Here is a 288358-nt window from a genome sequence, read left to right as displayed (position 1 = left end):
TCCATTTTTATATTATTTGCTAGTTTACCCTCAGTTTATTTTCTCCCTCTATACTTTTCTTGGTCATCTTTTAAAAATTTTCCCAATCTTCTGGCTTACCACTAATCTTAGTCACATTGTATGCTTTTTCTTTCAATTAGATACTGTCCTTAAGTTCCTTGGCTAATCATGGTTGGTTTATCCCCTTCCTAGAATCCTTCTTCCTCACTGGGAAGTATCTTTGTTGAGAGTCATGAACTACTTTCTTAATCATCTGCCATTGATCATCAACCGTCTTTTCTGCTAAACTCCTTTCCAGCCAACTCTGCCCTCATTCCCTTGTAATTACCCTTATTTAAATTTAGCATAATTGTTTCTGACCCAAGTTTCTCACTCAAACTGAATGCTTAATTCTACCATGTTATGGCCATTGTTTCCCAGGGGATCTTTTACTCAGATCATTTATTAAACCTGCCTCATTACATATTACCAGATCCAAAATAACCTGATCCCTCATTGGATCTACAACATATTGTTCTAGGAAACTGTCCTGAATACACTGAATCCTTGCTCATGGCTATCTCCGGGAAAAATCTACATGAAGATTAAGGTCAGCCATGATTAATGTACTGTTTTTTTTAAAACACGCCCTCATTATCTCCTGATTTATTCTCTGTCCTACAGTCTAGTTACTGTTAGGGGGCCTATAGACTACTCACTCCAGTGTATTCTTCCCCTTGTTATTTCTTACCTCCACCCATATGGATTCGACATCTTCCAATCCAAGTTCATTTCTTGCTATCGTACTTATTCCATCTCGTACTAACAAAGCTACCCCACCACCCTTTCCTCCTCGCCTGTCCTTTCAAAAAGTCACATACCCCTGAATACTTAGTTCCCAGCTTTGATCACCTTGTAACCATGTCTCCGTAATGGCTATAAGATCATACCTATTATTCTATTTGTGTCGTTAGTATTTATTCTGAACAAAATAAGTGAATTATGTGCATTTAAGTAGAGGCATTACTTTTGTATTTTTACCATTTATCCCCCCTTTGACTCCATTTGCTGCTTTTTAAAAAATGTTTGCACACTGTCCCTTCCTGTCACACACTGGGTATCATTGCCTAAATAGCTGCCCTGCAATGCTGCCATATCCTTTTGCTTTGTAAGCCTACGTATTCCCTCTCCAGAATCCTCCCCGCCTCTATTTAGTTTAAAGCCCTATCTACAGCCCTAGTTATTTGATTAGCCAGAACACTGGTCCCAGCATGGTTCAAGTGAAGCCTGTCCCACCGAACAGCTCCCTTCTACCCATGCTGGTGCCAGTGCCCCATGAACTAAAACCCATTCCTCCCACACCAATCTCTGAGCCACACATTTAACTTCTTGACTTTATTTACCCTATACAAGTTTGCCCGTGGCTCAGGTAGTAATCCTGCTTTTCAATTTAGCTCCTAACTGTTCAAATTCTTTCAGCAGAACCTCCTTTCTAGTCCTATCAATGTCGTTGGTACCAATGGAGTCAATGACAACTGGATCCCTTCTCTCCCATTCCCTCTCCAGCCCTGAGGAGATGTCCTTAACCCTGGCACCGGGCATGCAACACAGCCTTTGGAGCTCATGCTCACAGCTGCAGAGAACAATATCTATCCTCCTAATTACACTGTTCTCTACCACTACTATGTTCCTATTTCCTCCTCCCACTTGAATGGCTCCCTGTACCATGGTGCCTTGGTCAGTTCACTCATCCTCCCTGCAGTCCATGCTCTTGTCATCACAGCTTGCAAGAGCCTCTTAACTGTTGGACAATTGCAAGGGCCAAGGCCCCTCGAACGCTACCCCTGGGTCCCCATACCTGCCTCACCAGCGGTCACACCCTCCTATCCCTGATCACAGACCAAATTTGAATTGCCTAATCTTGAAGGGTGTGACCACATCCTAGGGTGAAGTGTCCAGGTAGTTATCCCCCTCCCTGACATAGCACAAAGTCTGCAGCTCGGACTTCAGCTCCTTAACTCAGATCCGAGGTTCCTCAAGCTGCAAACTCTTAATACAGATGTGTTTGCTCTGGAACACCTCGGTGTCCAGCAGCTCCCACGTTTTTTTTTTTTAAAATATACTTTATTCATAAAATATCTAGAAGAACATTACAAAACTTTTCTAAATGGCCACCACAAAAAGTGCAATCAGATTCAACTTTTACACATGGATCATGAGGTGCTTCAATACAATCAATGAATATTACAATTGTTTTAATGTGGTTATTACAGATAGTCAGACAGTGCAATGGTATTGGAGTTATCAACATACATCTTGTTGCACTCTGAGGTGCTTCAGTACAATTATAATACAACTATTATTCAATGCATACATTCATTTTGAGCTGTACAGCCCGAGGGGTCTAAACAATTTCCAGCCCCTCAGTGCCCTATGGCAGAAAGGTCTTAAACAGCGACCTTTCCCCATTGCGCCTTTGCGGTGGCTGCCCCAAGCTTTAGTGCGTCCCTCAGCACATAGTCCTGGACCTTGGAATGTGCCAGTCAGCAACACTCGGCTAGGGACACTTGCACTGGAAGACCAACAAGTTTTGGGCAGACCAAAGGGCATCTTTCACCGAGTTGATGATTCTCCAGCTGCAGTTAACGTTTGTCTCGGTGTATGTCCCTGGGAACAGCCCGTAGAGCACAGAGCCAAGGCACATTCCACAAGGAGGTGAACAATGGTCTCTTCCCCACCACAGTCACCTGAGGGCAACGTGCATAGGGGGTGAGACTCCTGACGTGTTGGAAGGATCTGATGGGGAGGGCCTTTCTCACCACCAGCCAAGCTACATCTTGGTGCTTGTTGGAAAGTTCTGGCGATGAGGCATTCTGCCAAATGACTTTGACAGTCTGCTCGGGGAACCATCTGACAGGATCCACCATCTCCTTTTCCCGCAGGGCCTCTAAGACGTTACGTGCTGATCAACGCCTGATGAACTTGTGATCAAAGATGTTTCTCTGATTAAAATTTTCCACGAGGGACAGGTGGTACGGCATGGTCCAACTACTTGGAGCATTCTGCGGCAGTATGGCCAGACCCATCCTTCGCAACACCGGGGACAGGTAGCACCACAGCACATAGTGACACATGGTGTTTGCAAGTCGAGGGCCCACGCACAGCTTGATGCAGCCGCACACAAAGGTGGCCATCAGGATGAGGGCGATGTTGGGCACGTTTTTTCCCCCCTTATCTGGAGGCTTGTACATCGTGTCCCTGTGAACACGATCCATTTTCGACCTCCAGATAAAGCAAAAGATGGCTCGGGTGATCACCATCGTGCAGGAGTGTGGAATGGGCCAGACCTGCGCCACGTACAGCTACAGCGAGACTGCCTCACACCTGATGACCAGGTTCTTACCCGCAATGGAGAGGGAGCGTCGCTCCCACATGCCCAGTTTTCTTTGCACCATAGACACTCGCTCCTTCCAGTTTCTAACACGTGCCCCGCTCCCTCCGAACCATATCCCCAGCACCTTCAGGCCGTCAGCCCTGATGGTGAAGGGGACAAAGGATCGGTCAGCCCAGTTCCCAAAGAATATGGCCTCACTCTTCCCACGATTTACCTTGGCTCCTGAGGCCAGTTTGAACTGGTCGCAGATGTGGATTAGTCTGCGCCCCGACAGCAGATCCGAGCAGAAGACGGCGACATCGTCCATGTACAGGGAGGCTTTGACCTGAGTGCCTCCACTGCCTGGGATTGTCACTCCTCTTATGCCCAGATCCTTCCTGATGGACTCAGCAAAAGGTTCTATACAACACACAAACAGGACAGGAGAGAGAGGGCAGCCCTGCCTGACTCCAAATTTAATAGGAAAGCTATCTGATTCCTATCCATTGACTGAGACTGCGCTACTGATGTTAGTGTAGAGCAGTTGGATCCAATTGCGAATTCCCTCCCCAAACCCCATTTTGGAGAGCACATCCACCATGTAGGTGTGCGATATTCTGTCAAAGGCCTTCTCCTGATCCAGGCTGATGAGGTAGGTGTCCACACCCTGTCCTGCACATAGATAATCCTTTCCCTGAGTAGCACAAGGCTGTCAGAGATCTTCCTGCTGGGCACAGCGCAGGTCTGGTCAGGGTGGATCACCAATTCCAGAGCGGACTTGACCCGATTGTCGATGATCTTGGACAGAATCTTATAGTCCACATTCAACAGTGAAATGGGTCGCCAATTTCTAATTTCCTCCCTTTCCCCCTTGTGCTTGTAGATAAGGGTGATGATGCCTTTCCTCATGGATTCTGACATGCTGCCGGCCAGGAGCATACTCTCGTACACTTCTAGCAGGTCTGGGCCGATCTAGTCCCACAGAGCCAAATACAACTCCGCCGGCAAGCCGTCGCTTCCAGGAGTTTTATTCTTCTCGAAGGACTCAAGGGCCTTAGTCAGTTCGTCAGGAGTTAGTGGTTTGTCCATGGTTCCATGTACTGTCGTCTAAGACCTCCGTGATAGAGGACAGGAAGGACTGGGAGGCCGTGCTGTCAGTGGGCTTCACATCATACAATCTGGCATAAAAGGATTTGCTGATCCTCAAAATGTCGGACTACAATGACTTTACTGAGCTGTCTTCTTCCTTCAGGCTACTGATCACAGAGCTCTCTCTGTGTACCTTTTGGAGGAAGAAATGTGAGCACGTCTCATCCTGCTCCACAGAGCAGACTCTGGAACGGAAGATGATCTTGGAGGCCTCCGAGGCAAAGAGCGAGGGTTGCTGGCTCTTCACCTCTTGGAGTTCCTCCTTGACATCGACCCCCATCGACTGCAGCCGGAGCAGGTTCTGCATGTTTTTCTGGAGTCTGGACATTTCCCTCTGTTCCTTTCTATTCTGGGCACCTTTGAGGATGAAAAACCTCTTGATGTTTCCCTTGATCACTTCCCACCAGTGTGTCAGGGACTCAAAGAGGGGTTTCACGGTTCTCCAACCTTTGTAATCCCGCTTGAGCTCCTCAATGCTCTCTGGGGTCAGCAGTTGCAGGTTTAGCTTCCATGCCCCCCTGCCCACCCTCTGGTCTTCCTCTAAGTGACAGTCAGCCAGTAGGAGGCAGTGGTCAGAGAAGAACACCGGCTTGACGTCGGTGGATCTGACTGCGAACGCACGGGACACAAAGTCTATCCTGGAACAGATGGACCCGTCTAGCCACGACCAGGTGTGTCTACGCTGCGCTCCGTTTGCAGGGTTGCTGAAGCCGTCGTGTAGCTTGGCATCCTTAACTGTTTCCATCAGGGATCTGGACGTAGCGTCCAATCTGCTTTCGGCCCTGCCGGATCGTCCAGCCCCATCGATGATGCAGTTGAAGTCACTGCCCAGAATGACCGGCCTGGAGGTCACCAGCAGCAGTGGGAGCTGCTGAAAGACCACTAGCTGCTCACCCTTTTGTGCCGGGGCGTACACGTTAATTAACCGGAATGGAGCATTCTTGTACATTACGTCTGCTACGAGGAGGCGCCCGCCCACCACCTCCTAAACCTTGGAGACGGTGAAGTTGCCTCCCCGCAGCAGAATACCCAAGCCGGAGGAACGAGAGTCGTTTCCACCCGACCAGATCAATGGCCCATGGGACCACCATCGTAACCATTGCCTGTAGGAGCTGAGGTGCAGTATCGCACACTCCTGCAGAAACAACAGGTCAGCTTTGACCTTGGCAAGGTAGTCCAAGGTAGCAACACATCGCGTAGTAGATTTAATGCTACGCATTATTATGGATACAATATTTACACCCATTTTAAAGCATTTAGTCTCTTACCAAACCTGTTGTCTTTGAGAGTTGCAGACCTTTGGTCTGCTCCTGCATACCCATAGTGTTTACAAATTGCCTCACTTTGGATGGGCTGAGGAAACTGTCCTGAAACTCCCCATTGGAGATGTTCCGCCCAGGTGGCATCTGGGGGTTCGTGCCAGGAACGAGATTTGAATTGTTCTCTGTTGGAGAAGACTCTCCGATCCTCTCCCGCTCTGGGGTGTTGCTGCTCCTGGCTTCCCGGAGCTGGGGTGCGCTGAGTGCTTCACTGCTCCCAGATTCCTGGGGCTGGGGTGTGCAGGTCTCTTCAGGTTATGGGCAAAGTTGGGGTGCGCTGGTCTCCTCATTGTTTCCAATGTTCTGGAGCTCGGGTATCTCGTCCTCCAACTCCCTTCTTCTGTAGGTGCCGCACTTGCCTTTCTTCATCCGAAAAGCAGCTGCCCTTGACATCCGTGTCGGATGGGAGACGCCTCTTGCCACTTGTCTGGCAAGTGGCTTGGTCCCTTCTTAACCCGTTCTTCCTTTTGGCTCCCTTCACCAGCTGCCACTCCCCCTTCTGATTTTCCACTGCTTCCTCCTCCTCCATTGATTCGCTGTCCTGAGGAGTGGGAGGTTCAGGGGGCAGTGCAGTTGATTGGCTCTCTGCTGCCTCAATCTTTTCCTCCACCTTGTCTCTCTCTGTGCCCTCCTTTGTCCCGTTGTTCTCACTGGGGGCCTTGGTGGTTGGGGAGTTGCAAGTGTCCTTTGTAGTAGTGAGACGAAGCATTTCATCTGCTTCCCCCTCGTTGGCTTTGGCTGCCTGTGCATAAGTGAGGCTGCGTTTGGGGCAGGTCCTGTAGAGGTGGCCTGCCTCACCACACAGGTTGCAGCACTTAGTCTGTTTGCAGTCCTTTGTCTGATGCCCTTCCTGCTTGCAGTTCTTGCAAAGGATGGCACTGCAATTGGCCGCCACATGACCAGACTTGCCGCGTGAGCGACAAAGTTTGGGCTTCCCAGCGTAGACAAGGTAGCCACGGCTTACCCTGATAGCGAAGCTGGAAGGAGGGTGGAAGATTCTTACCATCGGTCTTGAGCGTGACCTTGACCTAGTGTTTGCTTGTCCAAATCCCGAAGGTGGCTCTAACCTTGGTGCAGCTCCCAACCTTGTCGACGTACCTGGCGAGGAAGGTGAACACATCAGCGACAGGGACGTGGGGTTTGTAGAGATGCACCGTCACCACACGGTCCCATTGCAACGGCAGAGCAAAGAGCGACTCCACTGTCAGGATCTTCATCTCCAGCTGGTCTCTCTTCTCCTCGAACACCTTCAAGAACTTGACGCAAGCTGCCACACTCCTGAAAGTCACGTCGAAAAATCTAGCGCTGGGGAAGTCTTGCAGTGAGTAGATCTCCTCCGCTTCAAACCCACACGCCTTCAAAAGGATCCGCTTGATGAAGAAGGCCCGATCCATAGGTGCTCGTCCTTCGCTGACCTTCACCGCCACCCGAACGGTGTTACGTACCCCATGGCATGGGGCTCGAATGATTATAGCCATCGCTTCACAACTACACTTGATCTTAGCCAAAAGGCTGAGAAGCAATATCCCACATGTTGCAGCAGCAACACATCACCTGTGCTGCCATCACTATTGTATTTTATTCAATTTATTAATTACTCAAGTATCCTTGCTCTTTACACTTTATTGTAATTATTATTTTTTAAAACCTGTATCAATCTTATACTGAAGAAGCTATTTTTAAGAAAAAAAGACTAGAGACCTAAACAGAAACTAAGGACCTTACTTTTACTTTAAAGACTAGAAATACTCACCAATCCCACTCACCAATCAGCTGCTTTCCCTGCACTTGGGTCATATTGTAGTTTGTGATGTCACTTTGCCGCTGGTCCCACTGCAGGTAGGCTTCTCGATCTGCACCTTTTATCCTCTCCCGCTCACCCCTCGCTTAAATTATCCTATTTTGAGCCTTAGGAATAGAATAAACCTTAAATCAATTACCAGATACTCACCAATTAACCAGCTTCTTCTCCTGTAGCAGAGCAAGAGTCAATTCCTGGAGGCTCAAAGTTTAGGCAAAAGCAACCAAACACCTCTTTCCTTTCCGTAGAGAGAGAGAGAAACAGAGTTAACGTTTTGAGTCCGTATGATCCTTCTTCAGAGCTGAGCAGAAGTGGAAATGTGATGAAATTTATACTGTTAAAGGGGGATGGAGCAAGTGGAGCTGGATAGAAGGCCAGCAATATGTGGGGACAAAGGAGAGATTGACAAAGATGTCATGAATTGAAGGACAAACGGAGTGTCAATGGTGGCGGTTAGTGCTAAAAAAGGTGCTGATCATGGCTTCAAGGTGAGAAAGCAGAATGTGATAATAGCAGAACAAGGGTAGCATTGTGTGAAAGAACATCATGGAACAAGTAACAGATGGCCCTGTGGGGATGGGGTGATGGTAGGGGAAAAAAAAGAATAGAAAATGGGATAGAAGGGGGGATAAAACCACAGATAAAAATGAATAAAAATAAGTGGATAAAAAATAAAAATGAATTTAGAGAAAAAGGGGGTGAGGATGAAGGAGAGAGTTCATGGTCTGAAGTTGTTGAACTCAATGTCCAGAGGGCTGTAAAGTGCCTAATCGGAAGATGAGGTGCTGTTCCTCCAGTTTGTGTTGAGCTTCACTGGGACATTGCAGCAGGCCAAGGACAGACATGTGGGTATGAGAGCAGGATGGTGTGATGAAATGGCAAGCGACCAGAAAGTCTGGGTTATGCCCAGACAGACCACAAAGCAGTCACCCAGTCTGTGATTGGTCTCCCCGATGTAGAGGAGACCACATTGGGAACAGTGGATGCAGTAGACCAAATTGAAGGAGGTACAAGTGAAGCTTCTGATATGTCTTCCTTCTTCCTTAACCGAGGTTTCCCACCTACTGTGGTTGACAGGGCCCTCAGCCATCTCCCATGCCTCTGCCCTCACACCTTCCCCTCTCTCCCAGAACCATGATAGGGTCCCCCTTGTCCTCACTTTTCACCTCACCAGCCTCCACATTCAAAGGATCATCCTTCACCATCTCCAGCATGATGCCACCAAACACATCTTCCCTTCACCCCCCCACCCCCCCCAGCATTCCGTAGGGACCATTCCCTCTTGGACACTCTGGTCCACTCCTCCATCACCCCAAACAACTCATCCCCTTCCCACAGCACCTTCCCATGCAATTGCAGAAGATGCAACACCTGCCCCTTTACCTCCTGGATCAAGTGAGTCATTATGAGGAATGCTGGTTGGCTCAGATGTGTTATGGTAATTTAATTCCCACATAAGGGTTGCTACAAATTTTTGCCCTTACTAGATGACTTCATTAGGAGATCATCAGGATTTTGTTGCAGTTGGTTCATGTGATGACCTCCAGTCATTTAATCTCTAGGTTTAAATTACAGCCTTCCCTAGACAGTCATAACCATTCCAATTAGTTCCAATGTTGCCTTCTGGGATTTTTTAAAAATAAAAGTTTATAGTTCCTCTACAACAGGGAGACCAAACACAGACTGGGTGACCGCTCTGCGGAACACCTTCAGTCTGCCCACAAGCATGACCCAGTCCTTCCTGTCGCTTGCCATTTCAACACCCCATCCTGCTCTCATGCCCACATGTCTGTCCTTGGCCTGCTGCAATGTTCCAGTGAAGCTCAATGCAAACTGGAGGAACAGCACCTCATCTTCCGACTAGGCACTTTACAGCCTTCCGGACTTAACATTTGAGTTCAACAGCTTCAGACCATGAACTCTCTCCTCCATCCTCACCCCCTTTTTATCTACATTCATTTTTATTTTTTATCCACTTTTTTATTCATTCAAGGGTTTTATCCCCTTTTTATTCTCCCCCCTCACTCATTTTCTATCCTTTTCTCCCCCCAGTCGAGCATCTGTTATTTATTCCATGATGTTCTTTCACACAATGCTACCCTTGTTCTGCTATTATCACATTCTGTTTTCTTACCTTTATGCCACTATCAGCACTTTTTTTTAAAGCACCAGCCACTACCATTAACACTCCCTTTGTCCTTTAGTTTATGACATCTTTGTCAATCCCTCCTTTGTCTCCACCTATCGCTGGCCTTCTATCCAGCTTCACCTGCCCCACCCCACTTAAACAGTATAAATTTCATCACATTTCCACTTCCCTTCAGCTCTGAAGGGTCATACGGACTCGAAACATTAATTGTTTCTCTTTCTACAGATGCTGCTGGACCTGCTGAGTTTTTCCAGCATTTTCTGTTTTTGTTTCACTTAGAGGATCCAGTTTCAGCTGCTTCTTAATTAAGCTGCTCTTTCACTGGAACTCCTGCAAAAACCCTGCTTAAGAGCTGGCAACAACAGAATTTAAACTTCAGTTTAATGCCAACTGCAAACTCCAAATTAAATTAGGTTTGTACAAAATAAAAATTGACTTTCTTGCTCAACAACTGCACACACTCAAGTCCTTGGTTAAACAAGGGCAATTAAATGCTGGCCTTTGCCAGTGATGCCCATATCCCATGAAAAAAAGTTTAAAAATCCTATCCAAAGTTACTAACATTTGCCTACCTCAGGCCCTTGCTGTTAAACCTCTCCTTGTTGCCAACAGATGTACATTGGAGGCAAATTGTTGTTTGCTGACCACATTTTTAATGGGTACAGTAACACCATTAAGGATCTAAAGAAGCAAATTGCCAAAACGTATGATGACTACCTCATGGGCCGTCACCTGCTGGATGACTTCAGGTTCAGGTATTTTAATAACTGTCTGTTGTCTGCTCTCATTTATGATTTTCACTATTTCTCAGGGCCCTTTGCATCTGTCACATTGGAGAAAATTGAAGTACCTAAATGAATGTTAACTTCTGTCAGACAACCATTTGGTAATAATCCTGTCGCAAAGGAATTATGAAAAGGTTTGTACAGGTAACATAACAAATGCAGCAATTTCTGTAGTTGGGTTAGCAGTTCCCAGAGATCCAGTGATACAGTGTTGCTCACTATGGGCACACTATCTACTTTAGAGGACGCAGTGATAGTGCCGCTTACTAACACTCATTGGCTGTTCCAAGGGACCCAGTGATATAGTGCTGCTCACTATAGATGCGCTGGCTATTCCAGAGGATCCAGTTATACAATGCTTCTACTACAGACGCTGGCTACTCCAGGGGACCCAGTGCTGCACACTAACCCACTCACTGGCTATTCTTTAGATAGAACTAAAGTGAGAAACTGTCTTCTAAAGTTGGAACTGTGATTTAATACTTCTCCACAATGCAGTGGGAACACAATCAGCCTGTCCATTCATTCCCACCTAATGGGTGCAGCTCATTTTAGCAGTTCCTGGGCATGGACTGTGGTGTGGCAACATAATGGAAAGAGGTTAATTTACAAACTCTGTTGGTGAGTATCAGAATGTGTGTGAGAGGGGTGACCTCAATTTTAAGCCTCACCCAGCAAGAATGGCCTTGTGGTAGGTGGGGGTGGTGGGTGTTCACTCTAGCCACAGTTCACTTACTGGCCTGAGGTCTCTGCTCCCCCATCAGTTCATTCCAAATGCTCAGATGAATCTACACTATAAAGGAGGTGGCCATCAGCATGATCTTAACATGCTGCGCGAGGGTGCCTGGTACTGAGCAGAATGCACCCTCTGAAACCCAGCGGGAGGAGCTGATTGACCAGAAAAAGCAAGGTAAGTTTTGCACAATAACATTTGTGAGAATTTCTTGTGAGCGAGGAGGAGCAGGATTGGTCCTCCCAGCTCTGACCTGGCAATTCCATGTGATGGCAATTCTTTGCAACACTTCCTTCTATCAGTCCTATCAGTGCCTTTAGCTACCTAGAACCCCTACAGTCACTGTCTGTTTTGAAGTCATGCTCAGATCTACCTTTTCTATTTTGTAGAATCTCAGTAAGGTCACCTCTAAATCAGGACTGAAATAGTCAAATTTCTTCAGCCTTTCCTTGTAATTTATTTGTCTGACACTTAGGGTTGAGTGCACCACCTTCAGGGTTTGAATGGGTCTCGTCAACCAGAGATAAAAGCAAAGAACTGCGGATGCTGGAAATCCAAGACAAAAACAGAAACAGAAATACCTGGAAAAACTCAGTAGGTCTGGCAGCATCGGCGGAGAAGAGCACAGTTGACATTTCGAGTCCTTATGACCCTTCAACAGAACTAAGTAAAAAAGTAAGTAAATGTTCTTTACTTAGTTCTGTTGAAGGGTCATAAGGACTTGAAACGTCAACTGTGCTCTTCTCCGCCGATGCTGCCAGACCTGCTGAGTTTTTCCAGGTATTTCTGTTTCCGTTTTGTCTCGTCAACCAGAACTTGAGACAGTACACGGAGTGAGGTCTGACTAGGGCTTTCTACACTGTGCTTCTTCCAACGTGTTTGCTACAGATTTAGCTCCATAATTCAGTTTGCTTTGTTGACCGCAGCACTACAGCGATTGGATATTTGAGTTTTGAGTCTGTTTCATCATCATTTCTAGCTATTTCAGCAGCATTTATTGAGTGCTAGTTCTGCCTAGTTTTCTTCCAATGTGTAAGTACATGCGCCATATTAACTTTCCTTTGTCACCTTTCTACTCACATTTTGTCAACTTATTCTGTAGTTCCCTACTTTCTTCTCAGATCAGCTGTCCTTCCAAATTCGGTATTAGCTGTGAATGAAGTTTAAAACAAAAACAAACACTGATCGCTTGAGTATTCCACTCTAATTCCCCTCATCTCAATTTAACTTAGCTCCTCAAAACTACCCGATATTGTCTCCCTGCCAGCAAATTTCATAGAAACAATACAGAAGGAGGCCATTCAGCCCAATGTGGTCTGCCAGCTCTTTGAAAGAGCTGGTCAGTAAATCCCCTTCAAGCTCTTTCACTATAGCCCTGCATTACTCCCTTTTGAAATTTATTATTGAATCTGCTTCCACCACCTTTTCACAACAACTCACTTAAAAATAAAAATGTTTCTCACCTCTGCCCTGGTTCTTTTGCCAGTTATCTTAAATATCAGTATCCCTCGGATTACTGACTATCCTGCCAATGAAGACAGTTTCTTCAATGCACTATTTAAATCCTTCACTATTTTGAACACCTCTATAAAATCTCCCTTTACCTTCTCTGCTCTAAAGGAGAACAATCCCAGCTTCTCCACATGAACTGAAATTCCTCATCCCTGGTATCATTGCCGTACAGGTGGAGTACCTCAAATCCAGCTGCCCAAAAACCAGCAGTGTCCGAAAACTGGGCAGTGTTATGTTACATGCATCAATTTTAATTGATTAAAATTGGAAAAAAAAAACTTCTGGACAACCAGGCTTGGCATTGCATTTGTGCACTGTGGCTCTAGACTAGTTATTGGCTTCACTACTTTGCATGTCACTCAATCCCACGCTCCAAATGACCCTTGACCCCACCTGATTTGGCATGACCTAAACTGCCCACAGCCCGACATGAAAACTGGTGATATCCGAATTCCGTCACAGCCTCAGTCCCAAGGGTGTCGGATTTGAGGTACTGGACCTATATCTACTCTGCAACCTCTTCAGTGCCTCACATCCTTCCCAAAGTGTGGAGCGCAGAATTGGACACAGTGCTCTAATTGAGACCAAATCAATGATCTGTAAAGATTCACCATAACTTCCTTCTTTTGCACTCTGTTTATTAAACTTAAGGATCCCGTATGTTTTTTCAACAGCCTTCACAACTTGAATCGACAATTTTAAAAATTTGTGTATGTGCATCCCTAGCTCTCTGGTCTGGGAACCCCACCCCACCCCCCTCCCACTTTAAAATTGTACTATTTTATTTATTGCTAAAAAAAAAAGAGGCAATGTAGTATATGAATTTCAGTGCCGGTGTGATTCCAGGTATATAGGCCCAACGACTGGCACACTATCAGACAGCACGTCCCTTTAGCTACTCACAACGGGCAATGTACTGACCGAACCCATCCAGCCCGTGCTTGCAAAACTCAAAAGAGTGTCCAATATTAGATGTGATTCCATGATAGAATAGCACCCACTAAACAATCTGGATTGTGCTAAGAATTACACTGAAAACTGAAAACACTAGAAGCCACATATATTCACACAGGGCCCAGCCCTTTGCAGACAGAAGAAACACATCCACACATTGCACCTTTTTGCAACTAAAAAGAAGCTTATGGAATAGTGGTTCCCTGGTTCATTCTCCAAGGCAATGCCTTGACTAATCAGTTGGTAATTTCTTGTGAGCTGTCCTGTCAAGACTAAAGGCTTTAAAGCATCTCTTTTTTTCAGCAATACTCAAGTTCTTTACTACCAAACGACCATTTTGTTTATGTGGCTCCTCCCCATCCTTCCAAAATGCATCACATCACACTTCCCTGCATTAAATTTTGTCTGTATGTAGCTTCCTATGTCCTCCTATGTCTGTTACCATCGCTGTGCCATAACAATAGTAAGTGCTAAATTTTTCAAACCCCAAAGGGAAACTTGAAACAGCTGCCACAACTTTTGTAATTTGTATAAACTTCGAGAGGCATGCCTTGAATTTAGTAATAAGACCACTAAGTCTTATAGGTTTCTTACAAAACTAAATTAAACCTTTATTAATAGAAGAAATGATTTTAAATACATTATATAAATCTACAAATTACTACTATGATAACTTCTAAATCCCTTAATTAATCTAACTCCCAGTTACACTTCTGTTAAGGCAACAGTAAGACGCAGATTTTAAAAGACCCAGGCAAAGAAACACAATACCCTGAACAATCCAATTCAAACTGAGTTTTCTTAACTTCTGTACTTTGTATATAACAGCTTGAGGTGTAGATGCTGAAGGCTTTTCACACTTGTTAGATCTTAGAATTCCTGCCCTTACACACATTCACTCCTTTATACATATTTTCCCCTTTAAATGCAAATTCCCATCCAACAGTAAAGATCATTGACTCTCTTGACAGCACTTTGACCAGGTTCTTAATGTTGTGTAAGTACAACTATTGACTGCTCTTAAAGTTAGCAACACTCAGGATATCAACTGTACAAGTCTTTGTAATGATAATGAATGATGCACCCAAAACAAAAAAAAAGTGTCAAAACCCTGGAAGATGTGGAGTTGAGGAAGACAAAGTGGGAACAATAACAAAATAACAATCCAGACACCGAGAAGGAACTTGGGATCCATCCGTCCAAGAAATGCTGGAAAGCTAGATCATTGTGGCCTGGTGTTAACCAACCAATGTGAAGGTGAATTTCTCAGGATGTAGTGATTCTGAACAAAGCAGGAGGAGGGGCAAAGGAGGAATTCATCGGAATAGGAACACTGAGGAGGAGATGTTTAACGGAGGGTCAGATATTGCAGAGTTCACAGTCAGAGCCATCAACATGAGATAGTCACACAACCCTTGACTGTACAACACAGTCAATTCCTCCTGCCTGTTTAGTTAGAGGATGCCAACATTATACACTTAATTGGAGGGAATTATTTGCTGAGAAGGCAGAAGGGGCCTTGGTTTAACATCCCATCCAAAAGGTGGCACCTCCAACAGTACAAAATTCCCCTCACTACTGCACTGGAGTATCAGCCTAGATTTTGTGATCAAGTCTTAGAGTGGTACTTGAACCCACACCTTTTGATTTAGAGGTGTGTGTGCTACCAACTTGAGCCACAGCTGACACACTAAGTGCAAATTTGGGACAATTCTACCCAAAGTGCAGTAGCGGGCGTGAAAAAAGTCATTTTACCGGCCAGCCGCAATGGCAGGTTTCATGCCATATCGCCCTATCTTGCCTCATTAATATTGCATTCCTGGGAAGCACGCTGGTGGGACAGCCTCTAAGTCACCTGCCCCGCTGTCACCTTAGGCCTTCAATAATCTAGGCACCATATTTAAAGGGTCCCCTGCACAGAGCTAACACCCTCTAAGGGATCAGAAGCTGCTGCAAAAGGAGGAAACATGCTGCTCCAAAATTTAACAACACCTCCCTTGGGCAGTGGAAGCCTGACGTGAATTCCTCTGCCCCCACTCTGGGTGAAGACCAGCAAGCAACGTCACCAATCCAGCATGCGAGGTGGTAGCACCGGTGGTCAGCACCAATGCTCTGCAAAAGAGGACAGCCACCCTGTGTCGAATGAGGATGAATAATCTCCATTCCACCAGGGTAAGTCAACCACCACATCACTCAACTCTCAAATCACATCCACAGAGATTTCATTCACTGCCAGTTGAAGGGACATCACCATTTGCTCTCAGACACACCTTCATCTGCCCTGCAGATCATGCCTTATACCGTCCATGGCACCACTCACCACCCACACATGCCAGACATCCTTGTCATCTGGAAAAGCTCAGCAGGTCTAGCAGCATCTATGGAGAAAGAAACAGAGTTAACGTTGAGTCCATATGACTCTTCAGAGCTGAGCAAAAGTGGAAATGTGACGAAATTTAAACTGTCTAAGGGGGTGGAGCAGGATGAAAGGTCAGCGATAGGTGGGGACAAGGAGGGATTGACAAAACTGTCATGAACTAAAGGACAAAGGGAGTGTTAATGATAGTGGTTCGTGCTAAAAAAGGTGCTGATCATGGCATCAAGATGAGAAAGCAGAATGTGATAATAGCAGAACAAGGGTAGCATTGTGTGAAAGAACATCATGGAACAAGTAACAGATGGCCCTGTGGGGGATGGGCTGGGGGGTGGGGGGTCAATGGGGAAAAGAGGATAGAAAATGGGATAGAAGTGGGGATTAAAAAAAGGGGGATAAAACCATGGATAAACAAATAAAAATAAGCGGATAAAAAATAATAATTAATGTAGAAAAAAGGGATTAAAAAAAGAGGAGAGTTCATGGTTTGAAGTTGTTGAACTCAAATGTTAAGTCCGGAAGGCTGTAAAGTGCCTAATCAGAAGATGAGGTGCCGTTCCTCCAGTTTGCGTTGGGCTTCACTGGAACATTGCAGCAGGCCAAGGACAGACATGTGGGCATGAGAGCAGGATGGGGTGTTGAAATGGCAAGTGACAGGAAGGTCTGGGTCATGCTTGCAGACAGACCAGATGGTGTTCCGCAAAGCAGTCACCCAGTCTGCATTTGGTCTCCCCAATGTAGAGGAGACCACATTGGGAGCAGCGGATACAGTAAACCAAATTGAAGGAGGTGCAAGTGAAATGCTGCTTCACCTGAAAGGAGTGTTTGGGCCCTTGGACGGTGAGGAGGGTGGAGATAAAGGGGCAGGTTGCACCTTCTGCGATTGCATGGAAAGGTGCTGTGGGAAGGGGATGAGGTTGGGGGTGGAGGAGGAGTGAACCAGGGTGTCCCAGAGGGAATGGTACCTATAGAATGCTGACGGGGGGAGAGGGGAAGATATGTTTGGTGGCAACATCATGCTGGAGTTGGCAGAAATGGTGAAGGATGATCCTTTGAATGCAGAGGCTGGTGGGGTGAAAAGTGAGGACAAGGGGGACTCTATCATGGTTCTGGGAGGGAGGGGAAGATGTGAGGTCAGAAGTACAGGAGATGGTTTGGACACGCTGAGGGCCCTGCCAACCACAGGAGGGGGAAACCTTGGTTAAGGAAGACATGTCATAAGTGACGAAGGCAAAGGAGCTGAGAGAATGGGATGGTGTCCTTACATGAAGAGCTGTAGTCGAGGTAGCTGTGGGAGTCACTGGGCTCGTAAAGAATATTGGTGCTCAGTCTCTGCAAGGTAGAGGTCTGTATGCCAGACAACAGCACCACCCTTGTCAGCAGGTTTGATAACAAAGTCAAGGTTGGACCTAAGGAGAACAGAGTACAGCAAGTTGAGGAGGAAACAAGTTAGAGTGGGTGAGAGGGGCAGAGAAATTGAGATAGCTGATGTCACGCCGACAGTTCTCAATGAAAAGATCGAGAGCAGGTAAGAGGCCAGAGGGAGGGGTCCAGGTGGAGGGAGAATTCTGGAGCTGGGTGAAAGGATCCACAGAATTGGGGAGGACTCCTGCCCAAAGTGAGCACGGAGATGAAGGCGGTGGAAGAAGAGTTCAGCATCGTGCCGAGCCCAGAATTCATTGAAATGAGGGTGTAAGGTTATGAAACTGAGTCCTTTGCTGAGTACAGAACATTCAACATCATGGCAAAGGCTGGGGTTAGAAGACAGAATGGAGTCAGAGGCACGGGAAGGGGTAGAGGGCCCTGGATAAGCGTTGGTATCGATAAATTGTTGGAGCTTGCGTTCCTTAGCATCTGAAAGGAAGAGACAAAGTTTCTTGTTAAGGCGTCAGATGAGACAAGAATAAAATGAAACTGGGGACAGGGACAGCTTTGGAGATAGGATGAGTCAGTGCTGTTGGAGAGAGAGAGAGGTTGAGTGTGTTAAAATGGCGGCGCATGGCACTGAGTGTAGATCTCAGGATGCGGTGAGAACAGCAGTCCAAGGAAGGTTGTATGTCCCGAAGATACCTGTAATCCTGGGTGGATTCGAAACTTAACATTGAGTTTAACAACTTCAGACCATGAACTTTCTCCTCCATCCTTATCCCCTTTTTTCTATATTCATTTTTATTTTTTAATCCACTTATTTCTATTTATCTGTGGTTTTATCTGCCTTCTACCCCATTTTCTATCCTCTTTTCCCCACCGCCCCCTCCCCCCCACCCCATCCCCACAGGGCCATCTGTTACTTGTTCAATGATTTTCTTTCAGACAATGCTACCCTTGTTCTGCTATTATCACATTCTGCTTTCTCACCTTGATGTCACAATCAGCACTTTTTTTAAAGCACTAATCACTATCATTAACACTCCCTTTGTCCTTTAGTTCATGACATTTGTAAATCTCTCTTTTGCCCTCACCTATCGCTGGCCTTCTATCCAGCTCCACTTGCCCCATCCCCCTTTAACAGTATAAATTTCATCACATTTCCACTTCTCAGCTCTGAAGAAGGGTCATACGGACTCAAAACGTTAACTCTGTTTCTCTAACCATAGATGCTGTCAGACCTGCTGAGTTTTTCCAGCATTTTCTGTTTTTGTTCCAGATTTCCAGCATCTGCAGTATTTTGCTTTTAATCTTCTCAACTAGCCTGACAGGTGTCCTGTTTACACTGTCTCCATGCAGGACAAGCTGGCACAGAACAGAAGGGAGAGGTCAGACTGGTGGAGGAATGCCTGACATCAAGGTCCGCAAAGTCTTTGAAAATAGAGTCACTCAACTGGCCGGCGATGATTTGGACCAGTCTTATGCTGACGGTGAGGTCAGCAGTGCTCAACCAATTGAGGATCCAGCCATGCAACATCCAGACAACCATGCTGAGAGAGAGTTCTCCTGTTCTGTAGTCCCCTACCATGCACTAATTATCTCTCCTTGCTTTCACAGGCACATCTGGGAAGCATCCTAGGGGTCCACAATGCAGGTCCTTGACTCAAGCCCCAAAGATACTGAAAAATCTGATGACACCCTCATTGAAGGCCCATCACAGCGCTCACCCACACCCTCCACCAGTGCAGACATACACCCTGGTGGGACCTAGTTCTAGAGTCACCTTGGGGTCATAATCTGGTGAGCACATCGCACTCTGATCCACAGCAGGCGGAGGCAAGGATTTCAGGTTTCCGGCACTCAGAGGACTGCTGGAGGCTAAAAATTTGCTGAGTCCGAGTCAGATGAGGAGCCTCTGGACTCAGTCATACCTCAGTTGCTGGAGTTGCAAAGGCAAGCTTAGGAACATCAGGAAGGGATGTCTGCTGCACTCCTCAAATTGCAAGGCACAATGGAGGAGTCTGTCCACCTTCAGTCAGGCGATAATAGCGCCAGCATGCCAACACACCAAGATCAACACTGGTAGGATGGTGTCCGCCATGGAGACCTAGGTCCAGGACATCGGTAATGCACTGCTGTGTGGGCTGAACTCCACTCCATCACTGATGCCATAGTTGGCCTCCAACAGTGTCAATACGAGGTTTGGGGCAGCTCAATCTCACTCCAGCTTCCCCTTCTCAAGGAGTCAGCCAGGTTCCCTTGGACACCCATAGGGAGGAACATCAGTAGGTGCACACCCCAGGGCCATCCACCCAGGTGACTCCGGGAATGTCCAGCCCATCCGAATCCCCTCTTCCTGTGACCTCAGCAGCTCCAGCTCAACAGGAGAGGGTGCAGCCGGCCCACAGCAGGACACCCAAAGCAGGCCGGGGCCCTCCAGAGGGTGCCTGTCAATGCCATCAGAGGGTGTAGCAGTCAGCAGGCTGCCTCTGCCTCCACAGTGGATGTCAGGGGAGCACCAAGACATAGTGACAGGGTTTGAAAAGTTATGAGTCAAAGCCAAAAAAAGTAAATTAGTTCGTTGCAGAGCCTGGGCACAGATGTTAATCATTTGTACATAATGTTCTCTATTGTAAATAAATAAACTTCCAAAAATATCAAGATAAAAAGCAAAATACTGATGCTGGAAATCTGATATGGACTCAATGTCAACTTTCTATCTCCACAGGTGCTGTCAGACCTGCTGAGTTTTTCCAGCATTTTCTGTTTTTGTCCCAAAAATGTCTCCCTGCCTATGGCTTCTTGTTCTGATGAGCAATGTTCGTATCACTCAGATGTGAAACCTTGGTTCCTGCACAAGATAAAGGCAGGTGTCTCAGTCCAGGGCCTCTTCCCTGTGTAGTGCGTAACCTTCAGACTAAAGTGATGGTCCGGCCTCTCACTCCCTGGACACATTACTGATGCCTGCACCTCAATGGTGCTCGTCATCCCTGCCAGGATGTCGTGGGCAGGTGTCAGAGTTCCATCATTGTGTGCCCTCAACACCTTTTGAGATGGGGCTGCCCCCCACCCTCCCACCCCCCTCACTGCATGTCGTCATCATCCTCCTGCATTCGAGTGACTATTAGGGCCTCCACCGCGTCTCTATGACATGAGCTTGAGCTCTGAGGGTATGTGCACTGCCATCAATCACATCACACAGGAGTCAAGCGTTCACAGATACAAGGATACTTTTTCCACACAAGTAGTTAGGGTTTGGAATGCACTGTCTGGACGTGTGGTGGAGGTAGGTTCAATTGAGGCATTCAAGAGGGTATTGGATGATTATTTAAATAGAAACAATGTGCAGGGTTACGGGGAAAAGGCAGGAGATTGGCACTGTTTAAAATGCTCAGAGCCAGTGCAGACACAATGGACCGAATGGCCTCCTTCTACAATATAACAATTCTGTGATTATGTGAGGACGTCAGGACTGTGCTCACTTCATCTCGTCATCATCCTCTATGAATCTTGCAGCTATGAGGGCCTCATGAGTGTGCCCGTCTCATCTGGCCAGTGCAATGGCCTCACCAGCAGCATCCTCGCCTTTGAGGACCTCATCATTGTCATCCCCTTTGATGTTTTCCTCATTGGAGGAGACAAGCAGCTCTTCCATCTCCTCCTCAGCCAGGTCCTCCTCCTGTTGCAGCGCCAGGTTGTGGAGCATGCAGATGATGCGTAACACCCTCAGTGGACTGTATTGCAGTACTCCACCAGACCTGTCAAGGTACCAGAACCTCATTTTCAAAATGCCTATCGTTTGGTCCACCAAGTCTGGATCACGGCATGAGCCTTATTATACCATCTCTCTGCTGCAGTCTAACACGGGTGTCATCAGCCACATCTTCTGTGGGTTGCCCTTGTCCCTGAGGAGCCAACCCTGCAGCCTCTCTGGACCCTGGAAGATGTCAGACCTGCTAATAATGTAGGAGTCATGGACGCTCCCTGGGAAACATGAACAGACCCATAGGATGTCTTTGTGGTGGTCACACACCAGCTGAACATTGTGAGTGGAAGCCCTTGAGGTTGATGTAGTTGCCTGCTTGTTGCCATGGAGATATAAGCACCATACGAGTGCAGTTGATGGTACCCTGCACCTGTGGGAAACCAGGGATCTGCGCAAATCCCAGTGCTCTTGCTTCCTGGCTTTCCTGATCCCGGACGAAATGCTCAAAACTCTGTGCCTTTGTGAAGATGGCGCCCATGACCTCCTGGATAAATTTGTGGGTGGAGGCTTGAGAGATCCAGCGCAGGTCACCTGTGGAGTCCTGGAAGGAGCGACTGGCATAAAACTTGAATGCTGCGGTCACTTTCACAGACACTGGCAGTGGATGCCCTCCATGTCCCTGTGGCGCCAAATCCTGCAGCAGGTGGCATATGTGACCTACCAGTTCCCTAGACATGAGCAGTCTTTGGTGGCACTGGTTTTCAGTCATCTGCAGGAATGTTAGGCGCCATCTATAGACCCTGGGTCTAGCAAAACACCTACAAGTGATGGCTCTCTGTGGATCTTCAGTATATGCACAGCAGGTCCTGCCATGCTTTCATCTTGAGGGAGGTGCTCCTCTCTTTGCCGAGCCAGGTGCCTCCGCTGCTCCCTTCTCCTTCTTCTCTGGTCTCTGTCAGCCATGAGGCATACCCCTAACTCACCAGACTGCATGATCCTGATATTCTCATCCTGCAGGATCAAAGAGAGAGACGAGTGGGTTAGCATGTGTCCTAAGAACCTCTCTTGGTTAAGTGTGAAGGCCCCTTCATACAAGCAGGAGAGTGCTGGCCACCACTTGGATGGCCAGTGTGTGGTGCGCTCATTAGCTGTCTGAAACCCCGCCCACCTCCGCCCCACTCCACCCAGCCGATTGGCGGCAGCTTTGCCCACTGGACCCCCTGCTGTGTTCTCATCTCAGGCGCAGGCATTCCCCTAACCCACACTGCAAGGCTGCACTGTCAGCTTGAACCATGAGGGATACTGATCCAACCCTTAATAAAGACATTGCAAGGGGCTGTGAGCACCTCCACCAGTGACTGCACCATGACCACCTTTCACAAGGGGATTGTACAACGTGCCCAGTTGGCCAATCGCCCTGTTGCCCCCTAAAACGCACATTAATTTGCTGTCTGCGCCCGAGCCCGAGGGGTGAAAAGTTCTGGAGCACTTGGTGGCATTTTCATGCTTTTGCATTGCTTGAGTGGGCAGAAAAGCTTCAGAGGCCCAACTCGAAGCTTCACAATGGAACTGCAGCTGAACGGTCTCTGCTGCAGGAGAATGTTCACTTTTGACAAATTTTTCCAAGTGTTTCCATCACCCCCCAACCCCTCCCCACCCTGGACAATTCCACCCTATGCCTCATCACAACATGCAATACCTATGAGAGAAATGTCTGTTTAATCTAGTGTGAAACTGCCACTGAATGGCTAGTCTTTCAGGTATGTGATTGATCAGAATTCAAAACCAATTCTGCCATTTTAATTGTTATGGGCTAGTTTTCTTGATGGTATTGCCGACGGTAACCCATTAGAATGAATCAGTTATCATCAGCATTACAATTGAGAAAACAGAGACCTAAGTGCTTTAATGCTAACATTGGCATTTATAAATCTGTAATTTATTTTTTCACTTAATGCAGCATAATATTTCACATGGTAGTACTTAAATGTCCAACCAGCCTTAGCTTAGGAAAATGTCAGTTTATTGTTTGTGACATGAAAAATGGCTTTAAGACTTGCTGAATCAAATCATTAATCTGTTTCAAATTATTGAAAAAGCCTTTCTACTTTCCCCAGTTCAACTGAATCTGAGCTGCTAAGTACAGCACAGGGTGACAGGCCCTGGATAAGTCAGCCTGATTGGAATGAGAGATCCAAATCTGAAGCCTCTATTCAGCCAGGCACGTGTATCATTAAGTCTAACAGGTAAGAAGGATAAAATCCAGGATTGGGTCAATATGTAAACACCATCTGCTGCAGTACTGAGCTAGGCAGGCAAGGACTCAGCATTGATTCCTGGTCTCCTCAGTTAAGTAACGTCAATTATGTGGATTAATGGGGAGGAGGTTCAATGCAATTAATTTCATTGCCTTATGCTGGCGATGAAAGATTGCACAGTTTCCTGACTGCCATCCATCTAATGACCACTACACCTTATGTGGAAACTCGAACCAGAGATTTACAGCAAGGAGGGAGACCATTTGGCTCATCATGTCTGTGCCAGCTCTTTGCCAGCACAATTCAAAACTAATCCCATCGCTCTGCACTATTCATGATCCTGCATCTGCCTTTGCTTCAAATATTTGTCCAATCTTTTCTTAAAATGTGGACTGGTCTCTGCCTCACCAATTCACTGTAGCAAAGCTTCCCAGGTCCAACAACCCTCTACATAAAAATCGTCTCCTCACTCTCAGTAACAATTTTAACCTGAATTTCGCTTGTTGCTGACACCACAACCACAGGATATAGTCTTTCCCACTGAACTCCGTCCTATTTATTTCAAAATGATTTTAGAGTATCTATTAAGTTTCTTCTAAGGTTTCTGTGCTCCACTGGAAATAACCCTAGTATCTCAGGTCTCACCTCAATGATAGCTCCCATCCCTGATATGATAGTCAATTGATGCTGTACACTTTGTGGTTTTATGTCCTTTCTACGATCAAGTGCACCAAACTGCAGTTTGCATTAATATATTTTGCATTAATATATTAATATTTTAGTTTTGTACTTTTTCCCCCACTTGATAAAACCCAAAGTGCTACCTGTCATTTTTGTGGCTCTCGCACTTTTGGGGGAAAAAAGGGCAATTTTAGCCCTATACCCCACCCATTGGAAACCAATAGAAATGTTCTTACATGCTGCTGACTTCCTCTCCCATTCCCTCCCCCATCCTCTTCCCAATCCTGAGGCCTCTGTGGGAATGTTATAAGGTGCAGCAGGTTTATCTTTCAATAGCTGGTCCACACCAATCAGGCAGCTGGGGGCTTAATCCATGGTCTGCTCCATTAGCAGATATGGATTTAGAGCAGTGGTTCCAATGGGTCTCTGCCTCTGGGACAGGGAGGGGGAAATGTGCATGTCACCAGGTGAGTATGGAGAAAGCAGCCCCTCAGCCAACCACCACCATTGCCCCCCACACATTCAGTGACAGGTGCCAGGCTTGGAAGTGTCCCCTGTACCCCAAGGAGTTAGCAGCTCATGTGGAGGTAGATGGGTGACTGGTGGTAACAAGAGTGTGCAGTAATCCCTCAGAATAAGATGCAACCTTTCTTTTCTTTTCCAGAGCTGCAACCATCCAGGAATTCATCAAGTTTAGCTTGTCCCAAAGAAATATCTGTTGTAACCAAGATACATATCAAATGGAACCTGTATCTTTGGAAACTCTTGTGAACGGCTGCACCCTTAAATCTGAGCAATAGCCATCCAGGGCAGTGGCAGAGAACAGCTGCTTGTACATTGTAGATAGAATATGCCATGCTAGTGTAATTTCTACAGCTGATGAAAATCACTGTGCAACATTGTTAGTTCTGACCAAATATAGCAGTAAGAAAGGATCATGTTATGCTTAATCTTAGTCATCAAATGTTTTCAGGATTGCAAAGCCCAGGAGTTGAGGGAGCAGCTGAAGCCGGCTTTCCCCAGGGACTGCCTAAGGACCAGCATTAAAAATGCATTTGCCTAGGAGCCGTCACTAAAGATACATTCACCCAGGGACCATCACTAAAGATACATTTGGATTTCTACAGTTTCAATTCAGTATATTTCAGTTTCAGGACAAGGCATTTAACTGAAACTTGGCACAAACCATTAATTGCTATTTCAGGACTCTTGGTATGGAAATGGACATGGACCTCTATACCATTTCCTTCCATATTCATAACATAGTCTGCTAAATCCAATCTTCCCCACAACAGTCCTGGAACACATTTGTCTCACACTATGCTCCCACTTTCAGGTTTTCTCCTCACCACAGCATTAAAAGCACAGTGTAAAGTCACTGATTATGTGTCAGAGGCTCACTGTCCTTCCTCCAACTCACCACTGCCTTTGACATTGTAACCACACTCTCCTGCTTTACACCACAAATGGCTTCTCCTCCTTTGTTGGTTGGTGGTACTTACAATTTAGTCTATTATGTTTGTTGCTCACAACACGGTCTGCTCTACAGTAAGGAGACCAAACACAGACTGGGTGGCTGCTTTGCAGAGCACCTCTGTTCAGTTCACAAACATGACCCCAAACTTTGGGTTGCCAGTCAATTTAATTCTCCACCTCACTTCCATTCTGACCTCAGGCTCCTGCACTGGATCTCAACATAAACTCAAAAAACAACACCTCATGTTGTTCACAATAAGAGGTTGTGGTAGAAGAATTAATCCAGGCTGCTCTCTTGGTTAAAGCTGGTTTATTTCCAAGACTACTAGTAACTTCCACACAAAGTGTTCCAGCTGTACCTTTTTATTCTCAAAGATAAAAACAAAAAGCTAAAAGCTACTGCGGATGCTGGAAATCCAAAACAAAAACAGAATTACCTGGAAAAACTCAGCAGGCCTGGCAGCATCGGCGGAGAAGAAATCAGTTAACGTTTCGAGCCTTCATGGCCCTTCGGCAGAACTGAAGCCTTTTATTCTATTCAGTTGAGATAATTAATGCCCATCACCTGTTTAACTAGTGGTTTTAGCAAGATGATTGCCATATTAACACCTCATCTTTTGATTAGGCACTTTACAGTCTTCTGATTCAACAATGAATTCAGTATTTTCAGACTGTAAACTCTATAAAAGTGCCTCCTTTTTCTTTGCAGGTGCTGATTTTACTCTAATTTTTTATGCTTTCGGGTGGCAGCTGTTAATTATTCTGCTATTCCCACTTCCTCTAGCCACATCTTTTGTTTCTTTATTTCTCCCATTACCACTCTCCTTGGCTTTACACCATCAACACTTTTTAATCTCTCCTACTATTCCTTTTACCTTTTGCTCCCCTTTCACCAGCTTAAAACCTAGGGCAGGATCTTCCCCCCGTCGGAGGGGTTGTGGGGGAGCGGGCGCCTTCCTGATTGGCGCCCCCAATTAGGGTTGCGCCGCCATTTTACATGCGGGTGAAAGAGCGGCTCAAATGTGAAAAACAAATTAAAGAATGGAAAAAATTTTACTGACATGTCCCCTCATGTGATACTGTCACATGAGCTGGGACATGTCCATAACTTTAATTTGAAGAGTACGTTAAGATTTTAAAACCCTCATGAAACCTCATCCCACCTGTGAATGAGGTTTCATGTTTTTTCTGAAGGCCGCCTGGGCTCTTCGCCTGCCCGCTAACCTTAAGGTTGGACGGGCAGGTCCATTATGTGTTTTAAATACTTCAATAATGGCCTTAAGTGGCCGTTGACAGGTCAGTGGGCGTCCAGCCGACTCGGCTGCGCACCCGCCAAACTGAAAATCTAAATGACGTGTGGTGATGTCGGGACACCCACCCAATGCCACTGTGTGTCATTTTACGTGTCGGCGAGCGGGCCCCAGCCCTGCTCGCCGAAGGGAGAACTCTGCCCCTAGAGCATTCCTAACTTGTCCCAGTTCTGATGAAACGTTAACTCTGCTTCTCCCTGCACAGATGCTGCCTGATCAGCTGAGTATTTACAGTAATTTCCCTTTTTATTTCAGATTTTCAGCATCTGCCGTATTTTGCTTTTGTGTCATCCTTGACCTCCTCCTCTTCATTAATTATACACTAACACTAAGCAATGTTATCCAGAAGCATATTAGCACATCAATTGAAAAGAAAGAATTTGCATTCATATAACACCTTCCACTTCGGTAACATTGCCTGATTCCACCCTGCCTCAGCTCATCTGCTACTGAAACCCTTAGACATGTCTTTGTTACCATCAGACTTAACTATTCAAAAACTGTACTAGGTGGAATCTCACCTTCCATCCTCTATAAACTCAAGGCCATTCAAAACTCCACTACCTGTATCCTAACTCACACCAAGTCCCATTCACCCATCACCTTGCTGATCTACATTGGCTCCCAGTTAAGCAAAGCCTCAAATTTAAAATTCTCATCATTCTTTTCAAATCCCTCCTTGGTCTCATCCCTCCCTATCTCTATAATCTCCTCCAGCCAGCCAAGATTTCTGTGCTCCTCTAATTCTGGCCTCTTGAAGTATCCCCGATTTTAATCACTTCATCATTGGCAGCTAAGCCTTTAGCTGCTGAGGCCCTAAGTTCTGTCATTCCTCTCCTACACTTCTCTATCACCTGCTGTCAATGATTTGTAAACATACACCCCCAGATCTCTCTGTTCCTGCACCACCTTTAAAGTTGTACCATTAAGTTTATATTGCCTCTCCTCGTTCTTCCTATCAAAATCTAACACTTCTCGCCTCTCTGTGTTAAATTGCATCTACTAGTTTTCTGACCATTTCACCAGTTTATCCAGGTTCTCAAGTTTGTTCCTATCTGCCGCATTGCTTACCAAATTTCTGGGTTCTGTCATCTGCAAATTTTAAAACTATGCATTGTATGCCCAAGTTTAAGTCATTAATATATATCAAAAAAAACAATCTTCCTAACATGGGGAACAATACTGTATACTTTCAGCCAGTCTGAGAAACAAACGCTCACCACTACTCAATGCATACGGTCTCTTAGCTAATTTCATACCCAGGCAACTACTGCCCCTTAAATTCCATGGGCTACTATGTGGTACTTAATGAAATGATTTTTGAAAATTCATACACACAATATTAACTGCACCATCCTCATCAACCCCCTCATTTCATGAAGGAACTCAAAAGTTATTCAAATCTGACTTTCCTTTAGCAAATCCATGCTGGTTTTCATTTACTAGCCTATATTTTTCCAAATGTCAATTATTTTAGTCTCAGGTTATTATCTCTAAAAGTTTTCCCACCTCAAGATGTTAGGCTGACTGGCCTGTGGTTGCTGGGTTCATCCCTCTCCTTTTTAAACAGGGATGTAATATTTGCAATCTTCAGTCCTCTCGTATATAGGAAAGATTCGAAGATTACAAACAGGAGGAGGCCATTTAGCTCCTCAAGTCTTTTCCACCATTTAATGAAATCATGGCTGATCTGCGACCTAACGCCATATGCCAGTCTTTGCCCCATATCCCTTAACACCTTTGGATAACATAAATCTGTCAAGCTCAGGTTTAAAGTTTACAATGGATCTTACATTAATTGCTGTTTGCGGAAGCGAGTTCCAAATTTCTGCCACCCTTTGCGTGTAGGAGTGTTTCCTAATTTCACCTCCTGAAAGGTCTAGCTGCAATTTTTAAGACTCTGCCCCGTAGTCCTAGACTTCCCAACTAGTGGAAATAGTTTCTCTCTATCCTATCTGTTTCCCCTTAATATCTTGAAAACTTCAATATAATCACCCCTCAACCTTCTAAATTCTAGTAAATATAACCCTTAATTTGTGTAATTTCTACTCTTAATTTAACCTTTGGACTCCAGATATCATTCTGGTAAATCCTTCCTAAGGTGTGGTGCCAGAACTGCTCACAGTTCTTCTGGTGTGGTCTAACCAGGGCTTTGTGCAGCAGAAGCATGACTCCTATCCTCTTCTATTCTAGTCCTCGAGGTTGAAGGGCCAGAATTTCATTAGCCATTTCGATTTTTTTTCTATATTGTTCTCCACATTTTAATGATCTGTGTACCTAGACATCCACTGTTTATAGCTAGTCACCATTTAGATAATGCCCTGTTCTATCCTTTTTAGGCCCAAAGTGATGACCTCACATTTGCCTACAAGATGTCTATTTGCCACAGTTTTGCCCATTCACTTTATCTATTAATAAAGTCTCTTTGTGATTTTATGCATCCATCTACATTGCTTATGTGGACCTGACTGCGGCTGAAGCCTCTGTAATTTCCACCTTCCTCAATGTGAAGATGGGACTTCACCTCCACAACGACTGTGCGGTGGTCACTCCTACCGATACTGTCATGGACAGATGCATCTGCGGCAGGCAGGTTGATGAGGATGAGGTCAAGTAGGTTTTTCCCTCTTGTTGGTTCCCTCACCACCTGCCACAGACCCAGTCTAGCAGACATGTCCTTTAGGACTCGGCCAGCTCGGTCAGTAGTGGTGCTACCGAGTGATGGACATTGTAGTTCCCCACTTATGCCCTTTCCACCCCCGGTGCTTCCTCCAAATGGAGTTCAACATGGAGAAGTACTGATTCATCAGCTGAGGAGGGCAGTAAGTGGCAATCAGAAGGTTTCCTTGCCCAGGATAGACCTGATGCCATGAGACTTCATGAGGACTCCCAGGGCAACTCCCTCCTGACTGCGTACCACTGTGCCACCACCTCTGCTGGGTCTGTCCTGCCGGTGCGACAGGACATACCTAGGGATGGTGATGGCGGTGTCTGGGACATTATCTGTCAGGTATGATTCCATGATTATGACTGTGTCATGCTGTTGCTTGACTAGTCTGAGAGACAGCTCTCCCAATTTTGGCACTAGCCCCCAGATGTTAGTAAGGAGGACTTTGCAGGGTCGACAGGGCTGAATTTGTTGTTGTCATTTCTGGTCGATGCCTGTTGGTCCATCCGGTTTCATTCCTTATTGACCTTTTAGCAGTTTGATACAACTGAGTGACTTGCTAGGCCATATCAGAGGGCATTTAAGAGTCAACCACATTGCTGTAGATCTAGAGCCACATGTAGGCATCCAGGTAAGGATGGCCGATTTCCTTCCCTAAAGGACATTAGTGAACCAGAGGGGATTTTACGGCAATAGTTTCATGTTCATCATTAGACTTTTAATTCAAGATTTCTTATTGATTGAATTCAAATTCCACCTTCTTAGACAGCACCTTCCAAACCCACGACCGCTACCATCTAGAAGGACAAGGGCAGCAGATAGATGGGAACACCACCACCACCTGGAAGTTCCCCTCCAAGCCACTCACCATCCTGACTTGGAAATATATCACCATTCCTTTACTGTTGCTGGGTCAAAATCCTGGAACTCCCTCCCTAACAGCACTGTGGGTGTACCTACACCACATGGACTGCAGTGGTTCAAGAAGGCAGCCTTCTTGAACCACCACCTTCTTAAGGGCAACTAGGGATGGGCAGTAAATGTTGGCCCAGCCAGCGAAGCCCACATCCCGTGAATGAATTTTTTAAAAATCTGCTGTGGTGGGACTCGGGTCTCCAGGGAATTACCGAGTCTCTGGATTACTAGTCCAGTGACAATACCACTATGCCACCGCCTCCCCTGTGTAAAAGCCTTTCCTCAGGTCGTCATTGGTACTTTTGCCAGTTACCTTAAATCTGTGTCCTCTAGTTCTTGATCCTTCCTCCAATGGGAACAATTTCTCCCCATCTACTCTGTCCCAGACCCCTCATGATTTTGAACACCTCTATCAAATCTCCTCTCAACTGTCTCTTTATTTTTATACTATCTAATTTCTCTCTTACCACCCCCATTATTGTGACATTGGCAGCATCGTCTTTAATGAAGGCAGCTGCAAAGTACTCATTTAGGACATGAGACGTGCCATCTGCCTCCACAAGATCTCATTTTTGTTGCTAATCATCCCATCCTTCCATTGACTATCCTCTTACTATTTATGTGTTTATAAAAGGGTTTGGATTGCCACTTATTTTAGCTATTCTTATACATGTCATTACCCCTCATTTCCTTTCACAGTCTGTATTGAGCTTGGTTGTCCTCTGTACTATGACAGCAGTCCTGAAAGTTGGGTTAGTTGGCTTGTTAACCAGCCACTCAAAGTTACCGTTGCAGCACTCCACATTTGAACCAACAGGAACATCCTAGTATTTGTACATTTCAACACACTATGGTTTCTATCTATTCATATGATATTAATTTAAGCTGTTAATTTTGTAACAGTAAAGGTCATTTCCATTAGCTATTGTGGTTTTCATTCCAAATAGCAAATGGAATGTTGTCATTTATTGCAAGGGGAATGGAATATAAAAGTAGGGATGCAAGTTGGTGAGACCACATCTGGAGTATTGTGTACAATTTTGGTCTCCTTATCTTGTAGTAGAAGGAGTTCAGAGAAGGTTCACTCAACTAATACCTGGGATGGGGGTGTTATCTTATGAGGAAAGGCTGGACAGGTTGGGCCTGTGTTCACTGAGTTTAGAAGAATGAGAGGTGATCTTATTGAAACATAAGAGCCTGAGGGGATATTATGACACAGCTGATGGTAAAGGCTGAGTTGCTCAAGTCCCAGAGGGAAACTTGAAACAACTGTCATAAGCCATTTTTGCAATTTGTATGTTTCGAGATGCAGGCTTTGAATTCAGTAGTAATAAGACCACCAATGTCAAGAGACATTTTAGAAAACTAAATTAAACATTTATTAATACAATAAAAATTGTAAGCACATACATATGTCTACAAAATTACTACTATAATAACTACAAAAATCCCCTAATTAATCTGAATCTCAGTTACACCCCTGTTAAGGCAACAGTAAAACTCATAGGACAGCATTTTCCGAGCGGGGGTGGGGCCCACTTGCCGACACGTAAAATAACGTGGGGTGACGTTGGGCGTGCGTCCCGACATCACCCTGCATCATTTAGATTTTCAGTTTGGCGGGTGCACAGCCGAGTCAGCTGCACGCCCGCCGAACTGTCAATGGCCTATTATGGTCATTAAAAATCTAATTAATGAACTTAGTGGGCCTACCCGTCCAACCTTAAGGTTGGCGGGCAGGCAAGGAAGCCAGGCGGCCTTCAGATAATGCATGAAATCTCATCCACGGGCTGGATGAGTTTTCATGTAAGATTTAAAATTTCACAAAAATTATTAAGTAGAAGTAATGGACAAGTCCCATCTCATGTGACAGTTTCACACGAGGGGACATGTCCTTAAATTTTTTTCCTTTATTTAGGTTTTTAAAAGTAACACTGATCTCCCTGAGGCAGCACTTTGCCTCAGAGCTGATGCACTCACAAGACCGCACTCCCGGCTCAAGGAATCCACCCCCCCAACCCGCACAGAGAGCGCACGGTGCTTCCGGGCGGATGTCACGCTGGGCGGGCCTTAATTGGCCCACCCACATAAAATGGCGGTGTGCCCCCAATCGGGGGCGCTGATTGGGAACCCGTCCGCTTGTGCCCGCTCCCGCACAACCCTGCCTCGATGGGGGGGAAAATGCTGCCTATAGATTTAAAGAGACACCTGGCAGAGCACACCCTGGACAGTCACATTCAAAATGAGTTTCTTTCAGCTCTGGATCCTTGCAGACAGACATGAGCTTTACAGGCTGGAGGCTTCTCACACTTGATGGATCTTAAAATGTCTCTCCCTTACACACAATCTCCTTTCTCCTTTATACATATCTTTCTCTTACGATGGAAAATTTACATTCAGTCACTAGGCTTTTAATTTTAACAGTAACATCCTTTGATTCCACCAATTTTATTAAAATAAACACATTGCTTGGCATCTTCTAGCTAGGTGCAAGATTTCACCCATTCTTTTGAATGGTTTATTTAAAAATGCAAATTGCCCCCTTGACACCTATGTTTCTAAACTTCCCCATTTCTATCTAATTACCATTTCAAACCTACTTCTTTCTGTACATCAAAGCCTCTAGACTAGCTGGCTTTAATCCAATTAAGACACCCAGACACACACAACACTAAACTCTATTTTAAAAAATAATTTCCAATAACATTATGGACATTAATTTCTTCATGACAGGGGACTTGACAGGGTGGATGATGAAAGAATGTTTCCCCTTTTGGGAGAGACTAGAACTAGGGGACACGGCTTAAAAATAAGGGGTCTCCCATTTAAAATGAAGATGAGGAGAAAATCTTCTCTCAGAGGGTTGTGAGTCTTTGGAACTCTGTTTCCCAGTGAGCAGTAAATGCAGGGCCATTGGATATTTTTAAGGCAGAGGTAGATAGATTCTTGACCAACAATGGAGTCAAAGGTTATCAGGGGTAGGTGGAATGTAGAGTTGAAGCCACAATCAGATCAGCCATGATCTTATTGAATGGCAGAGCAAGCTCAAGGGACTGAATGGCCTACTCCTGCTCCTAATTCATATGTTTGTATATAAACATATAATTGTACCTTTAACCCTAGTCATTAAATTTCTATGCTAACTGTATTGCATCTAGTTAAAGATTAATAACAGGTATAACCTCTTGCACAGTATGCTGCTAAACAAAACTCTTCTTACTTGAAATTATTTCATATCTCAAACCCAGCTTAAAAAAATGAAGTGCAGAAAATCAGTTAAAAACTTAGAATAATGTATACAAAGGCAGTAATTATAAAGGAAAAATGCTGATGCTGTTATTAAATTTGCATCTGTCAGCTCAGCAGCAACAATGACAAAGAAAAGAATAGTCTTACTGGTTTGGTAAAACTGGATCATTACATGTTTTGGATGAAGATGTTCAAACTCACGTAATGGAAAATGCTGGAAGCTTGGGTGTTCCAGGTGAATCACCAAGCATGGTACTTTGTTGAAAGTATCAACCAAAATATTTTGTCAGGACAACACATATTTAAAATTTCCAGGATTCTCAGCTCTTGAGATGAGTTGCACCTTAGCATTAGAATATTTGGCCATGACACCTGATGATGAAATCTCCTCTCCACCTCCCCCAGTTCCTTTAAGGCCCTATTTAAAACCTACCTCTTTGACCAAGCATTTTTCTGTTTCCTCTGATATCCTTTGGCTTAATGCTAACGATTGTCTGACTACCCTCTGGCGCAGCACCTCAGGACATTTTTCTATGTTAAAGGTGCTATATAAATGCAAGTTGCTGTGGAAAACACATATAGATTAGAAATTGTTTGTCCCCAAACAAAGTGAAACTAAGGCTACAAGGCCTCACTTGAGTGAACATCTCAAGGAGCTGAATGAACAATATTAATACAAGAGGGGTTTAGTAGTAAGGAGAACTCATATCTTTCCTTATTCTTTATAAGTGTGTTACTGACCTGCTTTTCAGTGGGCCCTAGTGTTGGGTCACTATTTTGAGGGCTTCAGAGAAGATCCCTGACAGAGCTACAATGACAACTTGCATTTATATAGCACCTTTACCATAGTGAAAAGTCCCCAGAGTATTTCATAGGGCTGTAATTAGGCAAAACTTGACACTTGGGCAGCTGACCAAAAGCTCAGTCAAAGAGGTCAGTTTTAAAGAGTGTCTTAAAGGAGTGTCTTAAAGGAGGAGAAGGAAACAGAGAGTTTTAGGACCCAGACTTTGGAAGACACAGCCGTCAATGATGGGGCGCAGAAAGTGGAAAATAGCCAGAGCTGGAGGAATGCAGTGTTCTTAGAGAATTGTAGGCCTGGAGGAGGTTCCAGGGATAACACCTTCCGGGAGTGGAGACAGCCAGACCTGCAAGGGACACCTGTACTTGGGCAGCAGATAAATAGAGGGCAAGGCTCGGAGCCTTCACTCACCTTCCGGTAGCGGACACAACCGGACCTGTGAGGGACACCTCTACATGGGCAGCGGGCTGAGTTTGAAAAAAAATCCAGGAGTGACATTAGAGGAAAACTGGAAGTTCATTGGTTGGTGAGAAGCTGCTGTTAGGGAATGTGTTTAGATAGCTTAAGACTAGAAAAACGTATCATTTATGAAGAAGCTACTTGGATTTCAGTAAGGAACACTAGCAATAGGGAAGTAAAGTTAAATCAAGTCAAAGTGAAATAAAAGTAATAAAGTAAACCAAAACAAGATAAAGTTAGCGTAAGTGTAATAAAGTTAAGTTACTAGTAATTTATTCTACTCATTCTACTTTATGCGTGATAAATAGTTTTTTGGGTTATGAGATGGCAGGTCAGCTTGGCCAAGTGGAGTGTACATCCTGCGGTACGTGTGAAGTCGTGGACGCACCATGTGTCCTTGACAAACACATCTGTAGGAAGTGTCACAGCTGCACAAGCTTGAGCTCCGGGTTTTGGAACTTGAGCGGTGGCTGGAGTCACTTGTGCATCAGCGAGGCGGAGGACTACATGGATAGCACGTTTTTGGAGGTGGTTACATCGCAGGTCAGTAGCGTACAGCCAGAGAGGGAATGGGTGACCGCCAGGCAGCCTAAGAGAACCAGGCAGGTAGTGCAGGAATCCCCTGAGTCTATCCTGTTTGCTAATCGGTTTTCCATTTTGGATGCTGATGAGGGCGGTTGTTCCTCAGGGGAATGCAGCCAGAGCCAAACCTGTGGCACCACATGCGAATCAGCTGTACAGAGGGGGAGGAAGAAGAATGGAAGGGCAATAGTGATAGGGGATTCCATAGTCAGGGGATTAGACAGGCATTTCTGCGACAGTAAACATGACTCCAGGATGGTGTGTTCCCTCCCTCGCGCTAGGGTCAAGGATGTTGCAGAGCGGCTGGAGGGCATCCTTCGGGGGGAGGGGGGTCAGCCAGAAGTCGTGGTCCACATTGATACCAATAACATAGGCAGGAAGAGGGATGAGGCCCTGAAAGCAGATTTCAGGGAGTTAGGAAGGAAATTAAAAAGCAGGACCTCAAGAGGAGTAACCTCAGGATTACTCCCAGTGCCACGTGTTAGTGAGCATAGGAATAGGAGGATAGATCGATTAAATACATGGCTGGAGAACTGGTGTAGGAGGGAGGGCATCAGATTTCTGAGGCATTGGGAACTGTTCTGGGGCAGGTGGGACCTGTACAAGCTGGATGGGTTACATCCTAACAGGACTGGGACTGATATACTCGCAGGGAGATTTGCTAGTGGTGTTGGGGTGGGTTTAAACTAGCTTTTGGAGGGGGTGGGAACCTGAGGGGTGGCCCAAATTGGAAGAAAGTAAAGTTGGTAACTGGGTGTAGTAGTGAGACTAGAAGGCAGGAGAAACAAAGCAGAGCATTGAGTATGCTTCGAATGCAGAATGGTGTCAAAAAGATAAAGTTAAGGGCACCCTACCAGAATGTGTGCAGCATTCGCAATAAGGTCAATGACCTAAAGGTATAAATAGAGGTAAATGGGTATGATATAATTACCATTACGGAAAAATGGCTGCATGGTGACCAAGACTGGGAACTGGATATTCGATGTTTAGGAAGGACAGACAAGAAGATAAAGGAGGTGGAGTTGCACTGATAATAAGGGATGGGATCAACGCATTAGTAAGGGAGGATCTCAGATCGGAAGAAGAATGTGTGGAATCTGTTCGGGTGGAGCTAAGAAACAGCAAAGGGCAGCAGACATTGGTTGGAGTTGTTTATAGGCCACCAAACAGTAGTGGTAATGTGGGGCATGGTAGTAATCAGGAGATGAGAGAAGCATGTAGCATGGGTAATACAGTAATCATGGGTGACTTCAATCTGCATATAGATAGGGTAAACCAATTGAGTACTAATGCTGTTGAAGACGAGTTTCTGGAGTATGTTGGGGATGGTTTTCTAGAGCAGTATGTTGAGGAGCAGACTAGGGGACAGGCTATTTTAGATCTAGTATTATGTAATGAAAAAGGGCTAATTAATAATCTTGGCATAAAAGAACCTTTAGGGATGAGTGACCACAACATGATAGAAATTTACATTATGTTTGAAAGTGAGGTAGTTCACTTAGGTAGTACCCTGCAAGGGTATTAAAGTTGAATAAAGGAAATTATGGAGGCATGAGGGACAAGTTAGCTGAGGTGGATTGAGAAAATACATTTAAATGTATGACTGTACATAGGCAATGGATAGTCTTCAAAGAACTATTCATAGCTTACAGTACCTATACATTCCTTCAAGGTGCAAAAACCCAAAAAAAAGCCAGTCAACTGTGGCTGACAAAGGAAGCTAAACATTGCATAAGATTAAAAGAAAAGGCTTATAAAGTTGCCAGAAGTAGCAGTAAACCTGAGGATTGGGAGGCTTTTAAGAATACAGCAAAGGAAGACCAAGAAACTGGTAAAGAAAGGGAGAATAGAATATGAATGCAATCTAGCAAAAAACATAAAAATGACTGTAAAAGCTTCTATAGGTATGTAAAAAGGGAGCATTTGGCTATGACAAATGTGGGTCCATTACAGGGAGAGTCAGGAGAATTCATACTGGGGAATAGAGAAATGGCAGAGAAGCTACATGATTACTTTGTGTCTGTTTTCACTGAGGAAGCTACAGGAAATCTCCCAGATTTAGAGATCCAAGGGACTATGGAGAATGTGGAGTTGAAAGAAATTAGTAAAAGTAAGAAGGTTGTATTGGGGAAATTAATGGGACTGAAAGTTGATAAGTCCCCGGGACCTGATATTCTGCATCCCAGAGTGTTCAAAGAGGCTGCTATAAAGATAGTGGATGCATTGGTGATCATTTTCCAAAATTCTATAGATTCTGGAATGGTTGCTAAAGATTGGAAAGTAGCAAATGTCACCCCACTATTTAAGAAGGGAGCGAGAGAGAAAACAGCAAACTACAGACCTGTTAGCCTTACATCAGCAGTAGGGAAAATGCTAGCATCTATTATAAAATATGTGATAAATGGACACTTGGATAATCATGATCTGATTGGGCATAGTCAGCATGGATTTGAGAACGGGAAATCATGTTTGATGAACTTGTTGGAAGATGTTACTAACAAAATTGATAAAGGAGAGTCGATGGATTTAGTATACTTGGATTTTCAGAAGGCTTTTGATAAAGTCCCCTGCAGGAGGTTGATTAGCAAAATAAAAGCACATGGAATAGGAGGTAATGGGAGGCATGGATTAAGGATTGGCTAACAGGCAGAAACAGAGAGTAGGAATAAACGGGTTATTCTCGCATTGGCAGGCTGTGACTAGTGAGGTACCACAAGGATCAGTACTTGGGCCCCAGCTGTTCACAACATTTATCAATGATTTGGATGTGAGAACTAAATGTAATGTTTCCAAGTTTGTGGATGATACAAAGCTAGGTGATTCCCACCTGTGTTGTGAGGAAGATGTAAAGCAGCTACAAGAGGATTTGGACAGACTTAGTGAGTGGGCAAGAGCAAAGCAGATGGAATAAAATGTGGTAAAATGTGAGGTTATCCACTTTGATAGAAGGTCAGACTTGGCATGAGTTTAGGATATGAGCAGTTGAGTTTTAAATGAGCTCAAATTTATGATGGTTGAAAGAGGCAAGGCCAGCCAGGAGCACACTAACGTAGTAAAATTAGGAGGTAATGAAAGCATGACTGAGCAGAGTATTTCCTATACGGTAAGAGATTAGAAAGTGCAGATGTACAAAGGGTGTCCTTGTCCATATGTCACTGAAAGCTCACATGCACGTGCAGCAGGCATATAGGAAGGTTAATGGAATGTTAGCCTTTATCGCAAGAGGATTTGAGTACAGGAGTAGTGAAGTCTTGCTTTAATTGTATAGAAGCTTGGTTAGACCGCAGCTGGAGTACTGTGTGCAGTTTTGATCCCCTTACCTCAAAGGATATTATTGCCCTAGAGGGAGTGCAACAAAGGTTCACCAGGCTTGTTCCGGGGATGGTGGGACTGTCTTATAAAGAGAGACTGGGGAAACTGGGCCTGTATTCTCTAGAGATTCAAAGAATGAGAGGAGATCTCATTGAAACCTACAAAATACTTAAAGGGATAGGCAGGTTAGATGCAGGTAAGATGCTTCCCCTGGTTGGGGAGTCTAGAACCAGGGGACACACTTTCAAAATAAGGGGGAAGCCACTTAGGACCGAGATGAGGAGAAATTTCTTTACTCAGAGGGCTATGAATCTTTGGAATTCTCTACCCCAGAGGGCTGTGGAAGCTCAGTCATTGAGTATGTTTAAGGTAGAGATTGATAGATTTCTGATTAATAATAGCGTAAAGGGTTATGGGGATAGTGTGGGTAAAAGGCATTGAAGTGTTCGATCAGCTATGATCATATTGAATGGCTGAGCAGGCTCAACGGGCTGAATGGCCTTCTCCTGTTCCCGTGTTCCTATAAGCAGGAGCGAGACCATGGAAGGACCTGGACTAGGGGAATGAAAGTTCAATATCAGACTTGGAGTGAGTTTAGGGTACGAGCAGTTGAGTTTTAAATGAGCTCAAATTTATGATGGTTGAAAGGGGCAAGGCCAGCAAGGAGCACACTGAAGTAGTGAAATTAGGAGGTAACGAAAACATGACTGAAAGCTTCAGCAGCAGATGGGCTGAGGCAGTTGCAGAGATGGGTGATATTATTGAGTTGGAAGTATTTGGTCCATGATACAAAGAGGTTATGAGGTGGGAAGCTCAACTCAGTGCCAATAGGATGCTAAGTTTGGAAAGTCTACTTCAGCCTGGGCCAGTAGCCAGGGCAGGGAGATGGGATCAATGGCAAGGAAATGGAACCAAAGACAATCACAGAGTCATTGGCCGGGATTTTCCGTGCCCACCGGTGTCGGGCATGTTCGGTGGTATGAACAGACAATATGGCACAATCAGTTTCACAGTGGCGTGAAACCAGTTCGCGATCATCCGTTTAGCCCACCGATGGTGGGCTGCATTCTCTGCCATCGGACGTCGGGAACCTCAAGGCAATAAATCTGCATATCATTATTAGGCCTGCCTGCTGGAATTGTCCCACTCCCCTCCTGCTGGATCGTCCAACCACAACAGGACAAAAGCGACATGCATCTGGTGAGCTGCACTTCGGTCAGGACTTGAGGTTTGTTTGCCTACTTTGCTTTGGGCAGCACTCGCAGTCATTAGCGCCAGGCTTCGCAGGCAGCACCACATCACTTTTAGGTGGGCTCACGGGCAGGTCTCTACCCACCAGATTAGCTGTATGTGGATGGCTGCAGGGCTAGGGCTTGCTTGGGGAAGGGGGAAGAAGTGGCCTCAGGCAAGGGAAGAGGCTGCAGGATGAGGGCTGTACTGGGGAATGGAGGGTATCCCAGGGTGTGTGTGGGGACCCATGTTGATTTTGCAAGTGGCCTCAAGATGGTGAGGGCTGAAGAGGCAGTTTCCGGAGGAGATCAGGCCAGATGGAGATGTGAGGATGTGTGTGTGAGAATGGGTGGTGATGTCCCCTGAGCTGGCAGAGTGGGATGCCAGTGAATGTGTGATGGGTTTGAGTGTGTGAGTTTAGATGGTTGCCATACCCTGGCTGCATGGATGAGATTATTTATCCTTTATCTGCATTGGATGGCCAACCTCTTCTGTGCAGCATTGGCACTAATCACCACTGTCACTGCCTCCCAAGCCTGGTTGATCACACTGCTGCCATCTTGCAGCCAGAGCAGGGGTAGAGGACATCACGGCGGGCATCCACGACATCCAAAAGGCATTCCAGTGGCACGTCACTAAATGTGGGCTGTAGTCTCTTTGCCTTTCATGGACATCTTCCCTGCAGTAGTCGTGGGCTGGAAGCACTGAGAGGTGTGCACGTGGCTGGACTTTAAATTTGGCGCCCGGTGTGATGATGCAGCGAGGTGATGGTGTAACAGGCAAATGAGAGCCCGCTCGCCATCAAAACAGCGTCTTTTCCAGGAATGCATATCTAATGTGGCGGTTTTGGGACGATATGGTGTGAAAACCCACCATTGTGGCCGGTGGGTAAAACATCGTTTTACCCGCCCGCTTCCACATTTAGTACAAATCTGGGCCGATTCTGCCCATAGAATAGTTACAGCACAGAAGGAGGCCATATGGTCTGTCATGTCTGTGCTGGCTATCTGAAGGAGCAATTCACCTGGACCCACTCCCCTGCCTTTTCCCTGTATCCTTACACAATCTTCCTTTTCAAAATATACTCCAAATCCCTCTTGAATGCCTTGATTGAATCTGCCTCCACCACAATCTCAGGCAGTACATTCCAGATTCTAACCACTCGCTGCATGAAGATTTTCCTCATGCCACCGTTGCTTCTTTTGTCAATTACCTTAAATCTGTGTCCTCTCGATCCTTCCACCAATGGGAACAGTTTCTCTTTCTACTCTGTCCAGACACCTCATGATTTTGAATCCTTCCATCAAATCTCCTCTCAACCTTCTTTTCTCCAAGGAAATCAGAACCAACTTCTTCAATCTATCTACATAACTGAAGTTCCTCATCCCTGGAACCATTCTCGAGAATTGTTTCTGCACTCTTTCTAATGCCTTCACATCCTTCCTAAAGTGCAGTGCCCAGAACTGGACAGAGTCAGTGTTTTACACAAGTTTAACACAACTTGCTCTTGTACTTTATGCCTCTATTAATAAAGCCTAGGATGCTGTATGCTTTATTAACCGTGCTCTCAACCTGCTTTGCCATCTTCAATGACTTATGCACATATACACCCAGGTCCCTCTGCTCCTGCACCCCTTTTAGAATTGTACACTTTATTTTATATTGTCTCTCTGTGTTCTTCATACCAAAATAAATCACTTCATACTTCTCATTAAATTTCATCTGCTACTCGTTTGCCCATTCCACCAACCTGTCGATGTCCTTTTGAAGTTCTACCTATCCTCCTCGCAGTTCATTATGCGTCCAAGTTTTGTATCATCTGCGAATTTTGAAATTGTGCCCTGTACACCAAGGTCTAGGTCACTAATATATATCAGGTAAAGCAAGAGTCCTAACACTGACCCCTGGGGAACTCCACTATAAACCTTCTGTCCAAAAAACATCCATTAACCCTCACCCTCTGTTTCCTGTCATTCAGCCAGTTTTGTATCCATGTTGCTAAAGTCGCTTTTATTCCATGAGCTATAACTTTGCTTACAAGTCTGTTGTGTGGCACTGTATCAAATGCCCTTTGGAAGTCCATGTACATAAGGATGGAGGAGTTAAGAAGGTGGGGGTCCGGGGGTAAAGTCTGCAGATTTGAACGGGAGGAAGGCAGGTGCTGAGGAGAGAGTACCATTAACAATATCAGCTAACATGAGAGCCAAGAAAAGATATTGGGTGGTCAGCAGTTTAGTGGGAATAAGGTCAATGGAACAGGAAGTGGGTCTCAACCAAGGTGAACTTGAAGAGGGCCTGAGGGAAAATAGGAAAGAAACTAGAGAAAGATGAGAGTTCAGGGCCAGGGTGGGGAAATCTTGGGGGAAGTTTGGCTTTGTGGGCTAGCGCAAGGGAGGGAAGTGACAGCTGATTAGATTTTAAAAAATCTTGAACGATACAATTATATAGCACCTTTCATGCCCTCAGCATGTCCCAAAACACTTACCCAATAAAGTATTTTTGAAGTGCAGTCAATGTGGGAATGTAGGAAACATGGCAGCCAATTTGTGTACAGCAAGCTCCCAGCAATGTAATAATGATTGGATAATTTATTTTAGTGATGTTGGTTGAGGGTTATTGACCAGGACAGCATTAGGGTTGAAAAGTGTGACTAGAAACTGGAGGTTTCAGCATATGACTCACTCCCACGCTCCAGCCATTAGTTGGCCAACACATCCATCCTTGTGACGCACTGCCTTCCTACACCAACTGGAAAGCATAAAAGACTCATTAACCAACTAGATGATGCTTGACAGTCAGCCAAACAGTACTTTCCCCCCCATTTTCAATATTTTTATATCAGGCCACGAGAAATGTTCATAGAAAATAACAAAAAAAAAACATTTTTTTAATGCCCCAATGATTTTTCTCCAGGATTGCACACAGCAGTGCCCTGGAGATTCCAGGCCAATCCTGGAGGGTTGTCAACCCTAGACAGCATAGATAACTGAGCCTAACTGAGCATGGATAACTGCTCTGTTTTTCTTTGAATAGTGCTGTGGGACCTTTAGTACTCAGTTGAGATAACAGAAGGGTCATTGGTTTAATGTCTGATCCAAAAGATGGAACCTCCAACAGTGCAGCACTCTCTCAGCACAGGAGAATGGGGGTGGGGGTGAGAGCAGGTGCATGGGGAGTATAAAGCTGGGAGGAGGCTGCTTGCTTAGAAATCCTGAGACATTTTGCTAAGGGTTGCTCAATTTGCATGAAACAGACATCAGGCCCCTCATCAGGATACAGGATAAGCTGGATGACCCAGTGACACACTTGCTGCTTGTCATTTTCATATTTTTAGACAGCCATTCTGGATGCCCAAAAATCAGCCAGCTCCAATCTTGGATCACATGCCTTTCAAGTGCCCTTGCGGCACGGGACATTGGTACTTGAAATTAGCCCTCTTTGTGCCACTGCCATGAAGTGGGCACAACAAGATCCAGTTTCTAGCCCTTGATGTGTGAATCCAGTCATTAAGCCCCCTTTGTACAGAGCAGGTTATACACTCATGTAGATTAAAATATAATCCTGAGGATCGGACTGCAGGAGGGTTCAACCTTTTCAAACTGATGAACTAAAAACAAATTCCCCTGAAGGAGCATCAAGAAGCGTCGAGAAAACTTACAGCTTCTCAGAATAAACTGTAGGGTGCTCAATTCAACTTACCAGTCCTGGTATTTGTGGCTTTTAAGTTTGATTTTTAAGATATTGCAAGTGTTTTTTTTAATTAAAAAATGTACATGTGAGAATGAGATTTATATCACATGGTAGTTTCACCCAAAATTGTACTCATTTTGAAAAGCATCTTTTCCCACTCGCCCTGCCCAAGTTCCCACTCAAACTTATTTCCATATTGCCAAACACAAAATCAGCACAATTGGGCAGCATTTTAAAAAGAAATTTTTGTAATGTTTTGCTATAAAAACATTCCTCGATATATTTAGAGTAGTAACTTAGTGCAGTATGTAGGTAGGTGAACCTGCTCCTCCCCTCTTATACTCTTAACTCAAAAGTTTGGCCTGAACCTGTCCAGGTGGAGAAAATGGTCAAGGCTCACAGCACCTTTTTAACAATTATTGTAACCTCGATAAGCTTACAAACATCAGTACATTATTCCCCTTAAGTTAAGCAAGTACTTAAAAACGCTGCTCCTGTAACTTCTGAGCCGCTCTCACTGTTAAACCTTGGAAAGCTGCAGCACCTACAGCTAAAACGACAAAAATCACACCCATGATAATGATTGCCACAAACCCTGCTTTCGATTGTACCTCTTTTATATATTGCAACAATCTCACATCCTGGGTTTATGAAGTCTATTAACATACATTGTGTTTCAATGAGGAAGATTCTGGCTTTACAACATTATTAGATTTTGCTCTAATGAAATAGTTCTTTGGGATTAGCATTTCCAAGGAATATGGAGGGACACCCAGTGTGTGGTTCCATACCTCGTTAGACTGTAAGTATTATTTACAATTCTATAGCAGTTCACAGCAATCCAATGGATGAGACAAATCAGTTAAATCTTGGATAGATGCATTTCATTGTGTGGCTTAATTGCCTCTGCCATCTGTTGACCAGCATATTGAAGAAGTCACTCGTGTGTATTTTTGGTTTTCAAGGGTTTTTTAGGCCCTATTCCAAGGTCCTGTGGAATTCTGAGAGGCAAAATTTAGCCAATTTCTGAAAACTATCCATTACAAACAGCCCTTTTTCAGTACCTTCATTTGGGCTTTTAAATGTTGGCTTCTTTTCAGTTGAATGCGTTCTTGCTGAAGGGCTGGCTACAGGATTCAACCCTCAATTGACTGATGTTGATTCCTCAGAGCATCAGTCCCTTTTAAACCAACTTCTCCTGTTCTTGCTGAGCCAAGACCTTAAGCATTAACTTCCGTCGTCAGCTTTCAAATATTGGCTTTTAAGTTGAATGTGTTCCTGCTGGAGGACTGGCTACAATTAAGACAGCTTAAAATGGGTTCATCACATTTTAAATCACTATCAATCCACTATCTGTGAGTGCCCTGAATTTTAAGTTACTGAAAAGGACCTTCCAAAAATATATAGCATTATTTTCTAGATAGATTGGGGTACAGTATGTTCCTTCGTAATTTAAAGAAAATTCCAAACATTTCGATGAGTGTCCTTGTGCCAAAAGTTCTAACTTAATGTTTGAAGTGTCCTCGAAGGCCCATAAAAAGTGCAATTAGTGGAAATTCCCAATGATGGTTAATTAACATTGGGGGAAAGGCTAGTATTGTGGGCAGGGCAGATTTTGAGCACATCATTTTAAAACTGCCACCATAGATCATGGAAATTCTAGTTGCACATAACATAACTTATGTTTAAAATTCCACAATCTTCTGCATTGGTTACACCAATATTGGAGGAATTTTGCCAAGAAAACCAGTGTGATTGAGCAGAAATCCATGCCCACTGTAATATAAGGGTTGGAAAATAAAGGGTTAATGTGGGACTGAGCACAGTACCATCCTCACCGTGATGCAAGAGAACACGTGATCCCCAGCTAGGGGTCAGTGTAGTGTTGGACAGAGCAGTGTATAGAAGCAAGCATGGAGACAGCTCCTAGCTTGGACTTTCAATGTATCAATGTATATAGTTTATAGTAGTTAATAAATACTTACACTTGAACCACTTAAGACTACGAATACCTTAATAAGACCTACTGAACTACGTCCAACACCTTACAACATGGTGGCAGCGAATGGAACAACTCAAAACCTCTCAGAATCTGCAGAAGAAATTAAAATCCTGGAAAACTGAAGGAAAAATCAAAGAAGCATTCTGATGTGAAGAAAAGCTCAAGAAGTGAAGGCACAGAAGAGAATTGCCAGAGAAAAGCTCCAAAGGTAGGCTTGGAAGCTGAAGGCAGAAATTAAATTCCTCACTGCAGCAGAAGACTCCACTGAATCCCATGGAAATCCAGCTTCAATAACCAGAGCATACAGAGTCAACAGAACTAGCAGGGGTGAGCTAAAAATTTAAAGTTCCTGGACAACACAAATCCTGAAAATGTTAAATACTGCACTGGTCAGAAATTGCTGTTTAAATTGCAGTCCGAGAAACCCACGTCGGCACCTGAACACATGACAACTGAGCTCACTCCGAACAAAGAAAGAAATCAATTAAAAATTAATTGTGACTGAGTAGGCAGCTTAAAAAACCCAGCAAAAGCTGGGATTCAATGCTTCCAAGACCCGAGAAGTGCGCTAAAGCAGGAAAGACTCTGACCAGTCGATCTAGGCAGCCATTGTTGGAAAAATTGGAAAAAACACAAAGTGCAAACGCCATTACTGCAGGAGCCTGCCAAAATGGGCAAACAGGGGAAAACCCTTTGTGCCGAAGCTGAAAGCTGAAATTTAAAAATTTTAACCATGGATCAGAAATGCACTCTTCCGGATCACTTTGGACTTGTCCAAGGCCCAGATAAATCACAAAATTGGGGACTCTGGAGAAAGGGATTCCTTAGATACGTGATTGCTTCAGGTCTGGATAAAAAACAGAAGTTGAACAAGTCAACACACTGCTTTATTCGGTAGTCCTGATTGCAGGCAATATAATAGTTGTTTGGTAGTAGAGAACCTGAGTATTGCTGAAAGAAAGACACAACGAGTAGCAGCCACCAATTGATGACAGCACACCACACAACCAAATGCAAAGGTGAGCTTACTACCAAGTCACACCCTCATAACAGGGAGAGCCATCTTCCATCCTGGCGTGTTTCATGGCGAGCCGCATGAAGGAAGAAGGGAAATAAACACTATAGAGACAAGCCCAGAGTTTGTCCCTCCCGTAAAGAGCGGGATAAACCAACATTGATCACTGGGGAATCGACAAAGAGCGATTCAATGCCAAAGGGTAAAAAAAGAGGATGAAAACGCACCCAGATGCCAGAACAATCCCAATTCAATAAAGTTTACTTACAGCAACAGAGCCAACCACTTCCCCGACAATATTGAGAAGAAAATATGGAAGGGTTATAAGGCCTCCATGCCCCCTGGACCTATGAACTCAGAGACCGGGGGAGGGGTTGGGCGGGGGTAGGCAGGGGAAATGGGGTAGTAATAACAATATAACAATGTAAATACATGGGGTAAACTGGGATACCTTGAAAATACATTGAATTAAGACTTGGGGGTTGGTGTAGTATAAGGGTCGGACACATAAAAGGGTTTAATGTGGGACTCATTACAGTACCGCCCACATAGTAATGTAAGAGAACACATGACTGGCACCTAGGGGTCAGCGTAGTGTTGGATAGCACCATTTGTAGAAGCAAACAGAGATAGCTCCCAGCTTGGACCTTTACTGTACCTATGTATGTGGTTTCTAGTTATTAATAAATACCCAAGACTACGAACACCTTAATAAGACCTACTGAACTACGCCCAACACACACACCTTTCAAACTGCAGCACATTGAAGGAACTGAAATATTAAGGTAAAAATATTCTCAAACAGACGTCTGATGCTGTGCCTGGGATTGGAACGTACATCGTTTCTACATTGGCAAAGATCCCCTGACTCCAGCCAATTTGTCAAAGTTGGAATTAAAGCCCAGAATCTCATGTCATGGTGAGCACAGAGGCTCTGGCTTTCACCCAAGAATACCGAGCAGTACATCCCGATACTTGGAGTCCGTTAGTATAACATCTTACCCTTGGAATTGCAGGTTACAAAATCACTTCTTCTATGCTAACTAGCAAATTTATTTAACGTGTGCTTTTAGATGGGGATGAACTGAAGATGAAAGTGATAATTAAGGATCACTGTTTATACTCTATAGAGGTGGTGATTTTGCCCAGTTGTGTGTGTAAATGGCATTATCTTCATTTTCCCTCAAGACTGTAAAAAGTAGCTATTATGAACCATTCAAGGACAATGTGTGGTTGCAGTTTGCAGCAAGGTGCCTGAAGCCATTTATTACAACTAGCATTTGTATAGCACCTTTCACAGCTACAGAATGTCCAAAGCGCCTTACAGCCCTTTGAAGTACTTTTGTAGTTACTGTTATAATGTAGGAAAGCTGCCACCAATTTGCATAATGTAAGCTTGCACAAACAGCAAGGGATGTTGGTTCAGCAATAAGTATTGTCCAGGACATGACAGAGGACTCCTTTGCTCTTTCTTGAACACTGCTGTGTGATATTTTACATCTGTCCAAGAGTGCAGCACTCCTACAGTGCAGCTTGGTGTGTTAGCCTGGATTTTTGGGCTCTAGTCTCTGAAGCGGGACTTGGACCTACGATGTTCTGACTCAGCAGTGAGACAGCTAGTTACTGCGACACAGCAGACACTGCAGTCACATTTTAACCTCCTTGATGGTTCGGCTCGGATGAGATCAGGAGTTTGAATAACTGTGGGCACAACTCACATCCTAACAGGGAGGAGGAGCTGAGGGCTCTGAAAGCACTGGTGGGATGAGGAATGATTGCAGAAGGGAAGTGGGAAATACACAAGAGGAATCAGAGGAGCAAAGAGAGTGAAGAGGGTATGTAGGACTGAAGGAGGTCATAGAGTTAGGGATTTGCACAATGATTTTAAATGGATGCATTTGGGTAGAGGGAACCACTATGGTTCAGCGTGGATGGGAATAATGGACGAGCAGGGCACGTTAGTGGCAGTTCACTTTAAACAATTTAAGAATTTATGGAAGGGCAGCGAGGAGGCAGTGGAGTAATGAAGTTGAGAGATGACAAAATCATGAATGTTGATCCTCTGCCCCTATTCCTGCAGCTTAGGTGGACACAATTTTTGATTGTTCCTGTTATCCCACATGGACATTCCAGCAGACATCACTGGAGAGTGTTCAGGAGTAGGAAGCCTGACTGATTTTTTTTTTAAACACTCCCTTGCCTAGGGACAATGAGGCCAATTGTGAAACCTCATCAAACACGACATTGAGAGGGGTCAATTAGCTGAGCAGACACCAAGGATTAAAAATATTTTTATTCATTCCATTCCTATCCATTCTTATTCAGTATCGTTTCATACCACATCACACAATACAATACAGTTGGCCAAGAGTTTGGAAACTTTATGAAAACTATCTGTAACCTAGACAGCATTATCATTCAGTTTCAGTTAGCTGCGATGGGGTGAATTTTGGCTGAGAACTATCTTCAACACACTGACAATCAGGTTTGTGTAAAATTCCCACACATGCAATTTTAAGAATCATTAACCGATTTACTCTGAATGGGTGAATAATGTTATAAATAACACCCACAGGAATTTTAGACAAAAATGGCATGCAGTGGAATTGAATCTGCTGTTCTGTATAAACAGAAACATATGGGCCTTGCAACTAAAAGTTAATTTACTTGCTTATTTTATAAGATGCGGGTGGGGGTGGGGATGGTTCCAAATAAAGGGAAGTCTCTACAGCATTTACAAAACACTCATACACATGATTCTAAGAAATATTAGAGCCTGTACTGGATATTTTTGCATCATGCAAGCAATTTTCTTAATAGACGAAAAAAAAGTGCAGCATGAATGAATCCCCGGAAATCCCTGGTGCGCTGCTTGCAAACGGAATACAGATCAATATAAAACTGTTACTTAAGCCTATTTTATTTCACAGGACATACTTAAGGAAACATATTCTACATACAGCACTGCTTTCATACCTGATTCTGAAATAACTTATGCTTTTCCAAATCACCATATTAAAAGGGAAAGTAACAAGTTTATTTAATCTCTTTCTAGAAAAAGTTGTTTTCATTTCTTCCATGGACGTGGGCATTGCTGGCAAGGCCAGCATTTATTGCCCACCCCAATTGCTTTTGAGAAGGTGGTGGTGAGCTGCCTTCTTGAACCGCTACAGTCCATGTGGTGTAGGTACACCCACAGTGCTGTTAGGGAGGAAGTTCCAGGTGTTTAACCCAGCAACAGTGAAGGGACGGTGATATAGTTCCTAATCAGGATGGTGTGTGGCATGGGGGGGGGGGGGGGGAGAACTTGCAGGTGGTGGTGTTCTCATGCATCTGCTGCCCTTGTCCTTCTAGGTGTAGAGGTCGTGAGTTTGGAACGTGCTGTCTCAGGAGCCTTAGTGAGTTGCTGCAATGCATCTTGTAGAGGGTACACACTGCTGCCACTGTATGTCAGTGGTGGAGGGAGTGACTGTTTAAGGTGTGCCAATCAAGCAAGCTGCTTTGTCCTGCACGTTAGTGGGCTTCTTCAGTATTGTTGGAACTGTACTCATCCAGGCAAGAATTCCACCACACTCCTGACTTTCACCTTATAGATGGTGCACAGGCTTTGGGGAGGCTCTGACCTGCTCTTGCCACAGTATTTATATGGTTGGTTCAGTTAAGTTGTTGGTCAATGGTAACCCCCTAGGATGCTGATGGTGGGGCATTCAGCAATGGTAATGCCATTGGATGTCAAGGGAGATGGTTAGGTTCTCTCTTGTTGGAGATAGTCATTGCCTGGCACTTGGTGTGGCATGAATGTTACTTGCCACTCATCAGCCCAAGCCTGAATATTGTCCAAGTCTTGCTGCATTTGGACATGGACCCTTTCAGTATCTTAAGAGTCGTGACTGGTGCTGAGCATTGAGCAATCATCAGCGAACATTCCCACTTCTGACTTTATGATGGACAGAAGGTCATTGATGAAGTAGCTGAAGACGGTTGGGCTGAGGACATTACCAGGAGGAACTCCTGCAGTGATGTCCTCGGGCTGAAATGAATGGCCTCCAACAACCACAATCATGTTGGGTGGTTTTTACTCATAGGCCCTCTAAGTAGTCCATTACTGACCTTCTCGTGTTCAAAAGAATGGTTGAGAAGACTTGATCTGTTTTGAGGGTCTTTATTGGGGAATTAAATACAAAAGTAGGGAGGTTATGCTTCAGTTGTACAGGGCAGTAGTGAGACCACATTTGGAATACTGTGTACAGTATTGGTCACCTTATTTAAGGAAGGATATATATGCATTGGAAGCAGTTCAGACAAGGTTTACCCAGACTAATACCTGGAGTGAGTGGGTTATCTTATGAGGAAAGGTTGAACAGGCTAGGCTGGAGTTTAGAAGAGTAAGAGGTGACTTGATTGAAACATAAGATCCTGAGGGGTCTTGACAGAGTGGATGTGGAGAGGATGTTTCCTCTTGTGGAAGAATCTAGAACTAGGGATCACCGTTTAAAAATAAAGGGTCGCCCATTTAAAACAGAGATGAGGCGAATTTTTCCACTTAGAGGGTTGTGAGTCTTTGGAACTCTCTTCCTGAAAAGGTGGTGGAAGCAGAGTCTTTGAATATTTTTAAGGCAGAGGTGGAGAGATTCTTGGTAAGCAAGGTGGTGGGTGGGATGCAGATTTCAGGTTACTATCAGATCAGCCATGATCTTATTAAATGGTGGAGCAGGTTCGAGGGACTGAATGGCTTACTCCTGCTCCTTGTTGGTATGTATGTTCATATGTAAAAGCAAATCCAAGGAAAGAACAAATAAAACAGAATGGTTCTTCCAATCCTCTTACTGCCTATAGAGGTTAATCTTTCTGTCTGGGAAAAAAACCAAGGATGAGCTGGCCCTAATTGCATCCTTTGAAAAAACAATAGTTCAAGTCATAGATAATGATCAAAGGAAGGATAGGGAACCTCTTAATCAAGCTCCGCTGCGATAAAGGCCCAGTGGGTTTTGGAGCTCTATCAGTGGAAAGAGGCAGAAATAATGAAGAGTGACTGTAAGATTGCCTTCCCTCAGGCCTGGGGCTCTAACAGCTGAGTTCCCTTTAAAATGTCATTGCTTTATGTCTGCCCAGCTGATGTTCTGCTTTTGAGCAGCAGTGAGCTGGGGGTGGGGTGGGGGGGGGGATACTGGGGGGCTGTGATTACAGTGTGTGCTCACACTATTGTTGAGTGAGGAGGTGATGGAGCTGCACCGCAGAGTGCAGCCTGCAGCCCTTCAACTGGTGAGCTGGCTGAGGAAAGTTTATGAGATACTTTTGTGATTTTAAATCAGTAAACATAGATAGGTATTGCTGAAGGCCAAACTATTTCTTACTTATTTTTGAAATAGTTAAAAACAAAGCTTACACCAGTTGCTGTTATAATCTTGTTGGTGAGATGGTAGGATGAAGAATTATTTTTTAAACTCATTCTTGGATTGGTCACTGGTAAGGCTGGCATTTATTGCCATTCCCAAGTTCATAAACATAACCGAGTGGTTTGCTAGCCTATTTCAGAAGGCACAGCAATCTGACAGCTTCATGGTCACTTTTACCAATACCTGATTTTGATTTTACTTCCAGATTTTTTAAACTGAATTCAAGCTCTCAAACTGCCACGGTGGGAAACGTACTTGCGATCTTTGGATTAGTCCGGGAACTAGTCCAGTAACTCTTGGAGGTAGTGAGGCATTAGTTGCTCTACACTGCACTTTTTTCACTTGGTACATCGTCAGTAACCAGGTGCAGAGTGATATTGTTGGGATTATGTAGAAGGCTGTGCCTGCCCCTTAAGAGGTTCATACATAGGTCCAAAGGATTTGTAACTGACTTCCCTAGAACCTATTACTCAAATCCTTCACATGAGGTAGAAGCACAGGAAGGTAATAAGAAGAAACAAGTGGCTGCTGAATAGGTCATTCCAAGTCCAGCAGCATCCAAATGTTCCTTTCATCATCATGTAGGATTGCCATCATAGAGAATCCTCATTGTATTATTTTGTTTATAGTGAAAATTCACACAGCAAGGTACAAGTTATTCACTTTGCTAAACAAAATGATTCACAGTCCTTGTTACAGCGAGTGTTTTCTGCATTGCAGCACTGACGTGCTTTTAAATAATAAATAAAGCCTTGCATGCTCCAATCACTCTGTATTTACTGAGCTCCAGGATTTATACTTTCAACATCTTTATCTGTAGCATCATCGTCCTCTTCTCCCTCATCATCATCATCCCCAAAAGTCTGTTCTGGTAAGCAAGCAAAGCTCTGTGAGCGAGCAGCAACCTGTGCTGCCAGAACTGAGGTAAAGTGGAGGGAGATTGGCTCATGCCTTTCTGTAAGTCTCTGTTTAACAGCTGTATGCAACTGCTCAAACACAGCTGGATGTGAATTTTCTTGCTCTTCTACGGAACTGTCTGCTGTCTCTGAACAGCAAGCTGAGCTTCTATCTACCTCAGCAATTCTGGTAGTGTCACTTGGATCAATGTTTTTGCTATGAGTCAGATGTACATCAACAGCTTCTGGTCCTATTGGTCTGCAACATTCTTTGCTATCCTTGAAGATGTCTATTTGATTGGTGTCTGCCTGTTGGAAGCTGTTATCACAAACCTTATGACTTTGCTCATTTGCATTCACCTCCTGACATTCCGCTGGGACTCCCTCCAGCTGTGTAAAGTCCGCAAATGAAATTGTGTTGAGTGCAGCTATAAAAAAGTTTTGAAGTGCAACAGAATTAGTTAATTATTGAGTTAAAAGATGGCAAAGCCCATTCTTAATGAACATCGTATGTTGGTTATTTTATTTTAACTGCAAAATGTAGCTGTCTTGCTGATCTGTCACATTTCTTTTTTTTTAATTACTCACTTTACAACCCTTGCATCCCTTTAGCTAAAGCACTGGCAGCTGTATAAATGATTGGGACCCAGTGGTAGAAACTGAAATTAGATCCCAAATAACGGAATTAAGTGCTAGTAAAACAGTTTATCCACCTACTTGGGTTTTCTTCATTATTCAAATGAAACAATATCAGTTGTGCCTCATTGGGAAACACTCTCGCTTTTGAGTCAAAAGGTCAAGGATTCAAACCCTACTCCAGAGAGTTCAGCACAAACTCCAGGTTGCCACTTCAGTGCAGTACCGAGGGAGTGCGGCACTATCTAACATGCTGTCTTTTGGATACAAACATATGAATTGGGAGTAGGCCACTCAGCCCCTCGAGCTTGCTCCGCCATTCAATAAGATCATGGCTGATCTGATTCTAACCACAACTTCACATTCTCACCTACCCCAGTAACCTTAAAACTATTCAAAGGCTCTGCTTCCACCACTTTTTGAGGAAGAGAATTCCAAAGATTTCAGAGAAAAAAAATTCTCCTCCTCTTTGTCTTAACTGGGCGACCCCTTATTTTTAAACAGTGATCCCCAGCTCTAGATTCTCCCACAAGAGGAAACATCCTTTCCACCTCCAACCAGTCAAGACCCCTCAGGATCTTATGTTTCAATCAAGTTGCCTCTTACTCTTCTATACTCCAGTGGATACAAGCCTAACCTGTCCAACCTTTCCTTATAAGACAACCCATCCATTCCAGGTATTAGTCTAGTAAACCTGACACACTAAATCTTGTGACAAGGTGAGACACTAAATTAAGCTATCCCCTCTCAGATGCAAGGATCCCGCATCATTATTTAAAGATGAGCAGAGGAGTTCTCCCTGATGTATCTCAACTAACCTTACTGAATAGAAATGCAGTGAAGATAAATGTCTGAACTTTAACCATTGTTATTCACAACTGCATTAGAATCATAGAATCATGCAGCACAGGAGGACATATGGGATCCTGTTTGTGCCGGCTTTTTGAAAAAGCTGTACAATTAGTCCTATTCTCTGCTCGTTCCTCATAATCCTACTTTCCTTTCCTGTCATAATGCTAGTTGCTCCAATACTAGAGTTTTCTAACAAAAAAGGCATTTGCCTCGCTCCCAGGTTAATACTGGTGGGAGCACCATCACAAGGACTGCAGTAGGTGGAGGTGGCTCACCACCACTCTCCCAGGGCAACTGAGTGGCTATAACAACAGCTGTGCCAGCATCATCTGTATCTCGTAAACAATGATAAAAGTTCTACCAATTCAACATGGGTAATGCTATTGCTCACCGTGGTCATTGAAAAGTAGCTGCTTCCACTTCTGCCTCTCCAGCTCGGAGGCCTTGAACCCCAACACACTTTTCAGTTCCTGAAGCATTCTCCTGGATTCCTCCTTCTCTCGCTTCTCCTTTTCTCGCTCCTCTGGTGACAAGTAGTTAAAGGTGCCCTCTCTGAACTCTCCATCCGAGTCAGATTCTTCTACGTAAGCCTCAAGTTCCTGCAGTCGAGAGAAAGAGGGAGAGAAATAGAGAGAAATCAACAGTATGATTTAGGTGGTAGATTTAAACATGATGTAATATCAAACAGACTAGCAACAGTTTAGTAAAATAAAATATATATTCCAGCTTCACAGGTCTAGCTGTTGGGAAGAAATTTGCCCTGTCTGTAAATGTAAAAGTTGTAAATTTAGAGAATTTGGCATAAGCAAGAAGGTCGGTTTAATCTGCTTTGAAACTTCATGAGTGTGGGCTGTGGATAGCAAATGTGCTGCCCGACTCCACGCTCAAATGTATGAAAATGGAATAACATGCTGTTCCCCAGTCTGCTTGCCTCCTACTCTTCTGGTTGGTTTCAAACAGCTTTGCACATGCCTTCCCTTCACCTGTTCTAAAAAGAGCTGGGGCAAGAGCTACAAAAAGCTGGGGCAAGAGTTTTAAAGAAACTACACATGTACTGGCACATAGCATGCAATGTACATGGACATATCTATCAGTTCACTACTCCAGAAAGGTTCTAGGTTCACACAATGAAGGAAAGCCAGCTAGCTAGGGTCTTGAAGCTGTGAGTGCCTCATCATGAATCAGCAGTCTGACAACTGTAAAGCAAAGATGAAATAAATGCATACGCTTCAGAATATTTTGTATATTCTGAATTTGTATTTATATATTTTGCCTACTGCTCCCAACTCCTATGTTCCTATATAGGTACCAGAGGTACAAGAAATACGTTTTGTGTCTAGTTGAGTTGCTGGTGAATGAGACATTAATCCTACTCTTTAAAGACTCCAACAAAATGTAACTTACAATTAACAATATCAGATTTCACTTTCAGCTATAGCAGCGATCTGGATATGAATAAATAAACTTTTTAATCAAAATTCCATAACTTTAAACTTTGGACAGCAATTTCCTTGGAGTCCCGCCAGCTCTGCACCTTAATCTACAGGACGAGAAATATAAATAGAGTTTCCACTACCTTTTCAGTATGGAGACAGCAGTGGAGTAAGCACCTGCTCTTCACGGAATGAGTCTGTGCATACATGTCCTTACCTGCTCTTCAGGGACTGGATCCTGGTCTTCTATCCGTACAACAGATTTTGTTGAGGGTTTCCAGGATGGTAGCAAATTATTGTCCTGTGCCGCAGGTCTGCCTACAACAACAAAAAAAACAAAGCAGTGGGAAAAAATCTGTAGAACTGTACTATATTTCAACAGCACCTAGATCTATAGAAGACTATGTTAAGAAATGACTGCAAAACCATAGACCGTTATGGCCGGAATTTTCCAGCACCCTTGCGGGGGGTTACCCTGCGGCAGGGCTGGAGAGCCATTAGAATCTCTGTTCACGTCAGTAGGACCGAAAAATCCCGCCGGTGTGAGGGGCCGGACAATTCCGGCCTAAGTTTCAGACTGTATGATTTTGTATTACCTTATTTCTGAAACTCTGAAGTTATACCAGCTAAAATGATTCAGTGATGCCTGCAGTAGCAGAACTGCTAATGAAACTGCATCTACAAGTGCTGGTGATCACATGCACCATGATAGCAATGAGATATGGCAGAAATCCAAATTGCTTTAATATTGAATGCAAACAAATATTAGAAAGTTACATATTTGCAATTCTACTTTTACAGTTTCCTACATGCAATTTATTCAGGTAAGGTCATAAAATTCCAAGACTAAACATGAGTGTCCAAAATTTTTAATAAATTGACTGCACGTAGCCTAAAAAACTTAATGCTGAGAACAAAGAGTGTACTGTACAGAGAGAAAGGCACACATCTTCTGGTTTGGTTTGCTTTTAGTGGGCACCAAAAGTGCAGTAAGGACGACAAACAGACAAGTGTCTGCAGAGGAATTGTAAAGCTTAATTCATACTACACTGCTCTTGCTGTTAACGGATTAAAAAATAACATAAACACACTTTACTAGTAAATATTTTACTTGGCATTCTTGATGCAATGTAGTTTTGGAATTTTAAAAAACTCAGAATGTGGGCACCACTGACGAGGCCAGGATCTCTAGTTGCCCTGGGAAGCTACTGACGCAACGGAGTATTTTCAGTTGTTTTTACACTCCTAGATCATACCTATTCTATGTACCACTATGTAACCCTCAGTCCCGACACTGCAAATAGACAAGATAATCAAGTTTTGCACGTTCTACATCTCATAAATACTCCTGAAAGTAAAATTATACTTCATAAGTAATAGTTACTGCGGCTGCTGACACTTCAATTGTCTGTTATATTGCCAGACAGAATCCAGAGGCACAACTGCCAGCATTTGCCAATTGAAAGCAGAAGACAAACCCAAACAAAGCAGAACCTTTAATTAGTTGAGTGCAACACATGGATATAACTGCTGCTCCAGACAATAAATCTTAAACAACACTTCTAATTGTCCATTATCCTTCAGCACAGACTGGGTACTTATCTTTCTTACAGTTTCCTTTGTACAGTATTCTTTATTGCTGATTTCCTTAAGAGACTTACAAACAGGGAATGTCTGGGGAAAACGGGTGCCCTTTCACCTCTGGAGACCTCGGTTCAAATCCAGCCCAGACTTCTGGGATGAAAGTTCTCCCTCTATTGAAAACTCTAATGATTTTAAGTGAACATGGAACAGCCTCAACCCTGTTCCTGTCAGGCATAAGTCAAAAGAATGCATAGATATTCGCCACCAAACTTTTAGTCTCATTCAGATATACCAGAGGAATATTGGCATGGAAACATCACATTGCTGCTGATAGGATTGCCTTCTGAGAATGGTGCTCAGATATCATGTCAAAACTATGGAGGGGTAATCCAACCTGACCACAGTACCAGGATGCAGAAACTGACTTTTAAATGCTGAAAAGGGTGCTTCGTTCCCCAAACACCAACTCCTCCCATCTCAATGAGCATGAAAGTCACCCAAAATAATTATTTTTCATTTTATGATATCCAGAAGAGATAAATCCAATACTTGATTCAAAAGACCCTATTCTAACTTAGCTGTCTCCTGACAGTTCTTCAAGTTTGTCCACAAGGTAAATACTCCCAGTATTACTTTAACTTAAAACTATACGAACGGAACATTGACTCAAGTTCAAACTAGTAGAAGGCCAATTTAGGATTAGATAGATCAGGAACAACAGTGTGATCAACACATGTAATGGAATCCCAGATAGAGTGGTGGAGGTGAAAGCCTTGGAATCATTTAAGATAAATTTGGAAACTGTAATGGTTGGGGGAGGGTGAGGAGGACTTTTGGGATCATTATAGTTGTTTTAGCTTCTACTGAGTGGTTGACTCTTAACTGCACTCTGAAGCAACCTAGCAAGCCACTCAATCGTAAAAAAACATTTGCAGACTGTAGCAATTCAAGAAGGCGACTCAGCACCACTTTCTCAGAGCAAAATTAAGTGCTGGCCTTGCCAGTAATTACCACATCCCGAGAATTTTTTAAAAATCCATCTCTCTAAACAATGTAACACATTCTTCCAACCAGTCTGAAAAACATCTTATCATTTTGTCATGTATGCATCAATGGAAGCAAGAAAAACAAAACAGTGACCATACATGCTGGGAGAGCTGGATGGAAGCTTTCCAAGTTTTCTTTTAAAAAGGCGTTCCTTTGCCAACATTTTGTTGTGAACTGGAAAAACAGGTTGCTTTAACTCTGGTGGGAAAAGTCCCAAATTCATTCTGTGTCTCAGTACAGAAATCCTGCTCAGGCTATGGAAATGCCACGTTTATACTGGTTTTCAGCTCAATGACCCAGGACTTGACAAAATTGAATCCAGCAGCCATTCTGCACCTAGTACAATCCACATGTTCTTGAATTGGCCCCAGCTGAAGACCGCATTACATGTATCACAATGACCAAAGCCATTTAGGGTGGCCTGTTCAGGTTGTTTCCCAGTAGGAACGGGATATTTTGGCTGTTTCAACTTCTATTTGCCATTATAAACTAGATAAAAGAACTCCATGCCATGCCTCAATTCTGGCCTGCACATTAATAAAGGAGGGAAAACAAACACATCAATAAAACATGCACAAGGGAGAAATCTAGAGGGCTAGCTAGGAACATAAGAACAAGAGGCCATTCAGCCCCTCGAGCCAGTGTTGCTCCATCAAATTAGATCATTGTTGTTCTTATCTCAATTTCATTCACCCACTTGATTCAATATCTGTTGAAATCCTTGCGTAACAAAATCTACCAATCTCTAGTTAGAACATTTTCAATTGACACCCAGCCTCAACAGCTTTCTTTGGGAGTTGGATGGGGGCTGGAAAAGAAGAGTTCCAGATAAGTGTGAAGCGTTACCTGGCATAATCTTTGAATGACCTAGTTTTAATTTTAAGGTTATGACCCCTTTTTTTGGGTTGACCCCCAAATCTATCTACCCTAACAAATCTATTAGTCAACTTAAACACCACTATCTTTTATATTTAAAGAAGTACAAGCCTAGTCAATGCAATCTGTCCTCATAATTTAACACTGCCAGCATCATTCTGGTGAATCTACCCTACACTCCTTTCAAGGCCAATATATCCTTCCTGAGGTGAGGTATCCAGAACTGACCACCATAGACATACATGATCTACATTTTGGGAATGACTGCAGTGTTGTTGCCCATTCTTCACCAGATTTTCAAGTTGCACTCAATCTCTTCAATTCTGCATACAAGAATTTTGTTCTTGAATGTTGCCTAAACAAAACTCATATCAACCCACACCTGGTCAGACAAATATTCCACCTCCCACATATGTTGAAGGAGAGACTCTGGAATATTTTGAGCACTTCTCATGCCTTGGCAGCCACCTCTCACTATTGACAAGGAGATCCAACGCCAGATCAGTCACGCTAATTCAGCCTACTACAAACTACAGCAGCAAATGTTTGACAACAAAGACCTCCGCAAGTCAACAAAGGTCCTAGTGGACAGAGCAGTTGTCACCACACTCCTGTAATGCAGTGAGACCTGGACAGTGTATTAGCGACATGCAAGAGCCTTAGAGAAACTCCATCAGCAATGCTTCCACATTATCCTCTGGATTCAATGGGAGGACTGTTGAACAACTGCTAATTTTCTTTTTTTGCTTATTTTTTTACGAGATGTGGGTGTTGCTTGCTAGGCTGATATTTATTGTCCATGAGAAGGTGGTGGACCGCTGCAGTCCACATGGTGTCAGTACACCCACAGTGCTCTTAGGAAGAGAGTTACTTTGTAGCGGTTTGACACAACTGGGTGGCTTGCTAGGACATTTCAGAGGGCATTTAAGGTTAATTGCTATGGGTCTGGAGTCACAGGTAAGTCAGATCAGGTAAGGACTGCAGGTTTTATTCCCAAAAGGACATTAGTTAACCAGGTGGATTTTTATGACAACCAACAATTGTTTCATGGGGACGAATTTTCCGGTTAGCGAGTGGGGGCGGGGCCCGCTTGCCAACACGTAAAATGATGCGCGGTGACATCAGGCGGGCGTCCTTATGTCACCACACATCATTTAGATTGTCAGTTTGGCGGGTGCACAGCCGCATTGGCTGCGCGCCTGCCGAACTGTCAAAGGCCTATTAAGGCCATTAAGAAAGTAATTAAAGTTGTTACCAATGCTGCCCGTCCAACCTTAAGGTTGGCGGGCAGGCGAAGAGCCCAGGCGGCCTTCGCATTTTTCATGAAACCTCATCCACGGGCGGGATGAGGTTTCATGAAGGGTTTATTAATTAAATAAAAAATTTTGAAAAAATTAAGAGACATGTCCCAGCTCATGTGACAATTTCACATGAGGGGACATGTCCTTAAAATTTTTTTTCACCTTTATTAAATTTTCCAGAACATAAACTAATCTCCCTGAGGCAGCTCCCCATGCCTCAGGGAGATTTCTGTGCACGCGAAAGAACGCAGGCCCCGACTCAGGGAATCCCCCTGCCCGCACAGGGAGCGCTCAGTGCTTCCGGGTGTGCAACCCACTGGGCGAGCCTTAATTGGCTGCCCATGTAAAATGGCGGCACGCACCTGATCGGGGGCTCCGATTGGGTTTGCGCTCGCTCCGGCCCACCCCCGCACAATCCCCCCGCGACAGGGGGAATATTCAGCCCATGGTCACCATTACTGAGACTTGCTTTTAATTCCAGATTTATTAATTGAATTTAAACTCTGCCAGCTGCCATGGTGGGATTTGAACCCATGTCACCAAAGCATTATCCCGGGCCTCTGGATTACTAGTCCAGTGACATTACCAAAACGGAAATGCCCCACCCCCTATCCCCCCTTGCTAATGTCCTTCTTGAAGCCAGCTTCACAAGCATTCAGGAAAAACTCCTGCAAAACTAGCTTCAATGGACTGGGCATTGTGTTTGGATGGTCAAAAAGTGTCTTCCCTGCCAGGTCCTGTTTTCTCAACTGTCAAATGCCTAGCGTTCCAGGCGAGGGCAAAGAAAATGTTTCAAAGACATTCTGAAGAACTCCTTGAAGTGCGGCATCATTAATATTAATGACTGGGAAGAGCTTGCTACCAGTCGTTTAAAATAGTGATACTTGCCTATCTAGTTGCATCAAAGTTTGAGTCACAACATCATAATGATGAGGTAGAGTGGCGGCAAAGAAGGAAAGAAAAAGAAGCAAATCCTGCAGTCTGGATCCCGCTATCTTATGGGGCATCCTGTCCCATGTGCCTGAAGATCTGTGGGTTAAAAATCTGCCTGTTTAGTCACACGAACATGGCAGAGATTCGCGACCCTGAGTTGGCGTCATGCTCGATTCAACTGCAAACGATGACCCAGAACTGAACATAATTGGGAACACAGATCAGGTCTAACCAAAGCTTTACAGAACGGATAAAGAGGGAAATGGATGAGACACAGGGAAAAGTTAATCAGGCATTATAAAGTAAAAGGGCATTCAACGACTATATTTCTTCCAAAGATTTCCTCCTGCTTACTGTTTCTACAATAATAGTCTGCATGCTGTTATGACTTATTCCCTAACCAGTTGTATTCAGTTAATTCTTGGACATGAGTGAAATAACTGCAGCAAAACCATTCAATGTGACACACCATTGGAGAGTCCCTGGACAAAGCAGATGTTGGGAGAATTTAGGGTGCTTTGCCACAATTTTCTGTACATCAATTCCAGCCATCTGACAGCATTGTCATCACCAACATGCAAAGCTGATGGATTAATTAGCAGGCATAATTCAACTACATGGGACATGGTTGTATTGTCTGCAAGGAGGTTTATCCTCACTATAAGTCCCTATAGTTGAATATTTGAGGTACAGTGTCCACATCCAGTTTGAAAGTGGTTGAGAAGTAATCAACTACAATTTGGCCAGCTAAATTCTGGTTGACGGATTGTAGAGTTGGAAATGATAGTGATTTATCAAAGCAAAGCTGCCCAGGCTTCATGTCATTGAGTTGGTAAGGAAGAAGCCAAAGGGAATCAGGAAAGATTGATCACATTGGTTGTCTCACAGAGAGGCGTGCTGTTCTGGACAGAACAAACCAAGCGGTTCCAGAGTGTTGTCCATTGACATTAATGTATGGAAAACTGCATGCACGATACCTGTGATTTTCCTGTGAGCCTCCTGCTTCATCCAATATCCTACCTAGTGCTGTGGAGCCTTGGAAAGCACCACTCTATTAATAGCACATGATTAATTTAAAGAGGAGAATTTCAGAACAGTGAAAAGAGAATAGGTTTATTGGCAGTGGGATAGCATTTTTCAACTGCTATGATTTTTTAAAAAAACCTTAGAAAATCCTTGTTTCCAATCTTGCAAATTAGACTCTAATTAAAAGTAATTTTTACAATGGAAAGAAAGGAACTATGACAGACAGGGCAGAGGCAATAAAGTGGTGCCCTGACACAGGATGCTGGTGAAGATCGTTTTAACTTTAAATCTGGAATTTTCTTTCAGACAGTCGCTTTTCAATGACCTGTGTTCTTGCTGAATAGTTAAGTACTTTACAACTGAAATGCCTTTCAGTTCAAAAAAATCCAACTTTAGAGCTACACTTCACTGGCACGGAAACAACTGTCAGTAGCTGGAGTGGTATGATGCGGGTTCTGTTGTTTAACAGGCAAGCAAGGATCATGACACATGCTGTAGTCACACACAGTTAGTATTGTAGTTTTAAATTAACCTTCAGCAGATTAAATGGAATTTCAGTCATAGTTCATTTAGAAGGCCGTCATTCATACCTATTAACTTGGCAAAGGCATTACACAAACGCTATTGTAGAATATTGCAAATGGCTTAAATAAATGCGCAAGTTACTAATTCTAAACACTAGCTTCCTGCTCTGTTTCAATGTGTGCAGAAACACTTTTCTATTTCAGGAACAATTTGCATTTATACAGTGCCTTTAACAAAGAAAAGTCCAAAAAAAAACCTCTGCACAACTAGGCAGAAGGAAATGCACACTGAGTCAGGAAGGGAGAAATCAAGATTGATTGAAGTGGGCTTTGAGAAGGTTTGTTAGAGTGGAGAGGGGTGCAGCAGTTTTGGCAGGAAGTGTCCCGAGAGCAAGATCCAAGGCGTGGAGAGTTCTGATTTATTCTACACACACTAAATGCACAGCCACCCTTGCAGTCCAGGCTTCTTTCTGTAATATTACCTTTGTTGTCCATAGACTTGTGTACTAGTTTATCCACCTGATTGCTTGTCTCATCCCAGCAGTTTATGCTCGCCTCCATATGTGGCTGGATTGATTTCAGTTTTTGATGCAGACCATTGAATACTTCCACTGTTATTTTATGTTGTTCCTGGGATTCGAGGAGCTTTTCCAGATAATCCTCTAAAGTAATAACCCTGTGTATCGGGGAGGCATTATGAGTGTATTTTATTACATATTTACAAATCCCAAAGCAGCTCATGAGACAATAAAACATATGACAATTATAGTAATTACGTTGCAAGACACCTTATGATTTAGTTTTTTTTTCTTATTTTGAATTGTTCAAGATGCCGGCATATATAAATTGAACTAACAGTAGAAAGCTTAAAGTAGTCTATCCCAAAATATTTTAAGTCCTGATCCAAACAACAATTTTTAATGTTGAATCGCCTGATATTCTATTGTTATTGTAGAATATTGCTTCAGAACAGATCTGTAATCATGCGCAGTGATACCAAATAACATTAACACAACACAATATTTCAGTTAAATGCACAAACTTACTCATTTAATAGTGCTCTAAGGTGGAGCTGCAGACTACGCACTACAGTATATACATTCTTCAGCTCCCTTGGTTGTTGTTCGGTCTTAGTTGGGGCTTCCAAATCAGAACGGTGCTGTACCTGCAAGTATCTATGGAAGTCATAGCTGCGTTTCAATTCTTCAAGGCAAGTAGTGAGGATGCGAGGTACATCGTGGGTTACTTCTGCAAACACATGATGTGCTAAGTGCTCTGAAGTACTACGGAACTTGTGCGGGGCCTGGACTGGAGACAGTAAAAAAACCAGGCGTCTGAAGAACTCCGAGCTTTGACCCACCCATAACTGAAAGAGTACCTGTATGCAGAAAGAATTATACCTTTGTGATAAACTGTTATTAAACATGAAAAAATCCATCAAAAATAATAGATATTTACTGAAATATCTTAACTATTTTTTGCCAGTCATGCAACGGGGATAATCATTTAAATAGGTATAGTCCCATAATCACTAGTGAAGAGGTTTTTGTCCGTACCCGATTTCTTCCAGGTACAACTAGGTCCTGCACCATCATGTATTTAAAACATTTGATTAGCAATGAAAACAATGAAATGTTGAGTTTATCTCACTTGTGAGACCTTTATATTCGCCTACTGCGCATATATAGCATCCGTACGGAATGAGTTAATCAGGAAATACGCTGCTACTTCCTGTCTTTTATTGTACTGGTGGGACCTTATTTTATGGTGTTTTTTTCTTCTGTCATTCAGTCAGAGACGAAAGAGAAGATTGAGCATGTGTGCCTGGTCTTCTGATTCGCTCTTCCTATGGGTTAATTACTTGACCTTTGCTTGGCTTCTTTTAGGGTTGACACTGGGAAAACTTGGAGGGACAAACCTAAATTTTGCAACTTCATAGCACAGGATGCTGGGAGCTCCAACTTGCTGCACCACTGACCACAACAGATTTATATACGAATAGATGGAAAAAGAATGTTATTTGCTGAAGTCACTCATAGTTGGTTGTGCAGCAATAGAAGCAATTTAACACAATGCAACTGAAAACAGTGCCTGTGGAAAGAAAGTACCAATGATAAAGCCATATTCTGTGGTATTAAAGATTATTTCGCCCTGGAAATAAAATGCTCAGTCCTCCATTAAAGTTAATCTATTTAGAAATATTAGATGGAACATTATATTATTGTTACTGTTTTCATGAACCTTTGATTGGAAGATATGTACATATTACATATTACATAGTGCTTACAGCACAGGAAAACCACTAGCATCATCTGCTGCCTCCTGACTTACTTAATCTAATCTCATCGGTACATTCCTTTCTTCCTCATGTACTTAGCTAAATTTTCCTAAAATGCATATTATATTAGATTAATAAACATTGATTTCTAAATGTTTTACTTTGGTTAAGTACAAAATCCCTTTTCAATCTTGCGTTGCAATGTTCCACACCTTTAAGGGCCTGAGACTGTAACCATCAGTCAGCTCCTGAACCTCCTCATCAGATACAGCCTCCTCGCCGAGTCCCATGCCAAGCTCCTTTAATGGGATTGCGGAAAGGTAATTGGTCACATTATCAATTTCAGAGTTAAGAGGATAGGTTTAATAATAATTAAGGCATCATAACAAGAAGTCATTATCAGGCTCATGCACTCAACAGTGCATTCTCTGAACCATATTTACGTCTTACCAGAGTAAACGAACAAATCAAAGCAACATATTCTGACTTAGCCCATTTAGACCGATTTACGTGTGGCACTTTCTTTGAAAAACGTTTAAATATAATATGCGTTGGCAAATAATCAGACACAATATGACTTAGACCGTTGGACTATAATGTAAAGTGAAATGAGCTGATAACTGACATCACAGTGAGGCTACACTCTGCGCAAACATTTTCAGTTTTTAAACACATTAGCACAAGGGTCAAAAAGAACAGACAACAGTTTTAGGCCATAATTACTAAGCCAGAGCTCAAGGCTTCAGGACAAATAACACATCTGCATTTTTTTGTAGCACGCATGGAGCAAAGTTACTTCTAAAACAGGAAAAAGCCTGTTTTTTTCACCCTTCTATAGTCAGTAACTGGCTAATGAAACTGGAGGAATATGTAGCTTTAAAATCCATGATTTCTGAGAAGCTGATTTTCTTTGTCTCCATATTTAAAGACTCCCAATTTTAGTCTGTAAGATTTAGCTCAAATGTTGAAATAAAAACAGAAACTGCTGGAAAAACTTAGCGGGTCTGGTAGCATCCACGGAGAGAGAGCTGAAGTTTCAGGTTGACGATCTTTCCTCCAGCATTTGCTGTTTTTATTTCAGATGTCCAGCATCTACAGTACTTTGCACTCAAATGATGAGTGAAATAGAAAGTTAATTACTTCAAATCAATTCAGTTAAAATTGGTACTGCAGTATTATAGAAATTCTACTCTCAAGGAAGATGAATATGCAAAGTAACAAACCAGTTAGTTTTGTAATTGGTAACAGCATAAAATGAGTGTATATGTAATGTGAACACTACAGTTGGGCTTTTTAGGAGCTACTAAACTAGCTCAGAGATAGGCAAAAGGATTTATTTTCCTTTAGTCTTCCAGTCACAATATTAAAGTTTAGACAGATACCAGCACATATGATACACAGAGTTTCTGGTGGGTTTTCTTTAATTCCAATAAGGTATAAAGAAATGGGGTTACTTCTCCTGGTATAGCTGCTGATAACAGTGTGGTAAAATCGTTGAAACAGGGGGGAAAAAAATTAGCTATTTTTATTATGCAATATACTTAATACACCATCCACAATTTTGGAGGCATTTCTTTTCAAGCTGAATCATTGTTTCCAATTGATACATTTGAACATATGAATTAGGAGGAGTAGGTCATTCGGTCCTTCAAGCCTGCTCTCCCCATTCAATAAAATCATGGCTGATCCAATTGTGGCGTCAACTCCATGTTCCGCCTACCCCCAATAAGCTTTGACTCGCTTGTTAGTCAAGAATCTATCTACCTCTGCCTTAAAAATATTCACTGACCCTGCCTCCACTCTTTCTGGGGAAGACAGTTCCGAAGATTCATGATCCTTTAAGAGAAAAAATTTCTTCTCATCTCCGTCTTAAATGGGAGACACCTTATTTTTAAACTGTGTCCCCTAGTTCTAGTCTCTCCCACATGGGGAAACATCCTTTCAGCATCCACCCTGTCAAGTCCCCTCAGAATCTTATATGTTTCATTAAGATCACCTCTCAATCTTCTAAACTCCAATGGATACAGGGCCAGCAATGTCCAACCTTCCCTCGTGAGATAACCTCTTCATCCCAAGGATCAGTCGAGTGAACCTCCTCTGATTGCAGACAATTTATTTGCTACAAATAGTCCAATTGCCTATGGCTAAAATTGTGAAACTTACAGCTTAACACTGGCCACCTAAATTTTGAGAAAATCCTGGAGTTGAACAAGACTTTAAGATGAAGAAGATGTTAAGAAAATGAAGAATTCCAGTGGGCAGACAGTGTATTGCAAAACTAAACTCAAATCTGCATAGCAAAATCAATGGGCAGAATTTTGCCCTTGTCGGGGGCAGTTGGGAAGCCGACCGCCGCCTGGTGCTTGGGGCTGGACCGCGATTTCATGCTGGCGGGCCAGTTAAGGCCTGCTCAGCGTGAAACGTGAGCGACAGCGCTGCCTGTGTGAAGTGTGTGTGTGTGTGGGGGGGGGGGGGGATGGAGAGAGGGTGAGCGCGAACTTCCCGCATGTGCGCAAGTGTGCACTTGAACATCTTTCTGAGGCACAGAGCTGCCTCAGGGAGATGAACAGTTTTCAAAAAAAAAAAATCTTAAAAATGTTATACAACATGTCCCCTCATGTGACTCTGTCACATGAGCAGGGACATGTTATTAAATAAATTAAATAAAATTAATTAAATAAATAAATTAAAATTTTATTTGATGTTGGAAACCTCATCCCGCCCATGGATGAGGTTTCCTGAAAAGGGCAAAGGCCGTTTGGCTTTTTTGCCTGTCCGCCAACCATAAGGTTCAACAAGCAGCGAAAAATGTAAGTTAATTACGACTTTAAAGGCCTTAACAGGCCTTTTAATTGTTGGCGGGCGGGCTGCTGATTCCCATGTGCGCCTGTCGACTGAAATATCGCGCGACTGCACGTTGACGATGGGATGCTTGCCTGACATCAACGTGCATCATTTTATGCTCGAGCAGGCTGGGTGCGCGCCTGCCTGCTGAGATAAAAATTTTGCCCAATGAAAATTTGGACACGCCAACTGATCTGCTATGCATGAATGAGGTTGCATCCTTTATAACTACAAGTCCAAGTTAGACTTAACTTTAAAGCGCACTCATGCAATTAGAACTCTGCCAAGGCCATGCTGCTATCTCGAATAGTGAACTTTATTAATATAGAATTATCTAAAGATAGGGTGTTAGGTGTAGTTAAGTAAAGTGGTTCTAGCACCCTGAATTTTCTGTCATGTCCTTGAGGTCTTCCAAGTAAGTTAAGACTCGATAGTAAACTTTAGCAGCGCTGTATTATATTTGCAATAACCATTAGCAGTGACGATATAATTGGGTCAGTTTCAGTACAATCTTTACCCAGCCCAATGATATCAAATATAAAACTTCAGGCACAAATGGTAAATTCCAATACAATTCTTCCTGTTAGATTTTTGATTCCTTACAATCTTTAAGGCCAGTACTGTAACTCTTGGTGGGAATAATTGTAGCTTTAGTTCTAAACAACGTCATCGCTGTGTCAAAATCCTGGCATTGCCGACTTAACAACATTGTGAGAATAGAGTTGAAAGTCTGACAGGAAGAATTGGATTAGGATTTATCATCTATGTGATGTCTTTTATATCTGATGCTACTGGGTTCAGGAAACCATCACAGCCTGTTAAAGGTGCGCACAGTTCAAAAAGGTCTTCCCGCCACTCCATCACTTTCAGGGCAACTACGATAGCCAATAAATGTAGGTTTGCCAGTGTCACCCACATCCTGAGTAGAAAATAATTTAAAAAGAAATTGTGGGCAGAATTTCTTGCTGAGTGGGTGGGCGTGCACCTGACTCGCTCGAGCGTAAAATGACATGCGATATTTCGGTTGGTGGGTGTGCACGGGAGTCGGCAACCATTAGAAATGTAATTGAATTAAATTTTTCGCTGCCCATCCAACCTTACGGTTGGCGGGCAGGTGCAAAGGGCAAGCGGCCGTTGCATTTTTTGCGAAACCTCATTCACCAGCGAGATGAGGTTTCAATCCGTCATTTAAAAAAAACTTTCATCCTAATTTCTAACATGTCCCTGCTCATGTGACAGCGTCACATGTGGGGATGTTCTTTAACATTTAAAATTCTTCATTTTTAATTTTCAAAACTCTTCATCTGCCTCATAGAGCTTTTCCAGAGCTCCCACAGGCAGCGCTGAGCACTGAAGAGCATGCGTTTTTTGCTGGGCAGGCCTCAATTGGCCCGCCAGCGTGAAATTGCGGTCCTGCGCCGATCACAGCCGGTGGTTGGCTTCCTGTCCGCTCCCGCCTGCCCCCACCTGCCCAGTGAAAAATCCTGCCCTGTGTGTAATGGGTCTCACTATTCAAGATACCTAAATTCCATTTATTTGCAAATGTTTTGCTGTTATCAGCTAATTTTAATTAAACACGATTTATTATTCATTTCATATGGTGGGACATTGTTAACCTGCATTAGCCAGTCTTAATGAGATTAAGAAACATAGTTTTGATAGTACAGAACTTGAGTATTGTTGAAACAGAGACATGCTGTCGAAGGTTTTCGTCTTGCACTCATTAGACAGATGCAAGAACACCAAATTTCTAAGGGAACAACATCTTATAATGCATGAGAAAAGGGGTTATGATTGGTTGGCAAGTTGTCTCTGATTGGTCGAGGCGTTACCGTGGCAAACGCAGCAGGGACAGCATTGTCCTCCATGCTTTGTTTATTCAAAAAATGATGCAATGTCTGGACATAATCGTTTTGCCATAGAGTACATGTCAATTAATCAGCAATACACAAACATAGTTTTAAGATACAGTTGCACTCAGTTTTTGCAGCATTACATTAAGTAGAGGGATTACATAAACTAAACTTGCATTCCCTGAAATATAGATGGTTAAGGCTGATTTGATTGAGCTTCTTTGGATTTTGAAAGTAAATAACAGATCAGATAGAGAGAAAAAAACTTTTATGCTGGTCTGGGAATCTAGGACAAGGGGATTTAAACTTAAAAATCAGAACCAGGTCATTCAGAAGAGCAGTTACAAAACACTTCTTCCCACTAAAAGCAGTGGCTGCTAGTTCAATTAAGAATTTTAAATCTGTGATCAATAGATTTTTGCTAGACAATGCTATAAAAGGACATGGAGTGAAGGCAAATGGATGCAGTTAAGACACAGTTCAATGATTTCATTGGATAGCAGTTCAGGCTTGAGGAGCTAATTGACCTACTCCTGAATCTATGCTTTAAATTTATCAATGCAATTTGGAAACATAGAATATTTGGTGACTGTCTTGTGAGGACATTCATAACAAAAGGATATGATTTCAGCATCTGGCAGGTAGCGACTCGAGAAGCTCGATAGGTACATCTCAGTGATCTGTACACTGCCTTCCGAAGGCCAATTAGCTGCTGACCTTGCTGTTGCCAGGAGCTCCCCAGCTTACTGGCAGGACATGCAGCAGTCACCCTGGTAAACAAACAATTGGCTCTAAATATTGCACAGATCTCTCTGTAAAGCTAGTTATAATTAAAGCACAGTTTGAGATTCCTTTCTTGAACAGTACCATTGGATGAATAAAGAATTGTAGAGAAAAACATCAAACTCCCTATATAATTCTTTACTGAAACTCATTATCAAAGTAATTTTTATTTTAAATGTATGAATAAAAGGATAAGGTTTTGTAGCTCCTAAAGCGCATTTACATCATATGACTTTCACCTAGGGTTATACATACACGAAAATATAGATTTAACTCTAAGCACAGCTAAGATTTACAAAACAATGAAGGTATGAATAAAGCAAATGTTTCAGATGTTATTCAGGGTAGGCAAAGCATGAAGCAAAATATCAAATAAAATGGTGAGAAAAGATGTTCAAGAAAGTCTATTCAAATATAATGCTTCAAATAATATGTTTCCTCTTCTCAATTGGTTTTATCAGGCAATTTCATGCTGATAACTGGCGTGCTTGGGGACTTTAGTATGAAGTTACCTCACACAGCCATACATTGGATTGGTTGAAGATGATGTCGTTTATTACAGGAAATTATTTCAGCATGTGGCAGGAAGCCAACCAAGATGCCCCTGACAGGCAATATTCAGAGCGCTATGTGTTGCTTTAACTTAATCATTAGCTAGCATTGTGATCTTGTTTTCTTTTGGCAATATGATGTAAAGCACTTCTCCAGACCTCAGAAGGCATGCAGGTTTATTAATCAAGTGAAAATTCCATTTCATTCCATGACAATTCTCTGTATCTACATGCTCTGTATATTATTCTTACTACCCCTCATTTGTTTACAATTACAACATTTTAATCTAACAAAATGACACTATTTTCAACAGATTATGGAACTTTACACAGCAGAACAAAAATGAACTGAAAAATAAACTAACTTCAATTGCTGTAGATACTGAAATAAAAAAGCAATATTTGTATAAAACAACTTACAATGTGAACCCTCTCGAAATGACTTCTGTCTCCTGAATTTGTCGGAGGGATTTTCGCACAAGACTGGCGAAGGCATGGCTATTTGTCACTATATTTTCCAGACATATGCTGCATTTTCTCATGGATTGCTGGAGCTTTGCTGTTCTCCATAAACTGAAGCTTCTGAAAACCATATAAAGACTGAGCCCAAACAGGCCCATTCCAACTATGACCCAAGGGACAGCATCACTGAGGTTTGAGGTCGCGATCAAGACACTTGCAAAGACAGCGAATACTGAAACATCCCTAATATGCAAGAAGAAACACAAACTTAGTACTCTGCAAGTTTCCCCATACAGTTCTGCAAGATACAAGAACAATAAAATGGAACCAAAGTAAATATCCTAAAACACTCAGCAATTTTGGCCTTCGTTAAGGACTTACCTATTTTCCATCACTATAAGACAGCATTATTTTTTTCTCCCTGATCACTTTTCTCTCCTCACCTTCTCTTGAAGATATCGACGACTCCTTGGGATGTTGACCCCTTTATGATAATTTGCTCAAGTAGTCATTCTTCTTAGGCAATATCAATAACAGCTTTCGTTCATATAGCACCTTTAACGTGGTGAAATATCTTGAGGTGCTCACAGGGACATAATCAAACAAACCTTGACATCAAGCCAAAGGAGACATCAGGTCACCGAACCCTCAAAGATGTAGGCTTTAATTAGACAAGTCATCCACAGGTCCAGAAGCAGCATGGTTGAAACAATCTCGACTTTACCCAACATCCATACAGTTCAGCGACCGGGGGGAGCACGAGCTCTGCCTACATTACTCAGCACACTGAGACCAACTGCAATACCACTGACGCAAATCAGAAAATTCAGTACAGATCAGGTTTGAACCCTGTACACATACTAAGTCTGAACTATTCAGATACACACTGTCATACTCTGCTTAACCACTTAGAAATGTAGCATTCTCAGTGAATTTGAGGAAGGGAGAGATTCAGGAGCGCAGATTCAGAGATCTTTGAAGGATTACAACTGAAAAAAATTGAGGCTCTGGGCTTTTTAAATTCTTTCACGGGATGTGGGCATCGCTGGCTAGGCCAGCATTTATTGCCCATCCCTAATTGTCCTCGAGAAGGTGGTGTTGAGCTACCTTCTTGAACCGCTGCAGTCCCTGTGGTGTAGGTACACCCACAGTGCTGTTAAGGAGAGTTCCAGAATTTTGACCCAGCGACAGTGAAGGAACGGCGATATATTTCCAAGTCAGAACGGTGAGTGGCTTGGAGGGGAACATGCAGGTGGTGGTGTTCCCATGTATCTGCTGCTCGTGTCCTTCTCAGTGGTAGAGGTCACGGGTTTGGAAGCTGCTACTGAAGGATCTTTGGCAAGTTACTGCAGTGCATCTTGCAGATGGTACACACTGCTGCCACTGTGTGTCGGTGGTGGAGGGAGTGAGTGTTGAAGGTGCTGGATGGGATGCCAATTAAGTGGGCTGCTTTGTCCTGCATGGTGTTGAGATTCTTGAATGTTGTTGGTCTGCATTCATCCAGACAAGTGGAGATTATTCCATCACACTCCTGACTTGCACCTTATAGATGGTTGACAGACTTTGAGGAGTCAGGAAACGAGTTACTCGCTGCTGAATTTCCAGGCTCTGACCTGCTCTTGTAGCCACAGTATTTATATGGCTGAACCAGTTCAGTTTCTGGTCAATGGTAACCCCCAAGGAGGTTGTTATACTTGGGGAATTGTATTCAAAAGCAAGAAGTTGTTGAATGTGTACAAAACGCTGGTTAAGTGAGGGTACTGCAGCCATGGAAAAAGTATATTCTAGATTCCCCAGATTGATACCAGGGATAAGAGGGAAAACTCTGATGAGGAACAGAAAAGACTGGATACACTGGGGCAGAGAAAGTTAAGGGATGTCTAGTAGAAATGTTAAAATTTTTGAATGGGATGGAGACAATTATTTCCACTAGTTGAAGAAGTTGTATCAAGGAGCAAGTTGGGCCAAAGAACAAGGGCAATCTTGCCTGACAAATTTATTAGAGTTTTTTTGAAGATGTAAGGTAGATAAAGGGGAACCAGTAGATGGAGTATATGTGGATTTCCAAAAGGCATTTGATAAGGTGCCACTTAAAAGGTTAATGGGCAAAATAAGGGCATAGGAGTTGAGGGTACTTTATTAACATGGATAGAGGATTGGTTAACAGATAGAAAACAGAGAGTGGGCATAAACAGGGTTTTTTCAAGTTGGCAGGCAGTGAATATTGGAGTGCTGAAAGGATCAGTGCTGGGGCCTCAGCTATTTACAATCTATACTGATGACTTAGATGAAGAGACAGAGAGTAACGTATCTAGGTTTGCTGATGATACCAAACTAGGTGGAGAGGTAAGCAGTGGGGAGGACACATAGAGGCTGCAAAGAGATAGAGACAGGTTAGGTGAGTGGTGAACAAGATGGCAGATGGAATATAATATAGGGAAGTGTGAAGTTATTCATTTTGGCCGTCAAAGGAAACAAAGTATTTTTTAAAAGGTGAGAAATTTGTAAATGTTGATGATCAAAGAAACTTGGGTGTGCTTGTACAAGGACCGCAGAAAGTTAGCATGTAGGTGCAGCAAACAATTAGGAAGGCAATTGGCATGTTGGCCTTTATAGCAAGGGGATTGGAGTAAATGAATAAAGTAGTCTTGCTACAGTTGTACAGGGTTTTGGTGAGACTGCACCTGGAATACTGGGTGCAGTTTTGGTCTCCACATTTAAAAAATTATATACTTGCATTGGAGGCAGTACAGTGAAAGTTCACTAAATTGGTCCCTGAAATGAGGGGGTTGACATATGATGAGAGGCTGAGTAAACTGGGCTTATATTCTCTGCAGTTTAGAAGAATGAGAGGCAATCTCATTGAAAGTTATAAAATTCTGAAGGGACTTGATAGGGTGGACACAGAGATTGTTTCTATTGTTCAGGGAGTCTAAAACACAGGGGTACAATCTTAGGATAAGGGGCCAATCATTTCGGACTAAGATGCGGAGGAATTTCTTTACTCAAAGGATTGTGAATCCTTGGAATTCTCTACCCTACAGAGTTGTTTCCCCATTGTTGAATACATTTAAGGCTGGGATAGACAGATTTTTTGGTCTCTCGGGGAATTAAGGGATATGGGGTGCGGGCAGGAAAATGGTGCTGAAGTCCAAGATCAGCCATGATCATATTGAATGGTGGAGCAGGCTCAATGGGCCAAGTGCTCTAATCCTGCTCCTTTTTCTTACGCTCATAAAGGGGAAAGATTAGATTAAACTTTCACATGTAGTAGAATATATGCAATGTACTACACAAGTGACTACTGAATCCATTCAGGAAGAAAGTAACCGCTTGAAAAAGAAAAGTTACAGTGAAATAGCAGGGGAAATTGGGGTTGGAGTATATGGCTCATGTGGGGCTAGCACCAGCATGGAATTGCTGGCCCTTTTAACATTTAAGAAGTATTTGGATGTGCACTTGCGATGCCATGGCATACAAGGCTATGGGCCTAGTGCTGGAAAATGGGATTAGAATAGTTAGATACTTGTTTGACCGGTGCAGACTCAATGGGTCGAAGGGCCTTTTTCTGTGCTGTAGACCTTTGTGACTTTATGACTTTTCTGTACTTAAATTTCTTCGATTCTATGATTCTAGCTTGGTCAACAAGGGGTGGCATGCAAAAGATAGATATATCACAATGAAGAGGTTTGGAAAATAATACTCAGTTTATCCTCATAAGCCTACAAGCAAACTTACAATCTCACTGGCTGATGTTTCTCACAGACAGTAGCATTTGACATGATGGGGTGCTCTTAATTGAAGCTGCTCAGCTCTCAGCTTATTTTTAGTAATAATGTATTTCAAAAGTATTCACTCTCTGGCAAAACCCTCTGGAGAAAGTTACTGTTATGACAAAACTAATTTTACAAATTTACAAACCTTTGTTTTCAGCACTTTTGCCACACATCCTAAATATTGCAATTAGCACATGCAGTAGTTCGTATTCTGGTCAATCCAGAATATTAAAAAAACAGTGGCACACAGGCAAATAAAATTCGTACTTCAGAACAAAGGGGCAAAAGTACAACATAACCACCAGATCAAAAATAGAATTTAGGAGGAATTTCTTTACAAGATTGGTGCCATGTGGAGTTGTTGAAGCAGGTGGCACGAATGCATTTAACGGCATTTTTGATGCAGTCATGAGGGAGTGAAAATGGAGAGAATATGAGGCAGGATAAAAAGAGGCAATTAGAGTTGGAGGACACTCATTTGAAGCAATAAACACCAGCAGAGAGCAGCTGGGCTGAATGGCCTGTTTCTGTTATGTATATTCTATGTAATGCAGTGGGATTGACTTACCTCATGGCCTAGTACTAAGCCATGCAAGCCAGAAGGTCCAAAGTTCAATTCCTGTCCTATAGTGAATTAGCTGATCACAATTAGGGCAGCAGTTATGGTGCTACAATTGGTCTTAAATATCCCTAAACAATGAAGGGAGAAAGAAATAAATTCAACCTGAATTTACTAGTTTACTAGTGCTGACAGCTATCAAGTGATCCATCGGAAACTGCACATCAGGACATGGGCAGGGTCAGGTTAGTTTCTATATCTCCCAAGGTTGCATAACCTCTCACTGGTTGCCATCTAAGCTCATACATGAAGAAAGGCCATTAGGTTCAAGCTTGGAGAGCTGCTGACCAATGGAATTTTATTCCACAGCAGTCAATGCCTTTGTAAGAAGCGGGGGGAGGGTAGAAAAAGGGACAGGAAATAAATAGTGCAAATAAAAAATACAAAGTGGCAGATTCTATAAGTATGAAATAAAATAGAAACAACACTCTCTTCTGAGCCTGGGGCAATGGAACACTGTTCAGAGTGCGAGTGGGGGAGAGACACTGTTCAGAATAGGGTGCAGGAGAAACATGTCCCTTTCGAAGCTGGAAGTAGGGGGGTTGGCAGTACCAAGTGGTGACCACCAGAGAGAATGGGTGCCCGATGATGGTCGCAGGGATGCCTTGGGGGTATTAGTGTGGGAAACAGATTTGCAAAAGAAAGAAAGTTTATAAATTGAAAATTAAACCTGGGGCCATGACAGTGGCAGGCCCAGAGAGGGGATTGAGGTGGAGCTGGGCAGGATGAAATGCAAGGAAAGTGAAATAACTGCCTACTCTTCAACGAATAGTGCCAGGGGGTCTTTAACATCAACATGAATTGCTGGAGATGTGACTTTCGGTTAACATCTGATCTAAAGGATAGGATGGATGTTTAAATCACCTATTCCTCAGAGTCCAAGTGATGGTGCAGAGTTTCACAGCATCTGCATTTTTGAGAAAATCTGCAGGCAATGAAAGATTCATTATTAATCTAGAATTTTCAACCGCTAACTAAAATTTTGTAGTTTCCTATTCAACTGGCATTCTTCATTAACACATTATTGGGTGCAATACTGAGAAAGCAAATATTTGAAAAGCTAAGGAAATGCTAGATGAGGACCATCTCAACAAGGAATAATCTCTGGATTTAGAAGAGAAAAATAATTATCTGAGAAGATGAGCTTACTTTTGACCCTGTTCATATGACTTGGTTCCCAGGCTGGTCAAAATGACAGCTCCCTCTAATGGGACCATGCGGGGACAAGCATAGTCCTTTCAAGAGCACTAGAGGAGCCTGGGATCAGGGAGTCAAAATGGTGGATCTCCATGAAACTGAGAAAATTGTATAAAAATCAGAACACATCCTATATTTTTTTTCTAATAACAGAGAATGCTTTGTATAGAAAATAGCTTATAGTTCCCCTCCTTTAATAGCTACAAAATAAACGTTATAAAACCATGCCCTATTTTATGTGGAGTGAGCCTTTAGCTTAGTGGTAACATCGCTGTCTCTGAGTCAGAGGTGAAGGGTTCGAGACCCGCTCTAGACTGCCCCAGTGAGTGGAGGCTACTACAGTCACTAAATATAGCATGTGCTCACCTCTGAACTGAGTGACCAGCAGCTTAGGGGCGGTGCTCCTGCCTCTGATTTAGGGTTCCCACTTCAAACAGCTCAGGTGAATAGAGACCAGAGCACAGCTCCAAATAATGGGGTGATGTCCAGTGGTGGTACTTGCATCTGATGGGTGTAGGTAGCTCCCAATTGTCAAGGGTAGGCATGTCTCTTTAGCTTTGGTTATAGTTCACCTAAGAGATAAAATCCAGGAGGAAGGCAGCAGGAAACCACCTCAGATATTCTAAGTGGCTGAAGAATCTCATGTGTGACCCCTAAATTAGGGCCTGCCCCAAATAGAACACATTATTTGTACTTGCAAAAGCTTTACTTTTATGGATATTTGATATATAAAGTTGCTTTATTTTAAATGAAGAACTGTTAGAAAGTGCAAGAGAAGTATTATAGGAAGCATACCAAATATTAGGAGTTCCCCACAACCATTGGGCTGGCAGGTAGCCATTTTCCTGTTGCTGGGCCTGTGTTGATCGCAGGATGTTGGGGTCAAGTAACTCAATCAGCTCCATATCCTCCTGCAGAAGCACTTCCTGTTCCAGGATGGTTCGCAGAGAGCGCAGTCGAAATCCAATATCCTTGTCAAGCAGGCAAGGGAATAATGGGTTACTATTTTTGTAAATTATATACAGGATATTAAACACATAAACAACATACAGTGTGCTGCAGGTAGCTGTTAGGCAATTGATGCTCATTTTAAATAGATACTTTTGTATGTTATTCAGTAATCCTAAACGTGTCTCAGTAATGTGTGTAATAATAACATTACAAAACAGGGCACTGTGCCATTGACAGCCCACTGCCACCACCCTGCACCTGCCTCCGCCAAGATATTACATACTGTGGGGGAAGAGTCAGGTGGGCTCCCTGCTTGAGGCCCAATTGAGGCCCTTAACTGGACAATTAATGGCCTCATCCCATTGCCACTCAGATTTAATGGATGACAGGAGAGGCCTGTGTCAACGTACAGCTCAAGGGGGCTCTGGGCTGCTGGCCAGTAAGGATGGGGAGTGTCTCCTTTCCTGAGCCCCAGTGCTAATCGGAGGCACCCCCACTACAGTTTTCCCTCCCCGTTAAGTCCGTCCCAACCCCCCGCAACCTGTCCACCATGCCCCTCCTACCATTCTCACAGGACCTACCAGAGATCGCAGGAAGTCCGAGTCAATTGCTGATCGCCTCCTCCTTGGCCTAGCTGCAGTGCATGCATTGGCCACCACTCCTGGTGGCGCTGCCATTACAGTACCACAGAGCTGCAAGCCTCCGATTAGCAGGCAGTTCCACGAGGCAGGACTTCCTCAGCTGTGGCTCAGTTCATAGCACCCTCGCCTTTGAATCAGAGGGTTGTGGGTTCATGTCCCACTCCTGGAAACCAAGAACTGTGATTGTACTTGAAAAGAGTTGCAATCTGTGACTGTTGGTAACTCAAAAGAGTTTCCTCCTGGAAAGGGGCGGTGGTCTCATCTCATAACAATAAAAGACTCATTGGGTGAAAAATGGAAGCGGAGTGAGCCAGCCAAATGGAGGCAGGCTCATAGCGACATTTACGTTGGGTTGCGGGGAGCCCGTCCTTAGCATCTAATCCAGCTCAGCATATTCAAAGTAATAGGTTTCAAAGAGACTTTTGAAGATAGGACAGGACGTTGCAAAGGTTTAGGAACAAGACAATTGAAAGGTTTGCCACCAAAGGTGGAGCAGAAAATGGACAGCCCACTGCCACTGGGTATTTGAGAGTTGAGAAAGCAGGACCTGGCAAGTGCAAGGGTATCAGAGCTGGAAAAACAGAGTGTGTAAAAAGTAAAGAAAGTCGTGCATTTATGTCGCGTCTTTTACGACTTCAGGACTTCCAAAATGCTAAACAGCCACTGTTTACTGTTGAAGTGTAGTTACATAAGAGTGCTAGAGAAATTCTATCAGTAATGCCTCTGCCGCATCCTCTGGATTCAATGGGAGGACTGTTGAACAAACATGAGTGTCCTTCGTGAAGCCAGCTCCACTAGCATTCAGGCAAAACTTCTGCAAAGTCCACTTTGATGGACTAGATATTGTGTCCAGATGACCAAAAAAGCGTCTCGCCTGCCAGGTCCTGTTTTCTCAACTCTCAAATACCCAACGTTCCGGGGAGGACAAGAAAACACTTCAAGGACACTCTGAAGCTCTCCCTGAAGCACAGCAGCATTGGCATTAATGACTGGGAGGAGTGTGCTACTAATCTCTCAAAATGGCAACAACTTGTCTTTCAAGCTACATCATGCCCCAATCATGAGGCAGAGAAGCAACAGAGGAGGAAGGAAAAGGAAGCAAATTCTGCACTCCAGATGCCACTACCTCATGCGAAATCCTGCCCCATGTGCCTGAAGCTCTGCGAGGTGAGAAATCAGCCTGTTCAGTCACATGAAGATCCATGGCAGAAACTTGCCAACCTGAATAGAAGTCATCCTCGAATCGATGGCCAGCTGATGCTGCCGCCAATTGTTGTAAGGTTGAAAACATGACAGCCAATTTGCAGATGACAACATCCCATAAACAGCAATGAGATAATGGCCAGATAATCTTTTTCGTGATGTTGGTTGTGGAATAAATGTTGATCAAGACACCATGGGATCTTTTATATCTACCTACCATACAGAACCTTGGTTTAACATCTCATCTGAAAGACAACTCAAGTACTGCACAGAATTGATTGCCATGATTAAAAGCTCTAATCTCGGGAGTAGGATTGATCCCACAACTTTCTGATTCAGAGGCAAAAGTGTTTTCTATTGAGTTACAGCTGATACCCGAGTAGATTGGTACGTAAGGTTGGAAAAGGTTGAAGGGAGTAACTGCCCTGCTGTCATGGCACCAATGAGCCCAAGTGAAACTGAGGACGATGGGAGTTATTGGGAAAACAATCCAATGGCTGCAGTCACACTTGGCACAAACAAAGATGGTCAATGTTGTTTGATGCCATACTTTGCATTGCCAGGACATCATTACAGGAATCTTTGGCACAAGACCCCTCAGCTCCTTCATCAACGATCTTGACTCACTAGTCAGGACTGGGGATTTCCACTGATAATTCAACTCATTTGTCAATGAAGCAGATTTTACAGCATGATACAGCAGATTTTGGACACCAAGTAGGCTTGGGATCACAAGTATCAGCTACAATTTGCCCCACTTAAATGCCAGGCAATGACTATCTCTAACCAGAAGGGGGGAGTTACCACTGACCATAAGCTTAATTCGACCAGCCGTATGAACAAGGTGGCTACACAAGCAGGAGAGACTGGACACTCTGCAACAAGAGGGTCATCTCCAGGTACCTCAAAAGCTCTGCACTAAATTCAAGTCAGTGCAGTTATGGCTTACCCAAACCCGTTCTGTATGGATACAGCTGTAACAACACTGAAGAAGTTTGACACAATTCAGCGTACAGCAGTAAGCTTGCTTGGCACCCCCACTTCTCCAGCAGCAGCATACTGGCTGCAGTACATATCATCTAAAGAATGCACTGCAGTATCTCACCAACCTTATTTCACAGCATCTTCCAGCCCTGCAACCTCTAGCGCCAAGTTTTGGGAACACCATTACATCCAAGTCACATACCATCCTGATTTGGCCAAAGACTGTATTCTTTCATTGTTGCAGATCAATATTCTCCAATTCCCTACCCAACTACATTGTGAGAGCGTTATCAGCACAAGGACTTCAATGATTCGAGAAGGCCCACCAGAACTTTCTCAGGGCAATTAGGGCATGCATTATTTGTGACCTTGCCACCATCAGCTACATTCTGAGGATGGGGTCAGGGAATGAGAGGATAAAGGTGAACATGGAAGATAGTGTGACAGAATGCAATGGGCTGTTTTGGATCAATTGCAGTTTGTGCAAGGTGGAGCTCAGGGGTCTGACAAGAATACTGGAGAAGTTCAGTCCAGAGGTTTCAACAGTGGTGGTGCCCAGATAACAGCAGGGACAAGCATACGAACTTATGAATTAGGAGCAGGAGTAGGTTGCTCAGCTCCTCGATCCTGCACCACCATTCAATAAGATCATGGCTGATCTGAATGTAACCTCAACTCCACATTCCTACCTACCCCCGATAACCTTTCACCCCCTTGTTAATCAAGAATCTATCAAGCTCTGCCTTAAAAATATTCAAAGACTCTGCTTCCACCGCCTTTTGAGGAAGAGAGTTCCAAAGACACACAACCCTCAAGAGAAAAAATTTCTCCTCATCTCTGTCTTAAATGAGCGACCTCTTATGTTTAAATAGTGACCCCCAGTTCTAGATTCTTCCACCAGAGGAAACATCCTCTCCACATCCACCCTGTCAAGGATCTTAAAAGTTTCAATTAAGTCGCCTCTTACTCTTGTAAATTCCAGTAGATACAAGCCTAACCTGTCCAGCCTTTCCTCATAAGGCAACCTGCCCATTCCTGGTATTAGTCTAGTAAACTTTCTCTGAACTGCTTCTAACGCATTTACATCTTTCTTTAAACGAGGAGACCAGTACTGCACACAATGTTCCAGATGTGGTCTCAACAATGCCTTGTACAACTGAAGCATAACTTCCCTACTTTTGTAACCAATTCTCCTCACAATAAATTATAACATTCTATTAGCTTTCCTAATTACCTGCATACTAACCTTCTGTGATTCATGCACTAGGACACCCAGATCTCTCTGCATCTGAGTTTGCAATCTCTCACCATTTAGATAATAAGCTTCTTTTTTATTCTTCCTGCCAAAATGAACGATGTCACATTTGCCCACATTATACTCCATTTGCCAGATCTTTGCCCAATCACTTAACCTTATCTATGTCACTTTGTAGCCTCCTTAAATCCTCTTTACACCTTACTTTCCTACTTACCTTTATGTCGTCAGAAAATTTAGCAACCATTCCTGTGGTCCCTTCATCCGTGTCATTAATATAAATTGTGAAAAGTTGAGGCCCCAGCACTGATCCCTGTGGCATACCACTTGTCACATCCTGCCAACCAGAAAAGACCCATTTATGCCAACTCTCTGCTTCCTGTTAGCTAGCCAACCTTCTATCCTTGCCAATATGTTACCCCCTACACCATGAGCTTTTATTTTCTGCAATAATCTTTGATGTGGCACTTTATCAAATGCCTTCTGGAAATCTAAGTACAGTGCATCCACCTGTTCCCCTTTAACCACAGCATATGTGACTCCTTCAAAGAGCTCCAATAAATTGGTTAAACATGATTTCCCTTTTACAAAAACATGCTGTTCCAGTACAGCTACAACAATAGCATCGACCCGGCTATGTGGAAAATTGTCCAGGTATGTCCTGTACACAAAAAGCAGGACAAATCCAACCCAGCCAATTACTGTCCTATTAGTCTACTCTTGATCATCAATAAAGTAATGGAAGGGGTCATCAAGTGGCACTTGCTTAGCAATGACCTGCTCCCTGACGCCCAGTGCTGCCCTTGACAACAAGGCCGCATTTGACCGAGTGTGGTATCAATGAGCCCTAGCAAAACTGGAATTAATGGGAATCAGGGGGAAAATTCTCCACTGTTTGGAGTCATATCTAGCACAAAGGAAGATGGTTATGGTTGTTGGAGGTCAGTCATCTCAGCTCCAAGACATCACTGCAGGAGTTCCTCAGGGTAGTTTGCTTGGCCCAACCATTTTCGGCTGCTTCATCAATGACCTTCCTTCCATCATAAGATATTGATGATGGTTGCACAATGTTCAGCACCATTCGTGACTCCTCAGATACTGAAGCAGTCTATGTCTAAATGCAGCAAGACCTGTACAATATCCAGGCTTGGGCTGACAAATGGCCCGTAACAGGAATGTGTTGGAATACTGCCCACTTGCTTGCATGAGTGCAGCTCCAACACACTCAAGAAGCTTGACACCGTCCAGGAGAAAGCAGCCCGCTTGATTGGCACCACATCCACAAACATTCACTCCCTCCACCACCGACGCACAGTAGCAGCACTGCAGGAATTCAGGGCATTTAGACAGCACCTTCCAAACCCGTGACCATTACCATCTAGAAGGGCAGCAGATATATGGGAACATCACCAGCTGGAATTTCACCCCCCCAAGTCACTCACCATCCTGACTTGGAAATATATCATCGTTCCTTCACTGTTGCGGGGTCAAAATCCTGGAACTCCCTTCCTAACAGCATTGTAGGGTACCTACACCACATGGACTGCAGTGGTTCAAGAAGACAGCTCACCACCACCTTCTCAAGGGCAACTAGGGATGGGCAATAAATGCTGACCTAGCCAGTGAAGCCCACATCCCATGAATGAATAAAAAAATATGTTGACGCTGCCTGAGAGCCTTGAATCTTTCTATGTGCCCTGCTATAATAGCTTTAATAATAGCTTCTAATATTTTCCCTACAACAGATGTTAGGCTAATCGGAAACATTAAGGAGGTAGAGATGGCCTGGCATTTGACAAGATGCAGCTTTTGAAGTTCAGCTAAGAATTAAATAGGACACTGATGTTATGTGCTGTCAGTGTGAGCATCTGAGGTTGAGGACAAAATCAGAAGCAAGGGTATGGAGTTTCTGACAAGAACCAAACACAATATTTTTGGTCTTGCCAATGTTGCACAAGAGTAAGTTCTGCATCATCTCTGAGGTTATTGTGGAAAATAAAAGCTCATAGTGTAGGGGTAACTTCTTAGCCTGGATAGAAGATTGGCTGGCTGGCAGAAAACAGAGAGTATGCATAAATGGGTCTTTGTCTGACTGGCAGGATGTGATGAGTGAAATCCCGCAGGGGTCTGTGCTGTGATCTCAGCCTTTTACTATTTACATCAATGACTTAGATGAGGGGAGCGAAGACATGGTAGCTAAATTTGCAGATGGCACACTAAAGATAGGTAGGAAAGTATGTTGTGAAGAAGACATAAGGAGTTTGCAGACAGAAATGGATAAGTTGAGTGAGTGGGCAAAAATCTGGCAGATGGAGTATAATGTGGGAAAATGTGAAGTTGTTCACTTTGGCAGGAAGAATACAAAAGCAGAGCATTACTTAAACGGAGAAGGACTGCAGACTTCCGAGGTTTAGAGAGATCTAGGTGTTCCTGTGCATGAGTCACAAAAAGTTAGTATGCAGATACAGCATATAATCAAGACGGCTAATAGAATGCTATCCTTTATTACGAGAGGAATTGAACATAAAAGTAAGGATGTTATGCATCAGTCGTACAGGACATTGGTGAGACCGCATGTCGAATATTGTGTGCAGTTTTGGTCTCCTTATTTAAGGAAGGATATAAATGCGTTGGAGGCGGTTTAGAGGAGGTTTACTAGATTGATACCAGGAATGAGCGGTTTGTCTTATGAGGATAGGTCAGACAGGCTGGGCTTATTTCCACTAGAGTTTAGAAGGGTGAGGGGTGACTTGATTGGAGTATATAAGATCCTGAATGGTAATGACAAGATGGACATGGAAAGGATGCTTCCTCTTGTGGGCGAGTCCAGAACTGGGGGCACTGTTTTAAAATTAGGGGTTGCCATTACAGGACAGAGATAAGGCGAAATTTCTTCTCAGGGTTGTGCAACTTTGGAACTCTGCCTCAGAAGGCGGTGGAGGCCATTTTTAAGGCAGAGGTAGTTTGATTCCCTTGCCTAACAAGAATCTAAGGTTACAGGGGGGGTAGATGGGAATGTGGAACTTGAAACACAAACAGATCAGCCATGATCTTATTGAATGGCAGAGCAGGCTCAAGGGGCTGAATGGCCTACTTCTGCACCTATTTCATATGTTCGTATGACTTAACATTAGACATGGATTAACAGCACGTTGGTAATTATTTAGCTGACTGTACTGGAGAGAAGTGGAGCAGAGTTGCCAGCATGTATAAGGAAGCTGACTCAGTACCTATGAATAATGCCCTATAACATGTTGTGAAGAAGCAGTTATTCAGGACACTAGAGTAGAACTGTTTTGACTCAATAAAAACTTCTTGGTGTATGGTAATGTCACTGAACTAATAATCCAGAGGCCCAGGCTAATGATCACCACGGCAGCTGGTGGAATTTAAATTCAATTAATAAATCTGGAATATAAAGCAAGTCTCAGTAATGGTGACCATGAAACTATTATCGGTTGTTATGATGACCTATCTGGTTTACTAGTGTCCTTTAGGGAAGGAAATCTGCCATCCTTACCTGGTCTGGCCTACATGTGACTCTGGGTTCACAGCAATGTGGTTGACTTAACTGCCCTCTGAAATGGTCTAACAAGCCACTCAGTTCAAGGGGGCAATTAGGGATGGGAAACAAATGCTGACTTTGCCAGCGACACCCACATCCCATGAAAGAATTAGAAAAAAAAGTCTCTGCCAATTATTCTGCCTGAGGCTTCCAAATTTATCAGTATTTGAATTAACAGTTATTACAAATTTCATGTTTGTGCTGGAAATTCTCTTGGGATCAGTGGTGTTGCTCATTTCAGTAAGCATCTTATATTCAGGAGTGTGTCCATAATGTTCAATATCCAAGGACTGAACTGCATAGCCCAGGGGTATAACAAAAGATGTCCCTTGTGATATAGTAAAGGGTTTGTACCTCAAATGCTTCTCTAATTTTTTAATTTATTAAACTGCTTTGCTTTATAGCTAGAAAGCTCAATCAAACCCTTGTGGTTCAGAATTCCAATTCTGATCAGCTCTGGGCTTAAAAAAAAGTGGCTTTCCTTTCACTAGCCCAGGCTTCCTTCCTACATAACTAGCTGGCTGACTGCCCATATGGTCTCCTATACAGTGAGTGTTCACAGGAAATGGAAGGGCAAGGCTTTGACTCTTTGCCTGTTCAGGGATTAACCAGAGAGCCTATATCTAAACAGACTGCCACCCTCTTGCATTCTAAAAGCACATTTTCTGTACGTACCTCATGTAGGTCTGAAATTAATGGAGCTATTATCAGTGTGGTTGTTTCAATAGGTTATCAGAGACAGGCGGGGTGATTAACCTACCCCACTTGGTGGGAAACTGATGAGATCAGATCGGCTGCCCTTTTTACACGTAACTCAATTTTACTTTCCATCAAATTCAATGTAAATAAAATGAAGCAGTGTATAAAAGTAGGTGGTCAATCTGATTGCATCAGCTTCACACTGAACACAATAGGTTAAAATTGCCCAATGATACTTTAATGCTTCTGGTCAGTGTAGATAACAATAAGGGATAATAGACCCAAGAACACATTAGCCTCATCCTCAGTGCTACAGACTGTATTATAAAGAAAACTTCTGCAAATTCACTTTGTCTCAAAACATAATCCTCAAATATAACTCATTCCCAAATCCTCTCAGTGATATCAGAAATTCTGAACCATGGTATCAGCATTGCAGTCAGCTGTGAGACTCCGCTGTTCTAGTGAAGCACAAACAAAGCTGAATTTCACAGCTGACTGAGATGCCAGCTGACTGAACAGCAGCCCTAACCAGATGGATAGAATTTGGTTGTCCTGCTAACCCAATGGCTCCATAAATTTGGAAACTGTAAAGCCAAGTGCCAGCTAGCTTTTCCTATAAAACAGATGTCTTGCTTATCAATGTCACACTTAAGTGAATTCTTTTGTCCTAGAATGGCTTCTGAGCACAGCACTGTATTTTACTGTGGAGTCAGCTCTGTGAGGGCTCCAGCTGCCTTTATCCTTGAAGGGATGAAATTCTAATTAGTGCTTTGCAATGAAACAATAAGAACTGACCTTCAGAGAACAGAGTGATCAAATATATGTGGTAGGGTGAGGAGAAACCAAGAGCTCAACATAAAATATTTGTTTTCTTGCCAATATGTCACGGGTGCGATGAGAGATCAGTTATAGAAAACCAAAAGTATTAATACATTCTCAAGACATGCAAGAAGTCCTGTACAAATTTTCTAAAGTTAACTGTTTGGAGTGAAAGGAGATGCCATATCTGTACATTCTGTACAGTTAACACCAAAATGCTGCTTGTAAACAATGAAACCAATTTGATCATGCCTCTCCATTTTATGCATTCAAAATTCACAAAACATGGATACTCATTATCTCAAACATGGTTAGAGATATGACGAAACATGTCCCTTGAGGTACAAACTGGATACTATATCACAACTGGAATATAAATCTGGAAAATAAAGCTAGTCTCAGTGATGGTGACCATGACAACTATCATCGATTATTGTAAAGCCCATCTGGTTCACTAATGTCCTTTAGGGAAGGAAATTTGCCATCCTTATCTGGTCTGGCCTACATGTGACTCCAGATCCACAGCAATGTGGTTGACTCTTAACTGCCCTCTGAAATAGAACCATAGAAATGTCCAAGCAAGCCACTCAAATCAAAGGCAATTAGGGTTGGGCAACAAATGCTGGCTTTGCCAGAGATACCTACATCCCATGAAAGAATATATTAAAAAAGTGCTTCTCCAATCTTTTCAATGGTGCATTGAGAAACAGTTTTGTGAGATTAGGCCAGGTAAAATTAATTGAACTGCTTTGTCTTATAGCTAAAAAGCTAGCATGCTCACTTAAACCCTTCTGTGGTTTTAAATTAAAAAATTTCTTAAATGCATTGGCAAAGGCAATTTTCTGACAAAGTAGACTTGGTTATTTATTGCAGGATATAAAAGCTTCTCTAATGAAGTTGCAAGATGGTTATACAAAAAACTTACCAGTGATTCCAAATCTATTCTTTTGGTTCCAGTGAATGGATTCCATTGTTGAAGGGCATCAACACTCTTCAGTAAAATGTTTCTCTGCATTATGATAAAAAAAAGACCAAATAAACACTTGGCTGTTGTTCACAATTCCAGCCAGATAAGCTATAAATCAAGCAAAAAATGTCAATCAAATGCTTACAATGCGCTAAGGAAGTTAAATAATTTTTGTTCATTAAGCTCCAATGTATGTGTCTCAAGAGGCAGGTTTTTAAATGAATCTTGTTCTTTGTCATTCTGGCATCTCTCTCACACCAGCAATTTGTCCAATCTTGATTAATCTTGTGGAATAATCATTCTGTCAACTGGCTCCTGTTTCTGAGCTGTCAAAAGGACTTGCTCAATATCACAGGTCTTCCTCACCACCTCCTCAAGTGTTCTCTAACCTCTTTCACTTAATTTCTAAAGTCATCCTACAGATATGTGTAAGTTTTAGGTGGTGAGTAACTTTTTTAAATCTTCTAAGTGTGTAATTCATACAGCTTTATCTATTTCACTGGTTTATCTTGTAACAACAACTTGTATTGATATAGCAACTTTGATGTAATAAAATGTCCCAAAGAGCTTCACAGGAGCATTATAAAGCAAATTTTGACACCAAGCCACATAACACAATATAGGTATGCCACTTCTAAAGCATGTTCTAATAGCGCATTTTCATTTGAGTGCAGTTTGCAAATTAGGGAACGTCAACAAATAGCACTGCCTCCATTTTCATTGTAGTGTGGTTACTGCATATGCTCAGTCTTTTTTTTAAACAAATGAGCCCTCTACCCCCCCCACTCACTGCTTCCCTCCATCAGCCCTCCTGCTCACTGCTTTCATCTCCCAACCCTCCTGCTCACAGCTTCCTTCTACCAAACCCATGCTTCTTCTTGCTTGCCGCTTTGTTGGCCATCCTACTCCTGGGCCCTGTGAGTGCGAGGGGATGGGGGGAGAGGGGTTGCAAGCTGGAGGGAGGGAGAGGTGGTGAATGGGAGCAGTCAGGCAGGGAAAACGCGAGCAGGAGGGTTGGATGAGGTGGCGAGTCGGAGGGTTGTGGGGGCACGGGGGAGCGGTGAGTAGGAGGTAAGCAGAAGAGTTAGTAAGAGGATTTTTGTGCCAACAAGGTTCAAGGCAGTCAACAGGTTTTTAATGTGAAAGTTACAGGTCAGGAATGTAACCCGCCCTTATTACATGTTTTCTTATGGGTAAGCAATTTTTGTTTAACACATTTTTGTTTAGCACGCCACTTTTTAGAAACACATTCAGAGTGCTAAACAAGGGATAGCTGTATTAGGACACCTACCTCGATCAAAGAGGTAGGTTTTAAGGAGTATGTTAAAAGAGGAAAGAGGGGTAGAGAGGCAGAGAGGTTTAGAGGGAAAATTCCAGAGTTTTGGGCCTAGGCAGCTGAAGGCATGGCTGCCAATGGTGCAGCAATTAAAATCAAGGATACATAAGAGGCCAGAATTAGATGAGCGCATATTTCTTGAGGGGCTGAGGGCTGGAGGAGATTATACAGATATGGAGCATTGAGGCCCTGGAGGGACTTAAAAACAAGGATGAGAATTTTAAAATCGAACTGTCACTTGATTGGGAGGCAGTTTAGGTCACTGAGCTCAGTAGTGATGGGTGAGCAGGATTTAGTGTAAGGACACGGCAGCAGAACACAAGGAATAGGAGCAGAGCAGGAGTTGAGCCTGCTCCACCGCTCAATACGATCATGGTTGATCTTGGGCTTAAACTCCACTTTCCCACCTGCTCCCCATATCCCTTGAGTCCCTGAGACACCAAAAATCTGTCTAATCCAAGCCTTAAATGTATTCAACGATGGAGCATCCACAGCCCTCTGGGGAGGAGAATTCCTGAGATTCACAACTCCAAGTGGTAATTTCTCATCTCAGACCTAAATGATCGGCCCCTTATCCTGAGAGTGTGCCCCCATATTTGAGATTCCCCGACCAGCGGAAATAATCTCTCAGGCTGGCATTTTCCAGCCTCCCGCAATGGGTTTCCCTGCGGCGGGGCCGACGAGCCATTGAAATCTCCATTCACATCAGCGGGACTGATGTCAGGGGCTGGAAAATTCCAGCCTCAGTGTCTCCCCTATCAAACCCTTTCAGAATCATACGTTTCAATGAGATTGCCTCTAATTCTTTGAAACTCCAGAGAATATAGGCTCAATTTACTCAGCCTCGCATCATAGGACAACCCCCTCATCCCAGTGAGCAATCTAGTGAACCTTCAATGTACTGCCTCCAATGCAAGTATATCCTTCCTTAAATAGGGAGGCCAAAACTGCACACAGTATTCCAATGTGGTCTTACCAAAAGCCTGTACCATTGCAGGGAGACTTCTTTATTCCTGTACTCCAATCCCCTTGCAATAAAGGCCAACCTGCCATTTACCTTCCTAACTGCTTGCTGTACCTGAATGCTAACTTTCAGTGTTTCTCGTATGAGCACATCCAAGTCTCTCTGAACATCAGCACAAGTTTCACACCTTTGAAAAAAATGTTCTGCTTTCAATCCTAATGATTGAAGTGAATAATTTCACCCTTCCCCACATTGTGCTCCATCTGCCATCTTATTTCCACTCACTTAACCCATCTATATCTCTTTGCAGCCTGTGTCAGGTTATCTTTCCACATAGCTTTGCATCATCAACTTAGATACATTATTCTGCCTCTTTATTTAAATCATTAATATAGATTGTAAATAGCTGAGGCCCCAGCACTGATCCTTACTGCACTCCACTAGTCACAGCCTGCGAACTTGAAAATGCCCCAGTTTATGCTCACTCTTTGCCTCCTATCCGTTAACCATTCTTCTATCCATGCTATTAGCCCCAACTCCATGAGCCCTTAACTTGCCTACTAACCTTTCATGTGACGTCTTATTGAATGCCTTTTGGAAATCCAGGTATACTACATTTACTGGTTCCTCTTTACTAGTTATAACCTTAAAAACCTCGAATAAATTTTGTCAAACAGGGTTTCCCTTTTGTAAAACCATGCTGACTTGTTCTAATCATTCTATACCTTTCTAAGTGCATTGTTAAGTCTTCCTTCATAATAGAGTCCAACATTTTCCCAACAAATGACGTTAGGCTAACTGGCCTATAGTTCCCTGTTTACTCTCTCCCTCTTTTCTTGAAAAACATTGCTACATTTCTTAATTTCCAATCTGATGGGACTGTTCTATTGCTCTCCTCCACCACACCTCAGAGAGAGACCGAGAGTAGAGCAGGACAAGGGCAGGGCCGGACACTGCCTGGGTCTTGGTGCCAGTGTTCCATCTGCTGTTTCTGCGACCCACTGGCTAACAAAAACTCACCAATTTCAGTTTTAAAATGAATAATCAATTGTCATTTGGAGACGATGGTTACAACTTCTACCACCCTTTGCATGAAGAAGTGTTTCCTAACTTCACTCCTGAAAGGTCTGGCTCTGACTTTTAGACTAAGCCCCCAAGTCCCAGACACCCGTACTAACAGAAATAATTTCTCCCAACCTACCCTATTTGTTCCCCATAATATCTTGGATACTTTAAATGAATCATCCAAAACATCTAATCACCAGGGAATATAACCTATAGCAGAAGAGATCACATCATGAGCAGTAAATGCTATATACAAAATTGAAAGAAGTACAAGCAAATCGTTGTTTCACCTGGAAGGTGTGTTTGGGCCTTGGGCAGTGAGAAAGGAGGAAGCAAAAGAGCAGGTGTTGCATCTCCTACATTTGCATGGAAAAGCGCTATAGGGATAGAAGGTAACTGAGGAGTGGACCGGGGTACTGGGGAGGGAATGGTCCCATCGGAATGGTGAAAGTGGAGGGGAGTGGAAGCTGTGTTTGGTGGTCGCATCATGTTGGAGGTGGTAGGAATTGCAGAAGATATCCATTGAATACAGAAGCTGGTGGGGTGGAAGAACAGGGGGAACCCAATCATGACTCTGGGTAATAGGGGGAGGGCTGCAAGCAGAATTGCATGAAATAGAACAGGCACAGTCGAGGGCCTCAACAATCAAAGTTGGGAGTGTGGGGGGAGGGGGGCTTAATCCTCGATTGAACCTATCATGAAAAAACATATTGGAAGCACTAGTACAGAAGGTTTGTTTAATCTCTCCTAGTGGCTTAACCCTTGGATTATGATATTCATAACTATAGTTTCCTCTTTCAGTCTACTTTCTCTCCAGATAGAGTTCAGCACCTTGTCTGCAAGTTTTAGATTCAGATATTTAGGGAAGGGTTTCCCTTTTCATGGATATATTGGATTAGGAACTGTGAAATAGGAGTAGGCCATTCAGCCCATCAAACCTCTTCTGCTGTTCAACTGGAGCATATTAACACTATTTCGACCCCTCCCCCTTGATAATCGTATTGAACAAAGCTCTATTGATCACAGTTTTGAAGATTCCAACTGGCCAAGCATCCACACCACATTTCCACACGAAATAGGAAAGTGCTTCCTGATTTCACTCCTAAATGGTTTAGCTGTAATTTTAGGATTGTATCCATTGTTTTGAATTCTCACACCAGAGGAAATAGTTCTGCCTTATCGAATCCAACATATCCATTAGATCATCTCTGCACTTTCCAAACTTCATGAAGGAATACAAGCCAAGATTGTGAACCTATCTTCAGAATTTAACCATTTAAGCTCAACATGATTCTAGCAAACCTCTCTGCTGTAAGACCTTCACGACCAATATATCTTGCCTGAGGTACAGTGTGCAAAACTTAACAGGGTATGCCAGATGAGGTCTGACCAAGGCGCTGTACAACTGAAACATAACTTCCTCTCCTTTGTAGATCAGCCCCCTTGACATAAAGACCAACATTGTATTAGCCTTTTAAAAAATTTACACACTAATTTTCAGAGTCTGTGGGCATGTAAATTATTTTGCTGCTACTTTGCTCCTAGTCTCTCACCATTAAGAAAATGTTCCGATTTGTCTTTCTAGGATCCAAAGTGGATGAACTCACATTTCCTCACATTGAACTCCATCAACCATGTTTTTTTCTACTCAGTGTTTGCTGCTTTGTAACTTTTTGCTTCTGCCTACACAATTTTCTGTGCCATCTAACTTGATGCAATCTACGGGCTTGGATATACAACTCATTTTTCATTAATTCTAGTTTTTTTCTTCTACCTCCCAAATAATTATCAGTCACAAGGTTACCGACAATTCGGTTTTATTTTTGCTAATAATCTCTTGTGCAGAACCTTATCAAATGCCTTCTGCAAGTTCATGCAGACAACTTTGATAGACACTCCTTTATCCACTGAATTAGTGACTTGCTCAAAACAGTCAACTACATTAATCAGAAATGACCTACCCTTCAGAAATCGATCCAGGACCTGTTGATTCAGCTCATTCTAATCCAAGTGTTCAGTTACTCTGTAGTTACCTGGTTTTTCAATCTCTCATTTTTCAAATAATGGAGTTACATTTCCAATTTTACAATCTGAAGACACAATTTCTATATCTAGTATTCTTCGGCAGATTATAACTAAAACAATTTTAATTTCCTCACCTATTTCTTTTAATACTTTGTGAAGGAAACCATCAGATTTTAAAGCTTTGTCTATTCTAGGTCCCATTAGCTTCTTCATTATCATTATTTATTCATATTTCATCCACTGAGTTTTCCCCACCCTTGAATTATTTTTGATTCCGTTGTATGTTATGAGACAGCCTTTCAGTAAAGCGGAGTTGTTTAAAAATCCCAGAGGGAAACTTTAAACAACTGTCATAACCTATATTTTTAAGTGGTATGTTTGAGATGCAACTCTAAATTCAGGAGTCAGACCACCAGTTCGCAAGAGGTTTTATATTATACTAAATGAAACAATTTATTAATTTACACAAGTTAAATATATACACATGGCTACAAATTACTACGATCTTAACTTTTAACAAATTCCCAAACTAATCTCCATTAAGGCAACAGCAACCCATAGACTTAACCAGAAACCAGGCAAAGCATTTTCACCTATGAATTCAAAATGAGGGTCCTCCCATTTTGGTTCCTGTGGATACAGTTGTAGGCTTACAGCTACTTTGATCTTATATTGCCTCTGCCCCGCACACACAAGACTTCTGAAGTTATACCTAGCACAGTTCATTGAATGTAAATTCTCATTGTATCACCAGCTTCTTCTAACAATAAAACCCCTTTCATAGTACCAATTTTATTAGTAATATAAACATATTGCTTGGTCTCTGCTAGCTAGGTGCCAGATTTCACCCCACTTCTTGAATGCTCTATTCAAAAAAATGCAAATGCACTCTACCTCTCTTACATCTCAAAACTAGTACACATCAAAGCACCCAGACTAGCAGGCTTTAGTCCAATTAAGACACATTCACAGACTAAACCTCTGTTTTAAAAGAAAAATATTCGCCAATTTTATATACATTAATAGCTTCATGACATGTACCAATGGCATTTTGTATTCTTACCCCACTGCAAGTTATTCATTCATTTAACAAGTCTGTCATCTTTTTATTGTCCACTGTTGTTTCAATCTTTACCACTCTCTTTTTCCAATATATTTAAAATCTTTTGCTATTAACTTTGATACCACTTGTAAATGTTTTCATATTCTGTTTGCACCTCATTCATTTCTTTGTATCCATTTTCTGCTTTTAATACCTCTTCCTTGTTTTTGGATTTAACTTGATATTGGCTTTTACCTCATTTGTTAACCATGGTTTCTCAACTGCATAAGTAAAGCTTCTGTGCATGCTCTAAGGGCACATACAAGATTTGTATTGCACTAATGACTACCTTGAATATTTCCGAGTGTTTGTCTGGGTACAGCAAATAGATGAAATTCAGAGAGGAGGACTGTATGCTGAGAAGGGGACCCATCCAATCATGTTCTTTAACTCTTTTTAGTATTCCTGGTCCCCAGCGTCCTGCTCTACAGATCCTGGGATTCCAACATTACTCAGAAGCCCCTAAACCATATTTCCAGTGCTCCTTAGCCAAGGAATTGTTACCAGACCCTGACCCAGAACCCAGGGTCCCTCTCTCTGACCCCTGAATCTGTCCAGTATTTACAGGATCCTGACAGTAACCAGCCCACTACTCCCTAGAAGTCCTTCCAGACCGAGGCGCCTCCTCAGAATATTGCTAAACCTGTTGCCCTACCCAGTGCTGACAGACTTTGGCTCCCTTCCCATGTTAGACTAAGTGATTCTGACAATAACAATCACCTGCATTTATCCTGAAGTTTCTAAAACAATCATAGGATTCCAGTAAGTAAAATGAATAAATCTTCCTAGTTTCACCAGTCATAAACATCTATTTTCCTCCAACCCAGCATGCCAGGAATGTCTCTGGCAAGAAACAGCTCTTTGACTAAAAACTTCAAAATAAAATCTATCAAAAGGTACAGAAGCTGTTTATTATCTCCTATTCTTTTGAGGTACCGAATTATTTAATTCCCTGATAATTGGGGAGAAAAAGTACTGCAAATAACAAAGAACACTAAACTATTATTTCTGTTGCAACTTTCAGGTGAAATGTATGCTTTGTGTCTTATAAAGGAACAGATACAAATCATGCCACCTGAGCCCTTGCTTGTTTGATTATATTTTTCTGTCAATTCATATGTTAATTAGTAAGGTTACTTTTCAGCCAGTCAGTCACTGATTACTGGAATGTCACATTCATTTGTGTTTGTGTGACTGGATTAAATATATGGTAGACTCATTTTAATATATGATTTTAATTTTCTAAGTTGCCTATTGAGTTTTGGCAAATAATTATTCTAGATCAACAATTTCCATTGTCTGTAATTGTCTAATCAATTACATCATATGGTCCATCATTAAAGTGTTGTTCTATATATAGTCCACAGACAGAGTGGACTATATATAGAACTGCACAAATCCATTTAATGGTCTGCTTTGCCCAAGCAGAATATAATATACGAAGAGTAACTTTCATCTGTAAACTTTTTTGTGTAACTAAAACCTACAAGATAACCTTTCATGGTACAAATGTTGTTTTTATTTAGTACAGAGTGTATTTTTGTACAATATATAGTACCACCCAGACTTACTAAGGCACTTGTCACTGTAATACATGGAATTCCAATGTTGACTGTTCCTCATTCCTACATTCTTAGGTCCTTAGTCAAATTTTTCTTTCGATTATCATCGCAATCCAAAGTTCAAAGTCTCGGTCATGTGAAGTCATTTTTGTTGCCGCATGTTCACTATCTGGCCAAGTTTTATCTCCTTCAAAACAAAATATTCAGCCCAACGTTTTGTATCTGTCATGAAAGTATAATAATTTTCTGGTTTATTGTGAAGTAGGTTTATGGGAGTAAGTATAGTTGGGTCTGTGTGAGATTTGATTATATTTGGAGTCAAGTAGACTGCAAGTTTGAAATCATCAAAAGAAGCCAGGAGCTTGACATGCTGATGAGTAAACATGGGACCACCAATAAAAATCTGAAATATTTCACAATAAGACTAGAATAAAATTCTGGGTATGGTCACAAAGTTAAATAATGTTTTGAAAAATACAATTTAATTATTACAAGATCAAAGTTTTAACTCATTCATGGGATGTTGGCGTTGTTGGCAAGGCCAGCATTTATTGCCCATCCCTAATTGCCCTTGAGAAGGTGGTGAAGAGCTGTTTTCTTTAACTGCTGCAGTCCAAGTTGTGCTATTGTAATACAAGTTTATATGCGGTATCGGAAAAGCAAAATTATCTGAAATCCGGAATACAATCAGCCCCAAGGGTTTCAGATACTTGACCTATATTCAGGGAGATGAGATGTTCAAATTCACGCTCATCTGGGTTGTCAGGTGGACATAAAAGGTTCCACAGCACTGTTTGGAGTCAGGCCAGATACATTCATATAAATAAAAACAAAAAGCTAAAAGCTACTGCGGATGCATTCATGTTGGTCCTGTCGATGTCTTTTTTTTAATGTAGTCATTTAATCTGCAAACATTAAATTACTCAACAGGTAGAACATCTTGTTAAGATCCAATGGCAATCATTTTGTTAAATGGCAATTACATTGTAAAGGTTTAATGGCAATTATATTGTTATGGCGTTTGCATCGTTGAATAGGTGATGGGTATTGGTGCACCTAAGGGGCTGCCTTTTAATTTATACTTGAGTTGTTAATTTGTTTTAATTGGTTTACTCAAAAGAGTATAAATGGGAACAGGGATTGTCTGACCCGACTGTGCGCTGCTCTTCCGCGGCTACATACACAGCTGGGTGTCCCTGGAGAGGGAGCACAGTGTCCAGTGGCACAGTCGAGACCTTCTATGCCCGGTGGGCACTGCGGGAGCTGGGGTGCTTTATTAACCCCTTTAATTACATTTTAAATTGAGTTTTGTAAGTTTCCTTTAAGATTTTCTTTCTTTTTGCAATATCCCTTTAAGCGGCTGCCTTTTAATTTGTCCATTGATTTGTTAATTTAGTTTAATTGTTTGCTCAAAAGAGTATAAATAGGGACAGGGGTCATCCAACCCAACTGTCTGCCTCTCTTCCGTGATCGGGTGTCTGTGGTGAGAAAACATGCACTGTCCACTGCATGGCTTCCATGTGGTGTTTGAGGCCTTCCATAACTGGTGGGTCCCACGGGGACAGAGATGCATCACTGACCCCCCACAATCACATTTTGGTTTGACTTTTGTAAGTTTCCTTTGTGGTTTTGTCTTTTGTTGCAGTTTCCCTTTAAGAGGCTGTTCCTTTAATTTGTTCATTTAACTTTTTACTAATTTAAAAAATTTGCCCTCCTTATTTGTTAACTTGATATACTCAAAAGAGTATAATTGGAGTCAGGGGTCAACCAACCTGTCTGTCCCTCTTTCGTGGCTATGTACGTGGCTGGGTGCCCCTGGAGAGGGTCGGAGGCCTTCTGTGACTGGTGGGCACTGCAGGGGCTGGGGTGCATCATAGACTCCCACAACAACATTTTGACTTAGTTTAAATTTCCTTTAAGGTTTTTGTTTGTGTCCCTTTAAGGGGCTGCTCCCCAAATTGTTTAATTTGATTTGTTAATTTGTCCCCTTTTTTTTGTTAACCGGATAAGCTCAAAGGAATATAAATGCGGACAGGTTGTCAGACCCAACTGTCTGTCCCTCTTCCGTGGCTACGGTTTGTAGCCCAGTGTCTCTGGAGAGGGAGCACGCGGTGTCCACTGGCATGTTGGAAGCCTTCTGTGATCGGTGGGCACTGTAGGGGCTGGGGTGCATTATTGACCCCCAAAATCACATTTTATTTTGATTTTCGTAAGTCTCATTTAACATTTTGCCTTTTCAGTTAGTATCCCTTTAACGACAATCCCCCATTAATTTGTTCAATTATTTACTGTTTTTCATTGATTGTTTTCTAAGATTACAAAAGGGTCAGCTGGAACACTGAGGGATGAACTGGGAGAGTTTGTTACTTAGCTCTTTTGTCTTGGAAATAAACTCGTTTTAAGGTACAGGCTAGCTTCAGACTAATTCTTTCTTAACAAACAATTATAGGAACTAACACGGTAGCAGAGAATGAACATTTAGTTTTGGCGATTGGTTGCTGAATAAGAAGTTTTTTGTCTCTAGCCTCAGAGAAGCAGCACATTTCTGCTGACAATCCCAGTTACAGAATGGCAGAAGGACGTTGCAATGTCTCAGGTTTTGACTATCCACCGATTATTTCCAGCCCCCTCAGAGGCGGAACCATATCAGCAATGGAAAAATGAAGTCGAGATGTCGACATAGGTTAGTTTGTTGCCCTGAAAGAAGCAAGGTATGGTTTTGGCTTTGTCATTACCAGCAAAAAGTAAGATTCAGAGTAAAGTATTCTCAGAATTGGATGTAGATGACCTGGATACTGAAGAGGGATTGATCCTTCTATTAGAGTTTTTGGATAAATTTTACAAAAAAGGATGATTTGTTGGAAGCATATGAAGCAGAGTCAACCTTTGGTAGATTTAAGAAAACAGATTATCGGTCCATGGAGGAATATATTGTTACAACAGTGGACTAATGGTATCAATTACCTGTGAGCAATTTGAACTTTTTAAGGAAGACCTAATTTTTCTTTAAAAAATGCAAATAAAGAAATTAAGCAAAAGATGGCTGATAATGGAAAGTGACTGCTTTCTGGAAAATTCCTATGTGGATTATACTCAACAGACTGGTCCTGAGAGGACATGGAATGTCACACCTGAAAGATGTCATGGCCTTCTTCAAGCAGAGACACCAGAAAGGGAGATGGGGAAGATGCAAAAGACAGAACTTTAATCTCCTGTGGTTGCAGAGACAAAAGACTGATTTGCATCGCAGTAGACATCCAAATTCCATCTCCTGTTGATTTATACCACAGAACATGTAAATGGTCTGAGATGAGAAGAACACGGACTCTGGGTGAGAGTCAGTTTTTCCCCTTCCGGAACATACAGGAAAAAATCAGTTTAAAAAGCTGATGTGTGATTGTGTGTGACAGTATGCAGAAGAACAAGTTAGTTACCTCCTGCTGCAGCTTGCAGGCAAAAGATTGCTCTCTCTCTCTCTTTGTTGCTAGAGGCAAAGCTCAGCAGAAGCCACAATCAAGAGGAAATAGGACTACCTTTTAGCCATCCTGCAGAACCAAGTGTCTCCAAGCTAACTATTAAACTACCAAAGTCAGCTCCAGCAGAATCACCCAGCTTAATGGCCGCAACGTAATGCCATCTATGCCTCATGGACGAGCCAAAGACTGATCCGTTTTTAAAAAACTTTTATTTGGACTCTAACCTTCTCATTTCTGATCTGTGTGTTGCGTTTTTATTATTTTTCTTTGGTTGTAGTAACTAAAACTTATTCATTCATTGACTCAAAGCCTGGTTAAATGGGCTCCTTAAAAATAAATAGATTTGAACGAAGAAAAGGTATCCATGAGGGAAGGGATCCCTTTTAATTTAACCCCATTGCGAACAACCAATGATGGGGCAAATAAAGAAGGGGAGCCAGCTCATTCCTCCTCACGCGGAAGCATAACACAATTGGGGTCCCATTTGGGAAGCTAACAAATTGGGGGATCTCGCCCGGGGACCAGTTGTAACAATATTATGGACTTTGTTAAGTGGTATAAGAGACTGAAAAAGTTTAACCTCAAAATCCTGGAGTCTGTATCGGCATTTAAATTACTCAATTGTGCATGCATTTCTTATGTTGTCAGACTTTTGGTACTAACGGGAATTCAATTCCATGGCAAAGATTTGCTGTTAGACCAAATGGCTGCTGTCCTAAAATACTTTTTGGGAAGAGAGACATTTCCAGCTACTTTCCTATCAAATACTGCAGTATCAACTCTGCAGTAAGGCAAAGGATGGAGGGTTCCACGGTGGTTGAATTCAGAGGTCGACAAAATATTAAATGCAGATTCCAGTACAAAGACGGGGTTGCTGATAGACTGCCTGAAGATGGTCGTACTTTGAGCCTGTTTGTGTCAAGACAAAATGCAGGTCTGGGACAGCGACAGTAGGCGCTTGAACCTGAGAAATGCACAGGGAATAGTTTATCGGTGTGATTTGAAGTATCATTACGCAATGAATTGCCCACAGCGAAAGAATCATGTTTTTGAAATACTGTATGAAACAGATACTTCTGAAGCTGAAAATGATGGTGACTGCAATGAAGGAATTCTGTTGGTCACTGGGAATTTGAATCCAGTAATGAGTATTTTGATGGTTGATTCATTCAACTGTGCAGATAGCGGTTGCACTTTCACATTGTGTGGAGTGGATTGGCTTAATTGCTACTTTGAGTGGCAGATTGGGGGAACATTAAGGAGTATGGAAGCTCTACTTGCTTCAGGGCTGGGGATGATAACACGCTAACGTCTTCCAAAAGAGTAGTCCTTCCTTGCAAGATAGTTGGGATCAGTTTCTTCATCAATGCTGATGTGGTCTCCAGTGAGATACCTCTATTGTTAAGCAAATCTTTGGTGAAAAAAGCACAGATGAAGCACACATGGAAAATGACAGAGCGATTGTGTTTGGGGAAAACTGCGGGTCTACATTTCACTCGGTTGGGCCATTACTGCCTGCCATTAAAAAAGCTAAATATTTCTCAAACAGTCTTGGTAATTTGTGGAGATAGGTTTGGTGAACATGTTGATTATTTGGATGTTGCATTGATAATTTGTGCATTATGATCCCCAGCTGAGGTTACCACTGGACAAGCCTGATCCGAGGGTGGAACCCAGCTTGATAGATCCTAACTTTTACTTGTTTGTTTAGATACTTGGGAGAGGTCTACTGAACAGTGTCACCAGAGTCCGCTAAGGAACTTTTAACATAAGCATAAAACATTTATTAAACAAGAAAAGATGAACTATGTTACAATACTCCTTTGCCCACAATTGTACCTTTACAGATATTGTGATGAAAGTAAAATAATTTATAATATTTTTCTGGTTTCTTGTGAAATAGGTTTACGGGGGTAAGTATAGTTGGGTCTGTGCGATTTTAATTACATTTGGAGTCAAGTAGACTAGAAATTTGAAATTATCAAAAGAAGCTCAGTGTTTAACATGCTAATGAGTAAACATGGATGCTGGCTTAGCATGTAAAGTGTGAAGGGAATTTGCATTTTTAGATAAGTGAAGAGATTTGGATTTCAAAGAGATTTTAGTCTGTTTACAACTAGCCAGATAAGTAAGGCTAAGGAGTGTTTATTTTTCCCTAAGGTTACTGACATGAAAGTTTTTAGGTTATGAGGAAGATGCAGTTTCAAAGACATATGGAACAATAGAATTTGCATGTTAAAAAGAGAGAAACATATGAAGGAGAATGAAAGCCTATGTGTCAGAAGGCCATGTAAGGTCTAACAGGAGTGAGTGAAATAACCTTAATAAAGCCTCCAGCACTTGTGCATAAGTCTGCTATATAATGAAACTGAAGTTGAGGAAAAGCCATTTTGAATTCCACTCTCCAAGGTAGTGTGTTAACTTGCTCAGTTTGTTTTAAATCTAAAATCTAATGCCTTAAAAGGGAGTGTAACTGGGGGCCAAGTTAATTAGGAATTTTAGAAGTTTTTATAGAAGTAATTGTAGTCTTATGTATTTTAATAAATATATACATTGTAAAAATCTCTAAAGGTCTTGGTGGACTTATTACTTCTGAATTCAGTGCACGTAACTCGTAATAAATACAAATTATAAAACCGTTGTGACAGTGTGACCAAGTTTCCCTTATGGATTTGGTCCCCCTGGCACACCATCTGCCACATCATAACAATATATACAGATTTGTCAGGATAACACAAGTTACAAAAGCTTTCTTATATTCTAATGTTCATAGTGAGTACACAGTCCATGTAAACCAATAGGCAACTTGTGGTCAGGCACACCACACTCTTCACCCAAGTGACCGATGTCACCCCATATAGATGCTATGGACCTCTCCTCAACTCCACACCCCCAGTGCATCACTGATTCACATGCCCATAGCAAAGAGTTACAGATCTTCAGCCATCTCTTGGGACCTTCTGGCCTCTTGCAAGTTGTTCTTGCTTTAAATCTGCTTTCTGCAGCTTTCGTCTCTAAATCTGAAGTTTGGAGCTTTACTCTGTGCTCCTCGCTCTTAACAGGACCTTTTCCAGGCACCTGTCCTTCCTTCTGACTAGAAGGTCTTCTTGAGACTTTCTCCTGTTCCACTCCCCTGGATTTTTGGGGTCTTTTCTTTAGCTTGGGACTGGCTATCTGTCCACTTCACTCCAGTTTCTCCAGCAGCTCCTTTCAAAACCAATTGAACTCAAACAGCTTCCAAATCAAACTGCCGTTTTTTAGTTGCTTGTGTGTGTGTCTGTGGGAGGGATCCACCTGTCTGGACCCGTTGCTAGGCAACAGCCCAGGTGTTTTTTTTACTCGTTTGCTTTAATTCACTTAAGTCATAAAAACTCTCATTAGAAATGCAGGCACATTTTAAAGTGAAACTAAAACTCAACTTGACCTTTCCTTAACCCAAATATAGAAATACAAATCAAACTTAAACATTAAAGCTAAAACTCATTCCTAACACCCACAAGTACAAATAGAACTTACTTTAACCATCTCTATTTCCTAATAACATCCAGCACCACACAAACAAAGCTCTGCTGTAGGATGCTGGAGTGGTTGATAAAGAATATGACAACCTTATTGAGCAAATCATGACTCAATGTGACATTTGTGTTAAATACCGAAAGATACCACCATGCCCTGTTGCGAGTCTGCCACTGGCCAGGGAGTTTAACAATGCAATGACAATGGAATTGAATGTGGGTCAAGGATCGGGGTTTTTTTTGCTGCACTTTGTAGATATGGCAACCAAATATGGCAATCAGATTTAGCCTAAGGTAACACATGGTATGGACAAATGGACCATTGTCAGTAAGGTAATTGAGAAATTGGTGGGTGCTGTCATGCCTCACTGGTGATAGTGTGCTGTAATATCAAGCCCCACTGTTCTCCAAGCCGCAACAAATGTGAAAATTTTGACCAAACCACTAGATTGCTCCAATTCTACCTAACTGTTTAATTTAGGTTAACAGAATATGAGCACCAGGTTTGGAAACTTAAGAAATAACTGTTTATAAAACAAACTGTCTTTAACTGATGGCAAAAAAAGGGACTGCTAACTTCTAACTCTGCCCTTTCTTACACACACACACACACACACACACACACACACAGAGTCAGGGTAATATAAAACAGTTCAATAGCACCAATCTGGAGTACAGGATTAGATAGGTTGATTTTGATTGATGCCTTCCAAATTCCTTACAGTTTGTTGTTGATGACATGAGTTGGTCTCCCAGAACTTTCAGTCTGTGTTTCACCAGTTGAAAAACTTGCTTTTCAATGTCTCTACTGGTGATTTTTCCTCTTGACAGGGGCTTTCAGAGAAAGCAGGTTACAGAGATGTGAGGGATAGCCAGCTAGCTATTACAGTAGAATTGCTGGAATCTTACAAACACATGAGAGAGAGGTTTCAGATCTTCCCTCTTTTCAGTCTAGGAGCTGTTCTGCCTGCACTGTTAAAATGCTGTCGTCAGGAAGTTCCTCTTAGTCCAGAACCCCTTTCTGGCACCTTCCTGTTCTCTTATGGCGTCCTATGTTCCAGGATAGCTACATTGTAGATATTCCTCATCCTGCTTTAGTGAACATGTCTTTTAACTGCAACCATGGTAATTTTTTAAAGCCACAGACCAAGAAAAATAAAAATATAGATTCTTTACAGTACCGGATTAGGAACACCAACGAATTCCTGACAGATAATGGTGGGGATTTTGTGAATGAGGAATTTCAAGACATGTGAACATTTGAATATCATAGTTATACATGCTGTGGCTGAGCATGTTCAGTAATGCTTTGTGTGAGAGGAATCATGCAGTGATAGACAACATGTTACATAAAATACTGGCTGATCAACTGGATTGTAAATAGCAAATGGTGCTGGTGTGGGCAGTACATGCAAAGAACTCTTTGCAAATGGCTTTGGGGTACAGTCCATAATCCGAAGCTGCCCTCAGTCCTATAGGATGCTCCCCTGCTCTTGAACGGACTAGCATTAGCTCTACTTTTTCTGTCCAATTGAATGCCTTACACACAGGCAGGAAAGCTTTCATTAAAGCTGACGTTTCAGAGAAAATTCAGCAAGCCTTACAGCACCACATAAGGCCATCGGGAACACAATTTAATCAGGGAGACATGGTATATTACAAAGGGGAAGGGCTGCAAGAATGGAATGGACCTGCTAAAATTATAGGCAGTGATGGAAAAAGTGATTGTACAACATGAGAATCAAACTATTCGGGTACATTCTTTGAGGCTAATTGGAACTGATATCTTTTTACAGATTCTGAACAGGAAGAGGCACCATACACTTTATACATGCATATATTGGGCAGTTATGAGCAGACGACTACAGCAGATAGATGGATGGCTGGCTATGAGCAAAGAAACACTGAAGCACAGGATAAGATTATTCAACCAAAAGGGCAACTCCCCAAAGTAAGAACATATGCTGGTGGGGGCCAGTGTGTGGAGGGATGCCACCATTATAGGGGGAGCAGGAAAAGCCACTGGAAAATACAAACATTGGCTGAATGTGCAGGATGAAGGACAAGAGAGAGAAAGACCCATGTATTGGAAAAACGAGGTAAAGATGTGGAAGGCCAGAAAATGCAGTGCGAGTTCTGAAAGCAAACCGAAAAGTAGTCACGACCCTAGGAAAAGATGACAGACTTGCAAAAGGGGCTCCGATCACATGCGAGAAAGGTCCTGTTGCAGTAGTCCAGAAAGAGAGGGGGGAAAGTAGAGGTTGTAGTTTGACAAGAACAATGACCCTAGAACACACTAGGTATGCCACTATGATTGAGACGTTTTAGTAGCTGCTAAAAAATTGGAAGACAAGTTGATTAAGGATGCTAAACAAAAAGAGTTGGAAAGTTTGAAAGAATTTGGTGTATATACAGAAATACCAGTCAGGGGACAGGCAGCCTTATCACATAGGTGATATGCACAGAAAAGGAGCTTCTTGACAGCATAAGACTAAAAGCTAGACTAGTAGCTTGGGGTTTTGAAGAAAGACTTGGTGACAAGATGTCAGAGTGGACTCCCATACTGCAGAAAAAGTTAGCTTGAAGATTTTCTTAGCTCTTTTAGCAACATATTCCTGAGAATGTAAATCGATAGACATACAAGCTGCGTTTTTGCAGGGTGAGAAATTTAAAAGGCAAGTGTTTTTGAAACCATCTAAAGAAACTGTGGAAATTGAACAACTGTGTTTATGGGTTAAATGACGCACAGAGTATGGAATTTGTGAGGTCCGTCCTGTTGAAAACGGGTTGTATTCGGCTAAAGGCAGACCCAGCAATGTTCTATTGGCATCACAATAGGAAACTAGCAGGCATCTTCATCATGAATGTTGATAATTTTCTGTGGAGAGGTTCTGTAAAATTTGAACAATGGGTGATCAAAAAAATAAAGAAGGAATTCGGGGTTGCAAGTCAGGCTTTGGGTGCATTTCAATACATAGAGTTAGACACTAAGCAAAATAAGTCAGGAGTGACATTGAATTGCAATCTTATCTAGAAAATGTCAATTTCATCGCTATAAATCGGATAAGGTCCTCACAAAAAAAAGTTCCTGCATCCGAGGGAGAAACAGATAAATTAATAAGTTTGATTGGACAGTTGAACTGGTTGTGCACTTCGACTAAACCTGATGCTAGTTTATAACGTATTGGAACTGAATACTATGATGAAACAAGCTACAGCTGAGGAAGTTCTGAGCAAACAAAACATGAAAGAAATTGAATTCAAAGGTGCACGCTCAAGTTTCCAGCCTTGGGTGATCCAGAAGGTATGAGGTTTGTCATTCTTAGCGATGCTTCGCATGCCAATCTCCCAGATGGATATTCTAGCACAGCAGGATTTATCATATTCTTGGTGGGAAAGAATAATAAATGTTGCTCATTAGCTTGGGAAGTGAAGAAAATAGAAAAAGTAGTGAAAAGTACCTTAGCAGCTGAAACACTGACGTTAGTAGAAGCAATAGATATGGGGGCTTACTTATCCAATAAACTGACGGATATACTATACAAGGGGCAATCTGAGAAAGGTTTGCCCATAGAATGCTATGTTGATAACCAGTGTCTTTGCGATAATGTTCATTCAATGAAAAGTGTCATTGCAAAGAGGCCCACAATCAACCTAGTTAGCATAAAAGAAATGTTAGAGAGAAGAGAGATCTCCAAGGTACGAAAGGTTGCCACAAGTCGCCAATTATCAGACTGTTTTACAAAAAGGAATGCCTGCTCCAAGAAATTACTTGATATACTGGAAGAGGGGGGGTCTTATGTTATAATGACAAAATGGAAAACTGATTTTTTTTTGCTTTGTTATTGCTTTATACATATTTTTTTATTTAAAGGAGGAAATGTAGGATCTACTAATGATTGATTTATAATATAATGTGAAACAAATGGAAAACACTTGATTTTGTTTCCTTTTGTTTAATTTAAAAAACGTTCTTGAATTTTCAAAAATTTTAATTTTAAAAGAAAAGAGGGAATTCTTTCAATGTCTTATTAATCACATTAAGGTCCAATGGCAATCACCGTTAAATGGCAATTACATTGTTAAGGCAAATGCATTGTTAAACAGGTGATGGGTATAGTCCATGGCCGGGTGTTCCTGGGAGGTTTTACTTTTTGTAACTTTTAATTTAACACACATTGGAATCAACATAAATTCATAGGCAAATCACAGTTGGTACAAATTATAAATTACACATTGCAGGTACAACAAAGACTATCTCACAAAGGTAGTAGACAGTCCACTCCACCTGTATGGTCCCAGTTTCAGCCACAATTCTTCCAAGCAGAATTCCAAGACTTCTTCAAAGACTTAGCCAATTCTCCACAGGCTGCAGCTTCTGTGTAAACAGGGTTCCACCTGAGCAATGTTCCACGTAACGGCACGCTTCTTTCCGGAACTTCTCAACTCTCAGCTCCCAACAGTCGCAGTAGTGTGGATCTACAGGAACCACCTTTCCTCTCTCTACCTCTCCCCTTTTCTCTTTGTCTATCTGCCACATGGCAGATTTAATTTTAAACTTCCTTCCAGTTGGTAATGCTTCCAGGTCAAGGGTTGTCGGGTCACATGGAACAGTATTTATTATCCAAAAATTGCAAGTTACAAAGCCTTAAAAGTCCCCTCTAAACATTTTTTAAAAACAATTACAGATTGCCCAAAGTTCATCACACTTAGTGGGTTTCTGTCTGAGTTTCTCTCCCCTCGGTAACTGGGTATGTCTCCAAGCTTGTAAGTTCATAACAAATAGGAGCAGGAATACACCAGTCAGCCCTTTGAACCTGCTCTGCCATTCAATAAAATAATGGCTGGTCAGATTGTGGCCTTAACTTTACTTTCCTGCCTGCCCCCCTCCCCCATAACCTCTGACTCCCTAGTTGATTAAAAATCTGTCTAACTCAACCTTGAATAGAGTCAATGACCCAACCTCCACTACTCACTGGTGAAGAGAATTCCAAATTCTAACAACTCAGAAAATAATTCCTCCTTATCGCCATCTTAAATTGGAGACCCCATATTTTTAAATTGTGCCCCTTAGTCCTGGGCTCCCCCACAAGGACAAACATCATCCCAGCAGTCACCCTATCAAAACTCCTCAGGATCTTACATGTTTCAAAAAGATCACCCCTCATTCTTATAAACTCCAATGAATAAAAGCCTAACCTATTATTTTCCTCATAAGACAACTCCTTAATCCCAGGAATCAGCAAAGTGAACCTTCACTGAACTGCTTCCAATGCAATGACGTCCTTTCTTAAGTAAGGAAATCAAAACTGTACACAGTCCTCTAGCTGCTGTCACACCAATGCCATGTACAGCTGTAGCAACTCTGAGGTTTTTATCTGGAGTTCTCCGTTTTACTTTGAGTTAAAGGTACATTTCCAAAGCAGAACCATCTTCTAAGGTTCAGCGTTCATAACAGTACAGATGTGGCTACTTGTTTTTTTCAAACTCTTGTGGGGCAACAACACAGACACCGAGGCTGCTCAGATAGGCCAATGTGGTTGATTATGTACAGTTGTGTTTCCCTGCTCTCTCCCCACATCCTGTTACACATTGTTAAATAACTGAAAGAAGAACAATGATTACATTGAAAAGCATTCCACATTCCAATAATTCTTTACATTAAAATATTTCTTCCAATTTCACTCGTCCCATAGCTACCATTTATCATCAGATCATGACCTTGTGTCTTTGTTTTATCTATCAATATTTCCCTTGTCTAATCCTTTTATTATCACTATCGGGTTCCCCTCAATCAGAAAGAGCATGTCCTTATTCCTCCAGCTTTTCCTCATAATTCAGATGCCTTATCCCTGACATCATCCTGGGAAACCTATTGAACTTTCTCAAGGGCCACTAAATCTCTCTTGCTGTCCAAAGCCCAAAATCACACAGTATTCCAGATGTTGCTGAGAGGTCCTTACGAACAGTCATCACGTCCTCCTTTGTTTTTGTTTTCAATCCTTCTCAATGTTATCTCCAAAATTCCACCTAATTGCTTTTTTACCCCAAAGAAACTTAGAAATGACTAATTTTAAGCCAAATTTTAATTTTTCCAAATTGAACTACAATAGTAATGATGTAGTAATTGGCAGTGTTATTTTAGTGCAAGGTTATATCAAACAAATAAATTCCTTTAATACAGTATGGTAAAACTTTTTTTTTAAACCAATGTCAGGGAGATGCCCATCTCTGGTGAATAATCTACTTAAAAAGGTCAATGATTTTTCCCCCAAATATTTGGTTTAAACTGTTTGCTGCAGAAACCTCCAGATTCTTTCAAGATCAATTCCAATTCCTGGTTCTTAAACTTTGAATTAAATATTGCTACACCCCAATTATATATTTAAAAAAATTCAGATCACATACACAAGAATTAGGAGCAGGAGGCCATTGAGACTACACCACCATTCATGGCTGATCTGGTTGTGGTCTCAACTCCACTTTGCCATCTGTCCCCCATAACCCTTAACTCCCTTGTCTATCAAAAATCTGTCTAACTCTGCCTTGAATAAATTCAATGGCTCAGCCTCCACTTCTTTCTGATGAAGAAAATTCCACAGACTAACGATTCCCAGAGAAAAAACATTCAGTCTTAAATGGGAGACCCCTAATTTTTAAACTCCCTAGACTCCCTCAAGGGGAAACATCCTCTCAGCATCCACCCTGTCAAGTCCCCTCAGTATCTTATATTTCAATAAGATTCTCTGAAATTCCCATGGGTAGGGGCCCAATCTATTTTTCTAACAGCACTCAAGAAGATGGTCTACCATCTAGAAGGTGCAAGTCAGGAGTATGATGGACTACACCCCACTTGCCTGGATGAATGCAGCTCCAACAACATTCAAAAGGCTCAATACTATCCAGGACAAAGCAGCCCGCTTGATTGGCACCCCATCAAACACCTTCAACATTCACTCCTTCCACCACCAATGCACAGTTGTACCATCTACAAGATGCATTGCAACAACTCACCAAGGTTCCTTCGGCAGCATCTTCCAAACCCACCACCTAGAAAGACAAGGGCTGCAGGTGCATGGGAACACAACCACTTGCAAGTTTCCCTCCAAGCCACACACCATCTTGACTTGGAAATATATCACTGTTCCTACACTGTCGCTGGGCCAAAATCCTGGAACTCCCTTCCCAACAGCTCTGTGGGTGTTCTGACAAAACATGGACTACAGCAGTTCAAGGAGGCAGCATATCAGCACCTTCTCTAGGGCAATTAGGGATGGACTATAAATGCTGGCCTAGCCAGCAACATCCACATCCCAGGAATGAATTAAAAAAAAACCTGGTCAACCTTTCCTCATAAGATAACCCCTTCATCCCAGGAATCAGTTGAGTGAACCTTCCCCTGAACTCTATCAGTTGAGTCATCCTTCTCTGAATGTGATATTTTTAAACTTGACTTGCACGAATACTGCCACAGTCAGATAAGCAAACAGATGGATCCAGTGGAGAGAAATGCGGTGCAACAACAGAAAGCATTTTATCTAAACTGGTGATTGCTGCTGGTTTTTTTAGGAAGGAGGTGGTGGAGTAGTGGTAATGTCACCCGATCTGTAATCCAGAGGCTCAGGCGAATGCTCTGGGGACATGGGCTTGAAACCCACCATGGCAACCGGATTCAATTAATGAATCTGGAATTAAAAAGCTAGTCTTGGTAATAGTGACCATGAAACCAATGACGATTGTCGTAAAAACCCATCTAGTTCACTAATATCTTTTTGGGAAAGAAATTTGCCATCTTTACCTGATCTGGCCTACATGCGACTCTAGACACACAGCAATGCCTTCTGAAATGGCCGAGCAACCTCTTGGCTGTATCAAACCACTACAGAAAGGAATGAAACCAGATGGATCACCTGGCGTCAAACCAGGCACCATAAACGACAATGGCAAATCCAGCCCTATCGGCCCTGCAAAGTCCTCCTGTTCACATCTGGGGGGCTTGTGCCAAAATTGGGAGAGCCGTCTCCAAACTAGTCGAGCAACAGCCTGACATGGTCATACTCACGGAATCATACCTTACAATGTCGCAGACACCATCATCACCATCCCTGGATATATCCTGTCCTACCGACAGGACAGGTCCATCAGAGATGGTGGCACAGTGATATACGGTCAGGAGGGACTTGCCTTGAGAGTTCTCAATGTTGACTCTGGACCCCATGAAGTCTCATGGCATCAGGTCAAAACTGGGCAAGGAAACCTCCTGCTGATTACCACCCACAGTCCCCCCCTCAGCTGATGAGTCAGTGCTCCTCCAAGTTGAAAACCACTTGGAGGAAGCACTGAGGGTGGCACAGAATGTACTCTTAGTGATGAACCTTGAAGTCCCCCCACCCAGAGTGACTCAGTAGCACCACTCCTGAGCAAGCTGGCCATGTCCTAAAGGGCATAGCGGCTAGACTGGGTCTGTGGCAGGTGATGAGGGAACCAAGTGGGAAAAATCTACTTGACCCCATCCTCACCAATTTACCTGTTGCAAATGCATCTGTCCATGACAGTAAACATAGGAGTGACCACCAGAATTTCACAAACCTAGCCAACATTCAGTTAAAAGTCAGCTGTTCAGCAGCCTTAGAAATTGCTCAAAACAAACCCAAAGGGAAGCTACATTGCAGAAGCATGCCTTTTTTTCTTGTACGACGCTGTATATTTAATCTATCATCTATTCTTGCTCATTTTAAATCATTTCCCACCAAACCTAAAGTTGAAGTTACCTAGGGTAATTTAAATTAAACATGCTCCAACATTCAATTAAAGATCATGGATCATCAGCACCTTGAACCCATTTACTCACCTTTGTTCCATGTTCCTTGATATTCTTTACCTAGCAACAATTATCAATCTTGAAAGCTCCATCTGCCCTAGTATCTGGTCTTTTGGGGCAGCGAGTTACATATTTCTACATTTGATGGGAAAAATTGATTCCCAATTTTTCTCCTGAATGGCTTTGCTCTAATCTTAAAATTAGGTTTCCTTTTTCTCGTTTCTCCATATCCGCCCATCAAATCTCTTCAATATTTTAAACACTTCGGTTGAATCTTCCCTCGATCTTCTGTACTCTAGGAAACGCAAGCCAAGTTTGCATAACTTGTTCTCATAATGGAACACTGCTCAACCCTGGTAACATTCTGGTCAATCTGTGATCCCTCCAAGGCCAACACATCTTTCCTGAATGATGGTGCCCAAACTGAACACAGCTTTAAAGTTAAACTGCAAAACCCCAAGATAGAATACGTCGAGAGTTCACGTCAAGCACCAGAGATTGTGGTATTCTCTTACCCAAGAGCTGCAGCACAATGGTATAATTTACTTTTGCACATAGTTTATGCAGAATGTTTTCTTTGATTTGGAATTGAACCTTTACCTATTTGGCCATTATGAAGCACAGGAATGGCTAACATTTACAATAAAGTACACATTTTGAAAATAATATTTCCATATCATTCTCAAATTTAAAACAATGCAGCTTTCAAAGCAATACAAGATGTTCCATAGTATTCAGACTCCTTTCAAAAAGTAAATTGATTTGATCCTTGATGCAAGTGTAAACTGAATTTAGGAGTTAGAGAATAAACTATCTGTAGTTGAGAGAAAAAAATCATCCATTTAAATTACGCCAAAGTTAGCAGAATTATTAAGCAAGGTATGTAAATTGATCTGGAGAAGATTCTTCAAATCTGATACAATACTCTGGTATGCAAGTACACTTAGGTGATACATTTCAGTGTTCTGCGCAGAAAGGCGAACTTAAATGAAAGGTACTTTGCCAACGGCAAAGAAATACAACTACTGTATACAGTGCATCTTTATACCCTATGTAACTGCATAAGATGCAAATAAATTCGATAACATGACTTGAAATCAGATTGATTAGACTTCTTGATTCTTATTCTTTTGAGGACAACTTAAAGAATATACTTGGTTAACAACCTATTTCTATTACTCCTTACAATTTACTTATTTCCCCCCCTCCTATCTGAATTTTCTCCCCTCTGAAAAAAATGGTGCCATGAAAAGTTTCTTTTTTTTTGCATTCTTGGGATGATCAGCACTCAGGAATTGCTGAAATTTCCTGTTGTGGTGCTTAATCTAGCTCCCACCACTCATTCGTTGACAATAACACAAGAAATAGGAGCAGGAGCAGGCCATATGGTCCATCCAGCCTGCTCTACCATTCAATGAGACCATGGTGATCGTAAGGGAAATGTTTAGATACCCACTGAGGTACAGTAACACTGTATGTTTAAGACTGACGGTTATATGAATAACACTTGAACAGAATCCCAAAAATAGGGATTTCTCCTCAGATTGTTCTTAAATAATTTGCAATCCACATCAAGAATATATTCATATTTTTTATTTGGTAGGATTTTAATGATTGCAACTTTCCCCCCCTGTAAGAAATTTGTTGGTGATTCTTTTATTATTTTCAAGGTGAGAGATATCAGTTCTGGCAAATGAAACAGATTCCAATTTTAGCAATCACAGTCAACATCAATCTCACCCAGATTAGATAAACACATTCACATGCAAAGTAAAGCTCACTCTACTCTCTTGCAATAATGTACCCTAATCTCGAGCTTGCAACAGTTCTCTCCCACTTTACCAGTATGAAATATTTAATTTATCAACACCAGTCTTTGTAGATATGAGGCACATTTTTCTTGGAATGAAAATATAATCAGTACATGTATAAAACCAGAGAAATATACTGAATTACAGACAGAACTTAATCTAACCCTCCGATTATATTTCAAGTATAAATCAGCATATTTGCAGCAAATTATTGACCCTGTTGATACTCTGGTAATAAGTCACAGAAAATCTTCATGGCAGGTAAATTATTTCTTAATGCATTAGTTCATATAAAGGATTCAAGGGTACACACCGTTCTTATTATACTTCATTGTAACTATCAAGAAGAAATGCTGCTTTATGAAGGAATCAAGCTGCCATCAACATACAATATTTGAAGGCTGGAAAATCTTTCGATCCTACACACCCACAGACGACTGTGCTTGCCGATCTACACCTGCTCCCGGTCCGGCAATGCTTCAATTTTAATATTCTCATCTTCTTTTTGTGGCCTCGTCTCTCCATATTTCTATAACCTCCCCCAAGTCTACAACACTTCAATAAACCTCCTCTGGAATTCCTCCCCTAAGTCCCTCCACAACACCCTTCTTAAAGCTGTTGCTGAAATCCACAACTTTGACCAAGCTTTTGGCCATCTATTTTAATATCCCCTCATATGGTTTGGTGTAAAAAGTTGTCTGATAACACTCCTGTGAAGCACTTTGGGATTTTTTCCTATATTAAAGCCCCCATATAAATGCAAGTTGTTTTTGTTTTAACAGGTTATTTTAACTAAAATCTCAAATGTGGCTCAAGAAAAATTCCAAAAACTTGATGTGCTACACAAAATTCTGACTGAAATTTTTCTGATGGTTTAGCCTTTATGCAAAAGACAAAGTACGTGACTAATTTTGGCAGATATTAACTGAAAGGATGCTGTATCTGTAATATCAGGAGAGAGTCAGGTCCCATAACGTTTCCCTATTCTCATAATTCTAAGCACTCACTATTGGTGTGGCAGGGATATCCAGTTCATTCGGTTCCTCCTTTGATGAGCATTCTTCCGCCCTTAATGAAGTTGGACAGATTTCAAAGTCAGTGTGTCCCACATCCTGCAAGTACTGGTACAAAGGAGAGTTCTGATAGATAAAAAAGAAATTTTTTTTTAAAGTTAGGAAAGGGGTGAAAAAGCACATCACACATCAAGTTATCGTTCAAGCTTGCAAGAGATCTGCATTGTTATTGCATATTTAACTAAAGAAAACTTCTAATTCTTCTTTAAGATCAAAAAATTGTATTACAGAATCAAATGTGGACTCAATGGGTCATGTCATGTGGCATTCAATTGCACAGAGCTGGAAGGGTCCAGGTTTAAGGAATCTCTGTTAGTATAGTGGTTAGTATCCAGGGAGACCAGGGTTCAATTCTCTAGTGGGGAGACAAATCCTTGTTCCTAAAAAAAACCCATCAGCTGTGAGGGAATGGTAAATGCAGGGGTTAATTAAGCTCTGCTCGGATGGCAGTAGAGGAACTTAAATTGGTTCCAGTATTTCACGTTAAGGAGTGGAAAAACAATGGCAGGGCTGCTGCTCCTGGTCCCCATCCAGTGAATCATGCAAACAAATGAATGTTGAATGAGGGCAAAGTTGGACACAAATGTGATGCTTTGCAAGGATGCTCATTGTACAAACTTCCAATAAAAACTAAACACTTTGGTTATATCCTGAAAAGTAGCCGCACCCACTGAACCTTCACAAATTGCTGCCTTCAGGAAGTAAGGCGAGAAAATGGGAGTGGGGAGGGAATTGGAGATTTTAATTTGAAGTGCTGTAATGTTTTTTTCTGTTTTTTAGAGACAAAACAGTTTATTTATCAATATTTAACATTAACTTGCAATTTTAAAACATAATGAAGTGTCCAAACAGCCTTACTAAAAGGCAGTTTTAATCGGAAGCTAACAGGATGTTAGGCAATATTGGGAGATACCTCAAAACACAGTCAAAGAAGAAAAGGTTTCAAGAATGCTGCTGAAGGTGGTGTAAAGTGGGTCGACAGACAGCAAGGGAAATGGGTTTGGGCAGAAAATTCCAGCAGGATGCTGGCTGCAGGCTGTGCCATCAAGGGGAGTGAGAGAGGTAGGGGGTGAAAAGTAAACTGGAATCAGAGGAATGGAGGGTGTATGCTGTGTTGTGGGATTGGAGAGGAAAGAGCAAGGCTGGGATGGGAATTTGAAAATAAGGATCATGACTTTGAAACCAATGCATTGGAGAACAGTGATCCAGGGAAGTTTGGCAAGCAATTGGGATGGTGGCTAGGAAACAAGTAGCAAGAGTTCTGGACCAGCTGAAATTTCTGTAGTGAACAGTGGAGAAACTAAGCAAGGTCTGACAGAAACAATAGGCAAGTGGTTGACATAGATGGGCCATGTTGCTGAGGTTGAAGTGTGCAATCTTACTGACGATTTAGACATGGGGGTTCAAAGTTCAGCCGAGGACTGTATGCCATCAATTTTTAGCTTGAGTGAAGAGCCAAGAAGGTAATGGGACTGGCAATCTGAGCTGTGCAGTTTCTGGTGAGAACTGAAGATGCAAGTGTCTTCAGTACTTTTGTCCAGAAACACTGCGGCATCAAATTTGAGAGGTTTGCGTTAAACTTAAACCTCTGTCAGTGCTGCTCTGTAATCAAATTACAGGAGATGTGTAATCATAAGTTACATGAAAATGTTACAAATTTGGTGCCATCTCCTTTGACCACCCAGGTGAACACAGAGTTTGCCACGTGGAGTTTCACAAGTGTGGAAGAACCTTTAAGTTGGCATACCTGTCCCAGATTCTCGGCTGTAGTGGGGTGAACTTGAGGTACCATGGAGAGAACATCCATGCTACCTCCTTGCACGCCTGTCCGAATTTTCATGTGTTCCCTGAAAATCCAGCTCAGTATACCGTGTGAAACAATATCCCTGCAGATATTTAGCGGTCGTTACTTTGAAAACTGCTATCTTTCTTGAGAGGATATTTTTCTCTCCTCTCTGGGTACCAGATCTTAGTACAATCCAGACTGATGGGATTAAACTCCTTCTTCTCTGAAACAAAATGAACTTGGACAGCACATCACACATCAACACATTCTCACCACCTACTGCCTATAATTTGACTCTAAACTGTTAATCATAGGCTGACCAAAAAGAAAACTTGTGTGGGATGTACAAACGTCATTTTTAAAATTAATGCTTGAGTTGTGAGTATCACTGGCAAAGTCGACATTTATTTCCCATCCTTAGTTGTCCCAAAAGGAAGAAAGAAGGTCCCAAAGCACTTTACAACCCTTGAAGCACAGTCACTGTTGTAATGTAGGGAATGCAGCAGCCAATTTGCACACAGCAAACTCCCAAAAAAACAGCAATGCAATAATGGCCAGATAGTCTGAGTGATGTTGGTTGACAGATAAATACTAGTCAAGACACTTCGAAATAGTGGCATGGAAAATCTTACGTTCACTTGAGAGAGTCGACAGGGCCTCAGTCTAACATCTCATCTTAAGGGTGGCATGTCTGACAGCACAGCACTCTCTCAATACTGTCTTGTAGTGCCAACCTGGAGTTTTGTGCTCAAGTCTCTGGAGTAGAACTTGAACTCACAACCTTCTGACTCAGTGGCAGGGCTACCAACTGAGACATAACTGGCATAGTCAGGCAATAAGTTACCTGTAGGTCTGACTTGGGGCAACAGACACAGGTTCCCTTCCTTGAAAGGACTGAACCGGTCATGTTTTTACAACGATCCAACAGCTTTTAGTTTTTATTACAAGAGGGATTGAACATAAAAGGATGTTATGCTTCAGTTGTACAGGGCATTGGTGAGACCGCATCTCGAATACTGTGTGCTGTTTCAGTCTCCTTATTTAAGGATGGATGTAAATGCACTGGAGGCGGTTCGAAGGAGGTTTACTAGATTGATACCTGGAACGAGTGGGTTGTCTTACGAGGAAAGGTTGGACAGACTGGGCTTGTTTCCACTGGAGTTTAGAAGAGTGAGGGGTGATTTGATTGAAGTATACAAGATATTGTTATAACTTAGGATGGTGTGTGACATGGAGAGGAACTTGCAGGTGGTCATGTTCCCATATGTCTGCTGCTCTTGTCCTTCTAGGTAGTAAAGATCACGGGTTTGGAAGGTGTTGTTGAAGGAGCCTTGGTGAATTGCTGCACGGCCTCTTGTAAGGTGGCACACACTGTGCATCGGTGGTGGAGGGAGTGAATGTTTAAGTTGATGGATCAAGTGCCGATCAAGGGGGCTGCTTTGTTCAGGAAGGTGTCAAGCTGCTTGAGTGTTGTTGGATCTGCACTCTTCCAGGCAAGTGGAAAGTATTCCATCACACTGACTTGTGCCTTATAGATGGTGGACAGGCTTTGGGGAGTCAGGTGGTGAGTTACTCTCTGCAGAATTCCCGGCCTCTGACCTGCTCTTTTAGTCACAGTATTTATATTGCTGGTCCAGTTCAGTTTCTGGTCAATGAGCAAGATCTGATCAGTCTGAAGACACTGGGGTGGGGAGCAGTTCCCAAGGACTAACACAAGTCATTCATATAGATAATTATTTTTAAAGAGGTAGTTGATACTTACATTTACGCAATTCAGAATGTAACAGTGCAATCTCTCATTCTCAGCTTTTATCTGTGACTACCATTACATACCAAGTTAGGAAATTAAAGATTCAGCTGTGTCAACAAATTTCACAACTTCACGAGTCAGAAATGTGTTATGGGGTGAGCTGGCATGAACAAAAACATATGATATCAGAGCTTTTTGTTGCAAACTGCAGATATTTCAAATTGCATAATGAAAAACAGCACCTTATGGTGGAGAATTCATCTTTTGGTTCACTATTCATAAAATATATGAGTCCATTTACAACAACAACGCATACTTGTATAGTGCCTTGAAGGTAAAAAAAAATCAAGGAATTTCACAGAAGCATAATTAGACAAAAATAGAATCTAAAGAAAGATATTAGTCATCAAAAGCGTGGCTAAGAGTTTGGTTGTAAGAAGAAAGGGAGGTGGAGAAACAGAGAGGTGCAATGGGGGGAATTTCAGAGCAGAGCAGCTACATGGCTGAAGGCAAGGCCGTCAATGATGGGACAAAGGTGGTGGTGGGATGTTGGGAGGGATACAAAAGAGGCGATGTTTAACAGGAGGAAATTGCAATTCATTTCAGGCTGGTTGTTGGATTAGCAGTCTGATAACATGGAGGCTGTGGAGGGCTCAAAGAGATGGCGGAGAGATAGTTAGATGTCATCAGAACATAAGTGATAGCTGACCCCACATCTTCAGATCATGTCACCAAGGGGCAGCATATAAATGAGAAGAGGAGGTTGTGGAGCAATGGCCCCAGATGTAATGATACAGAGGCAGGGAGATGAGCTATTTACTGGAGAAGTTGTGGTTCTGATCAGAGGAAAGTTATTAGAGGAGGATAGTATGATCAACTGTATCAAAAGCTGAGGAGGCGTTGAGCAGCAGATGGTGGGATAATGCACCATAGTCACAGAGGGGTTCAAAGGTGGATTTTTTGAGGTTTTGTGCATCAGATACACTGAAATCTGTATTCCTTGGAGTTGTGGAAACAAGGTTGGGGTCATATTGCAGGGGTGGGGTTCAAAATTACCAAAGTGGAAAGAGTAAAGATTTTACTGGGGATAACAGCATCAAAGGCGGAGGAGAGGCAGTATTTGAGTTCATTTCGAAATGAAATTAAAAAGAGCCATGTTAAGCAAATCAACAGATATCTTCAGATTGATTACGGCAGAATATTACAACTTCCTCATTTGTTATTTGGTCTCACTTCTCCCTCCTCCAGTCCTAAAACCTTCCCAGATCTCGGAGTTCTTCCAATTCTGGTCGCTTCTGCTCCACTCTTGACTGCCGTGTCTTCAACCGCTTTGGCCCTAAACTCTGGAATTCCCTCTCTAAACCTCTCTGCCCTTAAGATGCTCCTAACCTTTGACCAAGCTTTTGGTCATATGTCCTACCATCTCCTTATGTGGCTGGGTGTCAATTTTTTTGTTTGATAATGCTCTTGTGAAGTGCCTTTGGATACTTTTATTACATTTAAAGGTTTGATATAAATCCACGTTGTTGTTATTACTTGCCCAGAATTATATGGAGTATTAGGTTGTGGTTGGGTACCCTTGTCAAGTTATCAGTGCTTCAAATAAAAGGCACTCAGTGACTGCATTACTAGTTCAAACAGTTTTGTCAGTCACAACAGCTGTTCGACAAAATTGAAATAAGCAGAGACACAAGCTTAATGTACAAAGTACCATGTTTACTGTACAAACCAATAGGTGACAGGTGTTGTAGTTTTAATGCCTTTGATGTGCCCAGTGTTGAAAAATTATTGCGACTGCTTTTTACTTTCAAACAATTATTTTCCAGTTTGGGGCTAGTGGATGTCTGTTGTAGCTTTCCTTCCATCTTTTAAATCATGCGAGTAAAGGAGCATGCACAATTTGCTAATGGAAATTTAGAAATTCAAATGCAAACTCTGAAGATATACAGCAGGATCAGACACTCATCATCTGTAGGGATGTTGAATTTCAAAGAGCTGTTAAGAGTTCCTCTGTTAACCTTGCAAGACATCAATCTGCAAGCAATTGGAATCTTCATCACACTTAACAGCAAGAACTGACTGATCTTAAAAATCTCCTAGTTCAAGGATGATACATTGATCAGGCACACTAGTGGACTTTGAAGCTTATGGTAAGAAACCCAAATATCAACTGTAAGCTATCATTGTAGTAATGAACATAGTAATGGTACGGGTATTTATTTACTGCACATTTTCAAGTTACCAGAAAAATTCACCGAAGCCCACCATATAAATTGGCTCATGGGACAATAAGATGGATTTCTAGAGAGATGGAATTGAGGGATTTGGTGAGAAGGCAGACAGGGGTTCACATCAATCAAAAAAAGGAACTATTTCCTGTTCCTAAAAACTCCCAACTTGCAAATGATGAAAATTCCCAAATGACATAGCTGGGAACTCGACTGGGATGATTTCCAAGGTCCAAATGTGGGAAATCTGACCATAAGCCAGATATTTTATGTAGCTGGTACACCAAGTAAATGTGGTATGGGGATGAGTAGAGTAGAATTTGTACACAGATCAAGGTAGACTCCTCCACACACCAGTGTATGGGTGGTATTGATCCACAGTGACCAGGGAGACCGAGTTTAACCCCCTTTCTATATTGCATAAACTAATATTAGCCGGGTGTGGTACGATTCCCCAAAGTGCCACCAGGTTAAAGGGGTAGGACAGGGAACAAAATGGCAAGAAATCCTGATTGCTAGTTAATATTGTATTGCCAACAGGAAAACATGTAAGTCGACATTACAGGGCACTAGCTAGATCCAGCTTTGCTACTCCTCCTGGTTAAACAGCCAACTAACACTTGTTGCCTAGGTTGAGAGTGGAATTACCTCCTGTGGCATTCGTGACATACTAGTTTGCAAAGGAAATGGCGACTTGCACAAAGTCTCAAAATATATTTACACATTTTCTGGGTCTATCTTTTAATTCTTTACCTCTCCCATTACCACCCAATTTTACCTTGCACCATTTTGTCATTGACTCACTCTTGCCTTCTCCAACCTCTCAAAAGACATCCCTTTGTTTATTCCTCAATCAACCATCATCACCACTCTTTTCCTCACTCTGTGCTTACTTAAAAGCTGTTAATCTCTTAACATCTTTCATTTCTATGAAAGGTCATTGATTGAAATGTTAACTCTTTCTTTCTCCACAGATACTGCCTGACCTGAGTATTTCCAGCATTTTCTGTTGTTTCAGTTTCCAACAACTGCAGTATTTTGCTTTTGTATCAAAATACATTTTCTATAATTTCTAAGGTTCAAATCTCCAAATATTTGCCCCAGCGTTTGGATTTAAAGACTACAATGAAAAAGCTAAAATTATTGTACAGAGATTGGGTACATACTATTTCATTCCTGGGATATGGGTGTTCCTGGCTAGGCCAGCACTGTTGCCCATCCCTAATTGCCTAGAGAAGGTGGTGGTGAGCTGCATTCTTGAGCTGTAGGTAAACCCACAGTGCTATTTGGAAGGGGGTTCATGGTTTTGACCCAGCAATATTGAAAAATGACAATATAGTTCCAAGTCAGGATGGTGTGTGGCTTGGAGGGGAACCTGCATGTGTTGGTGTTTACATGTATCCTCTGTTCTTGTTCTCGGTGATAGAGGTCATAGGTTTGAAAGATGCTGTCAAAAGGAGCCTTGGTGAGTTGCTGCAGTGCATCTTGGAGATGGTACACACTGCTGCCACTGTGTGCCGGTGGTGGCAGGGGTGAATATTTAAGCTGGTGAATGGGTGCCAATCAAGTGGGCTGCTTTGTCCTGGATGGTATTGAGCTTCTTGAGTATTGCTGCAGCTGCACTCACCCAGGCAAGTGGACAGTATTCCATCAAACTCCTGACTTGTGCCCTGTAGATGGTGGACAGGCTTTGAGGAGTCGGGAGGTGAGTTACTCACCACAGGATTCCTAATCTCTGACCTGCTCTTGTAGCCACAGTATTTATATGGCTAGTCCAGTTCAGTTTCTGGTCAATGGTAACCTCCAAGATGTTGATAGTGGCGGTATTCAGTGATAGTAATGTTGTTGAATGTCATGGGGAGATAATTAGATTCTTCCATGTTGGAAATGGTCATTAGTCCTACCAATACGCCACTTGTGTGGAGCGAATGTTACTTGCCACTTATCAGCCCAACCCTGAATATTGTCCAGGTCTTGCTGCATGCGGGCATGCACGACTACAGTATCAGAGCAGTCAAATCAGCACTACAGATGGGATTTGTCAGAGTCCGCAGCCTTCGCTATCCCCAATGTTGTTTCTTGATATCACTTGGAGTGAATCGGATTGGCTGAAGAAAGGCATCTGTGATACTGGGGATCTCAGGATCATCTACTCAGTACTTCTGGCTGAAATGACTGCAAATGCTTTAGCCTTGTCTTTTGCAGTGAAGTGCTGGGCTCCCCCATCACACGGGAATATTTGTGGAGCCTCCTCATCTGGTTCACTGTTTAATTGTCCACCAGCATTCATGATTGGATATGGCAGGTCTGCAGAGCTTTGATCTGATCCATTGGTTGTGGGATCAATTAGCTCTGTCTAGCACATGCAGCTTTCACTGTTTGGCATGCAAGTAGTTTTGTGTTGTAGCTTCACAGAATCACAGTGCAGAAGAGGCCCTTCAGCCCATTGAGTCTGCACCGACACGTGAGAAACACCTGACCTACCTACCAAATCCCATTTACCAGCACTTGGCCCATAGCCTTGAATGTTATGACGTGCCAAGGGCACATCCAGGTACTTTTTAAAGGATGTGAGGCAACCCGCCTCCACCACCCTCCCAAGCAGTGCATTCCAGACCGTCACCACCCTCTGGGTAAAAAGGTTTTTCCTCACATCCCCCCTAAACCTCCTGCCCCTCACCTTGAAGTTATGTCCCCTTGTGACTGACCCTTCAACTAAAGGGAACAGCTGCTCCCTATCCACCCTGTCCATGCCCCTCATAATCTTGTTCACCTCGGTCAGGTCGCCCCTCAGTCTCCTCTGCTCCAACGAAAACAACCCAAGTCTATCCAACCTCTCTTCATAACTTAAATGTTTCATCCCAGGCAACATCCTGGTGAATCTCCTCTGCACCCCCTCCAGTGCAATCACATCCTTCCTATAATGTGGTGACCAGAACTGCACACAGTACTCCAGCTGTGGCCTCACTAAGGTCCTACACAACTCCAACATGACCTCCCTACGTTTGTAATCTATGCCTCAATTGATAAAGGCAAGTATCCCATATGCCTTTTTCACCACCCCACTAACATGCCCCTCTGCCTTCAGAGATCTATGGACACACACGCCAAGGTCCCTTTCTTCCTCCGAACTTCCTAGTGTCATGCCGTTCATTGAATACTTCCTTGTCAAATTACTCCTTCCAAAGTGTATCACCTCACATTTTTCAGGGTTAAATTCCATCTGCCACTTATCTGCCCATTTGACCATCCCGTCTATATCTTTCTGTAGCCCAAGACACTCAACCTCACTGTTAACCACCCGGCCAATCTTTGTGTCATCCGCAAACTTACTAATCCTACCCCCACATAGTCATCTTTGTCATTTATATAAGAGACAAATAATAGGGGACCCAGCACAGACTCCTGTGGTACGCCGCTGGACACTGGCTTCTAGTCACTAAAGCATCCTTCTGTCATCACCCTCTGCCTCCTATAACTAAGCCAATTTTGAATCCACCTTATCAAATTACCCTGTATCCCATGTGTATTTGCCTTCTTTTTAAGTCTCCCATTTGGGACCTTGTCAAAGGCTTTGCTGAAATCCATATAAATGACATCAACTGCACTACCCTCATCTACACACCTGGTCACCTCCTCAAAAAATTCAATCATATTTGTTAGGCATGACCTTTCTCTGACAAAGCCATGCTGACTATCCGTGATCAAACCTTGCCTCTTCAAGTGGAGATAGATATTCTCCTTCAGAAATTTCTCCAATAGTTTCCCTACCACTGACGTGAGACTCACTGGCCTGTAATTCCCTGGCTTATCTCTACAACCCTTCTTAAATAGCGGAACCACATTGGCTGTTCTCCAGTCCTCTGGCACCTCCCACGTGGCCAGAGAGAAATTAAAAATTTGGGTCAGAGCCCCTGCGATCTCCTCCCTTGCTTCCCTCAGCAGCCTGTGAAACAAATCATCTGGACCTGGAGATTTACCCACTTTTAAGCCTGCCAACACCTCCAATACCTTGTCACTCCCTATATCAATTTGCTTAAGAACCTCGCAGTCTCTCTCCCTGAGTTCGATACCTTCATCCTCATTCTCTTGGGTGAAGACGGACATGAAGTATTCATTCAACACTCTAGCAGTATCCTCTGGCTCCACCCATAGATTTCCCCCTTGGTCTCTTATGGGCCCTACTCTTTCCCTGGTTATTCTCTTCCCATTGATATACTTACAGAATATCTTGGGATTTTCCCTGCTTTTACCAGCCAGAGCTTTCTCATCTCCCCTCTTTGCTCTCCTAATTGCTTTCTTAAGCTCCACCCTGCACTTTCTGTACTCCACTAATGCCTCTGCTGATTTGCTTCCCTTGTACCTGCTAAAAGCCTCTCTTTTCCTTCTCATCGTAGCCTGAATATCTCCGGTCATCCACGGTTCTCTGGGCTTGTTACTCCTTCCCATCACCCTAGAGGGAACATGTTCAGCCTGTACCCTTCCCATTTCCTTTTTGAATGCCCCCCCACTGCTCCTCTGTAGATTTCCCCACAAGTAACTGTTCCCAGTCTACCTTGGCCAGATCCTGCCTTATTTTACTAAAATCCACTCTCCCCCAATCCAAAACATTTTTTTGCAACTTGTTGATTTCTTTGTCCATAACAAATTTAAACTGTACCATGTTGTGGTCGCTATCGCTAAAATGCTCGCCCACCACCACCTCACCCACCTGTCTGGCTTCATTCCCCAGAATTAGGTCCAGCACTACGCCGTCCCTTGTTGGACATGTTGACCTAAAAAGTTCTCTTGTACACATTTCAAGAAATCCACTCCATCCAAGCCCTTAACACTATGTCTATCCCAATTAATGTTGGGAAAGTTGAAATCACCTAATATAATTACCCTATTGTTATTGTTTTTACACACCTCCACAAATTGTGCACATATTTGCTCCTCAATTTCCCGCTGACTATCTGGGGGTCTATAATAAACACCTAACAATGTGGTTGCCCCTTTTTTATTCCTAAGCTCTACCCAAAAAGCTTTATTCAATGTCCCCTCCAAAATATCATCTCTCTTTACTGCAGTAACTGACTCCTTAACTAATAATGCAACGCCTCCTCCTCTTTTATCCCCTCCCCTGTCTTGTCTGAAAATTCTATATCCCGGAATGTTGAGCTGCCAATCCTGCCCTTCCCTCAACCACGTCTCAGTGATGGCTACTATATCACAATTCCACGTGTCAATCCTTACCCTCAACTCATCCGTTTTACCTGTAATACTCCTGGCATTAAAGTAGAGGCCATCCATCCTTGCCTTATTCCCTTGAAGTTTAATGCAGCTGTACTCCCTCTGACTTGATTGTTTTACTGTATTATGATGTGTTCCTATTCTGCTAACATTGTGTCCCCTCCAGGGACATTCTGTGTCCCAACCTTCACCAGGTTGCCACCGCATTTGTAGGTTTGCCTGGTGCTGCTCCTGGCATGCCCTCCTGCAGTCTTCATTGAACCAGGGTTGAACACCCTGGCTTGATAGTAATGGTAGAGTGGGGGACGTGCCAAACCATGACATTACAGTTTGAGGTTGAATACAATTTTGCTGCTGCTGATGGTCCACAGGGCCTCATGGAGGCCCAGTTTTGAGCTGATTGATCTGTTCTGAACCTATCCCATTTAGTACGGTTCTAGTGCCACAGAGGACAATGAATGGTATCCTTTGTGTAAAGATAGGACTTCACCTCCACAATGACTGTTTGCTGTTTATTCCTACCAATACGGTCATGAACAGATGCATTTGGAACAGGTAGGTTGGCAGGGATCAGTAGTAGGACAGGTAGATTGGTGAGGATGAGGTCAAGTAGGTTTTTCCCTCTTGTTGATTCTCTCACCACCTGTCGCAGGCCCAGTTGGCCAGCTCGGGAATAATGATGCTACTGAGTCACTCATGGTGATGGACATTGAAGTCCTCCACCAAGGACCAACTTCATGAGGCTGAAGTCATGGGTTACTGGGCAATAGTGACCCCTGTGCTCCTATATGTTTCAGAGACTTGGAAAACCTATAGCATCTGGTGGCAAGAAAGGCAGCCCAACAGCAGAGTCCTTTCCCAAGTCAACATGCCCAGAATGGAGGCGTTAATCTCTCAAAACTTTGTCAGGAACATGCAGAGCTGAAGTTGAGGCATTGGGAGATCGGACAAACTTCGCACCTATTTGATCCTCTAAGCACCATCTGTCCCATATGTGCCAGAGTCTGCAGATTGGGCACTGGGACAGAGGACTTATGAGCAGGAGTAGGCCATGCAGCCCTTTGAGCTTGCTCTTCCATTCAATAAGATCATGGCTGATGTGGTTGTGTCTCAACTCCACTTTCCTGTCTGCTCCCCATAACCCTCGAGTCCCTCGTCTATCAAAAATCTGTCTAACTCTGTGTTGAATAAATTCAATGAGCCTCCACTGCTCTCCACGACCACTACCATCTAGAAGGACAGGGGCAGCAGATGCATGGGAACACCATCATCTGGAAGGAACTCCAAGCCACTCACCATCCTGACCTGGAAATATATCACCGTTCCTTCATGTCACTGGGTCAAAATCCTGGAACTCCCTCCCTAACAGCAATGTGGGTGTACCTATACCACAGGGACTGCAGCGGTTCAAGAAGGCACCTCACCACCACTTTCTCAAGGGCTATAAATGCTGGCCTAGCCAACGATGCCCACATCCTGCAAATGAATACCTAAAAAAAATTACTAACGATCCCCTGAAAGAAAAAAATTCTCCTCATCTCAGTCTTAAAAGGGAGACCTCTTATTCTTAAACTGTGTCCCCTAGTTCTAGTCTCCCCCACAAGAGGAAACATCCTCACATTATCCAACCTGTCATGTTCCCTTAGGATCAAATATGTTTCAATAAGATCATTCTTCTCTCATTCTTCTAAACCCCAATGGGTTTAGACCCAACCTGTTCAACCTTTCTTCATAGGATAAGCCCTTCAACCCAAGAATGAGTTAAGTGAACCTTCTCTGTACTGCTTCTGATGCATTTATATATATTTTCAAATAAATGCCCTGTACAGCTGCAGTAAATCATCCCTACTTTTAAATTCCATTCCCCTTGCAATAAATGGCAACACTCCATTTGCCTTCCTAATCACTTGCTGTACCTGCATACTAACTTTTTGTAATTCATGTCCCAGGACACCCAGATCCCTCTATATCACCAAGTTCTGCAATCTCCCCCCATTTAAATAGTGTACTGCTTTTCCAATCTTTCTGTCAAAATGGACAAATTCAAATTTACCCACATTATACTCCATCTGCCAATTTTTTGTCCAAGCATTTCACCTGTCTCTATCCCTGTGTAGACTCTCTACCTCCTCTTGACAACTTCTTTTCCTACCAACCTTGGTGTCATTGGAAAATTTAGCTAACATAAAGCCAAATCATTGTTACAGATTGGCAATAGTTGAGGCTCCAGCACTGATCCAATGGCACACTAGTTACAGCTTGCCAACCTGAAAAATACCCATTTATCCCTACTCTCTGCTTCTTGTTAACTAACTAGTCCTTTATCTGTGCTAACATGTTATCCCCTATGCCATGTTCACTTATCTTGTATAGTAACTCATGATGTGGCAGCTTCTCAAATGCCTTTTGGCAATCTAAGTACACCACATCTACAGGTTCCCCTTTATTCACCTTGCTTGTACTGATCAGCCATCTCAGAACCCATCGAATCAGCATGGAAACAAGTCATCATCGATCCCAAGGGACTGCCTAAGACGATGATGATATTTGGTGCCCTTGCTACCCTCAGTGCTTTTTCCAAGTGGTGTTCAACATGGAAGAGTACTGATTCATCAGCTGAGGGAGGGCAGGAGGCTGGAATCAGCAGGCACTTTCGTTACCCGTGTTTGCCGTGATGCCATGAGACTTCATGGCATCTGAATTCAATGTTGAAGACTCCCAGGGCCACTCCCTCTCAAATGCATATCACTGTGCCACCTCTGGAATAGTGGTGGAGGAGTATGGCTACTGCAGGTTGTCAGGCACAACTTTCCTGATGGTAATGAGGACTTTGCAGGGTCAACTTGGCAGAGTTTGCCGTTGCCGTTTCTGCTGCTCGGCCGATGCCAGGTTGTCCATCTGATTTTATTCATTCTACTTTTCTGTAGTTGTTTGATACAACTGAGTTGCTTACTATTATAAAAGCAAAATATTGCGGATACTGGAAATCTGAAATAAAAACAAAAAAATGCTGGCAAAACTCAGGTCTGGCAGCATCTGTGGAGAGAGAAATAGAGTTAATGTTTCAAGTCTAATATGACCCTTCTTCAGAACTGACTAATGTAAGTAGCTTACTAGTCCCTTTCAGAGGGCAGTTAAGAGTCAACCACATTGCTCTGAGTCACATGTAGGTCAGACCAGGTAAGGATTGCACATTTCCTTTCCTAAAGGACATTAGTGGATCAGATGGGTGACCATTTCATGGTGACCATTACTGATCCCAGCGCTTTTATTCCAGATTTATTAACTGAATTTAAATTCCACCAGCTGCTGTGATGGGATTTGAACTCTTGCCTCCAGAGCATTAGTCCAGGCCTCTTACTTACTGATCAAGTAACATTACCACTACACAACTGCTCCCATTTGTCTCAAGCTGTTGGCAGATAAGGTCCAGTTTTGTGCAACTATTGATGTCATTATGTGGCTAGACACTATTTTGTTATAATAATAGAACAGAATGTTGTCCTTCCCTCAATTACAAATAGTTACTACCTCAATAGATATGAAATAAATAAACTAGCAAACAGAGATTCACAATTAAAATGTGAGTACATGGCTGAATTGCAACATGTTTGTTACTCCACACCAGCAAACAAAATGTTTGCATCGATATTAAATTTTCATAACACAAGCTGTGAAATTAAAACTTAGCATCAATTATATCATGCTTTGGTGAGAGTTGCAATTAAGTATTTTTGTTCCACAATATGATGCTACTTAGACATACCCTTCAGCAACATTTAATACCATACAGTCCATTCACAAATGGTATAAATGTATGTTACTATTAAAATACTTTCACAAGATGTTGTGATCCTATAAGCATAACACTAATTATCTGACCCCATGATGAGCTTCTAACCACATATCCATTCTGTCAGCAAGACTGCCTGTTTACATATCTGTATCATTGCCTGACACCCCTGTGTTAGTCCATCCTCTGCTGAAACCCTCATCCATGCCTATTTTACCTCTACACTTGACAATTTCAATGCTCTCCTGGCCAGCCTCCCATCAACTTGAAAAAGCTCTGGCGCCTTTGTCCTAACTTGCACCATGTCCCATTCACTGATCACCCCTCTGCTTGCTGGCCTGCATCGGCACCCATTCCAGCAATGCCTTGATTTTAAAATTCTAGTCCTGGTCTTCAAATCCCTCTATGGCCTCATTCCTTCCCATCTCTGTAACTTCCTCCAGATAATTAGTGTTATGTTTATAGGATCACAACATCACGTGAAATTATTTTAATAGTAACATACATTTATACCATTTGTGAATGGACTGCATGGTATTAAATGTTGCTGAAGGGTATGTTTAAGTAGCATCATATTGTGGAACAAAAATACTTAATTGCAAGTCTCACCAAAGCATGATATAATTGATGCTAAGTTTTAATTTCACAGTTTGTGTTATAAAAATTTAATATTGATGCAAACATTTTGTTTGGTGTGGAGTAACGAACATGTTGCAAGAGATCTTGGAGTTGCTCCAATTCTGGTCTCTTGCACGTTCCCAATTTTAAGTGCTCCATTAGTAGCAGCTGTTCCTTCAGTTACCTAGGATCTAAGCTCTGGAATTCCCTCTGTAATTCTCTTCGCCTCTCTCTTTTCCTTTAAGACGCTCCTTAAAACCTACCTCTTTAGCCAAGCTTTTGGCTGCTTAGCCACATAAAGAGACTTTAGGACAAGTGTAAAATTTTCATAGAACCATAGAATGTGTACAGCACACCGGAGGCCATTTGGCCCTCTGTGTCCATGTCAGCTTTCTGCAAGAACTCAGCTAATCCCACCCCCCCCCCCCCTCCCTCCCTCTCTTTCCCGTCAACCTACACATTTTCTCTGTTCAGGTGCTTGTCCAATTTTGTTTTGAAAGTATCGATTGCACCTGCCTACACCACACTCACAGGTACTGCAATACAGATCCTAAACACTTGCTGCATAAAGAAGTTTTATTTCATTTCACCATTGGTTCCTTTACCAATCAGGGTAACTCTCTTGTGAAGCATCTTTAGACATTTTATAACATTCATGGTGTTATATAATGGCAAGCTGTTGTTTAGAACTGCCATTGAGACCCACAAAAGTGGTGTCCATGAAATATCCAAATGGTATTAAGCTTTAGGTGTTAAAATTAAAGATTAATTTTTACTGGCATTCTGAGAATTTACCCAGACTTTGTTGGCTCAAATGTTTTTCGCTAATTTTTCAAAATAAAAACTGAAAAATACCAAGACATCCTGTGCTTTTAAATAGGCAATAAAATCTGATTTTTAACATTCTTAATGAGTTTTATTTTTTGGCTTACAAGAGTTCAACAATATTCACAAGTAGGATGACAGTGTATAGTAACTGATCTCTTCACTACCAGCTGAAGTGACACCTTCATTCATTTCTACATATTTTACAAGTAAATGAAATAATAATTTGAGTAAACAAGTTGACAGGTCAGATCAATCAAACCTGTCATTGTGGGAAGTTAAAGCACTAACACAGCAGGATAGGATATCATATAGCAGTCCTAGAACTTGAATTAATAACTATCAGTTGAACAATAAAGCAAAGACAAAAAAGGTACATACAAACATATGAATTAGGAGTAGGCCATTCAGCTCCTCAAGCCTGCTCCACCATTTGATAAAATCATGGCTGATCCAATTATGTCCTCAACACCACTATCCTGCCTTTGACTCCCTTGTTAGCCAAGAATCTATCTACCTCTGCCTTAAAAACATTCAATGACCCTGCCTCTACTACACATTAAGAGGGCTCCACAGTCTCACAACACTCTGAAAGAAACATTCTCCTCATCTTCATCAGGAGGCCTCTTATTTTCAAACTGTGTCCCCTTAGTTCTGGTCTTTTAACATCCACCCTATCAAGTCCCCTCAGGATCTTATATGTTTCAATAAGGTCACTTCTCATTCTTCTAAACTCCAATGGATACAGGCCCAACCTGTCAAACCTTTGCTCATAAAGGTCCCAGGTATTAGTCAAGCGAACCTTCTCTGAACTGCTTCTAATTATATCCTTTCTTAAGTAAGACGACCAAAACTATACATGGTACTCCAGATGTGGTCTCACAATTCCCTGCACAACTGTGGCAAAACATCCCTACTTTTATACTCCATCCCCCTTGCAAAAAACATTCATTTGCCTTCCTAATCACTTGCTGTACCTGAATACTAACTTTGTGTGATTCATGTACCAGGACACCAAGATCCCTCTGTACCTCAGAGTTCTGCAATCCCTCCACTTCCATAATTTCCAGCTTTTCCTTTCTTTCTACAAAATTGGTAACATTTACCTCCAACACCAGCTCCTCATCAAATTCTCCATCTTCCGCCATTAAAACGGACAGACACAATGTGGTGGGTAGGGAACAACGCTGGGGACTGTGGGAGTTGTAGTTCATCTGACCGGCTGGGCCCCAAGAGCGGAAAGGGGAGATTTAATGAACTACAAGTATCCCGTGAGGCTTCGGAGCTGGGGCAGCGGGGAGGACGCGCAAACGCATGCGCCACTTTCGGCCTTCGCGCACTGACGGGGCCAACGGCCGCGCGCGCGCGCTGGGGCGGTGACGTCAGGTGGAGTGCGCGCCTGCAAGGGTAGGCGGTTGGGCTGTAGGGGGCGCGTGCACGAGCAAGAGCCGCGGCTCGAACCGGACCGACGGGCGGCGGTTGAGAGAGAGAGAGAGAGAGAGCGAAAGTGAGAGCCGTCTACTTCACGGACGGTGAATCCTTTTTAAAAAATACCTCCATATGTTCTATAAAGTTTACTACTGTGCAGTCGAACAGCACCGATAATCTCTCCCCCCTCCCCCGCCGTCGCAGGGAGGTGTTTTGTTCGAAAGAAGTCCGGGGAGATGGAGCGCTAGGAGAGCGCACGGCGCCTCCCCCCCACCCCAGGATGAGCGCAGGTGAGTTTGTTCCGCCAACTCTCCGCGGATTCGGTTTCGGTCTCGGTCTTGTTCTGCGCTCCGAACATTCCGTTCGTTTCGTAGCGGAGTCCGTGCTCCCCCCGTAAGCGGAGTGAGGGTGCAGTGATTTCAGGGGCTTTGCTCCTCCCCGGGTCCCCGATGTCTTTATGTCCACAAATTGGTGGGTCAGATTTCCACTGAGAGCCTCCATCCCCCACAACACCGACCCTTATCCCACTTAATGGTTTTTGTTTTTCATGCTGAGAGTTATCTCGTAGAGTGACAGAATCTCTTTTTTTGGTAAAGGAAACTTTTTTTTTCCTCTGGAGAAATATTCCAATCAATCAGAAATGGTCAGTTTCTTTGCCAAGATAAATTGTTGGAGTTTCTCTTTTTGTTTGCAAACTTGCAATGTTGATGATTTGTTCGATCACTTTGATGATTAGTCATTTAATTCACGAATTCGACCGGCAGCTATTTTCTTTGGAATACAACGAGGTGTAACGGGTAGATTGATTTGCATCTTCCCACTGACCACATCATTTCTCATTTGTCGCCTTTCTCTTTAGTCACTCCTTTTGAGGACATCAGCCCTGTCCAAATTTGTCTTTCATCCCTTCGGCCAGCAGTCCAACAAATTCCAACCAACATCAGCTGCACAGAATCCTTTTGTGCCGGTGTCATGTACATTCTCGTAACCAGTTTACACTTTGTAACTGGATTATGTAAGGAAAATAACTTTGTCCTTTTTTTTCGTTCAGAGGATCTCGATGTAATTTTAAAAAGTTTTCTTGAAGTAATCAATGCAAAATGAGGGTTATCTTTAATAACTTTACCACATATATGGCTGGTGTGATCCAAGTTAACCGGAAAAGTTGAAGACTCGGACTCGAAACGTTAACTCTGTCTTTCTCTCCACAGATGCTGTTAGACCTGCTGAGTTTTTCCAGCAATTTTTGTTTTTGTTTCAGATTTCCAGCACCCGCAGTATTTTGCTTATATCTTAACCGGAAAAGTTTATTGATGTGTCAGTGTTGTACAATTCTAAAGAATAGTATTTTTTTATTGAATTATAAAATTGGCGAGATCTGCTGTAAATGGCACTGCATCCTTATGGAGGTTTCCTTATCCAGGATTATGTGATTCAAAGCCTTAATTTCTTTGGCTCTGAATGACATTGTTCCTGTTGTTTCTGTGTGACATCTGGTTTGTATTTTGAAACTGTTTAAAACCATGTACTGTTAGGAAACTCTTGTAATTTTTAAGTGGACTGCACTAAAGTAGTAATTGTTTTGTGTTTTTGGAGAGCTGATGTGTCTTTGGCACTTCTGATTGACTAGCTACTAACCCCCAAACTTCAGATGCTTCCTTCCTATTGCTGTGACCATCAGGTTTTAATGCCCGGTCGCAGCTGACATTGAAACCCATTCTTCAGTATTCAATGGAGCTTTCTCTGTTTCGGAGGGGCAATCCTTAATCTCAAATTTCTGAAAGTCCCTAAACAGATTTAAACAAATAAAGGTTTGAATTGAGTATCTTGGATTACAAAAAAAATGTTCATAGAAAAAGTCAGAATTTTCAACCATGGTTTAAAGACTGAGTAGTGCTGTTCATGAGGGTGGTAATGATTAATTGTGTGTGTTCTGGTTATGTATTGACTAAGCATGAAATCCTTTTAGCACTTTTCTAATGACTGAAATAGTTAAGATAGTATCTAGGTAAGCCATGCCAGGAAGATGAGGAAGGTTTCACTTTTTGTTTCTGTTCTTGATTACTTAGCTGATCCGACTGGGTCAGTGGAAGGACTGCGACTGTTCAGTTTTGCACTTCTCGGTCATGGAATGGAAAATTGGCTGAAGTTGCACCTCCTGATTTCCATCCAGGAACTCCTGTGTGGACAGGATTGGCCCTCTTAGTCTCATAGTTTGCCATATGTGAAGAATGATCACCTGGGTAAGGTGCAAGAAAGTGACCAGCACCCATGGAATCATTGCCCAGTGAGCAGCCAACACCTCCAGGGGAAGGAGCAGGAGCCAAATAAGCCAAGAATTTTAACAAAATTCCTTTGACGTTTGAAGTGCAAAACCTGACAAAGTAACAGCAGATTAACTTTTTGCCTATGGTAGGGAAGCAGTATTCCTGTTGACTTGTATGAAGTGTTAAATATACCCATGTGGCGTTCTAAAAATGCAATCGATCACACCCATTTTCCCACCTTCTCACAATGTTCCTGAATCCTTTTCCTCTGAATTGGCTTTTGAACCTGTTTACCCTTTCTGCTCCAATGACTGTTCCTAGTAACTTTTCACAACTCTTGCTGCCTTTTCGGTACAAGAGCTGCTTCCCTGCCTGCTGTTATAAGTCTAAATTTTGCATATACAGTAACGTGTAAGCTGTCATTCTGTTAAATTTTAAAATCTTTCTCCTACATTGTCTTGAAGAGTATCAGTATACAGTATCAAATTTTAATTGGTTGCTAAGAAGTGATTGAGAGTGGTCTAGATAACTCATCGTTTGAAGCTATCTCTTCGAGGGGAAATACCTGGTCTTTGCTCGTTGTCCTCTCGTTCAAATTTGTCCACAATACCATGAATATTTCTTTGGAGTTGCAATTACTTGTACTGCCAGTAAGTTAACTATTCAAGAATAATTTGCTCTATGTGCCTTGTATGCAGCAAAAATATGTATAATTGAATATATGCAATGTCTAAGGCTTAACGTTTCAGTGTAAAATCTTGGATGGCAATATTTTCTTTCTGTAGGGAAATTTGTTTTCCACTTAATTTGCAGTTGGTTAGTATTCCAATCACTGCTTGCATTGCAAAATCAACCACACTTGTAAATATTAAGCTTTTTTAAACCTACAAACCTGTTAAACACCTACATTTGTTAATCTTACTTTCTTTTTCCGCAGTTGTTGCTACGATGAATAGCTTTGGCTGCTGTGTAAGTTCCTGTGATGTTTGTTTACATTTTTGGACTGCTACCTGAGTGCAGCTGATGTTCCATGTTCATGAACCATTTTATTGGCAGCTGGAAGTAGATAAAATACTATGTGTTACTGTATGCTTCAATTCTTATTATAACATGGCCACATTTTCCTTTTGACAATTATGTAGTTGTGAATCAGAAAGGTGTTACTATCATAAACTCCTTCAAGGATGATGTACTGTAGAATGTCTGACTGGCATTTGGCTCATATTCTGAGTATCAAATACATAATTACTGAAGTTTATTCATTACCATTGAGTGGTCACACCTTGATAATTCTTTATCATGCATGTCTCCTCTGGCTAGAGTGCACAATTATGCTATCTCACGTCTGTGCATTTGCACGCTTTGTATGCTCTCTCTAGCTCTATTTTGTCTGTTGTCCTTCCCCGTCCCCATCCCTGCCAATGTTTTTGTACATATCTGCCATAAAAGTAGGCCATTTAGCCCATTCTATCTGTTCTGGCTGTTTGAAAGAATAGTGATGCTTAGCCACATACAGGGTTACAGCCAAAAACCAGGGGCATAAGTTTCTGATTTTCTACTGCCTCGCCAACTCCCTTTTATTTATGGAATCAGCTTCCACCATTTTTTCAAGTAGAGCCTTCCAGATCCTGAGAGTGCTCTAAGTGAAAACATTTCTGCTTATCTCCTGTCTGAATCTTTTGCCAATAATTTTATATCTGTGAAATCTAGTTATTGATCCAATCATCAGTTTTTCTTTTTCTACGCTAACAAAGCCTCTCATCATCTGGAAAACCTTTACTCGGGTTACTTCTCAAACTTTCCCTTCTAAGCAACACAGAGCTAACTTTTCAAACATCTCCTTATAATTGATATCTCTCATCCCTAATAACGTTCTAGTACTCTTTCTCTGTACTCTTTCTAAGGCATTTACATCTTTCTTGCAGTGTGATGCTGAGAATTGTCTATAATTCTCCAACTAAGGCCTAATGAGTGATTTAAAGAACTCTACCCTGATATATTTACCTTCATGCCTGTATTTATAATAAATCCATGAAACCCACATGGTTTTTTAACCACCTTATTTGCTTGTCCTCTATCAACTATATCTTCTCTTCCTGTCCCCTTCCCATAAAGCCCCTGGCCTTGCTCTCACCACATGCCTGTGTGCTCTGATTTATGCATATCCTTGTTCCCATGTTTGGTCATTTACTTTATCTTGCCTGTGTGTGATTGTGCTTTCTCTCCGTTCCAGTCGCATGCTCTATCTCTAGTCAACTTGCATCCTAGCTCTGTGTTTCATCCCTCTGCCCTCATTCTATCCTGTTGGTGTTTTTTTCTCCTCTCCTTTTGTCTCTTTTGTCTGTCTGCATTTACTTTCCCTCTTGCTCTTCTTACAAGTTTTCCACTTGTGCTCTTATTGGCAATTGGCTCACACTGGTTCTCAATCTTGTCCATTATCCTCTTTTTAAAAACAGTGCCAATGTTACAACAACATATTCCAAGTTACTGTAATTGTTTCAGTAATATGTACATTTGTGCTGTAACTTAGTCCATGTGATACTTTTTTGTTTAAAAATCGGCTCTTCTAAAACGCCATATGTTGTCAGTTTTTGTCTCGTCTAAGCTATAGAAATACAAGTTTTTTTATGTGTATCTTTTTCTTGTAGAAATCAAGAAACCACCAGTAGCCCCTAAACCCCGATTTGTTTTGGGAAAGAAGCCACCTCCTCCCCCAGTTGCACCAAAACCAGACATCATCATATCAGAACCATTATCAACACACAAAGGACCAAAACCAGCATTAGCACCAAAACCAATATTGTCAAAAATTACTCCAGTGGCTGAAGTAAAGCCAACACCACTACGAAATAATAAATGCTCAGAGGGAATTAAGCGAGAATTGAATGAAAATGTGAAGTGTCCAGCTTGCCAAGATGTTAGTGATGGAGTGCAAAAGGGAAGCTGTGAATTAACTCATGGTTACATTAAATCAAACTGCTCATGTAAAGCTGAATATGAGTATAAATACATAAATGGTGAAAATAAATATAAAACTCAAATTGTCATTGACCACTTGTCCAAACTGGAGACTTTGGAAAAAAACAAAAAATGCGACCAAACAAATTATTCTTCTAGGATACAGCACAGGCCAGAGACTCAGTCTGGCAAAACAGTTAACAAGTACCAGATAGTTACCAAAGCTGGTTTCCCAGAGCAGAAATTTAAAGATGTCTTAACTCAGGTTGTATCGCCAAACAATTATCTTCCAAAACAAAAAGATGCACATTGTGATGCAGATGTCAAATTGCACAGCAGCAGCAATGGGCAAAGTGTACTGTTTAATACTGACCAAACCTTCCAAAATATTAGAAATTCTAAAAGGAATACAGGAGAGCCATTTCTTGATGGGACGAAAGACTATGAAGTTAAAAATGCTGCTGATCAATCAGAAAAAGTGATAGAAAATGGTAAGAATTGCCATTCTCCTGGTATTGACCACAAAGAGAGGATACATGACAGTCAGCCAAAAGCCCCATTTACAGTTGCAGGAAAGGACAAATTGATCTTTCAGGACACCAATTTTTTAATTACTACTTCAGCATCCACTTCAGTGTCTTGCACCAAACCAGTTCCTATGCCAAAACCAAAGAAAGCACGCCTAATTGGTCTTATCAGGCAAAACTGTGTAGATGACAGTGTGGAAGATGCTGTGGATCCTAATGTGACATGCAATGATTCTTGCTTCAAGACTCCTGAAGGAGCTACTGTAGATTTCAAGAAGCCATTTGGTTCTATGGATGCTGATAGTGTCTCTAGGTGTAACAGTGAAAGTTCATATCAGACTGGCAAGATGAATAGCGCACTCTTACAAGATAATATTACTGAGCTAAGTCAGGCAAAAGATTATTGTAGTCCAAGTGTCATGTCCTGCAAAAAGCCAGTTCTGGATGTCAGCTCTAAAGTCAAAATCACTTCACACTTACAAAATAGAAGTAAAATAGAAAAAATAAAGAAAGATTTGGAAAATGGTAACAGAACTTTGCCAGCAGGCAACAAGGGCAGTTTTATTAGAAGTAGTTCTCTCTCCATGAGTTTGCCCAAGTACCTCAGTTTGTCATATGCTCCAAAAGTGCCTGTATTAAACAGAGAGACTGGTTCAGATTTTGAAAAAGTAACCAGCAGTGAAGAAATGCCCACTAAGTCAGACATCTCCCCAAAGACTGTTCCAGAAAAACCACAGCGTCACAGCCTGCCTGCATCTGTTATAGTTAAAAGGGATCTGTCAGTAGGCAATGATAGGGGTGCAAGCAGTTCAATGGAAAATGATTCAGAAGACCAACATGGCAGTTTATCCAGCAGAGAAACTAATAGTAATGAACACAAAGCAGTTCACCTGAGTGAGAAACCTGTATGGAAACTGCCACATCCTATTTTGCCTTTTCTGGGGAGTCCAGGCACTGTGACAGTAACGAGTACTTCACAAAATAAAGAAACTATTATTACAAAGCCAAGAGCTAAATCCTTGTCATCTGCTGATTCTGAAAAGCTGGAAAAGTCACCAAAAGAGCCTTCAAAGAAAAATTCATTTAAGAGGATACTTGGTATAAAACTCTCTGCTAAAATGAAAACTGATTTTCAGAAATTTTTGACAAAAGGCAGCTATTCACTAGACAGTGCACCAGATGGACTTCCTTCTGTGGAAAGTAAAGACAATAATCACTGCATTTCAGGGTCACTGCCAGGTGATCAGAAGAATAAACCCGTGAAAGCACATTCTGCAGATTCCTACTACCAAAGTGCAAAGAAAGACCATAAACTCAAAAACCCCTCTGATTTTCCAAATAACTTTCCTGCTCAACCGGAATCGCTTATTGAGCTGCATAAAGGATGTCCACAGAATTCTAAAGCACAGTTGAATGAATCACAGCCTATCTCTCCTAAATATGAAAACATCAGTGCCAATTTTGATTGGAAAAGTTCTTCCAGTGTTGAAGACTGTGACACTACTATTTATGAGATACAACCCTATGCAGTGTCAAGCTGCTATCAAAAATACAGAGCAACACAGAAGAACCAGTGTATCAGGTAATTATGAGATTGCTAGTACGTTATAGGCATGCACAAAACTTATTAGTTGTAGAGGAGAATCTGATTATCTTAAATAAAAGCAGAAAATGCTGGAAATACTCAACAGGTCTGGCTGCATCTGTGGAGAGAAAAACAGTTAACGTTTCAGAACTGTGACCTTTCGTCGGAGTTCTGATGAACAGACCTGAAACAGTGGGCGAAATTTTACGTTCTTGCCGAAGCCAATGAAGTTTAGAATGTCTCGCCGCATTTTACGGGGCTGTAAAATTCTGCCTGGTAAATCAATTTCTCTCTCTCAGATGATGGTACATCAACTGAGTATTTTCAGCTTTATTTAAGATTACCAGCATTTGAAGTGTTTTGCTACTGATTATCTTAAACTTAACTGTTCATGGTCAAAATTTCAGCGCCTTAATTCATTTACAGTGTGACTGAATGAACTAACACTTCAGTTTATAATGAAATTTCTTATAAAAGATAGCCACTAAACTACATAAAAGGGCCCTTCCATTGTTGTTGCCTTAAAGAGAAATGTGAACATATCTTGTAGACTATAAACTACCAAGCTCTCGATTCCACTGGTTTCTAATTGTATACATTAATGAAGTAGAAAAGATTCAGTATGAGCATTAAAAGGTGCTCACTTTAGAGCAATGCACAGACTGAATCTTTCAGTCTGAAAAACTTCATTTATGTATACAGTTAGAAACCAGTGGAATCTTGAGGTCACCTTGAACCCAACCTGACTTCCAATATAAATCCTCAGAATGTTCAGATACATAATTCCCTGAAAGTGGCGTCACAGGTAGACAGGGTTGTAAAGAAAGCTTTTGGCATACTGGCCTTCATAAATCAAAGTATTGAGTATAGGAGTTGGGATGTTATGCTGAGGTTGTATAAGACATTGGTGAGGCCAACTTTGGAGTATTGTGTGCAGTTCTGGTCGCCTAACTACAGGAAGGATATCAGTAAGATTGAGAGAGTGCAGAGAAGATTTACTAGGATGTTGCCGGGTCTTAAGGAGTTGAGTTACAGGGAAAGATTAAACAGGTTAGGACTTTATTCCTTGGAGCGTAGAAGAATGAGGGGAGATTTGATAGAAGTTTACAAAATTATGAGGGGTATAGACAGAGTAAATGCGAGTAGGCTCTTTCCATTTAGATTAGGAGAGATAAACACGAGAGGACATGGCTTTAGGGTGAAAGGGGAAAGGTTTAGGGGGAACATTAGGGGGAACTTCATTCAGAGAGTGGTGAGAGTGTGGAACGAGCTACCATCTGATGTGGTAAATGCGGGCTCACTCTTAAGTTTTAAGAATAAATTGGATGGATACATGGATGGGAGAGGTCTGGAGGGTTATGGACTAGGTGCAGGTCAATGGGACTAGCGGAATAATATTTCGGCACAGACTAGAAGGGCCGAATAGCCTGTTTTCTGTGCTGTAGTGTTCTATGGTTCTATGGTTCTAATGTTACGTTTTACACAAGTCTCGGCAATATAGGTGACAGCAAGATAAATGAAATAGTTCCACTATTTTCTTTACTCTCCCACAGGATGTGGGCATCGCTAGCTAGGCCAGCAGTTATTGCCCATCCTTAACTGTCCTTGAGAAGGTGGTGGTGAGCTGCCTTCTTGAACCACTGCAGCCCACATGATGTAGGCACACCCATAGTGCTGTTAGGGAGGGAGTTCCAGGATTTTGACCCAGCAACAGGATATATTTCCAAGTTAGGATGGGGTGAATGCCTTGGAGGGGAACTTCCAGGTGGTCGTGTTGCCATGTATCTGCTGCCCTTGTCCTCCTAGATGGTAGTAGTCGTGGGTTTGGCAGGTGCTTCTTAAGGAGCATTGGCGAGTTTCTGAAGTGCATCTTGTAGATGGTACACACTGCTGCCTCTGTTCGTCAGTGGTGGGGGAAGTGAATGTTTGTGGGTGGGGTGCCAATCAAGCGGGCTGCTTTGTGCTGGATGGTGTCAAGCTTCTTGAGTGTTGTTGGAGCTGCACAAATCCTGGCAAGTGTAGAGTATTCCATCACACTCCTGACTTGTGCCTTGCAGATGGTGGACAGGCTTTGGGGACTCAGGAAGTGAGTTACTTTCTGCAGAATTCCCAGCTTCTGACCTGCTCTTGTAGCCACAGTATTTATATGGTTGGTCTAGTTCAGTTTCTGGTCAATGGTAAGCCCCCCCAGGATGTTGGTAGTGGGGAATTCAGTGATGGTAATGCCATTGCATGTCAATGGAGATGGTTGGATTCTCTCTTGTTGGAGATGGTCATTGCCTGGCACTTGTGTGGTGCAAATGTTGCTTGTCACTTACCGTCCAAGCCTGAATGTTATCCAGGTCTTGCTGCATATGGACACGGACTGCTTCAGTATCTGAGGTAGCAGTGAATGGTGCTGAGCATTTTACAATAATCTAATATCCCCACCTTATGATGTAGGGAAGGTCATTCATTCATTGATGAAGTAGCTGAAGATGGTTGGGCCTAGGACATTGCTCTGAGGACCTGCAGTGATGCCCTGGGACTGAGATGATTGACTCCCAACAACCAGAACCATCTTCCTTTGTGCTAGATATGAGTCCGACCAGTGGAGAGTTTTCTTTCAGATTCCCATTGGCTTCGGTTTTGCTAGGACTCCTTGATGCCACACTCAAGCAAATGCTGCCTTGATGCCAAGGGCAGTCACTCTGACTGCACCTCTTTGCCCATGTTTGGGCCAAGGCTGTAATGAAGTCAGGAGCTGAGTGGCCCTGGTGGAACCCAAACTAAGTGTCAGTGAGCAGGTTATTGCTGAGTAAGAGCTGCTTGATAGCACTGTCAATGACGTTTTCCATCACTTTGCTGATGATTGAGAGTAGTCTGATGGTGCGGTAATTGGCCAGGTTGGATTTGTACTGCTTTTTGTGTACAGGACAGACTTGGGCAATTTTCCACATTGCCAGGTAGGTGCCAGTGAGCTGAACTGGAACAGCTTGGTTAGAGGCGCAGTTAGTTCTGGAGCACAAGTCTTCAGTACTAATGCCAGAATATTGTCAGACCCCATAGCCTTTGTAGTAACCAGTGCCTTCAGCTGTTTCTTGATATCACGTGGAGCGAATCGAATTGGCTGAAGACTGGCATCTGTGATGCTGGGGACCTCAGGAGGAGGCTGAGATGGATCATCCACTGGGCACTTCTGGCTGAAGATTGTTGCAAATATTTTCCAATCACATATCCTGAATCACAGCTTAATCTCTACAATTCACTATAAATAATGTGTAACAGACTTGAAAAAATGATTCCATTTAGTTTCATCTCTGTTTCTTTTGGTCAGCGTTCAGTTATAGCCTGATTTAATGCCATTTTTTTGGCAATAACACCGGGTGTTAGATACATGACCATAGTGAAGCAGATGTGATGAAAGCACGTTTAAATATGGAGCTGTGTGTGAGAGCGCCTTGAAATATGTCACATCGTGAGTAGCTGTAACTTCAAGAGAGTGGGTCATGTTTGATATTGAGAAATATTTCTCCTCTGAATTGTTGCCCTTTGAAACAGATGGGCATAGCTTTCAGAAGGGCCTTCACAAGAATTTTAGGATGGCAGACATTGGAATGTTTGGGAGGAGGTGATTTGTTTGATTATGGATGCTGGTAGAGCTTCCCAAAGTTTACTCTGAAATTGGCCACATAATTTTTCACCTCCCTTCCCATTGCCAACAGTTAGGGAGAGAGATGCATGAGTTTGCATTATGTAATTGAAGGGCTTGATTCTTCTGGTTCCCCTCTCTTCATAAGTTTGTGATTTAAAAGTTCCCTTATAGAAGATTAAGGGAAGGTTTAATAGAGATGCTTAAAACTATAAGAGGATTTGATAAGAGTAATTAAGGATAAGCTGCTTCCACTAGCAGGAGGATTCATAACCAGAGGACACAGATATAAGATAATTGCCAAAAGAATCAGAAAAGAGAATTTTTGTTATGCAGTGCACTGTCTGAAAGCATTCAGTGACAACTTTCAAAAGGAAATTGAATATATACTTGAAAATGAAAAATATTGCTGGCTATGGGAAAAGGGCAAGGGGGTGGAACTATTCAGACAGGTTTTTTAATGATCTAGCACAGACATAATACACAGGTCTCCTTTGGTTCTGTATTATTCTTCAATTTTATGAATAAGATTTTACTGGAAACAATTTTGGTGCATTCAGGCTTGTATGTTAGCTTGCCTCTGCATCAGAAGAGTTAAGACTGTACCTCAGGACTTCATATTATCTATAACAAAAACAGAATTACCTGGAAAAACTCATCAAGTCTGGCAGCATCGGCGGAGAAGAAATCAGTTAACGTTTCGAGCCTTCATGGCCCTTCGGCAGAACTGGAGCATAGTTAGAAGAAGGGAGAAATATAAATTGGTTTAAGGTGGGTGGGGGGGGGAAGAGACACATTGAGGGTGTGGTGTGGTGATTGTGGAGATGAGCAGATAATCAAAAGATGTCACAGACAAAAGGGTCAAAGAGGTGTTGAAGGTGGTGGTATTTGTCTGAGAAAAATGCTAATTAAGAATGGAAGACAGGATATTCAAAGTACAGCTCTAGTGGGGGTGGGGTGGAAAGACTAAAGGTTTTAGTTTTAGATTTAAAAATAATGGAAATAGGTGGGGAAAGAAGAATCTATATAAATTATTGAAAAAAAAGGGGGGGGTGGAGGGAAAGAAACGGGGTGGGGATGGGGGGAGGGGGAGTTTAAGATCTAAAGTTGTTGAATTCAATATTCAGCCCGGAGGGCTGTAAAGTGCCTAGTCGGAAGATGAGGTGCTGTTCCTCCAGTTTGCGTTGGGCTTCAGTGGAACAATGCAGCAAGCCAAGGACAGACATGTTGGCAAGAGAACAGGGTGGAGTGTTAAAATGGCAAGCGACAGGGAGGTTTGGGTCTTTCTTGCGGACAGACCGCAGGTGTTCCGCAAAACGGTCGCCCAGTTTGCGTTTGGTCTCTCCAATGTAGAGGAGACCGCATTGGGAGCAACGAATGCAGTAGACTAAGTTAGGGGAAATGCAAGTGAAATGCTGCTTCACTTGAAAGGAGTGTTTGGGCCCTTGGACGGTGAGGAGAGAGGAAGTGAAGGGGCAGGTGTTGCATCTTCTGCGTGGCCATAAGTGGGGGTTGAGGAGTAGGGGGTGATGGAGGAGTGGACCAGGGTGTCACGGAGGGAACGATCCCTACGGAATGCCGTCAGGGGGGGTGAAGGGAAGATGTGTTTGGTGGTGGCATCATGCTGGAGTTGGCGGAAATGGCGGAGGATGATCCTTTGAATGTGGAGGCTGGTGGGGTGATAAGTGGGGACAAGGGGGACCCTATCATGTTTCTGGGAAGGAGGAGAAGGCGTGAGGGAGGATGCGCGGGATATGGGCCGGACACGGTTGAGGGCCCTGTCAACGACCGTGGATGGAAAACCTCGGTTAAGGAAGAAGGAGGACATGTCAGAAGAGCTGTTTTTGAAGGTAGCGTCATCAGAACAGATGCGACGGAGGCGAAGGAACTGAGAGAATGGGATGGAGTCTTTACAGGAAGCGGGGTGTGAGGAGCTGTAGTCGAGGTAGCTGTGGGAGTCGGTAGGCTTGTAATGGATATTGGTGGACAGTCTATCATCAGAAATTGAGACAGAGAGGTCAAGGAAGGGAAGAGAAGTGTCAGAGATGGACCATGTGAAAATGATGGAGGGGTGGAGATTGGAAGCAAAATTAATAAATTTTTCCAGGTCCCGACGAGAGCATGAAGCAGCACCAAAGTAATCATCGATGTACCGGAGAAAGAGTTGTAGCTATCAGCTCATGTGAGGAAGGGAAGCTGCATTGTAGGATTTAACTGGCTGCTGTGTTTGCCTATGTAACAAGTCACCACACATCAAAGTTATTAAGTGTTTTAAAGTTCTTTAAGAAGTATCTGAGATACAATCTCCTGATTATGCTTCCATATTTAATTGGTGTTATTGTTTTGAGCTAAATGATTTTCAGATAAGATAAATCAAAATGTAAAACTATATTTTTAGTACTATTGCCTTGTTTCTGTTGGAGCAATAAAATGCATGAATGTTCATGTATTCATAATGTTTAATTATGCATGAATTTCAACAACATTATTTTGCCAGTTTATATGAACATTTGCATTAATTTAATCCAGCAACCATAAACTGACCAACACCATTAAGATTAAATTAACCAGCCATTTGTTTTATTGCTATTTATGGAAACTACGCACGGAGCCTGATCTAAGCTAACAATTCAGTGCAGTTCTAAGAGTACATTGCATTGTTGAAGGTACCATCTGTCTGCTCCTGTGTCAGTTAAAGATTCTATGGCGTTATTTTAAAGTGTTCTTCTAGGGCCTGGTCAACATTTCTCACCAATCAATACTATCAAAAACAAATTAACTTGTTTATGAGACCTTATGTATGTAGTGACTGTCATATTCATCTATAGCTGGGTTACTGCACTTCAGCAATACATTGAATATACATTTATTATTAGAAAGTACGAGACCAACAATTAGCCTTGTTTATTTGTGGAAGTGATTCATGGAATGTATTTTATGTCTTTTAAGCATAGTTAATTTATTTGTTTCAGTATCACGATTAGGCAAAAAATTTCCTTTTTTTTTGTAAGGAAGATGGAATTAGATAACACTAAAATAATGCTACAACAAAATAATTTCATTGATTTAATTATACTTTATCGTTGTTGTCAAAACAAAATTGGTCTAATTTACCATTAATAAGTCAGAGGCATTGATTAGCCTTGTTTATTTGCTGAAATGATTTACTTTAATATAGTGATTCGTGAATATATTTTTTTATTTTTTCAGCTTACCTTTTAAATTTCAGCCTACCAAAGTATATCTTAGACAATTGATGTGGAAAATATGTGTATTTTATGCACTGCAAGCTGTTTTTCATAATTTCTTTGTAGGATTCTGGGCCTCCAATTAGATTGGATCTTGATAAAGGAACAAAGAAAATTTATAATAAAAATGTAAATGTGCATCCTGTATTTGTACATTGTGTTGAAATCAAGTTGAACAGGATAATTAGAATAATGATATATAGCAATATTTAAACAAAGTGAAGAATGTTATGATGGGTCTCATATTTTCAACTGGCTGACCTAATTGTCAGTGCGTATATGTTGCATATAGTAGGTCTACTTGCGATTGCTATTGCGCTGAAATCAGACAAGCTAATCATTCTTGGCCACTTCAGTGTAAGAATTGGTGCGGATCACCAGGCGTGGGAAGAGGAAAGAAATGGGATTGGCAGTTTCAGCAGCAACGGCCTCCTCTTGCAGAAGATGTGCAAATCACCCACACTTCTTTTCGCCTCCCTAATCGCAACAAGATGTCTTGGATGTACCTCTGTTCTGTGCATTGGCATCTAATTGACTGTCATCTCCAGCCAAATGGACAGGGCAGGGTGAATGTGTAATGAAAGCCATGTGCAGCTCTGACTGCTTGACTGACCACTGTCTTATCATTTCAAAGCTAAACATCAAAATCTAGCCCCTAGGGCATGAAGATCTAGAAGTGTCTCTGTTTCAAGGCTTAGACAAGCAGTCATGAAGGAACCTTACAGAGAAACTTGAGAGTCGCCTATGTACAGCAAAAGTGGACACTTACTGCCTTGAAGATGATTGGGTGACTTTCAGGGATGTAATGTACTCCACTGCTCTAGAGGCCCATGGCCCTGCATCTCGTAAGCATGAAGATTGGTTGATAGGAACATAGAAAATAGAAGCAGGAGTAAGCCATTCTACCCCTCAAGCCTGCTCTGTCATTCAGCCAGATCATAGCTGATCACCTACCTCTGTCATTTTCCCACGCTATCCACAAATCCCTTGATGTCATTCGTATCTAGAAACCTATTGATCTCTGTCTTGAGCATTCTCAAAGAGTGAACTTCCACAGCCTTCTGGGGCAAAGAAATTCCAAAGATTCATTACCCTCTGAGTGAAGAAATTCCTCCTGACCTGAGTCCTAAATGGCTTGCCCCTCATTCTGAGACTGTCCCCAGGTTCTCGATCCCCTGCACACCACCCCCACCCAGCTCATTGAAAATAATGAAGTAATCCAGAAGCTGCTGAAGGAGAAACATCGCTGCTGCAGAGTTTGCCTTCATGACAAGTCATCACTATGCAAGCATGATACCAACCAAAGCATCGGCAGGACTGTCCAATGCAAGCTCAGAGAGATGCAAGATACTTGGCTGAATCAGAAAACAGATGGACTTCAGTTATGTGCAGACCACAAATATGAGAAGACACTCTACGTTGCTCTGAAATTTATCAGTTGTCCCCAGTCTACTGGTTAATCACCAATCCTCAGTGCTAACTGGTCAACACTGCTCACAGAAAAAGCTCAACTTTAGAAAGATGACCAGAGCACTTTAACCAATCCTCAATTGGCCTTCACCTATCAATGAAGAAGCAATCAACAAGTTGCTGTCAGATGCTTTCTTGATCACCATCTCCATGATGTTAGAAATGACGAATGCAATCAAACTCCTGCCTAGTGGCTAAACTCCAGGAGTTGATGCTCCTTCAGTCTCTGTGGGAGCAAGGAACCATCCCACAAGAACCCAAAGATGCTCTGTTGTTCATCTGTGCAAGTGAAAAGGAACTCTACATAATCATAAGAGGAATCTCATTCTTCTCCATTGCCAGCAAAATCTTTGCCAGAGTCTTTGTGAATTGCTAGATGCAACATCTCAGCCAGGATCTGCTGCCAGAGAATCAGTGAGGTTCCAAAAAAGGTCGACAAACAACTGATATGGTGTTTGCAGTTATGCAGTTTCAGGAGAAATGCCAGGGACAGAACATGAACCTCTACATGACTTGACCAATCCCTTTGACACAGCCAGCCTTGAGGGTCTTTGGAAGGTAATGGGAAAATTTGGCCGCCCTGAGAAATTCGTCACAATGGTTTGAGTTCCATGACTGCATGCTCACGTCTGTTCTGGGTGATGGTGAGTCTTCTGATTCATTCCCAGTCACTAATGGAGTTAAACAGCTAGCACTAACTTTCTTGTTTTTCTCTATGTTCTCTGATTTCCATGTTGGTTTTCCTGGCATCAAAATCAGATATCGCATGGACAGGAATCTGCCTTCCATGTTGGTGATCCTGGCTTTGAAATTTGATATTGTATGGACAGGCACCTGCTCAATCTGAGATGACTCGAGGCAAAGACCAAAGTCTGCAAGGACATAGTTTGTGATGTCTGTGCACTAGCTGAGGGTTCAGAGCTGGACATGCAAATAGCATGGATTTTTTCTCCAATGCATGCAACAACTTCAGCCTTCCGATCAGCGCAAAGAAAACTAAGTAATGTACTAGCCTGCTCCAAGAAAGTCTTATCTCAAGCCCAAGGTTTCAGCCTATGGCCAGAACCTGTCAGCAGCAGATCAATTCACTTATATTGGCAGCACACTCTCTTGAGCTGTCTATGTTGACAATGAGACACGTGCAAAAATTGTCAAAGTAGATGATGTTGTCGGCAGACTTAGGAATATAGGAATAGCATCATTCTGGGAATGAAGAGGAGTAAGTCTCAATACCAAACAGAGTCGATAGAGTAATAGTCCTGTTCATTCTGCTCATATATGTGGCACTTGGACTGTGTACCAGTGTCATGCCAAGAAGCTCAACCACTTTCACTTGAGCAGTCTTCAGAAGTTTCTGAAGATCAGATGGCAGGACAAAATACCAAACGCTGAGATGCTCGCCTGAGCTGGCATGCCAGTCATCCACACCAAATAGAGATAGTCACAATTGAGTTGGGCTGGTCATGTAACTAGAATGCCTGGCACTCACTTACCAAAATGAATAGTCTGTGGAGAGCTTGAGCCTGGGGTGCGCTCTCATGACGGTCATTAGGAGCGCTACAAAGGCACTCAAAGGTTTCACTTGGGAGTTTTGACTTCAACTTTGAGTCCCAGGGAAAGATCGCCCAGGGTTACTGCACCTGACGCAACCAAACAAAAAACGATGCGGACTTCTTCAGAAGCAAGCAAAAGACAGAGAGAAAACACAAGGAGAGGAAATCCTGAGCCAGCATCTCGTCCAAAACTCAATCATCTGCAACATCCTGTCCTATTTGGAGCAGAACCTTCTGGCCTACGTACTCACTGGAACCCTGTCAAACACCCGAGAGCATGGTTATCTTTGCCTTGTAGCACAAACAAGCAATTGTGAACTGTAACAACTGGGGCCAGAAACAACTGGGGTGCATGAGCACAATTCTTTGAAGGTGGTTGGAAAAATTGATCATGCTGTTTTTGGAAAAAAAGCATGCAGAATTTTGGGCTTTCTAAATAGAGGCATAGAATACAAATCAAGGAAGTTGTGCCAAACCTTTATTCCAGTTGAGACCTAACCAGTGATTTATAATGTGTCCAATCTGGACCCACACTCTAGGAAGGATGTTAAGATCTTAAGGTGCAACGATGGTTTTCTGGAATGGTACAGTGTCTTGGGGACGTCAATTATGTGGAGAGGTTAGAGAAGCTGAGACAAAAACTGCTGGAAAAACTCAGCAGGTCTGGCAGCATCTGTGGAGAGGAGCACAGTTAATGTTTCGAGTCCGCATGACTCTTCAACAGAACTAAGGAAAAATAGAAAAGGGGTGAAATATTAGCTGGTTTAAGGGGGGGGGGGGAGGTGGGACAAGAAGAGCTGGATAGAGGGCCAGTGATAGGTAGAGGTAACCAAAAGATGTCACAGACAAAAGGACAAAGAGGTGTTGAAGGTGGTGATATTATCTAAAGGAATGTGCTAATTAAGGGTAGAAAGCAGGACGAGCAAGGTACAGATAGCACTAGTGGGGGTGGAGTGGGGTGAAGGAATCGAAAAAGGCTAAAAGGTAGAGATAAAACAATGGATGGAAATACATTTAAAAATAATGGAAATAGGTGGGAAAAGAAAAATCTATATAAATTATTGGAAAAAACAAAAAGGAGGGGGAAAATCGGAAAGGGAGTGGGGATGGAAGGATGGATCACCCTGGAATGCAAAGATAAACCCCGGGTCTCTTTTCTTTGCTGCAAAAAGTCTTAAATTCCTCTCCCTCCTCTGTCTCCTCCACCCAAACCCCAACAATGGGTACAAGTTGCTCGTGGATTACTTTGTCACTAAGAAATAAGACCCTTCAATCAGCTGCCTCTGCCTCGTCTCTGCCTGGTCTCTCCCTTCCACTACCCTACTGGGATAGTTTTCCTCTAAAGTTCCCACCGCCCTAGCCGTGAACTCTCATCTTTCTCTTTTTCTGTGCATTGAACTTCATCTGCCACCTATCTGCCCATTCCACCAACTTGTCTATGTCCCTTCGAAGTTCTACACTATCCTCCTCCTCGATTCACAATGCTTCCAAGCTTTGTATCATCTGCAAATTTTGAAATTGTGCCCTGTACATCAGGGCCTAGGTCATTAATATATATCAGGAAAAGCAAGGGTCCCAACATTGACCCCCAGGGAAGTCCACTGCAAACCTTCTTCCAGCAAGAAAAATATCCATTGATCACTATTCTGTTTCCTTTCATTCAGCCAATTCTGTATCCATGTTGCTACTGTCCCTCTTATTCCATAAGCTACAGCCTTGCTCACAAGTCTGTTGTGCAGCACTGTATCAGATGCCTTTTGGTAGTCCATGTACACCACATCAACAGCATTGCTCTTATCAATATTCTCTGTTACCTCTTCAAAAAAACTCCAAGTTAGTTAAACATTATTTTCCCTCAAGAAATCCATGCTCGCTTTGCTTAATTAACCCGCATTTGTCCACGTGATTATTAATTTTGTCTTGAATTATTGTTTCTGGAAATTCCCCCAACACGGAGTTAAACTGACTGACCTGAAGCTGTTGGGCTTATCTTTACATCCTTTCTGAACAAAGATGTAATGTTTGCAATTCTACAGTCCTCTGGGACTACCCCTGAGTCTAAGGAAGACAGAAAAATTATGGCCTCTGCAATTTCCACTCTCACTTCCCCTCAGTATCCTTGGATGCATCTCAACTGGCCGTGGTGCCATATCAACTTTAATTTTAGACTGCTTATCCAATGCTGCCTCCTTTTAAATTTTAAATACACCTAGTGTTTCATTTACCTCATCCTTTACCATGGCCTGGGTAGCATTATCTTCCTTCATAAAGACAGATGCAAAGTATTCATTTAGTACCTCAGCTATGCCCCCTGCCCCATGTGTAAATCGCCTTTTTGGTCCCTAATCGGCCATACTCCACCCTTTTATTAATTATATGCCTGTAAAAGACTTTGGGATTCCCTTTTATGCTAGCTGCCAGTCTCTCTTCATAATCCCTCTTCTCTTATTTGCTGCTGCACCCTCCGCTCTGAACCTTCTATATTCAGTTTGGTTTTCAGTTGTATTTTGTCCTTGACACCTGTCATAAGCATGCTTTTTCTTCTTTATCTTCATTTCTATTTGCCATCCAGGGAGTTCTGGATTTGTTTGTCCCACTTCTCCCTTTCAAGGGAATATATCTTGACAGTGTGCAAACCATCTTTTCTTTGAAAGTAGCCCATTATCAGCTACCATTTTTCCTGCCAACCTTTGACTCCAATTTATTCAGCCCAGATCTGTTTTTACCCCATTGTAGATGGCTTTCCCCCAGTTAATTTTTCTTTCCCTGGGCTGTTTTTTGTCCTTTTCTGTAGTCAACTTAAAACATATGGCACAATGATGGTCCCCTAAATGTTCGCCTACTGGCACTTGATCCATTTGGCCCACTTCATTTCCAAGAACCAGGCCTAGCAGTGCCTCCTTCCTTGTTGGACTGGAAACATACTGTTGAAGAAAATTTTCCTGAACATACTCTGGGAATTCTTGCCCCTCTCTGCCGTTTACACTATTACTATCGCAGTCTACATTTGGATAATTCCCCCATTGTAAGTGCTGTAAAATCTTTGTCCCACTCTGTAATTCCTTTGCAAATTTGTTTCTCTATGTCCTTCCCACTAGTCGGTGACCTATACAGAATCACAGTGCAGAAGAGGCCCTTCGGCCCATCGAGTCTGCACCGACACGTGAGAAACACCTGACATACCTACCTAATCCCATTTACCAGCACTTGGCCCATAGCCTTGAATGTTATGACATGCCAAGTGCTCATCCAGGTACTTTTTAAAGGATGTGAGGCAACCCGCCTCCACCAACCTCCCAGGCAGTGCATTCCAGTCCATCATCACCCTCTGGGTAAAAAAGTTTTTCTTCACATCCCCCTAAACCTCCTCACCTTGAATGTATGCCCCCTCGTGACTGACCCTTCAACTAAAGGGAACAGCTGCTCCTTATCCACCCTGTCCATGCCCCTCATAATCTTGTACACCTCGATCAGGTCGCCCCTCAGTCTTTTCTGCTCCAACGAAAACAACCCAAGTCTATCCAACCTCTCTTCATAACTTAAATGTTTCATCCCAGGCAACATCCTGGTGAATCTCCTCTGCACCCCCTCCAGTGCAATCACATCCTTCCTATAATGTGGTGACCAGAACTGCACACAGTACTCCAGCTGTGGCCCCACTAAGGTTCTATACAACTCCAACATGACCTCCCTACTTTTGTAATCTATGCCTCGATTGATAAAAGCAAGTGTCCCATATGTCTTTTTCACCATCCCACTAACATGCCCCTCTGCCTTCAGAGATCTATGGACACACACACCAAGGTCCCTTTGTTCCTCCGAACTTCCTAGTGTCATGCCGTTCATTGAATACTCCCTTGTCAAATTACTCCTTCCAAAGTGTATCACCTCACACTTCTCAGGGTTAAATTCCATCTGCCACTTATCTGCCCATTTGACCATCCCGTCTATATCTTCCTGTAGCCCAAGACACTCATCCTCACTGTTAACCACCCGGCCAATCTTTGTGTCATCCGCAAACTTACTAATCCTACCCCCCACATAGTCATCTATGTCATTTATATAAGAGACGAATAATAGGGGACCCAGCATAGATCCGTGTGGTATGCCACTGGACATGGGCTTCCAGTCACTAAAGCATCCTTCTGTCATCACCCTCTGCCTCCTACAACTAAGCCAATTTTGAATCCACCTTATCAAATTACCCTGTATCCTATGTGTATTTGCCTTCTTTATAAGTCTCCCATGTGGGACCTTGTCAAAGGCTTTGCTGAAATCCATATAAGCTACATCAACTGCACTACCCTCATCTACACACCTGGTCACCTCCTCAAAAAATTCAATCAAATTTGTTAGGCATGACCTTTCTCTGACAAAGTCATGCTGACTATCCGTGATCAAACCTTGCCTCTCCAAGTGGAGATAGATTCTCTCCTTCAGAAATTTCTCCAATAGTTTCCCTACCACTGATGTGAGACTCACTGGCCTGTCGTTCCCTGGCTTATCTCTACAACCTTTCTGAAATAGTGGAACCACATTAGCTGCTCCCCAGTCCTCTGGCACCTCCCCCGTGGCCAGAGAGGATATAGGCTAGGTATAGACTATACCGAGCAATGTAATTGCCCCTTTTTTGTTCCTGAGCCCTAGCCAAATAGATTCTATCCTAGATCCCTCTGGGACAACCTCTCTCTCCTTTATCAATATTGCCAATCCTCCCCCTTCTCTTCCTTTTCTATCTTTCCTGAACACCTATATCCCAGGATAATTAACACCTTATATCCCATTTTTTGCAAATGCTTTTATGCCACTCAGACAATTTTTTTAAAGGCAGACAGTCCACTTGATGAGATGATGCTGAATTTTAAAAAATATATATTCTTTCAAGGGATCAAGGCGTTGCTGGCAAGGCCAGCATTTGTCCTAACTGCCCTTGAATTAAGTAGGCAGTTATTAACTGCCCATTTCAGAGGGCAGTGAAGAGTCAACCACATTGCTGTGGAGAAATATTTTTTCAATGGTGAGAGGCTGGGAAGTGTTGAACTTCAAAGGGGACTTGGGTGTCCTTGTTCATGAGTCACTGAAAATTAGCATTCAGGTACAGCATGCAATTAGGAAGGGAAATGGTATGTTGGCCTTTATTACAAGAGGATTTGAATATAGGAGTAAAGATGTCTTACTGCAATCATATAGAGCTTTGGTGGTACTGCACCTGAAGTATTGTGTGCAGTTTTGGTTTCATTACCTAAGGAAAGATATACTTGCCATAGAGGGAGTGCAATGGAGGTTCACCGAACTAATACCTTGGATGGAGGGATTGTCCTATGTGGAAAGGTTAAAAAGACTAGGCCTTTATTCGCTGGAGTTTAGAAGAATGAGAGATGATTTCATTCAAATATGCAAAATTCTTAGAGAGCTTGACAGGGTAGAAGCAGAAGGATGCTTCCCCTGGCTCGGGGGGCAGGGTTTAGAACCAGAGGACAGAGTCTCAAAATGAGGGGCAGGCCATTTAGGACTCAGATGAGGAGAAATGTCTTCACTCAGAGGGTGATGAATCTTTGGAATTCTCTACCCCAGGGGGCTGTAGAGGCTCAGTCATTGAGTATGTCCAAGACAGAGATCGATAGATTTCTACATATTAAAAACATCAAAGGATATGGGGATAGTGCAGGAAAATGGCGTTGAAGTAGAAGATCAACCATGATCTCATTGAATGGCAGAGCGAGCCCCAAGGGCTGAATGGCCTACTCCTCCTATTTCTTATGTGGCTCTGGTGATGCATGCAAACCAAACCAGGTAAGGACGGCAGATTAAATTCCCTAAAGGACATTAGTGAACCAGATGGGCTTTTACGACAATTGATGATAGCAATTGTGCCGCAAAACTGAGACTGGCTTTCAATTCAAGATCATTCTTATTAGTTAATTGAATGATGAATTAATTGAATTCAAATTTGACCAGCTGCTGTTGTGGGATTTGAACCCATATCCTTAGGGTATTAGCCTGGACCTCTAGATTACTAGTCCAGTGACATTACCATTATGCCACCATCTCTTATCTTCCCCATTCCAGCCCCCCAAAAAATGTTTTTTTAAGTAGTCAAGGATGTATCTTTTGGCGACTCCAGGGGTGGTGATATGGGAGTGAGAAGATAAGCCATTGCTAGCAATGCATTGGATCCAGTTCAGTCACGTGGATAAGATTGGAATTGAGCAAGGGGTGGTCCAGAAAAATAAACCATATAGGTAAAATAATTTTTTAAAAAAACTATAAAGACTTGTTTTGGCATTGTCCCCCATTTTAACTGTAGGTACTTCTAACTGCAAAAATTGACTACCTGAAAATGTCCCTTCCAGTTTCAGGCTAAGGGCTGTGCCTCAGACCTATGTTCTAACCCTGCTTGCCTGCCCCTTGTCCTTTACCTTTCTCTGCTAATTCTGACCTTAGGAAGCAGAGGGAACCAAAATGACGACCTCCTCTCTAGGGTATATTCACTGTAGCTGCTTTATGCCTTTCCTGTGTATATAAAACACACCTCGCGGAAGATATAAATATTTATTCGATCAACTGAATATGGCAAGTTGCTTAATGTTTTGTTATATTGACGATGTAACTGGGGTGGGATAATTGATCCTCATCCATAATTGAAGTATGCTGTTAATTATATCACCTTTATCATCTTCCAAGCTGGTGCGTTTTGTTTTAATATATTTTCGCCAGTGAATCTGTGATTTTTCTCCTTGGACTTGCACAAGTTCATTTAACTTTCACAGGGGTAAACTCGAACAAAATTTCATACCGAACGGCTTAAGGAGATGCTAAATTGATAACCATGGTGAAAACGGTAGGTTTTAAGAAGCATTTTAAGAGGAAAGAGCACAAAGAAGTTTAGGGAGGGAATTCCAGAGGTTAGGGTGTTGGCTGCTGAAGACATGGCTGCCAGAATTGGAGGAATGCAAATGTCTTTGGCTATGGGCCACAGAGCTCGAGGAGAATGCAGAGATAGAAAGGGGAAAAACCATGTAGGGGTTTGTAAACAAGGATGACGATTGTCAGGGGGCTAAGACCTCACATTCTGTATTTTTATAAAATATATATATCTCCTCATGGCTGATTACTAAAATTTAAAAACTGGACAAAGATCCTTTTTAAAATGGCTGAAGCTATCTATGTCTGTCTGTCACCCTCAAACAATAGGAGCCAATATGACAGTTTCACAGGAACTGACACCTCGTCATCTCTGAAGAGACTCTGATAACCCCATGTGGGTTCCAGGGACCAAATTTAAAGGAAACTATACAAAGGCCATCTATATTTCATAAGCCAAGCCTGGCCAACTGGAATCAATTTGTCTGCTAGGACAAAGGACCCTGCAAGCTCCCTTTCAAGACCTAATGATTGGAATGTTAACAATCTTAGGGACCCAGACAGAGGGATACATGCCCATTGTCAAAGCCAGCGTGGAGAGGTGGGAATCATGTGACATGAACCCCTAGCTGGTGGAACCAGTAATATTGCCTTGTGGTACCAGGGAACTTATCTACCATTTTTCTATCTACCTAGCAGCAGCACATAAAAGGGGGCCTGTCCAGGCTGAATACATGGCCCCGTCTATACCTTTTTGACTGGAACCTTTGTACCATCGCCTACTAGACTGATTCATCTCTGTGTGCCTATCTTATTGTGGAAATCAACTCTACTAGGAAAGTGAATTATCCAGAATCAGTTCAGCTTGCTGACCTCTGTGAAGTAATACATCATTGGACTTTGATTCTGGACACCTTGAAACAATAATTATTTTCTCTGTGGTCTTTGCTCTGTAAACCTTTCTTTCTCTATCCCTCTTTTACTGTATGAGTGTACAGCGGACTACATGGCAAGCCCCCTCCCGCGTTTTAAGTGTGTGCAAATAAACTAACCCTCTGAGCTCATCCTATCTCGAGTTTGCTGTAGGGTTGTTAATAGAAAATTGGATCACGCGAGAATTGGGGGACTTGGGAAACACGCCACTGCTCATAAAGGGGGAAGCAAATCAAAACACCTTTCTGTTTACGGATAGGTGGTGAGAGGATAAATCAAGGCTGTTTAAATTAACCCCCCCCCCACCCCACTCCTGTCTGTAACACCTGGATTTTACAGTTGTGTTGCTTAAGTGGGAGCCAGTGAAGCTCAATGAGCACAGACAGGGTTGATGGCTGAATGTGACTTAGTGTGAGTTAGGACACAGACAGCAGTGTTTTGGCTGAGCTGACAGTTCTGGAAAGTCAAGTTTGAGAATTCAGCTAGCAGGGCATAGAAGTTTCAGGTGTGGAGTTCACAATGATATGTGGGTTTTAAAGGTTGTTTCAAAGATTCAGCCCGGGAGTCTGACTCAGACTCAGGGATAAGAGTGAAATTGGAGAGGGTACAAAGTTTGTGGTGGGGACCAAAGACCCCATCGACAGAAGACAGTATTTTCTGTCTTTCCAATGTTTAGTGGAAGAAATTATGGCTCAACCAAGACTGGTTGTTGGTAAGCAGTCTGACAGTATTCAAGGCAGTGGAGGGGTTGAGAGAGACAGTGGGGAGACAGTGCAGGGTTATGTCAGTATAATTGTGCAAACTGACTCTCTGTCTTTGAATGATGTTGACAAGATGAAGAAGAGATTTGAGCCATGAGTTATTTCTAACCTCTGGGGATTCCAGAGGTAATGGTGCAGAGGTTGGAAAGAAGCTATCACCATTGGCTTCAATCAGACAGATAAAACTGGATCTAATGATTTACTCCCTGGATCTGTGATTTTACAGTTTGAAATAGGGTTGCTTATTAAACCTAAACCTCGTAATGGATGAGTCTGTCAAAGATTTTTTTTTAAAATCAGAATGACCAGAAGACAGAGTTTCACAGGATCTATTGAAACAATAGCCAAGTTGTGAATTTAATGGTAAGGTCCAGGTTTATAAAAGCTTGAACTGGTACAATTGTTCTATCATTGTAACATATTTACATAGGGAGGCCTTAGTGTAGCAGTAAAAAAGCAAAACATGTGCACATCTTTTTAATTTTACTTAGCCTTGAACTGCTTTGCTCTGCAGCCATTAGTGATAGAGTGTCCCTCATAATGATTTTCATGGTAATGGAATTAATCGTATGCAAAAGGTTTCTATTTGAGATAAACTGCAGAAGGAGGCCTAAGTAAATTTCCTGTTTATTGCTGGCATTATAGTGGATGGAATAGGATATCTGTTATTTATAACTCAGGATGAGAAAGCTAAATATAAATTGAGCTATTTTTGCTTTCCTCAGAATTGTTGAGTGATAGATGAACATTGTGCACAGAAACTCTTAAATTCTGCAACCAGAATTGTAAGCACTCTTTCTGAGAGATGGTGGCATAGTGGTAATGTCACTAACCTAGTAATCCAGCGGCCAGGGCTAATGCCCTGGGGATACTGATTCTAATCCCATCAAGGCAGCTGATGGAATTAATTAATTGATTAACCCAGCTAATTAACAAACATTTGGAATTGAAATAAAAACAGAAAATGCTGGAAAAACCCAGCAGGTCTGGCAGCATCTGTGGAGAGAGAAACAGAGTTAATGTTTTGAGCCCATATGACTTCTTCAGAGCTCACCCAACCCTGCTATGTTCTCCTTACTAACATCTGGGGACTGTGCCAAAATTAGGAGAGCTGTTCCACAGACTAGTCGATCAACAACCTGACATAGTCATACTCACGAAATCATACCTTACTGCCAATGTCCCAGACACTACATTCACCATTCCTGGGTATGTCCTGCTGGCCCACAGACAGGACAAACCCACCAGAGGTGGAAGGCACTGTGGTATACAGTCAAGAGTGAATTGCCCTGGGAGCCCTCAACATTGACTCTGGACCTCTTGGAATGAGGTCAAACAAGGAAACCTCCCACTGATTACCACCTACTCTCCCCCCTCAGCCGATGAATCAGTACCTCTCCATGTTAAACACCACTTGGAAGAAGCACTGAGGGTGGTAAAGGGACTGTTTATACTCTGGATGAGGAGCTTCAATATTCATCAAGACCGAGCTGACCCAGTCCTAAAGGATTTGGCTGCTAGACTGGTCTGTGGCAGGTGGTGAGTTACCAGTCTACCTTTAGCAGATGCATCTGCCCATGACAACATTAGTAGGAGTGACCACGTTACAGTCCTGGTGAAAACAAAGTCCCGTCTCCATACTTGGCATACCCTCTGCTATGTTGTTTGGCACTACTGCTGTACTAAGTGGGGTAGATTCAGTACTGAGCTAGCAATTTGAAACTGAACATTCAGGAGGCACTTTGGGCCATCAGCAACAGCAGAATTATATTCAATCACGATGTCTCGCTCTACTATTGCCATCAAGCTAGAGGATCAATGAAGAGTGCAGGAGAACATGCCAGGAGCAGCACCAGGCATACCTAAAAATGAGATGTCAAACTGGTGAAGCTACGATGCAGAACTTCTTGCACGCCAAACGGCAGAAGCAGTGTGTGGTAAACAGAACTAAGCAATTCCACGTCAACAGATCAGATCTAAGCTCTGCAGCCCTGCCACATCCAGTTGTGAATGGCCAAGGGCAGTTAAACAACTAACAGGACGAGAAGGCTTCACACACATCCCCATCCTCAGTTATGGAGGAAGCTAGCACAAAATTATTTATCACTAAAGGAATAGAGTATAAAAAGAGGGAAGTGTTGTTGCAACTGTACAAGGCGTTGGCGAGACCGCACCTGGAGTACTGTGCACAGTTTTGGTCCTCTTACTTGAGGAAGGATGTAGTTGCACTGGAGGCGGTTCAGAGGAGGTTCACTAGATTGATTCCAGAGATGCGGGGCTTGTCTTATGAGGAGAGATTGAGCAGTTTAGGCCTATACTCGCTAGAGTTTAGAAGGATGAGAGGAGATCTAATTGAGGTATACAAGATGCTAAAGGAGAATAGACAAAGTAGTCATGGAGCGGATGTTTCCCCTTCTGCGGCATTCTAGAACGAGAGGCCAAAGTTTTAGGCTAAGGGGTGGTAGATTTAAATCAGAGATGAGGAAGAATTACTTTTCTCAAAGGGCCATGAATCTGTGGAATTCACTAGCTCAGAGTGCAGTGGATGCCGAGATGCTGAATTAATGTAAGGAGGAGATAGACATATTTTAAATTAGTAATGGGTTGAAAGGCTATGGGGAGAGGGCGGGAAATTGGAGTTGAGGCCAAAATGAGATCAACCATGATCATAATGAATGGCGGGGCAGGCTCGAGGGGCTGAATTGCCTACTCCTGCTCCGAGTTCTTATGTTCTTATGTCAAAAGACAAGGTTGAAGTGCAACCATCTGCAGCCAGAGGTTTTGAGTGGTACCTCTTGGCCTTCTCCTGAGGTCCCCAGCATCAGAGATGCTAATCTTCAGCCAGTTTGATTCACACCACATAATATTGAGAAACTGCTGAAGGCACTGGATACTATAGGTTCTGACAATATTCCAGTGGCAGTACTGAAAAATGTACTCCAGAAAAAGCCGCGCCATTAGCCAACCTTTTCCAGTACACCTAACCAACTTGAGTTGATCTAAGTTGAGTGTTATGCCTGAGGTGGTGGCTGTGGCAGAGGGCGGTGCAAGGCGTCGAAGCAGTCGCCGACTAAAGTCACTAAGAAGCGGAGGAGACCTCGCAAGTAGAGCTATTCCACTTGCATGTACAGGTGCTGACCCAGGTTCACCCTTCCGCCTGGATCTCGTCCAAGGCTGAGTGTTATGAATTCTTTCATTGACGACATTTTTGATCGCATCGCCTCCGAGGCTTCACACCTTATTCACTACAACAAGTGCCACACTATCTCAGCCAGGGAGACCCAGAGCGCCGTCTGCTTCATGCTGCCAGGAGAACTGGCCAAACACCCCATCTCTGAAGGCACCAAAGTGGTCACCAAATACACCAACTCCGTTTAGGTCGATCATTCTAAAGATTATAACACTTGCAGTTAGGAGAGGCGATGGCGTAGTGGTATTGCTGCTGGACTAGTAATCCAGAGACCCAGGGTAGTGTTCCGGAGATTGGGGTTTGAATCCCGCCACGGGATTTGAATTCAATGAAAAAAAAATCTGGAATTAAAAGTCTAATGATCAATGTCGATTGTTGTAAAAACCCACCTGGTTCACTAATGTCCTTTAGGGAAGGAAATCTGCTGTCCTTACCTGGTCTGGCCTACATGTGACTCCAGACCCACAGCAATGTGGTTGACTCTTAAAATGCCCTCTGAACAAGGACAATTAGGAATGGGCAATGCCCACATCCAATGAATTAAGAAATAATCTATCTGGCAATTCCAGCAATGTGGAAAATTGCCCAGGTATGTTCTGTCCACAAAATGCAGGACAAATCCAATCCGGTCAGCTACTCCGATCATCAGCAAATTTATGGAAGGTGTCATCAACAATGGTTCTGCCAGGGCCTCTCAACTCCTGATCTCATTACAGCATTGATCCAAAAATGGACAGAAGAGCTAAATTCTAGAGGTGAGGTGGGAGTGACTGCCCTTGACATCAAGGCAACATTTGACTGTGTGTGGCATCAAGGAGTCCCAGCAAAACTGAAGTCAGTGGTAACCAGGGGAAAACTGCCCACTGGCTGGAGTCATACCTAGCACAAAGGAACAAAAACGAAAATTGCTGGAAAAACTCAGCAGGTCTGACAGCATCTGTAGAAAGGAAGACAGAGTTAACGTTTCAAGTCCGCATGACTCTTCATCAGAACTAAAGGGGAATAAGAAATGTGGTGAAATATAAGCTGTTTAAGGGGGGTGGGACAGGTGGAGCTGGATAGAGGGCCAGTGATAGGTGGAGGCAAAGGAGAGATTGCCAAAGATGTCATAAACAAAAGGACAAAGGGGTGTTGATGGTAGTGATATTAGCTAAAGGATGTGCTAATGGCGATATTAAGGGTAGAAAGCAGGATGAGCAAGTGGCAGATGGCCCTAGTGGGGGGGAAGGGATTGAAATACGCTAAAAGGTGGAGATAAAACAATGGATGGAAATAAATTATAAAAATAATTATAGAAATAGGTGGGAAAAGAAAAGTGTGTGTGTATATATATATATATATATATATATATATATACACATGTATATAAAAATATATAATAATTATTAGAAAAAAGGGGGATCAAAAAGGGGGTGAGGATAGAGGGGAGAGTTCATGATCTGAAGTTGTTGAACTCAATGTTGAGTCCGGAAGTTGTAAAGTGCCTAATCGGAAGATGAGGTGCTGCTCCTCCAGTTTGCATTGAGCTTCACTGTAACGTTGCAGCAGGCCAAGGACAGACATGTGGGCATGAGAGCAGGGCGATGTTTTGAAATGGCAAACGACAGGAAGGTCTGGGTCATGCTTGTGGACAAACCAAAGGTGTTCCGCAAAGCGGGCACCCAGTCTGCGTTTGGTCTCTCCAATGTAGAGGAGACCGCATTGGGAGCAGCGAATGCAGTAGACCAAATTGAGGGAAGTGCAAGTGAAATGCTGCTTCACTTGAAAGGAGTGTTTGGGCTCTTGGACGGTGAGGAGGGGGGAAGTAAAGGGGCAGGTGTTGCACTTTCTGTGGTTGCGTGGGAAGGTGCTGTGGGAGGAGGTTGAGGTGTTAGGGGGTGATGGAGGAGTGGACCAGGGTGTCCCGGAGAGAACAGTCCCTACGGAATGCTGACGGTGGAGGGTGAAGGGAAGATGTGTTTGGTGGTGGCATCATGCTGGAGTTGGTGGAAATGGCAGAGGATGATCCTTTGAATGCGGAGGCTGGTGGGGTGATAAGTGAAAACAAGGGGGACCCTATCATGGTCCTGGGAGGGAGAGGAAGGTGTGAGGGCGGATGCGTGGGAGATGGGCTGGACATGGTTGAGGGCCCTGTCAACCACCGTGGGTGGAAAACCTCGGTTAAGGAAGAAGAAAGACATGTCAGAAGAACTGTTTTGTAAAGAGGCATCATCAGAACAGATGCGACTGAGGCGAAGGAACTGAGAGAATTGGATGGAGTCCTTACAGGAAGCAGGGTGTGAGGAGCTGTAGTCGAGATAGCTGTGGGAGTCGGTGGGCTTGTAATGAATATTGGTGGATAGTCTATCACCAGAAATTGAGACAGAGGTCTCCTCTCCTCTGGAGATCTTCCCTCCACAGCTTCCAAGCTCATAGTCTCCCAACCTTGGACGGCCCGCTTCTACCTCTTACCCAAAATCCACAAACAGGACTGTCCCGGCAGACCGATTGCGTCAGCCTATTCCTGCCCCACAGAACTCATTTCTAGCACAAAGGAAGATGGTTGTGGTTGTTGGAGGCCAATCATCTTAGTTCCAGGACATCCCTGCAGGAGTTCCTCAGAGTAGTGTCCTTGGCCCAACCAATCAGCTGCACCATCAATGCCCTTCTCTCCATCGTAAGTTCAGAAGTGGGGATGTTTGCACAATGTTCAGCATCATTTCTGTCTCCCCCTGATAGTGAAGCAGTCCAATATGTGCAGCATGACCTGGACATATTTATGCTTGGGCTGATAATTGGCAAGTAACATTTGTGTTAAGCAAGTGTTAGGCAAAGACCCTCGCCAACAAGAGAGAACTTAACCACCTCTCCTTGACATGCAATTGCAGGACATTGATTGAATACTGGCCTTGCCAGTGATACCCTCATTCCATGAAAGAATAAATGAAAACATGCAAAGATTCAAGATACACTTTTATGTATCCACTTATCCGTACCAAAGTCTGCTATTGTTCCTTCTGAGCACCATGTTTTCTCAGCTAGGAGGAAAATACTGCTGTGAATAATTCCACATTTCCAGTCAATATTGCTATGTGGCCTATTCAAGCGCTCTCTATTTTATCTCTTACCAGTGGGAAAAGTGCTGCTTTTATAACCAGCCGCATATTTTATATGAAGCCAATATGTAAGATAATTGGGAAGTTATGCCTAGGTTTTGCAATAAATTCTTTGTTTTTGTTAAGTCCACCAAGGACATTTTGAGTTGCATCATTTTTCTCCAGACGTCTGCAACCGACAGTCATATAATACTCTGACAGACCATATACCTTAGACTTTAATTTATGCATCAGTTTTATTGAGAAATAAAAGTTACCACATGTATTAGCCAAAAACTTAAGAGAAAGTCATAAGACTTTGATAGCAAACGCCAGTAATTGGGTATGACATCTCAATATCCATTCACATGATGCATATGAGTGAACTTGAACCTTTTTGTGCATTTGTTGGTAAACTGTTCAGGCAAAAAGCAGTGTGCAAATTTTTTTTTCCAATTGTTGTACTTCCTTAATTACTCAATGGCGGTAAATACTTAATAAGTAAATATACCCTTGAGATACATTTACCTGTAATATGAGAGTGTGTATAGGGTGTTTTTTACTAAAATTATTGCATCTGGCTAAAATGTTGCTGGCGTAGTCACACCTGTTGCTAGTCGGCAATTTATTTTGTTCTTACACCAATCAGAGCACACACAATCTGACTGCAATCATTTGTAAGTGGTTTGGGTAGGATAGTATGTGCTCTGCACATTCATTATTTTTTCATGAGATGTGAGCATTGCTGCCAAGGCCAGCATTTGTAGCTCATCCCTAATACATGACTGACTGAAGAAGTTAGTGTTCCATTAAAAGTTTAACCAACTATAAACAATATATACATATGAACTTATCACTTTTCCTGCTGAGACAGTATTCAAATTGAGATTGACATTTTAATCAAGGAAGTATGGATTGAAAATAGCATTGATTGGATTTTTTTTAACCTCTTCTAATTTGGCTTATGACCAACCACCCTCGACTGAAATGAGCTTGGTTTATGTGAACTCAACTGTTAGTAAGAAAATGTTCTTAGCACAGATTATTTTTATGTTTCCAATATAAGTGCATAAGGGTTGAGAAGTGGAGGAGGAAGCGAATCACATTGATGCACTACAGGATCCTCTTTTGAAGTTATTACAGCAAAATACAGTAAGCTTACATTGCTTCTGGCTTGTGCTATAACTGTCTGGGAGGGTTAAAGGTTTTGTTCCTAACACTGACATCTTTTTTGATGAGTGCAAAATAACCCCTCTTCACCCCCCAAAAAGAATCTTGATATTCAACATCAACTGAAATAGTAAGACTCTGCCTTGCTCTGATAAACTTGTTTGTAGCCCTGTACAGGATCAGGATAACCATTCTTCAGAAATGGACATCAACTCAGATGAAGAAGAAGTCATTTTTAGCTCCGATGAAGAAGATACCAGTTCAGATACAAGTAAAGGAGAATTGGATCAGCAAGACGAGAAGCAGGTATCTTGTTATATTCAGTATGGTTCTGAAGACAGGAACTTATTTTCTTTAATCTAATTCTACTAGATCTGCTGTGGCATTACTCAACAATAGGGATCATTATTACCATGTAGCAAACATCATTAGGATCATTGATTTATAATGGCTGTATGAAAAAAAAATCCAATTTATTAAATGCTATTCCTCTAAATGTTTGTTGAATCTTTACCTCTCACCAGTTTTAAAGCTCTGAGTATGTTTTTGTTTGGTAGGGGTGGCGAAGGGGAGGTGAAATTGAGATTAAGATTATTCATTGTACTACACACCAGTGTATAAAACAATTTTGTAACCCTGATTTTACAGGAGAGAATACATCGACAATAAGCATGCACATTTGTGCAGTAGTTTTATGTACTTTCAAATCCATGTGCTCAATAGAAGAGTTAGTTGCGCATAGTGGCAAAGGGGTATTCTGTTTCTTTTGACAATGTTGTGCAGCTGGGACCATGTGATGGTGTGTTCTCATCTGCTACCTTGCCTTAATTAACCCTTTCTTTGTACGAATGTGTGGTAGTTGAGTGTTTCTGTGGGCTTCCAGGACTGCGGGGGATGGTGGTGAGGTGGTGGTCCAAACTGCTTGGTAATTTCCTGATGCTAATAGAGGTCAGACATCACATGCTCTGCCCAGCATAAGTATAAATTGCAATACTAATGTAGGGCTTGTATTTCCTGCCCACAAATATTATCTGGGGAAATGGCAAGGGCATGGTACTAGATAAATTGTGCCTTTAGAGAGTCAACACAGACAAGATGGGCTGAATGGCTTCTTCTGTGCTGCATATCATTATGATTTAAAGCTAAAATGCAGGATCTCAGAGGTAGTAATCTCTGATTACTCCTAGATCCACACTCGACTGAATATAGGAATAGTAATGTGTGGCTGGGGAAATGATAAAGGAAAGATGGCTTCAGATTGCAGAACCATTGAGACCAGATCTTGGATGTTTTAAGAAGGGAACTGTCCAGAAAATTATAGAGCAGTGGGAATAAAGGGTGGATATTCAGCATTGCAAAAGGCGGGAGACTCTGTTCCACAGGGATCAGTGCTGGGATCACTGCTGTTCACAAGTTACATTAGCCATTTGGACTTTGGAATCAAAAACACAATTTCTAAATTTGCGGATGACACCAAAATGGGGCAGGGGAGGATAGTCAATACTGAGGAGGACTGCAACAAATTACATTAATAAACTTGCAAAATGGGCAAATGAAGTTCAATACTGATAAATGTGAGGGAGTATGTTTTGGTAGGAAGAATAAGGAAGTCACTTATTACTTGGAAGGTACCAATCTAGTGTGATAGAGGAACAAAGGGATCTTGGAGTACAAATATGTCAAATACTAAAAATTGTGCCGCAGGTTAGCAAATGCAATAGGGAAAAAGCAAGCCAAGCACTTGGCTTTATTTCTAGAGGGATAGAATTGAAAATTAGGGAAGTTATACTAAATTTGCATCGAACATTGATACGACCACACTTCATGTACTGTACTGCATGCAGTTCTGGTTGTCATAATATATAAAGGATACAGAAGCACTGGAGAGGTACAGAGAAGATTTACAAAAATGATACCAGAAATGCGTAGGTATACGTATCAGGCTGAGTCTCTTTTCTCTTGAAAATAAAATGCTGAGGAGTAACCTAATAGAGGTCTTTAAAATTATGAAAGGTTTTGATCGAGTGGATACAGCGAGAATGTTTCCTGTTGTGGGAAAGAGCATAATTAGAGGCCATCAATATATGATGCTCATCAAGAAATCCAATAGGGAGTTCAGAAGAAATTTCTTTACCCAGAGTGGTGAGAATACGAAACTCAGGGAGTGGATGAAGTAAATATTTCAATGCATTTAAGGAGAAGAGCGACAAACATACGAGGAAGAAGGAAATAGGTATTTACAATGGTAGATTTATATGAGGAAAAATGGGAGGAGGCTTGAGTGGAGCATAAACACCAGCATGGACTAAAACAGAAAATGTTGGAAAAACGCAGCAGATCTAACAGCATCTGTGGAGAGCAAAAAACAGAGATAACATTTTGAGTCCGTATGACACTTCTTCAAAGCTAAAGAGAAGTAAGATATGATTAAATTTATACTGTTTAAGGGGGGTGGAGCAGGTAAAGCTGGATAGAAGGCCAGTGATAAGTGGAGGCAAAGGAGAGATTGCCAGAGATGTCATGGACAAAAGGACAAAGGAGTGTTAATGATAGTGGTACTGGCTAAAGGCCAGCATGGACTAAATGGCGTGTTGTGTGCTGTATGTGCTATGTAATCCTATGATATAGTGGCAATAAGAAACCTATCTCAAATAAGGAAGACTGGGAACTTAATATTCCTGGTTACAAGGTATTCGAGAAAGATAGAAATTGAAAAAAGAAGAGTGTTTGCACTATATAGGTCAACAAACAATTATAGCACTGGAAAGGGATGATATAGTTGTGGGATCATAGACAGAGACGATTTGATTAGAATTACGAGAATAGATTAGCAGCTAATATAAAGGTAACCCAAAAGTCTTTTCTGATCAGATAAATGGTATAATGGTAGTCAGAAAAAGTGTGGGGCCAATTAGGGACCAAAAAAAGAGACCTTGTGAAGGCAGCAAACATAGCTGAGGCTGCATCTGTGTTGACTAGAGAAATAAATGCTGCTAATGTAGAAGCAAAGTATGAGGCAGTGATGATATTAAGCAGGATAAAAATAGATCGAGGATGTACTCAAAGTTGGCAGTTCCCAAAGTGGAAAACTGAAAGGTCTGAAGTTGGATAAATCACCTGGGCCAGATGGATTACACCCCAGAGTTCTGAAGGAGATAGCTGAAGAGATAGTGGAGGCGTTAGTGGTGATCTTTCAGGAATCACTAGAGTCAGGGAGGGTCCCAGAGGACTGGAAAATCGCTAATGTAACCCCCCTGTTTAAGAAGGGAGTGAGGCAAAAGACAGGAAATTACAGGCCGATTAGCCTGACGTCGGTAAGATTTTAGAGTCCATTATTAAGGATGAGATTTCAGAATACTTCGAAGTGCATGGTAAAATAGGGCAAAGTCAGCATGGTTTCATCAAGGGGAGGTCATGCCTGACAAATCAGTTAGAATTCTTTGAGGAGGTAACGAGTAGGTTAGACAAAGGAGAGCCAATGGATGTTATCTACTTGGACTTCCAGAAGGCCTTTGACAAGGTGGCGCACAGGAGGCTGCTCAGTAAGATAAGAGCCCATGGTGTTAGAGGCAAGGTACTAGCATGGATAGAAGATTGGTTGTCTGGCAGGAGGCAGAGAGTGGGGATAAGGGGGTCCTTCTCAGGATGGCGGCCGGTGACTAGTGGAGTTCCGCAGGGGTCAGTGTTGGGACCACAACTTTTCACTTTATACATTAATGATCTAGATGAAGGAACTGAGGGCATTCTGGCTAAGTTTGCAGATGATACAAAGATAGGTGGAGGGACAGGTAGCATTGGGGAGGCGGGGAGGCTGCAGAAGGATTTGGACAGGTTAGGAGAATGGGCAAAGAAGTGGCAGATGGAATACAACGTGGGGAAGTGTGAGGTCATGCACTTTGGTAGGAAGAATAGAGGTATAGGCTATTTTCTAAATGGGGAGAGAATTCAGAAATCTGGAGTGCAAAGGGACTTGGGAGTCCTAGTCAGGGATTCTATTAAGGTTAACTTGCAAGTTGAGTCGGCAGTTAGGAAGAGAAATGCAATGTTGGCATTTATTTCGAGAGGACTAGAATATAAAAGCAGGGATGTGCTGCTGAGGCTTTATAAGGCTCTGGTCAGACCACATTTAGAATATTGTGAGCAATTTTGGGCCCTGTATCTCAGGAAGGATGTGCTAGCCCTGGAGAGGGTCCAGAGGAGGTTCACGAGAACGATCCCAGGAATGAAAGGCTTAACATATGAGGAACGTTTGAGGACTCTGGGTCTATACTCGATGGAGTTTAGAAGGATGAGGGGGGATCTGATTGAAACTTACAGAATACTGAAAGGCCTGGATAGAGTGGACGTGGGGAAGATGTTTCCATTAGTAGGAGAGACTAGGACCCAAGGGCACAGCCTCAGAATAAAGGGAAGACCTTTTAGAACAGAGATGAGGAGAAACTTCTTTAGCCAGAGAGTGGTGAATCTATGGAATTCATTGCCTCAGAAGGCTGTGGAGGCCAGGTCATTGAGTGTATTTAAGACTGAGATAGATAGGTTCTTGATTGGTAGGGGATCAAAGGTTACGGGGAGAAGGTGGGAGAATGGGGTTGAGAAACTTATCAGCCATGATTGAATGGCGAAGCAGACTCGATGGGCCGAATGGCCTAATTTCTGCTCCTATGTCTTATGGTCTTATGGAAAGGTCACCCAGTCCTGATAGGATGCATCCTGAGGGAAGTAAGGATTGAAATTGCAGAAGCTGTGGCCCCAATACCCCTGTCCTCCTTGAATATAGGAGTGGTGCTGAGGCTTGAGGATTGCAAACATTATACTCCCTCGCTTTTAAAAAGGGGTAGAGGGATAAACCTGGAGATTATAGGCCAATTAGCTTAATGTTGGAGGTGGGAGAACTTCTGGACACATTCCCAGACAAAATTAATTGAAATTCAGAGAAATATGGACTAATAAATGAAATTCAGCATGGATTTGTTGGAGGCAAATCGTAATTAATGTTATCAAGTTCTTTGAAATACCATAAAAAGTTGATTAGGGTAGTACAGTTGATCTATATATGGACTTTCAAAATGTGTTTGGCAAAGAACAACATAAGTGACTTGTTAGTAAAATAAAATCTTATGGGATTACAAGGGTAATGGCAACATGGATACAAATTTAGCTAAGGGACAAAAAGCAAAGAGTAGTGGTGAATAGTGGTTCTTCAGACTGGAGGGAAGTATCTGTAGGTGTTCCCAGAGATTAGGGGCACTGCTCTTTCTGATAGAAACATACGAATTAGGAGCAGTAGTAGGCCATTCGGCCCCTCTAGCCGTTCCACCATTCAATAAAATCATGGCTGACCTGATTGTGGCCTCAACTCCACATTCTGCCTACCCCCGATAACCTTTGACTCCCTTTTTAATCAAGAATCTATCTACAAATGCCTTAAAAATATTCAATGACCCTGCCTCCACTGCTCTCCAGGGAAGAGAGTTCCAAAGATTCATGACCCCGAGAGAAAAAAATTTCTTCTCATTACCATCTTAAATGGGAGACTCCTTATTTTTAAACTGTGTTCCCTAGGTCTAGTCTTTCCCATAAGGGGAAACAACCTTTCAGAATCCACCCCATCAAGTCCAGGGGACATAATCTCAGATTAAGAGAGAGACCATTTAAGACTGAGATGAGGGATTTCTTCAATCAGAGGGTGGTGAATCTTTGGAATTCTCTACGCCAGAGGACCGTGGAAGCTCAATCATTGAGCATGTTAAAACCAGAAATCGATAGATTTCTGGAGATTAAAGATATTAAGGGATATGGAGATAGCACGGGAAAGTGTTGAGGGAGTTGATCAGCCATGTTCTATTTGAATGGCGGAGCAGGCTCGATGGACTGAATGGCCTGCTCCTTTTCCTGTGTTCCTAAGAACGTGCTTCACCATTCAGTAAGATCATTGTGGATCTACCTCAACTCCACCTTCCCACAGTGCCCCATACCCTTTTATTCTGGTGGTACCCAAAATTCTATTGATCTCAGTCTTGAAAATGACTTGAGCATCATGGCTCCCTGCAGTAGAGAATTGCAAAGATTCATAATTCTTTGAGTAAAGAACTTTGTCCTCATTTCACCCCTAAATGGCTGGCCCCTTATCCTGAGGTCCCATGTTCTAGACTTCCCAGCCAGAAAAAAAACACCCTCACTGCATCTACCATGTTAAGCCCTTTTAAGAATTTTACATGTTACAGTGAGATCACCTTTCATTCTTCAAAACCCTTCTCATAGGTCAATCCCTTTATTCCAGGAATCTGTTTAGTGAACATACATTGCATTGCCTCGAAGGTATATATGTTCTTCCTTGAGTAAGGAGACTAAAACTCTACACAGGTGTGGTGTTGTCAAAGCTCAATATAATTGCAGCAAGACTATCTTACCTTTATACTCTATGCCATTGCCTTCCCATAGTGGTATTGTCGCTGGAATAGTAATCCAGAGACCCAGGATAATGCTCTGGGGACCTGGGTTCGAATCCCACCACAGCAAATGGTGGAATTTCGATTAAATAAAAATCTGGAATTAAAAGTCTAATGATGACCATGAAGCTAATGTCGATTGTTGTAAAAATCCATCTGGTTCACTAACGGGAAGGAAATCTGCTGCCCTTATCTGGTTTGGCTTACATGTGACTTCAGACCCACAGCAATGTGGTTGACTCTTAAATGGCCTAGCAAGCCACTCCGTTGTATCAAACTGCTACAAAGTCTCAAAAAATGAATGAAACCAGAGGGACCACTCGGCCTCGACCTAGGCACCAGAAAGGACAACAGTAAACTCGGCCCTGTTGACATTGCAAATTCCTCCTTACTAACACCTGGGGGCTAGTGCCAGAACTGGGAGAGCTGTCTCACAGATTAGTCAAGCAACAGCCTGACATAGTCATCCTCACGCAATCATATCTTACAGATATTGCCCCAGACACCACTATTGTCATCCCTGGGTATGTCCTGTCCCACCAGCAGGACAGACCCATCAGAGGTGGCACACTGTGGTATACAGTCAGGAGGGAGTTGCCCTGGGAGTCCTCAACATCCGACTCCGGACCCCATGAAGTCTCATTGCATCAGGTCGAACATGGGCAAGGAAGCCATGTACCTCAGCCCCTCAGTTGATGAACCAGTGCTCCTCCATGTTCAACACCACTTGGAGGAAGCACTGAGAGTGGCAAGGGTGTAGAATGTACACTGGGTGGGGGATTTCAAAGTCTATCACCAGGAGTGGCTCAGTAGCATTACTGCTGGCTGAGTCCTAAAGGGCATAGCTGCTAGACTGGGTCTGTGGCAGGTGGTGAGGGAACCAACAAGAGGGAAAAACATATTTGACCTCATCCTCACCAACCTGCCTGCCACAGATGCATCCGTCCATGACAGTATCGGTAAGAGTGACCACCTCACAGTCGTTGAGGAGACAAAGTTCTGCCTTCACATTGAGGATACCCTCCATCGTGTTGTGTGGCACTATCACCATGCTAAATGGGATAGATTTCGAGTAGATCTAGCAACTCAAGACTGGGCATCCATGAGGCGCTGTGGACCATCAACAGCATTTGTACTCAAACACAATCTGTAACCTTGTGGCCTGGCATATCCCCCACTCTACCATTACCATCAAGCCAGGGGATCAACCCTGGTTCAATAAAGAGTGCAGGAGGGCATGCCAGGTGCAGCACCAGATATCAAGAAACTGCTGAAGGCACTGGATAGGCTGTGGGTGTACCTACACCACATGGACTGCAGCAGTTCAAGAAGGCAGCTCACCACCACCCCCTCAAGGGCAATTAGGAATGGGCAATAAATGCCCATAAATGCAGCACCAGGCATACCTAAAAATGAGGTGTCAACCTGGTGAAGCTACAATACAGACTACTTGCATGTCAAACAGCATAAGCAGCAAGTGAAAGATGGAGCTAAGCGATCCCACAACCAACGGATCAGATCTAAGCTCTGTAGCCCTGCCACATCCAGTCGTGAATGGTGGTGGACAGTTAAACAACTCACTGGAGGAGGAGGCTCCACAAATATCCCCATCCTCAATGGTGGGGGAGCTCAGCACATCAGTACAAAAGATGAGGCTAAAGCATTTGCTGCAACCTTCAGCCAGAAGTGCCGAGTGGATGATCCATCTCTGCCTCCTCCAGAGGTCCCCAACATCACAGATGCCAGTCTTCAGCCAATTCAGTTCACTCCACATGATATCAAGAAACTGCTGAAGGCACTGGATAGGCTGTGGGTGTACCTACACCACATGGACTGCAGCGGTTCAAGAAGGCAGTTCACCACCACCCCCTCAAGGGCAATTAGGAATGGGCAATAAATGCCCATAAATGCTGCTCCTGGCATACCCTCCTGCACTCTGCTCTGACAGTATTCCGGCAATAGCACTGAAGACTTGTGCTCTAGAACTTGCTGCACTCCTAGCCAAGATGTTCTAGTATAGCTGTAACACTGGTATCAACCGGCTATGTGGAAAATTGTCCAAGTATGTCTTGTATACACACAGCAGGACAAATCCCACCTCCTGACTCCCAAAGCTTGTCTACCATCTACAAGGTACAAGTCAGGAGTGAGATGGAACGCTCCCCACTTGCCTGGATGAGTGCAGCTCCCACAGCAATCAAGAAGCTTGACACCATCCAGGACAAAGCTTGATTGGCACCGCATCCACAAACATTCACTCCCTCCACCACCGAAGCACAGTAGCAGCAGTGTGTACCATCTACAAGATGCACTGCAGGAATTCACCAAGGCTCCTTCGACTACGTCTTCCAAACCCACAACCACTACCATCTAGAAGGACAAGGGCAGCAGAAAGACGGGAACATCACCACCTGGAGGTTTCCCTCCAAGTCACTTATCATCCTGACTTGGAAATATTTCACCGTTCTTTCACTGTCACTGGGTCAAAATCCTGGAACTCCCTTCCTAACAGCACTGTGGGTGTACCTACACCACATGGACTGCAGCGGTTCAAGAAGGCAGCTCACCACCACCTCCTCAAGGGCAATTAGGAATGGGCAATAAATGCCCAGCCAGCGAAGCCCTCATCCCGTGAATGAATTTTTAAAAAAAACTCTTGCACTAAGGGCTAGCATACAATTTGCCTTCATAATTCCTGCTGTACCTGCACGTTAACTTTGTGATTTGTGTACAAGGACTGCCAGGTCACTGTGAATAATGTTTCAATACCAAAGATTTTTAAAAATTGTTTTTCTATTCTTCTTACCAAAGTAGATAACCACATTTCTTTGTTTTCTTCCATCTGCAGGTTCTTTCTGACTCATTTCTCCTGTTTTATATCCCTTTGCAGGCTCTTTGCACCCTCTTGTAAGCTTACTTTCCCACCTAGTTTTGTATTACCAGAAAATTTGAATACACTGCACTTAGTCCCCTCTTTAGTAATTGATATAAATTGTAAATGGCTGAGGCCGAAATTCTGATCCTTGCCACAAGATACAGTTTGTCAACTTGAAAATGACCCATTTATTCCTGCAGTGCAAAAATAATGAAGCTATGCTAAACCTTTATAAAACACTGGCTTGGCTTTAGCTTGAGTATTGTTTTCGATTCTGGGCACCACACTCTCGGAAGGATGTGGAAGGAAGGCTTCAGAAGGGATGCAGAAGAGATTTACTAGGAATATACCAGGGATTACCATTATGTGGATAGACTGGAGAAGCTGGAGTTGTTCTCCTTCGAGTAGAGAAGGTTGGGGGAGATTTGATAAAGGTATTCGAAATCATGAATAATTTTGATAAATAAGGAGCAACTAAACTGGTAGTCGATGGGTCAGTAACCAGAGAACATAGATTTAAAGTGATTGGCAAAAGAACCAAAGGCAAACAGGAAGAAAGTTTTTTTGCACAATGAGTTATCATCCGCAATTCACTGTCTGAAAGAGTAAAAGCAAATTCTATAATAATTTTCAAAATGGAAATGGATGTATAAATTTGAAGAAGAAAAGATGCAGAGCTATGCAGAAAGTGCAGGGAAGTAGGTACCTTACCAAAGAACTGGCACATGCACACTTGGTATAATAGCCACCTTTTGTGCTGTATCATTCTGTGATTATAATTATTTTTCTCCTGTTTTCAATTGCTTCTCTGTACAATAGTCAAGGCAAATCAGAAAACTATTGCATAGGAAGCCAAACCATTTTGAGAGCAGCCTGAGAGGTGGCAGCTGTTGCTCACATTTGCATCTCTAAAGACTATCTGCAACCTAGACAGGACAGTTTCTAGAACCAGGAGAGGCAAGGCCTCTTTTTTTGAATAATAAGACCATAAGACATAGGAGCAGAAATTAGGCCATTCGGCCCATCGAGTCTGCTCCGCCATTCAATCATGGCTGATGGGTTTCTCAACCTCATTCTCCCGCTTTCTCCCCGTAACCTTTAATCCCCTTACCAATCAAGAACCTATCTATCTCAGTCTTAAATACACTCAATGACCTGGCCTCCACAGCCTTCTGAGGCAATGAATTCCATAGATTCACCACTCTCTGGCTAAAGAAGTTTCTCCTCATCTCTGTTCTAAAAGGTCTTCCCTTTATTCTGAGGCTGTGCCCTTGGGTCCTAGTCTCTCCTACTAATGGAAACATCTTCCCCACGTCCACTCTATCCAGGCCTTTCAGTATTCTGTAAGTTTCAATCAGATCCCCCCTCATCCTTCTAAACTCCATCGAGTATAGACCCAGAGTCCTCAAACGTTCCTCATATGTTAAGCCTTTCATTCCTGGGATCGTTCTCGTGAACCTCCTCTGGACCCTCTCCAGGGCTAGCACATCCTTCCTGAGATACAGGGCCCAAAATTGCTCACAATATTCTAAATGTGGTCTGACCAGAGCCTTATAAAGCCTCAGCAGCACATCCCTGCTTTTATATTCTAGTCCTCTCGAAATAAATGCCAACATTGCATTTCTCTTCCTAACTGCCGACTCAACTTGCAAGTTAACCTTAATAGAATCCCTGACTAGGACTCCCAAGTCCCTTTGCACTCCAGATTTCTGAATTCTCTCCCCATTTAGAAAATAGCCTATACCTCTATTCTTCCTACCAAAGTGCATGACCTCACACTTCCCCACGTTGTATTCCATCTGCCACTTCTTTGCCCATTCTCCTAACCTGTCCAAATCCTTCTGCAGCCTCCCCGCCTCCCCAATGCTACCTGTCCCTCCACCTATCTTTGTATCACCTGCAAACTTAGCCAGGATGCCCTCAGTTCCTTCATCTAGATCATTAATGTATAAAGTGAAAAGTTGTGGTCCCAACACTGACCCCTGCGGAACTCCACTAGTCACCGGCCGCCATCCTGAGAAGGACCCCCTTATCCCCACTCTCTGCCTCCTGCCAGACAACCAATCTTCTATCCATGTTAGTACCTTGCCTCTAACACCATGGGCTCTTATCTTACTGAGCAGCCTCCTGTGCGCCACCTTGTCAAAGGCCTTCTGGAAGTCCAAGTAGATAACATCCATTGGCTCTCCTTTGTCTAACCTACTCGTTACCTCCTCAAATAATTCTAACAGATTTGTCAGGCATGACCTCCCGTGATGAAACCATGCTGACTTTGCCCTATTTTATCATGTACTTCCAAGTATTCTGAAATCTCATCCTTAATAATGGACTCTAAAATCTTACCAACGACCGAGGTCAGGCTAATCGGCCTGTAATTTCCCGTCTTTTGCCTCACTCCCTTCTTAAACGGGGGTTACATTAGTGATTTTGCAGTCCTCTGGGACCCTCCCTGACTCCAGTGATTCCTGAAAGATCACCACTAACGCCTCCACTATCTCTTCAGCTATCTCCTTCAGAATTTGATGCTCTTTCCAAATAATATTTATCCCTCAATCAGCATCACAAATGACCAGATTATCCAATCGTTATCACATTGCTGTTTTTGGAATTTTGCAGCAAATCTGCTGCTGTGTTTCCTACATTACAACACTGACTATGTTTCAAAAATACTGAATTGGCTAAGTGCTTCGAGATATCTGGTGGCTGTGAAAAGCGCTGTATAGATGCAGGTCTTTCTTTCTTGCATTTTTGCTCAATCATAAATGGGGTGCATGCTGATTAACCCTACTATATCTGCAGAACTGTGTGCTGCATCACGTAGCTAATATTTTCCTCTCAAAAACTGCATACCAGTCTACACATGTTTATTGTTTGTGCACATTTGAATAAAATGCTTGAGTAGTCTCCTAACTTAGTGTTCAATTTAACTGAGATAACTTCACTTAACCCACCATCTCAAACAAAAGCAGAAATGCTGGAACTATTCAGCAGGTTAGGCTGCACCTGAGGAGAGAAACAGAGTTAAAAGACAGGGGTAGCTAGGACCCATATGGGTACTCATTACAACATTATTTGGTGGCAGTGGGCAGACTTGAAGGAGAAATTGTGCAATGAGAGAACAAATTCAGCCAGGCAGAAGAGGGTGGTGGCTGATGAAAACTGTTTGAGCTTGCATTTAAGGAAGAAGCAAAAGGCCCTTGGACCGTCCTGGTGGGGGATGGAGGTGTAGAGAGATTGCTCATCCATGGAGATGGGCCGGTTAGGTCCAGGAAATTGGAAACTTTTAGGGTGATGGAGGGTATCAGAAAAGTCATGGATGTAAGTGGAGAGAGACTGGACAAGGGTAGAAGAAATTGAGTCAAAATAGGAAGAAATCAGGGGCAGGAACAGGTTGAACGATAGGTCTACCAGGGCAGTCCTGTTTATGGATCTTGGGAAGAAGGTAGAAGCGAGCTGCATGTAGTTGGGGAACTATGAGGTGGGAAGCCATAGAGGGAAGATCAGAGAATTGAGGACAGTGACTGTTCTGGAAACTATGGCTTGATGATCTCAAACTCCTTATGCAGACCCCAAATTATAATATCAGAGTCTCCATAATTTATTTTTCTTCGTTAATACATTTTTACATTTTTAATTCCTGGTTCACAATTCCTTAGAAGTTCCATCAAAGATTTTGCATGCGGTATAAAGTGGTGACATTAGATGGAAAAATAAAATAAATGCAAAAAAATTAGTTGCAGGAAAGGGAAATCAAGAGTCATGTAGGTCCACAATCATTGAAATAAAAGCAAAAAAAAAAACTGCAGATGCTGGAAATCTGAAATAAAAACAAAATTTTGGAAAATCTCAGCAGGTCTGGCAGCATCTGTAGAAAGAGAAACAGAGTTAACTTTAAGTCCATATGACTCTTCAGAGCTGAAGAGAGGTAGAAATGTGGTGGGTTTTATACTGTTGGAGAGAGGGGGTGGTGCAGGTGGAGCAAAGTCGAAGGTTAGGGATAGGTAGGAGCTCAGGATAGATTTGACAAAGATGTCATGGATGCAAGACAAATGGAATCGTAATGATAGTGTTAGAGACTAAGGCAGGTGTTAATAGTGGCATAAAGGTTAATTAGTAGAATGTGTTAATAGCAGAACAAGGGTTAGTGCTCTGGAACCAAAACATGAGAACAAGTTACAGACTGGCCCCTGTGGCTGGAGGGGTTTGGAAAGAAAATTCTCAAAAATATCAAAATGGAGGACAGAGTTCATGATCTCAAATTGTTGAACTCAATGTTAAGTCCAGAAGGCTATAAGGTGCTTAATTGGAAGATGAGGTGCTGTTCCTCCAGTTTGCATTGGGTTTCACTGGAAAATTGTAACAGGCCAAGGAGAAATGTGGGCATGACAGCAAGGTGGTGAATTGAAATGGCAAGCAACAGGAAGGTCAGGGTCATGCTCGTGGACTGAGCAAAGGTGTTCAGAAAGCAGTTACCCAGTCTGCATTCGGTTTCCCCAATGTAGAGGATTCCTCATTGTGAGCAGCGAATGTTGTATATGCCTGCATGCCATTGTAATGTAAGGGTACTCGGCAGAGTGAGGGTTAGTGCAGGACTGGAGAATAGCACTGCCCAGGTATGATGTATAAAGTCTCATGGTAACTGTCCAGAAAGAACACTCTAGAAGCAGCCTACCTGCATGGCAGCAGCACCATATATGACATTAACTGGGATCTGTACATCGTTCAAGACTACCAATAAATGGTTCATGTTTAAACATTAACCTCTCAAGACCTCTCTGTGAAGCACCAAACAACCTTTACAATATGGTGATCAGCGGTGATAGCAAAGGTGACATTTTAAACAATGAACCCAGAACAGGATCCAAAGGTACTAGAAACTAATAGCAGCTGAATCCTGACCAGAGAGATGTGCACCTAAGAAGAAAACTTGAAGAAACAGTTGAAGAAGCTTTGTGACAGACTTGGAAGTTGACGAATTCACCAGATTGAGTGGAAGTCCATTGTGAGACCCCCGAGTGATGCAGAGTGAAGACACCTGCTCAGATCACAAATATGAGTGAGCACAACTACAAAAATTACAAGGCCCCTGAGTGATGCAGAGCAAAAAAAAACTGCTCACAAGATCACAAGTAGGGTGAGTAATACTACAGAAAAGTACAAGACCCTGAGTATTGTAGAGTCAAAGGACCTGGACAGTTCAAGAAACAGTGAGCAAAAATACAAAAAAGAAACTGTACTTGCATTGTGGAATAGATGGCGGTCCCAGGGACTCAGCATCCAGAGGGCAGCTGGAGGAAAGCTGCAATGCCAGTGGGCACCATATAACATGAGATGGCCGAGCTGAAGTAAAAAAGAATTGCTACTGTTATAAAGATTAAAAAAAAATCTCCTTCAGTGCAAGCACAGCAAACAGAAAGAAGTGCTGTGGCTTCAAGTTTTAACGAAAGGCAGATTGGTTAATGGCTTAGGAGTCTCCCAGCTCGCGGGGCACTCGAACAAAAAGAGAGAAGTTCCTGCAGAGTAAAAGATAAAAGAAAAGAATTGCCTAGAAAATAAATGCTCCTACCTTGAAAGTTTTTTTTTAAAAAAGGCAGCCCACAATAGTTAGGATCCTCTCCAGCTCGTTAAAAGCATGGGAAAATAATGGGACAAAACCAGCAGTCTGCAGCCAACACCCAAAGTTCAAAAAAAAAGGACCTGCAGAGGTAAAAGAAATATAGGAGAATCGCCCAGAAAAGAAATTGCTGCAGTGGCTTTCTTTTTTTAAAAAAAGGAATAGTTTTAAAATTTTAACAGCTTTAAAAAAAATGAGGCAACTGATTGCTGGACAATTGGAAAAGCACGGGAAACTCCCAGACAAAGAAAACTGACAGGCTGCAGACAACCTGAGTGGGGAGAAAAAAAAACGTTCCTGCACTTAAAAGGGGCAATGATATTTAAAGCAGTAACTACAAGAAAAAAACAGCCATGGACAGGAAATTAGAAGACCCAGATGCATTTTGGCTAAGAGAGAGGCTCAACCACACCCAAGAGAGAGAATTTTGGAGAAGGCCATTTTTAATGTGTAGGAGAAGTACAGGATTAAATAAGGAATCAGAAGTACAAGTTGATAAGTTTTTCTTCCTGTTTGGTTCCTTTGCTGGTGAAGTACTTTACAGCCAACATATAGATCCATACTGGACAGCATTTGGTGAGATATTGAAAGGTTTTGATAAATATTTTAAATTCCAAGTTGTGGAGAGCACAGACCCTAGAAGAAAGTCTAGCATACGTCCACTAAAGTGCCAAGGGCAGAGTGAGAGTGGCAGAAGGCCTCCAACAGAAATGTTGGCAATGGATCATGTGGAGCTGAGAGAGGGGTAGAAATTGGAAGCAAAATTATTTTTTTTCCAGGTCCAGAAATGGTTCAATGAGAGAACAAGTTCAGTCAGGCGGAGGATGAGGTTGGTGGATGGGGATTGTTTGGGCCTCTGTTCAAGAAAGAAGTGGAGAGCCCTCAGACTTACCTGGTGGGTCATCTCTCAATTCCCATTTTAACTTGTCTCTCTTCTGCCAAATAAAATGTGTGGCTGTGGCTACTCGCATGGGCCCCAGTTATACCTGACTTTTTCTGGGATACAAAGAATATTGCTTGTTCCAGTCCTATTCAGGCCCCCTCCCACAACACTTTTTTTTTGGGTACATTGATGGCTGTATCGGAGCCGCTTCGTGCTCTCGTCTGGACCTGGAAAAGTTTATCAATTTTGCTTCTAATTTCCACCCCTTGCATCTTCACATGGTCCATCTCCCACACTTCCCTTCCCTTTCTTGACTTCTCTGTCTCCATTCCTGGTGATAGACTGTCTACTAATATTCATTACAAGCCTACCAATGCTACCTTCCACAATGGCTCTTCTAACATGTCTTCCTTTTTCCTGAGCTGATGTGCCCCCAACTGTGGTTGACAGGGCCCTCAACCATGTTCGACCCATTTCCCACACTTCTGCCCTCACCCCTTCTCCTTCCTCCCAGAAGCATGATGGGGCTCCCCTGGTTCTCACTTCCCACCCCACCAGCCTCCCCATTCAAAGGATCATCTTCTGCCATTTCCGCCAACTCCAGCATGATGCCGCCACCACCAAACGCATCTTCCCCTCACCTCCCCTGTCAGCATTCCACAGGGACTGTTCCCTCCATGACACCTATCTATTCCTCTATCACCCCCAATGCCTCATCGTCTTCCCATGGCATCTTCCCATGCAATCACAGGAGGTGTAACACTTGCCCTTTACCTCCTCACTCCTCACCGTCCAAGGCCCCAACCACTCCTTTTAAGTGAAGCAATGATTCACTTGCACTTCTTTCAATTTAGTCTACTGCATTTGCCGCTCACTAGCGGTCTCCTCTACATTGGGAGACTAAATGCAGTCTGGGTGACCGCTTTGCGAAACACCTTTGCTCAATCCTCATGGATGACCCCAGCCTTCCTGTTGCTTGCCATTTCAATTCACCATCTTGCTCTCATGCCCACGTTTCTCTCCTCGGCCTGCTGCAATGTTCCAGTGAAGCCCAACGCAAACTGGAGGAACAACACCTCATCTTCTGATTAAGCACTTTACAGCCTTCTGGACTCAACATTGAGTTCACCAACTTCAGATCATGAACTTAGTCCTCCATTTTGATTTTTTTAATGGTTTTCTTTCCAAACCCCTCCCCCCCACAAGGACCAGTCTGTAACTTGTTCTCATGTTTTGCTTTCAGAGAGCACTGACCCTTGTTCTGCTATTAACACATTCTACTAATTGACCTTTATGCCACTATTAACACCTACCTTAGTCTTCAACACTATCATTACCACTCCCATTGTCTTATGTCCATAACATCTTTGTCAGATCTCTCCTGATATAAAACCCCTCACATTTCTACCCCTTCAGCTCTGAAGAAGTCAGATGGACTTAAAGTTAACTCTGTTTCCCTCTTCACAGATGCTGCCAGACCTGCTGAGATTTTACAGCATTTTCTGTTTTTATTCCACAATCATTGATCTGTGGATGAAGTTTTAATCAGCAGTATTCAAAACCCATTCATGCTAATTAATCTTGCTTATGTCACAGCTCTTTGAGGGATTTGAATGGCTTCTTATAGTGATAATGTTGAAAGAGGTAACTAAAGGGTTTTGCTGAGCTTTCAGTTATGATCATCTTCTTGTGGAATACTAGTGCATTATTAGCAGTACAATATACTGTAAGGCAAGCCAAAGCACTGAAGCTCATTAACAATTTGACAATTTAATTCAGTGTTTTGATGGTATAATGCAGCAATGTCCAAGACATGGTGTGCTGACAACTAAATGTGGCTCAGTAGCACTCCTGCCTCAAAGTCACTCAAGGTTTATGGTCAGGTCCCGCACCTGAGATTTGAACACAAAACCTAGGCTCACATTTGGCTGAGATGTTAAATTTCTCGGGTGGATGTGAAATTTCCCATAGCGCTACTTGAGGAGAAGCGGCAGGTCCTCCCCGTGTCCTGGTCAATATTTATCCATCCAACTAACATCACAAAAATAGATTGTCCGATCATCATTACATTGTCTTTTGTGGATCTTTGCTGTGAACAAACTGGCTGCTGTGTTTCATAATTACAACAGTGACTATACCTCAAAGTACTTTGGCTGTTAAGCAAATTGAAATGTTCAGAGGTCGTGAAAGGTACTATATAAATGCAATACTATTTTTTTGCTTTTAAACATAGTCTGCAAACTACTTTAACCTCTGAAGCTCCTGCTTTGTTCTTGTGTGTAAAGCCAACCTCAACTTTGCTAAAGTTGTTAGACCGGGATACTGGTAAAGGCTGTGCTATGATTGGTTAAAATCAACCAATCGATGAGCAGGCTTTACTCTGCTCCAGTCCTGCTTTAATGGCCTCCAGCTGATATCCACAGCAGTCGGGGCTTATGTTCTTGAAGACTAGTGAATATTTCTAAAGATGTACTTTAAAAGAGGAGACAGAAGCAGATGAGTGAGAAAGGTTCACAGGATAAGAGGATGGGGAAGGAGATGTCCACGCAAAGGAGAAAGGATGAAAGGGCTGAAAAACCAGGTTCTAGGTGAGAGGGATGTGGTAAAGAAGTCAAAAGAAAGGGGAAGGATGAGATAGAAAGGAGCTGGTTCTTCATTTTAATGAATGGTGCTTGCATAATCCCATGGAGACCACAGAGTGGTTTGGCCACATGTTTAGCCCAGCTCCAAAAGATTAAATATACCTAACGTATTAGGTTAGCACGTGATCCTCTCACTGAGCTTAGGCCAGTAGGACAGAAATTTTCTTTCTTCCAGTTGTAAGGATTCTACCAGAAATGTGTTCAAGACATGTAAGTTCATATCAACTTAATTCCTAATTAACAAAGGCCTACAGCACAAAAAAGCATGAAGTTGGCTAATTCAGAGAGGTGTCACAGTGTGAGGAAGGGTGCCATACTGCTGCAGCAGATGCCCCTGTGTTTTTGGATAAACTATGTGCCTGGAGTAGAGGAGAAGGAGCTTCACTGTAAATCTAACTCTGAGGTGGATGTGTTTGATGTTGATACTGAACAGCATTCAAGCCCAGTGTTTCTCAGTTTATTGACTCTAAAAGCTCTTCACAAAATTTGAGAGAATATATGCACCTCTCACTTCTATATAGAATCATAGAGAATTCCATGGCACATTTGGCCAACATGCCTGTGTTGGTGCTTGATCTATATCGGAGCGATGTATGCTATCATATTGCCATGCTGCTTCTCCCTGCTGTTTGATTTTTTTTCCCAAGTGACTTATCCTTTCTTGATTGTCATGAGTGGATCAGATTCGAGTCACTTGTAATAATTCATTCCCTATTGTAATGGCATCAGAGGCTGGGAATTCTGCAGCTCACCTCTTGACTCCCCAAAGCCTATCTACCATCTACAAGGCATGAGTTAGCCTGGAAAAGTGCAACTTCAACAACACTCAAGAAACTTTACACCGTCCCAGGTAAAGCAGCGGCTGCATCAGCATCCTCTCCTCCACCTTAAGCATTCACTCTCTCTACCTGTGGCACACTGTGTCTGCATGTGTGCCATCTAGAAGATGCATTGCAGCAACTCACCAAGCCTCCTTTGACAACACCTTCCAAACGTGTGATCTCTAACACCTAGAAGAACAAGGGCAGCAGACGCATGGAAACGCCATCACCTGCAAGTTCCCTTCCAAGTTCACACACCATCCTAACTTGGAACTACCTCACCACTCCTTGACTGTCGCTTTGGTCAAAATCCTGGAATTCCCTCTTTAGCAGCACTATGGGTACGCCTAAACCACATGGATTGCAGTGGTTCAAGAAAGCAACTCACCATCACCTCCTTGAGGGCAATTAGGGATGAGCAACAATTGCTGTCTTTGCTAGCGGTATTCATATCCCATCAACAAATTTTTAAAAATGCTTTGTCTGGAAAAAAGCAAGCTCCTTATGCTGTTTGTACCATTCCTAATTTTAATGCTGTATAAGAGAAATCATGAATCTCAAATTTGTACCACTAGTGATTTGATTCTATAACATTTTTTACATGTTCTAATCTTTTCAAATTGTATTAGAACTGGTTATTGACCCCCTTCAATTAGAACTAGCGATGCTTCTATGTACTTCAATTCTAAACTTAAAACTGATTGTTAAAAAATTATGTCCAAATTTCCCATACATGACTTGAAATGAATCTCAGCAGTTGCTTGATTCTCATGGGCTTATTTTTTTTACATAAGGAAAAAGTCAATATTGCAACTACCATGGCTATAACTAATGTTTGATATTAGTACGGTTAATTTCAACCCAACTTGTGCAACACACAGCATCTTTTCTCTTCTAAATGTACTGCCCTTCCCCATGCTTGATTTTATCACAATTGATTGAAACTGGGAGTATAGAATGGGGATGACTTTGTAATGCAGCTGATTTAAGTGCTCGCCTCCCAATGAGGAGGTTGTGGGTTTTGTTTCAAATGTTGTCTGCTGCCAACAATTGTCTGCCTTTGGATAAATTCTCTGTTCTCAGTGAAATAAAATATTGCAGAAAGTTGACTTTTGCTACCTCTTTATTGTGTTGTGAGGCAGGAAAACAAACATTGTATAAAATAAGATAAAATTCAGCTTCGAGTCTCCAGTACATTTAGCCTCTTTGGAGGAAAGTCCTTTGTATTTTACACATTGATCCATTTTTTAAAGCTTGGTGAGCATTCTCTGAAGCCTTAAAAGTTGGCCACCTGTGGAAACTACATTTTATTTGCCTACACCATATCTCAGCAAGGCATCAACTGCAATCTATAATTCTTAAGTCAAAGTTACTTAATTAAAATTATTTGATTGTTCAATTTCTTTGTACTAAATTTCCACTTGTTATTTATGTTGCTTAACTAAAATTAATTGTTAATTCAAAACTTTTAATATCAGGAGTAGACTATTCTTATGAAAGCCTAGTGTCCATGGGTTGCAGTTTATGGGCTGATGAGACAAATAATTACTTGGTAATTCAATGTTTGTTCAAAATATTTAAAACAGCTAGATGTTCATGGCCAATTCTCTGTAACTTTCTAAACTGCACTTTGATGGAAATTTATTTTTCCCCACCTTGAATATTTTGTACAGCTATGAAATGATCAGTGAATGTGTGAACTTATTATCTATTTTGGAACTTTGCGGTTTATTTTGTGTAATGATGCTACAGTATTTTATTTTGCCGTAAATGGTGATGTACTTTCTAAAACTTGCCTTTAACGTTCTCTGCAGAATGATGAAGGGAGGAAAACCAAAGTCTATCATATTGCCAGAGAAATCATGAGCTCCGAGAAAGTGTATGTATACTTTTGATTTTGATATTAATCCAAATTACAGCAGAGTTTGAATAATCTCAATTCATATATAAAATAATGTAATGGATTTTTTTGTCAACAGATTTGTGGATGTTTTGAAGCTTTTGCACATTGTAAGTAATTGATTTTCTGCTTTTCTACTTTGACTCTTTTATGTTCTTTGAAATCAGTAGATGAAAGAACATGGTCAGGACAGGTGGCCTATATAGAATGTGTTGTACAACAATGTATCTGTAATAGGACCCCCTTCTAAAGTGCAATGCTTCGGTGTGACCATAAGAAATTAACTTAAATAGACTTTGGATAACATTCTGGTCCTCTGCTTTTGAAAAACAGTTTTCGGTATGTGCTGGTCAGCTGTCACATATTTGAAGAAATGTGTGGTTGCCCATGAACAACATTGAAAAGGATTTAATATGCATTTCAGACGTGTCTGAGGCTAATAGCTGGCCACCTGTCAATGCTTTCCATTTTTGTGTCACTGTGTCATCTGGTAGCCTATAATCACATTGTACTTCCCAGTGCTAGTAAAATAAACCATTGCTTTTCTAGTGAGTGCAATGAAAACAGATATCCTTGCTACACTGAGTGCAAAACAGCTGGGTCCAAAATAACTCTGCCTTTTACTATTGTTGGTTGTACACTGCTTGGGTCAGCAGTTCAGAGTTGTTTGGTTACTTTCTTCAGTCAAAATTATTTGAATAGTCAGTCATTCAGGCAGTGGTTTTTTTAAAAAGTCTGGTTATAGTTCTAGAAGAGTAGTCTAGAAGAGTAGTAATTTGTATGATGCAATATCAGCTAGTTCAAAACCATTCAAGATCTCAGTACTTTTAAAAAGTATTTACGTTGGCATGCAGCTGTGCTTTGCATAAGTATGTTTTAAATTTGTTATGATAGTTACATAATAGAAAACAAATTTACATACTGTGGAAGCAGTTTTGTATATTAAAAAGTAGATATGAACTTGATGTTTGACGGCACAGTAATTCAGTTCAGTTAGCTAGAGTTTGGCAGTGCCCTATTAATCACAAAATATATGCACATTTCTATGTGAAAGCTTGAGTAAGCGATGAGAAATATGGCTGTAATCAAACTTCCTCATTGACATTTATTCTTCAGGAATGTGACAAAATTCTGAACCTAACCACCAAAGTGTGTGATCGCACATCTCTCAGTATTAGTGAAGTTATCATGTTCGTATAGCTCTTTCATCTTCATGTGTACTGTATTATCTATGTCAGAGTATTTGCACAAATTAAACATCGTATGTTTTAATGTGTGATATTTTAAATAATTGTTTAAACATGGCCTTCAGCAGGTGGGAGGTGGGGAATCTTTGGGTGATGGAATCAGAATTGCAGTCAAGTTTGGAAGGGAGAAAATGACATTTCCAAGTTGTTCCATGTGCATGCACGTCCAATTTTGACCCACACGCTGTCTAGCCATGGTGGCAGGCCAGAGTTATGCTGGTACATATGTGCCAACCATCACACCCTGCTGTCAGCATTTTGGTGGCCTGCTCTGTGTGTCAACGTTCGCTGACAAAAGTCAGCATGAAATGAAAGGGTGACCTTTCTCCAGCACTGCCCCTAATCTAAATGGAAGTATTTCTGCCTAAAACTTGCATCGCTGGAATCATTGCCATTGTTATGGCAGGCAGATGGTAAATGCCAAGCTGCCCAAATCCCAGATGGAAACTTGCAGCAGCAACTATTTTTGCAATTTGTACTTATTTCGAGATGCAGGCTTTGAATTCACTAAAAAAAGGCCACAAAGTCTTATAAGTTTCTTACAAAACTAATGAAATCTTTATTAATAGAAGAAATGATTTTAAGCACATACATAGATCTACAAATTACTACTATGTTAACTTCTGGATCCGCTAATTAATCTAAACCTCAGTTACACCTCTGTTAAGGCAACGGTGAGACACAGATTTTAAAAGACCCAAGTAAAGTAACGCACAGCACCCTGAACAGTCGAATTCAAAGTGAGTTTTTCTCAGCTTCAGTTCCTTGTAGACAGCAGCTTGAGGCTTAGATGCTGGAGGCTTTTCACACTTGTTAGATCTTAGAATGTTCTCTTTCCTTCACACAACCTCATCTCATTTATACAGATTTTCCCCTTTGAATGTAAATTCCCATTGTTTCACAAGGCCTTTGGACTTTTACCTCTCTAATAATAAAATCTATCATAGTACCAATTTTACCAATAACCTTTGGGAAAAATAAACACATAGTTTCTTAACCCCTGGCTAGGTGAAACATTTCGCTCCCTCTTTTGAATTCAAGCTAATCTGGTTTATTTAAAAATGCAAATGTTCCCTTTAGCTTACATTCTAAAACCTCCCCCATGTTTACCTACTTAACATTTCAAACCTAGCTTATCTTCTGTTACATCAAAGCCTTCAGACCTTTAATTCATTTAAGTCCCACACACACACAGACTCCACTATTACTGTACTTTACAAAACATTTCAATACCGTTTTGAAAATTATTATATCTTCCTGACAGCCATTAACAAGAAGGGGGGATGGTGGGGGGTGGGTGAGAGGAAAAGGCAAAATGGGCAAGAAGGAAAGGGAGAGAATGGATGGTGATACTGGATAAAGAGAAGGAGGCAGAAGCTGGGATTAGTGGCTTGGAGTGGTGGAGCAATGAATTCCAGTATTATCTGAGGTAGAGGGGTGAAAAGAGGTGGAGGGGCAAAAGAGTGCCAATGTGAGCAAGTGGAAGGGGAAAGAATACCAGGGTGAAGAAGAGGTTTAAGGAATAGGACCGGGAGTAGACAATGTGGCACCTTAGTCTGTTCAGCCATTCAGTATGCTCACCCTGTTCCTCTGCCTCAACTCTACTTTCCCATCCAATCTGTTTATCCCTTGATTCCCTGACAGAACAAAAATCTATTTTGGTCTTGAATATATCCTATGATGGAGCATCCATTATCATCTGAGGTAGAGAATTCCAAAGATTGACAGCCCTTTCAGTAAAAAAAATTTCTCCTCCCCTCAGTCCGAAATGATCGGCCCCTTATCCTGAGAGACTGCTCCCATGTTTTAGATTCTCCAGCCAGGGGAAACTACTTCGGTGTTTTTCCTGTAAAGCCGCTTCAGAACCTTGCATGTTTCAATGAAATTACTTCTCATTCTTCCAAACTCCAGAGGGTACGGGCCCAGCTTACTCAGCCTCTCATCATAGGGCAACCCTTTCATCTCAGGAGTTGACCTAGTAAACCTTTGCTGTACAGCCTCCAAGACAAGTACATCCTTCCTTGGATAAGGAGATCAAAACTGCACACAATAGCTTTAGGTGTGGACTCACCAAAGCCCGGTATAAGTGTAGCAATTATAGCCAGTATGAGCTTGGAGGATAGAGGGAGGAGCATACATTTGAAAGGTTTGAGGGGTGTTGGTTAGTGTGCAATGTCTATGAACTGAGCTTGTAGAGGGTAGAATGCCTCTGCAAAATGCGATAAAGGTGTAGGTAAATTGGTAAATAATAGTCTGATTTATTCAAAATTCAGATGCACTTTTTGTTTTCCCTTTTAGGTAGAAATATACACGATTAGCCAGAAATGTGATTTTTAATGTTAAAAATGAACCTGGTCCAACATCCTCCATTTCCAACACCAATTTTATGCCTGCACCATTCAAATTATAGTATATTTGAAGTTTGAGGAACAATTTGCTTTTCTTGTTCAATTTTAGTAGTGTATTAGTATTCCCGCGACAGTACTGATGACTTGTGTTCCAGAACTTACTGTGCCCCTAGCCAAGCTGTTCCAGTATAGCACCAACATTGGCATCTAACTGGCAATGTGGAAAATTGCCCAAGTATGTCCTGTATACAAAAAGCAGGACAAATCCAACTTGGCCAATTACCACCCCATCAGTCTACTCTTGATCATCAGTAAAGTGATGGAAGGGGTCAGCAACAGTGCTATTGAGCAGTACTTGCTTAGGTAACCTGCTCACTGACACTCTGAAACTCTGAAGAAGGGTCATATGGACTTGAAACATTAACTCTGTTTCTCTCTCCACAGATGCTGCCAGACCTGATGAGTTTTTCCAGCATTTTCCATTTTTGCTCATTGGCACTGTTTGGGTTCCGCCAGGGTCATTCAGCTCTTGACCTTATTGCAGCCTTTGTTCAAATGTGGACAAAGGAGCTGAACTCCAGAGCTGAGGTGAGAGTGACTGCTCTTGACATCAAGGCAGCATTTGACCAATTTTGGCATCAAGTAGCTCTAGCAAAACTGGAGCCAATGGAAATTGGGGGGAAACTCTCCACTGTTTGGAGTCATACCTGGCACAAAGGAAGATGGTTGTGGTTGTTGGAGGTCCATCATCTCAGTTCCAGGACATCACTGCAGGAGTTCCTCAGGGTAATGTCCTTGGCCCAACCATCTTCAGCTGCTTCATCAATGACCTTCCTTCCATCATAAGGTCAGAAGTGGGGATGTTCGTTGATGATTGCACAATGTTCAGCGTCATTCACGACTCCTCAGATACTGAAGCAGTCCCTGTTCAAATGCAGCAAGACCAGAACAGTATCCAAGCTTGGGCTGGCAAGTGGCAAGCAACATTCGGGCTACACAAGTGCCAGGCATTGACCATCTCCAACAAGAGATAATCTAACCATCACCCCATGACATTCAATGGCATTACGATCGCTGAATCTCCCACTATCTACATCCTGGGGGGGTTACCATTGACTAGAAACTGAACTGGACTAGCCATATAAATACTGTGGCTATAAGAGCAGGTCAGAAGCTAGGAATCCTGTGGCAAATCACTCACCTCCTGACTCTCCAAAGCTTTTCCACCATCTACAAGGCACAAGGAGTGTGATGGGACACTCTCCACTTGCCTGGTTGAGTGCAGCTCCAACAACATTCAAGAAGCTTGACACCATCCTGGACAAAGCAGCCCACTTGATTGGCATTCCAACCACAAACATTCACTCTCTCCGTCACCGACGCACAGTGACAGCAGTGTGCACCATCTACAAGATGCACTGCAGGAACACACCAAAGCTCCTTAGACAGCACCTTCCAAACCTGCGACCTCTATCACGTAGAAGGACAAGAGCATCCGATGCATGTGAATGCCACCACCTACAAGATCCCTCCAAGCCACACACCATCCTGTCTTGGAAATATATCACCGTTCTTTCACTGTCACTGGGTCAAAATCCTGGTGCTCTCTTCCTAACAGCACTCTGGTTGTACCTATACCACATGGACTGCAGCACTTCAAGAAGGCAGCTCACCACCATCTTCCTGAGGGCAATTAAGGATGGGCAATAAATTCTAGCAACGGCCACATCCCATGAACGAATAAAAAAAAATCAGTACACTTGCTATAAAATTTAAATTATGCATACAAAATGAAGATCTGAAAATTGTATTTTATTGAGAAGTGTAGCTGTGATAGGAAAAATTTTAAAGAATCCGAAGTTACAGACAATAATGTCTGTAACTTTTCCGGGCCCAATTTTGAATTTTGAGTTCTCGTTATTTTCAATTACAAACGCATCCATCCATTCTAAAACCTGAAGAAACTTTTCTCTACCTATGCCTTGGGAATTGGTTTTCTTCAGGCACAGGTTAAAGGGAAACATGTCAGATCTATGCTCTACTGTATCCCACTGAGGTTTCAATGGCTTCTCCATAGGATGGAAATGCGTTTCCATATGTGCTAGGCTTAGTATTTTAATAACAGGAAGAACCATGTTTTCTATTGACTATGTCATTACCCACTCCAGCACAGGGATGCTCATAGATATGTATGACTTCTGTTTTCTCTCGGACATCCCAGGGGAACTCCAAAGATCAGACCGAAAAAATTACTTTCTTAGCACTCTCCCAGCAACAGTGAGATCATTGTATTTTTAACAAGAGTAAATTTCACCTGGCAATTGGTTTTGAATTGTCTTGGACTATTTTTTTTCTGTACCATTTGAATATAACATTTTTTGAATTTAGCTTGTTTGTAAGGTGCTTGCGATGCTGAATCTTTTAAATTTTCAACCCATTGATGAATCTGATTCCACAATTACTATTGGCAGTGTAATTAAGCACCATTTTAGTGATTTTTCTGTTCATGAGCTTAAATGTACTACCATAACCCATAAGATGAGCAAAACTGAAAGGATGCAGAAATACATCAACAAGCCATCTGTATCTACGCTTACCCTCCATGCAAACAATTGGTTCTAATCGCATTTACCCACTGTCTACTCATATTATCTTAACCCCCTTTTCTTTGTCTAATCAAATTGTGAATCTTGACATAGTTTCTGTTTCAACCACTAATCCCGGTAGTATATTTATGGCCTCACAACGCTCTGTCAAAGAAGTTTCTCCTCTCTGTTCTAAATCTCTTGTATTTAATCTTGTATATGTGGCCCCTCATTCTTGATCCCTCCACAGCTGATAGTAGTCTCCTGTTTACTGTATCCCACCCTTTCATAATTTAAAACTCTTTAGTTTATTCCTTTCCAATAAAGAAGACCCAATTCTTGCATCTTTCTTATTCATATTTCCTCATACCAGACAGGTTAAATCTGAAAATTCAAGTTTTACATATTCCTTCAATTGGGTTACAGTTTTGTAACTCCTTATCTGTATACTTATGATTAAATATACTCAAATCAAGAGAATTAAATATTGAAGACAGCTTTATGTTTATTCTGTTCATCTGGGTTCTGACAGGATTTCCGGGATTCAGTGATCCAATCTTCAAGACAGTATGGAAAGCAAGTGATTGAAGATAAGATCTTGAACCAGATCCTGTACTACCTGCCACAGCTGTATGAACTAAATCGGGGTCTGCTGCGAGAACTGGAAGAGAGAATGGCTCACTGGTAACACATCTTTCAGCATTATATTTAGCTTGGTAAAATGTAGTCCTTATTGGTATAAACTTCTGAATCTAATCTCCAACATGACAGGAATGAATTATGAAGAAAGTTGGAGTAACATGGGCTTTCAGCCTTGGAAGGAGGTCACTGAGAGGTGACATAATGTAAGGTAGTAATCCAGAACATTTCAAAGTAAACAGTGACAGTAAGACGAGGAGGACGAGTGAGAAGGGGGACAGTAGTAATGTCAATAGACTAGTAACCCAGAGGCCCAGATTAATGCTCTGAGGATACGTGTTCAAATCCCACCACAGCGGCTGGTGGAATTTTAAATTTAATTAATAAATCTGGAATATAAAGCTAGTCCCAGTAATGGTGACAATGATAACTATCATTGATTGTTGTAAAAACCCATCGGGTTCACTAATGTTCTTTAAGGAAGGAAATTTGCCATCCTTACCTGGTCTGGCCAATATGTGACTCCAGACCCACAGCAATGTGGTTGACTCTTAACTGCACTCTGAAATGGCCTAGCAAGCCACTCATTTCAAGGGCAACATCCTGCCAGCAATGCCCACATCCCATGAAAGAATAAAGAAAAAAACTGGTGTAAAGACCATTTAACGGTGTGCTTGGCCAAGGTTCGGAGGTCATCACTGCCCAAGCTAACAACCTCTCACGATTCAATAGATTGGGTGGGAGAGGAAGGCCATGCTTATGTAGATTGTGAGATCCCAAAATGGGGGACTGTAACCACAAGCTCTTAAAGCTGTTTGAACTCGACTAGTCAACAGAATTTTATCTGTTCTCAGATGGGTGACCGGACACAGCACCACAACAGTTTGCCCCTTGCAAGCCTACAAGGAGCAGTCCACACGAGCTGTGCAACTCGAAAACATTCACAGTGATCATTACCTAGTTTTCAGATAGTTAAGTGGAAGCAAAACCCTGGAATGATTTAAGCTGACCCAAACTTCAAAAGCGCTCGAGCCCTGGAAATTAGGTCTTCAATACCCAGACATCTCTGTCCTATTTGCACTTACATTTATCTTACTTGTGAGTCTGTTATTTGATTTTTGCAGTGATGTTTTTAGCACTGTGCCCTACTGGTGAATAAATCCTAAATCAAAGATCAATTAGCAACATGAGATGTATGCATAAACTAGGATAATTTACTTAAGCTTTATGTTTTGCCCGAGACTCCGTGATATGCACTTGCGAGGACCACAGAAAGCAAACTCTCGAATGCCTTCCTTTTAGTAAAATGCTGCATTGGACTTTTTGTGTTTGATTAAGCTTGCATAGCCAATGGCCTTTTCGCTCTCTCTCTTGTGAAAATCTGAAAATGTTGGAAATACCTAACAAATTTATTAGCTTCTGAAAAGATGATAAAAGGGTGAACGTTTTGTCAGAATGCACCTTAAATGTTGACCAGTATTTTCTCCAGATATTGGTAAATCTGCTGTATCACTCTAGCAATTTTCTTTATTTTGCATTTCCAGCATTCACAGTTTTTTTTATTTTCACCACAGTAACCTTAAAAATTAAAAATTCAGTTAAACTCTGTTCTCATTCAAACTGATACACAACAAAAATATTTAAGTACAGTATTGAAGAATTATGCAGTTTTTCAGTCAACTGTGCATGTTCTGTTAAAGAAAGGAGATTTTCTTTGCAGCCCAGGGAACTAACGTGGCTTTTTTCTTCTTTTGTATACAACCCACCTCTAGTTCTAAGGAAGATCAACGTGTGGACTGCTTGTTGGTTTGCAGGAGGCAAGCTCTTTTTGGGTTCTGTACCTAGTTACACAGCTGAGGACAGGTGAAACTTATCTGTTGAGGATAAATGAGTTTCAAATAGCAAAAAAGTCCAGGATTTATTCAGTTTCCCCAATATGGGATCTTGCACTTCTAAAATTAAGCAAATCTTCCTTTCACACCTAATGTATTGAACTGCAAGGTGATAAATGTTACCATAAACCTCTGGAACCTTGGTCAAGCAGCCAATCTCCATCTGTGGTTAATGCTGACACAATTCTGGGGAATTGGCAGCTGAGTCTGACCTTCTAATCTAGCACCTGCGACACACAACTATAGTGGCAGTTGCTGAACAGAAAGAGTGGAATTCCTTTCTGGTTTTTAACTGTGTTAAATATCTCCATTGCCACCACAGCTGAGATTGGCTTGCTCAGTATGGACTAGAGGCTGAACTTTGCATCTGTTTTGATTGTATAATGCAGCACCATATCACAAGATGCATTTATTCACTGAACCATGGAGTAGAGGCTGCAGCAACCACTTTCTGTATACCAACTGCAGATCTATGCCAACATTACCAATTTTGTCTTGTTTTAATAAATGAATTGCTTTTATTTTTGTTCCATGTTATTGAAACAATTCTGTAGGGATGAGCATCGAAGAATAGCTGATATCTTCATGGAGAAGGGGCCATACCTCAAGATGTACTCAACCTATATCAAAGAGTTTGATAAGAATGTTTGTTTGTTGGATGAACAATGCAAGAAGAACCCTACCTTTGCTGCTGTAGTTCGAGAATTTGAGGTAATAAGCATTCTTTAAATCAATGTCAAATTTAACATGCTGCTATATGTCCATAATTTCTGTGCTGTAGACACATCACGTGTGAAGACTTGATAGCTTGTGTTGTCTCCAAAATACGTCATGCAAAATGCTCATATGGTTTTACAGCTATCATTAACTCATTTTTGAATCATCTTGTCCACAAAATTTCAGGTTTCTGTTTTCTTTCAGATGAGCTCTCGCTGCGCAAACCTGGCACTGAAACATTACCTGTTAAAGCCTGTCCAGAGGATTCCACAGTACAAGCTGCTTCTGACAGGTATTGGTACTTCATTATTCCTGAAATGTCTGTGTTAGTGATTAAGTATTTAAAATATATTCCTGTTATTTGATGAAAGACTACTGCAATTGGTTACTGGAAGATGCCAGTTGTAGCTTGATTTGTTACATAATGTTACCTCTGTTAAAGAGAAGTGTTTAAAAATGTTTTCAAAGTGCCTTTCTGTTGATTTGCAATATAATGGATGTAATTTATTTTCTTCTTGGGTTAAGTTTGCAAACTAAGCACACTACAGTATACAACATTCCCTGTGGTGTACTTTGTCAGTCCATAGTAATTTTGTGTACTAGGGTAGACAGCATTGTAAATCCAGGTTTTGTATTTGCTACACACCAAGGTAGGTAAATTTGTAGTTTGAAGCGTGGCCTTCATCATTCTCTAATTAACTTTTAATAAGAGTCTCATATTTCCACACTGTAATACATGGAAGCTATGATGAATAATGAAAATTTAACGATAGTATTGATCTCAGTCTGAATTAATGAAAGTCAGAAATTATATTTTAAATTTTATCTACTTTATGTCAAACTAATGAACCGAATCAATTTATCATACATAAAGTGGCATTCCTGCATATCTTGTTTTTAAAAAAATGTTGTTTATCACAATTCTTTTTTTGTATCATTTCATTTAATTCCTCCAACCATTCATGGAACATTTTGTATCTAGCACAAGAAAATGCACAAGAGTAGTAGATAATGCCCTTCTGACAATTTATTTTCCTCCTTCAGGGAAAGTGCCACAGTTTCATTGGTACCTTAGCAGGTGGTCACCATTGAGACTGAGATTATCCTATGTGAAGAATCATCTTGCTAGAACTTACACAGTTGTTCAACATGCTGCATTTGTGGAGGGCGCCTAACACCCTCACAAATGCAGCATTAACTCTGTCAACATCTGATAGGTGAAATTAATGCCTGATAATATGTGTGATACTCTGAATTGATCCATATCAAAACATTTTATGAGCCAATATGTGCCCTCTTTAGTTCAGCTATGACAGCCAAAATTCCGTTTCTAATGTCACTAGGCTCCCATCAATCAGTTCTGCACTGAGAACCCTTTTTTGCAATTTGTTGACCCAGTTGCATGGATTGAAAATACGATGGCGAATGCTCACAGCTGTTGTCATTGAAATGACTACACTTTACAATCAAACAAGATTTTGATGTTCTGTCAATACTTGCTTACAAGAATTGGCCAAGCAATGTGGGCATTGGGAGCTTGATGCAAGCAAAACAGTTGTTAGTTTGGATCAATTAGCTTAACATATTAGTTATTCCTTTATCATAACAGAATTATATCAGTGGTAGAATGGGTTGAGAAAATAGACTTAACAGGTGAAGGAACATAAGATCATAAAAAATAAGAGTAGCAATAGGCCATTCAGCCCATTGAGCCTGCTCCACCATTCAGTAAGATTATGGCTGATCTGACTTTGGTTATAACTCTACTTTCCTGGCCAGTCTCCTTTGCCCTTAACTCCATTGTAAATCTAAAATTTAGCTAACTTAGACTTGAATATACTCAATGTCACAACCTCCACTGCTCTCTGTGAAAGAAAATTCCAAAGACTAATGATCCTCTGAGAGAAGAAATTCCTCCTAATCTCCACCTTAAGTGGAAGAAACTTTATTTTTAAACTGTGCCACCTAGTTCTAGATTCCCCCATGAAGGGAAACTTCCTCTCGACATCTACCCTGTCAAGTTCCCTCAGAATTGTTCTCATTCTTCTGAACTCCAGTGAATATAAGACCTTTCATGAAGTGGGTGTGGCTGGCAAGGTCAGCAATTGTTGCCCATCTCTAATTTCCCTTGCGAAGGTGGTGGTGAGTTGCCTTCTTGAACCGCTGCAGTCCATTGGTGCAGGTACACCCACAGTGCTGTTAGGAAGGGAGTTCTAGAATTTTGATCCAGTGACATTGAAGGGACAGCTTACAGTTCCAAGTCTAAATGGCATGTGGCTTGGAGGGGAACTTGCAGGAGGGAGTGTTCTCATGCATCTGCAGCTCTTGACCTTCTAGGTAATAGAGGTCACGGGTTTGGAAGGTGACCATAAGACATAGGAGCAGAAATTAGGCCAATCGGCCCATCGAGTCTGCTCCGCCATTCAATCATGGCTGATAAGTTTCTCAACCCCATTCTCCCACCTTCTCCCCGTAACCTTTGATCCCCTTACCAATCAGGAACCTATCTATCTCGGTCTTAAATACACTCAATGACCTGGCCTCCACAGCCTTCTGTGGCAATGAATTTCATAGATTCACCACTCTCTGGCTAAAGAAGTTTCTCCTCATCTCTGTTCTAAAAGGTCTTCCCTTTACTCTGAGGATGTGCCCTCGGGTCCTAGTCTCTCCTACTAATGGAAACATCTTCCCCACGTCCACTCTATCCAGGCCTTTCAGTATTCTGTAAGTTTCAATAAGATCCCCCCTCATCCTTCTAAACTCCATCGAGTATAGAACCAGAGTCCTCAAATGTTCCTCATATGTTAAGCCTTTCATTCCTGGGATCATTCTCGTGAACCTCCTCTGGACCCTCTCCAGGGCCAGGACATCCTTCCTGAGATACGGGGCCCAAAATTGCTCACAATATTCTAAATGTGATCTGACCAGAGCCTTATAAAGCCTCAGCAGCACATCCCTGCTTTTATATTCTAGTCCTCTCGAAATAAATGCCAACATTGCATTTGCCTTCCAAACTACCGACTCAACCTGCAAGTTAACCTTAAGAGAATCCTGAACTAGGACTCCCAAGTCCATTTGCACTCCAGATTTCTGAATTCTCTCCCCATTTAGAAAATAGTCCATGCCTCTATTCTTCCTACCAAAGTGCATGACCTCACACTTCCCCACGTTGTATTCCATCTGCCACTTCTTTGCCCATTTTCCTAACCTGTCCAAATCCTTCTGCAGCCTCTCCGCCTCCTCAATACTACCTGTCCCTCCACCTATCTTTGTATCATCTGTAAACTTAGCCAGGATGCCCTCAGTTCCTTCATCTAGATCATTAATGTATAAAGTGAAAAGTTGTGGTCCCAACACTGACCCCTGCGGAACTCCACTAGTCACCGGCCGCCATCCTGAGAAGGACCCCCTTATCCCCACTCTCTGCCTCCTGCCAGACAACCAATCTTCTATCCATGCTAGTACCTTGCCTCTAACACCATGGGCTCTTATCTCACTGAGCAGCCTCCTGTGCGCCACCTTGTCAAAGGCCTTCTGGAAGTCCAAGTAGATAACATCCATTGGCTCTCCTTTGTCTAACCTACTCGTTACCTCCTCAAAGAATTCTAACAGATTTGTCAGGCATGACCTCCCCTTGATGAAACCATGCTGACTTTGCCCTATTTTACCATGCAGTTCCAAGTATTCTGAAATCTCATCCTTAATAATGGATCTAAAATCTTACCAACGACCGAGGTCAGGCTAAACGGCCTGTAATTTCCCGTCTTTTGCCTCACTCCCTTCTTAAACGGGGGTTACATTAGTGATTTTGCAGTCCTCTGGGACCCTCCCTGACTCCAGTGATTCCTGAAAGATCACCACTAATGCCTTCACTATCTCTTTAGCTATCTCCTTCAGAACTCTGGTGTGTAATCCATCTGGTCCAGGTGATTTATCCACCTTCAGACCTTTCAGTTTTCCTAGCACCTTCTCCTTGTAATGGCCACCATACTCACCTCTGCCCCCTGACTCACTTGAACTTTGGGGATGTCACTCGTGTCTTCCACTGTGAAGACTGACGCAAAGTGCCTATTCAGTTCCTCCGCCATTTCTTTGTTCCCCACTACTACTTCTCCAGCGTCATTTTCCAGCGGCCCAAAGTCCACTTTTTCCTCTCTCTTACCCTTTATATATCTAAAAAAAACTCTTGCAATCTTCTTTTATATTACTGGCTAGTTTACCCTCATATTTAATCTTCTCCCTCCTTATTTCTTTTTTAGTTGTCCTCTGTTGGTCTTTGTAGGCTTCCCAATCCCCTGGTTTCCCACTGCTTTTCGCTGCATTGTATGCTTTCTCTTTAGGTGTTATGCTGTCCCCGACTTCCTTTGTCAGCCATGGTTGCCCCATCCTCCCTTTGGTATGCTTCTTCTTCCTAGGGATGAATTTTTGCTGTGTCTCCCAAATTACTCCCAGAAACTCCTGCCATTGCTGTTCCACTGTCTTTCCTGGTAGGCTCATCTCCAAGTCAATTCTGGCCAGCCTCATGCCTCTATAGTTGCCTTTATTCAACTGTAATACTGTTACATCTGATTCCAGCTTTTTCCTCTCAAATTGCAGGGTAAATTCTATCATATTATGGTCACTTCCTCCTAAGGGTTCCTTCACCTTAAGCTCCCTTATCAAATCTGCCTCATTACACATCACTAAATCTAGAATTGCCTGTTCCCTAGTGGGCTCCACCAAAAAACCATCTCATAGACATTCCACAAATTCCTTTTCTTGGGATCCACTACCAACCTGATTTTCCCAGTCTACCTGCATATTGAAATCCCCCATGATCACTGTAACCTTGCCTTTCTTACACACCTTTTCTATCTCCTGGTGTATCTTGTGCCCCACATCCTGACTACTGTTCGGAGGCCTGTACATAACTCCCATTATGTTTTTTTCACCCTTGCGGTTCCTCAACTCTACCCACACAGATTCTACATCATCTGACCCTACATCATTTCTTGCTATCGACTTAATTTCATTTCTTACTAACAAAGCAACCCCACCCCCTCTGCCAACCTGCCTATCTTTTCGATAGGATGTATATCCTTGGATATTTAGCTCCCAGTCCTGATCCCCTTGCAGCCACGTCTCCGTAATGCCCACCACATCATACCTGCCAATTTCAATCTGTGCCACAAGCTCATTTACCTTATTTCGTATACTGCGTGCATTCAGATACAACACCTTCAGTCCTGTATTTCCCGTCTCCTTTCTCATTGTCATCCCTTTATCTGATGTGCTTGAAGTTAGATTCCTAGCCCTTTCCAAACACTCTGTCCTGCTATCGAAGAAGACTTGGTGAGTTGCTGCAGTGCATCTTGTATATAGTACACACTGCTGCCACTGTGCCACTAGTGGTGGAGGGAATGAATGTTTAGGCTGGTAGATGGGGTTCTGATCAAGTAGGCTGCTTTGCCCTGGATGGTGTCGAGTTTCTTGTGCGTTGGTGGAGCTGCACTCATCCAGGCAAGTGGAGTGTATTCCATCACACTCCTGACTTGTGCCTTGTAGATAATGGACAGACTTTGGGGATTCTTGAGATATGTTACTTGCCACAGAATTCCCAACCCTCTGACTTGCCCTTGTAACCATGTGGCTTGTCCAGCTCAGTTCTGGTCAACGGTGACCCCCAGAATGTTGATAGTTGAGGACCCAGCTATTGAATGTCAAGGGAAATTGGTTAGATTCTCTCTTGTTGGTGATGGTCATTGCCTGGCACTTGTGTGGCATGATGCTACTTGCCATATCAGCCGAAGTATGAATATTGCCCATGTCTTGCATATGCAGACGGACTGCTTCAGTATCTGAGGAGTTGGGAATGGTACTGAACACCCGTACTCAGACCTTATGATAGAGGGAAGGTCATTGATGAAGCAGCTGAAGATGGTTGGGCCTGGGATATTACCCTGAGGAGCTCCTGCAGTGATGTCCTGAGACTGAAATGACTGGCCTCCAACAACCATAACATCTTGATAAAAGCAAAATACTGCGGATGCTGGAAATCTGAAACAAAAACAGAAAATGCTGGAAAAGCTCAGCAGGTCCAACAGCATCTGTGGAGAGAGCAACAGAGTTAACGTTTCGAGTCCGTACGACTTCTTCAGAGCTAAAGAGAAGTGGAAATGTGATGAAATTTATATTGTTTAAGGGAGTTGGAGCAGGTGAAGCTGGATAGAAGGCCAGCGATAAGTGGGGACAAAGGAGAGATTGACAAAGATGTCAATCTCTAATGACTAAAGGACAAAGGGAGTGTTAATGGTAGTGGTTAGTGCTAAAAGTGGTGCTGATAGTGGCATAAAGGTAAGAAAGCAGAATGTGATAATAGCAGAACAAGGTGAAAGAACAACATGGAACGGGTGGGGGGAGGGGATGGTCGTGGGAAAAAAGATCGAAAACAGGATAAAAGGTGGGGATAAAACAATAAATAAAATGAAAATAAATAAAAATAAGTGGATTAAAAAAAATGAATATTGAAAAAAGGGATAAAAAAGGGGGTGAGGGTGGAGGAGAGAATTCATGTTCTGAAGTTGTTGAACTTGATGTTAAGGCTGGAAGGCTGTAAAGTGCTTAATTGGAAGATGAGGCGCTGTTCCTCCAGTTTGTGTTGGGCTTCACTGGAACATTGCAGCAGGCCAAGGACAGACGTGTGGGCATGAGAGCAGGATGGTGTATTGAAATGGCAAGTGACAGGAAGGTCTGGGTCATGCCTGCGGAGAGAGCAAAGGTGTTCTGCAAAGCGGTCACCCAGTCTGTGTTTGATGTCTCAAATGTAGAGGAGACTGCATTGGGAGCAGCGAGTGCAGTAGACCAAATTGAAGGAAGTGCAAGTGAAGTGCTGCTTCACCTGAAAGGAGTGTTTGGGCCCTTGGACAGTGAGGAGGTAAAGGGGCAGGTGTTGCACCTTCTGCGATTGCATGGGAAGGTGCAGTGGGAGGGGATGAGATGTTGGGGGTGATGGAGGAGTGGACCAGGGTATCCCAGAGGGAACGGTCCCTACGGAATGCCGACGAGGTGTGGTGAAGGGGTGTTTGGTGGTGGCATCATGCTGGAGTTGGCGCAAATGGTGGAGGATGATCCTTCGAATGCGGAGGCTGGTGGGGTGAAAAGTGAGGAAAGGGGGGACCCTATCATGGCTCTGGGAGGGAGAGAAAGATGTGAGGCCAGAGGCATGGCAGATGGGTCGGACACAATCGAGGGCCCTGTCAACCACATGAGTGGGAAACCTCGGTTAAGGAAGAAGAAAAACCATAACATCTTCCTTTGTGCTAGGTATGACTCCAACTGGTATAGAGTTTTCCTTCTGATTCCCATTGACTCCAGTTTTGCTAGAGTTCCTTGATTCCACACTCGGTCAAATGCTGCCTTGCTGTCAAGGGCAGTCACTCTCACCTCACCCCTGGTGTTCAACTCTTCTGTCCATGTTTGGACCAAAGCTGTAATGAAGTCATGAGCCGAATGGCTCTGGCAGAATCCAAACTGAGCCTCAGTGAGCAGATTATTGCTGTACAAGTGATGCTTGATAATACTGTTGACGACAGCCTCCATTACTTTGCTGAAGATGGAGAAGAGACTGATGGGATGGTAAGTGGCTGGGTTGGATTTTTCCTGCCTTTTGTGGACAGGACATATCTGGGCAATTTTCCACATTGTTGGGTAGATGCCAATACTGTAGCTGTACTCGAACAGCTTGGCTGCGGGTGCAGCTAGTTCTGGAGTACAAGCCTTTAGTACTATTTCCAAAATTTTATCAGGGCCCATAGCCTTTGCGCAGTATCCAGTGCTCTCAGTTTCTTGATATTTCTTGCTATCTTACCGTGTAAACTGTTTTCCCATTCAATTTTAGCCAACTCTGGGGGTGTTCATATGCTTGTAATTGCTTTTGTTGAAGTATAAGATGCTAGTTTCAGACCTAAATTTCTCACCCTGAAACTGAATGTGAAATTTCATCATGTTATGATCGCTCCTGCCCAGAGGATCCTTTACTGTGAGGACATTAATTAATCCTATCTCATTACACATAACCAGGGAACAGGCTATTTTAGACATGCTAGGTTCCAGAGCATATTGTTCTGAGAAACTGTCCCAAATATACACACAATGAACTCATCCTCCAGGCTGCCTTTGCCAATTTGATTCGTTCAATCTATATGAAGATGAAATTCTCCCACAATCATTGCAGTACCTTTCTTAAAAACCCCCATTATTTCTTAATTTATACCCTGCCCTATACTGTGGCTACTGTTAGGGGGCTCATAAACCAGTGACTTCTTTCCTTTGCTGCTTATCTTCACCCAAACTAATTCTATATCTTGATCTTCCAAACCAGGATCATTTCTCACTTCTCACCACTGTACTGATCTTGTTGTTAACAGAGCTGCCCAACTCCTTTTCTTTCTTCCTGTCCTTCTGAAATGTCAAATATCCTTGAACATTTTGGGCCCAGCCATGGTCACTTTGCAATCATGTCTCTGTTATGGCTATCATATCATACATAATTCTATTTGTGGTGTCAATTCATCCAACTTACGAATGCTGCATGCATTCAGATAAGGAGCCTTTAATTCTGTCTTTTTCCCATTTTCCCAGCTCAGACCTTATTTGCTGCTGCACTGTTATTTTTGTATGCTCTCTCCCTGTCACACTCTGGTTATCTTGACCAATATTGCTACCCTGTACTACACCCTTGTCCTTTCTCTTTAACTTTCCAAATATCCCCCTACATGAACACCCCCCACACACAATTTATTTTCAAACCTCCTCTACAGCCCTAGTTATACAATTCGCCAGGGCACTGACCCCAACGCAGTTCAGGTTTAATTTGATCCTCATTTAAATTGATAAAACCAGGAAAAGAGTGAAAAGGCACATAAATGACAGATACTGAAATGTATGGCATTAGATATTGAATGTGAGGTGCATGATGTTGAGGTTGACTATACATATTTAATTGAAAATAGTGTAAGACAGTTTCTTGTGTCTGTAAAATGTTGTGGTCAGAAGGCTGGAAGAGGTCAGTGACCAAGATTACTGTCCTGAATAGTTAAAGATAAATGAAACAGGGTGAATCGTAGAAGCAGAATGGAACTGGTGGCCAGTTTTCTGCTAAGGCATGTTGCATCTTGTAAGTTTAATGTAAACACCTGATATAAACATCTAAAGATTCAGAACATCTTAAATAGATAAATTTCAATTCTGGTTTATGATGTCAGTGCATTGCCGGACAGTGATCTTTCTACCTTTCTATTACCCTGCAGATCTGCATCGTGATCTATAAATTAAAATAAATGAGAAAGTGCTTACTTGCAGGTTAAGTGTTTGAATAACTGCTAAATTCAGCATGTTAAGTACAGCATAGTATGAATTGCAAAAATTAGATGTAGTACAATAAAATTATGAAAATGAAGTGAAGCATGCAAGACTCATTCGGTGATTACTGACACAAAAAGTAGCAAAGTAATGTTCAAAACTCAGCGTTCCTTCTCTGTTCCCTGACTTTAATTTAATCTGCAGAAAGAGTAAGACGTGCTACATCAGACCTTCTGTTTGACCATGCAGCTAAGGAACATAGCTATCAGAAGATTGCTGAAAAGAGAGACATTTTACTGAAGCTTTTCATCTTGCATTCATCAGGACAAATGCAAGAATGCCAAATTTAAATGATCACAACAATTTATACTACAGGAGAAAAGGGTGCTGATTGGTTGGCAAGTCAGCTCTGATTGGCTGAGGCATTGCCATGGAGAAAGCAATAGGGAACTGTAGGCTCACCAGGCTCCTGGGTAATTCAAAAAAGATGCAAGGCTTGAATATATTCCTTTTGTTTGCAGAGAGCGGGTTCCTGCATATGAATGTATGTTGCTTCTAGCAAGCATAAATGAGCCATGTTACGAGGCTGACTGATTATTTTAAATTAGTTGTTAGTGTAACTATTAGTGCACTCAGGATTTTTCAGTGGAATCACATCCAACAGTAGACTTTTTGTTTTGGATTTTGCAAGTACCAGCTGCTTGAGTATGGTCTGTACTCTGCCTATTACGGACAACCGAAGGAACATGCTGTTTGGTTCGATCAACTAGCCGTTAGGACTATGGCCTACGTACTGGCATTGCACTGGTATTAAATTCTTGCATGACGTTGCTCAATTGTGTGGTTGGCAAAAGTTTTTTTGGACTGACGGCTGCATCCTGTTAGTGGAAAATACCACTCAAGTAGCCACTACAAAATAGCGTTAAATAGCTTGCTTAACCTGTTGTTCAAATTTTTGAGGTATTTTGCATTTCCATGGTAATTTGAGGTCAGCTGGGCACTTTTCAGGTCTGAAAGTAGAGGCCTTTGACCCATTTGCGAGTTTGCGCAATACACAGTGAACAATGATGTGATCAGGATAACCATTGTCCCGCTGATAGTTTTGATGCGCTCTATTTCTGTGTCAAATTTGCAAGGTGAGTAAATCGCTAGTGCTCTATTTACAAGATTGTTGATGAGACCAATCATCTACACATGGAGTTATACGCCTCCCAACGTGTTCATTGACTGGTGAGGGTAGTCTTGCGGTAGACAGTAGTGGGAAACCCATTAGGCGATTTCTGAACGAGTAACTAGAGGAAAGGAAGCAAGTTAGAGTGCTGCACCTTAAAAGTGAATTTGAGCGTGGGATGAGCGTATTAAAGTGTGAGGAAATCCTTACATGCAATTACAGATTAAAAGTTTGCAAACGTATCACCTAGGATTAGAAATATGCATGGCATAGGAGATTAGGACTGATTCCAACAAAAATGCGTTTCTTGTAGAAACCGACAAAGATGTTAGCGACGCTGGACCTAGAGAGGATCTCTTGGCTACACCATCTATTTGGGTATACGTGGTGTCATTAAAACTGAATTCAACTGCATGGGTTATTAAGCTCATAAATTCAAAGAATAGAAATTCAGAAAATGGCAGTACATCTATATTGCTGTGATATAGATTATCTTTAAATCGTATTATACCGTTCACTAGTGCTGACTTTAGAGTTGATAGGAAATGAAGAACATTGGCTGATTTTTAGTAGTGTTCAAATGAATATTTCAAAATCAATACCAAAACTTTACATTTACCAGTGTGTGTTGGGGGAATTATTGTGAAGTAGGTTTAGGGAGCTAATGTAGCTTTCCAGAAATCTAGAACTAAGTAAAGTAATGACATGAGCAGCAAGCATGTTAGTATTTTATTTACTTCTTGATTACAAAGAGTTTGGGAGTCTTCATTCCAGGTAAAATTATTCTGTGTTGCTTTCAGCTCGGGATGATTGATGCTTATCTAATTTTCTCTCTGCTGGAGGGAAGGGTAGTGCCTAGTTTCCACTTGCACATGCCACATCAGTAACATGCTGTGTCAATGGTTTGATGAAACTACTCTCGAGCTGGTTTATATCTTCCAGTGCTGCATCTTGAATTAGTAGCTGCAGTATGGGTTTAGGCATGCAGTGTCCTGTTTAGTATTGCCTGACTGGGACTCTAATTTTCCTGCCCAGGATAGATCACACTGCATGTGTGGTTACACATAGTCGCAAAGTTCCTATCCAGCAGATAAAATGTAAATGGTAGCTTTGGCATTATCTAAACATTGAAATTAATTCCATGCAGGTCTAAAACATGTAAGCGATCCAGGATCCTCAGGCACTTCCTAAATCCAATTTGATGGTAAATTTACATTTACCAGTGTGATTTACATTTACCAAATTGAAAAAGTGATAACCCTTCCCTCTCAGTTCTCCTTTTCTTTCAGTCCAGTTGGGCCCAAGGCCTAGATTTGAACAACAGTCTTGGCATTGATGCAAAGTTGATGGTGCTTTCGGCGAGATTAAAAGTGTAGGGTAATTGCACCCAAAGTCTTGTCATGAAAGCACTTAAATATATTTAAGGTTTTGGAAAATACATCTTAGAATTAGCCTATTTTTTTAATGCTAGTTACACCTAATTAGTGTAATCTAGTAAGGTGTTCCTCTCCTGTAGTTTGTCCTGCCACACATACAGGTAAAAGTTCATGTTGTAACTCTCATGGCTCAATTCTTCTGTTGATTCAGCCACAGCTGAATGAAATTTTCTTTGCTGAAGTTAATGTGCAAGTGATCGTAATTGGTTAAGGACTGATCAAAATCAACTTGCTGAACAATGAAGGTTTAGCTAATTTAAGCTTGGAACAAGACTCTGCATCGATCAGGATTACCATATAAGGGAAGGTTGGTATGTTGGAATGCTACGCTTGGATTAGATATTAAATTACAGGAATGGTTGGCTTCAAGTAATGCACTGCCATCTTGTGATTATCTCCAAAAGTTTAACTTCCTTAAAAGCTTGTTACATCACATTTTTCTATGTGTTTCCTCACTATTGTGAGGTAAGAGAGGGCTGTCAGGGCCCAGGCAGCCCAAGTACAGGAGGAACCAGTGCCTGGTGTGGCAAGAGGCGAATTAGGGAGGGGAAAATCTTAAATATTGTAACATTACAATACTTAGTCTGCAGATAGCATTTATTTTGTATTCAGTTAAAACATATTTCTGGCTTTCAACAAATTCCTTTTAAAATTTAGAACAACAACTTGTATTTATTAAGTGCATTTAATGTAATCAATGGCCCCAGAATGCTTCACAGGTGAGTTTTCAAACAAAATTTGACACCGAGCCGCTTGAGGGCAGATGAGAAACAGATTTTAAAGGAGTTAACACAGGTGAAAGGCCTGGTGTGGGAATTCCAGAGCTTAGGATCTCAGCAATTGAAGTGCAGCTTCCAATGGTAAAGGGAGGTGTCAGCTGTGGCTCAGTTCATAGCACCCTCGCCTTTGAATCAGAGGGTTGTGGGTTCATGTCCCACTCCCGGAAACCAAGAACTGTGTTTGTACTCGAAAAAAGAGTTGCAATCTGTGACTGTTGATAACTCAAAAGAATTTGGAGGTGTCAGCTGTGGCTCAGTTCATAGCACCCTCGCCTTTGAATCAGAGGGTTGTGGGTTCATGTCCCACTCCCGGAAACCAAGCACTGTGATTGTACTCGAACGAGTTGCAATCTGTGACTGTTGATAACTCGAAAGAGTTTCCAATGGTAAAGGGAGGTGTCAGCTGTGGCTCAGTTCATAGCACCCTCGCCTTTGAATCAGAGGGTTGTGGGTTCATGTCCCACTCCTGGAAAACCAAGAACTGTGATTGTACTCGAAAGAAGTTGCAATCTGTGACTGTTGGTAACTCGAAAGAGTTTCCAATGGTAAAGGGAGGTGTCAGCTGTGGCTCAGTCCATAGCACCCTCGCCTTTGAATCAGAGGGTTGTGGGTTCATGTCCCACTCCCGGAAACCAAGAACTGTGATTGTACTTGGAAGAGTTTCAATCTGTGACTGTTGATAACTCGAAAGAGTTTCCAATGGTAAAGGGAGGTGTCAGCTGTGGCTCAGTTCATAGCACCCTCACCTTTGAATCAGAGGGTTGTGGGTTCATGTCCCACTCCCGGAAACCAAGAACTGTGATTGTACTCGAAAAGAGTTGCAATCTGTGACTGTTGATAACTCGAAAGAGTTTCCAATGGTAAAGTGATTAAGATTGGGGATGTGCAGATATCTTTTGAGTGTTGTAGAGCTGGAGGAGGTTATAGTGATAAGGATGGATACGAACATGGAGGGATTTGAAAACTTGTGAAAATTTAAAATCAAAGCAAAGCACAGGGGTGCTGAATGAGCATGGCTTAATGTGAGTTAAGGTATGGGCAGCTCATTTTTGGATGAGCATAGGTTAGTGGAGGGTGCACGTTTGAGAGGCCAGCCAGAGTGCATGGGAATAGTCAAGTCCAAAGCTAATGAGGTGTAGATGAGTATTTCAGCAGCTGATAAGCTGAGGCACGGGTGAAGTTATGGAGGTGGAAGTAGCAGTCTTAGTGGTGGAGCGGATATGTGGCCAGAAACTCATCTTGAGGTCAAGTACAACTCCAAGCTCTGGTTCAGCCTCAGAGTTTTCAGGGAGAGGGATGAAATCTTCAGAGCTGGATTGTAAGGAGAAAAAAGAGGTGGTGAGGTTTAGGGAGCGAATTCCAGAGTTTAAGGCCTAAGCAACTGAAAGTACAGCTGCCAGTAGTAGAGCAGTTAAAACCAGGGAGATACACAGGAGGCCAGAATTGAAGAAGCAAGGGAATGGAGTTTGTGATAATGAGGGTAGGCCAAAGGCAATGGCTTCAGTGTTCCCAATGTCTTCTGTATTTACCTTTTCATCTCTTGGGTCTAACATTTGCAGTTCATGGTCTTTGGTTAAGCAAGTAGCTGGGCAGTCTGTTTCCAGATTTCTCAGTGCTGTAGACCTAGGAATAAGGAATGCACGAGAGCAATCTATAGTGGCTGGCAATGTAAATTTTTCACCTACATCACCCATTTTTCATTGGAGAAGAGTCTTGCCTCCACTTGGTGGTCTGGTGGAGTCTGGGCTACCTCAATTTGGTGAATTACAAGTACTGTGTACAGAGGCACTCATAGGAAAATATTTGATACTTGGAGTAGTTAAGCATTTCATGGCCACTAAAACTGTAGTTCAATCAGCAAGAATAACTCTCTATGACTCTCTCTCTCTCTCTATAAGACTCTATGACATTTATATGCAACTTTTTAAACAGTGAAATCAATTTGTAAGTCTACCATTAAGAATAGATCACTGGCATGTAGGATTTTTTTCTTTATTCCCTGGATGGAGATATCAATGGCAAGGCTAGCTTTTATTGCACATCATTGGTTCCCCTGAGGTGGTGGTTGGGGGTGGGGCTACTTCTTTAACTTCTATGATTCTTTGTAACAGTTTGATTCAACTGAGTGCATTGCTAGTCCACTTCAGAGGACAGCTAAGAGTCAACCACATTGCTGTGGGCCTAGCGTTTCATAAAAGCCAAATTGGGTAAAAACAGCAGGGTTCTTTCCCTAAAGGACATTGCTTAGATTATGTCCCTCTGTTGGTGTAATCTGAACCCAAAATTTTAAAATAAATAACCCTTAAGAATGACAGGCTTGTAAACACTGAATGCAATTTAATTTATAACTACAGTTGTTCCAGTTTCTGTAGGAAGCTACCATTACTACATAGCTGAGTGAGTAGATTTAAACTTAATATTACGAAGAGATGCATGTTGCTGAAGTCTGTCTTGTTGCACTAGCCGGATAAACTCGTTTAAGCGGAATGTTTCAGCAGTGTGATTAACGACGCTCCCAAACATGTAGTGAATTTGTCCGATCATGTACTCTCTGAAACCGAAGAGAGCACAAGGCTTCAGGTTTCGTGTTCCTCTGTCCCATATCAAATGGAAAGAGATATTTACTGAATTTGAACTTTATTCTCTGCTATCCTGCCATAAACCTGTGTCCAATGAAGACGCTGAGCCCTTGAAAGCGTTCCTAGCAGATCTAGCATACGCATATTATGGAATACTTAATTACAGCCTGCACTTAACAAACCCAAAACCAAACGCCTCCTATTAGATGTAATTGCACGATTGGGCATAATTTGCTGAGCAACCCTGAGTGCGCTAATAGCCACACTACAACAGCCAATTTAAGATAATCGGTCGAACTCGTAACGTGGCTCATTTATGTTTGCTAGAAGCGACACAAAAGCAGGGACCTGTTCTCTGCAAACAAAAGGACTACATTCAAACATTGCGTCTTTTTTGAATTATTCAGAAGCATGGGGAGCCTATAGCTCTCCGTTGCTTTTGCCACGGCAGCACATTGGCCAATCAGAATTGACTTGTCAACCAATCAGCACCCTATCTCTTACTGTAATATAAATTGTTGTGATTGTTTAAAATTTGGCATTCTTGAATTTGTCCTGATGAGTGCAAAATGCAAAGTTTCAGCAACATGTCTCTCTTTTCGACAATATTCAAGTTCTGTACAACCAAGCGACTGACTTAAATTTAGTAAGTTCTAGACGAAACCTGCTGAACCACTTGAAGGAAACTCAAAGGCATGAATTTAGAAAATAACCTTGTCTTCCACAAATGGTGACAGTCTGTGTGTCTTGCCTTCCTCTTTCTGAAGGATTAAAAGGACCATCTTTGGGCAATGACCATGGGTAACTTAAACATCCACCAGCACTGATTCATTTTATGTTAACTTTCATTATCACAGTAAGGACTATTTCTAGAATTCTGTGCTTTCTATTCCTATTTAGCAAAACATGTGTGTTCTGGACCTGTATTATTCATGCAAATTCTATAGTATGAATTTATTTCATTGTTTATCATAGACTACGTGTATAAAGGAAACAAGCTGCTAGGTAGCAAACATGTACATATTATAAGCTGTTGTTATATTGCAACATTACTTAGCGAAGTGGGAATTATATTCAACTCATATTGATTTTGCTGAAAAAAATGTTATTTAGATCCCTTGTAGGGCTTCTTTAAAGTTGAGACTCGTATAGTAACCTTTTGTGACAACCAAATATATTACTCCCGCCCTGGCACCATTTCCCCCTTTTCACTTCTCATCCTGAAGGCATTTGTTTCTTGCTGGTGTACAGCACCAAGGATTCTAGATATTAACATTGGAGAATTTTTAAATTCATTCTCAGGATCTAAATGTCACTCTCAAGGCCAGCATTATTCCCCATTCCTGATTGCCTTGAGAACTGAGCCTTAACAATGAGTACAAACAGGCTAGTAAACCACAGTTGAACTTGAACCCATTTCTTATCCAATATCCATGCGAGTGACACTCCGAGAGAGGCCTTTGGACAACATTTACCTACTCAGTACGGATCAGATCTGATCTGTGAGATTCATCCATCCACTGAATAAACTCACTCACCATCAGGGGAGCAAATTTACACTCTTACATATAGTTAAAAGTTTACTCTGACTTGAACTTTTAAAAAATCTTTGTATTACAGATTATGTGAAGAACCTGTCTAGAGATTGTGCTGATTACAAAGATACTCAAGGTACTAAATTGTCTTTACTATCTGTAAAAGACTGGCATGTTTGTCTTTCACATACTAAGATAATAATGCTGTTTATCTTTCTGTTGTCAGCTGCTCTTGCCATTGTCGTAGAAGTAGCAAACCATGCAAATGACATAATGAAACAAGGGGTAAGTAAAGAAGTTTAACTACCTACTGTTTTGATGCATTGCCATGTTTGTTTGGTTTCATTAGAAACTAGCTGTTATCTTAAAGCTGTTTTTTTTCCCCCACTGCCTCTAGGATAACTTCCAGAAACTGATGCAGATTCAGTATAGCCTGAATGGCCAACAAGAAATTGTACAGCCTGGAAGGGTGATTATTGCTGACTGACAACTGAAACTTCAAATTTCAATATTTTTAAAGAGAGTTGAGTTGTTTGGTAGATTGAATGCAGACAAGTATATTTCACTGAAATACTAATAGCTAAATTCCTATTCTAGCATATTTTGTCAATTTTGTACAGAATTGTATGGGCAAATTATTTATCTATCTTGCAAGTCTAGACCCAAACCTTTCTTAACATCCTGGCAATTTTCATTTATTGCTGCTGGCTCAAACTTTGTAAAATTGATAAATGCGTATGTAGTTTCATTCTGGAGAAATATTAATCTATTAAAAGCTATATCTGTGTTGAAAGGTAAAGCACTGTTGCTCTGAACACTCAAGTTTTACATACTTACAGGTTAGTATAGAATCAGGAGGATAGGGCAGATGAACACATGACTGAAGAGATGGTGCAGGAAGGAGGACCTTAAATTCCTGGAGCATTGGCACCTGTACAGGCTGGATGGGATGCACCTGAACAGAACTGGGACCAATGTCCATGCGAGGTGGTTTGCTAGTGATATTGGGGAGGGTTTAAACTAACTAAGCATGGGGTTGGAACCTGTGGTGACATTAGAAAGGAAAAACAAAGTGCACAAAGAAATGGGAGAGTCACATTGCAACTCGAGTAAGAAATAGTAAGGTATTAGATGGGGTCAAAATAAGAGACAATGCAATAAAATCTAAATTAGGTTTACAGTGCATGTATGGGAACACAGAGTGTGGTAAATAAAGTTGGCGAGCTGCAGGCTCAGATAAGCACATGGGATTATGATGTAGCAATAGTGGAGACCTTGCTCAAAAAAAAGGTTAGGACTGGGTATTAAACCTTCCTCAATACATGGTGTTAAGGAAAGATGGGAAATGAAAGAAAGGAGGAGGGGTGGCAATATTGGTGAAGGATAATATTACAGTGCTGGAGAGAGAGAGGATGTCCTAGAGGGGTCAAAGATAGTATCTGTTTGGTTAGAGCTAAGAAACAATAGGGTAGCATTTCACAACTGGGCGTATTCTATGTGCTTCCAACTAGTGGGCAAAATATAGAGGAACAAATCTGCAAGGAAATTACAGAGAGGTGCAAAAGATATAGAGTAGTTATAACCGGGGACTTTAAGTCTCCTACTATAAACTGGGATAGTCATGGTGTAAGGGGCAGAGAGGGGGAAGAGTTTCTAGGCTGTATTCAGGAGAATTTTCTCCATCAGTATGTTTCCATTTCAATTAAGAAGGCATTGTGGATTTGGTTGTAGGGAATGAGATGAGTCAAGTGGATCAAGTATCAGAAGGAGAAGATTTAGGAGACAGTGATCGTTGTATCTCCAAAGTTTAGGTTAGCTATAGAAAAGGGAAAAGAGCAACCCAGTGTAAAAATAATTAATTGGGAGAGGGCCAATTGCAATGAGGTGAGAACAGACCTTGCTCCCAGTAAATTGGTATCAAAGATTGGCAGACAAAACTGTAATTGAATGTGGGCTGCCTTTGAAGAGGAAATAGTTTGGGTACATTCGAAGTACATTCCCAGGAGGTGGAAAGGTAGGACAAACCAAGTCAAAGTTCCCAGTATGATCAAAGCGATAGAGAATAAGAAGCAGAAAAAGGGTGCATATGACAAATAACATGTTGATAATATAAGTGAGACCTAGGATGAATGTAGAAAGTTCAGATGGGAAATGAAGCAATGAGTAAGAGCAGCACAGATAGTATGAGAAGAGACTTGCAGCCAACACAGGAGGGAATCCAAATGTCTTCCATAGACATGTAAATAGGAAAAGGGGGAGTAGGGTCGATTAAGGACCAAAAAGTGGATTTATGCATGGAAGCAGAGGGCATGGCTAAGGTACTAAATTATGTCTGTCTTTATCAAGGAAGGAGATGCTGTCAAGTCATAGTGAAGAAGGAGGTAGTTGAGACACTGGAGGGGCTATAAGTTGATAAAGAGGAGGTGTTAAAAAAGTTGGCTGTATTAAAGTTGGTAATTCACCAGGATCAGATCAAATGCACCTGCCGATACTAAGGGAAGTAAGGGTGGAAATTGCAGAGGCACTAACAATAAGCTTCCGACCCTCCTTAGATACAGGGGTGATGCCAGAAGGCTGGAAAATTTCAAATATTACATCCTTGTTTAAAAAAGTGTGTAAGGATAACCCCACCACAACTGGCCAGTCAGTTTAGCCTCAGTGGTGGGAAACTTTTAGAAATAATAATCTGAGGCAAAATTAACAGTCATCACAGAATTCACAGAACTGTTACAACGCAGAAGGAGGCTGTTTGGCCCGTTGTGTCTGCACCGGCTCTCCGAATGAGCATTTCACTTAGTGCCATTCTCCTGCTTTTCCCCATAACCTTGCACATTGTTCTTTTTCAAATAACAGTCTAATTTCCTTTTGAATACATGATTGAACCTGCCTCCACCACACTCTCAGGCAGCACTGGTCAAATTGGATTAATTGAGGAAAGCCAGCACAGACTTATTAAAGGGCAAATCGTGTTTAACTGTTTTGATTAAGTTTTTTGATGAAATAACAGAGATGATGAGAGTATTATGGTTGACGGTTGACGTGGTATACATGGACTTACAAATGGCATTTGACAACATGCAACACAGGCTTCCCAGAAAAGCTGAAACCCATGGAATAAAAGGGACAGTGGCAACATGGATACAAAGTTGGCTGAATGATGGAAAACAGTAGTGGGGAATGGTTGATCTGCGGACTGGAGGAAGTTGTACATTGGGGTTCCTCAGGGGTCTGTATTAGGACCACTGCTTTTCTTGGTCTATATTAATGACTTAGACTTGGGAGTGCAGGGTACAATATCAAAATTTGCAGATGACTCAAAACTTGGAAATATAGTGAATTGTGAGGAGGATAATGATTGACTTCAAAAGGACAGAGGCAGGCTGGTGGAATGGGGAGACATATGGCAGATTAAATTTAATGCAGAGAATTGTGAAGTGATACATATTGGTAGGAAAAATGTGAGGAGACAATATAAATTAAAGTATGCGATTCTAAAAGGGGTGCAGGAGCAGAGGGACTGGGGATATATGTATGCAAATCATTAAAGGTGTTAGGGCAGGTTTTGAAAGCTGTTATTAAGGCATACATTAGCTGTACATTGAGTACAAAAGCAAGGAAGTTATAGGAACAGTGGTCCGGCCTCAACTGGAGCATTGTGTCCAGTTCTGGGTACAACTGTTTAGGAAGGATGTGAAGGCATTGGAGAGGGCGCAATAAAGATTTGCAAGAATGATTCCAGAGATGAGAGTTACATAGACTGGAGAAGCTAGGGCTATTTCCTTTGGGGAAGAGAAGTTTGAGGGGATATTTTATAGAAGTTTTCAAAGTCATGTGGGGTCTGGACTGAATAGATGGGGAGAAACTATTCCCATTGGCAGAAGGGCCGAGAACCAGAAGACATTGATTTAAAGTGATTGGCAAAAGAACCAGAGGTGATATGAGGAAAAACTATTTTTACAATGAGTGGTTAGGAATGTGATGGACACAGATTCAATCATAGCTTTCAAAAGGAAATTGGATAAGTACCTGAAGAGAAAAGATTTGCAGAACCACGGGGAAAAGTTAGGGTGGTGTGATTAGCCAAGTTGCTCTTGCAGAGACCTAATGGGCTGAATGGCCTCCTGTGCTGCAACCATTCTATAATTCTATACTTGATATTAACACCCAGCACTGACCATATTTCCAATTGCTTTTTGTTGGAATAATACATCATTGTACTCAGCCAATACAATGATGCATTTACACATCTTTATATGTAGGTTCCAAAGACTGTATCATAAAGGATGTTGGTCTATTGTAAAATGAAATAGACACTCTGTAAACATTTTAGACCTCTCTATTGCATGCCACTGCATCTACCCATCGCTGCCAATACATGCTGTTTTTACATCCATACGGTTAGAATTTCTACCTTCCAAAAACACTCCATCTTGTGGCCTGATTGAAGAATTTAAGAACATAAGAAATAGGAGCTGGAGTAGGCCCTTTGAGCCCGCTATGCAATTCAACAAGATTGTGGCTGATCTACCTCAACTTCACCTTCTCGCACTATCCCCAAATCCCTTATTGCCCTTAGTACCTAAAATCTATTGACCTTTATCTTGAAAACACTCAACGACTGAGCTGACAAATCTTAATTTAAGCAACTCCTAAATTTATAATTTAACGCAAGACTTTTATACATTCATGAATTATTCTGTTGAACAGCTATGGTAGATGCAACGTGAAGAATATACTTTACCAAATACATTTGGTGCATTATATGCAGCTAAATTGAACAATTCTGTGCTATGACACAAATTGGTCATTACTTGTTTGTTTTGTTTTTCTTTCTAGTATGAAACATTGATTAAAATATGTAGATTAAAGCCGATGCTTTGAGGAATGACCAGGAAACCAATATGCAAAAAGCGTGAATACTTGTGCTATGTTAATCAAAAAGTGCATTAATTATTTACGTTTTCTTAAAAAATAACTCATGATAAGCTCTCATTTCTTTTCTTGTCTAACTGGTGGCTCATAAAGCTTTATTTTTCATTTTCCACTTGCACCTCACCTTGAAAGAACATTTTAGCCCAACTTTTCCTTGTGACCCTGTGCGACATGATCTGCAATTATGAAGTAATTAAGTACATTGTTTCCAAAGAAATCTGTCATGCCTGCTTTATTCAGAGCAACTGATAGCATTAACCTGTTGCTTGTATCTTTGACTAGGTCTTTCTGAAGGAAGGAACTTTGATGAAGCTGTCCAGAAAGGTTATGCAGCCCCGAATGTTTTTTTTGGTAAGTAAGTTCAATGCTTAAATCCGCTGTATCTAATCCATCTGGAAGCAATGATCATTTTCTGTATATATTGTGCTTTGTAGAACCTGTAATTTTGCTGAACAATATGTGCAGTTGAAATCTCATAAACGCAGATTCAATCATGGCTTTCAAGAGGAATTGGATAAGCACCTGAAGAGAAGATTTGCAGGACTACGGGGAAAAGACAGGGTAGTGTGATTAGCAGAGTTGTTCTTGCAGAGAGCCGGTATGGACATGGCAGGCTGAATGGCCTCCATCTGTGAACCATCCTATGCTCTAAAACGATACAAATTTGTTTCATTTGAGATGTCTATAAGCTAGAGGAATTTTCTAGCATGAACTAATTTCAATTTCTTCAAAGTTTTAAAACTATGATACTTCTAAAATTTCCCAGGGCAAGGATGTACAAAGCTATTTGGAAAGGGCAGAGGAGTGGGACTAATTGGATAGTTCTACCAGAAAGCTAGCACAGGCACAATGGGCCAAAATGCCATCTCCTGGGTTGTAAGGATCTACTGAGATACCAGTTGTTTCTTACAACGTTGCTTGCCAGAAATCAGAAGCACAGTTGTGATATTTCCCACTGTAGAACTGTGTTCATAATAGTCAGCACTATTCAATCCATAGTTAGCTATTGTCCACGAGGGGCAGTAGGCATCTCTCTCTTATATAAAAGCAAAAAGACTAAACACTTTACAGCCTTCCGGACTGAATATTGAGTTCAACAACTTTAGATCATGAACTCTCTTCTCCATCCCCATCCCCTTTCCGATCCCCCTTTTTTCCAATAATTTATATATATTTTTCTTTTCCCACCTATTTCCATTATTTTTAAATGTATTTCCATGCATTGTTTTATCTGTACCTTTTAGCCTATTTCGATCCCTTCCCCCCACCCCACCCCCACTAGGGCTATCTGTACCTTGCTCGTCCTGCTTTCTACCCTTAATGTTACCTATTAGCACATTTCTTAGCTAATATCACCACCGTCAACACCTCTTTGTTCTTTTGTCTATGACATCTTTTGGCAATCTCCACCTATCACTGGCCCTCTATCCAGCTCTACCTGTCCCACTCCCCCTTAAACCATCTTATATTTCACCTCTCTTCTATTTTTCCTTAGTTCTGTTAAAGAGTCATACGGACTCGAAACGTTAATTGTATTCCTCTCCGCAGATGCTGTCAGACCTGCTGAGTTTTTCCAGGTATTTTTATTTTTGTTTTTGTTTACTGCAGTTCAGCATGCTGCTGTCCACCTACACAGTTTTTCTCTGACCTGGTCTGTTTTTTCTGATGTCTCCTCCTACTCTTGCTAACACCAGACTCTCATCCTGTCTTTTCCTGTGATTGTGCTTCCTCAATTTCCATTTCTTTACTTCAGCTAAAAGCCCATGGATTCTGGGACTCCAATTTTACTTCTGACAAAGCCATTGGTTCTTCGTTCTGTCCAGCTGATTCTAAGGACCCTTCACCAGAGCCACATTTCAAAAGCTACAGTCCTGTTCTCATCAACCTCATCAAGAGTCCAGCTCTCACTCCATACAGCGAAATGCTCCATACCAGGGATTTTGGAAGTTGCTTTTTCAAGCGCAGGCCGATGTTGGATACCTTCCATGCTTCATTCTGTACCATTAAGGCCACAACATACACCCTGTGTTTGGAACTTTTAAGCAGTCAGTTCCTGGGGTCAGTTAGAAGCTAAATACCATTGATTTGGGGGGTGTTTCGCAAGATTGACCTCTTCCTTTGGGAAGAAGCCAGGTTATTGGTGTTAAAATGGTACTGGCTTTTTAGTTACAGTTTTGACCATCCTTGCATACTGGTACTTAGTGAGATTTAGTAACCTGTTTTTAGGTTTTTAATACAATTTTTGAGTTAGCTACCTGACATACTAAGCAGACAGCGCAGGGTGTCATTCTTCATTTACTTCTCCCTAGGTACATAAAAAGACAAATGTGGGTCCATTACAGGCAGAGTCAGGAGAATCCATAATGGAGAATAGAGAAATGGCAGAGAAGCTAAATGATTACTTTGTACCTGTTTTCACTGAGGAAGGTACAAGAAAGCTCCCAGAATTAGAGATCCAAGTGACTAGGAAGAATGAGGAATTGAAAGACATTAGTATTAGTAAGAAGGTTGTATTGGAGAAATTAATGGGACTAAAGGTTGACAAGCCCCCGGGACTTGACATTCTACATCCAGAGCATTGAAAGAGGTAGCTATAGAGATAGTAGATGCATTGGTGAGCATCTTTCAAAATTCTATAGGCTCTGGAATGGCTCCTGAAGATTGGAAGGTAGCAAATGTCACCCCACTATTTAAGAAGTGAGGGAGAGAGAAAACGGAACTGCCGATCTGTTAGTCTTACATCAGTGGTAGGGAAAATGCCAGATTCTATTCTAAAGGATGTGATAAATGGACACTTGGATAATAATGATCACAATTCAGTTAGATTTAGCATTACCATGGAAAAGGAAAGAGATAAGGCAGGAGTAAAAGTCTTGAACTGGGGGAAGGCAAATTTTGCAGAAATGAGAAGGGATTTGGCTGATGTGGACTGGACAGCACTGTGGAAGATAAAACAGTGGAAAACCAGTGGGAAGTACTAAAAAGCGAGATCCTAATTGTACAAAGTAGACATGTGCCCTATAAAAATAAGAGTGGTACTGTCAAATCTAGACCTCCCTGGTTGTCTAGAGGAATACAGGGGAAGATCAAACAGAAAAAGAAAGCGTACGATAGGCACAAAGAACTAAGCACTGCCGACAGCCTAGACGAATATAGGAAGTGCAGGGACGAAGTAAAAAAGGAAATAAGAAATTCAAAGAGAGGGCATGAAAAAAGATTAGCAAGTAAAGTTAAAGGTAACCCAAAGATATTTTACCAATACATTAATGCTAAAAGGTTAGTTAAGGAAAAAGTGGGACCTATCAGAGATGAAGATGGAAACTTGTGTGTCGATGCAGAGGCTGTGGAAAGGGTTTTGAATGAATATTTTGTCTCCGTGTTTACAAAGGAAAGGGAGGATGTAGATATAGTAGTCCAGGAGGAACACTATGAGATATTGGACAGGATAGTCATAAAGAGAGAGGAAGTACTCAAAGGGTTGAAATCCTTGAAAGTTGATAAGTCACCAGGGCCAGATGGATTGTTTCCAAGGCTGTTGAAGGAAGCCAGGGAGGAGATAGCAGATGCTCTGAGGATGATTTTCCAATCTTCACTAGATACAGGGGAGGTACCGGAGGACTGGAGAAATGCAAACGTAGTTCCATTGTTTAAAAAGGGATCAAAGGAAATGCCAAACAATTATAGGCCAGTTAGTCTTACATCGGTGGCGGGCAAATTAGAATCAATCCTGAGAGATAGGATTAACTGTCATGTGGAAAGGCATGAACTAGTCAGGGATGGTCAGCATAGATTTGTTAAAGGAAGGTCTTGCCTCACAAATTTGATTGAATTCTTTGAGAAAGTGACAAGAAGGGTTGATGAAGGTAGTGCAGTGGATGTTGTGTACATGGATTTTAGCAAGGCATTTGACAAGGTCCCACATGGCAAATTGGTCAGGAAAGTAAAAGCCCATGGGATTCAGGGTAATATGGCAAACTGGATAGAAGGTTGGCTTTGTAACAGGAAACAAAGGGTAATGGTCGATGGATGCCCTTGCGAATGGAAAGTTGTCTCAAGTGGTGTTCCACAGGGCTCAGTGTTGGGACCCTTGCTGTTTGTGTTATATATTAACAATTTGGACGTGAACGTGGGGGGCACGATTGAGAAATTTGCAGATGACACAAAGATTGGCCGAGTAGTGGATAGTGTAGAGTGGATAGTGTAGAGGATAGCCATAATCTCCAAAACGATATAGATGGGTTGGTGGAGTGGGCGGTAAAGTGGCAGATGGATTTTAACATAGAGAAGTGTGAGGTCATACATTTAGGGAGGTCAAACAGTTACAGGGATTACAAAATAAATGGGAATATACTAAGAGGGGTAGATGAAGTGAGAGATCTTGGCGTACAAGTACACAGGTCCCTGAAGGCAGCAGTTCAAGTAGACAAGGTTGTAAAGAAGGCATATGGAATGCTCTCCTTCACTGGCAGAGGTATAGAATATAAAAGTAAGGATATAATGTTGGAATCGTATAAAACACTGGTGAGGCCACAACTGGAGTATTGTGTGCTGTTCTGGTCAATACATTACAGGAAGGATGTAATAGCTCTGGAGAGAGTGCAGAGGAGGTTTACAAGAATGTTGCCAGGGTTGGAAAAGAGTAGCTACGAGGAGAGATTGGATAGGTTGGGGTTATTTTCCTTAGAACAAAGAAGGCTGAGAGGTGACTTGATTGAAGTGTACAAAATTATGAGGGGAATAGATAGAGTGAACAGGATAAAATTGTTTCCCTTGATGGAGAATTCTAGAACCAGGCGACATAGATTCAAGATAAGTGGCAGAAAGTGTAGGGGGGACATGAGGAAGAACGTTTTTACGCAGAGGGTAGTGGGTGTCTGGAATTCGCTGCCCAAGTTGGTGGTAGAGGCAGAAACTTTAAACTCTTTTAAAAAGTACCTGGATCTGCACCTAAAGTGCTGTAAACTGCAGGGTTATGGGCCGGGTGCAGGAAGGTGGGATTAGAAAGGGCACCTGGGTGTCCTCGGGCTGGCAAGAACAAGATGGCTGAATGGCCTCCTTCTGTGCTGTAACTTTTCTATGGTTCTAAAATGACCTGATAGGGTTTAGTCAACATGGATTTATGAATGGGAAATCATGTTTGACGAACTTATTGGAGTTTTTTAAGAATTGATAAAGGGGAGCTAATGGATGTAACATACTTGGATTTTCAGAAGGCTATTGATAAAGTCCCCCACAGGAGGTTGGTTAGCAAAATTAAAGCACATGGGATAGGAAGTATTATCCTGGCATGGGTTAAGGATTGGTTAACAGACAGAAAACAGAGAGTGGGAATAAATGGGTCATCCTTGCATTGGTAGGCTGTGACTAGTGAGGTACCGCAAGGATCAGCATTTGGGGCCCCAACTGTTCACAATATATATCAATTATTTAGATGTGGGGATCAAATGTAATATTTCCAAGTTCGCGGATGACAAAGCTAGGTAGGAATGTGTGTTGTGAGGAAGATGCGAAGCGGCTTCAATGGGATTTTGACAGTCTTAATGAGTGGGCAAGAAGATGGCAGATGGAATATCATGTGGAAAAATGAGAGGTTACCCATTTTTCAGGAGGAATGGATGTGCAGAGTATTTCTTAAATGGTAAGAGATTAGAAAATGTAGATGTACAAAGGGACCTGGGTGTTCTCGGCAATCAATCGCTGAAAGCTAAAGCAGGTGCAGCAAGCAATTATGAAGGCTAATGATATGTTAGCCTTTATCGCAAGAGGATTTGAGTACAGGAGAGTCTTGTTTCAATTGTATTAAACCTTGGTTATGCTGCATCTGGAGTACTGTGTGCAGTTTTCGTCCCCTTTCCTTAGGAAGGATATTATTGCCATAGAGGGAGTGCAATTAAAGTTCACTAGACTTATTCCAGGGACAGCAGGACTGTCTTATGAAGAGAGATTGGGGAAACTGGGCCTGTATTCTGTGGTGTTTCGAAGAATGAGAGGTGATCTCATTATCTTACAAAATGCTCTAAGGGATTGACAGGGCAGATGCAGGTAAAATGTTTCCCCTAGTCTAGAACCAGGGGACACAATTTCAAAATAAGGGGGAAGCCACCTGGGACCAAGATGGGGAGAATTTTTTTACTCAGAGTGCTGTGAATATTTGGGATTCTGTACCCCAGAGAGCTGTAAAGCTCAGTCATTGAGTATGTTTAAACAGAGATTGTCAGATTTCTAAATACCAGTAACATGAAAGGATATGAGGATAGTGTGGGATAAAGGCACTGAAGTGGATGATCACCCATGATCATGTTGAATAGTGGAGCAGGCTCGATGGGCTGAATGGCCTATTCCCCCTGTGTTCCTCAATAATGTCCACAAAAAGCAGGACAAATCCAACCCGGCCGTTTACCACCTACACCCGATCATCAACAAAGTAATGGAGATGTCATCAACAGTGCTATCAAGTGGCACTTACACAGCAATAACCTGCTCACTGATGCACAGCTTGGGTTCCACCAGGGCCACTCAGCTCCTGACCTTGTTACAGCTTTGGTCCAAACATGGACAAAAGAGCTGAACTCGAGATGAGGCGAGAATGACTACTTGACATCAAGGCAGCATTTGACTGAGTGTGGCGTCAAGTAGCAAAATTGAAGTCAGTGGAAATCGGGGGGAAAACTCTCCACTGATTGGAATCGTACCTAGCACGAAGGAAGATAGTTGTGGTTGTTGGAGGTCAATCATCTCAGTTCCAGGACGTTGTTGCAGGAGTTCCTCGCGGTAGTTTCCTAGGCCCAACCATCTTCAGCTACTTTATCAATGACCTTGCTTCCATCAAAAATGTACTGCAGCAACTCTTCAAACCTCCTTCGACAGCACCTTCCAATCCCGGGAACTCTATCACCTAGAAGGGCAAGGGCCGCAGATGCATGGGAACAGCACCATCTGTAAGGTGCCCCCCACCCCTCCCCCCCAAACTACACACCATCCTGACATGGAGCTTTTTCACTGTTCCTTTACTATTGATGGGTCAAAGCCCTGGAACCCCTACACCACATGAACCACAGCATTTAAGAAGGTGGCTCACCACCGCCTTCTCAAGGGCAATTAGGAATGGGTAACAAATGCTGGCCTAGCCAGCAACACCCACACTTCATGAAAATTTTATTTTAAAAATCATGTATTGGATTGTCTGACCAGTGCTTCCATTGATGAGATAGGGAGCTCATATGAATGCTTTTTAGACAGAAAATATGGCACAGGACCTCTTATTAAATGTTGAACTGTCTGGTTTGGGAATTCTCTTTAAACCATTGTAGAGAGGAAAAAAAAAAAGCTTTGCATCTTGATCCTGAATTATTGCTTTGAATTCACAATTAGTATATGATGTTTTCCTTTGTAGCTGAATGATGTGTTACTGTACACTACGCCGGTACAATCTGGAATGTACAAGCTTAACAACATGCTTTCTCTCGCAGGTATGAAGGTACGTGATATTTTCCCCCCTCATCATTCTTTATGGATTATGTTGTTGAGGTATAGCACATGCTGTTATTGCTACAGTAAGTTTAATTTTTTACAAAATTTGCATTCCCGCAGCTATGAAGATGCACAATTGAGAAAGGTGGTTTATTGATTCTCTCTGTAGCCTCCGTAGGCAGCGGGTAATAGGAGAACTCAACATTGTGACTTCATTGAGAAATAAACTGTAATTTTAATTACAAGTAAAGAAAGTCACTTGAATATTGCTGAAAAAGAGACATGCTGTTGAAGTTTTTCATCAGGATGTAAGGAAGAATGCCAGATTTCAAAGGGAGCAACAACTTATACTGCATGACAAAAGGGTTCTGATTAGTTCTCAAGTTGACTCTGGCCGAGGCATTGCCATGGAGAATCACCAGGGAGCTATTGTTCTGGCTCACTTACACTTGCTTGAAGCAACATATTTCATGTGCATGGACCTGTTTTCTGCAGGCAAAAGGAACATGTCCAGGCATTGCACCTTTTTTGAATTAAACAAAAGCCTGGAGAACAATAGCTCCCTGGTGCATTCTCCATGGCAATCCTCGAGCAATCAGAATCGACTTGACTACCAATCACCACCCTTATCTCATGCAGTATGAATTGTTGCTCCTTTTGGAATTTGACATTCTTGCATCTGTCCTGATGAATGCAAGATGAAAAGTTTCGACAGCATGCCTCTCTTTTAGCAATACTCAAGAGTCACTTGAGCTATTGTAATTCAGTATGACAGGCCCACAGTTACTGTTGCTAGTTTGGAAATCCACTATGAAATACAGCTGTTAAAGTTCAAGCAAAGGGGAACTGTTTGAAGGTTGAAAGAAATGGATATTACAGAAGGGACAATCTATAGCTTTATGTGCCACTCTACTGTTAAAACAGGGAAAATAGGTATTCTGGTGAATTCAGATGCCTGTTAGCTAGAAATGTGAATGAAGCTGAATGTGTAAAAATTATTTGTTTTAAGTGATCTTTTGGTTTGATCGGATATACAGTACAATCAGCCATCCCAATTTTCTGCATACAAAAATAATAATCTACACACAGTTTCTTTGATAGTCTTGGTGAGCAAATATTACTGCATCATTATTTACTCTACACTGTGCTGAATGTTTTCCACATGAACTAGTGACACTTCTACAAACAGATTCAAGCACCAGATATTGCTTGAAGCTGAGCCCACCTGCAGCCATTGAAAAGACATAGGAGCAGAAATTAGGCTATTCTGCCCATTGAGTCTGCTCTGCCATTCAATCATGGCTGATAAGTCTCTCAACCCCATTCTCCCGCCTTCTCCCCGTAACCTTTGATCCCCTTACCAATCCAGAACCTATCTATCTCGGTCTTAAATACATTCAATGACCTGGCCTCCACAGCCTTCTGTGGCAATGAATTCCATAGATTCACCACTCTCTGGCTAAAGAAGTTTCTCCTCATCTCTGTTCTAAAAGGTCTTCCCTGTAAAAGCTGTACCATTTACTTTCAATACAGTTCCCTGTTGTCCAGTTGTTTGACACTCTGGAAGCCAATATTCAACAGTCAGTTCGAAACAACTTCATAAGTAACTATAGAATGCTATTGCGGCCTTAATTAAATATTATTTTCCACGAAATGAAAATATATGATTTTTGTTGACCTGTTTAAAAATATTGCAGTTTGAATGTATGAAACGTGTTTATCTTGTAGGTCAGTAAGCCGTCTCAAGAAGCTTATCAGAATGAACTGAACATAGAGAGTGTGGAACGGTCATTCATTCTTTCAGCAAGGTAATATCTGATCAGCCAGATCTGAGTCAAATAGATACAGCATCACTAACACTACATCAAGGATTGCAATAACAGTTTATTAGGAAGGAACTATTACTTAAATGGAAATAAAATAATGTGCATGGAAAATGAGAGATATGGTCATCCTGATGGACAATAAAATGGAACTATCATAACAATGCTCAGGACAATGAATAAATCAGATGTTGGGGATCTATTATAAGATCAATTTTGAGCTGAAGTAATGAGGTGATTCTCCCACTTTATAAATCATTGGTGTGACCACACTTAGAATGTTGTGAACAGTTCTGGTTACCAAAGTATGAAAAGGATATTGCAGTTTTTGAAAGGATATAGAAAAGAGAAGCTGGAATGACTGAGGGGATGGGGGAATTGTATTATGAGGACCATGTGGGGTGGTAAATAATGAGGAGGATAGCCTTAGATTACAGGAGGATATAAACGGGCTGGTCAGGTGGGCTGATCAGTGGCAAATGGAATTTAATCCAGATAAGTGTGAGGTGATGCACTTGGGCAGGACAAACAAGGCACGGGAATGCACGATGAACGGTAGGACCCTGGGAAGTACCGAGGATCAGAAGGACCTTGGTGTGCATGTCCACCGGTCCCTTAAGGTATCGGGACAGGTAGATAAGGTGGTTAAAAAGGCATATGGGATACTTGCCTTTATTAGCCGAGGCATAGGATATAAGAGCAGGGAGGTTATGCTGGAACTGTATAAAATGCTGGTTAGGCCACAGCTATAGTATTGCATGCAGTTCTGGAATCCACATTATAGGAAGGATATGATTACACTAGAGAGAATGCAGAGGAGATTTACCAGGATGTTGCCTGGGCTGGAGAGTTTTAGTTCTGAGGAGAGATTGGATAGACTGGGGTTATTTTCCGTTGAGCAGAGGGGGGACATGATTGAGGTGTATAAAATTGAGGGGCATAGATAGGATAGACAGGAAGAAACCTTTCCCCTTGGTGGAGGGATCAATAGCCAGGGGGCATAGATTTAAGGTAGGGGGCAGGAGGTTTAGAGGGGATGTGAGGAAGAATTTTTTCACCCAGATGTTGGTGGGAATCTGGAACTCACTGCCTGAAAGGGTGGTAGAGGCAGAAACCCTCATAACATTTAAGAAGTATTTGGATGTGCACTTGCAATAAAATAACATACAAGGCTATGGGCCTAGCGCTGGAAAATGAAATTAGAATAATTAGGTACTTGTTTGACCGGTGCAGACTCGATGGGCCGAAGGGCTTTTTTCTGTGCTGTAGACCTCTATGACCATTTATGTAAATTTGGTATATTCTCACTGGGAAGGTGACAGTTCAGAAGATATGATTGTTGTTTCTTGGATTTTAAAGAGACTGGTAGACCATGATGAGCTGTTTCACCTTGTCAAAAACAGTAGAACTAGAGACCTGGTGAGCAGTCAATCTATGGTACAGACTCCCTATGTAGACAGTAGGAGCAGATTCTCAAAGATTCCCAGCATTGAGGTTCTCCTCATCTCATGTATGGGTCTTTATAAATTAATTGATCGAGATTGATTGCTATGCTGAGTCAACAACTTCTTTATCATTGCTATATGCAACTAGCAGAATAGTAGAAGGCAACCTTGGTGGACAGTGGTTTCTTTTCATCCAGCAGTTCCTGTGCTCTCAAATATATAACTAGTATTCCGGGTCATATAGTTCCATGGTGCTATTAGAGACTGATTTTGCACAGGCCCTGCTCCTGCGACAAGTCTATCCTTAACAACAATTGATCAAAAATTCTATTTCTCATTCTTTCTCCACCTCTGTCACAAGGATACAGATGAAGTAGGCCAGTGGTCTAGCCAAAGAAGAATGTGATTCCCCCATCACAGCTCTCAACTGTATTTTTAAAAAGTAGTTCCAGGGCTTTGCCTCCATTATACAACCCCAGAAGTTATTTCCATGTATTGATTCTGGACAAAAATTTTAATTTAAGTATGTACTATCATGTACAAAACAAAAACAAAAATACCTGGAAAAACTCAGCAGGTCTGGCAGCATCTGCAGAGAGGAGCACAGTTAACGTTTCGAGTCCGAATGACCCTTCAACAGAACTAAGTAAAAATAGAAAAGAAGTGAAATATAAGCTGGTTTAAGGGGGGGTGGGACAAGTAGAGCTGGATAAAGGGCCAGTGATAGGTGGAGAAATAGATGTACTATCATGTCTTAGATTCATAGTTTAGCTCCCAGAATTCTGACTTCTCTTGTTTGTAATATTTACTATCTTAAATTCTACAACAAGGCCCATTCTTAGTCACCAGCTTTCAAAGCTGAAAAGTTTAAATTTCTCCAATGTTTCCTCATAACTGAGTGGGATTGTCTAAAGGCACTAAGATTAAACAACCTGCAGGATTTGAATGTCTCTTTTGTGTCTTGAAGGCCAAAACTGAGCACAATTTTCAAGGTACAGTGTGAGCAGAGAACTTGTGTGGTTTTGACACGTAATGAACTTCACTGACTTGGCAATATCGCTCAGTAATCTATTTCCTCCACTTGTAATTTTGCAATGATTTGAAATATAAGTGCACTAAAAATTTTTGATCCCTTTAACATCACCCATAGCCATTTCAAAATCAGTGATGTATATATGTTGCCTATTTTTCTTCCCTGGATGCAGTACTTTTAGCTTAGTCATTAATCATTTACATATTTTAGTGAACTTATTTTATAGATCTTTGACAGCGCCTAAATAAAGGCCATTAATCCAAATTAGAATAGTGGAGAATCCAGCATTGATTCCTATAGCATTGCACTCAGTTCTTCCTCCTCACTTGAGCATCACTTTCCTCACTAATACCTGCTGCTTACCCTTCTATCAATTTCTTATCCATTTGTCTTGAACTTCTGCTGCTGACCCTATATGTGCTTTTTAAAAATTCTTTGTTTTACCTTGCTTTGTATGCGTTTGTGTATCTCTTTGTATGTTTGTATGGTATGTGGTTTTCTCAATGTGTGCACTCTTCTATCCTCTTTTCTCTGTATTAAAGGATTTATTTTTCCGTATGATTACTCCTGAGGAGCAGCAGTGATATGGGGAGAAAAAAGAAACTCCCTGATAATTTATGGTTAACTACCACAGACTCATATTTAAAGGGTAGAGTGATAATTACATAATCTTTTGCTAATTTTGGTTATAAACCTCTCCAGGTTTATACAAAGCAAGAGAGAAAGGTATTAATATGGGAAATGGTAAACAAGACAGTAGTGACAGGAAAGTACAGAGTACAAATCTAAGAGTAAACCAGATAAAGCTAGAGGTTGCAAAAATAATAAAAGGTCGAAACTAAAGCCTCTATCTGAATGCACATCATATTCGGGGGGGAAAACTGATGAACTGATGGAGCAACTAGAAATAAATAAGTACGACTTGCTAGCCATTACAGAGACATGGCTACAGGATGACAGAGATTAGGACCTGAATATTGAAGGGTACATGGCATTTAGGAACAACAGGAAGCTAGGAAAAGATGGAGGGAAGGCTCTGTTAATTAATGATGCTATTAGCACAATAGAGAGGGATGATCTAAGTTCAGGAAACGAGGATGTAGTAGCTGTTTGGGTAGAGATGAGAATTGATAAAGGCAAGACGTCATTTGTGGGAGTGGTGAACAGGCCCCCTAACAGTAACCCCATGGTAGGATGGGGTATAAAGGAAGAAATAATGTGAGCTTGTCAGAAAGGTATGGCGATAATCATAGGGGATTTTAATCTACATATAGACTTGGAAAAATTAGATGGGCAAAGTTGCCTAGATGAGGAATTCATAGAATGTTTTTGTGAGAGCTTCTTAGGACAGCACGTCCTGTCACCAGCCAGAAAGCAGGCTATACTAGGCCTGGTATTGTGTAATGAGATAGGATTAATTAATGACCTCATAGTGAAGGCACCCCTAGATAGCAGCAATCATAATATGATTGAATTTTATACTCAGTTTGAGGAAGAGAAGAGTGGGTCTAATACTAGTATTTTAAATATAAATAAGAGCAATTATGAGGGCATGAAAGCAGAGCTAGTTAAAGTGAACTGGCAAATTAGGTTCAAGGATAGGTCAATAGAGATGCAGTGCAGACATTTAAGGTGATATTTCAGTATACACAGAATAGGTACATTCCAACAAGAGAAAAATTCCAAGAGGGGAACCCACCTTCCATGGTTAACTAAAAAAGTTAAGGAATAGTTTCAGACTTAAAGAAAAATAATATAATTGTGCAAAGCTGGGTGGCAGGTTGGAAGATTGGACAGAATATAAAAATAAGCAAAGAATGACTAAAGGATTAATAAGGAGGGGAAAATTAGAGTACAAGAGAAAGCTGGATAGAAATATAAAGACAGGATAGTAAGAGTTTCTGTAGATGTTTAACAAAAAGGGTTAACAAAGTGAGCATTGGTCCTATAGAAAGTGAATCTGTGGAATTAATAATGGAAAATAAGGAGATAGATTAATTGAATATGTACTTTGCATTGGCCTTCACTGTAGAGGATACAATAACATCTCAGAAATAGCTGTAAATCAGGAAATGGAAGGGAGGGAGAAACTCAAGAAAATTACAATCATTGGGGAAGTGATATTGAGCAAATTGTTGGAACTGCGGGTTGACAAGTCCCGAGCCCTGATGGACTTCATCTTAGGGTCTTAAAAGAAATGAGATAGTTGATGCGTTGGTTTTAATTTTCCGAAATTTCCTAGTTTCGGGGAAAGTTTTATGATTGGAAAATAGTGAATGTAACTCCTGTATTCAAAAAAGAAGGGTGGGTGACAGAAAGCAGGAAACTACAGCCCAGTTAGCTTAACATCTGTCATAGGGCAGATGTTAGAAGTTATTATTAAAGACGTTATAGCAGGGAAATTGAATAAATTCAAGGTAATCAGGCAGAGTCAACATGGATTTTTGGAAGGGGAATCATGTTTAACCAATTTTTTGGAGTTCTTTGTAATGTGTTGTGGATAGAGGAGGAAACTTAGATTTCCAGAAGACGTTTGATAAGGTGCCTCATTGAAGGTTATTGTGGAAAACGAAAACTCATGGTGCAGGGGGTAACATATTGGCATGGATAGAAGATTGACTCGCTAACAGGAAGCGGAGAATAGGCATAAATGGGTCATTTTCTGGTTGGCAAAATGTAACAAGTAGTGTAACGCAGGAAACAGTGCTGGGGCCTCAACTTTTTACAACTTATAGAAACGGCTTGGATGAAGGGACCAAGGTACCGCTTGCAAAACTTGACGATAACACAAAGATAGGTAGGAAAGTAAGTCGTGAAGAAGACAGGAGGGCGGCTACAAAAGGACATAGATAGGTTAAGTGAGAGGGCAAAGATCTAGCAAATGGAATTTAATGTGGGCAAATGTGAAATTGTCCATTTTGGCAAGAAGAATAAAAAAGAAGCATATTATGAAAATGGTGAGAAATTCTGGAGCTCTCAGATTCAGAGGGATCTGGGTGTCCTACTGCATAAATCGCAAAAGGCTAGTATGCAGGTACAGCAAGTACTTAGGAAAGCTAATAGAATGTTATCACTTATTGCGAGGGGAATTGAATACAAAAGGAGGGAGGTTATGCTTCAATATACAGGGCATTGGTGAGACCACATCTGGAGTACTCTACAGTATTGGTTGCCTTATTTAAGGAAGGGTGTAAATATAAAAACAGAATTACCTGGAAAAACTCAGCAGGTCTGGCAGCATCGGCGGAGAAGAAAAGAGTTGACGTTTCGAGTCCTCATGACCCTTCAACAGAACTGTTCTGTTCTGTTGAAGGGTCATGAGGACTCGAAACATCAACTCTTTTCTTCTCCGCCGATGCTGCCAGACCTGCTGAGTTTTTCCAGGTAATTCTGTTTTTGTTTTGGATTTCCAGCATCCGCAGTTTTTTGTTTATATATAAGGGTGTAAATATGTTGGAAGCAGTTCAGAGGCTTACTAGACTAATATCTGGAATGGGCAGGTTGTCTTATGAGGAAAGGTTGGACAAACTTGGCTTGTATCCGCTGGAATTCAGAAGAGAAGGTGACTTGATTGAAACATATAAGATCCTGAGGGATCTTGACAGGGTTGATGTGGAAAGAATGTTGCCTTGTGTGACAGAATCTAGAACTGGAGTCACTGTTTAAAAATAAGGGGTCGCCCATTTAAGACAGAGATGAGAATTATTTTCTCTGAGGGTTGTGAACCTTTGGAACTCTCTTCCTCAAAAGGCAGAAGAAGCCGAGTCTTTGAATATTTTAAGGCAAAGGCAGGTAGATTCTTGATAAGCAAGGGGATGAAAGGTTATTGGGGGGTAGGCAAGAATGTGGAGTTGAGGTTACAATCAGATCAGCCATGATCTTATTGAAAGGAGTAGCAGGCTCGAGGGGCTGAGTAGCCTATTCCTGTTCTTCCACCAAACATGGCACTCCTCTCATTATGGAGTGCTCATGCTTTGTAGTTTCATTGAAAGCTTCGCAGCTCAAATCTCACTTGAGATGATTTTTGAACATGAGCCCATAATGGTATTATGTTTACTTTTGCGCCTTGTGGGGAGTTATGATTATTACAGGGAGAGAACATTTTGGAGGACTGGGATTTACTGCAAAACTGATGGCTGACTGGCAAATGTGCGTTTGGGCAAACTGGTTGCATATTTAGCCAACCTATCTTGTTGGCAGAGAATGATTGTTGCTGAACTCTTTTTCTTTCCTTTGAAAGCATGCAGATAAGGTGCTGGCAAACCTGGCTCCTACAAAATTCTGACACATAACATGCATAATGGGAATGATGATTAAAAGTCCTTTATTACTAACAGTTGCTTGATAGTACAGAACTTGAATATTTTTGAAAAGAGAGATGTGTTATCGAAGCTTTTTGTCTTTCACTTATCAAGACAAAATCAAGAATGCCAAATTTCAAATGATCACAACAATTTATATAATTCATAGGAAAAAAGGTACAGATGGGTTTGGCTCCCGGGTAATTCAAAAAATGCTCAAGGCTCAAAAATATTCCTCTTGTTTGCAGAGAACGGGTCCCTGTGTATAAATGAATTCTTATTTAACCTGTTCAAATTTTTGAGGTACTTGCCTTTCCAGGGTAATTTGAGGTAGACAGGGCAGTTTCCAGGTCCAAAAGTGGCAGCCTTTGGCCCATTTGTGAGTTTGCACAAAACACAATGAACAATGATCTGATCAGGATAGCCGTTGTCTTGCTGGATAGGTTTTGAACAACAGGTTAAGCAAACTGTTTCACACTGCTACCATGCAAGGGTTACATGTGTGGTATTTTCCACTAACTGGATGCTGCCATCGGTCCAAAACAACATTCTGCCTACCCCACAATTGAACAATGCCATGTATGAATTTCAATGCCAGTGTGATGCCAGGTCCATAGGCCATACATCCCAGCGATTGGCTGATTGCATTAAACAACATGTTCCTCCAGTTGTTTGTAATAGGCAGAGTACTGACCATGCTCAATCAGCCCGCGCTTGCAAATCCCAAAACAAAGTGTTGACTGTTGGATGCAATTCCACATTTGGGCAGCAATTGCTGAACAACCCTGAGTGCGCTAATAGCTACACTAACAACCAATTTAAGATAATCAGTCACATGGCTGATTTATGTTTGCTGGAAGCGACATTCGCAGGGACCCGTTCTCTGCAAACAAAAGGAATATGTTCAAGCCTTGGGCCTTTTTTTGAATTACCTGGGAGCTTGGGGAGCCTATAGTTCCCTGTTGCTTTCTATAGCAACACCTTGGCCAATCAAACTCACCTTGCCAACCAATCAGTACTCTGTTCTCCTGTTGTATAAATTGTTGCGATCGTTTGAAATTTGGCATTCTTGTGTTTGTCCTGATGAGTGTGAGATGAAAAGCTTTGACAACATGTCTCTCTTTTCAGCAATATGTATTATTACCCCATACTAGATCATTTACCGCATTAATGAAACCCCCAAACACATTTTTTTTATTAAGGGTGTTGAGCTTGTTTTTGTTTTTGTCCTTTTCCCTCTGCTGAGAGGAAAGGCATTCAACTTATTCATTGGTGTCTGCGAATAATGTTGCAAACTGAGCACGAGGAGAAGCAACATATGTTCTGATTTTGAAACTACTGCTTTCTCTCTGAAGATAAACATGCGTATTGACTTCTGTTATTTTAATGCGCCTGAACGTTTGCTTACAATTTGACCCTTTGTTTTTGTTTCATCTGTTGTTGCACTTGCTTACCTTCATAGTTAGCTTGGACGTATGTTTTCTTAAAAAAAAACTCAATTTAGAAAGACTGAGTGGCAAGCTGGATGAATATAGCAATTTGTTGTTTTGGCTTTAAATCTATATCTCTAACATTGCAAGCAACTTATGATTATGTATAGTAAAACAAACAGTTGCACAGTAACTCCACTCTAACCTTAACTGTTCAGGGTAGTATTAAAATATTGGCCCAAGTTGCCTCTAAACAGTCCTTATGTTAGTAGGCTGATATGTTCCTTTTATCCTTCATGAGACAGTTTTTTTAATGCAGTCCTTTACAACGACTTTTGTAATTTCTCACGTCAGGATGTCTGCAGTGTGCTGATATTTCACAGTAGGAAGCTAGGATACAATTGTTTTCATTACTGATGGTAGTGACACGATTGACATTAAACAGTGTTATGTCTGGAAGTGCAAAACAGTGCAGGAACAATTGAAGAGGAAGGGAAGCCTGGAGGCGGTACCTTTTGATACTTCTATCGCAGAGTATATATATGTTAAACTGCCAATTTATTGCCAGTTGTGAGTGCCTTGAATGTGATCTCCCTGGTCACTCTAGTAATGTAAGTGATGCCGAAAATCCCTGCGTGTCTGAAACAGCATATTAAATAATTAAAATATGTGGATTCTGAGGCTCAGGAAATTCTAGGGCAGGTACTGAACTGCCTTGAAATCGAGCCCCCTCTTGTTTCTGCAAGATAAGAGGACAATCTTGGTGCTGATATCATTGGAGTGGCCAAATAGAAAGGCCCTCCATATTGACAGTTATTACATTTTTTGGGGGTTGTTAGTGTTAAATGTTGGCTTTGTATATTTTTCTTTTATAAAAAGAGGAATTACTTTGAAGAAAAAGTATTGCCCCTTGTAATTTGAATGTTCTTTGTATAGCAATAAAACACAATTCATAATTCATTCTCCCTGTTTCATGTAATAAAATTTTAGTAATGGAGCTAATTGTGCTTTTTATAGTTGTAAATCCATTGGGCAGAAGTACCTAAAAGGCAAAAGTCAGGAGTGTGATGGAATACTCTCCACTTGCCTGGATGAGTGCAGCTCCATCAACGCTCAAAAAGCTCAACATCACCCAGGACAAAGCAGCCTGCTTGATTGGCGCCCCATCCGTCACCTCCAACATCCATTCCCTCCACCACCGGCACACAGCAATGTGTACCATCTATAAGATGCACTGCAACAACTCACCAAGCTCCTTCGACAGTACATTCCAAACCTGCAACCTCTACCAACCTCTAGAAGGACAAGAGCAGCTGATACATGGGAACACCGCCATCTGTAACTTCCCCTCCAAGCCACTCACCATCCTGACTTGGAACTATATTGCCGTTCCTTCACTGCCGCTGGGTCAAAATCCTGGAGCTCCCTTCCTAACAGCACTGTGGGTGTACCTACACCCCATGGACTGTAGCGGTTCAAGAAGGCGGCTCACCACCACCTTCTCAAGGGCAATTAGGGATGGGCAATAAAAAGTGCTGGGCTAGCCAGTGAAGCCCACATCCTGTGAAAGAAAAAAATTAATTATGTATCTGAACAAGGTTGTAATCTTGATTTGGGGGAAAAAAAGTGAACAGGGATTGGATACTTCAAAGCTCCAATTCAAGCTATATTTAGTAAGTAGGGATGGATTTTTTTCCCTCCCAACATCCAACTTGAGCTGCTGAAACCTATCACATGAAGAATTGGAATCTAAGAAAAGTAAATCCTTCAAAAAGATCTCAAAACATTAGGTTGAAACAAAAACGGAAAATGCTTGTAACACATTAGGTCAATTTTCATTATTAGGTTGGCTTAATCCTATCTACTGCTTTCTCAGTTACATTTAATGTGTCTTATCTTTGTCTGTGCTAATTCCGAACTTTAACTCTTTTCAATATATAGTTCAGCAGCAGAAAGAGATGAATGGTTAGAAGCCATTTCCAAGGCCATTGAAGACTATACAAAAAAAAGGATAACATTCACTGCAAGTAAAAGTCTTGAGGTATGTTGGTATTAAAAACTCATGTTTGAAGTCTATTTTGGGGAACATATAAAACAGGGTGCAACAAAATAAAACACTTTGTCCCTGGTTTGTTTTGCCATCGCTTTACAGAATTGTTTCCTTTTAAAACAAGTACTTCTATAAATATGCTGAAACTGAAAGCTGTACATTTATTAGGCCAGCATTTTGGCAAGATGGCTATCGAAACTGGTAGAACAGAGTTCTTATATACTGATATTTTGATTAAAAAGTTGTGGTGAGCAGTTGGCATCTATTTAGTCTGATCAGGGAGACCACATGTTTTGAACGGTTTCATTGTCTGCGGTACAGATTATTGATGTATTTCAATGTCAATTTGCAATTCTTGACAAATATTGTATGTTGCCATGTTCAGGCCTGCCTGTTTATACATGGTGAATGTATTGAGAATTTAATAACTTTTCCCTCTGTTATGCAGATTGACTTCTCAAAGTCAATGCTAGCTCAAAGGATTTTATAGTTGTAAAAATTAATAATTGTTAATATACTAATTAGTTACAATTTTGGAATAGCTGGAGACAGTGTAGAGATAAAATGCAATGCCACGAGTAAACAATCTACATAGTTCCAAGAAACAGTATAACAGATACAGATCAGACAGCCTCTCCCTTTTCAAGAAGTATTATTTGTTTGAAAATTCATTTATAGATCTTTCAAAGTAATGGGGTTGAATCGCTTGTCTGTTTAACTCTTTAATGAATTGGTTCAAAGTTGTTGTATGGGCTGGCTTCAACAGCTTGTGGTTACTGCTTGCTGCTTTAAATTACTGTTTTGGTGACTAAGCCTGCTAGCTTAATTTGCTATCAAAGTGTCTGGCACGATTGCTGTTAATTGTCTTCCTAAATAACACAGATGCACAGTGGAAATCCTAAATAGGTTTATTGTTCACCTAGGGCGTGTTATCCTAGATTACTTGGTGCGTGTAGTCTCAGTCCAGTTAATAGGAAGTGCCAGCTTGCCTCCCAGAAGGAAGTTCCAGTAATACGGATACCAGCTGGAACCATTTCTGAACAGGGAAATAAGAACAGTTCAGAATTGGTGCTCCTGTCTAAATTGCCAGTTAATACTGGTAATGGTGCCAGTAAGCCAACTGGTGATGCCAGTAATACTAATACAGTTTCTACTGGTCCGAACTGGTTAGTTTTCTAGTTTATGCGCTGTGCTTTATATTGTATTTATATTTATTGTTATATATATTCATTTATCACATTTATTGCTGATGAGCATCAACTGATGTCATTACAACTCCTCCTTCCAATGTGGATGGGAATGCTCAAGATTAATAAGTGGGATTTTGCAGGTCAGACAAAATACTCGATAAAAAAGAATGCGTAAAAAGTGCAAATTTTATTATGAAAAATACCAAGCATACAAAATTAAAATTCCTCGTTGATCACAGGCAAAGAAAACTCAATGAAGGTTTCAGTAAAGGATCAACAACTTTATTCCTGGAAAAGAAGTGAGGAAACACAAATAACTCATGCACAGTATCAAAATGCTGATTGATTTCAGGCCATTTTTGCTCACGGTTCAGATCCATTATTTTCTCTGTTATATAACTGACCAGCTTGCTTTGCTTTGTAGACCTCCTTGCTGAACCCCTTCTTCAATGATGAGTGAAACATGCTGCAGGTGGAGAAGGAATAGGGAAAACATAAGCATTGATTCAGTGAAACAGTTAAAGTTATACAAATAGCGAAAAACAAACCAAAAAAGGAAAATTGACCACTGCTCACTGAGCTCCAGACCTCCCTGCAGTTGAACCTGTAGAGGGACAAAAAGGAACATATCAGTGTTCTGCGTGCAAGATCTGTATACAGTGCATATACAGACTGCATGAATGAAGATGATACATATATCACCCCCTGAGATAGCAATCACTTTGAAGGATGTTTTGTGTGTGAACCGGCACAGTTTTTATCTGGAACATTCAGTGAATCATGGAGTGTATATCTATAGGAGTGTAAAGAACCTCCGCACGTGTGCTTCCCCAGCTGTGTGAATAAATGTGGGTGTGGCTTCAATTTGTGCAGGCCTGTTGCTCCGCAAGGCATGGTAATGAGCTGCAGTGTCCCCACAATGATTGCTGAGGTCCTCAGGCTGTAATAGAAAGCAAGAGTAAAAGTTAAGCTTATAATGACTCCTCAGCTAAGATAGCTGTTGGATAAGGGTTGCAGTTATCTAAATGCATATTACTCTGCGTGCAGGTGCTGAAAAATTGGTCCTGGAGCCTGCAGTTGAGCCTCGATAGCTCGAACTCCAACTTTTCCTGGAGACTTTGATTGATCCCAGAAAACTCCTCCAGATTCTGCTGCAGGGCTAACTTGTCTGCCTCCAGATACTGCTGGCCGAGGGCTGGCTTCTCTACCTCCAGCTTCTGGACAGTCAGTAGCTTTTCACAGTTCTGGGCAGTTTCTGCAGAACCCTCCAGCTGCATTGCTGCCCCGGAAGTACTAGCTTTATTACTCTTGATCACTAACTGTTGGGACATCACGCTTCTCAGCTTCTTGCATTGCACAGGCAATCTTGTCGTTCTATTGGAAAAAAGGAATTAGATGTTAACAAGGTTGTTGACATTTTCGATGTGAGAAGGCATACAAGTTCTGTGCACTATTTGCTTTTAGGCACATAATTGTTCATACAGGTCTGTGAGAATAGAATATTAGCAAAGATGATGATAAACAATGAGTAGCGAGCTTCACATGTACCCTGGTCGCAGTAGCATCTTTCAATGCCCTCTTCGCTTGAACGGTTGCAAGGGCTACATCGTCGGCACTGATGTCATTCTGCATTAGTATCCCAAATTTAGGATTTGCATGCGTGTTGATTCCTTCTGCTCCTTGAGGCCTTCGCGGGACTCTGCAGACGAAGAAAGAAAACCTCAACTACACACTTAATTTGTAACAGCCGTGAGCGCAAAGTTTCAGCCTTTTCATTGAAATGTACCTCTAAGCAAACGGATCTGTGCCTTATAAAAGGCATCCCCTGCAACCGGCTCTCCTTCTCTAAATCGCCATCAATCGAGCAGCTGACGCTCGCCTGGACCCACCTTACCTTGTACGCCTTTGAGTCATGGTGGTCATGGTGGCTCTTGGCACCACACTTTTTGATCTCCTCTCTAATTGACACAATCCTGCAGACTTGCTTATCATCCAGGAATCGGACGCAAGCAAACTTTGCTGCACCAGCCATTCTTGGTTCCTGAAGGTATGAATTGTATTGATTTAAGAAATCAGTGTCACAAATAAGCTCTTTTCTCCCGAGTTGTGAAAAGCATGCCTCCAATACCCCCGCTCTATATCACCCCTTAGCTAACCAACTCCACCCCCCACCCTCAGAGGGCTCTCACCCCCCTCCTCCAGGCCTTGGGGCCCCACCAATGCCACCGAATTCCGGGGCCTGCGTTTCTCCGATGTTCCGGGGCTTCCCACGTAACCACCCCTCTCTGCCGCCGTCGCAGACTTCTCTCCACTCACACTGAACCTCCCCTCGCCCCAACAGCCCTTGCTGTGCCTGCGCGCATTTCAAATCTATAGCTGGATAGCCGGAAACATCACTTCTGGTTTCTAGCAGGCCTGGCCAAAAACGTCACTCCTGATTTCCAGCCAGCCCTCAGCGAAGATCTCCGATTATAGGGGGGAGCAGGGAGTAGGGGCCGGGGGCGCAGTCTGTATATGCGCTGCATTACAGATCTTGCTTCTGGGAATCAATAACATCAATGATTGAGCAAAGTGACAGTTTCAATACAAAAGCCAAAAACTAAACAAAGGGAGGCCAAGTGTGGATTTTTTTTCAAGAACTCTGTTTCTTTGAAGTTCAAGTATCACAATTTGAAGTGTGTTGACCATAGTGCAAATTGTTTATAGAACTGTCTTAACTAGCAATCATTTAGTCAGGAATTTTGAAAATCTAAACTTATCGAATGATTTTTGCTCAGCTTCCAATCTTTTTCAAATAATCAACATTGACCATCTTTATCTGTTACATACAATACATTGAATCAACAGAACATAATCAGGCCATTGGCCCAACTGCAGCATTTATACCCCATAGGAGCTTCCTCTTATGAGCTGCCTCTTCCCACTTGCTGCCATTTTCCTTTAATCTCTGCTCATTTGTCTCTGCAAAATCTGTCAATGGCATCTACTTATTTTATCAGTTAATCAAACCTGATAAAGGATTTTGTGCAGATTCTTTGCTTCTTTTGATATGTACAGAACTGACATATACTAGCTCAAGTTTTCTCCCATTGCTTAAAGACTCTGATACTTATTGGGTAGTGGTAGTTTGCTGGTTCCTCAACCAGTTGGCCATTCTTCATTTGAATGGTGGTTGGCAGACTATTCAAGTAGAGGAATCAGAGAAGTCCAATGCTATCCTCACCTGCAACCCATATATGTACATTTATAAGGACAGAAAATTTCCACGTTTAGGTGGAATTCTGACTTTTTGATTATGGAATTCATCCCTTTGAAGTATTTTTTCTGACCTCTGACATCCCCTCTCCAGAGCCCTTAGTTTCCCTTTGCGAAAGTACCCCTCATTTAAAAGGCATTCTAATGGCGCATTTTTGTTTTAGTGTGGTTACTGAACATACTCAATCTTTTTAAAAAACAAATTAGTGCTTCCCTCCCCATGTCCTTCCACTTGCCACTTCCATGCCCTGGCCCTCCCACTTGCCTCTTCCATCCCTGACCCCTTGCTTACAGGACAGCAAACGTTCAGGAGAGGGGATCAGCAAGTTGGAGGGTCGGGAGAGGAAAATGGTGAGCAGGAGGATTGGGAGAAGGAAGCAGCGAGTGGGAGGGTCGGGAGAGGAAAATGGTGAGCAGGAGGGTCGGTAGAGGAAAATAGTGAACGGGAGGGCTGAGCGAGGAAAATGGTGTGCAGGAAGGTCGGGAGAGGGAAACAGTGAACAGGAGGGTCGAGAGAGGCAGGGAGTGGGGAGCAGGAAGTAATTAGAAGTAGTTCCTAAGTTATTAAGAACTCTTGAGTTATGAGTTAGCTCTTGAGCTATTAAATGTTACGAGTCCAAAGTCTTGTACGATAATTATGTTTTGGACTGCCTGCTTAAGGTAAAGTGAAGTAATGAAGTGAGGCATGTGATCTCCTATGAGCTCTGCTCAACAACTTAGTGTGACTTAGTTACCATGGGAATCAGCGGTCTAGGTTATGTGCTATTGAAATGTATTTGCCAGGTCTAACAGCTGAAAACAAAGGCAAAAGCAGATTTTCTGTCTGAGACTTTAAACAGGAATAGAAAGATGAGGAATGAAAGCTGCTAAAGCCCGCAGAGGGACAAGGCTGCTTTCTCTCTTAGCTGCCTTACAGAATGCTGGAGAATGCTTGCCCATTGGTCAAAGAGAAGGAACCCGCAGTAATTTGGGAACACTGGAAGATTATCCCTGGCAAGGCCAGGAAAATAAATCACTGGAATCATAGAGTCATAGCAGTCTACAGCACAGAAAAAGGCCCTTCGACCCATCAAATCTTCACCGGTCAAACAAGTACCTAACTATTCTAATCCCATTTTCCAGCACTAGGCCCATAGCCTTGTATGCCATGGCATCGCAAGTGCACATCCAAATACTTCTTAAATGTTATGAGGGTTTCTGCCTCTGCCACCCTTTCAGATTCCCACCACCCTCTGGGTGAAAAAATTCTTCCTCGCATCCCCTCTAAACCTCCTGCCCCTTACCTTAAATCCATGCCCCCTGGTTATTAATCCCTCCTCCAAGGGGAAAAGTTTCTTCCTGTCTACCCTATCTATGCCCCTCATAATTTTATACACCTTAATCATGTCCCCTCTCAATCTCCTCTGCTCCAGGGAAAATAACCCCAGTCTAACCAATCTCTCCTCATAACTAAAACTCTCCAGCCCAAGCAACATCCTGGTAAATCTCCTCTGCACTCTCTCTAGTGCAATCACATCCTTCCTATAATGCGGATTCCAGAACTGCACGCAATACTCTAGCTGTGGCCTAACCAGTGTTTTATGCAGTTCCATCATAACCTCCCTGCTTTTATATTCTGTGCCTCGGCTAATAAAGGCAAGTATCCCATATGCCTTCTTAACCACCTTATCTACCTGTCCCGCTACCTTAAGGGACCGGTGGACATGCACACCAAGGTCTACGGCCGCAGAAACGCCTGTCTGTTCCCCTTACTATCGAGTCTTCTACCACTATTGCTTTTCCCCTCTTTTTCCTCCCCTGCTGTGCAGCTGAGCCACTCATAGTGCCATGAGCGTGGCTGCACTCCCCAGAGGAACCGTCACTCTCACCATTTTCCAACACAGAAAAACGGTTCTCAAGCGAGATGCACCCTGGGGATATTCTGACTACCTGCCTGACATCTTTTCTTCTGACCGATGGTCACCCACTCCCTCTCTGTCTGCAATTCCGTAAGCTGTGGGGTGACCACGTCTAAAAACATGCTATCCACAAAACTCTCAGCCTTGTGGATGCACCTCAGTGCCTCCAGCTACCGTTCAAGCTCCGAAACTCAGAGCTCAAGTAACTGCAGCTGGTGGCATTTATGCACACATCATCGGTCAGTAGTCAAGGAGCTAGGACTTCCCACTGAACTCGGTCTTACTGCTCAATGTTGGCTCAGGACTTCTCAAAAGCCTGAAGGAGTGGATCTTGGACAGTGACTGAATGTAACTCAGCAAAACAGGGAGACGTGAACTTGTTGGAAGCTGGGAGCGACTTTGGACGGTTTCCTGAAAAGACTGCGATTCTGTGTAAAGCGTGCTGTAAACTATATATGCAGCATGAGGTATTGTTCAAGTTGTCTTTTCTGTAGTTTAGAGTATTAGTTGCCTACTAAGTAATGATTAGTCAATGCTGCTTTTAGCTTGTTGCAGTACAAGTCTTAAAACTTGAAATCTTGCCGTGTAGTTCCTTTAAGTCGGTCATTAGGAATTCAAACACCTTGTTAAAGGTTCTTAAAGTTAAAAGTTCCCAGTTCTTGCGGGATCTGAATCCAGAGGAAAACGAAAGGTAAATGCAAAACTTGAATTAAAATTCCAAAGAAAAGGACACTTACAAAGAGAGAGAGAGAAGCCAGGAAATTTGAACTGGACAGAGAAAGACTTTGATAATGCGAACAGGGGGTAGCAGGCAAATTTGATGATGATTTAACTTCAGTTTTTGATTTGGCAAGTAATATTCGCCTACTGCCCAAATTCACTGAGGAAGGAGTTGAAATTTATTTTGCGTTTGAGAAAATTGCTACAAAGTTAAAATGCCAGAAGGAAAGTTGGACAATTTTATTGCAAAGTGTGTTTGTGGGAAAAGCATTAGAAATGTACTCCATTACTTTCAGATATGCAATCTAGAGATTATGAAGAATTCTGTTCTGAATGCATATGAGTTTGTGCCAGAAGTTTACAAACAAAAGTTTAGAAATCTAGGGAAGAAACAGAATCAGACTTCTGTGGAATTTACTAGAGAAAAGGAAATGATATTTGATTGATGGAATAGAATAATGAAGATTGAGCAAGATTTTGAAAACCTTAGAGGTAATGTTATTGGAAGAATTTTAAAACAGTGACCCTTGAGGAATAGGGTCGCACCTAGAAGACCATAATATTTTCAAGGTAAGAGAAGCTGCTGTGTTTGGCTGATGACTATGAATTGTCTCACCAACATCTGAGTAGCAGCAGACCATTGTTTGCAAACCCAACCAGAAACTGGAGAGATCTGATCATGAACAGAACACTTGTTGCAGTGAGAAATATAGCAGAAATTAAAAGACAGATACTCTTCAGAGTAATAAAAAAGACAGTGTGGAGGATAAGTATGATTCAAGAGGACACGCTAAGGAAGTGTGTTGGAAATAAAAAGCTAAAACTGTGGCATGTGTGGGAGTGTCTAGTGTGACTGCAGAAAATGTTGTAGCAGTAGGTGGCATTTATGACAAACCAATAGCTTTGAATCTATTTACTATTGTAAAAACGTAGAAAATATAAAAACCATAGAATATATAGAATTGTTAAAATTTTGTATTCAAGGTTGAAGTTTTCACACTTTTGTCTGGTAAAGCAGGAAAACAAAGTAACATACTTAGAGATAGGGGGTCACCCAATCACTGGCGGTAGGTGAAGGCAAACTGCCTCTAGAAGGTACGCTATTTCAGAATGTATTGATTATGGGGATTAATATAGATTATTTAAGTGCTCCGCTGCATGAAGATAATGTAAAATGTGGTATTTTTCTGGTATTGTAGTTGTAATTATGTCGAAGTTGCCTATTAATGGTATTGATTTTGTACGAGGAAATTACCTTGCTGGAGGTAAAGTGCTGCTGTCTCTAGTGCTGTCAGCCAAGTACAGTGGAACTGTTGAAATTGAAAACGTACAGAAGAAATAAAATGAGGAGCAGAAATCCTTGAATCTCTGTGAGCCGTCTGTGGAAATTACTGTTTCAATGAAGGATGTGTTCAAAGAGTCAAAAGCTCAGACTGCTGAAGTTAAAGAGACATTGGAACATCAGACTGATGACAAAGAACTACTAACAGCTGGAAACAAAGTAAAGCTTTCTGAGTTAAACCTGCAGACAGATCCTGGGCAAGAGTTGTCAAAACAGACAGCAGCTGACCTCAAAGCTGATGATGGAATGAAGGAAAGCACTGCTTTAACATCAGAAGACTCCGCTATAACTAATACTGATACCATAGAGCTACGAGAAAGGATTCATGTTCTTAAACGCCAATTAAAACTTCAAAATGGTGAAACAATCACTCTTGCAAGATGGGAACTGGAGAAAGTTTGTATTGAGTGGGAAAGCAACAAACAAAAAGAATTAAAAAGAATTTGTGAACCGACTGAAAAGGAATGTCAAGATTTTTTTATCTGAGCATTGACATAACCTTAATGAGGTAGATAAGGAGGATTTTACTCAGCAAAAGAATGAACGGCTTGCACAGGGGGAGGCAGTGTTAAACACACAGTTTAATTCATGTGAATCACCTTAAAGATAAAAGTAATCCAGTATTTAAACAGGAGGACAGCAACAAGAGCAGCTGTATGGCTGGTTGAGACTTTCTTTACAGGCTTGGACTTTAGAAAGCCAGCAGTCACGAAAGAGAATGGTGATCAGGAGTTAAAACCTCCACTGAATAATTCCAAGACAGTTAAAAGGTCAAAACCCTGGTGACTATGTAGTGTATGAAATTAAAGAATAAAGGGAGTTACTGAATCAGGATGGGGTGTCAGAAAACAACGACAAAGTTAACCAAACCAAATCAACTATACAGTATTCTGACCCAGGACATGGAAAATCTGTAAAACCTACTTGCAATGAGAAAGGAGATTTACTACAACAAATGATGAAAAATGAAGCCATTGGCAGTAAAATGAACTGTTGTTTGAAAGAAAGTTGGAATTCTAAGAACTCTCATAAACCAAACTTTAAAACTTAATTTGCCACATGAGATTGGATGTGCTGGGTTGAGCCTTAAAATGGTGCCAAGAAAGACTGTTTAATAATGAAATGTGACAACAAGGGGAAGAATATTACCTGTGATGTATATAGTAAGTGTTGTTAAAGCGTTTAATGTTAATGTTATATTTTGGTAGTGTTGTACCACAGTAATTTTTCATCTTTCAGTGGCTGGGGCGGGGGCAGCATGTTAGAGTCTGAGGTTTTATAGGATGATTATGTTTTGGGCTGTCTCTTTAATTTAAGGTAAAATGGAGTCATGAAGAGAGTCATGTGGTCTATTATGAGTTCTGCCCAACGACAAACTTTTGTGGCTTAGTTACCATGGGGACCGGGGTCCAGGTCCTATGCTATTGAAATGCACGTGCCAGGTTTTGCACCTGAAAACAAAGGCAGAAGCAGATGTTCTGTTATTGCTGACTTTCTGTCTGAGACTGAACAGGAACAGAGAGAGAGAGAGAAACCAGGAAACAGCAGCCATTGTGATCTGCAAAAGGACAAGGCTGTTTTCTCTGTTAGCTACCAGACAGAAAGCTGGGGAAAGAGAAGGAACCTGCAGCAATTTAAGGACACTGGAAGATTTTCCCTGGTGAAGCCGGGAGAAGAAATGCTGGAGTGGGCCTTACAGCTGAAAGTCGGTTCAATAATTTTGAGAGGACCTTTGACATTCACTGGGTGTAACAACTCAATGAAATGGGGAGACATGAAGCTGTTGGAAGCTGGGAGTGACTTTGGATTGAAAATCTGTGGAAAGCGTGCTGTAAAATTTATGTGCGCTGTAGGTTATCGGTTCCATTTGGACATTATTAAGGGTTATCTTTTCTGTAGTTTACAGTATTAGTTGCCTACTAAGTAATGTTTAGCCAATGTTGCTTTTAGTTTGCTTGTTATGTTAAAAGTCTTAAAACTTGAAATATTGTCATGCAATTCCTTGAAGCCAGTCACTGGGAATTCAAATACCTTTTTTAAAGTTATCGATCTCTACGGGGATTGTAACATATGTCGGTAAGAGATCTCGAGTCAGTAAGAGTCATTAAGAGGACTTTTGGGCTAGTTAGGTTCAAGGCAGATAATGGTTTTTTAATGTAAAAATTACAAGCCAGGTACGTAAAACACCCTTATTACATGTGAGAAAGTGATCTTCATTTAGCATGTTTTTGTTTAGCACACTTTTTTTTAGGAACACATTAGGGTGAGCGCTAAACAAGGGATGGTTGTACATAATCCATCAAGGTCATGTTCTGTGTTCGTATGGACTTCATCCTGTATCACATGCACTAACTGCACTGAATGCTGTAATGCTGAGGCCACTTTGGTAATTTGATGCAAGTGCATTGGTCTACAATCTTGACGGTAATAGAAGGGAAACAAAGGAAAAACTAATGTTTCTACCCATTTGAAGTGGCCTCAAGCTATTTGTATTTCACTACAGATCCTAAAAGTGCTCTTATTTCACGGCCCCCCATGCTGCAGTGACGTTGCTACTTTGCGTTATGATGTGTACATGATTCCTAGTCCCAAAACATTTTGACCTTTTGTCTTCACCCACTCTCATCCCTGCATACATGGTGGATGGATAGCTGTTTTTGTTCCCCTCCCGGGTCCTGTCGGTTAAAATATTTAGAGCATTGTAATGTAGAGAAATGTGACAGCCAAGTTGTGCATAGTAAAATCCCAAGAACTGCAATGAAATAAATAACTCAATTTGTTTTAGTGATGTTAGGTTGAAGAATAAATTTTGGCCTGCATCCAGGGAGAACTCTTCAAAAAGTGCCATGGTATGTTTTACGTTCACCTGAGAGCAGGCAGAACCTCAGATTTCTTCTGAAAGATGGTAACTGACAATACTGCAAGAATCAGCCTTGATTATGTGCTCTGTATGTACTTTGTGAAGGCATTTAATACATTTCGGAACAAGAGATTATTAGTAAAAATGTAAGTGTGCATAATTGGAGATGATCTTGTGATATGGATCGTAATTGGTTGGGAAACAAAGTAGAGATAAAGGGAACATTCCCTGATAGGATGTAGTACGTGTTGTTTTCCTGGGAAACTTTATTGGGGCACCAGCTGTTCATTGTATATAGCAATGACTTTGATAAAGAATAGAGAATTGTACATTCAAGTTTGCAGCTAACATTAAGTTGGGAGGCACAATAAGCTATACAGATAGGACCTGGAATGAATCTGGAATTAAAAAGCTAGTCTCAGTTATAGTGACCATGAAACCACTATCGATTGTCGTAAAAACCCATCTGGCTCACTAATGCCCTTTAAGGAAGGAAATCTGCCATTATTACCTGGTCTGGCCTACATGTAACTGCAGACTCTCAGCAATGTGGTTGGCTCTTAAATACCCTCTGAAATGGTCTAGGAAGCCACTCAGTTGTATCCAACCAGTAGAGTCTGTAAAAAGGAATGAAACTAGACGGATCACTTGGCATCAACCTAGATGCCAGAAATGACAACGGCAAACCAAGCCCTGTCAACTCTGCAAAGTCCCCCTTAAGAACATCTGGGGGCCTGTGCCAAAATTGAGAGGTCTGTCCCACAGACTAGTCAAGCAGCAGTCTGACATAGTTATACTCACGGAATCATACATTATAGACAATGTCCCAGACAACACCATCACCATCTCTGGGTATGTCCAGACAAGACAGACCCAACAGAGGTGGCAGCAGAGTGGTATACTCTCGGGAAAGAGTTGCCCTGGGAGTTCTTAGCATTGACTCTGGACCCCATGAAGTCTTACGGCATCAGGTCAAACATGGGCAAGGAAATCTCCTGATTGCCACCTACCACCTCCCCCCTCCCCCCAAGCTGATGAATCAGTATTCCTCCATGTTGAGCACCACTTGGAGGAAACACTGAGATTGGCAAGGGCACAGAAGGTACTCTGGGTGGGGAAATTCAATGCCCATCACCAAGAGTGATTCGGTAGCACCACTACTGACTGAGCTGACAGAGTTCTAAGGGACATAACTGCAAGACTGGGTGCGCAGCAGGTGATGAAGGAACCAACGAGGGAAAAACTTGCTTGACCTTATCCTCGCCGACCTACTTGTCACTGATGCACCTATCCACAATAGTGTTGGTAGGAGTGACCACAGCACAGTCCTTGTGGAGACAAAGCCCCATCTTCACATTGAGGATATCCTCCATCACGTTGTGTGGCGTGACCACAATGCTAAATGAGAGAGATTTTAAACAGATCTAGCAACTCAAAATTGGACATCCATGAGATACTGTTGACCATCACCGGCAAAAGAATTGTTTGCAACCATAATCTGTAACTTCATGGCCTGGCATATCCCGCACTCTACCATTACCATCAAGTTGGGGGATCCAATGGAGAGTGCTGGAGGGCATGCCAGGAGCAGCACCAAGCATAGCTAAAAATGAAGTGTCAACCTGGTGAAGATGCAGCACAGGACTACTTGCATGCCAAAGATTGGAAGCAGCATGTGATCGACAGAGCTAAGTGACCCCAAAACCAACAGATCAGATCTAAGCCCTGCAACATCCAGTCATGAATGATGGTGGACAATTAAACAGCTAACTGAAGGAGGAGGCTCCACAAATATCCCCATGCTCAATGTCGGGGGCGCCCAGCACATCAGTGCAAAAGACAAGGCTGAAACATTTACAACCATCTTCAGCCAGAAGTGCCAAGTGGATGATCTATCTCAGCCTCCTTCTGAGGTCCCCAGCATCACATTTACCAGTCTTCAGCCAATTCGATTCACTCCACGTGATATCTAGAAATGGCTGAAGGCACTGGCTGCTGCAAAAGCTGTGGGCCCTGACAACATTCCAGCAATTTTACTGATGATTTGTGCTCCAGAACTACCTGCACTCCTAGTCAAGCTGTTCCAGTACAGCTGCAACACTAGCATCTACCCAGCAATGTGGAAAACTGTCCAGGTATGTCCTACCTACAAAATCCAATCAGTCCAGCTACTGCCCCATCAGTCTACTCTCGATCATCAGCAAAGTGATGGAAGGTGTCATCGACAGTGCCATCAAGCGGCACTTACACAACAATAACTTGCTCACTGACACTGAGTTTGGATTCCGCCAGGGCCACTCAGCTCCTGACCTCATTACAGCCTTGATCCAAACATGAGCAAAGAGTTGAACTCAAGTTGTGAGGTGACAGTGATTGCCCTTGACATCAAGGCAGCATTTGACCAAGGGTAACATCAGGAAGCTCAAGCAAAACTGGAATCAATGGGAATCAGGGGAAACTCTCCACTGGTTGGAGTCATACCTAGCACAAACGAAGATGGTTGTGGTTGTTGGAGGTCAATCATCTCAGCCCCAACACATCACTGCAGGAGTCCCTCAGGATAGTGCCCCGGGCCCAACCATCATCAGCTGCTTCGTCAATGACCTTCCCTCCATCATAAGATCAGAAGTGGGGGTCTTTACTGATTACACAATGTTCAGCACCATTCACAACTCTTCAGATACTGAAGCACTCAGTGTCCATATGCAGCAAGACCTGGACAACATTCGGGCTTGGGCTGATAATTGAAAAGTAACACTTGAGCCACACAAGTGCCAGACAGTGACCATCTCCAACAAGAGAGAATCTAACCACCTTCCCTTGACATTCAATGGCATTACCATTGCTGAAATCGATACCATCAACGTCCTGGGGGGTTACTATTGACCAGAAACTGAACTGGAACAGCCATATAAATACTGTGGCTACAAGAACAGGTCAGAGGCTGGGAATTCTGCAGAGAGTAACTCACCACCTGACTTCCCAAAGCCTGTCCACCTTGCTGTCCCTGTTTCATGTACTAAAATTTTAGTAATGGAGCTGATTGTACATATTGTAATTATAAATCTGTTGGACAGAAACATCTACAAGGCACAAATCAGGAGTGTGATTGAATACTGTCCACTTGCCTGGATGAGTGCAGCTCCAACAACACTCAAGAAGCTCAACACCTTCCAGGACAAGCCCGGTTGATTGGCACCCCATCCACCGCTTTCAACATCCACTCCCTCCACCACCGACGCACAGTGACAGCAGTGTATACCATCTACAAGATGCACTGCAGCAACTCACCAAGGCTCCTTCAGTAGCACCTTCCAAACCCACGCCCTCTACCGCCTAGAAGGACAAGGGCTGCAGATGCATGGAAACAGCTACCTGCAAGTTCTCTTCCAAGCTCCACACCATCCTGACTTGGAACTATATCGTTGTACCTACACCACATGGACTGCAGTGGTTCAAGAAGGCCATCTTCTCAAGCGCAAAGAGGGGGACAACAAAATGCTAGCCTAGACAGCATTGGCCATGTTCTGTGAAAAGAATAAAAATGAAGTTTTAAAGGAGCATAGACAGATTAAGTGAGTGGACAAAACTGTGGCAGGAGGAATTCAGTGTGAAGAGATACAAGTTCATGCACTTTGAATCCAAGCAAGGTGCATCCTATTGTTTTCTCAATGGATTAGGGGAGACTAGGAATTTTGGAGAAGCTAAGGGATTTTGGTGCCCTTATACACATCACTAAAAGCTGGTGTACAGGAATACAAAGTAAAATGTAATCACGTGTCATTTTAGTTATCTGCTCCAGCAGTGTAGCTTGAGGCACTGCACCTTGCCTTTCAATTAGGCATTTTACAGTCTTTTGTGACATTGCATTGAGTAATCCATTGACACAACCACACCATTACTATACCCATAAGTATATGTTGATAGGATGAAATTAAGTAAATAGAATGGCAGAGGCTTGTGTGTGGCAGGAACACTGGCATTTGGGCTACGTTGTCTGCTTCTATGCTGTAAATTTTATGAAATTGTTGGACAATTGAAGGAAATGACATGGTGAACTGTTTTGTGCAACTGTCAGGGAGTGAGATCTGAATCTAGTAGCACACTTCGGTCTTAGTCAAATGTGAAGTTGAGTATTTTTTTAAAAGCAGTGTCCTGGCCCGTTGTTGAGCTGTGCTGGAAGAAAAGCATTGGATTCCTTAGTAATTATTTTGGACATAACAGCTCTCCTGAACCTTTCAGAATCTCTCCAAAGCATTAGAATTAACAGATGTCGAGTTTGTCGCCTAATACCTTCAGCTGCCTAATGTTTTCTCTTGAGCGAGTGTGTCAAATACAGGAGACTATATTGGAATGCTTAGTGTGATAAAGTTCATAAATAACTTTTCCTAATTATTTATTTTTAACCCATGGAGGAGGAGCAATGAGGACCAACTCCTAAAAGGTTGGACTTCTGAGCACTAAGACTTCATCCTTTAGTCGCATGGTAGTTCAGAACTTGAGTATTGCTGAAAAACGAGACATGTCTAAGCTTTTCATCTTGCACTCATCAGGGTGCTTGCAAGAATACCAATATAAGGGGGAAAACAACAATTTATGCTGAAAAGATTGCTGACTCGTTGGCAAGTAGCATTGCCATGGAGAATGCACCGCTGATGGTGACTGACAGTTAACTACCAAGCATTGTTTGAAACTTAAACCAGGCAGCTTGACCTGATTGATCAAGGCATTGTCCTAAGGAATGAGTCACTGAATGGCTGTCACTTACTTTGTTTAGCTGAAACAGGCGCAATGTATGTACATGTTCTTTCTTTCTGCAAAGAACAGGGCCCTGTGTATTAATATATGTAGCTTCCTGTACACGCAAATGACTGTACACTGTGAGCCTGACTAATAATCTTAAATTGGTTGTCAGCGTAATTCTTAGCACATTGAGGATTATTTAGCAAATGTTGTCCAATCGCAGAATCACATTTAATGTTGGACATTGTGTTTTGAGTTTTGCAAGCCCGGACTGGTTGGGTACAGTCTGTACCCTGCCTGTTGTGAACAGCGGCTGGGACATGCTGTTTGATATGATCCGCCAGTTTTTGGGGCATACAACCTACATACCTAGCATCACCATTACTCGTTTGTGTGATAGACAGAGTGTCTTTATGGATTGACAGCAGCATCCTGTTGGTGGCTACTGCATAATAGCACTCGTGTTGCCACTGCATAGTAGTACTGCGAAACAGCTAGCTTCACCTGTTGCTCAAAGTTTTAAGATACCTTGCCCTTCCAGGTTAATCTGAGGTGGACTGGGCTCTTTTCAGGGCCAGAAGTGACAGCCTTAGGCCCGTTCATGATTTTGCATGATATACATCGCAAAATTATCTGATCAGGGTAGCCATTGTCCTGCAGGAGGATGCCTTTGATGCGCCCTATTTCAGCATCAAGCTTGCATGGTGAGCAAATGGCTCGGGCCCTATTTACAAAGTTGCTGATAAGACCAATCTTATAGCATGTGGAACTGTAAGAATCCCAATTCGTATATTGACCAGTGAAGGTAGGCTTGCGGTAGACCATGGTAGAGAATCCCCTGGCAGATTTCTCAACTAGTACGTCAAGGAAGGGGAGTTCATTTGACTGCTCCATTTCATAGGTGAATTTGAGCACAGGATGGAACCCGTTTAAGATATGTAAGGAAATTGTTACATGCAGCTGTAGATTTAAATAGAGCAAACATGCTATATTCGGGGGAGGCAATGGCGTAGTGGTATTGTTGCTGGATTAGTAATCCAGGGACCCAGGGTAATGCTCTGGTGACCCGGGTTTGAATCCCACCATGACAGATGGTGGAATTTGAATTCAATAAAAACCTGGAATTAAAAGTCTAATGATCATGAAGCCATTGTCAATTGTCGTAAAAAGCCATCTGGTTCACTGTTGTCCTTTAGGGAAGGAAATCTGCCGTCCTTACCTGGTCTGGCCTGCATGTGACTCCAGACTCTCAGCAACGTGGGTGACTCTTAAATGCCCTCTGAACAAGGGCAATTAGGGATGGGCAATAAATGCTGGCCTAGCCAGCGACGCCTGCATGAATGAATAGTAAAAAAAATATGTAAGCTGTGAGGTTAGGTGTCATTCCATCGAAGACATGTTTTTCATGGAACCCAACAAAGATGTTTGCGAGATCTGGGCCTAGACGGGATCCTATGACAACACCATCTATTTGGGCATACCTGGTGTCATTAAAACTGAACTCAACTGCGCGAGTTGCCAAGTTCATAAGTTCAGTGAACACTGATTCACACAATGGTGGCAGGTCTAGATCGCCATGATATTGTGCTGCATGACTGCAAGATGAAAAGCTTTCCTGCCTCTGTACTGCCTGAATTGTAGTGGTGCAGTTATCTAATCTATGCTGGAGCAAAATTAATTTCTGGCTAAGGCAGATATAGCAGAGCTTTCTAGTGTATAGCTGAAAGCTAGTAAGATACTCCTGAATCTTGAGTTAGTTACTCAGAATTGCAGAAGAGCATCTTGGGTTTTAATGACCTTTGATTTCCCTTCTGTGATTGAGGAAGTACTTAATTGCCATTTGGTACCCCATTTCTAGAACATAGGTAGTTTTAAAAGATGCAGAAATATACTTGCTGTTTCATCTTAATATGTTGCTACTTAATGCATATAATGTGCATTGTTTAGTTGCGTTATAGTTTCTGTGTTATTATGAACTTCCTTTTCTTCCAGGAAGAACCAGATAAACCAGAACTAAATACACCTTTGGGCACTAAGGCACCCATATGGATCCCTGATCCTCGTGCTACCATGTGTATGATCTGCACATGTGACTTTACACTTACCTGGAGGCGGCATCATTGTAGAGCATGTGGAAAGGTTAGTTTATGGGTGCAGATTTTGCATTAATTTATCATTGTTTACTATTTGTCAAAAAATTGTGACTTTTATTGGGCTGCAATTTTCCAAGTTCCAGCAGTACTTTAGAGGACACTCTAATAACCTTTCAATTCTTTCCTGATTGATAGGTTTGTAACCAGCATCTGGTTATAAATATGAGAAGCTTTCCCTCATTTATTTCCATTCAGCCTATGCAGTTACATCAGGTTTACTTACACTGTTTCATTAACTTTCAGAGTTAAGCTGGTGCTTTGCATGAAGCAAGACTGAACACAAAGGAATGTGATTATGTAAACACAGCTCAGAAATATTTATAAAAGTAAAATACTGTGGATGCTGAAAATCTGAAATGAAAACAGAAAATACTGGAAATACTCAGCAGATTTAGCAGTATTTGTGGAGTGAGAAAAGGTTAATGTTTCAGATCAGTGATCTTTCATCAGTTCTGGAAAAAGATCCAACCCACCAGCCTGCACCTTCAACAGATTGACATGTGTCATTTCAACCACCTCTAACAAGATGCCACCACCAAACATATCATCTCCTCTCCAACCTGTTGAGCATTCGGAAGGGACCATTCTCTGAAAAGCAAAATACTGCGGATGCTGGAAATTTGAAATATTAATGGAAAATGCTGGAAATACTCAGGTTAGACAGCACCTTTGGATAGAGAAACAAGATTAATGTTGACTTGTGATCTTAACTATATGTCTCCCCGCAGGTGCTGCCTAGCCTGAGTGTTTCCAGCATGGTTTTCTTTTTTATTTCAGATTTTCAGAAGCTACAGTATTTTGCTTATGGAATATAGTAGTTATTGGTTGACAGCTCATCTCCAGAAATGGTGATAGAAAAGTCTATCCACAGCAATTCAAGAAGGCAGCTGTCCACAAATTTCTCCAGGACATTTATTGATGGATCATAAATGCTGGTCTTGCCTGCAATACCCAAATCCCATGAGTGAATCAAAAAAAAAGTTGAGGAAGGGAATAGAAAAGATGGATATGTGATGGTAAGGAAGAGATAGAAATTGGAAGCAAAGTTGAAGGAATTTTCCAGCTCAAAGCAAGAATAGGAGACAGCACTGCTACAGTCATGAATGTACTCAAAAAAAGAGGTGAGGGAGGTCAGCCTGTGTAGGATTGGCACTAAGAATGTTCAATGAATTCCACGGTAAGGTAGGCATAGCTAGGATCCATATAGGTTCCTATTGCAGCACCTTTTATTTGGAGGAAGTGAATGTCTTACAAAGTTTGCTGACAATACAAAGCTAGGTGGGAATGTAAGCTGTGAGGAGGACACAGAGGCTGCAAAGAGATATAGACAGGTTAAGTAAATGGGCAACAAGATGCAGATGGAGGATAGTGTGGGGAAGTGTGAGATTATTCAATTTGATCATCATAATGGAAAAGCAAAGTTTTTCTAAAAGGCATGAAATTCGTAAAAATTTCCTGTTCAGAGGGGCTTGGCTGTACTCAGACAAGGGGCACAATGTTGGCATTAGGTACAGCAAACAGTAAGGAAAGCAGATGGCATGTTGGCCTTTATTGCAAGGTTATTAGAGTACAATAATAAAGAAGTCTTACTAGAATTGTACAAGATTTTGGCGAGACCACACCTGGTGTACTGTGTGCAGCTTTGGTCTCCATATTTAAGGAAGGATATAGTTGCACTGGAGGCAGTACAGCGAAGGATCACTAAATTTGACCTTGGGATGAGAGACATGTCCTAGTATGAGGCACTGAGTAAATTGGGCCTATATTCTTTGAAAATTAGAAGACTGAGAGATGATTCATTGAAACATACAAGATTCTGAAGGGACTTGACAGGATAGACACCAAGAGATTCTTTCCCCTGGCTGGGGAATCTAAAACATGAGGGCTCAGCCTCGGGATAAGGGGCCAATCATTTAAGACTGAGATGAGGAGCAATTTCTTCACTCGGCGTTGTGAATCTTCAGAATTTTCTACCCAAGAGGGTTGTGGATGCTCCATCATTGAATATATTTAAGGCTGAAATAGGTTTTTATTCTCTCGGAATCAAGGGATTGAGGAGTGGGTGGGAGAATGAAGTTGAAACCAAAGATCAACCATGATCGCATTGAATGGCGGAGCAGGCTCAATGGTCTACGCTTCCTATTCCTTGCATTCTTAAAACTGGAAAAGTGGCAGAGGGCATCGGAATAGTCTCAGATGTAGGTTGGAAGAGACTGGACCAGAGGCGAAAAGATAGTTGTGATAGGAAGGAAATCCGTTCCTTCAGTGGGACAAGGACAGGCTGAAACAGTGGCTCTACCAGGGCAGTCCTATCTGTGGATCATGAGAAAGAGATAGGAGCAGGCTGTAAGAGATTGGACAACTTCCAAGATTTTGAGGCCACATGGCAAGAGGAAGATCTCCAGAGGAGGGAAAGCCTGGAAAACGATGGTTTGATGTTGGCTCATGGGTTCGTGAGGCACGGACAGGTACAAGGAGATGTTGAAGATTTGCTGATCAACCTCTGCGAGGTAGAGATCTGTTAACCAAACAACAGCACCGTTACCCTTGTCAGCAGGTCTAATGACAATGTCAGGGTTGGACTGACAAAAAAGGGCTTTATTTTGATTAATGGAAAACAGTTTAAGCGAACAATATTTTGTAACTTGCTGTTGATTTAATCTTGCTTCACTATATTTTTACACACATTTGGGTTTTTTAGTCTGAATTCTTTGGTGACATTTTCCACAAGGGGTGATGGTGGGGAGTGTTTTCCTCCGTTATCCTCCTAGAACTCAGTTGGGATTGTGCTACAGAATGTTAAAAAAAAAATTCAGATATTGAAGCCAACTGATAATTCACTGACTTCACCAGGATCCTGCTCCCTCTGCTCCGCCTGAATTGCCACTGGCCATTCCTTCCCTGGCCACTACATGATAATTGGGGGGTGGAGAGATTCTTCATAACCGAGTTATGTTGCTTCCTGGGCACCATGGGGAGGGTGACGCTAGGAAGTGACAGTGAAAACACTTGAGTTCCCTAAATGGAGGGAGAGGTCTTTGTGGGAGCCCTTTCTCCTTCCAGCCAGCCCCAAATACATGTGCTGAAGATCTTTATCGTGGCTGAGGCCTTAATTGGAAGCCTTCCTTCTGATCTTTGAGATGCTACTTCTTTAAGGTTCTCCTCCACATCTTCTTGCACTACAGTGGTGTCTCTGTTGTTGCAGGTCAGGTGTTTCCTCACTTGTACTGCCAGGGTCTTCTTGATAGCAGGAAAACCTACCAGGTACCCACCAAACAAATACAATAATTCCCAAACAGGAAAATGGATCAATGTTGTTGTGGGCGGAAGTCCCACTCCACTGTAACTCTGCCCCAAATAGCAGAATCACCACCATTACCCATGTTGGGTACACCTTGTTATTTCCAGTGTTGTTTCCAGCATTATTTGTTCATTATTTTCCCTTTTCCAGTTATGTTTCAAATATTTCATACTTAACGTTAAGTCTGAGTTCATAGGAAAAGAGCAAGCTTGACTACAGAAGCTAACCTTGTGAAAATTACAAATAATTTATTGAGAAGTAGCCTAAATTGTAACTTTACTTGGTTAAGAGTGAGAACAAGAAGTAATATCTGTTGTACACATGATTGTGTTTTTTCAAGTGATAAGATCAGATACTAATGACCTAAAACCTACTCGAAACAGAATTGCTCATTTAGCATTGCCAATTTGAGAGATGTTCATGGCTACTACTTTTGTAAATATAAGTTTCATCAGATTTTCCTGTGGCCCTGAGCCAAAAAGTTATTTTGTTATTCAGTTTAATATTGTACCCAGCTAGTTGAAATTCTTGTTGAGCACATGTATGACCTAGTTTTATCTTTCAGATTGTTTGTCAGGCCTGCTCATCAAACAAATTTAATCTGGACTACCTTAAAAACAGACCTGCTAGAGTTTGTGACTACTGCTTCTTAGAATTGCAAAAAAGAGGTAAGGAAAATACTCATGTCAGGAATGTTGATGCTCAGGGAATATATTAATTATCTTGCAGAAGATGGAATAGAAATAACTATTCCTTCAACCCATGTAGACTTGCCACAGAGACAGAACATTTTCTTTTAATAATGAGTTAACTAGGCCCTTTTTTGCACAGCAGAGAACGGGAAATATTTCCCTAGTCTCCTTTACCACCCTGCCACCCCTGCCCTGCTTCATGCATGCTATTAGGGAAATCGGGGGGGGGAACAATTATAAAGTTTTTGCATATGTGTATAAATAGACACATGATAGACATCCAACAGTTAATTCATCTCCTTTGATTATTTCTGATTTTTAAAAATTTGTTCATGGCATGTGGGTGTCGCTGGCTGGGCCAGCATTTATTGCCCCCTAATTGCCCTTGTTCAGAGGGCATTTGAGAGTAAACCACATTGCTGTGGGTCTGGAGTCACACGTGGGCCAGACTGGGTAAGGACGGCAGATTTCCTTCCCTAAAGGACATCAGACTTTTAATTCCAGACTTTTATTGAATTCAAATTTCACCATCTGCTGTGGTGAGATTCGAACCCAGGTCCTCAGAGCATTAACCTGGGTCTCTGGATTACCAGTCCAGTGACAATACCACTATGTTACCATCTCACCTTAAATTTATTTGAACAGTATTTATATTATGATCATTTAAGTAATTTATCATTGTTAGTGGAATTTAAAGATAAATCACTATACTCTGTTCAGTGTTAGATATTTGTTTTTCTTACAAACTAGTCCTCTCCTATCACCACCCTACCTTTAAATTTTCTTTCTCTTCCAAAATTCCAGCATGCATAGTTGCCACCTGATCACTTTAATCACAATTCCCTGTTCAAATCCCTTCAGTACTGCTTGCACCCTGGCCATAACACTGATGCTCCCCTGGCCAAAGTCCCCAACAACTTCTTTGGTAACTATAACCAATGCATTTTATCCTTCTTGACCTTCGCAGCATTCAACACTGTTGATGACCCTAGTGCCCCTCCCCCTCTAGGACCATTTTACTTGACTGTCCCCATGTAGCCAACATATTTCTAATGTTACTGCTCCTCAGAATCCTGCACCATCATCTCTGGAGTACTCTTAAAAAGGTAAAGGAAAAAAATGCCATCCATCAACAATATTATTCGTAAGCATGGGGTGAATTTCTATATCTATGTGATGATACTTGGCTGTACCCCTCCACCCACTATCCTTGACTTCATGGCCAGTTCTATGTTGTTGGATTGCTTGTCCAACATCATATTATGGCCAATCCATAATAATCATTGGCATGGTCAAAACCTTTATTGTCAAAAGCTCTAAGGCCCTTGACTCTATCCCCCTACCTGCTTTTCATTTGGACAGAATCAGATAACTTGGATGACTTGTTGATCTTGAGTCAAGCTTCAAACCCCATATCCTTATCCATTATCAAGGTTGCTTACTTGACCACTGCAGTATTGCTTGCCTCTGCCTTTACCTCAGCTCCATTGCAACGCAGACTCGTTCATGCCATCATTATCTCCAGACTTGATCTTTTGTCTTCCTTGCTGGTCTTATGTACTTCATTCTACACAAAATTCCTATTCATTCAAAGTTGAGATCTTCATTCATAAATTCCCCCATGGCCTCACCCAGCCTTGCCTCTGCAATCTCCTCCAGCCTTGCATGCCATTTCGTGCCCTTCAGTTGGTAGACTCTAGCCTTTTGTGTACCCCACACCCTCCACCCTCCATTAGTGACAGTGTCTTCAACTCTCATTGCCATTCTCTATAGGCTTTCTACCCGAAATCCATATTTGTTATTCATTCATGGGATGTGCGCTTTTCTGGCAGTGCCAGTATTTATCGTCCATCCCTAATTGCCCTTGAACCGCATAATTCCAGGTGATTAGCTACACCCACAGAACTGTTAGGGAGGGAGTTCCAGGATTTTGACCCAGGACAGTGAGAGAACAGTCATATATTTCCAAGTCAGTGAGATGTATGGCTTGGAGGGGAACTTTCAGTTGGTGGTGTTCCCCTGCATCTGCTCTTCTTGTTCTTCTAGGTGGTAGAGGTCGTGGTTTTGGAAGGTGATGTCGAATGAGCCTTGGCTAGTTGCAGCAGTACATCATGTAAATGATACACACTGCTGCTATTGCACTGGTGGTGGATGGAGTGAATATTTAAGGTGGTGGATGGAGTGCCAATCAAGCAGGCTGCCTTGCTCTGGATGGTGTTGAGATTCCTGAGTGTTGTTGGAGCTGCACTCATCCAGGCAAATGGGAATATTCCACCACACTCCTGACTTGTGCCTTTTAGATGGTGGACAGACTTTGGGGAGTCAGGAGGTGAGTTACATGTCACAGAATTCCAAACCTCTGACCTGCTCCTGTAACAACAGTATTAATATGGCTGGTTCAGTTGTTTCTGGTCAGTGATAGCCTGAAGATGTTGATGGTGGAGGAATAAGCGATGGTAATGCCATTAAATGTCAAGGGATGAAGTTAAGACTCTTGTTGGAGATGGCCATTGCCCGGCATTTGTGTGACACAAATGCTAGGTGCCACTTATCAGCCCAAGCCTGAATGTTGTCTAGGTTTGGCTGTATGAGAAAAGACTGCTTCTGCCTTGTTATTTCTCTTTATGCCTTTGACAGCCTCCTCAAAATCTTACTATTCAAGCTACCTTTTATCATTGCTGCTAAACTTCCTGCATAACCTAAGATCTTTGCATTAAAGACATTACATAAATGTAAATAGCTGTCATTTTTGTGGGGGGTGGCAATGTAAATGAACTATTATGTTGGAGCAGAAAGCATGTAATATAGCATTAAAGAACTGGTTCCATGTTATTCTACTCAATCTCCCTCCCTAAAATAACCTAGGAAAGCTTGGCACTATTATCCATATACCTGCTTGTAGATTTTGAAGTGGACTCAAGCTTGTATTTTTTTTTGTTTCAATGGAGACATTTTATATTCTTGAATTATGTAGCATTATATCAGATAGATTCTGTCATTGTCTTATATTTCCTTTTTTTGAGCTGCATGTTTGAGAAAATAGTGAAAGATTTCTGAAATTTTGTTATATATATTCTCTGTGCAGACAAGAAACAATGAAAATGGAGATCACCACCTCATACTAAATTCAGTGTTTTAAAGAGACTGACCTTGGGTTGTTCTTTGCTCTTTTTCTCATTTAAGAAATTAAGAAATATTCCTTTCGCGTGTTTTTAAGGAAGGTTTCTCATTCACAATTTGGAGGTACTTGTTATGTTTTCATAATGAAAACTTGTCTTCCTTTTTTGTGCTTTGAAAGATGTTGTTTTCATTGTTTAAAACCAGATCTTGAAATAAGCATACATTGCACCAACCAGGCTGCCAGTCTGTTCTGATTGAACATAAATAGAGTAAAATTATAGCAGAGAAATTCTGCAAATTATCGCAAAATAGTTTCAGGAAAAGAGAACGCTTTAAATTTTTATTATTTTATTCCTCCATCGCTCTTGAAGACAATGACTTTGTGATCCATTCAGTAGAACCTAGCAGTTTTTTTGTCAAACCATTAGCTCAAAAAACAGAAAAACACACCAACATTGGCACTCCTGGTACCTCGCCTAAATTGGTATTCTTGGTGTTTGAGCTGAGACAATGCTCTGGATGACTATTTGTTCATGGGAACATACCAACAGGGCTCAATCCTGTGTTCACCAAATGCTCACAATACATGCATTTTCCAGCAGAAGTAGCTGAAGTTTTGAGAAGCAGAGCCCTTGTTGATTTTTTCTCTCTGGCTTATGCTACAATGACCCACCCAACTGAGATAGCTAACTCAGCACAGACCAGGGATCTGTGACTTTCCTGGTCTATTTGGTTCAGTACAGTACCTAATCACATGCTGCATTCAACCACTGAATCATAAGGAGAGCACAAAACGCTTTTAAATGATGTTTCGAATCCAAAAAAGGACTGGGATCATGCTGTTTGCTGTTTCACCCATCCTTCTCCCCCACACCCTTTCCTTCAAACACAATTGCAGAAACCAATTTGGTACTGCAAGAGTTCAAATTAGCTGTTATTTTTAAATCTTATATTGGATTTCAGTACTCATTTTAAAATAAACCGATTTGCCTCTGTTAATTAGAAATGCAGTCATCTGATACGAAGATGCTGTCTCCGACTCACAAATCATCAAGTGCCCTCACCTCGGTTTTTCACAGCATTCAGCATTCTTCAGGACGGAAGCACAAGAAAATTCCAGCAGCACTGAAAGAGGTAAGTGGGGGCACTCAGTTTTAACTGATATTCAGCAGACTGTATTCTAAGTGCAACAAATACAAGGCACCAACTTAACTAACTCAATGCTCTTGTGCCCTTTGCTGGTACTGTCCTGCCAATAAAGAAAGTGGCTTCCCAGTCACACTACTGTGGAATAGGTAGTGGCAGGGCTCTCCACGTGCACATTTCAGTATAGGGAAGGGGTAGTAGTTATTGTCATGTACAGTTCTCAAATGTTTTGCTAATTAAGAAAAGCTGACAGACAGTTGGCTATTTTCACTTGGCAGAAAATAGAAAGAATGACTATACAAATGGCAGTTCAAGTGCTTGTGCTTTGCACCAATACCAGTTATATTGATTCAAAACTTTCTTGTAGATAATTTTGCTTACATGAATATGGGCTACAGTGCTGTACCATGTTTCTGCTGTTAATACCAAAAATGCATTATAATGGGAACATTATATTATTGCTTTTAAGTACTCTGCCCTCCAAAGATTTCTTGATCTTTTAAAGTAAATTATAAATTATTCAGGTATTGTGATCAAAGTTGGAATCTACTTTTCCAGAATAGTGTGAACCCATGTACAGTTTGTACTAGGTTTCTATTGCAATTCTTAATGCTGTTTATCGATGGTAGATCAATATAAGCTTTTTTTTCCCCTACTGCAACATTTCTTCTGATTTCATTCTGGGTGATCTGCCCTTGTGGATGTATGAATGAGAGTCTTATTCCTCGCATTTCACTCTTAGTAAGCTCATGCTGCCACTTTGTTTCCAGAATGTTGGCGCACCAACATATTGCCCCACCCTGGCTTGAATTTTAATTGAGACTTTTGGGGGAAGGGGAAGATGTTCAAAAGTGGAGTCACTGTTTTGTTGAGGTTGCTATTATATTTAACTTTCTTGTTTTGTGTCCCTGGTTATTCGTCTTTAAAGCACACTAATTATTGTAACAGAAATTGCATTTATAAAGCATTTTTCATGTAGAAAAATGCCATTTTAGACAACAACTTACATTTACATAGTGCCTTTGACAAAATAAAACATCCCAAGGCGACAGGAATGTAAAGAAGCAAAATTTGACAGAAGCGACTTAAGGCGGTATTAGGACAGATGGCAAAAAGCTTGGTGAAAGAGGTAGGTTTGGAGGAACATCTCAAAGGAGGAAAGATCAGTAGAGAGGTGGAGAGAAGCTTTCGGGGGGTGATGATGTTGGGATTTCCAGAGCTTAGGGCCAAGGCAGCTGAAGGCATGATCACCATTGGTGGAGCAATCGGGGATGGTCAAGAAGACAGAATTAGATGAACGCATATCTCGGAGCATTGTAGGGCTGGAGATAGGGAGGGCCAAGGCCATGGAGAGACTTAAAAACAAGGACAAGAATTTTACAATGGAGGTGTGCTTGACCAGGGGTCAGTGTAGGTCAGTGAGCACAGGGGTGGTGGCTTACCAGAACTCGATGTGAGTAAGGGCACAGACAGCAGCGTTTTGGATGGCCTTAAGTTTACGAATGGTGCAAGGTGCCTGGTCAGGCAGGAAAACATTCGGATGGTTGGGTCTAATCCAATAGATTATTGCCTTATAATAATCAAATTAGAAGTACCAAAGGCATGGATGAGGGTTTCGGCAGCAGATGAGCTGAGATGAGTAGATTCAGACGATGTTCAGGAGATGGTAATAGGCAGTCTTGTTGATGGCCCTGGATGACCAAAGCGATAGAGTGTAAGATAAAGCAGAAAAAGGGTGTATGACTGATGTCAGGTTGATAATACAAATGAGAACCAGACTGAAGGTAGGAAGTTCAGAGGGGAAGTGAAAAAGGAAATGAGAGGGGAAGAGAGAGAATGAGAAGAGACTGGCAACCAACATAAAGGAGAATCCAAAAGTCATGTCTAAGCAAATAAAGGGTAGTAAGGAGAGGGCTGGGTCCGATTTGGGACCGAAAAGAGGATTTATGCATGGAGGCAGAGAGCATAGCTGAGGTACTATATGACTGCTTTGCACCTGTGTTTACCAAGAAAAGATCCTGCCAAAGTCAACTGGAGTATCGTGTCCCATTCTGGGCATCACAGTTTAGAAAGATTGTGAAAGAGAGGTTACAGAAAAAGTTCACGTGAATGAGTAATAGTAATAATACCGGGGGGATGTTTCCTCTTGTGGGGAAACTAGAACTCTGATACATCATTTAACGATAAGAGGTTTCCCTTTAAATAGAGAGATGAGAATTTTTTTCTCTTGAGGGTCATTAGAGTGTGGAATTCTCTTCCCCAGAAGGTAATGGAGGCTGGGTCATTAAATTTATTCAAGGCTGAATTAGATAGATTTTTGTTAGACAAGGGAGTCAAGGAAATTGGAGCTGAGACCACAACCAGATCAGCCATCACCTTATTGAATGTTGTAGCTGGCTCAAAGGGCCTACTCGTGCTTCCAAAGTCCTATGTTCCTATGAATGGTTCCAGGGATGAAGGACATCAATTGCGAAGAATAGATCGGAGGAGCTGGGGCTTCTCTCCTTGGAGAAGAAAGTTTGAGAGGAGATTTGATAGAGGTCTTTACAATCGTGAGGAGTCTAGATAGAGTAGATTGAGAGAAACCCAAGAACCAATAATAACATATAAAAAGTTTTCACACAGCGAGTGGTTACGATCTGAAGTGCGCTGCCTGTGAATGTGTTGGAGACATATTCAATCATGGCTTTCAAAAGGTAATTGGAAAAGCATCTGAAGGTAAAAATGTAGGGTTACCGGGAAAGGGAGGGGAGTACGACTGGCTGAATTGCTCTTGCAGAGAGCTGGCGCAGACTGAAGGGGCCAAATGTTTTTGTTTTGTAACTATTCTGTGATTCTATTTGACCGGAAGCTCAACTCACGTTGAAGTATGAAACCAAGTTTGTCAACAGTCTGGTTCAGCATCAGACATTACCATGTAGAGGGTAAAAGTGGGGACCAAAGAAAATGGCTTCAGCCTTTCCAGTATAATTGGAAGAAATATCTCCTCATCCAGTACTGGATGTTGGATATGCAGTGTGATAATTTAGTGACAGTGGAGGAGTCAAGAGAGGTGGTGGTGAAGTTGAGCAGGGTGCTATTAGCATACATGTAAGAACTAACACTGTTTTCGGATGATGCCACCAGGTGCAGCATGTAAAGCAAGACCCTGTAAACAACAATTAATTGAAATACTGATGATTGTCATTAACATTGAGTGAGGACAGTCATATTGTATTTCTTCCAATAGTGCCATGACACCTTTAACATGCACATTAATCACTGGAGCAGATAAACAGAAAAACGATTCAATGTCTTATCTGAAAATGTCCCTTATGAGAGTGCAATAGTGCATCAATACTGTACTGAAGTGTCAACATAGATCGACTACAGCTCCTCACACCCCGCTTCCTGTAAGGACTCCTTCCCATTCTCTCAGTTCCTTCGCCTCCGTCGCATCTGTTCTGATGACGCTACCTTCAAAAACAGTTCCTCTGACATGTCCTCCTTCTTCCTTAACCGAGGTTTTCCACCCACGGTCATTGACAGGTCCCTCAACCGTGTCCGGCCCATCTCCCGCGCATCCGCCCTCACACCTTCTCCTCCCTCCCAGAAACACGATAGGGTCCCACTTGTCCTCACTTATCACCCCACCAGCCTCCGCATTCAAAGGATCATCCTCCGCCATTTCCGCCAACTCCAGCATGATGCCACCACCAAACACATCTTCCCTTCACCCCCCCGGCGGCATTCCGTAGGGATCGTTCCCTCCGTGACACCCTGGTCCACTCCTCCATCACCTCCTACTCCTCAACCCCCACCTATGGCACCTCCCCATGCCCACGCAGAAGATGCAACACCTGCCCCTTCACTTCCTCTCTCCTCACCGTCCAAGGGCCCAAACACTCCTTTCAAGTGAAGCAGCATTTCACTTGCATTTCCCCTAACTTAGTCTACTGCATTCATTGCTCCCAATGCGGTCTCCTCTACATTGGAGAGACCAAACGCAAACTGGGTGACCGCTTTGCAAAACACCTGCGGTCTGTCCGCAAGAAAGATCCAAACCTCCCTGTCGCTTGCCATTTTAACACTCCACCCTGCTCCCTTGCCCACATGTCTGTCCTTGGCTTGCTGCATTGTTCCAGTGAAGCCCAACTCAAACTGGAGGAACAGCACCTCATCTTCCGACTAGGTACTTTACAGCCTTCCGGGCTGAATATTGAATTCAACAACTTTAGATCTTAAACTCCCTCCCCCCATCCCCACCCCGTTTCTTCCCCCTCCCTTTTGTTTTTTTCTATAATTTATATAGATTTTTCTTTTCCCACCTATTTCCATTATTTTTAAATCTACAACTAATACCTTGTCAGTTTTTCCACCCCACCCCCACTAGTGCTGTACCTTGAGTGTCCTGCCATCCATTCTTAATTAGCACTTTTCTTAGATAATATCACCACCTTCAACACCTCTTTGATCCTTTTGTCTGTGACATCTTTTGATTATCTGCTCCCATCACTGCTTGCTTGTCCCTACAACCACCCCACCCTCAACTTCTCTCCCCCAGCCCCCCACCTTAAACCAGCTTATATTTCACCCCTCTCCTAACTATACTCAGTTCTGTAGAAGGGTCATGTGGATTCGAAACGTCGACTCTTTCTTCTCCACCAATGCTGCCAGACCTGCTGAGTTTTTCCAAGTAATTCTGTTTTTGTTCTGTGCACAAGTCCTGGGTCTGTAAACCTTCTGTGAGTCAGAGGCAAAAGTGCAATCAATAGATTGGAACCAACACGAGTCATATCTTCAATACTCTGCAGTAATGCTGATTTCCCACCCCTGTCTGTACACCGCCACCCTCCCCCTCCCCCTCCAAAAAAATGTTATCCCAAACAAAACTTTGAAAATATGAATCTTCAATGCAATCTGTTCCTTCAGGTAAGCTCCTTCAACGAGAGGCTCCATTTCTAAATTTGCTTTCTGTTCTTTTCTGGATGTTAATTGGGAAGCTGCCTTTATTACAGTTCCCAAACTCGAGGACTTAACTATAGATGACAGGAGCTCTTCTTTGAGCTTTCTATCAGTGAACTACTTATGATCAATTTTAATGCAAGTTGCAGTGGTACTGACCACTCTGGCCAAGAAAATTATCCATTTTACTGCGATTATTAGAGTAGCTTGAAACTGAGAACCGGAAAAGGGAAATTGATCAGAAAGATGGAAATATACAGTAGATTCCTCAACATTTTTGCTAGAACTAGAACTTGAAAGGTAAGTGACCCCTTCAACGAACCGGACATAATAGAAGAGGGGGAGGAACAGGAAGTTTTCCAGAATTTAAATGTACACCACTGTTCATTTCAGGTATCTGCTAACACTGGAGCCTCATCTATGAGTGGCTACCTTTATAGGTCCAAAGGAATTAAGAAACCATGGAAACGGCTCTGGTTTGTCATTCAGGATAAGGTGCTATATACTTATGCTGCCAGTGAGGTAAGGGTCTGTCCACCTATTGTATAGATAGATGTTTATTTGTCAATTAAATGTCTGTAACTATGCAACAGGTAACTGAGGAAAACAGAAACATACTTATAGTGCATTGAGTGAAGTTATTGGTTCTTGCATTAATATAGCACACCATCTCAGAATAAGGCATTTTTTTAACCTATTTTTTCCTCTATAAAGTTATGTAATGACTAATTTACAAACTTCAACACGTTGCAGGTTTTTGAGAAACTAATGGGCTATTTGTGCCAGTTTCTTACAATATCTATTGTATGGTCCAGCAGGCTTTACAACTACGTTGGGAACAATCTCAGGAACCCGTTTGTGTGGCATGTAATTTTTTTTTCCTTTTACACATTTTTTTCTTAATGGAAAGATGGGAAATCCAGGCCATAGGCTGGTTTCTCCAAGACTATTCCCGACTCAGACCCTGAGTTGTATTCTGGTTTCGGGGGGGGGTTGGCGATGGCGATGAAGTGGAACTCTCTTAACTGACAACATTGTTGTGAACTTATCCGACAAATCAGTTTCTGCTGATTCAATAATGTTTGTAGATAAATGAGCAGAGATCTGACTAACCTGTGTTGCCGGAATAGCCTCCAGTGAATGAAAAGCCCGCGGTGCATTCACTTTCAAGGTTCATTCATGGATAATTGCCAATTTGGAGAGATTGGACACTTGGAAATTATCTAGAACTCATAACATTTCTTCCCTTCCCTCGTCTGCTATTTGGGATAAAACAGGGGCTAAAAAGAGCTTAAAGCACATAGGAGAAAAAGGTTTTGTTAATTTTACTGTAATGTTTGAAATGCATTAACAAAATGGGACGACCACAGCTACCGCAGGTTGAGGGCCCAACTCTGTGGCCTTGAGCGCTGCCAATCTAACCTTCAAGGTACAGGCCACACAGTTCTACTTGACGTTTAGACTTTTTATTTGTGATTTGCCTTTATTGAATATGTGAATATGGAGGTTTGGAAAGAGCTGTTGCCTCATTAGTGGATAATTTTAAATCACTCATTGGTATCAACAGGTTGTAATATGAAAACTAATATAAGTATGGCTTTAAATGTTCTTTGTGCCCACTGACTCCATGATTGGACCAATATGGCACACAAAGCCAACTTTAGATAACTTACTGTCGATAACCTGACAATTTTATTTAATATGCTTGACACACTGAAGCCTGTACAAAACTTTTATCTCCAATGTTTTTTCTTCAAAAAAGGATGTAGCCGCATTAGAGAGCCAACCATTGCTTGGATTCACAGTTTCTGAAGTCCAGGATGACCTTTCAGAAGCCAAAGTGATTTTCCAGTTGCTTCATAAGAGAACACTGTTCTATGTGTTTAAAGCAGATGATCGTCATACTGCCCGGAGGTGAGTAAGACAAGTCATTATACAACTGCAAAGGCTAAATGCTGTGGATGCTGGAAATAGAAAATGCTGAAAATACTCAGCAGATGAGGCATCATCTATGGAGAGGGAAACAGATTTAACATTTCAGGTTGGTGACCTTTCAATACTGGTAAATGTGTAGATGTTACACAAACAACTTCTCTAGTCTTCTAAAATCCTCCAAATAAATGGTGGTGTAATGAAAACCCGCTATGCCTATATTTTTGTGGGGGTAAATTTTTGGATTCCATCCTAAACAAGTTCCCTTCTTTGCCCCTCTTTCTGGTATATTGATGCCTTTGCAATGACTATCAGATCATACATACTTATTTCAATTTGAGCTGTCAAATCATATGTTTTTAGTGCGTAGCATACGCAATTCAGATAACAGAGCCTTTAGTTCTGTCTTTTTACTATTTCCACAACCTCTTGCCTTATCTGCTGGGGCACTCTTAAGTTTGTATGCTCTGTCCCATCCTGCCCTGCTCTGATTATCATTCCCCTCGTTGCCACCCTGTTCTCTTGCCTTGTCCTCTCTCTTTAATTTATCACCTCTTCCCTCACTTGATCTTTCACGTGCACTATTTAGGTTAAAGCCTTCTCTACTGCCCTGGTTATGCAACTTGCCAGAACACTGGTCGCAGCACAGTTCAGGTGAAGACTGTCCCAACAGTACAGCTCCCACTTTCCCGAGTACTGGTGCTAGTACCCCATGAATTGAACCTATTCTGCCCACACCAATTTTTGAGCCATGCATTTATCTCTCTAACCTTATTTACCCTTCACCAATTTGCTCGTGGCTCAGGTAATAATCCAGATATAATTACCTTTGAGGTTCTGCTTTTAATTTAGTCCCTAGCTGCTCATATTCTCAAAGCAGAACCTCTTTCCTAGTCCTACCTATGTTGTTGGTTCCTATGTGGACCATGAAAACTGGATTCTTCCCCTCAACACTGCAAGTTCCTCTCCAGCCCCGAGCAGATGTCCTGAATCCTGGCACCAGGCAGCAATGCAGCCTTCGGGGCGCTCACGCTCAGTTGCAGAGAACTGTGTCAACCCCCTGACTATACTGTCCCCTACTACCACAACATTCCTATTAACTTCTCCCACTTGAAGGTCTTCCTGTATAATGGTGCTATGGTCAGTTCATTAATTCACCCAGCAGCCCTTGTTTTCATCCCCACAAGCTGCAAAACCTTGAATCTTTTGGACAGTTGCAAGGGCTGGGTCACCTCCACTTCTACCTTCTCAATCCTCTTTCTTGCCTCACTCACAGTCACACACTCATGTCCCTGACCACTGATCAAATCAGAAGATCCTAATTTAAGGGCTGTGAGCGACTCCTAGAACCAAGTGTCCAGGTAACTTTCCTACTTTTTGATGCATTGCAGTGTCTACAGCTCGGCCTCCTGCTCAATGATCCTGAGCCGAAGCTCCTCAAGCTACAGATGCTTTGTGTAGACGTGTTTGCCCTGGATCACACTTGTTTCCACATTCTGCAGTCACAACACATCACCTACCCTGCCATCTTTATTGTGTTGATTAATTTTTTATTATTTTCTTATGTAATTTATAATGAATAAACCCTACTACTCCCGATAAGCTTTATTGCTACTAGTAAACATTACTATTCTTCACAAAACCCTACAATTACCAATAAATTACACGAGTTTCGAAAGATAAATTAGCAAAATACAACCACTTTCCTGTTTCCTTTGACGTCACACTTCGACTTTTCTCAGAATGCGGCCAGTCAAAAGACTGAGCCCCCTAGCTCTTTTAAACTCAAAGTTCAGGTAACTATTTACATGAACAGCACCTCCTCCCTCACTCACCTAATTCCCAAGTTAACACTCTGTGACTAGCTGCATTCATTGATGAGCTGCTGTCTTCGTGTTTGCTTACTTCATGCGCTTAGCAAGCTGAAATTCTACAGCGATGAGTCAGCACTGCTGGCTAGGGAATCTAGTTCAAACTAGCTACCTAATTAACGAACTGCAGCTGCCTCTCCTGCAGGGAGCTTGTCTATCCCTGAGTAAGACTGAAAGAAAATCAATTTTAACTGTAAATTGTCGTTAAATTCTAAATGCAAACTAGATTTTAGAAAGAGATTAGCCCTTAAAATTCCCTCAGTCACCAAATTCCCAAGCTCACACTGTTGACTATCTGCACTCAGTGACCAGCTGCTGTCTTCATGCTTGCTTGCTTCTACATTGTTGGGTTGGTGTTGGAACAGCTTGTGTAGGGGTGTGGCTAGTTCTGGAGCACAAGTCTTCAGTATTACTGCTGGGATGTTGTCAAAGCTCATAGCCTTTGCAGTATCCAGTGCCTTCAGCCATTTCTTGATAATATCTGGCTCATTATTCATTGCTAAATCTAATATAGCCTGCCTCTTTGTTGGTTCTCGGACATTTTGTTCACAAAGCTATCCTGGCCACACTCAAGAAATTCACTACCTTTCTGGCGTGTACTAGTATGATTATCCCAATCGATAAGAAAGGACTTTGAACTGAAACATTAAGTTGTTTTTCTCTCTCCGCAGGGCTGTCTGACCTGCTCAGTATTTCCAGCATTTTCAGTTTTTACATACGCATGTGTGTGTGTGTCATATTGTACATAGGAGTAGAGAGTAAGTGTAGCCTTCAAGTGAAGTTGGGGTTAGAGGGGTTCTGACACCCAGATACAATTTCAGCACTTTCAGTTTTGTATATGCTAACCTTATTTTTATATGATACTTGGGTTTTATATTTTTACTAGTCAGTTTCCCATGGAATTGTACATATCTGGAGTAATTGAACCAGGGCGTGCATATGTCTGGCAGCTCCCAATTTCAAGTTATATAGCTTGTATACTTTACAAAACTTAAAGCAATTGGGAATCAGTACTCCTCCGTGTTGAACAGCACTTGGAGGAAGCACTGATGGTGGCTAGTGCACAGAATTTACTCTGGGTGGAGACTTCAACGTCCATTATCAAGAGTGGCTCAGTAACACCACTACTACCTAGTTGGCTGAATCCTAAAGGGCACAGCTGCTGACTGGTCTGCGGCAGGTGGTGAGGGAACCAACAAGAGGGAAAAACCTACTTGATCTTGTCCTCCCCAATCTACCTGTCACAGATGCATCTGTCTATGACAGTATTGGTAGGAGTGACCACAGTCCGTGTGGGGACAAAGTCCTACCTTCACTTTGAGGATCCCCTCTATTGTGTTGTGTATGGCACTACCACTGTGCTAAATGGGATAGATTTCGAACAGACCTAGCAACTAAAGACTGGGCATCCATGAGGTGCTGTGGGCCATCAGTAGCAGAATTTTGTACAACTACAATCTGTAACCTTATGGCTTGGCATATCCCCCACTCTCATTACCATCAAGCCAGGGGATCAACCTGGTTCAATGAAGAGTGCAGAAGGGCATGTCAGGAGGAGCACCAGGCATATCTAAAAATGAGGTGTCAATCTGGTGAAGTTACAACATGAGATTATTTGCATGCCAAACAATGGAAGCAGCATGTGATAGACAGAGCTAAGCAATCTCACAACCGACTGACCAGATCTAAACTCTGCAGTCCTGCCATATGAATGGTGGTGGACAATTAAACAACTAACTGAACGAAAAGGCTCCACAAATTTTCCCATTCTCAATGATGGAGGAGCCCATCACATCAGTGTGAAAAAACAAAGCCGAAGCATTTGCAGTGATCTTCAGCCAGAAGTGCCAAGTGGATGATCCATCTCAGCCTCCTCCTGAGGTCCAGAGCATCATAGATGCCAGTCTTCAGCCAATTCAATTCACTCCACTTAATATCAAGAAACGGCTGAAGGTACTGGATACCGCAAAAGTTATGGGCCTGGATAACATTCCAACAATAGAACTGAAGACTTGTGCTCCAGAACTAGCTGCACCCTTAGCTAAGTTGCTCTAGTACAGCTGCAACACTGGTTCCTACCCAGCAATGTGGGAAACTGTCCACGTATGTCCTGTCCAGAAAAAGGACAACTCCAACCCGGCCAATTACCACCTCATCAGTCTACTCTTGATCATCAGCAAAGTGATGGAAGTGGTCAGTGAAAGTGCTATCAAGCAGCACTTACTCAGAAACAACCTGCTCATTGGCCCTCGGTTTGGGTTCCACCAGGGCCACTAAGCGTCTGACCTCATTACAGCCTTAGTCCAAACATGGGCAAAAGAGCTGAACCCAAGAGGTGAGGTGAGTGTCACTGCCCTTGACATCAAGGCCGTATTTGACCAAGTGTGGCATCAAGGAGCTCTAGCAAAACTGGAGACGATGGGAATTGGGGAAAACTCTGCAATGCGTGGAATCATACCTAGCACAAAGGAAAATGGTTGTGGCTGTTGGAGGTCAGCCATCTCAGCTTCAGGACATCACTGCAGGAGTTTCTCAGGGTAGTGTCCTAAACCCAACCATCTTCACCTGCTTCATCAATGACTTCCCCTCCTTGATGTCGTTTGCACTGAGACAGTTCCCCATAGCAGATCTGCTTGGGGATTCTGTAATCCTCCATGTGAGAGATTAGGCCTGCCCATCTAAGTTGAATTTTCTGGAGGGTGGCTTCCATGCTATTGAACCCAGCATGATGAAGGACTTCATTTATGATTTTGACCTGCCATTGAATTCTCAGCATGGCCCTCTGGTGTCTTTGGAAGCATCCAGAGCTTGGATGTGGCACCTATGGCAGACTCAGGATTCTGTGAAATACAGCTGGGTGATAAGAACAATGGCCTGGTAGAGTTTGATTTTAGTCTTCAGCTTAATGCCATGCTGCTTCCTGATGCTATCATGGAGTTGGCGCAAGCAGAACTTGTTTTCTGGATACGTGCGTTGATCTCTTCATCAATAGTGGCAACCCCAGAGAGCACACTACCAATATATGAGAATTTTTCTACAGCCTTGAGACTGATGCTATCAATGGCATGCCTGGTGCTTTATAGTGTGTGCCTGGTGCTGGCTGAAACATAACCTCGGCCTTTGGAAACACTAATTTGGAGACCAAAGATTTTGGCAATACTCAAGAATTTGTTTGCCGTAGTGTGAATGTCTTCCTTGTTGTGGGCAGCTAGGATCTCAAGGATGCCAACATAGGAGCTGGAGATAGAAAGGATCCGAACATATAAGTGGCAACTATTGAGGAATAAAAACACACAAAATAGGAGCAGTGTTATAGGCACTGTTCATACATTGAGGAAAGGATGAATCTGAAGCCAGTTTTTTTCTTAATCCAGGTTATTCACAAGGTTCCCCTCCTACACCCAATATGAACTGTTTTTTTATATGCTTGCACTGATTCCCTAATGTTTCCCCAGTTGGTGGAAGCTTCTCTCAATTTACAAATGTAAAGCATGCACTCCATTGCAGCATGATTCCAACATTAACAGCAGGAATAGACCACACGGCCTGTTGAGCCTGCTCCACCATTCAATACGACCATGGCTGATCTTAGGCATTCAACTCCATTTTCTTACTTGTTCCCCATATTCCTTAATTCTCTGAGAGACCCCAAATCTGTCTATCCCAGATTTGGTGAAGAATCTACAAATCTCTGGGATAGAGAATTCAAAATATTCACAACCCTTTGAGTGAAGTAATTTTTCCTCATCTCAGGCCTCCTATCCTGAGACTGTGTCCCTGTGTTTTAGACTCCTCAACCAGCAAAAACAATCTCTGTGTCTATCCTATCAAGCCCCTTCAAAATTTTTCAGGTTTCAATGAGATCGCCTCTCATTCTTCTAAACTCTAGAAAATATAAGCCCAATATACTTAGCTTCTCATCATAAAACAGCACCCTCATTCCAGGGACAAATTTAGTGAACCTTTGCTGTACCACCTGCAATGCAAGTATATCCTTTCAAAAATGTGGAGACCAAAACTGTACACAGTATTCTAGACGTAGTCTCAGCGAAACCCTGTACAATTGTAGTAAGACTATATTCTTGTACTCTGATCTTCTTGCAGTAAAGGTCAACATGCCCATTTGCCTTCCTAATTGCTTTCTGCACCTGCATGGTAATTTTCTGCATTCCTTTGCACGAGAATACCCAAGTCTCTTTGAACATCATACTTCCACACAAGTTTCACACCTTTGGAAAAAAAATTCTGCTTTTCTATTCATACGACCAAAGTAAATAACTTCACACTTCCCTACATTATAACCCAATCACCATTTTATTGCCCATTCACTTAACCTGTCTAAATCTCTTTGCAGCCTCTCTGCAGTACTGTCTTCTCTCAATCACAGGAAGGGTCCTCTCAAAGGACCTATTATACCATATTATACCATACAGCCCAGTTGATGATATCCTCCAGTAGAGACAGTGTGGTTTTAGGGCTAACTGTAGGACAGCTGATTATGATGTTTGCAGCAAGACTACTACAAGGAAAATACAGAGTGCAAGATTAGAATCTGTATGTGCTGTTCATGGATCAAACTAAAGCTTTTGACAGTGAGAGTTGACCTGGTCAGTGGCACTTATTCTCCAAGCTAAGATGTCCAAACCAGTTTTGTTAAAATCCTGCGCCTGTTGCATGATTTGTCTGTGCCTGTGTCCAATGCCTTTGCAGTAACTAGCAGCATAGAGCAAGGATGCGTCATGGCTTCGCCCCACTCTTCAGACTCTTTGCTGCAATGCTTAGGAAGCTACCAGAGATGTGCCTGCAAGCATTATTAGGTTTCATTCAAGGAAGCTGGTTAATCTCTCCAGACTGTGCCTCCACTAAAGTCAGAGGCAGTAATCAGAGCTTTTGTATATCCGTCCTCCTTCAGGTACCTTGACCTAAGAATTTGTTGACGACCATGGACTTCCATTGGATTGGTCCGTGATTATGCTTGGCAAATTACTGCAGTGGTTTACTGTTGCCTTCTGTATACAGATTCTCTTAATACCAGACCAACTGGGAGATGTAAAAAATTGAAGCGCAATAGCACCACCACTGACGATCTGGTGAAATTACAACATAAATTTTACACAGGCAAATTCTACTAAAAATGTGGAGGTGGGAGTTTATAATGGGAAAAGGCAACAGGAAGTGCACAAAGATGTAGGTCTTTTAATGTACTTTATGCAGATAGATATTTGAATAACTGCCTCCATGTAGTAAGTGGTTAATGGATGAAATGCAGAGAATAGTCAATGGATGAAATTGAATTGTAAAATTTTAAATTAGTTAAAAGATTACATAAACCAAACTTTCAATGATTTATGGCATTATTAGGATTGAATTTTAGCTAATTGTCTCCATCCATCCAGTATTTGTTTCACTGTGCAGGGCTTGTCATGTCTTTTCTGCCACTATTATCTAACTGTGTGTGATGCCACAAAATGATGAGAGTTCATACAATATTGAAACATTTAGTGTGGGACTAGTCAAAGTTTTTTTTTCTCTTTTCTAAGTGTTGAATCACAGAGGTGCAGTATCATTGAGTCACAATAATGATATCAATGTTCTGATATAGTAATGCTGAAATTACTAGATCACATTTTTATACCCAGTTTAGTCAATGCTGATGCGCCCTCGAGTTATTGACCCTTCAACAATTGGAAACAGTTTCTCTTAGTTTACCCTATCTAAACCCTTCATGGTTTTAAACATGTCCATCAGACCTCCTTTTAATCTTACCTTCTCTAAGGAGAACTCGTATTGTTTCATTTGTTTCCATTTGGCTAGTATATTGGAATGAGGATTACATTAAATGTCAAACTTATTTTAAAAAATGAATATGAGTGTTGAGGGGAGATATTCCTGGATGGGAGCAGTAGTCACTAAGGATACAGCTACTTTGCTTTTCATCCCCTGGGACTGGGCAGACTTCAGGCACCCCCCCCAACTGATCCATGTGCCAATACAATGGGCAAGGAATATGAACACAGCTGTAAGCCTCTCAGACCTGTAACTGCACTCCAGGCCACTGAGTTCTCATTGCCCTGAAGTGCTTCCAAATGACCCGATGATGGCTCCAAATAAAAAAACTATCACTTTTCTGCATATGCTGCAGTCTGTCCCTGGACCCCAAAGATGCTCTGTTTTCTCCCTTTCCCCTCCTTCCCCAACCCCCACCTACCTACCATTTGTGGTTCTAGGGGCAGCCCATTAAGCTGACTTTCAATAGGCATCCTTTTGATGTGGTATTCATCAAGCATTAGGAAAGAAAGCTGAGGCAGAAAACACTACCTTTCCCTCTGTTAGAGTGCTACAAACGCAGGCTCAGTTTCATGTTGTGGGAGAGCCTGAGAGGACACTGTGGGGATATAGAATTAATGAAACATGTGTCTACCTGTTCTACCCATCCCCTAGGTACCGAGCAGAGGACAATCGCCATTTTATTTATTTATTTCTACATTTGTAGGGCACTGTTTTGTACATAGACACTGGAGTTACAATAATTAACAAATGCTCCAATTTCTCAACAGGTGGGTGGAAGTTTTTCAAGAAGCTACTGTGTTGTAACATTCCAACAACAGACACTATACAAGGGAAGGACTTCAAGAAGCAACTCCATGAAAAATACACTATACTGAGATGTTGAAGTGTGGTGTTGATGCTTCAGCATAGATTGAATAAGAATGTTCATGTTCACGCCTTAATCTCCAGTTACTAAAGATTCATTTTGGATTGCAGAATGAACTGCAAAGATGCTACAAAAACCCCAAAACACTCTTGATGTGCTCTTAGGTGTTGTCTGAAAAAGGCCCTGAAGAAAAGAACTTGGGCAACCAGTGTAATTTTCTAATTTGAGTCTCTTTTTGGTGACAATGAAAGCAAGAATGAACTAAGCTCTATTTCCCACTCTGGGTACTTACTCTGTACCTAGCCTGCCAAAAGGCTTAAGCAATTATCTATTTTTATGCTACATTTCTCAAATGTGTTAGTATCTTTGTGTTATAAAACTGTGAACATCACATTATTATCATAGAAAAGCCCACCTTAATCTCTCTCTTTTAATTATGGATTATGGAACTGATATTTTCTATCTCTGAAGATCTTCACATCTAAAAGTGATTTTTGAACACCTCTGATTTTTCATGAGGTAACTTTAGTACCTGGTATTAGATGGTATTTGTAGACCAGGAAGGTCAGATTTGTGCAGATATAATTGATTTCACCTGGGGTCAGCAGTGCTACCATTTGCCTGAGTGCCTCTGCTTTATGGAAGGGAAGAATTAGCTCAGATTCTCATTCATGATCACTACCCAGCAACTTGAATAGAAAATCCCCATGCATGGACACCAAACAAAGACATTGTCATTGATTGTGATGCCACACAGTTGAACAGAGACTGAATTCTTGCAACAACAAAAAATTAGCATATGATTGTTTACTGAGGGGATGCCAGTGCCAATGGAACTACATCCAACGGGAGCTGGTGCTTCAGAAGAGAGAAGGGAAGAAAACTGGACAAAAAGTTGCTACCTGGTTCTTGACTTGACTTTTGAGATCCAAATTAAGTAGTTTGGTGGCCTGAGACTACTGGAAATATAAACTTTGGCTTGATGTATTATTCATGTTATGAAAAATGAGAAGCAAGTTGCCTTTCATGATTCCAATATTCTTATCAGGTTTTCAGTGCATTAATATCCATACCAAATGGTTCTTGTGATTTTCCAGGTTTATCAGAATGTATGTTTAAATTTTTCCAAAATTGGTGGAACAGTACTGTTAAGTGCTGCACCCAATTTTCCAGTGTATTTTAACTTTATTGGTTTTTTTAATTTAATGTTTGGCTTTTGTAAAAATATTTGAAGATAAGATGGTTCAGCAAGGATTTATACATGCAGGCATGAGTTAGATTTATGTATTTATTTAACTATTGTAATGAGCATCTATGGTTCTCTATGGAGCACAACAGACATCATGTAGAATTCAAAGTGAAAATTGATGTAAAGTTCTTAAATTTTACAATACTGTCTTTTTATAAACATGTAGAAAGTTGAATGTAAATCAGCATTTAGGATAAGCATGGTCTGGTGAATCTAAATAAGGGACTCTGCTTTTCACACCAAGTAGGATTCCTTTTGATGGGTGAGAGAAACATTTACCCTTTTTTAAAACTGTACAAAATACTTTCCTGATGGTGGCCAGCAATCTCTTCCAATTGACCAGATTTGAAATTGCTTAATTCCAATTTCACAAGTTCCTACTAGTATAGAAAGAGTTTGCTCAATGGGTAGTATTCCTGCTCTTGAGTCAGAAAGTTGTGGATTCAAATTCCACTTGAAAATTGACCACAATATCTAGGCCAATTGTCACTACAGTGCTAAAGGAGTACTGTTTTGCTGGAGGTGCCAACTTTTTGTTAAGGCATTAAACTAAAGCTCCTTCTGACTGACTGGGTGGAAGTAAAGAAAAACCTTGTAGCACTGTTTTGAAGAAATAATGCTGGTCCATCAGATAACAACACTAAATGATAGATTAACTGGTCATTCATCTCATTTGCAGTTTGTTGGACCTGGTGTGTGAATCATATATCACATTGTCCATATAAAAATCTTGACATCCATAACTGAGAATATGTTAAAGCACAATTTAAATGCAAACTCTTTTCAAAAATAATTCCAGGGTATTTGCTTTGACTGCCTTGCCTAGAAGTGTATTCCATATGTTGATCACTTTGTGTGAAGAAAATATCAGTGATACATTTGCCTTTTACTAGTTTGAACCCATGTCCACTACAGTCAAAATTTAGTTTTAATCTAGTTTCTACAGTTTGTTTTTGACAATGCCTCTGTGAAGTGTCTTGGGACGTTTTTTTAATATTAAAGGTGCTATATAAATGTAAATTGTTGTTTACTATCTAAAATAGCTCTGAGGCCACCTCTCAGTCATTTCCTTTGAAACTGAAATATGAAATTTCTCCAGTATGCCACCATAACCAGGAATCAGCTTTTAATTTCTAAATTGCCTCCAGAGCATAAATGTGTTTTGTGTTTCTAACCAAAATTGGATGGAGTCCTTATGATCAGGACTGACCACAGCACCATTCTGTATGAAAATTACTTTTTCCAGCTTTGTAACCTGCTATTTTTTTGCCCACATTCAATTTGTCTAATGATCCTTCACATTTTTTGCATATGTTTGTAGAATCATACAGTTCAGAAGGAGGCTAGTTAGTTTTATTTGAAACTCGATGACACTGCTTGCAACTCAGCAAAACTTGAGGACACAGATTGATGATCAGAGATTTGATTTCTTGAGTTGTGGTTGAGAGCACTCTGTTGGAAAGCTGTTAGCCAAACGGTGAGTGTGACAATACTTGAATAGCTTTTCAGGATGAGGGTTATTTCCACTTAAGGGTCTTTGTATTTTTCTACATAAACCACAGCACAAGTTCCACATGATTCAGTATTGCTGTTCTATTTGTCTTTAAATGTTCATGTAGGCCTAGGACAAATTTTCCAAACAACAGCAGCATTACAGTTTGTAACATTAAAGTGGCTATATAAATACAAGAATCACCAGCAATGGCTTCTGTTCCAGCTTGCATACTATTGTCCCTGGTGTCTTCCAAAGATCTGTCATTTGCCCCCTCTTATTTTGTATCAACATACTGCCCCTCAGCAACACCATTTGAAAACACATCGCTGGTTTCCACGTGTATGCAGGTAACACACAGCTATGACTCACCATCTCTTTTGACCCCTCCACTGTCTCTAAATTGTCTGATTGCTTGTCTGACTGATAAGCAGAAGTTTCCTGTAGTTAAATAATGGGAAGACTAAAGCCATTGTCCTTGTCTGCAACAAACTTCATTCCTTAGCCATCAACTCCATCCCTCATTCTGGCAATTGCCTGAGGATGAACCAGACCATTTGCAACCTTTGTGTCATATTTGACCCCAAGATGACCTTCTGACCATGTATCTGTGCCATCACTAAGAACACCTATTAACACCTCCATAACATCGCCTGACCCTGCTTCAGCTCATCTGTTGCTGAAACCTCCATCTACACTTCAGCTATTCCAAAGCACTCCTGGCTGACCTCCCATATACAATAAGGTCATGTAAAACTCTGCTGCCTGTATTCTAACTTGCACCAAACTTCATCACCCCTGTGCTCATTGATCACATTGGCTTTGGGTTGAGCAATGTCTCAATTTTAAAGTTTTCATCCTTGTTGTCAAATCACTCTTTGCATTCCCTCTCCCTATCTCTGCAACCTCCTGCAGCCTTGCATTCCTCCAAGAAATCTGTGCTCTTTCAATTCTGGCCTCTTGCACATCCCTGATTTTAATTGTTCCACTGTTGGTGGCTGAGGCTGAGCTCTGGAATTCCCCCTCTAAGCCTCCTCCCCTCTGTACCACACTTTCTTCTTTTAAGACACTCCTTTAAAACTTACCTCTGACCAAGCTTTTGGTTATCTGCCCTAATGACTCCTTATTTAGCTCGGTGTCATATTTAGTTTTATAATATTTCTGTGAAGTACCTTGCAACATTTTACTGTGTTAAAGGCACTATATAGATAAAAGTTTTTTTTTAATATAAGCTCATGCTGTCACCCTCGCTGCTGTTATTTGGACAAGTTAAATTTGGTCGACATTTGACCTTGCAGTCCTTGATGCTGACTTTGGCACCCAAAATAGAAGAAATGTTCTATTATTGAACACTGACACCCTACACCTAATAAACATAAATGATGAGTCTGAAGCATCAGAACCTTTTTTTCAGGGGTTTATGTCCTTACCCTAGGGACTAGGATGCTGTGCAGCTATCTTGTAGCAAGGAAAGATATGAATAAAATGAATGGGATATTCTGGCATTTGCTGTTCATATGCCATGATTACTAGACTTCATTTTATACACCTCCCTTATTGAACTATAATCTGTGGAATGAACGGCTTTTTATTCATTCGCAGTATATGGGCATTACTGGCTAGGCCAGCATTTATTGTCTGTCCCTGCTTGCCTTGGAAAGGGGTGGTGGACCTTCCAGCTTAATACGGCTGAGTTATTTGTTAAACTAATTTCAGAGGGCAGTTAATATCCATGTTGGTGTAGGACTGGGGTCACTTATCGGCAAGACCGGCTAGGGAAAGCAGGTTTCCTTTCTTCAAGGAGCGGTTGGATATTTCACAACAATCCAACAGTTTCACGGTCATGTTTAGTTTATTCAAATCTTCAAACTCTTGTAGTGGGATTCGAAATTGAGTTCTCTGGATTATTATTCTGGCCTCTGGATTAATAGGGTTTAGTGAGAGGGAGGAACTGAAAGAAATCAGTATTAGTAGGGAAATGGTGTTAGAGAAATTGATGGGATTGAAGGCTGATAAATCCCCAGGGCCTGATAATCTACATCCCAGAATACTTAAGAAAGTGGTCCTAGAAGTGGTGGATACATTGATGGTCATCTTCTGAGATCCTATAAACTGAAACAGTCCCCATAGATTGGAGGGTAGGTAATGTAACCCCACCATTTAAAAAGGGAGGTAGAGAGAAAACAGGGAATCATAGACCAGTCAGCCTGACGTCAGTAGTGGGAAAAATTCTAGAGTCCATTCTAAAAGATTTAATAGCTGAGCACTTGGAAAACAGTGGCAGAATCGGACAGAGTCAGCATGGATTTACGAAAGGGAAATCATGCTTGACAAATCTACTGGAATTTTTCAAGAATGTAACAAGCAGAGTTGATGAGGGGCAGCCAGTGGATGTGGTTTATTTGGACTTTCAGAAGGCTTTCGACAAAGTCCCACATAAGAGAATAGCGTGTAAAATTAAAGCACATGGAATTGGGGGTAGTATATTGAGATGGATAGAAAACCGATTGGCAGACAGGAAACAAAGGGTAGGAATAAACGGGTCTTTTTCCAAATGGCAGGCAGTGACTAGTGGGGTACCGCAGGGATCGGCGCTGGGACCCCAGCAATTCACAATATATATTAATGATTTAGATGAGGGAGCTAAATGTAATATCTCCAAATTTGCGGATGGCACAAAGCTGGGTGGGAGGGTGAGCTGTGAGGAGGATGCAGAGATGCTATAGGGTGATTTGGACAAGCTGAGCAAATGCATGGCAAATGCAATATAATGTGGATAAATGTGAGGTTATCCACTTTGGTAGCAAAAACAGGAAGGCATTATTATCTGAATGGCTATAAATTGAGTGAGGGGAATGTGCAACAAGACCTGGGTGTCCTCGTACACCGGTCGTTGAAGGTAAGCATGCAGGTGCAGCAGGCGGTAAAGAAGGCAAATGGTATGTTGGCCTTCATAGCGAGAGGATTCGAGTACAGGAACAGGGATGTCTTGCTGCAATTATACAGGGCCTTGGTGAGACCACATTTGGAATATTGTGTGCAGTTTTGGTCTCCTTATCTGAGGAAGGATGTTCTTGCTATGGAGGGAGTGCAGCGAAGGTTTACCAGACTGATTCCTGGGATGGCGGGACTGACATATGAGGAGAGATTGAGTCGGTTAGGATTATATTTGCTGGAGTTCATAAGAATGAGGAGGGATCTCATAGAAACCTATAAAATTCTAACAGGACTAGACAGGGTGAATGCAGGAAGGATGTTCCCGATGGTGGGGGAGTCCAGAACCAGGGGTCACAGTCTGAGGATACGGGGTAGACCATTTAGGACTGAGATGAGGAGAAATTTCTTCACCCAGAGAGTGGTGAGCCTGTGGAATTCGCTACCACAGAAAGTAGTTGAGGCCAAAACATTGTGTTTTTTCAAGAAGGAGTTAGATATAACTCTTGGGGCGAAAGGGATCAAAGAATATGGGGAGAAAGCGGGAGCAGGCTATTGCGTTGGATGATCAGCCATGATCATAATGAATGGTGGAGCAGGCTCGAAGGGCCAAATGGCCTACTCTTATTTTCTATGTAATAGCCCAGTAACATAGCCACTAACCTAATGTATCCAACAGCCACTGCAAACATATATATTGAATGTATTGACATTCAACAGCTGCCTTTATATTCTCACCTGTGTTCACAGTGGAATTTGGAGTTATGCCATAAGATCTATAACATGCAAGGACAGAAATTGTAAGGTGCCATCACTTGTACAAAAATACAAATGGATAACTGCTACAATATGGAATCATAGAATCTTACAGCAAAAGGTGAGGCCATTTGGCCCATTGTACCTGTGCCAGTTCTATGAAGTAACAATCCAGTCAGTTCCACTCACCTGCCCTTTTCCTGTAGTCCTGTAAATGTTTCCTTTTAAAAGTCATGATTGAATCTGCTTCCAGCACCCATTCAAACAGTGTGTTCCTGCTCATAAAAAAATCAATGCAGAAATTTCACATCTCCCCTTCCATTTATAGTGCAAACACTCAACTTTACCACCCCAAAATACCAGCATAGTAGCCATCAATTATTTAACTTAATAGTGGCTCGCAATGTTGTCTCCAATATCACCCAGGTTTCTGTGCATAATATATGGCTGGTTATTTTCTTCATTGTTCAGTGAATGTTTTGTCATTCACAAGATGTGGGCTTCGCTGGCTGAGCCAGCATTTATTGCCAATCCCTAGTTGCCCTTGAGAAGGTGCTGGTGAGCTACTCTCTTGAACCGCTGCAGTCCATGTGGTGTAGGTACACCCACAGCGCTGTTAGGAAGGGAGTTCCAGGATTTTGACCCAGCGATAGAGAAGGAACAGCGATATATTTCCAGGTTAGGATGGTGAGTGACTGGGAGGGGAACTTACAGTTTGTGGTATTCCCATATACTTGTCCTTCTAGATGATAGTGGTCATGGGTTTGGAAGGGACTGTTGAAGGAGCTATGGTGAATTCCTGCAGTGCATCTTGTAAATGGTACACACTGCTGCTACTGTGCACCGGTGGTGGAGGGAGTGAATGTTAATGGATCGGGTGCCAATGAAACTGGCTGCTTTGTCCTGGATGTTGTCAATCTTCTTCAGTGTTGTGGGGGCTGCACTCATCCAGGCATGTGGGGAGTATTCCCACTTCTGACTTGTGCCTTGTAGATGGTAGACAGGCTTCTGGGAGTCAGGAAGTTAGTTATTCGTCACATGACTCCTAGCCTCTGACCTGCTCTTGCAGCCACAGTATATGGCTAGCTCAGTTTTTGGTCAATGGGAACCCCCAAGATATTGATAGTGGGGGATTCAGTGATGGTAATGCCATTGAACATCAAGGGGCGATGGTTGGATTCTCTCTTGTTCGAGATGGTCATTGCCTTACACTTATGAGGATATGAGGATTTTACGAGTTGCCTTATTTTCTACCAGTGTTTGTTGTATGTATTGTGACTGCAATAGAGCCTCAGTCTTTGCCCTTTATGCTTTTTTCTGGTTTCTGTTTGTTTATTTTCATTCTGCTTAAATGGGTAGATGCTCCAACTAATTTTCTGTAACCAGTTAGGATTCTTCGTCTTTATCTACTTCAGACCGCTAGTCCAGCTCTGAAAGGAAGTGAAAACTGATTGCATCTGAGCTTTCCCTTATACTGATATATAGCATTCTTGCCTCTGAGTCAGAAGCTTGTGAGTTCAAGTCCCAATCCAGAGAATTTAGCATAAAATTTACACTGACACTCCAGTGTAGTGCTGCAACGTTAGAGGTGCTGTCTTTTGGATGAGTCATTCAACTGGGGCCCCATCTGCTCTCTCAGGTGGACATAAAAGATCCCATTGCATTATTCAAAGAAGAGCAGGGCAGTTCTCCCCGGTATCCTGGCCAATATTTATCCCTCTATTAAT

General features: G+C 42.1%; 2 protein-coding genes across 3 annotated transcripts; one reads left to right on the top strand and one right to left on the bottom strand.

The window, feature by feature from the left end:
• Positions 1 to 53004: 53004 nt before the first annotated feature.
• On the bottom strand, positions 53005 to 132991 carry vezt (vezatin, adherens junctions transmembrane protein). Its single transcript, XM_078553695.1, has 12 exons — positions 132891 to 132991; positions 115487 to 115618; positions 88761 to 88844; positions 78511 to 78686; positions 72082 to 72366; positions 70951 to 71097; positions 65843 to 65990; positions 64399 to 64730; positions 63835 to 64028; positions 56279 to 56379; positions 55020 to 55227; positions 53005 to 53568 (listed from the first exon to the last, which is right to left on the bottom strand). Exons 1-12 carry the CDS (start codon positions 132930 to 132932, stop codon positions 53021 to 53023), a joined length of 2397 nt encoding a protein of 798 aa, XP_078409821.1. The 5' UTR covers positions 132933 to 132991; the 3' UTR covers positions 53005 to 53020.
• A 151-nt stretch (positions 132992 to 133142) lies between these two features.
• fgd6 (FYVE, RhoGEF and PH domain containing 6) lies at positions 133143 to 281613 on the top strand. Of its 2 annotated transcripts, XM_078553694.1 has the most exons (21): positions 133143 to 133502; positions 138128 to 140546; positions 166611 to 166749; positions 187542 to 187606; positions 187707 to 187737; positions 194340 to 194491; positions 196893 to 197049; positions 197260 to 197347; positions 213980 to 214030; positions 214121 to 214179; positions 214292 to 214363; positions 219109 to 219177; positions 226220 to 226303; positions 228025 to 228104; positions 238270 to 238369; positions 256379 to 256525; positions 260406 to 260508; positions 264656 to 264786; positions 270136 to 270264; positions 271505 to 271656; positions 280103 to 281613. In XM_078553694.1, the coding sequence occupies exons 1-21, from the start codon at positions 133493 to 133495 to the stop codon at positions 280137 to 280139; spliced, it is 4275 nt and encodes a 1424-aa protein (XP_078409820.1). In that variant the 5' UTR covers positions 133143 to 133492; the 3' UTR covers positions 280140 to 281613. The 2 variants fall into 2 exon arrangements, 1 of the variants encoding a protein (XP_078409820.1); XR_013578160.1 differs by lacking the exons at positions 270136 to 270264; positions 271505 to 271656; positions 280103 to 281613 and adding an exon at positions 262579 to 262861 and having other exon boundaries at positions 264656 to 264785.
• The last annotated feature ends 6745 nt before the right edge of the window (positions 281614 to 288358 follow it).

The sequence above is a fragment of the Cetorhinus maximus genome, chromosome 12, assembly GCF_964194155.1.
Source record: "Cetorhinus maximus chromosome 12, sCetMax3.hap1.1, whole genome shotgun sequence".
NCBI classification, from domain to species: domain Eukaryota; kingdom Metazoa; phylum Chordata; class Chondrichthyes; order Lamniformes; family Cetorhinidae; genus Cetorhinus; species Cetorhinus maximus.
This window is presented reverse-complemented; position numbering and strand designations above follow the sequence as displayed.

Excerpts from the sequence above, each read along its gene's own strand:
- fgd6 (XM_078553694.1), top strand. Across the intron at positions 226,304-228,024 it reads TTTCTCTCGCAGGTATGAAG|GTCAGTAAGCCGTCTCAAGA; the intron begins GTACGTGATATT and ends TTTATCTTGTAG. Across the intron at positions 271,657-280,102 it reads GATCGTCATACTGCCCGGAG|GTGGGTGGAAGTTTTTCAAG; the intron begins GTGAGTAAGACA and ends ATTTCTCAACAG.
- vezt (XM_078553695.1), bottom strand. The coding sequence starts at position 132,932 with ATGGCGGAAGATGGAGAATTTGATGAGGAGCTGGTGTTGGAG. Across the intron at positions 88,845-115,486 it reads ATATCCCTGCCACACCAATA|AGAAACATTTTACTGAAGAG; the intron begins GTGAGTGCTTAG and ends ATCATAATGCAG. Across the intron at positions 71,098-72,081 it reads ATTTCGAGAGGGTTCACATT|GGTGACTGCTGCATGTCCTG; the intron begins GTAAGTTGTTTT and ends TTTGTTTACCAG.